Source organism: Rhinolophus sinicus, linkage group LG12 (genome assembly GCF_036562045.2).
Source record: "Rhinolophus sinicus isolate RSC01 linkage group LG12, ASM3656204v1, whole genome shotgun sequence".
In the NCBI taxonomy this organism is placed as follows: Eukaryota; Metazoa; Chordata; class Mammalia; order Chiroptera; family Rhinolophidae; genus Rhinolophus; species Rhinolophus sinicus.
The window spans coordinates 65557753-65846110 of record NC_133761.1 but is presented as its reverse complement, the minus strand read 5'-3'; the positions used below and the strand labels follow the sequence as shown (position 1 = coordinate 65846110).

The 288358-nt window shown below is 40.9% G+C and overlaps 2 protein-coding genes and 3 long non-coding RNA genes across 23 annotated transcripts; 2 read left to right on the top strand and 3 right to left on the bottom strand.

Annotated features, from left to right (window-relative positions):
• Positions 1-17201: 17201 nt before the first annotated feature.
• On the bottom strand, positions 17202-39148 carry LHX9 (LIM homeobox 9). 6 transcript variants are annotated; one of them, XM_019750807.2, is made up of 9 exons: positions 38642-39141; positions 37984-38306; positions 37796-37886; positions 37518-37588; positions 32529-32647; positions 30389-30591; positions 28999-29354; positions 22324-22526; positions 17202-18136 (listed from the first exon to the last, which is right to left on the bottom strand). In XM_019750807.2, the coding sequence occupies exons 4-9, from the start codon at positions 37543-37545 to the stop codon at positions 18080-18082; spliced, it is 966 nt and encodes a 321-aa protein (XP_019606366.1). In that variant the 5' UTR covers positions 37546-37588; positions 37796-37886; positions 37984-38306; positions 38642-39141; the 3' UTR covers positions 17202-18079. The 6 variants fall into 6 exon arrangements, with proteins under 6 accessions (XP_019606366.1, XP_019606365.1, XP_019606362.1 ...); XM_019750803.2 differs by lacking the exon at positions 17202-18136 and adding an exon at positions 18584-21093 and having other exon boundaries at positions 38642-39148; XM_019750804.2 differs by lacking the exons at positions 17202-18136; positions 37984-38306 and adding an exon at positions 18584-21093 and having other exon boundaries at positions 38642-39148.
• A 3001-nt stretch (positions 39149-42149) lies between these two features.
• LOC109457709 (uncharacterized protein C1orf53) lies at positions 42150-47674 on the bottom strand. 4 transcript variants are annotated; one of them, XR_012490928.1, is made up of 4 exons: positions 47048-47671; positions 44103-44204; positions 43328-43431; positions 42583-42812 (listed from the first exon to the last, which is right to left on the bottom strand). It is a non-coding gene; the product is annotated as an uncharacterized protein C1orf53 (long non-coding RNA). The 4 variants fall into 4 exon arrangements; XR_012490927.1 differs by having other exon boundaries at positions 43328-43398; XR_012490926.1 differs by lacking the exons at positions 42583-42812; positions 43328-43431 and adding an exon at positions 42150-42495 and having other exon boundaries at positions 47048-47674.
• A 16-nt stretch (positions 47675-47690) lies between these two features.
• On the top strand, positions 47691-78708 carry LOC109457789 (uncharacterized). 6 transcript variants are annotated; one of them, XR_012490934.1, is made up of 6 exons: positions 47691-47829; positions 51481-51658; positions 71091-71159; positions 71269-71361; positions 72338-76224; positions 76682-78708. It is a non-coding gene; the product is annotated as an uncharacterized LOC109457789 (long non-coding RNA). The 6 variants fall into 6 exon arrangements; XR_012490933.1 differs by having other exon boundaries at positions 72338-76564; XR_012490931.1 differs by having other exon boundaries at positions 74357-78708.
• Positions 52722-76287, bottom strand: LOC141567938 (uncharacterized). Its single transcript, XR_012490935.1, has 3 exons — positions 76162-76287; positions 56418-56599; positions 52722-53099 (listed from the first exon to the last, which is right to left on the bottom strand). It is a non-coding gene; the product is annotated as an uncharacterized LOC141567938 (long non-coding RNA).
• Positions 78709-90723: 12015 nt separating the features above from the next.
• Positions 90724-260746, top strand: DENND1B (DENN domain containing 1B). Of its 6 annotated transcripts, none has more exons than XM_074317074.1 (23): positions 90733-90866; positions 92812-92876; positions 137778-137821; positions 157886-157935; positions 159891-160010; positions 168299-168368; positions 169871-169951; positions 172226-172285; positions 173538-173591; positions 176158-176268; positions 190518-190618; positions 196451-196496; positions 201276-201377; positions 212418-212543; positions 214571-214672; positions 228345-228435; positions 234899-234939; positions 235635-235703; positions 241055-241111; positions 241959-242066; positions 257312-257391; positions 258328-258544; positions 260113-260746. In XM_074317074.1, exons 1-23 carry the CDS (start codon positions 90850-90852, stop codon positions 260656-260658), a joined length of 2358 nt encoding a protein of 785 aa, XP_074173175.1. In that variant the 5' UTR covers positions 90733-90849; the 3' UTR covers positions 260659-260746. The 6 variants fall into 6 exon arrangements, with proteins under 6 accessions (XP_074173176.1, XP_074173175.1, XP_074173174.1 ...); XM_074317073.1 differs by having other exon boundaries at positions 260110-260746; XM_074317077.1 differs by lacking the exon at positions 90733-90866 and adding an exon at positions 91642-91694 and having other exon boundaries at positions 260110-260746.
• The last annotated feature ends 27612 nt before the right edge of the window (positions 260747-288358 follow it).

Here is a 288358-nt window from a genome sequence, read left to right as displayed (position 1 = left end):
GTTAGAATATTTGAAAACGTTCAGGTGTCTCCTGCTGCAGCAAATGAGGCAAATTTGAAATCATTGATCTTTGTTCTCACTTCTCTCTTGAATTTGGGGCTTTCAGACCCCGTTATGAAAAAAGCATTTCCTTTTAAAGTACACTTACCTTTAATCAAAACCAGAAACATACAACCAACGGACTGCAACAAACAAACCCAGCGGCAACGATACAGCAAGAATCCGTTTTTTTCCATCCACTTTGATTTCTGGTTAGTCTGCCTGGTGTGCTTGTTTCCAGCCTTTAAAAAAAGGAAAAGAAAAGACCTTCTATCTGACTTTCCATGTTTTTTAATGACTTAGCACATTGATCTGCCAAAAAGCCCAAGGCTAAAAAACCCTAATAAGGGTGTATAATAATGGAGTTTCTCCCCAGAACAAGCTTCCCCCCAGAGTACCTAAGTCAGCCGGCTCACTGTGGGACAAGACCCCACAAAACCAGAAAGGAGGGCTGTGTCTCCCAGCAGCCATCACAGAATTCCAGGGACAATTCAAGCCGACCAAAGAATCAACAAAGGGACAGGTCTAACCCTCAGCACACATGGATTTTTTTTTTTAAGTATAGTGAGAGTGGCATTTTGGGAATCTGAAGCTTACCTTTTTTCTTAGGCGTGGGGAATCGCTATTTTCCGGAGTAAGATTTGATGCTATTGTTGCAAATGCACATGAAGGTCATGAAGGTGATTTGGTTTTAACTGGGAGGAGTGAGACATTCCCACAGCGGCGGACTGTAATGAATTTTCTCGTGGGTCTTCAGCCCCGAGAGGTCTTCCTCTACCTCTCTGCCAGGTGAAAGCCTTCTGCCAGGGGACGCCTCGTACGAGCAAACTCCAACTGGAAATGGCTCTCGGCATTAAAGGGTTATTAAGCAGATGATTTTGACCTGTCTTCTCTCCCGCCCCTAAAGGGTAATAAAAAGCACACAGGCTTTAAATCCAATCAAAGTGCTTCACAAAAACTATCACCTGATAAAGAGTTGCAGAGCCAACGACTGATGTAGCTCAGGAGTAGCGTTTTCTTCTCCAAGACGTTTAGACTCAGTGAGCGGACACAGTCATCTGAAAGCTAGGACCTGCTGAAGCTGCTTCCAGGTAGCTGGTTTTATTATTAATAACTTCCCTGAATGCACGACCGTTTTCATTCACCTGCCCTCTGTTTGTGGAAATAGTCACAAATAGCCGTCCCAGCCATGGGGCACTTGTAGACTTGATTGAAGACTCATTTTAATGAATGGATTTTACCTGTGAGCCAAAGGCCTTCCTGTAAATTGTATTTTGAGGATTTGGGACACAATCCAGGACAAATCTCCATTTTAAGAAGCTCACTCTCTGGCCTCCACGTCCTCTCACAGCAGCTCCCTACTTGGGGTACCATGACACTAGCAATCCCTTGTCCGTCCAGGGAACCTCAATCTGTTGAGCCTGCCACCTTTTCACAGCCCCTGAGCCCGCTCGCGTCACCACTCTTGTCCTGTAACAGCTCAGCTTTCCTAGCCCGTCATGATAATTGCTCCCTTGCTTAGGCCCTTCCCTCCCCAGGACCCTCTCTCTCACTTTGTCTTCCTTCCTTGGCGAAATTCCAGCCCCTGCCTAATCCACGCCTGCACCTGCTCAGCTGATTGTGGCCGCAGACAGGCTGGGCTCTGTTTAAATTCACAGCCGTAGCCTTAAAGGGGCCCTTCCCACTCTGCCATCACTTCCTAGCCCGCAGTCTGTCCATTTCCTAGACCACTGTTTCATATCTTCTTTTCATCAAACCTCCAACACCTCCTTACCTATATTCTCTCTCAGCCCAGCGCCTTACTTCCTTTTCCACTGAGAAAACTGAAGGAATCAGTTGGGATTTCCAGCGGCCCCACCACCCCATTCACCCACCCCTGCGACCGGGCTATGAACTTCGCCTTTTTCCTGTTATTGGAAATAAATGGAGCACCAGCTTCCAAACCCCTCACCGTGAGACCATTCCCTCCAAACCCTCCCCTCTCACACTGCGGTCAGTTTTCGGTCTCTGCAATAGCTTTCCCAGCAGCAAACACACATAATGTCACTTATTCCATCTTAGCTGAATAATGTCTCTTAGTCCGATATTTAACGGGTATTGCAAACTTAACTCGTCTAAATTCGAGTTCCGGGGTCCTACTGACAACCACCCGCACCTTCCCCACCTCAGCTGCTGACATTAAAATTTTGGAATAATTCTTAACTCCTTTCTTTCACATCCCATATCCAATCTGCGGACAAAACCTTTTAACCTCACCTTCGAAGCATAACCAGATCTGATCACAGCGCACCCTCAAACCACACGAATTTGAAGAGCGTGGATCCACCTACATGTGGATTTTTTTTCAGTAAATACCGTTGGCCCTTCGCATACGCGGGTTCAACCAACCACGGAAGGAAAATACTGTTTTCCATCTGTGTTTAACTGACTCCAGGGATACAAAACACAAAACCTATGGACAGGAAAGGTCCACTGCAGAGCAGAAGGTCTACGCAAATTTTCCACAAGGTGGTTGGGGGGGAGTCATGGTTCCTAAGCCCGGCTTGTTCAAGGGTAGGCTGTACTTCTTGCTACCTCTGGTGTCCCAGCCTGCTTCACCCCCCTCACTTCTCACTGGGCTGTCACAGCAGTCACTTCTCGTCTGTTCCTCCAGCACACAGGCCACCCCAGGCTAGGACTGGCCTTCCCCAGTTAGTTCCTGCCTAGCCCCTCTCTAAGACTTTCCCCCACGACAACACCCCCACCCCCCACCCCCCAGCACTCTCTGTACTTGAAATCTGGACCCTCCAGCACTCTCCTACACCCCTTCTTTCCCATGTGTATCTCGGTAGTACTGTCACCACCCAACACTGTATGGACCTTAGTTTGTGTTATGCTCTTTTGGACGGTAAAACACGCTACATTAGAAGGCATGCTGCATGAAGGTGGGGGTTTTACCTGCCTGCTGCTTCATCCCCAGCTCCTGGAACCCAGCCTGCCAAGGTAGGTCCTCAAAAACATGTCTGTTGAATGCATTAAGAATTATCAAATTGGCACCTGCCAGGCCACTAACTACCCTTGCTTGCAGTGCATCCATGTTTAAAGCAGTGCCCCATTGTTGCCTTCTAAGCAGGAATAGTGAAAAGTCACCCTCGCCAGCTCACCTTCCAATGGGTGGGACTGCTGACAGATGGAGATCAGAAGGAATGAGAGGAAAGCTAGTGGAGGTCCCATGTGGTGGGTATGTCTCTGCTCAGCTGCCACAACAAATACCATGAACTGGGCAGCTTAAACAACACAATTCATTTTCTCAGTTCTGGCCCATGGTCAAGGTTCTAGATGATTAGATTTTGGGTGAGGGAGCTCTTTCTGCAGATGGCCGCCTTCTTGCTGTGTCCTCACATGACTTTTACTTAGTATGTGCATGTGGGAAGAGAGAGAGAGAGAGAGAGAGAGAGAGAGAGAGAAAACGCTCTGATGCCTCTTCGTATAAGAACACCAATCCTACTGTATTAGGGCCCCACCCTTATGAACTTATTTAACCTTACTACTGTCTTAGAGACCCGTCTCCAAAGATTGCCACACAGGGGTCAGGGGTTAGGGCTTCACCAAAAATGATTTGGGGAGGACAGAAATATTCATGGACCATGGACATGGTCCCATTGAATTGTCTTGCGTCAGGCCTAGCACAGATTCAGCCAACTTCCGTTTTTCTTCATGAGTCATGGCGCACGTGGGGTCCAATTCCTGGGCTATCCTTTTGTTTCTTCTCACACACTATCTTTGGTTGGTATATGGTTATGCCTTTCCTTCCGCATATGCTTGTTAGGGGTCTCTTCTATGCTCAAATCTGTCACAATGTCTCATTCACAAAAACAAACTAAAAACACTACCTACCCTGTTTCCCTGAAAATAAGATCTAGCTAGACAATCAGTTCCAATGCGTCTTTTGGAGCAAAAATTAATATAAGACCCAATATTATATTATATTATATTATATTATACTATATTATATTATATTATACTATATTATACTATACTATACTATACTATACTATACTATACTATATTAGACCTGGTATTATATTATATTATATTATATTATATTATATCATATTATATCATATTATACTATATTAGATCCGGTATTATATTATATTATATTATATTATATTATATTATATTATATTATATTATACCCAGTCTTATATTATATTATATAAGACCAGGTCTTGTATTAAAATAAGACCAGGTCTTATCTTAATTTTTGCTCCAAAAGACGCATTAGAGCTGATTGTCCAGCTAGGTCTTGTTTTCGGGGACACATGGTAGTAATTGAGTTTTAAGGTTCTACTCACGATCTGATTCCTCATTGACATATAAATGGTCCAAAATTTACCAATACCTTTCTTACTCCGTGAACCCATCTACCAGCATGTGCTGTGCTCAGACACAAGTACAGGCCCCAAAGAGCACAAAAGAAACAGGTGACACTGTCCCTGGGTGCAAGAAGCTTGTGATCTCAGACAGGAGAAAAGATTTATACAGAGCACGGCAGTAAAACTAATACAGGACACGATAGAGTGAAGTGACAAATAAGGTGTCGCAGACGGTTGTGCTGTAGGATGTCAGAAGCTTCGTGTGCAATTTGAACTAAATGAAGCCTCTTGGTGGCATTTCTATGTATGAAAACAGTATTGGTATTTTCAATCCCAGTGAATTTCTAAAAGAAACAACTGGAAAACTAGCCTGACCCGGAGAAGAGAAACATCCCACAACACTACTTTCTGTTGCTGGGGAAGAAAAGGGAACTAGTCTTGGGACTCTAGTCGGACTTAAGGGAGAAAAGATTAGGGCTGGGCACTGGTGAGAAGGATGGCCTTTAACTGCACACCCACTGCTTTGTAAATTGGGACACAAGTGTCTGTCACCAGATGGAATTCACACGTGAGACAAACTGTTATCCTGACGTGTGGGAGGGCAGAATTTTTCCTCAAATATTGCTTTCACACTTGTGAATGGACAATGGAATATTTAGGTCTTTCAGGGTAAAAAAAATTTTTTTTTCCTACCTCACTTACTGAAATAAATGTAAAAACATTTGACAAATTTCATAGCAAAATGTTTACTTTGCAACCTGTGCAAACGTGTGGAATAAAATATGACTAAAATGATTAATCCCACAAAAAGAACACTAGACTTAGATTTAATTCAATTATGTGTCTTTTGAGGGTTCATTATACAAAGGAAGTGATCCAAAATTTTATGATACTTCATCACACTGAGAAACATCATGCTTATAAAGCTATATATCCTGAAACTAAGATCTTCCTTTGCATGTAAGTCCAATGGCTGTGTTTCTATGTGTTTTCTGGTGGCTAAAACATATTGATGACCACTGGTCTGTGTCAGGTTCCATACTCTGCCACCTCGTGTGAGTACGAGTGAGTTGGTCACTTTCAAACCACAGCATCTTATGACTTAAGTCCTGATGTCCTGGGCAGTTCACGTTCTATAGCAGCCCTGAGTATTTAGAAATTTGTCTCTGAAAACAGCTCGCTAGGATGGCTGTAGAACCAATTCAGACAATAGTGATATTTTCAGCACCTGTAATGAAAAAGTAGAATCTTAATGGGCCCTGGTATCTTGTACCTGCACCTGCTTTCATCACCCCAAAACTAAGTGTCATAGAAATCTTGTTCTGACTATTTGGGCTCCACTGACATCACACTAGAGCTTGGAGTGGCATCGACGGAGCACATGTTAATTTGGAATAAGTGCTACATTCAGACGGGGCACTGGCTTTTCCCAAGACCTCTGTTCCCCCGTAAACACAGCAGGCAGTGAGTGAATGGGGAACCCAAAATCAATATTGATAGAATGTGGCTCCCCACAAAAGAAATGTGACTAGCCCTCCCTGCTGCCCTCACTGCTCAGAGTTTTCCTGTCTTCTGTCCACTTCCTGCCCGGTGTCACATTCTTCCTTTGTATGATTCCTGGGCTCCAGCTAAATCATCATATTCTCTGTCTCCAGTCAATAGTTTGCTTTCTGTCCTTTGGACTGTTGCTCTTGCTGTCCCTCTTTTGTAAATGTTTTCATCCTATCCCACCCTGAAAATTCTATCCCTCCATCCTTCTTAAATTTTATTTTAGGCTTACTTTAAGTCCTATGAACTACTGCTATAATCATTTTAGTCTGAAATGATCTTTTTTTTTTTTTTTTCATAAACACCAATAGCAATTATGAGCCATAAAACTGCCATAGCAATCAATTACTACAATATTAGAAAAGATCGTGGCATATCTTTTCTGTTTTGGCTTGCATGATTTTTAAATACTGTAATTTTTTTAACTCAAGTTTTCTTATCTGCTATTTGCACCTGAGTGAAATTGTAAATTCTTGATGATAGTGACCATGTCACAATCGTGTATTCAGTTCCCTAAAGCAATGGTCCTCAAATTGTGGTCCCTGCACCCTCCACATCACATTACCTTGGAACTTGTTAGAATTGTAAATTCCCACGTGACCCCCAAGGACCTCCCGAATGAGAAATTCTGGAGCTGAGGTCTGGTGGCCCCTGCTTCCACAAGCCTGCAGCTTATTCTGACGCTAAAGTTTACAAACCTGTGCCCTATAGCATCTAACACAATGCCCGAACACACTATTATTTATTCAATCCACAGTCATTCAATAAATATTTACAGAGTGCCTACTGCCTGCCTGGCATTACATTCAGGATACAGTGCAGGAGCAGAAACGCCTCTGCCCCCGTAAGTTTGGAGGTTCGTGAGGCAGACAGACGTTAGTTAAGTAAGTAAGCAACCTCCCCCCTAAATACAAAATGGCAGCTGTCATAAGTTGTGTGAAAGAAAGGCGCGTGATGCTCTGAAGGTTTGGGGTAGAGAGCTGATCTTGTCTCAGGCGTGCTTCTGAGAAAGCGTCGCTTAAGCTGGAGATGAAGGACAAGTCTGTGAGGGGCAGAGCACAGAGACTGAAACACTCCCAGCTCTGGAACAGCATGTGCGAAGGCCTGTGCTAAGAGGCCAGGGTGACTGGCGAGCAGGAGGTGCGTGGGAGCACAGTACGAGGTGCTCTCCCATCTCAAGTGAAAAACGGGGTCTCTTTTCTCTAAAACAGTAGGAAGCCATTTTAAAAAGGTTTAAAGCAGAAGGTCTAGGGTGGGGCTGGGGTGGTGAGATGATTAGAATTATGTTTGGAACAGGTCACCCAGTATGGAAAAATGAATTGAAGGGGGCAGGAGTGGCCGTGGTAGGACCGTTTCAAAGCTGTTGCTGTCGTCCAAAAAAGGAAAGGTGTAAGCATAGACCACATGGGTGGCAGAGGGGGGAGGTGGGTTTCAAAAATATTTGACAGAATGTGATGATGGATCGGATATTACAGGTAAAGAAAACTAATATCTCCAGGCTTTCATGTTTGCATTACAGGTGAAAGACGGTGCCATTCCCTAAAATTAAACAAACAAACCAACAAACAAATGATCAGTTAACAAACAAGAGAGGTGAATGATTGCTGTGTAAAGCTTCTAAAAACACTAGAGACTATGGCTCCACAGATGGAAGGATTTTATATGGGAGACGTAAACCCCCTTTATTGTGACAGGAAAGAGAGGTGGAACCTTGCCGTAGCTAGGTTGGTACGTTTTAATAGGCGTTGATATAGTTAATTCCCATGCAATGGATTCTATTTCCTGGGAAAGAAGCCAGTTCGTCTGTTTATAAAGAGTGGGACATGCAGTTGGGTGGTGTCGTGGAGGAGAATGCTGTTAGAGATCTGATAAGAATGGAGCAGCTCAGAAGAGTCATTGCAGAAGGTGACAGATTAATTTCATCCGAGAAATACTTGGATTGCCAGGAAATATTGGGAATTTGTCACAATATCAGTCTAAGCGATTGTGCAAATTTGTCCAGCAGAGCTCAGCTGTGTCATTGCAGTCATGGCAAAAAGGCACAGTTAAGCCCATCTGGGGCTGCATTTTTGTCACTCAGATGTGGTGAAAAGACAAAGAACGTACAGTATTAGCAGAAGTGTATAGATGAGTAAATGAATGAATGATAGGGATGAAAGAATTCTATTCCATAAATATTTTAAAGTTAGTTCCTTGAAAATTCATGTATGAAAATGACCATAGCCAGACCATTTTACATGCGATTATGTGTCACGGTCACCTTACACTAGTTCTTCTAAGCTCGCTTGAAGGCAGCCCCCATCTCACTATTCCAGCGTTTGCTCAGGATTTTGGCTGTCACCTCCCCTCTTCATGTTCCATCTGATGAGCCCAAACTTCAGTGAGCTTGACTTGAACATCAGGGCCCACCCCAGGGAAAGCTGCCAGGATCTCATTACTGGTGACCTGATTGGCAATGAAAGGGCCCGAGGGGTGCCTGTGGCATCCATAAAAGCCACTGTGTCCCTTCTGGGGCTACCTGCATTCTAGCGGGGGGTCAACACCAAGCCCCATCCACCTCACCTAGGTGATATGTACGTTCACTCTGAGCAGGAGGCAAAGAGGGATAGGACCCTGGAAAAGCTTTTCTGAAAATAAGGGGGAGGAATGGAGAACTCAACAGGCCACGAATCATCTGAAAATTCATTAGGCAACTGCATGAAAGTAGCCCTGTGGGACATGGTCCTGTCTAAAATGTCCATGGACACATTTGGTCCATGACGAAAGGTCCTTGGTCCTTTGTAGCAAGCCCTCCAGCTGAACCTAAGGATCAGGTAAGTTCTAGAAACAATGATTTAAGGCCACCTCCCTTTTCACCAATAATGGAACAGACCGACACTGTAACAGTGCCTTACTCAAGGTCACCCCTCCGTGTTGTCATGCTTACATGTCTCCCCCCTGGTTGACTGTCACGAGACCATCACTTTTGTTCCGCTCTACACATTTATCAAAATCTCGAACAGGATCTCAGGACAAGATCCAAGATTGTGGTTCCCAAACTCAGTGCCTAGGAGCCCCCAGACTCCACGGCAAGGTGGAGGGGGGTGGGCTGTGTCTGAAAGGTGTGGGGACACCATCGCGGATGCACAGCTCCACCTGCCTTTGCTCCTCCATGAGAACACCCTGGTTCTTATGTTTTCTAGACTCAGTTCTGTGGGAAAGTTCAGCAAGCAAGCTGTTGTTATTTAAAAGACGAATCAGAGCGCATCTGATCTAAAACGTTCTCATCTGCAGATTGATCGTCCTTGAAAAGTTCACCTATCTCAAAAAAAGAAACGCTTCAGAGCCTTACTTCTGTGTTCATTCAACGGTCATTAATTCTCGCTGCTTGGAACACCTATGTGTATTTAGCTAAAGGTCATATTTATTTTATTAATGTAAAGATGGCCAATTACTGGTCACCATTCATCTCCAGAAGTTCATGCTTACTAAGGACTCTGAGCATAGATTTGGTGGAGGGAATCAAAACCTGTTTTCTCCTGTGAAGAATACCAAAATCAACAACGGTGCTTGGAAAATAATAGGCTCTCTAAACACCAGCGCTGTGGCCTCTGGGGGCGACAGCAGCGTGCCACCTTCTCTAGCACAGCCATTCTCCACCACGGTGGTACAGCCTGCAAGAGCAGCAGAGCTGTGATGCCAAATTTTGATCAGCACGTAAAATTTATTTCTGCTCTGTCTTTATATACTGAGGAGGTCATGCTGTGGAGCCAGACACACTGGGATGTCAGCAGGAGGAGGTAAGTGGAGCTTCACACTCATTTGGCACCAGAGAACTATTTCTGCGTATTTAAATGTGCAGTCTGCCTCATGAATATACAAGAAAGTCAGGGCAGGGCAGGACGCAATGTCACTCCAACCAAGGCTGAGAACTGAAGGACAGACAAGCGAGCCGGGCAACTGCTAAGTGCCTGCGTCATGCGTGGAAGCCATTAGGATTCGGTCGCCGTGATGGTGCCACCATCACTGGCAAGTGACTCAGGTTCCTTTGAGATTTTTCATTCCTTTCAACTATGTCTCCAAAACCGAAGACTGGTATGGGTGGGCCCTTAACAAAATGGGGAGAACCACGAAGGTGACACAACCAAAAGATTTAGGGTGAGGACATCAAGGTAGCAGGACTTGCCCCCGGCTGCTCTCCACATCGGAAATGTGCGATTATGAGGGGTGCATGCTGTGGGCTCCATTCTGGAGAGGTTACCTCCAAGAAGTCCTTTCTGGTCTCAAAGAAGGAAAGAAAGACAACCGAGTGCCGCTGGACCCACGTCTCTAACCTTTCCCTGACTTACATTATGAACAATTCTAAGTGCCAGCAGTGTAATGTTCTTGTACAGAAAGCTTCTCTTTCCCCTCCAGTTCAGGGCCAAACATCTTCTTCCATCTACCCTATCGACTATTCTATGAGAGTTACTGCTTCACAGGCCAATTTTTTAAAATGCTTCCAGAACAATTGCTATTTTCCTAGCACCTTTAGAAAGACAAGGAAAGGGTAAGACTCCACCCCTTTTCTCAAAAAAGGTATAAGATTTGAGGGCGATATAGGAAATAACTGGCTGGGATGTGTATATAATAAGGCCTAATATTACTCATGTCAAATGTTTGGGACATAGGGGGAAAGTTACAAAGGGGTTGGAAAGGAACATATCTATTAAGACCATTTTCATGGAGAAACAATTAGAATAATTCAAAGCCATGGTAGTTTAGATATTTACATCAATTACCATTCATTGAGTGCTTATTATTTCCCGGTACCACACTATGAGCTTTAACAAAATTATTGTAATTTTGTAAACAAGAATAGCAGGACTGGAAAAGAACTTGGGAAAAATGCGTATAGATCCCATACGATGGTTTGGGGATTGTAGATGATTTTATTTCTCCTGAAAATCTTTCTTTATCAGTTTTATATATGCAATGGGTAGTGAAGAAAAAAGAATTGATAAGATTTAGGCAGATAAGAAGTACTACAACTTTTTTATAATTAGAGATGGCACTGTGTGCAAAACAGCATGGCAGTGAGAATACAACCTGTGTGACAGACAGTGAAGGGTTCGTTCTGGGAAGGAGTGAAACACAAACTGGAAAAGTAAGAACAAATCACATTGTGAAGAACCTTGACTGTCTGAGGAGTTTATGTTTAATCATCTCTACAATGGGACTCCTTAACACTCCTGAAGAAGAGACGTTGCTGAAAGCTCGCGTTTACGAAGATTACCGTGGTGGCATATAGGAAGGAAGTCAGGTCTGGGAGTCCCAAGCCCAGGACTGTTCCCCTTCTTCCCAAACCTGTCACAGGTAGTTGGAGGCCGCCTGTTCCCCTACTTGTCAGATTCCTGCACTAAACTCTTCCTAAGGACCTGGGGCACAGCCGGGGTGGGGGGTGTCCCCCTGAAAACCAAAACTGTCTTGGAAAGAGAAGATTTTACCTTCACAAGTCAAGCGGCGCTTTTATTTCCTTCTGTTGTGTATCCCAAGTGTTTTATTATGAAATTAATATTTAAAAACTGGAAGTAAAATTAACCAAAAGCACAAACGGTTCCCGACTTACGGTTTTTCAACTTTATGGCGGTGAGAAAGCAATACGCATTCAATAGAAACCTTACGCTGCATTTTGAATTTTGATCTTTTCCTGGCAGCTGCCAGGCAGCCACACGATCACCAGGTTAACGACTGATACTGTACAGTGTAATATTAGATGCATTTTCGACTTACTGGTATTTTCAAATTACGACCGGCTTGTGGGGCGCGCGGCTCATCTGTCTATTCTATTCCAATTATACATGTACTGAGAAAGCTCCCTCCATCTCCAAATACATGACAACGAGGCTGTATTTCAGCCCCATAGACAATGCTCACCGTCTTCTAGATCATGATTCTACATGGGTAAGAATGGTATTTCATATGATTAAATATAATAGTTTTGAGATTTCTGACCCTGGGCTCTCCTCTTACAGGGGATGAGGACACAAGGATGGGGAAAGCAAAACAAACTCTGAAACAACTCTTATGCCTACCTACGGAGAATATCTTCCCACACGTTCCAAAAACCTACCTCTAGTTCTAGCGGTAGCAATCATGGCCCAAAAGCAGGGAACCAAGAGAGTTGATCAAAGACGTGGGATACAGAAAGAATCAACAGGGTTTGGTGACAGTGATGCACAACACTTTATTTTAAGGAGAAGGCAGTGGGGAAATTGATGACTCCCCATCTTAGTGACTGGGAGAAGCAATATCATTAGCAGAAATGAAAAAGTCCAGAAGTAAAGCTTGCTGGAAGAAAAAAACTGAGTTCAATCTCTCTGATGCTGCACTTCACCTAATGGAACAGTCAGGTGGAAATACCCCCAAAAATACATCTGGAGCCATCACTCAGAAGCTGTGCCTTGAAGAAAGAATGCCCATTCCCAGAGAAGCTGGAGAGGGAGGCCACAGCTGTGCAGAGCGTGGCAAGTGCCCACCAAGAAGTCGTTTCAAAGAGAAGTGAGCAAGAAGGGGCAGCAGATCTGGCAGAAAAGCCAATGCCCCGATCTGGGGAATGACAAGGTCACTGCTCACTTGAAGGGCAGTGGTGTGGACCGTGTGATGGGAATGGCACTGAGATGAAAGGGGACTCTGGAGGGATGGCGTGAGTGGCCGACGAGCAAAAGAGCAGCTGTGAGCGTTTGTAAACAACTCCATGAAGCAGTCACCATCGGTGTTTTGTAATTGTCATCTTTCTAAGTGGAATGGAAGTTGCACTAACACAAGACAGCAGCAATGAGTCAGGGGCATTTAGCATGGCCGTATTAGTGCAATGACATTCTTTCAGCAGTGGTTTAAAAAGAAAATCTGCAGAGACTAAACTGAAACTCTCGTTATCCACATTTTTCTGAGGAGAGTCCACAGTGGTTTCTGAACTAGAAACAATACACATCTGTCTGGGAGCTTTCTGTTTCCCTTGCAAAAAATAAAGGTGCGGGGGGTGGGGGGTGGGGGCTTGAACCCTTTGAACCAGACAATCCAGTAAGGCTCTTTCCAGAACACAGAATGTGTCCGTAAGTTTGTCCACATTGGAGTCAAAACCAAAGCAAAGCCCCTGGTGATTATTTTTGTTGGAGATACGTTCCAATGAAAGGCACTCTAGAAAAATGGAAAAAGCAGAGCTGATACCCAAAGCTATACAATCCAACACATAATACCGTGTTTCCCGAAAATAAGACCTAGCCGGACAATCAGCTCTAATGCGCCTTTTGCTCCCAAAGACGCATTAGAGCTGATTGTCCGGCTAGGTCTTATTTTCGGGGAAACATGGTAGTTAGGTCTCCAGGCTCCTGAAGTTTGACAGTGATGAAAGAAAGGTTCCTCTCAGGAGCCCCAGAACCAGCTGTCTGCTCCATAGCCTGCATTCACTTTGCACGCTGAGGTTACACACTCGTGGGTGGATACGTTCATACCTCATGTGCGCCCCTGAGCTCATGCAGGCTCAGCCACCTTCTAATCATAATGCTCAACTGAAACCGAAATGTCCTCTTTACACTGTAAAAGAACCTTCCCCCCACCCCCAACGTGCCTCCTGTAACAGAAGGCACATGAGGAAACCATCCATTTCAACAAAATTGGCCCTTTTTGTTGTGGTGGTGGTGGTTTGTGCTGAAATGTAAGCAGCATTAGTCAAACATTGTCTATGAAAAGTTCAAAACAGCAGCATGATTCCAGGAACATGCAAAGTTAGGAGGAAAGCCCCATGAAAACCGTAACCTACACAAACCTAGAAAGACGCCTGAGAAGGTTCCGGGAACGTAGCTTCATGTTAGGCTAACAAAAAGCAGGCCTATTACAATCTCTCCAACTGAAGGGAATGCTTTTATTTTGCCTTTTTGTTTTCCTTTTAGTTAAAAATTGGTTTAAAAGAGATGAGCCTCCACACGCTGGCTCATGATGCTTCAGAAAGAAACTGAATAAAGAACTGTACTGAACCCTTGGAAATATAAAGATCTCCTTCGTCATTAAAATAGCCAGGAGACCTCAGATTTGCACTGAAATAATAAAGCAACTATGTAATTGTACTTATAAAACAAGCTGTCTCAAATTTTATCACAGAAAAATACCGCCGTTTAATTATTTACATCATACCATTTGGAGGTTTTCATAGCTCTTTAAAATTCCCATAGAATATCTACGTCAATTCAGTAACATGCTCCCAATATTATATTTAATGTAAGTTTCCACTATATGTCTCTTCTGAAAAACCTCTCTGTTTGTGGAAGTCAAACAGCTTAGGCTGCTTGAAATGGTGAAATACCTTTGTGCTTTTCAAAAAATCACATTTCATAAAGGGCATTTATTCTATAGAATTCAAGTTTACTGAATAATAAACATAACTTTAAGTGATGCAAGCTGTCAAAATGCTTGAATGTCAAAGTGAAAGCAGCGAGCCCTTCATGATTTGTGCAGCTTCGGAAGACGAAAAAAAGCAGAATGAGAGTGATTAAGTAAAAGCAACCTCACCTTTGAATTTCTTCATCTTTGTGCATTTGTCATAAATAACAATTTAAATATCCCTTGAGGTTAATATTTTCTGGTTCAGTGGGAAAGTACAGAAAAATAATTAAGATATTCATACATAATATGAGGCAATGGAGACTGGAACATCTCATCTGTAGCAAATTTTATTTTCAAATAACCATAAAAGGTACCCAGTGACTCTTCAGATTAATTTATGAGATCATGCAAGACGTAAACAGGAAGTTCCAAAGGAAAAGAAATCATCCCTGACAATCCTAATATGTGAGGGAAAAATACACAGAAATGCACACCTGGAATTTTCTACATATGGCTAATACCTGGACTTTTACTCCTTCCCACTTTTTGTTATTTCAACACAAGATAAGCATAGTGCAAAGAAGCCAAAAATAATAATCCAAGGCCAGAAAAAGGTATCGGTGTGATGCATAAGGGAAGGCTTACTACATTAATATTCACAAAGAAATGTTCAAAGTAGAGAGTGATGTTAGATAAAAGTATCTATTTTTAACACAGGTTAAAAGAAATGTAGTTGTGATTATATTGCTACTTAGATCATAATCAGACTTTCCTTGAGTACCATGCAGTTCTGAACTTTTTTTTTTTTTTTTTTTTTTTTTTGCGATGGAAACAGGTAAAATGAAATGGAAATCTCCCCAGAGGGCATTCAAGATAACATATTAACTTAGAATTATAATATATTTTGAAAATAAGGTCAATGGCAATATTATTCTGAAAAACAATGTTATAAGGGCAGAGCAGGTATGATAAAAAATGTTCCAAAATCAATTGTACACCATCAAGAAAATAACTTCCTATTTTTGACATTGGCTGTAAAGCAAAGGACTGTGACTTTACACCGGAGGGCTTTTACTTATTGAATATTCAGAGTCAGTTCCCGATTACTGAAAACACAAAAGAGATCCAAAGGCCAACTCAGGGTTTATCTGTAAGTATGGTTTCGAAGAAAATGCACAGCCATTTCTTCAATGTGGACTAAGTCCCAATGTCCTTATTTATATTTAACCCTGATATCTAGAGACCATGAAACGTAAAAGTGTTGAATCACCTCAAGTCCACAAACTCTCTGCAAGTAAAGCTAGCTTTGTTTATAACATAGTTGAAAATTAAACAGCAACACTCCATACACAATTCGGTGTTTATATTCATCTTTTCTAACAGTGTTATCCCTGGTATTCTCCTTCAGAGCCTAGAACGCTATGACTGCAAATTTCCATTCCAGCATGTCCCAATTCTAATGCTTTCCACCATGATACCTCTTGCAAGCACACTGTAACAGAATGAAAGCATACTTATACGTGGCTTAATAAAACGCTTTGACTCCCAAGAAAGGTTATTGTAAAAGGATGTACAGTGGATTCTCCCGGGGTTTTGTTAAATAAAGCTATCTTTTTTTTAGGTGATGAAAAAATCACCGAGGTCTCCAAAGTGTTTACTGTGGGTACTGTATTAGGGGGTTTGATCCTTATTTGAGGTATGAAAAAGCCTACCCACTCTGTCAGTCAGCATTAAGGTGGCTACACAACCAAAGCTCACAGATACTAAATCGAAGTCAAGTTTTTTTTGCCCAAGATCAATTGGCCAGGAGTTAGACTAACCCGGGCATCCAGGACGTAGAAGCTATGAAAATTTAGTGCCCTGCTTCCTACTAAGACGTCCACACCTTTCTCTTCCCTGCCGGATAAGAGTGCATCATGGGGGAGCCTGACACCTTCCAACCCTGCATCACATCGTCTTTTCTCTTCCACTCACATAACGAGCGCTCCTTTTGCTTTTTAAAAATGTGCCTCTTTCAAATTCATAGCATTTTTTTTTCAATGTCTAATTTCAGTTATGTTCATTCCCTCTTTGGTCTCTTCGCGCATGTCACATACCAGACAAATATTTACGGGTCTGCCAAACCAGGCCAGGTTCCAAAATATTTCTAAACAAAACTGTCACAGGTAACAGCGTGGGAAAGGAGGCAAAGCTGGAGGATAAGGGATTGGAATCAAGTGGCTGGAAATGCATTGGAAAAGCTACTTAAGTTGCTATCGAATGGATGTGGTTTCACTGAGGCATAAACATTCAATTTACTGACACAACCAACATGTTTCACGATCACTCAAAACAGTCTCCTTGTCATGGTGCATTGCTTTTTTTCATTAGTGAGTTGCTCTCTCTTTTTAACTGTTTTTCTCATTTTTTAGTATTCAGGAAGTGAAAGCATTTAAGAAAACATTCAAAATTCTGAGAATACATGTAAGTGAAATATTTAATGTCTGTCATTCATAAAAGTTACATCATTTACATAGGGTTTATTTGTATATAATAAAAATTTCATCATAATGAAAAATTTTCTGGAAAGTTATATGTTAATTTGCTTAACATATGCTTTGGATATACAGCTAAATAGGAACCATTAAAAAATTCTTTCTTCAAATATTCCCTGCAACAATTAAAAAACCTCATTCCTACATACATTTTTCTTTCCACTTGCTGCTTTGTTTTTAATATCATATGTCACTAGAACTATGCCAAGACTGGAGCTTCTCATAGTTCAGAATATACTTGTATATTTCAATAAATTTGCTCATTGCATAGCAAACATGTAAACTGACAGAGGATCTATAAATTTTACCCTAATAATCTAAAAAAGTTGCTGAAATTTTACATGATAGTTTATACTGAGGTTTAGTTTTGTTGTAATTTGGGTTTTCTTTGTGTTTTTTTTTTTTTTTTGTCTTTGTTTTTTTTAATACACATGTCAATTGACACAATAAGAAGTCATGAAAAGTTAAAAACCAAGTATTTGTATCCTAGACTACCAGAATTTAACCTCAAGATATTGTTTGACTTTTCTCCTAAGTATAACAAGTCGGAAAGGTATGATGCTGCCTCTTAAGACAGTGTTCAAAATTAATTTCAACAGTGTGTGTTTAACATAAAGTTAACTATGTTCGCATCAAATAAAATGTTTATTAATGAAAGCTATTTATCATACAAGAAACAGCAAAGAGAAGTCATCATACAGAGATGTACACTAGAGGTGACAGATGTAAAAGTGCATGCAGAGATTTCTGTTTAAAAAGGAAGGAATAAACAATAATACTAAAATTACTGGGGTTTGATCCCTATACTCTTAAGTGAGTGATCATTTTCTCTGAATTTACAATTGGAAAATGCCGTTAACAGATAGGACTAATACACATTAGCAAGCAGGTGAAATGAAGGTTTTGGGCTTTCTAACTACTGTGCTTGACAAATGTGTGGAATTTTTTTATTTCAATAATAATTTGCTTCAGATATGGGGTGGGCGTATTACTGCCAGGTTGCTCTGGTTTATACATGGTTTATCTAATTTTGTTTTAAACCACATCACTTTATGTCCCCATTTGTGTTAGATACCCATAAAGAACAGAATTTTTGTTAACATCCAGTAAATGACATTTAAGTCTCTCTCTCTCGCTTGCTTTTTTTTTTTTTTTTTTTGGCTCAATAGATTTTAAAATGTATGATTATCATAACCTAATATTGTCTTTGTCTTCACTGCAGTGGATTTCCGATCAAACTTTTCCCCTTCTTTTAATACTTTAGGGAATTTTCAAACGTCGGGATGTTTGGCTGTAATGCCCCAAGATTTGTTCTCCCTGAAAAAAATCATAGTGACAATTTATTAACTACAGAGCAACTTGGCTTTTAGGGGTCTGCAATTTCTATTTAGATTTACAAATATCCATTGGTGCTTAATAGACCTAAATCTTAAGCATATTTAAGATTTCTTTTCATGCAATTACTTTATCTGCTAGTTATCTTTTTTTTTTTTTAATTCTAAAAATTGGGCTGAGTCAAATCACTGGGGCATTACTTTTATTATAAGAAAATATATTCAAAGGCAATTCTAAGTTGAATTACATTGCATGTGCACTGGTGTGTACATTTAAAATGAATCAGAAGTTTGGAAATCTCAAAACTATTGGTATGTTTGAATAGTTAAAATCTTGTTGTATTACTATTTTAATAGATTTTACATATAGATATTGGAAACGCACTAGTCCAGTTAAACCTTAAACAAAACTGATGGGAAATAAAACTCCTTAGATTCAAAATGGTTTATTCACACAAATTTAATAGGATATATCACAATTGTTTGGTCCATAAATATTTAGGGGAAATAGTTTCTATACAATGCATTTATCAATAAACAAAGAAACATGGACAATTTTGCTAGACCACTTACTGTACTATAAACACGAAGCTCAATATATAAGATTATTGGATTTATCAACTATATTTGAAAGGGTGCACAACTGCTTTCTATGACATGTTTGTCCCCTCTAACAGGATACACCATAAAAAGAGTTTCAGAAATAAGAGGTAAAACAGTACAAAACTAGTGAGGTGTCAAAAGGGCTTCAAACAGTTAATTTAACAAACAACACATATATCCTGATTTTTCACAAACTTACTTCCAAGTTCTATCATAAGGCACATAGGAGAACTGAGTTATAATTAGTCTACTTAATAAAGTAGACCTATAGTACCATATATTGTTCTGTCAAAGAACAAAATTTATAAGTATCAATATTTTACCTGTAAAAGTGTATTAATAAGATCTCAGCCTTACCAAGGTTGTTTGGTCTGGTTAGTGGTAAATGCCCAAAATGTAATAGAAATATGAAAAGTCAAGATTTAAGCTCCATATAAGATGATAACCACACTTGCTAAATATATAATGGCAATCACACCTTTCTTCTGTTACAGTGTTAACTTATCTTCCATCATCTTTGTTTTTAAAAAATAAGCTACTTTCTGTGCTAGTTTTCTAAAGACCCTGAGCAAAAGTTACAATAATGCACTTTAACGTGGGCAGTGAAGTGTCATATGTGACCACACATTTCTACAGCCAGAAGGACACCTTTAAAATCTATTAAATAGCCACTTCGACCTCCAGAGGAAATTTAAGGGGTCCAAAAAGTGGGGAATATGTGCAAAATTATTCTTAACAATCCACTAAAGCAAGACATATATCTTGACTTCTTTTTTTATTTTATTTTATTTTTTTTTAGGAAATCCACAATCTAATTGGTATTTAAACTACAACAGAAGCATATAGATGAACATTCACCACTGCCCAGACCAATTAAGATTTTAGCTTAAATTAAAAGAAAATAAAATGCTACTGTAAACTAGGAAATAGATTCAGATCAGCATCCACAAGGCTTCTGAGTTTATCTACAATAAAAGACTAATAACTTCAAATCTCTGGTGTCAGAAAAGTTTTTTCTGACAAATATATCAACCTGTGCCAAAGTAAAATAAAAGCAAAACAAAACCAAAGAATTCTCATTGTTGGTATGAGACTACTAAGTTGTTGTTTTTTTAACATTATTCATATAGAATGCCAGATACAATATCATGGTACAGCTAAGCCAATTAATAGAGCTTTTAATTAAATTATACTGATTTTTTTTTGACTTCTTAAAAAATTATATTTTACTTATTTCCATTTTCCCTGGGGGAAAAAACTAATTTAGAAAGAATGGTTTTACAACTATCATTTTTAGCTTTAGATGGTTCAAAGTATAGAATTTCAAATTCTATTTGGAATTTCAAGGATACACAGGGAGTTCAAGTATTTTTGAAATGTTGACAAGCAAATAACTAACAAAAATTTTGTTGGGATGTACGTCCCTAAGAGAAGGAAAAATCACATTCCTAGAATAGATTTCCTACCTAATTAATCTTTCATATTTTGAGTTGCTACAGTTAGTGCTTTTATTTAATCATATCCCTCATTTGTAAGAGAAAGGAGTAATCAAAACAGTTTTTCAGTTTTAAAATTAAAAAATGTGAAGTTTTCAGAATTTCGTAAGTACCCATACAATTGCAATATTTAAAAAATAATGGTTTAATTATCTGATACTTTATTACCATAATCATTTAACTAGGAATATGATTATTTACCCATCAAAAATGCCAATTTTTTTTTTCCTTTGAGTGAGATTCTGGAAATAAGTAACATACAATTTTAAGAGGCACTTAGAATGATTCAAAAACTCCCCTTACCGACTGAAAGAGCTAATTAATTTTTTTTTAAATCCAAATACACTTTGTAGACAAAAAAAAAAAAAAAAGAAAGAAAAGGAAAAACACTTTGTAAAGGAGACAATACTGTAAACTCATTTGCCAGTGGCTGCAGATGCTACACACCAAGCTGTTGTTTTTATTTCCCAAATATCTTGTGGGTGAGGAGGGGGGGGAAAAGTCTTGTAAATAATAAAATAATAATAATTAGAATAAGAATAAAAAGAAGAGAAAGAATTAAAAAATAAAAAAACAACCAATGTTAGAAAAGGTTCGTTAAGGTAGTTTGTGAGGGGCTCCCAGATTCGTGGCTGTCCGTGTTAGAGGTGATGGAGGTCACTACAGTGATAGAGGGATTGGGCAGCTCTGTTAAAGTGGTCGCTGTGCCGGGTGGGCTGAGAGCTCCGCTGTCTGCTGAGGGCGGGGCCGGAAGCGACGGGCCATCAGCTTTATCAACACCCCCATTCTCCTGCCGCAAAAGGTTCCTTCTGAATTTGGCTCGGGCGTTTTGGAACCAAACCTGCAAACCAATCCCAATGGATTTCTTTACCGATGTTTATTTTTAGAGTCCTTTTTTTTTTTTTCCTCTTTCTTTCCTCTTTTTTTTTTTTTTTTTTTCTTTTTCCTTGTGTTGAATATGTGTTTCTCTTTTTAAATATAATTGTTTCTTTTTCTTGGGAGAGAAGGGCTTGCTTTTTTTTTTTTTGGCTTTTTTTTTTTTTTTAAGAACAGAGTCAGTCAATATAGTCAATATAGATATTGTCTCAACTGCACATATTCCCCTCCCCCCAGCATTAACAAGTGCCACTTGGGACAACTGACGGGTAAGTGGAGATACCATGAAAACGAAGGCACAGAGACAGAGGGCGTAAAGTTCACCCTGACCCATCCACCCTACTCCTTTGAGAATGGGGAGAGGGTAGGGTCATTGAAAGCGTCTCAGAGTGGGCCTCACTCATATGAAATGAACATCATTGAAAACAGAATTCAGGCTATTCTTGAGTCTGACACACAGCAGGTCTATTTGGCATTAGACCTCCAGGGTCACCAGATGCCAAGCAACCCAAAATTGGTTGGCAGAATTTAAAATGCCCGCTATTTGTCACGGAGACATGGAAGCGGGTCACAGGTGACCCACAGCAATGCGCCACAATTCCATTAGTTCTATGTTCTTACCATGCCGAGCTTAGGAAAACAACTGGACAGCAGATCTAACTCCAAGTATTTAGTTTTTAAATATGGTTCCTTAGCATGGGGAACTATATCTGCTCCAATTGGTTGCTGAGACACTACTCAGACTTGTGGCTTTTCTGGAGTTGTTAAAAAATCGGGGTTGACCTGAATTTGCAAGGTCATAACATGTGAGTGAAGCTGCCAAGAGTTTGCTGATAACACAGCCCTGGAAGTTCCCCCATGAGTCTATGTCTACCATGACAGAAATCATTAAAGCCACAGCTTGTGCAAATGACATCACTGGCCTTTGCAGAGCAGTGAGGGAAACTGTGCTGGCTTTGATGGACCCCTCTCTCCATCCGTGGGGGGAACGTGGCTGCATCTTTAAAGACCTGGGTCTCTCTTGGGACACCCTCCTGGAAGCCCCTGCAAAACCTCCGTACACCCTCTAGCAGGATAGCTCAGGTAAACTAATGATAAGCAGTAGAGGAAATACCTGTATCGCTCTAAACAGGGAAGAGAACTGTTTTTACTGGGAAGGGAGATGTGCGCACAGCCGATGCCGGAGCCTTCTTACCTGCAAAACTCTTTTGGTCAGGCCTGTTTTCTGAGCAAGCTGCTTGAGATCCTTGGCGTCCGGGTTGTGGTTGATGGCAAAGTAGGATTTCATGGTCCGCAGCTGGTGGTGCTTGAAGGAGGTGCGCATTCGCTTGGTCTTCTGGGAGGGCGGGTAAGGCTGCTGGTCCCGGTCCAGGTGGTCCGACTCGTTCTCATTGCAACCTGTGGCGATAACAGTGAACAAACAAGGGCTCAGTGGGAACTCTCGCGTTGGCTGAAATGATGGCAGGCTGTAGGGTGATGCTATGGGGAAAAGGCTGTCAACGCAGTTAGGAGAGGTATCCAGACAAGAGACAGAGCTCAATTGCCCAAGTAACCTGTTGAGGGGGACACAACCAAAGCGTACGTCAGAGAAAAATATTAGATGCTAATGGTTGCTAGACAAACCTGAGATGAATAAGCCAGTAAGTGTGGGAGTGAGAGAAATCTCCACAGGTGAAAGGAAATACTCCTTTTCAGATGTAATTTATGTACACCAGCATACCACCCCTGCACAGGTAGGCAGGTTTTAGAGACTCCACGTTGTGTGTGTATTTGTGAAATCAGACATACTGTCCAAAAGCACTGCTTTCTGTCATGAGGGATATGCAAGCAAATTATTTCAGTTCTCTCAAATCTGAGGGTTTCTGAGAGCCCACCAAGTATAGAAGAAACCATGTCAGTTCCAGTTCGTAGCCTTTTCTGACATTCCTCAAGCCTTCTTGATCAGGAAAAATGTTAGAAAGTGGCTGGGGAAGGGGAAAAAGTTCCCCAATAAAAATCTGTAGATTCTTCTGTAATCATACGAATATTCTTTTTGAGGGCTTTAGCTATAACTGGGCTAATTCTATAGGGCTATACCAGGAAGAGAAGAGTTTTCCTTGGAGTGATTTTAATAAGTATTTCTGGACCGTAACGAGCTCTGACTCCCTTCACGCGGTTCATGCCTGAAGTGCTCCCCACAGCTCACAGTTCAGAGACACTGAGGACGCTTATTTCTAGACTCAGATCCTGGCCCTTTTTGCTGGGAGGTGTGTGGTTGGGGTTTGAACTGTGCCCCTGGCTGGCCTGCTATAAGGAGGTGTCATCTTCTCTCCCCTTGCAAAGCCCTCCTCAGCACTGAGAGCAACACAGCCCAGCCTTTGAAACCAGCTTGAAGGTCATTATCCCCAGGATGTAAAGCTGTGCATTTAAAAGGTCATTTTCATACTGGCTCTGCATAGTAAATATGATTACGGAATGAAAACATTTGGCTAAATATTTACTGATTCGGTCAACTTCGCAACTTAAAGGGCATGGCAATTTTTTTTTCTGTAAATCTTAGATCAGTATTTATCTGATGTATATTCAGATCTGGTCATTCCACATTCGGGTGCATTTTAACATAATATTTAACATCAGTGGGGGTGGGGAGGTCCGGGGGAGAGGGAAGAAACCTGACTCCTGAAGAAAGGAAAGTGAGGTATCTCTTAATATTAGCTCTTCCATTCTGCTTGGTAAAATATTATTTGCCTGCTATGCTCTGGTTAGAACACCTTTTTTAAAAAATATTTTCAGTAAATCAGCATATATACAGAAACTCAGTAGCTTTATAATCATTAATCAAGAGGTCAGCCACATCACAAAATCCATTTTACCACAAATTCTCCCTCATGTAACAAGGAGAACTGATGGTCTCCTTTGTTCATAATTCCATTAAGATACAGAGGTGGGGGGCACATAAGACAACAGAGCAGGTCCATTCACTGAGGGAAAGAGGACAATCTATTCACCTGCGAGTCTCCCAGGTCAAGCATGGGGCCGGGAGCCCCATGGGCACTCAATCAAGGTTTTGCATCTTTGGTCATTGATAAAATCGTGAGTGACTCTTAGTGCAAAATCAAATCAACTTGACATGGACTTTCAGTTCGACACATACACCCAAATGTTATGTTACCCAGCCAGGGTAACATATGCCCAGAGATACGAGAGAGAATATACTTTACATTTGATCCTATTCCAGCCCAGTGGGGATACGTCAAGTTCAAATGTCATACAGAATTGTACATTCCTATCCTCAGATAGATGAAATCGCATCTTACCACCTACTATAAAACTATACTTATCTCCAGTAAACTGAGCTATATTTCACAGTCAGATTATAAATGTACCCACAACAAAACGGTCAGCGAGGCACACCTAGCCACTGCAGGCTTCATCACATAAGATTTCATTCCTAGCATATGTAATACGTAACTTTTCCTGAACAGCACATTAAATGGAATATTATTGCACTTGGGATAGAAGACTTAACTTGGTGTTTAGCCATCCTCCCTCCCTGAAACAATATTTCTTAAGAAATAAGTATGATTTCTAACAGAACTACATACTCATTAGCCTTTAAAATGAAGTTTGTGAAAAATAACTACGGAGGGGCCGGCCCGGTGGCTCAGGCGGTTAGAGCTCCGTGCTCCTAACTCCGAAGGCTGCCGGTTCGATTCCCACATGGGCCAGTGGGCTCTCAACCACAAGGTTGCCAGTTCAATTCCTCGGGTCCCGCAAGGGATGGTGGGCTCTGCCCCCTGCAACTAAGATTGAACACGGCACCTTGAGCTGAGCTGCCTCCCGGATGGCTCAGTTGTTGGTTGGAGCATGGGCTCTCAACCACAAGGTTGCCAGTTCAATTCCTCGAGTCCCGCAAGGGATGGTGGGCAGCTGCAACTAAAATTGAACACGGCACCTTGAGCTGAGCTGCCGCTGAGCTCCCGGATGGCTCAGTTGGTTGGAGTCTCAACCACAAGGTTGCCGGTTCGGGATGGTGGGCTGTGCCCCCTGCAACTAGCAACGGCAACTGGACCTGGAGCTGAGCTGCGCCCTCCACAACTAAGACTGAAAGAACAACAACTTGAAGCTGAACAAAACCCTCCACAACTAAGATTGAAAGGACAACAATTTGACCATTGTTCCCCAATAAAGTCCTGTTCCCCTTCCCCAATAAAATCTTTAAAAAAAAAAAAAAAAAAAATATGTCACACTTTAAACCTCCATTAAAAAAAAAAAAAAAAAAAAAAAAATAACTACGGAAAGGTTTTGATAAAATCATTTCTCTGAAAATGTATTCTATGTTCATGGCTGCTGATTCAAAACTCAGCAGAGAATTTTAGTGCATGAAACACAGCGATGGGACCTGTTCTCACATAGAACACAATTTGGTGTGTAAGGAAATTGTTAGCTCTTTATTGAACAGATATGACTATATATGATTTTCCTGTCACATTATTCAACTTAATAGAGCAATCTATTTCTTCTACAGAGAAACTCAGTGCATTATTCTAAATTACTTATGTGTAACTACAATTGCATTATGTAAACTTACAAGTGATTGTGTTTCCCCTGGGTGTACTTCTAAAGCTATAGGGGTTTATTCACCCTGATTTATGAGCTGAAATGATAACTCTTAAGACTGCCTTAAACATACACCTATAAGTACACATCTGGCATTATAAAGTTAATGAGAAGATCTAAATGTTATTTTCCAGTCATTTATGAAATGGTCACCTATACATAAAGTGACTTTCTGTTCTGAAGGTGTGTAACCCTCTGAGACTAACTGATCCCTGGGAGACCACTAGGGGTCAGTGCCAGGCTAATTTAACAGCTACCAGGAGCTTCCGAAGTTTGGAAGCCAAGAACCAACCTAAGGCAGATTTTGAGAAGATGCAAAAATTTTGTCTCTCGATTAATGCTAAATTGCCCAAACAAACAAGAGCTGCCTGTCCTAAACTAAGTCTTCTTCTCACCCCTGGAAGGTTTTATTTCAATCCAGTATTCCCAATCAACTTGCCATGTCTCCTAAAATATCTCCCTGATACTGCACAAAGGAATAACTAAATTCAGAATATTTTCACTCAAAGTCATGTGCCTTATGGCAAGCTCTAAATGATTTTTGCCAAGCTTCACATCTTCTCTGGAAGTCTTCGAATCATAAACATATTTTGTGTACATGTCTTTGAAATTATATCAATGTATAAATTATATTTGTTTAGTATCAACATTACTCTTTCTGAAACTAGTTTACACTGAGGCAGAGATAGATGGCAATATAAGGTCCAAAGAAAGTTTTTAAAAAATAAATAACTGAGCTAAAACTGTGAGTCCATTTTATTTTGTGTTGTTGTTTTTTTTAACGTTTTTAATTCACTGAAGTGTTTGTGTTGCTGGTTTTGTAACAAGCTGGCATTAGATTCATAAACACTTTTTTAAATGGTGGGTTGGTTTCCGGTCAGGCATCTTTAATGCTATTTCTCCAGATTACGTTCACCTGAATTTAAAGAATTATATAGTATTTACTGGTGAATCTGGGGAAAGTCCAGAAAGGATGGGGTGGGTGTTAATTAAGAGGCATCTGGTGAAATGATGCACAAACTCCTTGGGGGAGGGCTCTCAGCACCTCTTGCATCCTCCAGCCTCAACTTTCTCTGTAACCTCACAGCAACTCTAATTTGCAAACTAAAGACCTACATAGAGGGAAAGTTTCATTCCTTTTAAGAAATAAATTTGTACTCACTAGTTCTCCTGGGGCAGTAGGAGAAACAGAATTCTACTGTCCTCAAAGCTTCTAGGTCTTTCTAATGTAAGATCCAAAGGGGAATCCAATTTAGCTGATTTGATTAAATAAACAAGGGAAACCAGGCTTGTCACCTCTCGGCTGAAAATGTCCTCCACACTTTCGGACCTTCCCAGGATCTCAGGGGTTCCCTCTTTTCCCAGGGACTTACTAGTGATCTCTCTCTCTCTCTCTCTCTCTCTCTCTCTCTCTCTCTCTCTCTCTCTCTCTCTCTCCCTCTCTCTCATTAGGGCACTAGAGCCTTAGTGAGTGGCTCCAGACTCGGATCTCATCTTCTATTAATAAAGAACAATTACTGCCCTGTCTGTCCTGCCTCCGGGAACCAGGCATCAAAGGAGACCCAGTAACCACGCCGCGCAAAGTGGCCCGAACCAGAGCTCTGGCCTGAGCGCTGGCAGGGCCAGCGCGAGGCCGCGACCCTAAGCCAAGGGTTAGAAAAACCTGGGGATGCACCCGCCGCCCAGACACAAACCCATCCAGGTGGGGGCCGCGGTGAGTCGACCAGCCCTTTTGCCTTCGTCTAGTGACCCTGGCGTGAACCCCTAGGGACAAGTGGAGCCGCACTGGGCTCCCCGCTCTGCACTCTCCTTGGGATGCAGAGCACGGCTCTTACCCGAAACAGATTCGTCCCCATCAGTGACCTCAGCCGATATCCCCAGGAGGGAGCCGAGCAGAGAGCTGGAGGGCTGACCCAGCGGGGCCTCCCCTGAAAACACTGGGCTCAGAGCAGGACTCCTAGTTCCCACAGGCAATGTGATTCCCTTGGGCAAATTACTTATCTGGCGGGGCAGTATTGAGAACCAGCAAAGCTCAGGAGCCCTACCATGCACGTGGGGACTGGAGAATTAACAAGATCCATGCTCTGCGTTGTCCACACTTGGGCTGATACCGGGTGCTCATGGTAAGGGAGTGGGATTGCCACCAGGAGCTCCCCAAGGTCCCCTCCAACAGACTGGACTTCCCTAGTCTGACTCTTCTGCTGGCCACTGAAGGTCCCCGCCAGGGCCAGGGACGTCAGAGCAGCAAAGCCAGTCCTTAGGCCCCTCAACGTTGGCCTGGGGCTTCAGGAACCGCTTTTCCCAGGGCTGGGGCTCACAAGAAGAGCATCCTTCCTGCTCAGAATTGTGGTCCTCACCGTCCCCACCTGGAGGGTGGAGGGTGCGGGCAGGCTACCGAAAACAGGAAATGGGTGGGTGAGAGAGACTGACCACAATAGGTATGTGCCCAAAGCGAGAAAGAGTGTGCTCTGTGGCCTGGTCTCTGCATTGTGTTTAGGTGAAGGACCGAAAGGCGGCCCGAGACACCAGGAAGCTCCTCAGGGCGCCTGACCTGGAGGCGCTCTGTCTTCCGCCGGCTGGGTGCCTGCTGGTTCACCACCCGGGAAAGGAGCTGGCAAGCCCAGTGCCCTGACCCCGGGAAGGCGCGGGCCAGCTCAGCTGCGCACACTGATGGCCACCCCGCCAGCTGCCTGTCACCAAGATCAGGGGTTTGGTTTTTCAACACTTGCCAACTGTGTTCCTGATTAGCCACAACCTGTGCCCCTCTAGACAGACTGGGCTTGGGCTCTGAAGATTTCTTTTTTTTTTCTTTTTTTCAGTAGAAAAACCTTCTCCAGGATCTATAATGTGGCTTCCACACAGGAATTGCCCTGGGGCTGTTTTGCTCCAACTGGGAGCCAGAAACTAATGGGCTCGTTAACTAAGGGGCACCGCGGACTTGGCTCTGCCGGGTGGGGAAGTCATCACAGGCCTATGGTAATGAATGTGTTTCTCGCCACAACCTAAATAAAGGTCTCTCTCTCTCTCTCTCTCTCTCTCTCTCCCCCTCCCTCTCTCGCCCCCCACCCCCGCTTCTCGCCCCCTCCCCCTCTCCCCCTCCTCTCCTCCTCCATCTTTCCCTCCCTTCTGCGTGAAAGGGACTAGCAGTGGCAGGATGGGCCTACTAAGCAAAGCACCCTCTTGGAAGCCCATCTTGGGCCGGAAGGAGCTCAGTGGAATCGTCTCAAGGTAGCAGAGTCCGGGGCCGAAGCGGGTGGTGGTCGGCACCCACCTGAGTTGTAACTGACGAGGTCCACTCCCAGCGCTGGGCTCTTCCGTTTCCGGGGCCGCCCCTTCTGCACGGTGCCCGTGCCATTGAAGTAAGGCAGGGCCAAGCCTCCGCTCTTGGCCGCCAGCTCAGTGTAGCTCAGCTGCGGTGGGTACTCCCCTTGCAAGAGGGTCTCGAAGTGGGCGCGACAGTACACCAGGCTGTCCTTCATGCCAAAATGGTCGCCCGTGGTCAGGGTCTTGTTGCAGGTGGAGCAGGTGAAACAGCTCAGATGGTAGACAGAGTCTCGGGCGCGCATGACCATCTCGGAGGCGGAGATGCCAAGGTGGCAGCGGGCACATCTCTGCACAGAGAACCTTCTGGAAGGAAACAGTGGAGTCAGGCGCTGGTTGAGGCCAGGCAGGGCCATCTCCCTCCCGCTACACCTGGGGTGGGGAGAGCACAGGGCCGACTTGGGCATTCATTTCACTTGTTCGTTGACCTGTTCTAGGCAACGGGACAAAGAACCCTCACATTAAAATCGGAAGAACTGAGTGACTAATCCTCAGTGTCCCTCTCTGTAAAATGGAAATTAAAAGCCACAACAACAAATACAAAAACCCTGCACTGGCTAACTCCCAAGGCTGCGGAAAGAATACTGAACTGCGATGCAAGTGAAAACATTTCATCGATTGCAAACATCCTGTGAAGGAAGGGTGGTGTTATTTATGGGTGTGTGAGTGTGCGTAAAGCATGCAGGCAGACACAGCCCCGGACAACGACAGTTTTGCAGGGGAAAGCGTATTCTTTTCTAGCCGCCTTGCTCGCTCGCTGCGCGCAGAGCTAGGTCACCTGCACAGCACCACTGGGAAGTCAATAAACGCGCCCGCCGGCCGCTGTGGAGTCTGGCAGGCCGGTTCTCAGCAGCGGCAAAGGGGGCTCGGAGCTGAATGGCTTGGCTTTCGGCAACGGCCATCCTTTCTTTCCATGGTCATTTCCATGGTCTCCCGCCACCCCTCGCGAAAACCTAACACCCAGCGGCTACTACCCGGGCCACCAGTTCACTACCAAGGCGCGGACCTTGCCAGTTCGTAGTAAACGGAAAAAAATCCGCTGTCGTCTCGGAGGACCGGAACACACTCGTTCAGTCTTCCACGATTCCCCCGGTTCCCTCCGAGAGTTGCGAGGGGCCGCGAGCGCGCGCTCTTCACCGAAAACGCTCCGGACCCTGGGGTCGCCCCACCCAGCCTCACCGGCCGTCTGGGGGGCAGCAGCTTGAAGGCGTGTGCAGTGGCCTTCCCTGGTCTGGGGGCTGATGACTGCTCCCCGAAGGGGCAAAAGCCGAGGCCGAGCGAGGCTCGGGCAGATGGCCCTGCCAGGTGTAGCGGGGCGCCAGGGACAGGGGCGGGGATACCTGTAGTAGTCCTCCTTGCAGTAAATGCTGCCGTCCTTGGCGAAGCAGGTGAGCTCGGACTCGAGGGCCAGCTTACATTCACAGCACTTCAGGCATCTCAGGTGCCACTGTTTGTCCACGGCCAGCAGGTAGTACCTGTCGGAGATCTTGCCCCCGCAGCCGGCGCACAGGGCGGGCTTCTCCGGGCTCAGCGGAGGCATGCCCTGCAAGGAAGGCAAGCACACCGCACGCTGAGGAGGACGCGGGGCCGCAGGACGCGGGGTCCCGGGGCAGCCGAGCCGGGGGCGCTCGCGGAGCACCGCCGGGGTCAGGGGCCAGCGTGCCAAGGTCAACACCGGGAAGCTTTTGCAAAGTTCCCTTTGCGCTCACTCCCTTTCTACGCCGTCCGCCTCAGCCCACGGTCCGTCCTCCCGGGACGGGTCCCCTAAGGACAAGGACAGGCCGGCCACCTCGAACCTCTTTTTTAAAGGGCTGGGAGCGCAGGGACGATAGTTTGGCGCATGTTTCCAAACTCGAAAAATCACAAGCTAAAAAGTGTGGCTTTCAAGGCATACAACATCAAACAAGGGAAATTGTTATTGGGGAATGGAAAGGAAGTTTGGGCGAGCACGGTTGTTTTTAAACAAACACGATAACAACTCTGTTTCTCTAAATTCCTGTGAACAGCCTTGACATTGAGAGAAATGGCTAGATTTTTATGCCTGTGCTCAGAGGTCGGGCTCCATTGTTTTGAGCGGGATATATTTGTCAGGTCTTGCTTTCGCCAATTTTCAAGGATACTGGTTCTCCTCCTAGCCAGGGTGTTTAGTGCCTGTTCCCAGGAAGGGCCCGTTGTCCCGTCCTCTTTGGACAGTGCCTCTTTCCCTGGCTTCCACATACCTTGGAGATCTTTGTCCTGAAAATTTGTTTGGTGCCCAAATTCAGCTTCCCTCCTGCGTCCCCACCCAGGCGTCCAGGAACGGGAAATCTCACCTGGACAAGCCCAGCCAGCCCCTTCGCAAAATTCGGGGTGCTGCTTTTTGTTTTTAAACAGGATGACTACAAAACGGGGGGGGGGGGGAGCTAACCGCTGGACTTTTATTTCCCTCCAAACCAGCAGAAATGGGTTGGACGAAACTTTGGCGGGCCTGGAAAGGGACAGTATCGCCCTCGACTCAGATCAGACCAGGGACGTGCGCTGAATTCGTGTTTTAAACGTAGAAACGCCCACGAACTCGACTTCTTGGTGGACCCAGAGCACGGCAGGCGGGCCCAGAGCATTCCCCGGGTTAGGCTGAGCTACAGCTCCCGGTGGGGTGCCTAAGGGTCCCCACAGCTCGGTCGGGCTGAAATCATTTCCGGAGGCTTTTGTAGTTTTTTTCCCCTCCTGCTCGTAAGTGGGGAGCTCGTAGATTATTAATTGAGTTTTTATGAAGCAGACATGCCTCTTGTTATTATGAATAGTAGTGACGGTGGTAGTGGATTACATCGTTTAAGGGTTAGCACTTTCTCGCGCTCCGGCCAAGGACCCCGCTCCTCCGGCTTTTTATTAGATTTCCCTGCACATGACAAGCGTCCTGCCCGGGCGCGGAGCGCAGTCCTGACTCGCTAGACGGGCCGAGCCCGGCTGCCAGAGACCCGGGAAATCGCTGGGTTTGGGGGTGCCGAACTCCGAGCGTCCGGAAAAGTGGAGGTGGCTCAGACATTTCCAGTCCACTCCAAAGGTCCCGTCGTCAGACCCGAGACCAGAGCCACAGGGCTCCCGCCTGGCCCGGACACCAAGCAGTCCGCCCACCGCCCGCGCCCAGCTCGCGCTTCGGGCCGCGATACTCGCCGGGGAGGCTCCCGGGAGCCCAGGGAACCCGAAACCGAGTCTGAGGTCTGCAGAAGAGGACGTCCCCATCCTCTCGCTCCCGGCTCGCTCATCTCTCCGGGGAACAGCTGCGGCAGAGGGTGGAGAGCGCGGGGTCTCAGTAGTGGAGACATTTCAAGGCAGAGAGGTGCCCGGTTCTGAGCCCCACAGATAAGGTGACCGGAGAAAACCCACCCGCCAGTCTGGAGCGGACGTCCCCACGACCCGCCATCCTCCGTGGGCCGCCGGGAACCGGGACTCGGCTTCCAGAGCGCGCAGGGCGCCAGCCCCGCCTGGGGCCCTCCTTACCGCGTCGCGGCCGTTGAGCTGGGCGCCTTTGGCTAGGCGGGCCTCGGTCTTGGATCTGCGCTCCATCTCCTCCATAATGCCTTGGATGTGGCCTCCCGAGATCCCGTGGAAGAGCATGGCTGGGGGGCGGAAAGGACACGCGTCGTCTTCTGCTCGGCACCCCACTATTTCCATATACACGCGCCCTGGGCTCTCAGCTCATCCGAGGGAAGGAGCAGAAGGGACCGCAAAGGCTGCGCGGTGCAGGAGCGCGGAGACGCTCGGGGACACAGGGCAAGAGGAAGACAGGGAAGAAGAAAGAGGCAGACAGGGTGGAAGGTGGTCCGCTTGGGAAAGAAGGAGAAAAAGAAGGGGGCTAAACCGCCCCAGCGGCTCCCTGAAAGAGACGTGCAGAAAACAAACAAACACGGGCGGAGCGGAAGGGAGACGAAGAAGACGAATCTTACGGCTCCGAGAGATCGAGTTACTAATGAGAAACAACTGCAGCGGGAGGTGGGGCGAGGGGGGGACAAAATCTGTGCGGAAAGAAAATAGTTTTGAACACAAAGGAAGGAAAAGAAGTGCTATTTTCGGCGGTCCCTGGCTGCTTGCAAGTTCCCAGCGCCTGTAGGTTGGGTTGGGGACTGCTCCTGCCGGAGCTGCGTCCAATTTGTTAAGAGACTAAAGCCAGCCCATTTTTGATAATTTAGTAGGAGGAGTTCTCTCCCAGGAGCTGCCACCGATTTTTATTCAGACAACAAAGACCTGTCATACTCCTCTCAACCCCCTGGTGATGGGCAAGCGGGGACAAACATTACAAAGGGGGGGAGCTGGGGGAGGTAGTGGGTGGGGGCATTTACTCCCCCCCACAGCGCGCGCGTGCGCGCGTACACACACACACACACACACACACACACACACACACCCTTCCAAGAGTTCCCAGCAATCCCGTTTTAAAGGAGCCCTTATTGTCCCCCCCCCCCCGCCCTGGTGCAGGAGGCAGCCAACCGGCCTATTTGGTCCAAGTTCAGGACCAGACCTGGCTCAAGGCAAACAGAACAGCCAGCTTCAAATTTTGGGTTTCTCTTGTGTGGACTTTCTGGTCCCCAGCTTACCGGGACCCCAAATAACTAAATATTGGAGAGACAAGCCTTCCCTCCTCCACCCCTCTTCCTCAGCTCATGTTTTAAAAGCAGGTCGCCTCACCTCCCCGGAGGGGTGCGGGCCTTGCCAGGGGCCAACGAGTCCCCCAAAGTGAGAAGGGGCTAGGAGAGCCTATGTTTCTGGAGTTTACATTCAGCAAAATGATTTTCTTTGAAAGATGAGTGTAGAGAACAGGGGCGTGGCCTACTTGCAGGCGTGAGTCTGCAACTGAACGTGGCCTTGGGGTGCTGCATTCTCTTACCAAGTTCAGGTCTGAAGGGAACGTGCTGGTGAGTCTAGTGTCCCCTTTAGAACTTGTCAATGTGGGCAGCGACTCGGGGACTGCGTGAGCTCGGTCCATGCCTTACTGCGTTCTGTTCCCACTGCCCTGGCAGGACAGGGGACTTGAAAAATGGGACATTTAGGAGGACGTGAAAGGGGCTCCTCGCTGTGGAGAAGGGGAAGGTGAGAGCTGACATGCAGAACAGCAGACCTGTACCCCACAGGAGGCCAGACTGTTCTGTGTCCCTCTGTTCCCGTTAGCGGCAGCCTCTCCTCGGCCCTATAAAAAAGTGTCCACAATACTCTGAGATTGTTGATTCATTCAAACCACTAGAAGTCCCCCCGGGGCCTGAAGCAGGAGTGGCAGGAACCAACCCAGCTTTAACCCGACCGGAGGAAGCCCAGGCTGCTCGGTGCCCCTTTCCTCCCTCTTGCCTGCCTGTCCACCGCTCCCCACGACTTTCCAGGGAACAGCGGGGTCAAGTCCTGACACGTCCTGGTACCTCAGGGAGTCCCCTGGTGGCAGACTCGCTTCCCTCTTCCGAAACCTACAAGGAACTGCACTCAAATCTAGACAGAAGGGAGAGGGAGCGGAGGAAGGGACGGAAGGAGGAAAGAAGGAAGGAAGAGGGAAGAGACAAGAAAGAATGAGAATGGGGTGCAGAAGAAAGGCAGGACAGGAGCGAGGAGGAGGAAGGCAGGCAAGCAGGTAAGAATGGAGGGAGGGAGGGAAAGACTGCCGTGCAGCAGCCTGACTTCCTGTCCTAAAGCATCGTTTTCTGAAGCTGCTGAAGTCACCTCTTGCATGAAACCCAAGACTCCATGCTTCCCCTTGCTCTTTTCTCAGGGTCAAAAATGATGTTATTTGCAGACGGGGCGCTATTGCAGTCCTCCGGGTACCAGAATGCAGCTCGTAAAACACAATTTCACACAGAAATGAAGCCGATCAAGTGGACTAAGCTGGAGACTGCCCCCCACACACACACTTTGGAAGCCCTACCAGACAACTGGAAGGCTGTTTACTGTAAGTAAATGTAATCAGCCCCTTTGTATGGAAATCAATGAGCTTGGCAAACCCACGTGCACAACGAAGGGCTCCAAGGAGGGGCTGGGACAGCCGCCTTCCTGAGACGGCAGGTCCTGTCACCAGAGCAGGTCGCCTCCCACAAATCAGCAGCTAAATGGACACAGATCCCCGAGCAGGAGGAGAAAGCAGGAGTCTCAGAGACGAGCATCCGTCCACCCAAGGAGGCTCCGAGGAAAAAGATGGGACCTCAATCCAGGAACCCGCTTTCTCTAGTCTCTGAGCAAAACTCTTGCCCCTCGCCTTCCAAATAGGGGTTGGAATTCACTTTGGCTGTTGCTGGAATTCTGGTCCTTCTCGGCGAAAACAGCGAAGAACCCATTCTTTGCTTGCAAGAGATGAAACTTTGGAGATTCCATGAAGTGAAAGTTTAACCAACAACTCCAGGAAAAAGTCAGAACTTTGTGAAAAGTCTCCAGGGCAGCCAAGGACAGAAGTCCTGTCAGCCCTCCATTCATGCATTCATTCATTCATTCATTCATTCGGCCCTCTGTTCCACGCATATGTGTTAACTAGCATCAGACACCAGGAGGGCAGGGCGCCTTCTGGGTTGCCTCCTTTTTCCTATAAACGTCGGGTTATAAGTTCCCGCACCCGGTGGGACTGGCCACTCCCATAAAGAAGCGAACTGCAGGACGCCTCCTCAGACGACGCAGGAAGTTTGCCGAACGCGAGGGGTGGGGAAGGGGGGCTGCCCGAGTTTGGGAGGTCCTTGTTCGGTCTGCGGAAATTGCAACCCAGCTTCCTCCTGCAGTGCCTCAAAGAGGAAGAGTGGGGTGGAAGAGGATGCTAGGAGAATCGGGTGCGTGACCTGGGGCGTCTCGGAGCTCTGGAAATTTACCTAAAGGCCCCTCCTCGCTCCCCCTCACTCTCAAAGGACAGTAAACACTTTAAGGAGAGCGCTTTGTGGCTCTGCCTTCTTGCACCTCTCACGTGGAGGGGCCGGGCCCGGCGACCCGCAGAACGGTCGGCTGGTGCCATAAAAGCCATCCGCCCTGCCCGAAGCCCGGAACACCGTCTGGAGTCGCCTTTCTGAACTCGGGGCTCCGTTCGGAGCAACGGGGCCGAACCCGCCCAGAGATTCCCTCCCGCACAGCTGGGCACACGCCATCCTCTCCTCTTTCTGCCCACCAGTCCCCCATCGGCTGGACTCTGGCGGGGCACAGGAGCGGACTGAGGGTTCAAGGTGCTGGATTCTCCACCAGGGCGAGGGCGGTACCCAATTCCCCGGAGGGAAAGGCGAGAGGATGCATGGCTTTCCCCAGGGGCAGCAGAGGCGCTGGGGTCCAGAGAGGAAAATAACCCAGCAGATCTGCGTCTCCGAAGATCGTAAGCGGCTCGAGGTCTCTTTAGACCTGGATTTTGGAGGCCAAGATCCTGTGCCCCCGGGTTTGCCCTTCAAAGGGCAGAGGTCACCTTTCCTTCTGAGCCCAGTGAGCTGGTTAAGGAGCCCCCTTGGTCTCGAAAGTGCGGCTGCTCACGCAGCATTCGGCTTTGGGCACTGTCGTGAGAACCCGAGGGCTCGGGAGTCAGTGCCTTCGCGTGGGTGGGAACCGCTCACCGAGTGCGGCGCCACCCAGCCCTGGGCGCCCGGCTATGCTGCGCGAGCGGGGATCCAATGGCCAGGAGGCGCCGGGCTTTTTTCCAGTAGGTGGACAGAGGGATCTCAATGTGCCAAACTTCCCCACCAGCGAGGGTGGCAGGTTAAGACTGGCGCTGCCTCACGGGCGCGCCTGATTCAGTCCCTCTAGGGAGGCCTCGGAATCCAAGGGGAGTGGGCCGGAGGCTGGGATGAGCGGAGGGTACCCGGGCCGCGCTGCGTGTGCGCCTGACCACGCACCCTCTCCGCGCCCGCAAAGCCTCCGCCGGCCGCCTGCTCCCTTCACACCCCTGTCTTCCACAGACCCGGTTCTTCTCCAAAAGGGGGCGGCCGCCGAGTCCAGGACAGCGCGCTTCTGCAATCTGCAGGCCCTTTACCTGACATCTGCAGCGCCGCCCCAGGCATAACCGACCTGTCCCGCACCGCGTCCGCTGAAACGGCGGAGTGAACAAAAGCAACGTGGATGAAGCCGCTTTGTAGCGAAGCCCTGCCCGGGTGAGAACGCGGTCTGCACTGTCTCTTACCCCTTCCCAGCAGGAGATGCCCGGCAGCCCCACCGAGGGTCCCAGCGCAGCCCTCCGCGCCACCGACTACTCGCGGCTCAGGGGCACCGCGACCTCCGCCCCCACCTCCATCCAGTGATAAGGCAGACCCTCAGGAGAAAGGCTGAAGCAGGGACACACGGCTTTCAGGAAGCCTGTCTGGAGACTCTGACTGACACTGTCTATTTTAGAGCCTATGCAGCGCAGGGTCGTTTCTAAGACAAATACATACCCCTCTTCCTCCTTCCTCCCAGTGACGGCGCGCACACGCGTGTGCACACACACTCACACACATGATATGCACACTGGCCCAAGGAAAAGGACAGCTAAAACGACAAGGCCCCGGGCACTTAACTCACCTGCCTCTAGAGTGGTACCGGTCAGCATCCTCGGAGCCCAAGGTGCGGCTCACGCCGCGATGGTGGCTGTCCTGCAGACAAGAGCTGCGCGTCAGCGGGCGTGGCGGCGGGGACCCCGCGCGCCTCCTCCCACCCGAGGGTTGTCGGAACCGCTCCCCCGCTATGACCTCAGGTGCCAGCCGCCGTGCGTGCAGTGGGTCCGCCCTGCCCCCCACCCGGGTCAGCGCGCGCCCACGACAGAAACCTGCTCGGGCCAGGCAGAGTCCATCGGGCCTTACCTTGAGGTCCAGACGTCCCCCTAAGACTCTGGTGTCCCGCGAGGTGGCAGCGGGAGGTGCGGGCCGGTCCTCAGGCCTCGCCGAGCGTCCTCTGTTAATCCAAATAAATAAATCTTTGGATGGGAACTCTCTCTCTCTCTCTCTCTCTCTCTCTCTCTCTCTCTCTCTCTCTCTCTCTCATCCCTCACCTCTGACCCGCAGATCCCTCCACCTGTCTTTTATTTTCTGTATATGCTTCCAGCGCGGGAGGAGCAGGAGGAGGGGGGCGCAGAGAGTATCCCCCGGCCGGTGCCGGGAGACGCGTTCCGTCCCGCCCTCGCAGCCTCTCAATAATCCGGGGAGGTGTTAATGGAGGCCTCACGGTTACTGAACCTCATAAAGCCGCAGCATTTTGAGGCTTGGGCGCCGCGGGAGGCTGGAGTCTCGCAGTGCGCCCTGGGCTCCGGTCCCCATCCGGCCGTGGCCTTCCGGTGCTCCCTCCCACCCAGAAGATGCGGTCGCCAGCGGGAGCCTGCATAGACGGCGAGGGGCGGTAGCTCGTGCGGGGAGCTGGGCCAAGCCCTGGATTGCTCACCGCACATCCGCCCGCCCCTCCCGGTCCTTCCTGACTCTCGGCACTCCGGGGCGGGGCGCGGGAACCTGGCACTTTGGGGTGCGCCTGGCGTTCCAGGGGGGCGTTGTCGGCGGGTCAGAGCGCCTACGGGAGGTCTCTCTCCCGCCCGGCCCGGCAAGGAGGCAGGGATGGCGATTAACCTTCCAGGGGAGAACCGACTGCAGCCCTGGGAGACGAGCCTTTCGGGGACGAGGACAGACTCCCAGACCCGGGACAGGTGAGGGCCCTGTTACCTGGTCTCAGGTCCCTGAGGGCCAGCAGCCCCGGGAGCAATCAGGCCGCGGGGAAGCAGACGGAGAACCGGGAAGCCCGGCCTCTGGGCAATGATTGACCGACTCCCCCACCGGGTGCGCCCCTTGCAGCCAGAGATGGGCGTGGCGGGGAATCACCGCAGGGGCAGGGGATGTGAGCTGCGAGATTGGCCGCTGCGGGGTGCAGGTCTCGATGACAGTGCCACTCTCCGTACCCGCCCCTCTTCGGTGTTCCCCCGGTGGCTCCTCGGCGGTGCGTGCGCCCAGGGCGCTGTGGGCTGGGGCGCCCGCGCGCCTGGGAGCCGCCTGAGAAAACAGTGTGCGATGCGGGGCACGTGCGGCTGGGCAGGGGTGGATCCCCCTATTCCCCGAGCTTGCCCACTCCGCCGCCACACAGTTTAGGGATGGCAACGGGTCCCGCAAGAGCCCCTAATCCAAGCCCTCCGACTTTCCCCATCCCAAATCCCGAATGAGGCTCGGAGCACCCGGGACAGAGCCCCTCTCTCCACCCGCACACTTGGCCTCACCAGCCAGTCCCATCAGCTACCTAGTCCACTAGTTCGCCTTCTAAATTCCCCTCATCCCGCCTTTCCCTTCCCATCCCAGCTTCCTTAGTTTTTTTCTCTCCCCGAGAAGCCCCCCATCTCCGTCCGTTTTCGCAGCCAGGGAGGAGACAAGCCTTCCCGGTTCAGCTTCTGTGTTCGCTGGCGAGGCCATTGGATGGATGGATGGACGGCAACACCCACCCGAAAACGCTTAGGTGCTCTCACGCACCCCTGTCCAAAGCAGCGGATTTTATCCTCTTTGGGTGACGAACCGTTTTAGGTCTGTGGTAAAAACATGCCTTCTACAGACACACAGGCGCGCGCGCACAGAGGCGCGCGCACTGAACCACACACCCCTCACACTTTAGAATACAAATTTTGGGTGACAAGATGCGGTCGTCAGGAATCTCCCAATCCCCTAGAGTCATGGTTCCCAGTTTTTGCTCTTTTACACCCAGAGTCTCAGGAAGGGGGGCCGCGAGTCTGGAGGTTCTGTGTCTTGAGCCCAACCATAAAACCCTTAGTGGGGACGAGTTCCGCCCAGCGCCGGGCGCTCCCGCACAGAGCAGGATATCCAGAGGGCCTGGGCGTCCCAGGAACCACGCAATCCCTGGGCAAAGAGAGCTGTCGCGGGTTCTTCCACAGCCTTTTCTAGAAATCAAGGTCTCCACAGAGGCACGCAAGAAGGTGCTGACACCTTCCCCACCTCCCCACCCCCACACACTTCAATATGCCTTTCTTTTTTTTCCTGAGGGGAAGGGATAGTTTGGACAGAAGTACTGTTTAATTGCTGCCTGGAAGTGAAAAACTGCACTGAGTCTTAAATCCTCCACCATGGTGGGCAGATGACCAGTTCACACACCAAGGCTTTGATCAAATGTGAAGATTGCCGCATGGCAGGTGTTGGCATGGAGTGTGTGTGTGGTTGCTTCTGAGCCACCAGTGACCGTGTGGCTCTAAGTGCTCCTAGGAAGGCAGGACTGCTGCTCGCCTGGCAGTGAGCCCCTGCACTAGCCTCCTCCTGGTGCCTGGCAGTGGAACCACGCATGCCAGTGCCTTAGGATAAGGGGCCCTGTGGAGGAACAAAGACCCAAGCCGGGCGGAGGGGCATCTCCCCTTCTGGGGGACCCTTGGGTTCCAAACAAAACCATTTTGGAGCCCAAAGTTTCATGGGGGTGGGGGGAACCCTTCCCTTTCTTGCTCTGCAAAACAGATGGGGCCAGTGTGGCTTCTGGAGAGAGGGAATGTGCACGTAATCCACAGGAAGGAAAGAGCCACTGTGGCTGGAATCTATTCCTACCCTCCACCCCAGTAAACCTCACAAGATTCTGCTGCTTCCTTTGGGTCTTTCTGTGTTAGAAACATTGTAGAATCAATGTCCCTTGATTTATGGCCCCTTGCGTCAGGAGTACCCAGAAACCTTGAAAGTGGAGAAGCACCAGAGTAGATTTAGACTGGGAAGTCTCGACTTCTCTGCACCCATGTGTGTGTTTGGATACACACAGCCAGTAAGAAACCCGAATTGTACTTTACAATGTGGGAACACAATGTAGCTCGAAGCTCTTGCGGTGAGGCCCATTTATGTGGCCATGTCGTGTTTAATGTGGGAGCACCACCCATGCCGCCACCCTTGACGTGTGTGTGTGTGTGTGTGTGTGTGTGTGTGTGTGTGTGGTTCACAAGCATCTCCACAGAACCACAGAGAACTTCAGACCTTGGCTCCCAGCTCCAGATGGAGAAAAGAGGGAGAGCTGCCCCATCCCACCCCACCCCACTTGTGACTCTTCCTTTGCTGTTGTGGCCAGGAGGAGTCCCAAGTCCCACATAAGGTCCTCCGCAGTGGACTTCCGGGTTCTTGCTTCTTGGGACAGTTCCCCACTGCAGGATGGTCACAGGAGAGAAGAGCACTCCGGGAGGTGGGCATCCCATAAGTCATTTCCATAGCCAAGGGGCTTTCTCCAAACAGTGCCTAACATTCATTTTCAAAAGGAATGCCCTTTCCTTTCTCTCGTTTCTCTGGACAGATGGCCCTTTTAGACTCCACTTCTTTCTCTTCTCCCTCTTGGGACTGCTGAAGGAAGCCCCATCCAGCCCCCATCCAGAAAATGGCCTTGGTCATCGTCACATGGAGCTAGCAGGTAGCTCCTTGACCTAGGAATGGAAAGGACATTGGCTCCCAGGAGTTTCTAAGCCTTTTGAGAAAGACCAACTGCCTCCTCCATCACAATGCTGACCCTTCTCGTTCTCCTCAACACAATTTCCGGAGAGGGAATCACCTGGCCACAGAGAATGTTCTTTTACATCCTAGGAGCTATCCACACCTCCCAGGATCCAGGGACAGTGCTGCGTAGGGCACCACAGTTAGAGCACCGCCAACTTGGGGAAACAACATAATACTATGTAATACTTGACCTAAAATGAACAATAGAAGTCACCATCCATGGGACTATTAGAACCTCACTGGGCTTCTTTCCACTTATTTTAGTTTAGAATGGCTTTTGTTTTGAATTGAATGTGGGAGAAGGCACCAGAGCCTTTCTATTGCTTTAAAACATTTCCTGGGGCCACAAGCAGAGACCAAAGCAGAACCCTGGGATGTTCAAGAATCTTTCAGGTTCAGGCAGGAGAACAGGCTGAGAGTCCACTCTGCATATAGCCAGGCTTCCAAGTGGGCAGCAGCCTCGTTGTACGGAACAGTTTCCAAGGGCAAGAAAAGGCTTCCTGGGGGCTACTGTTCCCAGAGGGAGCAGAGAAAATCTCTGTGGGCTCCTAGCCCAGGTCGGACACTGATGCCCAGGGCGGGCACTGATGCCCAGGGCTTTCATAGCAGAGAACGAACGCTGTGGGTGTAAAGCTAACAAACTGTTCTAAGAGAGGTCCACCCAGGAAATGGCGTAACAAACAGAGGAGTGAAATGTGTGTGGGGGTGGGAAGAATGGTTTAATTAAGACGTCTTACACGGCCTGACCCCCAGTCAGAATGATTTAAAGTTTTCATTGAGAGAACAGATGGAAGGTGAGAGTGGCTCTTGACACAGAGTGCTACTTCCTGGACCCTCAGATGCTGCACCAGATAGCGTTCTATCAACCTCCTTGTAGCTCAAGATATAAATAAAAGGAAGAACGTCTTCAAACTCTTCTATCTGCCAGCAACTTCAGTTGGGTCGCTAACACCGAGGAGAAAACAGTAGGAGTACTGAGGCTACGAGAAAATCAACAGCTACTAATGTCACCCGGTCACTACTATTTATTTAATGGAACAGTCATTATTTTCTTTCTTCAACATATGTGTCTGATAATGAAGCAAAAAAGACAAAAAGAAAGAAAAAAGAGGAAAATAACTATCAGTGCACCACCTTAGAAAAACACAAACATTTGCTAGCTTTTTTCACTTTATTGATGTTCTTTTAATATATGTACTTAAAGTCAAGTTTAGTGCTCAGACACCAACAGCCCAGAGAGCAAACCCTGAATTAGGGTGTTTGTTTGTTTTTTAAGTAAGGTTCAATTAGATGGAGAACAGAGATGAAATTGTTGTCAAACATAAAAATAGGAATTGAACTGCTTCTTTTTAGATGGATCTTTAACATTGACTTGACCATATGGACACTGCAGAAGAAATAAAACAAATTATTACAGAATTACTTAACAATCATTTCGGAAAAGTACACCACTTCTCATGATGGAAAAAAGAGACTGCTAATCATGTTACAAAGATCATTTGATCTGCCAGGTCCTGCAGGCTAAGAGGAGAATAATGGCAACCTTTGGTAAATAATCCTAATTAAGTTCCAAGAATCACTTCCTAAATGCATCTTTCCAGCTTTAAGAATTTTACTGTCAAAGAGTCATTCTTAGAAAGTCCTCACTTCCCCAATGTATGCAAAGCTCTCGTGCATTTCATTAGAAACAGCTAATGGCACAGGTAGGAACATACAAAAAAGCGAAGGCTCAGTTTTTCAATGCTGACTACATTTAATACATGCATTGAGTGCTACACCCTAATTATAAAGTGGGTCAGTTAAAGGAAGTAATACCTTCTTGCCCCAAAACACACACTCAAAGGAGTTTGTAGACAGAGGTTGTTGGTATCTGTTTATAATCTTAACTCCATAACAACTGACCTGACTAGGATGCTTAGTTGTTCTGTAGAACACATTCCATTTTCTGCTCAAAACGGAAGGAGTTAGCTCATCTGAACCAGTGAATGTAGAGACACATATAGTCACTGAAATATCCATTTTAGGAAATGTACAGCAGAGAACGAGAAAGAGAGAGGGAGGAGGAGGAGGAGGAGGAGGAAGAGAAGGAAGGAAGGAAGGGGGAAGGAAGGAAGGGAGGAAGGGAGGAAGGAAGGAAGGGAGGAAGGAAGGGGGAAGGAAGGAAGGAAGGGAAGGAGGGAGGGAGGGAGGGGAGGGGAGAAGGAGGGAGGGAAAAAAGAACAAAGAAAGATGATCATTGTCATTTAAAGGAAAGCCACCCACCTCTCAATGCTGGGCAAGTTTCAACTGATTCAGCTAATAATGAAGAAAAAATGCTTCCTGGGATCTAGTTTGCAATATTCTAGCTCCTTTTCCTGACCTCTTTGTCCTTGCCTAGTGAACACAACTGATTTAAAACCTCATGAAAAGTTTCCTTGTAATAAAGAACTCCCATGGATTTCAAATCACAGCATTTCAAGGAACTGATGGTCACAGTGAAATGCTAGCAAGTTCCATTAACTTTAAAAGCCCTGAGTTGGTCCTAAGGACTTCACTGCCCTTGGCTAGAGTGGCTTGTGAAAAGTGCACTCCAGGTCTATTTAGCTGTTTTATTTGACTTGTTTTTCAAATAATAGGTATTTATGAAGTCACAGAAGCACCGCAAACTACCGCTCTAATGCGAGAATTTGCTACTCACGTGTCTGCAGGCAGAGCCACAGCACTTCCCTCTCTGCAAGTGGGCGACCTGCGTGAGCACCATGTAGCCGGTGGCTGGATCCACATAGCTCAGCTGGCCGGCCTGACACACAGGGGGATAAAACAATTCATTGGCTTCGGTATTCATCCTGTCCGCTCACCACAAGCTCTACTCACAGAGCCCTGCAGACTTTGCATGAAACAACATGACACTGCTTCCCGGCAATTCTGGTGGCCCTTGCTTTAATTGCATTCCAATGTTATATGCAATCCAACTTCATGTGACAGGAGGAGAAAATATACAGTTTGAGAAAAATGAGAAGTTGATGGAAACACAAGAACTCCTCTATGCCCAACAACTATGCAGCCGTCACTCAGGTATGTTTCATTCAGTTTCCAGGTAACACGGTTAATAACAGGTGATTTTGGTGATTTTAAGAGCTTAAGAGGCTGAAAATGAACTTTCACTCAGAAGGTGCACTTGCAATTTCAGTGCTTAAAATATGTGGATAATGATTTAAACTTACAGAGAAGGTGCTAATAGAAACCAACAGTTGTCGTAGAAAAGTATTACCCTCTCTATTATTGAACACTTTTCTTTACTTTCATGATGTGTGACTATACTGAACATTCTACACTATTTTCTTTCGTTCTTTTTTTGGACTGTTGTTAGTTCTGTTTTTAAGCAAAAAAAGAAACAGCATTGTTTTAACATATTGACACACTGCTTTCATGACTACAGCACTCAGATGTCTAGGAAGCACACTCCACCTCCATTCAAACGTGGTTTTAAACTATCCCAAGCGTGTTGTGGGAAGGCAAAGAAATAATGTGAGCTCTTTGGGTTTCGGCCATGTGGGTGAAGTTAGAGGAACTTTGTCCCGCGTCTTTTATAGACTCCTTTCACCATGCAGCAACCCCATCACTTGCGTGTGGAACCTTTTCATTCAGACACACATGAAACTTGGATGTCTTCTAACATCTATTTTTGGATGTGCCGCAAAGTACTTCTTCAGAGGGTCTTCCTTCATGGTCGAATATTTTATTCCGGTTGAGGTTTTACCCAACCATGCTTCATGAATCAAGGGTGGCGCAAAAGGACAAGTGGAGTTCAGGTCTAGGTTTACTCGAAGGCATTCCAGCAAAGCCAGACCAGGGCAGCAGAAAGCCGGCGAGCGAGTCCCAAGGCCAGTTCAAGGGCCTCCCAAACCCTCAAGAACGACAGAAGCAGATTACATGAAACTGGGTAGAAACACTATTTTGGAATGAGTGACTGTCAAGACCTCATGTCTTTATTTACAAAGCCCATGTATGAAGACTAGGAAAACATACACACACACACACACACACACACAGGGAACCCCGTTAGCAGCTTTCTTTTCACTTTTCATAGCTTCTGAGTCTTCTGAGAGCTATTATCTGGCCACCTGGAAGCCTAAGATTGCTCCTGCGCCCGCTCTTCTGCTCTCCTTGCGGACTGAGAGACGTTGGGCTTGTTGGCTGCCCATACAAACTTAATTTGTCCAGGAGACGAGCCTCAGGTAACGGTGATAATGAAGCTGCCACAAGAGTGTTGACAGTTTGACTGGAGATGCATATGGCACAGGGAGGAAGGGCGGAGCCCGTTCGCCTGACCTGTGGATGTGGACGGAGAAGCACCATGAGGGCGTTCTGATTTGTTGAAAGAGGAAACAACAAGCTGGTCTCCTGGAGAGTCACCCTGTGACAATGACACTGATGACACAGTGACGATGTCCTGAGTGAGAAAAAGCTTCTTTCCTTCCCAAGGCTGATCGAACCTGTCTTTATATGCCACTGGTGTGTGCTCTAAAAAGAATGAAATTTTTGGTTTATATTTACCATATTTATACTGTGAAGTATGGGAACAAATCACACGTTATTTTAAAAACAGTATAAACAAGAACAATCAGAAGCTGCCAGTCATTTCTGGATGAATCTTTATGCAGAAGTTTTAACACTTGGAAAAAAAAAGTCAACTTCCAAGGTCTTCCTCCAGTTTTTTGGCTCAATCCACAGCAGATAACACTATTCCTATACCGACTGGTCACACACGATGTATTAAATGGGTAGCCTTCATTCATATCGTTTTTGTATCTTGTTATAAAACTCACTTGGTCTCTCGAGATAATAAAAATATAGCCATGCTACCTTTAAAGCCCTGTCGTCTGAGCTGGCAGAAAGTGTGAGGGCGATGGTAGGTTTTGATATTGGTGCCAACAGGCAACTGTCAACTCCCCCAAAACAGAAGAAAACACAGCTCAACTTTGTTCAGGCAGAATGTCAACGCCTGCCTACAGTTTCCGTTGTCATTATGCTCCGTTGAAGTGGAGGGGAAGGACGAAAGGAAAATTAAGCTTTTGGTAGCAAAAATTAAAATAAATTTACGTTTTACTTTTTCATTAGTAGAATCATTAGATGGCAATGTGTTTAACCGATAACGCAGATAAACAACAACTTTCCCTGTAACTTTTCAACTCCTCTACCTCCTCAATCAACTCCTAAACACCTAACACCAACACACACACACACACAGACAGACACACACACACACACACACACACACACACACACGATGGGTCCCACACTGCGACTGGAGTTTAGCTCAGAAACGAGTCCCGCTCATACTCAGGACAGACAGACGTTAACTCTTAGCCCGGAATGAGAAACTGGCCAGTTTTCAAACGAAGTGGTCGGAGCGGGCAGTGTACGCGCCATCAGAAGCCAGAAGCCTGACAGCACCGCCCCGGTACCTCGCCAGCTGCCGGGGACGCGCAGGCGCACTGACCCTGGAGCCCAGCGGGTCGGGCAGAAGGGTTCCTACCGCGCAGGCGCACGGACCCTTGGGCCTCCAGGGCGGGGCGGGGCGGAGGGGCCTCACCGCGCAGGCGCACAGGCCCGGGGCGCTGGGGCGGGGCGGGGCCTCACCGCACAGGCGGCCGCGTGCAGGTCCGCGATCCGTCGGTCCGTGGGCGTTAACTCTTCGCGTGCCGGACGCCTCGCCGCTCCCTCCGGCCTGTCCCGCACGCTGGGCCCGGAGCCGCCGCGGTCCCCTTCAGAAGCGGAGCAGAGGGTGACGCTGACGGGCTGTCGGAACCCTGGTCCAACCCAGACAGGCCTTGGCGGCGGGGCGGCGGGAAGCTGCCTCCCGAGCGCGGCGCCCGCCAGCGCGGGGACCCGCATGGCCGCCATGGCCGCCGCGGGCCGCAGGGCGGGGCCGGGCGGGGAAGGGCGCGCGGACCGAGGCGGCCCAACCGCCAGCCCGCGGGCCGCGAAGCAGGGTGGACTCGTTAGGCCGCCGAGGAAGCGCCGACGCTCCGCGGGGACGAGGGAGGACGCGCGTTGGCGACCTCCGGGCCTGAACGCTCAGTAGTGCGTTTCTCTTCTGAGACGGAGCGTGGACACTTTTTCTCTCGCGTCAAACGAGACTTGAGATGGCTCAGCATAACCGGCACACGCGTCAAGAGGCCACGGAGGGCTCAGCAAAGCCGAGGGCTGTTCGTGGTCCGCTCGGCCCGTCCGGGAGGGGCTGAGCGCCCGCAGGTGACAGGTACGAGGAAGCACGTGGGAGCCGGGCCTGTGGCCCCGCCTGAAGTGAGGACCCAAAGTGGAATCAAGCACTGAGTCAGAGGTGCTTTCCGTCTGAAAGATGAAAGTTACCCAGATACCCCCACAAATTGAATTTGAGGAAATTAGCACAAGCCCAGGAGGTAATTCTAGGTGTTAGAATTAAATTATCACTTTTTTCGCCCCCACCCCCGAGACCCCCCCATTCTCAGCCTGGGTTTTCTGAAAAGGAGGGTTGGAGAGGAGCCGTTTTGTGAGGGTTCCGTTGTGAAAAACTGAGGGCGAGAGTAGATTCTTGAGCTGTGCAGAAGGATGACAAAGCCACCAGAGACCATCACCACCCCTTTTTGGGCATCTGCATTTACCATGCAATCCTGTAATCACATTGGGAGTTTCTTAGTAGGTACCGACTGGAACAATCCTATTGGTCCGTTAATAATCTCCTAGTGAAGCCTGTTTTGCAAATCTATTTCCTTTGTGTTGGAATAAGTTATCAGGATCCAGAGACTCTGGTCTGAGAAGAGTTTAGAACCTGGAAGTCTAAGGAGGGACCCTAGGGAAAGCCACGGAAAGGTGGGGCCAAACTTGAGATCACCAAAACAAGCTCCTGCGATTAGAAAAGGGAATTCACCATAAATCAGGTGTGTGTGTGTGTGTGTGTGTGTGTGTGTGTGTGTGCATGCATGTATACATATGTTGCCAAACAAAAATCTTGTCTGGAAGTTCAGATTGATTGCAGTTGTTTTTAAAATTGAGCACGAGGACCTATTAATAGATCACCACATTAATTCAAAGGGTGGGGACAGCATTGTACAAAAATGAAATAGACTAGGCCGGGTTTATACAGAAAAAGTCACCTAGGACATTTTTACGTGGAACTTGTTTTGGTGGATGAGAGGATGGGTGGGAATGTAGAGGGTTTGAGCAAGGGAGACATTTGTGGTAACAGTTCTGTGTTCTGGTCGTGATAACAAGTTTATATGTGTGATCAGGTACGGAACTTACATACCTTTTTCCAAAGTTGAATTCCTGGTTCTGATATTGTGCTGTAAGTATGTAAGTTGTAGCCATTGGGGAAACTGGGTGAAGGAACATCTTTGGACCATCTTTGAAACTTCTCGTGAATCTATAATTATTTCAAAATTTAAAATTGTAATTTTAAAAGAAAGATGTAAAAATAGGTTTCAGATCCCTTGGTAAGGCAGATGACTGAATTAACCAGAGCCTTTCCCTGTTTCCTCCATTCCCAGCTTTAAAAATCATCCGGTTTAGTTACGGCCTCTGGGCATTTGGGCTGTGTTTTACTGTTCACATGTTACCTGGGTGGGCATTCTTATAGATACCTATCTTCAAAATATAATCACAGCCGGAAAGATGTAAAGTAAGAGTTGATCAAGTATGTTAGTATTAAAAAGTTCCAACTATTTGATTAGAGTATTTAGACATTGATTGAATTACCTGCCCCTTCAATTCCATTTATCTTTATACTTTAGGTATCAGTTCACATCATGTGACTCTGATTTACTGTCTCATTTTATAAGCCTCCTCACGGTTTGACCTTTACCTTATTCTGTCTAGCGTGTATGTGTTCATTTCTTCTGATTCTCTGCACTCTGAGTAGACAAAAGTAAGAAAGGGGGGCACAAAGTTCCACCTGAGAATGGTTAAGTCCGCACTTTTATTTATAGCACGTTCACCTGTAGACGAGCTCTAGAAAGAGTTGTTTTGTGCCACGTCTCTGTGCTGTGTCCTGTTACACGATGGGGGGGGTGTTTTGTGATCCTTCTCATCATTTGAGATGTTTATGTTGATAACGAGTATGTTTGTTACTCTGGGGAGAGGAGGGGAGGAGATTGGAGAGATGCATTCCCCTAAGTTTCATTGATATTAATTTTTAAGTTGTCATGTTAGGCCTTTCTAGCTCACAAGACACAGCTTAATCTGGTTACAATAAAAGGAATTTGCACATATAACCACGAAGCTTGGTTGACTGGGGCCTCACGGACAGGACCAGAGCTCTCCCCACTTTTCCGCTGTCTCTCTCCAGTGCGGACTCCTTTCCAGGCAGGCTCTTTCTCGGTGGTGAGAGATGGCTGCAAGCAGCTCCTAGGCTCCGTCCTTTCACAGCCTTGTCCAGCTCAGAAGAGTCACGTTACGAAGCTCTGTGACAAGAAGAAACCCTGTTTTGCTCCCCTCCAGTCCTAACAGCCTTCTGCCCCGTGTCCTCTCCTCACCCTGGTTCTTGAGCCCGGCAGGGCCCGTCCCTGTGTGCTAACTGCCTGTGTGCAGACCCATGGCTCACAATGGCCTGTGTTGACGCTGGGCCACGGTTAACAAGTGACTTGCAAAGGCAAAAGAAACTCGTTTTAGTATTTACAATTGAACTGTTTACCACTTAAAACATTTTCTTTGTCCCTCTGGTTTCCTTCTAGATGTCCTTCCTTTAATCTCCCACAATGATTTGCTCCATTTTAGCTATTTGTATGTTGTAAATTTTTTCGCATTGTTTTCCCACTAGATCACAAGCCAGTAGGAAACATGTCATTTCATCTTTGTATCTCTGCTGCCCACCTTGTACTTTCATTTACAGAACTGCGACACTTAGTAATAAATAATGAATTTTTTAATCGATAAATGAGTCAGTGATTCTTTGTTCTCAGATACACGTTAACTACATTTCATATGAAATCTTAAAATTTACATTCTGTATATAATGCCAATTTGAAAATATTTACTATATATTGTTGCAAATAAATACTTAAAAAGCTAGGTGATAAAGATACTAACTGAAATGTTATTGAACTGTATTTATTAAATACAGTTGGGCCATTTTACTGACAAACAGGACAGAGGCATACATTATCAAATTATCTAAGCCTGGCAATGCTGCCTCTAATAAGTGTTACCTTTGAATGAATTATGAACATATTGCACTGTTAGTGGGAAAATGAGAGCGGGAGTCAAAGGTCTACCCACGTCTCTCGTGCATACCCTGCCTGTTGCGCACAGTTCTGTTTGGACACTGATTTATATATTTGATGTTTGTCACACAGCTGAATGGTGTGTGATGACATGTCATTCTCCATGTAGAGTGCATTTTCACTATCAATTCTTATGACTGAGAGCAAATGTTACATGCCCCTAAGGTGGCCTGTAGGGAATCTTTGTTTCATTTCATCGGATATCCAATAGCACACTTTGTTTCCCAGAGCTGGCCTTGGAACATTCTGTCGGGAATTACAACATTTCAACGCGCGAACCGAATTTCCGGTGGCTACCAGTGAGTGCCCCGCGCCCAGAGCACTCCTGCGTCTGGCCCTAGCTTTCCAGTTCGTTCTTGTTCTCTTGGACGAGCTGCAGATGAGCTACATGACGTAAAGGCACCGAGCCGTTTCATGCTTTCTTCCACCCTCTCCTGCATCAGTGGACAGTAGTCTGGCTTCTGCCCCCACTGCCAACGTAAAGCGCAAGCGACCTGCTGGCTAAGTCCAGTGCGCTCGTCCTGTACCTTCCTAAGACCCGTGCGTCTCCCCTTCTTCGGCCCTCCGTGGCCCGCTCACTGTGCAATACTCCACAGGTGCTTTTACCTACGCTTATGGTTTTAATCTGTCACCTCCATGCTAATGACTCCCAGATCTCAGCACCAGGGTCAGCGCTCGTGAGAGCCACACGCCTGTGTCCATCCGCCTGCTGGACAGCCGCGCTTAACGGTACCCGCAAGCCACCACGTCCACAATGGACTTAGTCATCACTCCCTTTGAACCTCACTTCCCTGTTTTCTTTCTCTTTTCAAGGCACAGCTAATTCCGAGCTCTTAGATCCTTGACTCCACAACTTCTCATCGCCACGTCTGACCAGTGTCACTCATCTAGGTCTCAGACCAGCCCTCCTTGGCGTCTGTCATTGTTCTCGTTCAGTTGGTCATCGTTCTGTCCCCAGGACTACAAGCAGAACGAAGGGTTCACTGACACGGTAATGATAAGTAAATACATAATGCCCACGTACTCCCTCTCACGGCTGGTCTTCCGGTTAGACTTCGTGATGTCACCTATTCTGGCCAAAGTGTTCCTCATCGCCGAGCGGTGACGTTTCCCCCCTCAAAGCCTCAGCCCATCTGTCCCCTCCTCTAAGCTTTCCCTGACTGCTCGCTTTGCTCATTGTTCCCCAGCCACCGCCTCAGCGCCCCCACAGTATCCCAGCATGTCTCTGCATTTGCACTTTCTTAGTTTTATGTTTATGAGGGCTCTTACTGGCAGATTGTGAGGTCTTTAAGGGTAAAGACTCTTAATTATCTTTGTATCTCTGGCAGCATAGTACACAATGCTAAAAAAGAAATGCTTGTTGAAATGAATAATGAATAAAGGCAGGAAAACCCCACATCTGCGTTACCTAGTAAAGAAATGATACAAATGCATTTTCCCCTAATGTTTTATGATTAAGAGTCAGTATTGGGTTTTAGCAACACATTGGTTGTTCTTAGGCTATTGTTCTGAGACATGCTAGGTTAAGGTAACAAGGGAACTGTGATTTTACTTGGCAACCTGTTTAGTAAGTTCCCCCGCCAACAGTCATTGAATTAATGGTAAGTGCAGTGTATGGGCTGCATTTCAAATGAATTCAGTTTATGTTGACAGTGACGTGTAGCCTCGTTAACCCTGAACAATCATTCCAATTACAAACTACACGCACACGGTCACTGCCACATAAAGTCTCCAGACTAATTACTTCTTGTCCTTTTGTTATGCAAGTATTTGAAATGAAAACTACTCTTATGTGTATTCAATACGAACAGTGTAATTCCCAGGAAGAACATTACTAGAAAAGAGCAAGAACGGAATCCCACTTTTACTTTGTTACAACAGATGGGTTCGTATCGTGCTTTTAAAATGAGAGGGATGTCACTGCGCTGGTGTATTTGCCACATAACAACACAGTTGTAAAGAGACCTCGGTTAAGACCATAAATACAACACACAAGTCAGAGCGTTGTTCTCTGCACTCTTGCTGCCGCCTGAGGGAGAAAAGCATGTCCACTGTTCCATGACTGGAATGAAAGGCACACTGAGTTTCAGGTCAAGTAGCCATGACATTGACGTGTCTGACTCGTCTACTGAGTATGATGCATGTTAATATCTTCCCAGAGGTGGGCACCACTGATACGCCTCAGTGAGCAACACAGCACACGCCGCCCCCTTAGGCTTTCCTCAGGTGTAAAGTTGATGCATCTTTAAATCCTGTGCCATGTGAACCGTCTACGAGCAGTTAAACTGTCAGATTGCCGTGCGCATTGTCACGTTTGTATAGTTCTGGAAGGACGTCATCAACACCAGTCGCTCTCTGCGATGATACTTCCTGATGGCACACTTCAGATAGCATTGTCGTGAGCTAGACCAGTTTTCGCCACATCCAGGGACCTGTATTAACAGAAGAATCAAAGCATCGTGACTGAGCACGCACAGGAACAGTGCTCTGTCCATACTGTGGTTTTTAAATAACAGGACGTCTGGAACGCGGTCAGGTCATTCACCCGCCAGTTTAAGCTCCATGGCAGGAGGGACATACAGACTCTCCTGACATTTTATTTCTGCTGTGAAGAGCAGTGTCTGCCCCCGAAGTCAGTGAATGAATGAACCCTTGGTGGTCGCGGGCTATGTGGAAAGAGCACTGCTTTTGAAGGCCTGGAGTTGAATCTTGGCCTATGGCCCTCCCCTCTATGCCACGGAGATTCCTGTTCTCTGAGCCTCGGTTTCCTCCTCTGTAGAACGTAATGTCTCAGAGCTGAACTACTGCCACCGCTAAATGACAGACTGGGCACAGCACATCCAGCACAGCGCCAGGCCCGTGAATGTCAGCGGGGTTAATATCAGACAGGAAACCCTCCTGCACAGCAGCCGTCGGCTGCTTAGTTCAGCTGCCAAGTTCACCATCAGTCCTTTGTGGCATGAGGTTTGGCTTGGTTCAATGATTACTAATTTTTACTAGTAAATGACAACAACTGCCAGATATGTGCAGAATTAAACACATTTTTCAATTTAAAACATACATCAAGGCGAAAACCTTCTGTATAGCAAAGAAGATAATCAACAAAATGAAAAGGCAACCTATGGAACGGGAGAAAAGACCTGCAAAGCATATATCAGATAAAGAGTTAAATATCCAAACTATATAAGGAACTCATATAACTCAATAGCAAAAACCCAAATAATCTAAGAAATGAATCTGAATAGATATTTTGCCAAAGAAGACATAAAAATGGCCAACAGGCATATGTAAAGGGGCTCAACATCGTTAATCGTTAGGGAAATGCAAATCAAAACCACAATGAGATATCACCTCACACCTATTAGGATTGCTTATCACAAAAAGAAGATAAGTATTGGGGAGGGTGTGGAGAAAAGGGAACCCTTGTGTACTGCTGGTGGGACTGTAAATTGGTGAAGCCATTATGGAAAACAGTATGGAGCTTCCTCAAGGAATTAAACATGGAACTACCACATGACCCAGCAATCCCATTTTAGGGTATGTATGCAAAGGAAATGAAATCACTATCTCGAAGAGATAGCTGCACCCCCATATTCGTTGTTCACAAGAGCCAAGATGTGAAAACAACTGAAGTGTCTGCCAATGGATGAATGGATAAAGAAAATGTGACACACACACACACACACACACACACACACACACACACACACACTGGAATATTATTCAGCCATAAAAAGAAAGAAATTCTGCCATTTATGACAACATTGATGGATCTGGAGGACATTATGCTAAGTTAAATAAGTCAGAGAAAGACAAATATTGTATAATCTCGCTTATATGCGGAATCTAAAAAAGTTGAACTCATAGAACCAGAGAGTAGAAGGGTAGTTGCCAGGGGCTGGGGAGGGGGAAAATGGAGGGATACTGGCCAAAGGGTACAAACTTCAAGTTATAAGATGCCTACGTTCTGGGGATCTAATGTACAGCACGGTGACTACAGTTAATAATACTGTATTGTTTACTTGAAATTTTCTAAAGGTGGATCTGAGTCTTCTCACCACACAAAAGGGAACAATGTGAGATGGTGGAATCAGATTTAACAATTATGTTAACAGTTCACAACACTTTGAAAGAAAGGTAAAAATAAATTTCACATAAATGTTATAGAAAATCACTTACAATTTGCAAATATGAGATAGAATAAACAAACAAAACCCATAATCACCTAGTGAATGAAGCAACTTCTTCATTAGTTTTCATTTTTACTGTTTGGTGGAGTGTTTAATGTTGGGTTCTGAATTATTTCAATGCAAGACAATACATGGGTTGGCATATCCCGAGGTTAAAGTGATAAAGCAAGCACTGAGAAATGAGCAGAGAGAAAATGTGGGGTGTTGTCAGGAACAGAGCTCTTGACCTCACACGAGTGCAAATAATTTAGGAAAATAACAGGGCTCCATGTTAATATGGCCTGGATTTCAAGAGAATAAGTCATTTTATTCTTCCTGAATGTGCAAAGGATAGAGACAAAGAAACGACAATCCTCTGATAGGAGACATGGAAGACACAACCTAAATCGCAGTGTTTTATCAGTAAAAGGAACATGGTTCAGGAGAGCAAGACCTCACATTAGTGTATCTTGGCTCAGCCTTTGCTGACACACCAGCTATTCATCATGGGCATATTTTACTGCCATGTATCACCCAATTTGTTTTCTATTTAAATTTCCACTGAATCCACTCTCTTGTGGTAAGTGTGGACATTTGTGGTGGTTGTAATGAATGCTAATCTTACTGTTGTACCTCCATTATCTGGATTCCTATAATCGGAACATTATTAATAAACTGTCATGGTCATTCTACTCCTAAAAGACGTAATCCTTAGGTATGTGAGGTATTCTGTGGGAGTCTTTCTAGGAGCACGCATTTCACTGATGGTTATGTCAATCTTTCCCATTCATGTTTTGTGTTTTAATGGTGGGCATGGTCCCTCCTCTGGAAATTTCTAGCTCCATTTCCTATAAAGACTCTCATTTGGCTTGACTTGGGGGTCTGTAATAAGAGAGATGGACATGACCATTTTTCTCACTCTTGCCATTGTGTGAGTTCCGTGATAAAAAGTTCTCTGATCTTTCTTAGACTTTCATTAAACACACTCCGGTTTCTAGAACTAAAGACTAGTAGAGAACCTCATAGCTACTTTCAAATATTTGTAGTATTTTTATATGTAAAAAATTTTAGGAGAATTCGTGGAAATAAGAGGAGAAGGAGGAGTAGTGAAAGGAGTCTGCAGGAGGAAACGTTGAAGTCTGGGTACAGAAACACGGCTGGCATTCACAGTCTACAAACCCACCTCTGGGAGGCAGTAGGGTGCAGGGGTTGAGTATAGCTTCCTGTTCAGATCAACTACAATCATTTGTGGGCTGTGTGATCTGTGCCTTGGTTTATTCTGTGAAATAGGTATAACAGTAACGCCTCATCCATAGAGATTTTGTAAGGATTAAATGAGATGCTTCCTGCCGGGCACTTTTAATTGTTTCTGGGACAGAATAAACGTTCAATGAAAGTTAGCTTTCTTATTATGGAATAGGCTGCCTGCTTCTGTAAGTTGCCCATCACCAGAGGAACTTAAGCAGAGGTGGAATAATAAATTGGCAGAGATTTTATAGATAAGATTTAAACATTGGATAGCCCCTTCAACCCCTGAGATTTTCTGTTTCTATCATTTTGTTTCCAGTGAATACCAAGTACCTTTCATAGACAACCGTGGTGGTATTAATCTGTGTATGGTGCTTTTTCCCTGGTAGTCCAATTCCAGTGGTACAGTCTCCTGTAAGCAATCTACGAGCACAGAGTAGGGCAGAGGACACCGCCGCTGAAGTTCAGTCTCTTCGTTGACCTCATGGAGCAAATCAGCTGTAGATGCCAGAGACCTAAACATATAGACTGAATTCAGTGCAGGGAAAACACTAAGGAACAGTTCTTCTGATAATTTAGAATCTTTCTTATTAGATGGCAAAAGTTAAAAAGGGTCATGACATTCATTGTTGGTAAGACTTAAGTGGGAAAATGGACGCTGTAATATATTGTTAGTGGAATTATACATTGCAAACATTCTGAAAAGAAACCTGGCAATGTCTTATACATTAAAATACTCTCTTTGACCTATCAACTCTACTTTTGAACAGCTTTTCTGTACAAATATAAACGTCATTTTTTAAGGCCACGTTAAACAAATCTTTATTGTAGCGCTGATTGTGTGGCCAAAAATGGATATAATCTCATTGCCTATCAACAGGATAGCAGTTACATGTAGTACATTTTTATTAGGGAATATCATGTGACTGTTTAAAGGAAGGATTTAGATTTCTGTCTATTGACTTGAGATGTCCATGATGTATTGTTGAGTAAGGCAAGTTCCAGCATAATATTTACAATGTCATCTAATGTTTGGGACAGCAAACAAACAAACAACCTCCAAATACTCTTTCAGTGGTTTTACACATAAGGGGAGAGGTGAGGATGGTCACATGACAGACTGATGATGACATTGGTCATCTCAGGACGGGGGCTGGGAAGGAGTCAGTGTCTTCAGTATATGTTAATGTATTGTTTCACATATTGCTTTTGAAATGAAAGAAGCTACAAAGAAAGTTTTAGTTAAAGAAGAACTTAATAATTACAAAAATGTACCTACTTTTGGCACAATGCAAATTTCTTGAGAAAAATACTCCTACGCTCCCTTCCTATCTGTATTATTATTCGTTTTTTTTTTGTCTGTCCCCCCCACACACACACTTTCTTCCTTGTCCTTTGTCATTCTCCACTTCCCCTCAAAAAACAGGTATTTTTGTGGAAATGGGAGCATATTACAAGTCAAGTGTTTAACTAGACTGGAAGCGTACAAAGAAACAGTTCATTTATTTTTTTTCATCTCAAGCACTAAACGTATATTGCAAAAATTCTTTTTAGGTAGAATAATAGAGTCCCACCCGCCCTGCCCCGCCATGGTGGGGTTCTCCATTTCCGGTGAGACGGAACTGCTAAGAGCATGCTGTTCAGAAAGAACACAAAATCAACACGCCTGTATTCTCTTTTTATAAAAGAAACCCAGCAGCAGCATTTCTGCTTATGCTACGCAGGACTGGCAAGTGCTCTAACAGAAAAGCCAGATTTTTCTGAGTCTGACTTTATGTGGACAAGAGCAGCAAAAAAGAATAACATATATTAATTAGTCAAAATAAGGGACACATAAAGCCAAGGTTTGTCTCACGTAATAGTAATGATTAGCTATGAATAAACATTTGTGCAGATAAACTATTTGAAATTTGTCTTCCCAAAATGGTCCGTAATGAATGTGTGAACTGTGGAGTTGAACCAATTTTTATTTGTGAAGGACTTGAGCTCTGGCTGAGCTTCTTTTAGGATTGCTATCGTCTTGCATTAACTTTTCTCTCCTTAGATTTCTACTTTTATCCTTTTTATTACCTTAAAATCTTAATTGCAGAATATATGAAACAAATACAAAAGAATACAGAAAAAGTGTAATGAGTCCCCATGTACCTGTCACCCAGTTTTAACACTCACGTGACTATGACAACTATTGTTAAATCAACTGCATACCTCCTTCTCTGATCACATTTTGTAACAAATGACAAAAACCATAAATATTTCAGTACTCATGATCTCTTTCAAATATAACCACAATACTATTAGCACAGCTACAAGAAAAGGGATATTTTCTTAATATCAGCAAATACAGCTACTGTTAGAATTTCTAATTGTCGCTTAAATGGCCTGCTTTTCTCTTAAGGCTTTTCATCTATCGGTTCTTCCTCAATATATTTTTTTCTATTTGAAATTGTTTTACTAAAGAAACTGGGTTGTTTTTACTTCTGGGAAATTGGAAATTGGATTTAGAGACTTGATCAGATTTAGATTAGATTTTTTTTTCTTGCCAAGACACCTCATTGTAACTGTTAAGCTCTATTAGGGAGGCACATGTTCTATTGTCTCTTTTTTCGTGATGTTAGTTGTTAATGCTTGATATCTAGCACCATTAATGCATTAGAAGTTGCAAAATAGTGACATTCCAATTGTAGCATCCTTCCTTTACTTGCTAGAGGGTTTCTCTAAATAGAAAATCCTACTTAACTATCATTTTACTAACCCAGTGTTACCCAGTTCATATAGAGAAAGCAGGATAAATGTTTGATTCTATCCTTTTACTTCCCAGTTTTCAAAATAATGAATTTGTTCCTTGGCATCATCCAACAGTGATGAATTAGGTTTTTGGTTTTTCGTTTGTTTAGTTTCACTACAAACACGTGGGTTTACTCAGGTTGGCTATGTTTGAAGACACTGCAGCTGTTATTCTTACTGCTGCTCTACAAAACCATCATCCTAAATGGTCCCAGTCCTGTGACATGACCCTCGTAGTCTCTGACGATTTCTTTGCTGTCTGGTTATGACAAGCTGTGCCACATTCATCGGCACGTTTTCTACCCCAGACTTGAAATTAGCCATGGCTCCTTCTGGTGGGTTCTACTGAGGGGGTCATTACTTCTAGGGCTTTTCAGTGAACAGAGTAGGGAACGTTTTTTTCAGATAAAATACATCATTATATCATAAGTTCATATTTATATTATAAATTCAAAGTCAGGGTTTTCTTGTATCTGTAGCTCTTGTATTTTACATGTGTTTATATATGCATTGCCATGATAAAATCCTCAGGTTTCAAGGTCATCATGATGATATAATTAGAATATCACATATTTGCCTATTTGTTTTATTCACAATATACAAAGAGAAGTATCAGAATCCAGTACCAAAACCACTAGCAACAATTATTGGAAACAATTTTTTTTTTTTTTTTACAGTTTTGACGTTTTTGCTATTCTAATGGGTGTGTAGTGGTATCTCCCTGTAGTTTGCTCATTCTATCTTCAGTCTATGTACTGTGACTTTTTTCCCTCTGGCTACTGTTAGGATTTTCTTTATCACCACCGGCTTTCAGCAATTTAATTATGATGTTCTTGGTGTGATTTTCTTCATGCTTTGTTTTTTTTTTTTTTCTTTCCCCTCCCCCCATTTGAGTTCACTGAATTTTCTGGATTTGTAGATATGTATTTTTCATCAAATTTGGGGAAATTTCTGCCATTGTTTTTTCACATTCCCCCCCCCCCCCCCCGCTCTCCTTGCCCCTCTTTCTGAGATTTCAATTCCAGGTATGTTAGACTGTTTCATATGACACATATCATTACTACTCCACTCATTTTCTTTTGTCTTTTATATTTTTGTGTTTCATTTGGATGTTTCCATTGCTATGTTTTCAAGTTCGGTAATCTTTCCTTACGCTATCTCTAATCTGCTGTTAATCCAATTTAGCATAGTTTTCATTTCAGATATTTTTAATCTCTAGAATTTCAAGTATCATCCTTTTTAATCTTCAAATTTCCTTCTCCTTCAGATGATGCTTTTCTCTACCCTCTTGCACATATGGAATCTATTTATAGGTGCTGTCTAAAAACAACTTTTCTGATGATTCTATCTCCTCTGTCATTTGGGGTCTGTTTCTATTGAGAGCTTCTTCTCCTGGTTAGGGATTACATTTTCCTGCTTCTTAACATGTACGCAATTTTTGGATGCCAAACATTGTGAATTTTATGTAGTCGATGTTGTATTTTGCTGCATTTTCTTAAATATTGTTCTAGAATGCTAAGTTCCTTGGGATTAACTGACTACGGGTCCTCTTTCTAAGCTTTGCTAGAGCGGGTGCACACCAGCCTTGTGATGACTTGACTTAATATACCCGATTGATTCTGGGGTCTTTCTACTCTGATTGATCGGCATATGAAATGTTCCCCGCCCTGTAGCTCTCCAGGGAATATCCCACCTGTTCCTTTCTGGTGGTCCTTTCTCAGGCTTCATGTTGTTTCCTCCCACGTGCGTGCAGGTCAGTACTCCACCACAGACCTAGCAGCTCCCTCTGCAGAACTTTGGAGCCTTTTTTCTGCACATCTATCTCCTTCCTAGAATTACACCTTGAAAATTCTAGCCCTTTGGTCTCCTTGAGCTTTGAACTCTGTTTGGAACTGGTTTATCTAAGCTCTTTCTTTGTTCCCTTGGAGTAACTTTCATTTCACGCGCTTTATCACCATGCTCTGCCACTGGCCCTTGGGAGGAAGCCATCCATGTTTTCCACAGCTCTTGCAGACTTTCAATCTCAGAGAGCAGAAGTTGGGGTGCAGGGCATTCCTACTTGGAGGTGCTTAATGCAAATAGGTTTATTTTTATCTACTCAGGGGAGGGGCAGCCTTGCTAATCAAACAAAAGATGCTGTTATACTTCCCTAAGGCACAGAGGCCTTCCTGTCTTACATCTGCATAACTAAAAGTATCACTCAAAGGACATCAGAAGAGTGAAGTTGGCTCAGGGCAACTTTCACTCCAGAAAAGGGAGGGACTGATAAAGGGAGAAAAAAGAAACAACGGAAAGGAAACGAAAAAAGAAAAAGAAAATTAAAAGTGCTTTGCTAGGCATGTTTCTATATTTTTTCCCATTTTGTGGATGTACCTAATTTGTTTACTCAATTCTTTACCGATGGCCCTGTACTCCCCCCCCCACTTTCACTATTACAAATAACTGCAATTCTATATAATATATCTTTGTGTACTTCATAGGGTTTTTCTATAGGATACAATAAGAGTATGAACATTTTATAATTTGATAGTCTTTAACATGTACTAATGAATATGGGTGTGTGTGTGTGTGTGCATGAGTGTGTGCATGAGAGTGTGTGCACGAGAGTGTGTGCACGTGTGAGTGTGTGTACGTTGGGGAGGACACACAGTTTGCACGGGGAATGTTTCAATTACTCTCAAAAGTCTGAAACTTGGGCAACACTTAAATGGCCTGCTAACACCGGAAACACAAAAGAACATGAACATGCCCTGTGCTCAGACACAAGAACAATGTACGCTGGACTCGAGCAATGACTTGAAGAACTCATCCTGCAACTTTAACATTCACCCGGGCACAGAGTGTCAACAACTGGAAAGGAAATTTTGCTGGAAGGGACAGTCCAGCTGCTCAGTGTGCCGCCGTCGAACTGAGGAAATTGTGTTGTTTCAGTAGACATGAAGGGTTAATTTCCGGCTCATGGCATAGACAGAGGTGGTCCGCTATCTGCGGAGGGCCGGGAATCCGGTAGGAGGGTAAATCAAAGTGTCTGGCAAGTATGAGCAGCAGGCTGTGAGAAGCCCCAGTCGCACTGCTGATAACTTATCTCTTCCCTTGCACTGAAGCTGGGTCATGCTATTTAAAATACAGTCAGAGTATATTTTATGTTTGCAGGCCTATGGAGGTGTTTATACAAACTTAAATCTTTTAAAAATTTATGCCGCATATTAAACTGACCAAAATACACAGCAAATAAAGTGATAGGCCCAGTTAGACATAATAATTGTTAAACCACCCAGTAAAGTTTTTCTTGTTTGCTTCCATTTTTTTCCTCCTTCTCCTCCTCCTCTAAACAAACTCATTTATATAAAGTTTCAAACACATAAAAGAAACAAGGCGCTTTCGTCTCTACCTTTACCCACTTCACCCAGCTCCTCAGGTGATTGAGACGTAATTCCTAGCCATCATTTCACTTCATCCATACGTTGATTAGCATCAGTATCGAAAAGGTAAAGATTTAAGTATGTCCATGATATCACTCTCACTTAAATAATAGTAATTCCTTAAGATTCTGGAGGAATCTTAAGATTCTTGAATATCCATTCAGTATTCAAATTTTCATGGTTTTAAAATAATTTTAACAGTTTATTTGTTTGAATCAGGATGAAAGTAATGTCTACACATTGCAATGCATAGTCAATGTTTGCACATTAACTCTTTTAATCTGAGAGCCCTCATCCCTCTCTATATTCCTCTTTGCAATTCACTTGTTGAAGAAACCCACCCTCCAAACTGTGCTGACTGCATCCAAGTGGCTACACTTAACATTTTAATTTCTCTCATTTTCCATAAATTGGGAATTGGATCTAGAAGTTTAAGCAGATACAAATTCTCTTTGTTAGCAAGAATATTTCACAGGTATCACAGCAATGTTTTACAGTGTTCTATCAGGGGCATGCAATATTGGATTGTCTCTGTCATGATTACTGCTCGGATTATCATCTTTTTAAAGAAAAGATGTTACAGATACAGTCAAAGTCCCCTCCGACCCCTCATCCTCCAGCCCCCACCCTGCCCCCAGAGGTCACTACCATCCTGACCCTTTTGTGTGTTTCACTTTCATATGACACTTTAATCATATATGCATATTTTTATACACTAGACTTAACATGTGTTTGTATGTTTTAAATCTTGACACAGATTCAAACGGCATGGATGTATTTGCAGCTTTCGGTGGGGGCTGATCTGTGTTGATACATGAGACTCTGATTCATTTTATTTTTATCCACAACTTAATATCACATTATATGAATGAACCCCCATTTATTTACCAATGTGTCTACTATGGACAGCTACGTCATGTCGTTTCCCCCGCTATAAACAGCACTGCCATGAGTGTCCTTGTGCATATGTCCTCAAGTTTCTCTGGGGTATGTACCTAAAAGGGAGACTTCTGGTTTGCAGTCAGGCATGAGTGCTGGCTTATATGCCAGCTCATGAGCCTACTGTCAAATCTTCAAAAATGTTGTCAACTGGTTTTTAGACACAGACATTATTAAAAATTAAATTATATAAACTTACAATTAAATAAATTATATTACAAACAAAAGTAATAAATGCCCAAAGTTCAACACTTACTAATTCTTTTCCTATAATTTACTAGGTTCTTACTGCACACACTACAGTTATCTATGTTCTGAGGTTATTTATATCTATTTTGTCTCTATGGAGGACATACTACAGAACAGCGGGATAACACTTATCTCCTCCCAACGCTGCACCGAGTGGCACCACACAGGCAGACCGAGTCAGCCCTGCTGGGAGTACTCACGCCGCAGCAACTAGACACGACTACAAATCAGGGCTTCATTTATTGTTCTGTGATGGGTTTGACTTAAGGAAGTAAGGGGAAATGTCAACAATGCAGGTTAATCTTAAAAGTATATCGTGTCTACGGTCCTTACATGAGCAACCAAGGGAGGAAATATTCTTCCAATATTCAAAAACTGTTATCCAGGAACACCTCGCATGTCACATTAAATGGTCAGGTGAAGACTATTGGAAAGTGATGGGCTATTCAGTGAATAATGGAGCAGTGTAGGGGCCTAACTCACACCACACTCACAAATATATTCATCATGGATCAAAGAACTCAAAACAAAGCATTTTCCTTTAGAAAGAAAACGTTAAGAGGATATCTTTGTGACAAGAGGAGTCACCACCCAGATCCATTTCCAAGGAGGGTGTCCGGTCAGCTAGAGGCAGTGTGAACAGCTGTCAGCTTCCAGCTGTTAGCTTCACATGGATCCCCCTGGGCTGTGCGCCCAAGGTCATGCTGCTCTTGGGGAGGCCGGCAGCCACTGGCTGAGCGAGGTGCCAAGTCGAGGTGGAAGCCATTTCCACCCGACAAGGGACTTTCTGGATGGGCACTCCACACCCTGGAGCCCCACCGGGCGGGCAGAGATCTTGCCCAGTCCGACAAGCCCCTGCCCAATCACTTTCTCTGTTTTCCTTTCTTAGCTGGTCCACCCCAATCAAACTTTTGTCACCTGACTTAATCTCAGGGTCAGCTTCTTCTTGGGGAACCCACCCGTGACACTTTTCATGACTAACTTAGAAAAGGAGTTTGCCTTCACTAGTTACAGTTCTACAATGTGAGTCCATCCTATTCCTGGTGGAATGACTGAGTATTATGGGATGGCTTGTGCACAGTGCCAGTGAGTCTGGAATTCTGGGCACTGAATTCCAACTATGCTCTAAAAGCATGTATTTGCTGACATGCTAAGAGTGGCTGCCTTTGGGAGGCGGGACATTGGCTGAACTTTTCTTATTTGCTCATCTGCAATTTTTCTTTGATTGACAGCAAACTTGCTCTACTTCTCTATAAGTAAAAATATATATGCTTCTGTACTATGTGTGTTTGTAGCAATGGCTGGGAGCATGATCATGAACTCTACTCAACGGAACAAACATTGCTGAGAACACACACAAGTTTCCAGGCATCATTCTGAAACAGCACGAAATTCCAATACTAGTCCGAGTGTCCCTGCTCTCAGGAGCGTACAAACGAGAACGAGGCAGGTGACACCTTTTGTAGGGCTGTTTCGGGCAGTTGACTGTATTCCACCTTAATTGGTTTTGGTCAAATTAGCTTTGTTGAGAAACTTTCCATATTTCAGTTTCAGGTGATAGCATCATTACATTTAGAAAATTACCCTCTAGGTTACTGAAGGGGAGAAACCATTCTTTTGGGGTGACACAGGGTCTTTCTCACCTATTTGAAAATGGCACGATGTGTCTGCTGTGTGATGGGGCATCTCTTCAGTACTTGGCCTTGTACACCAGCCATGTCCCCTTAGCTGGGGCCAATGTGCAAGTGCGAGTGGAGGGGAGTGCTTCTCCTCCCACCAGCCCTGCTCCTGCCCGAGACCCCTTCCTTGCTCTCTGCTGGGCGGCCGTCCTCTCCATAGCGGCAGGAAGATGCGTGCCGTCTGTTGGGGAGGAGGCACAGGGATGACCATTGCGTGCGATAAAACAAGATACAATTTTTACAAAGCTATTTAGATTAATGTTGGGTGAAGAATGTGTAGGAATGAAAAGGAAACAGTTGTGTCCGAAGACTCTGAAATTCCAAGCTGGCCCCAAATCCCTTACGACAGAGAGAAATATGTGTCTGACGAGGCCAGTGGCTAAACTCAGTGATAGTGATGATTTAGAATCCGAACTCGCAAAGTTTTTAGCTCTGTGTGTAAATTGAAACACCCCCACATCCACTGGACTTGCATTAGAAAAGACACCCTGACTCATCTCAGTCAACCTTCAAAGGAAAGCTAATCAGAAGAGGGGCTGCGAGAGGAGAAAGGACTGGTTTTATGTGTAGCCTGTCAGGGCAGGAGTCTCTGAATTTAGTCTTTCCAAACAGAAAAGATCGCTTATTGTTTTCCTTGCAGACCTATCGCACATCTGGCAATGTCCCAGAAACATGATTTATTCTCTTGGGTCCTAGAACCAGAAAAAGACAAAGGAGACACTTTTCTCATGGTCACTTCAAGGAAGTGGGATGAAAACCTTATGCAGCTGTAGTTAAAAAGAAAAATCCTTGAAGGCCAAGAAAACTTCTGTGCAATGTGTGTTTAGGCCAGATTTGAAGTTAAAGGGGAGAGGCCCAAGAAGAGGCAATAATAAAACTACTTCCCAGACAGCTCCGTTTAGTTGCATTTTGTTGAAACTTATGGAGAGCTATTTGGGGAAGAAAGAAGAAGCTATGCAAAGCCATGAGTTCCCAGTGGCTTCGGCAGTGCTCCTGTGGACTCAAATAATGTGCTTTCACTGCCAGGCTGCAGATCTCAGAATTCAGGGCTTGAAGGCCCTGCCACGACACGGGGCTTCCCTTACACGCTTCTCCACACTCTCCACCTCCCACCCCAGGGGCCTCCATGGGAGAGGAGCTAGGTTGCGATCCCTCACTTAGCCTTTTTCATCTATTTTAAGAAAATTTTTTTCACGTCTGTTTCTGAAAACTGAATATATCTTATCTTGATGGCACATCATTCTGTGATTGGCAGTATTTCTTTCTTTCTTGGTGGTAAATGACATATGGTCCATTTTATGACAGATTAAGTGAACTACCACAATAATAGTAATAATATCAGCTCCATTTTTGAGGACCTTGTTTGTACTCCTCACTGTGTTAAGTGCTTTACAATTCGTATTCTATTTAATGTAACCTTTATAAAAGAGTATGAAGATTAGCGTCATTTTACGTAGTAAAAAACAGACTGGGAGACCTTACCCTGTAAGTAGAGGCTTCCAGAATGCAGGTCTGTCTCAATCTAAACTCTGTCCACTTTCTGCTCTGCTACATTGCCTGTCTTGATAGTAACAGCTGCCTCTTTTTATCCTGCTCTAATAATAATCACCGCCACCACCACAACCACAGCGGGAGAATGATAATAGCAAACACTTCTATGGCATTTATGTACTGTGTGTGTGTATATACTCAGGTAATACAGCATCCCTATAACATAGGTGCTGCTCACCATCTTCCTCCTCCTTTCTGAGAAGAGGAAGCTGATGCACAGAGGCAGTGCCCAGAGCCATCGGCTGGCTGCTGGCAGAGGATGGCCGCAGAGTCTTAACTGAGCCACCTTCTTCTCACACGAGGATTAACACCAACATTAGGGACCCGATAAGAGCTCACAGCCCAGTGTCCACAGGCTTTCAGCAGAATTCGTTCATCTGTTTTAGGAAGGAGATTTATTTACAGTGCAGTAGATAGTTGTTTCCCTAGGTCCTATATGCCTCTATATAGAGCAGGCTTCTTGGAGGCTGTGAAAGAAATGGATACAATGCTCCTCCTTCAGGGGATTTCACTGAAATATCACGGCTTAGCCACATTAAAAAATTAAATTGTGGGGTGGAAAGAATGGGACTAACATATCTTGTGTTTAATAGAAGCTAAGCATTTTGCTTGTTTTACATATAATCCTTGTAGCGATTTATCATTGTTCTCATTTCACAGGTGAAGATGCTGAGTGACGGTGACACATGCACAATGCTGTGGACAAAGTCACAGCAGTAGTGACAGAGGAGCTCTGTCTGTGGCCAATACACAATCAGTGGCCCAAACTTCAGTGGTTGGTAGAAGGAAGGGTAGGATGAGAAGAAAGTGGGAGTTGGAAGAGAGTATGGGCCCCAGTTGTGGTACTTGACTGGCCTGGAGGAGACAGAGGGCATGTGGGCAAAGCTGTAGAAAACGTGAGAAAAGGCCTGAGAGGAGGAGTAGCCTGCTCTGCCGAGGACCACAGGGGCCCTGAAAGGAGTGAAGATACTTTGCAGGAGTGGGAGCTGAGCTGGCCAGCAGTAGCATTGCATTTCACGTGCTCCGCTTTAAAGACCATAAAAAGTCTGACCGTGCTTAGGAGCTCATGGGAGGCCATTAGAAATCCCGAAGAAGCATCCCGGAGACAGGATCATAATTAATGAAGTGAAATGGTTATTTAGTGAACACGACGCAGCACATCCATGAAACTACAACCGAGATGAATGGAAATTCTACCGTTAAAAATCCAAAATCTGGCAAACAGTGTAGAAAATTTGGCCAAGCTTTTTACCACAGACCTGCTGCTTTAAAAAAAAATAGCCAAAGACCTTCAAAATTATGCCTGGGGCAAAATATGTGATTTACAATATGCCACTGAGTATGAAGAGCTTGGAAGGAGGTTTCCTTAAACCCCATGAAGACGGTGATTTAGAGCGTGGAAGGGAGCCACCGCTGCAGGCAGAAGAGAGAGACGTTATTGCAAAAACAGCCTGTCTTCTCGCTCAGGGAAAAAAAATCGGAGGCAGGGAGGACCTGCAGTCAATCAGGACGTCTCGATGACTACTACCTGGAAAATGCGGGCCAACACCGGGCTTTGCAAAGTAAGATGGATGTCACCTCTCCACCCCCTCAGGACCCCGCCTCACCATTCCTTGTAGTCACTGCAGGATAGAGCCGGCAACGAGGTGGAACTGAGATTTGGAACAGAGCGCTGTGAAATCAACACACAAGCTGGGGCAGAAAGTCCAAGAAACATAAATTTCTTGGAAAATGACCCTGTATTTGGCAGTTATTCCAGTGAATGAGAATACTTCAGGATCTCAACTCAGAACAAAGTAGCAGGACTCCCCCCGCCCCCAAACTCTTCTACAGTGTTTTACTCTGGGTGTTTCTTCTGACTCATAGTTGCAGGAAAGTTGTAATAATGTTTATTCCCACACAACTTTGACAGAATCTATGCTATAAAACAGTATCAGACTTTATCTACACTATTGAAACTTTTTTTCTCACTATGAAGATTTTTCTTTTGAAGAAAGAATATTATAAATGTATTTCTGTGACACGCTTTAAAAATGAGAAACACAGTAAACTTAGAATCTACTGATGCTTACAGTTTAAACATTTCTATTTCCAAGTGTACAACTGCTATAACAAGTGAGCCTAATTAATTCCCTCCTGTAATTAAGACCCCACAGAGTGGAAAAGAGAGGCAAATGCTATAATAAGAGAAATACTTTGGGCATTTTGCTGACTTATGCCCTTGCAGTGTGTACAGTAAGGAACCTGAATAATCCCAGCTTCTTCTAAATTAAATAGACTGTGCCAGTCCCAGGGTCTTTCTCCTACAAAAATTAGTAGTTGCTCATTAAAAGTCTAGAAATGATTTGCTTGTGACAGGGAGTTTGGGCAATCAGACAGAATAAAAAACCCATTTTACATTTTTTCAATGTAGGGATTTTTTCTTTTTTTTTTTTTTTTTTGCCTCTGTGTATTCTTGTATCCTCTCAATTGACCTCTGAAAAGCAAGTGGTGACTATAAGGGGAAATAAGAGCAGGAACTCCTCCTGGAGTTAAAGCCCCCAGTTCTAGTCACAGCTCGGCCATTTAACTGTCTGGTTTTGGACAACTTTTATCTCTGAGCCTAAGGTTCTCTTTTATTTCATTTTCTTAACTCACTTATTCAAACTGTATTTACAGTGTGTGTACTGTTGTGCTAAGCCCTGGTTTAGGCATGGTGGTTACGAAAATGAACACTGTACAAACAAACTCCCCTCATGAAGCTGATAGCTGATAGAGGGAAGTAGGCATTAAACAAAACAATGCATTAAAGTGTTAAGAAAGAATGGTGCAGTACAGACCCACACCGCCTGGTGGAGGGCCCTAATGTGGCTTTTGTGGGGCCTAAGGAATAAAATGTGGCTGGTACACAGAAGTTTCGATGAACTGTAGCGGAATCTGAAAACACGCTGTCCGGCTAATTGAGAAATTGGCAAAAAACCCCACAAAACAGAGCATCAAAGTTCTCTGATGCCTCTTTTGGTCCTTTTGCCTATCAGGAAGCTGACAGCACCTTCTTATCAGAGGGCTGGCAGAGAGAAAAGGAAGAATTTCATGCATCATATACTTTACCTTGAGGAGAGAGAGAAAAAATATTTCAAAGACTCAAATTTAGTATGAATTATGCAATTTTTTTTTTTTTTGCATACTGCTTTTGTTTCTTACTCAAACTTAAGTCCTTTGACTGTGATTTTTTTTTTTTTTTTAAGTAAGAGGCGTAGAACACGAAGCAACGATTCAAGTATCATTGGGTAAGGGATTTAATTGAAATGAATTTAATTCAATTTTGTGCACATTTTGATGTGGAAAAAAATATAAGGACTCTGGCTGATAAGTGAATGGAGCTTTGTTCTGATCCCACTCATCACACACAATGGCTGTTCTCCTCTAAGGCAAACTAAGGAGAGAATATTAGACCCCAGAGGCAGCGCAGCAAGCTTCACACGACTCACCTGATGAAGCTAAATCTATGAGGAAAAACGCTGTTCTTATGCACATCAGTAACTGAGATATTTAGGATAGCACAACAGTGGCCATCTTTAAGATCAATAAACCAGACCAAATAAAAGAGGGAGTTACCCCCTTAGGGAAATGTTATTAGTCAGAAGTAAGGGCAGAAATACAGTTGGCAGACTCACCCTGGCTGGCTGCGGCTTCCGGGGACAGTGGTATGCCGAGGGGAAATATGGCACAGTGAAGAGAGGGGATGGGAAGGAAAAGCAGTCCACGTAGAGAGAGGCAGAAAAAAAAAGCGGAAAGAGAGAAATTCTAAAAAGAGTGCTTCTTCCATATTAATTTGGTGTGACTGACAATGCTTTTGTAGAAATTTCGATGAAAATAAAATCTTCAGGAGCATTTTCAATTTTTTTTTTTTTTTAGTTTTTGAATGAAAATGAAAATTCTGATGAATCAAAGCTTCAGAAGATCAGAGCCTGGAAGGGATAACTTAATAAGACAGAAAGTAGAATCAAGATTCAACAATTTTACAGATTGGAGAATTGGGTCCAAAGAACATGAAAGGTAAAGATGATCAATGAAAATCCACCATCTAGCTTCTCAGTCTAATGACAGACGCTACCTGCCCGAGCTTCGCTCAGAGCCCATGATGATGACACACACAGGCTGTGTACCCCTTGTCCGACACCCAGGGCAGTGAAAACTGGCCCTGTCAGTGTATCTGTAACTCCCTCCATCACCACCTGGAATTAGCGTAGGTCCATGTGCCAGACCAGGTGCCACATCGCAAGAGTTGAGAGTATGGGCTTTGTTGTTCAAAGAACTTTTCTCTGAGTCCAGGATTTGCACCCTGACCTTTCACTTGATGTACGACCTTGACACAATCACTTCACCTTTCTAAATTTCAGATCTCTGGTCTAGAAAGTGTGACTAAGCAGAGTGCCTCACTGAGAGGGCTGCCATGGAGATGAAACGAGGTACGCGCGGCACTAGAGTCAACACGAGACTTTGGAGCCAAAGAGTCTCAGTCTGATCCCAACGCCACTGAGTGCTGCCCAGCTGACTGGGGTAACCTTCTTCCTGTAGGTTCCATCATGTGCAGTACAGGGGTGATGTACGTGGTAACAAATGAACACAAGTAGGCACTTGGAACAAGGCCTGGCACACGGAAAACATCCGGTAAGGACAACTGTTATTACTATGTAACTGATGAATACCTAGAAATGCGTCTGCATGTTTTCATATTATCATCACAGCGTAATCACCTCCCTGAGCTAGTGGGCAGCGACCTAAGCTGCCTTATCTAACGATGACTTGCTGTATCAAATGTCCATAGCTCTGTGCCTTAGTTCTCATTTAAATTTAGGTATCTCCTGGCCCAGGAGCCTCGCTATGAACCACAATTCTTACTCTCTCATTTTGGCCATGTTTTGTGGGAGGCAGCAAAAGTTACCCTCAGAAGCTGATTTTGTCTTTGCCAGCACTTTAGCACAGGTTCACCGTGGGAATTATAATAATGTCACCAGCCAGTAGCATACAGGATAGTATCTCTTAAGCCAAATAAAGAAATAACACACCCCAAATAAATGACAGATTAGTCACACTGTTGTTCCTGGCAAGGGGAGACGAGAGGAATAAAGTCCAGATTTAAGCTTCTCAGAGGAGGAGGCACTTGGGAGAGACAGTGACCAACCTGGAGCTGATTTCCAGCTGTCCGAGCAAAAGTAAAAGTCCCCTGTTGCCAGGGCGTGTTGCTAGGGAACAAAGACCGGGTGTTAGGGGGCGGGCTGCTCTCTTTCATGGGGCCTCTTCCTGGTTTCTCATCACTGTCTGCGAGGAGTCCCCTCGCCCAGACAGGAGCTGGCGCCCCAGGGGTCTTCCGAGAGGTTTCAGGTTAGTGGAGAGTCTCCTGCCTAAGCTGAAACCCTTGACTAGTCTCAGTAGTTAGTCTAAATGTCCCCTGGCCAGGTGCTTCCTCCCGAGCTGTGATCCCTAAGCCCCAGCAGAGCCCCGAGGAGCCGGGCTGCTGGCTGCGGCTCAACAGCAGCAGCTGGGAGGATGACATCCGCGCACAACCCACTTCCTACTGGTATCAAAGCAACTTTTTTGGGGGGTCATAACTAGATTAAACTTCCCTTCCCTTTCACGACTTCAGTGGGAACCGACTCTGGAAATGGATTCCCTTACAACCACCCTGCTTGCACACCCTTTGGAAAGTGTTCACGTACGGTTACACACACCTCAGTGAGAAAAACTCTGAAGACGTGTGGCAATCACAATTGAAGTTCCGTACTTACAGCTTTGGTGGTTATGCCTTCCCCCTGTGCCTTCACACCACTCCTCACCCTGCTCTCTGCTCCTGGAGCTTCAAGGAGTAAGGGGACAAGCACCTCCGCCCTCGGGTCCCATACGGTCTGGTCAACGGGACTCCTGCAGGAGACTGGAGAATGGCTTGGGTACTGATAACCCTGACTCGTCCCCTGCGAAGCCGACTTGAGTTGCCTGCATCCTTCTTCTGAAGGTCATTGCTCTCTTCACTCTTTCTCTCCTGGGTTTTGATGACCCTGGCCTTCAGTCGTTTGGCCCTAGAGGTGGATAGTTCTGTGCTCTTACCCCAGTTCCTGCACTATCCTGCAGCTCCCTAGTGCCGCCTTTGTAAATAAACCCTCCTAAACTTGATCAACATTTGGGAGGGCCATCTGCTTCCTGATGAGACCCCAACTATACTCAAGTTAGAGATCAATGTAGAGAGTCCCCTGGGGAGAATATCTCCAAATATGTTTGGGAGCAAGGACCTACGGTGGATAGGGAAGAGAGGCCCAGAGGCCCAGAGCCACAGTCAACAGAATGGCTCTTCCAGTCCCCTGCCCATTGTAACACCAGAATGAAGCAGGCAGGAGAATTATCTAAACCTGGGAGACGCAGGTTTCTGGGAGGCCTTGCGGAGGTGGGTAGGCTGCAAAGTGTCCTTGAGTGTCCCAACGGACTCTGCAGTGATGGTAGAGCTGCCACAAGAGGGCTAGGCAACCTACAAAAAGCCTCCTCACAAAAAAATGGACGTGTCAAACTTGACTGAAGATCAGTGAAACTGAGGGTCCTTATGACTTTGATAGCATTTACCTTTAAATCCTAGCTCTAGAAATCCACCTCCTCCTCCCTCCCGCCCTCCCTCCCTCCCTCCCTCCTTCCACACACAATGTTTCCCCGAAAATAAGACCTAACCTAAAATAAGTTCTAGCATGATTTTTCAGGATGACATCCCTGAACATAAGCCCTAACATGTTTTTTGGAGCAAAAATTAACATACGACCGGTCTTATTTTCGGGGAAACATGGTATATATCTCCCTCAGTCACCTAGCCTTTACCCTGATAATCAGCAACCAGAGGCGGCAGAAGACAGTGGCTACACCTGACTACTGGTCACAGGTCTGGACCTCTGGCAGGATAAAGATACCACCTTGACCTAAGTTATGTTTCAGCTCCTGAGCCCTGGGCTGGAACGACCCCCCTGGCTACTTTCCCATGGGACTGGACAGAGGGACTCGGAACACACCTCAGAACTGTCCTCAAGACCTGCAGAAGTGATTCATTTCCCTCACCTCACCTCCGACCAGCCAGCTCCCAGCATGACCCTGAACACCCAACCCACGGTGTTTTGTGGTTTTGCCCCATAGCATCTGTAACCCGCACGCCATGGAGGAGTTCAGGCTTTGAGCACTGGCTTCCCGTTCTCCTGACAGCGCCACTCATAATAAAATAGCCAATAAGTCCCCACTGCAACTCTCAGTGTTTAGTGTCCGGCTCTGCAGGTGCCGGGTGGGCGAACCCTTTCTGCTCTGTAACGTTAGGGAAAATAACGGTGTACAAGTGTGGAGGGAAACAATTTAAACCTATTCCTTGCATACCATTTCTTCCCATGTTCAAGGGACCAAATGTTCAAACATTACTTCCCCTGTTCAAACGCCAAAGAAGTTGACCAATTTAGAGTCCCCTTGAGGATGCTCTCAGTTCCTAACTTAAGAGTCTTAGGTCCATGTGACCTCTGCCAGAATGTTCCTTGCTTTTACATTCGGTGTAAAAACCCCACCTACTGTTTGAGGACTCCTAACCTTACAGTAATTATCAGAGTTTCTTATCCGGATTGATCCAGCCTCTTTTGTCCTGGGCGTTCAGTTTCAGAATAACTTCCACAGGCCAACCCAGGGGGACCTGTGGCCCTCGGTTCTCATCAGGAGGCCAGCATGGAGAAGAGCACACCCCGTGCTATTCGGGGCTCCCCTGGTGAGTATGGCTGAGGGCCCCCACGAAGGGAAATCTGCCTCAAGGCAGGTGTTAGTTGACAGAGTGGAGCGTCCTAACCCTTCAGGAGAAGGAGAGTCACTTTCTAGAAACGCCTCTCCTCTGCAAAGATGTTCAGGCAGCCTCCTCCCCTTCGCCTCCCACATTATGCAGGACGCTTTAGATTACTCACTTCCCCCTTCCCAAACTCCACCGCTGCACCTTTCTGCATTGTGACCTCTGTCCTAATAGGATTAAGGACCGAGCTCCTGAGAGAGTGATATACATCTTAATGGCTACTTAGCTACACCCCTCCACCCAAAGCTGACCTTAGAAGCTTTTAATTTCAGTCCCACAGTACTTCTAGCCTCATAATGAAAAACAGCAGTACCTGCCCCATTCCTCCCCACTTCCTCTTTCCATCCCCTTAAGCACCTTTTTTTGCTGTTGTTTTTTTGTTTTCAGCTGTTTCATCTTGTGTATTTACCTAGTTCTACAAATTAGGCTTGTCGGAAACGTCTGGGTTTTTCCTCCTTGCTATTCCTCCTGTGGGTGCTGTGAATGAGGACTTAGCCCCTGGCTCCTAGGCGTGCGGCTGGGGCGCAGGCCGCCCTCAGCCGTCAGCTCTCTTCCGGAATTGCGTCCACTGAGGAGAAATGCCAAGGCCACAGCCTCCTGCAGGGGCCACAGCCAGTGAGTGACAGACACAGAGTAAGTGGCCCCGACGTGGGGCCAACAGCTTCAGAGCTTGAGGAAGGGTGGCTGAGGCCTTCTCTGCGACTCCGACTCCGGACAGCCCAGCTGCTGCCCAATCCTCCTCCGTGGCCCTCCCTCCTAGGACATTCCCTAATAAACTTCCAGCTCAGTGACCCCCACCTGGGAGGGCCTTACCCATGCACTTCCTGCTCGTAGGTGAGGACCCTTGCACTCCGCCCTCATCTGTCCCGGCACAGCTCCCCCATCTCACCTTCCCAGTGGGGTTCTAGGACCATTTTAAGATAAATCAACATGCAGTATCATGGCTGTAGGATTTATGGCTTGTCTACTTCTAAAGACTAAGAATGGTTTAATCTCTTCACAAACACAAAATGGACAATGGCTGAATGTCCTCTGCTCCCTCAGCTTGAAGCAGGGCCTGGGGGGGTGGGGCGTAATAGAGGCCTTGCAACGTCCTAACCTCACCTTTCCTTGACCTATAGCTTAAGGATAGATCATTCACCCCCCCCACCCCCCCACCCCCCAGTTCCCTGCTTTAGAACGTGACCCAGAGACTTCTAATACCCTTAGGCTTATTGATCACAGCCTCTAGGTCTAGCATTCTTTCCAGGCGACTCCCGTCATTGTTCCTGGGTTGCTGACGCCAGTGGAGAACTATGTGGCCAGAGGGAATTCTCCATGCAGACCCCTCCCCCTCCACCCTCACGTAGCCCCTGGAGGAACGTCAGCTGTTCCCTGAAATACCCCCCGCCGGTCTGAGCATGTGAAGGCAGCTTTTGGAGGTGTTAACCCGCCTTCTCAGCCACCGGGGCTCTGACAATACACGCCTATTCTGTGGCCCAGCGCCTGTGTCTGTCTATTGGCTGAGTGGCGCAGGCAGCATGAGCCCCGACTGGTTACCCTCTGGTTTCAAGGTCGCTTCTCCCTTTTCCACTCTGCTGTGTGCCCTGGGAGACTGACCTGGGCAGGCTACATCGACTCACCTTTTGTGTCACCCGGCTTTTTCTTGGATTCAAACCGTGGAAGGCCATACCAGGAGATCTAAGGTAGGGAGGAGAGTGAACTCAGGGTGTTTCGTCCCCTGACTCCCTCCTTGCACTGTTTCCTCCAGCTTTCTCAGCAGAGGTGACTGGTCTTCTCCGTGTCTGTCTCCTTACCACCTACTTACTCCCTGCTGCCCTGACCAGGGGATCCCCTGCGGTTCTGCCATTTCAGTGATGAGGACGCTGTCACTACACCTGAACTTCCAAAAGGAGGCATCATGTTGAAACTCGGAGGAGCTTTCACACCTTGGGCGGAGCTGGGTGGGGAGGGGAGGACTTTGGCTTCCTGCGGCTTTTGGTGCCTCTGGTGCTTGTCCCCAGGATTGAAGGATCCAAGCTGTCAGTATGTGAATTTAGTATCTTTTAATGAATCTTCTTTCACATCCTCATACATAGAAACGAAATTAAATGGACATGCTCCCAGTGTGCGGGAACTGACTGAATACTTATTACTTTGCAGAGTGTTACACTGATGGACGCAGGACTCAGAGAAGTCCCCATTCTTGAGGATGTGTCATGTTCTAAGGAGGAAGCCTTTCCACCTATTTCTATGTTCACCACCTCCTTAGCGGCTCGGCGAGGAGGCGGAATCCACAATGATCCACATAAATTATGTCGTGTTGCCTGAGATTTTTGATATGATGATAACGAAGCAAATACATATATCTGTGAACTTGTCTTTAGGCAAAGGCTTGCTGGACATATGAGATATAGCACAGGACCATGGAAAGACCAGGTTCAAGGCCATTTAAATGAGATCAATGGTAAAATTTTTATGGACTCACAGGTTATTTAAATCAATTTCCAAAATTAGCATGTGCCTTAGAACGATTTTATATTCTCTTTCTAGGCTGTACAATATCATAGCTGGTTTTTAAAAAAGTATTAACTTGTAAATAATTTCCACAAAAATATTTGGTAATTGTTGAACTCTAACAACAAACAAATCATTTAGGAGACAAAGAAGTTGGCCTTCAAATTGGTACTTTTCACTCTGGAAGTTGTGAGCCCAGGTACTGACAAAGATGTTGCTTTTTTAGGGGTGGTTTTTTAAAAGAAGCACTGCCGGCAATACAGCAGGCCACGGATATGTTGTTTGCGCATGCTTACCTGGCCTGGTGATGGAATAAGAGATTGTATTCAACCTGCCAATGTGTGAACATTAAACTCCATGGACTAGTCACACAGAAGCTGCCCAACGGGCGAGGGTATTGAAGGGAGAGCAAGCACTGCAGGTGACAGGTGTGCTGGCAACGTGTGAATTGATGGGCCTGCCAGTGGAAGTGCCTGGGGAGAGGTGAGGCTGACTGCACCTCCTGTTGTGCCGGAGGGAGTACAGGCTCTGTAACTGCAAAAGGAAGGGGAGACCCCACAGTGAAAGGCTGGAGACGCTAGTTAGCAAGACAAAGGCAGGCTGTGTGTGAGTGTGTGTGTGTGTGTGGGGGGGGGGGCAAAGAGCAAAGCACCATCTATATCAAGGCCCAAACTGCTGTTGGTTCAAGTTCAGGGGAGGAATGAGTCAGCTCACTGAAGTCTGAACCCTCCGAGTTCAGCTACTCTACCCAGAAACTCACGAGTGTCCCGAGAAACCAGGAGGGAGAAGGGGCCACAGGCTCAGAAGACCATGTGACAGGAGACGGAATCCCACCAGGCCCCCCCCCCAGAGGAGCCAGTCAGCCAGAGGGCACCGCAGGGGACCCCTACCACTTCACTCACGCCCACTTCCACACCGGCCACATCTGTTGCCAAATCACTCATCAGGCGGAACACCGCAGGTGCGACTGGGGACAGCAACACCAGGACCAGCCGTGTGACAGCTGTATGGCTCATTCAGGGCCTCCCGCAAAGGCAGAAAACGTCGCTCCAAACTGAATGTAACTGCTCCCCAAATACTGAGCCTGTGCAGTTCAGTCACTACAGTCTTTGAATGTCTGGAAACGAGGAAAAGTTGCACAGAAAAGTACCGGCTGAAGAGACGAATGAGTGAGGTAGTTAGCAGGTTTGGGGAGAGGAGAGGCAGGAGCGGCTGGGAGCCACAGAGCCTTCTTTCAGACAATGCTAGTTAACCTGATGCCTTTGGGGGAAATCTGTTATTTGCTGAGGCTGTTCCTCACCTCTCCTCCCCTCCCCCACCTCAAATTATCCGAGTAATAGAGTCATTTATTAAGCACTCATACTCCCAGCCCTTTAAACATTTTCACAGAAAATTCTTCAGTTAGTATTAATGTCAGCTATATATTTCATTTCCTCTTTTAGCTTTTACATGCTTTCAAGCATAATTTTATATATTGAGCCAAAGATGTTTTTTCTATCAGGATCTTATGGAAACACTAAAGTCTCACATAAACCTTTTCTGAAAATAGTAAAATCCACAGACTGAAGGCTTCTAGAATGACAATAGCAGACACTTTATCATTTGTTGTTTCTTTACCTGGTGGTGGTCCCATCATTGTATTAAGTGATTAATAAACACTTACTGAATACCAAGTGGCCCCTGAATTGTGTGGGGTATTACAGAAGGGACACTCACATAGGAAAAGCAGGTATCTAGTTCCTGCCCTGAAGGTATTTACAGTTGGAAGTGCTTCAATTATTATACATAAAAATAGCTGAGAGCAGTCAGGAGTCAGCTAAAATCGCCATGGAAACACGAAGGAGTGACACTGGACCAAACCCAGTGGAAGGAGCTTTTGTGGAGGAGGACGACTCGCGCTGGGCCTCACAGGACGAGTAGGAGGGCGTGAAGGGTCTTCCAGGTGGGCTGGCTAAGCAGGAACACAGGCATTCAAGCTGGAAGAAGAGGCTGCTGCAGCCTCTCACATCCTGGGTTAGAGGCCCCGGCATCTCCAGGCTGTAAGTGCGGGTCTCCTACTACTGGAGGAGAAACGTTGTCAGGACAGTGCCAGGTGGCACTACTGTTGGGGAATTAATCTGCATCTGCACGTGCTGTGCCTGTAACAGGTGTGCTGAAGCCACTTTGGTTAAGGGAGCTCGCGGAGGGTGGCCGAGGTGCCGCTCTGTCTGAAACATGGCTGGGCATTTGGAGTGCTGGGTAGGTATTAGGAGTGTACAGAACTCATTTCTTCACTTTTGCTTATTTAGTCTAACTAGTGAAATCCTGTGCTTTGGTGGCTTAGGGTCCAAAAAGATCTGGGCTTGAGGCCCATTTGCATAACTTTGGAGAAGTTATCTTTCTGAGGCCAACTTGTAAGCAAGGGAGAAGAACTTGCCTCACTCTGTGATTATGAGAATGAAACAAAAAATATGCAGAATATGTAGTAACACTCTTGGCATTGTTCTTTTCTCCTTCTTTTTCTTTCTCTATTCAGTCATAAGCAACTATACCCAAGACGACCAAATAACCATACACAGTTGACATTTTTTTGAGCATTGCTGAAAATTAGACTGGGGCACAGTTGAGACTGACCTTTACTATATTACTTTATGAAAAGAGAAGAAGAAAGAAACGAGAAAAAAGATTCAAGTCTCTAAATCATTGAGTAACATGCTTGCATTATGGGAGGGGTTCTGTGGGTTTCCCTACATGTATCTCAAAGTCAGAACCTCACCAAGTGCCTGACAGCTGTCACCGGAAGGCGTGACCACGCACATGCAAACCGCCACTCCTGGTCTCATGAAAATCCCATCTTTCTCTGTCGTGGTCTTTCTTCTCAAACTTTCTGACTGATGCATTCGGGCGGTTCTGGGAAATTAGGGAGACCAGTGACTGGGGGCTACCAGGGCCAGGTTTGTGTGCATCTAGATACCAGAGTGACTCAGTTTGGGGGGTACAACTGAATTGTGGCAGCCTTTGTTGACAGGGGCTTCTGGGGGGCACTGGAGCATCATGGGACGTGGCGATGTATGGGAGTAGTGAAAGTTGTCATTAGAGACTTTTGGGCAGTGCATCATTATTTTATTTTTGGGCTTTGAATTCTTTCACAGAGCTACAGTGAGGTTGCCCTCTTTTGTGGATGACATTGAGCCTCATCTCTGCATTAATATATGGTAGCATTTAATACTGTGTTTATACACTGACCACTGAAACTTGGTTCTACGCTTGCCAAACAAACTAAATGGAGAAGGTCAGCCCAGGAAGCTTCAGTCCTAACACATTAATTAGCACATGCAAGAGTCTGACGGGACAGCCTAGGGCAGAGTGAGTCAACAGAGACAGCGTGACCTACTCTGGGCTCCTTGCAGGAGGAGCGGACCGGAACCAGGGGCACCCACTGTGGCGCGGGGACTTCTGCCATGTTTGCAAGACTCCAGGTGTGATGCCAGGATCGATGGGGGTTCCTTCCAGTCACTCCACTGGGTCTACAGATCCTGTCCTGGCCTCGCTAAGCTGCCAGGCTCCTCCTGTAGGGCCCCCGAATCAAGGTCCCAGAACGTAAGGAGGCCAGATTTCATCTTGATGAACACCTTCCAGGCGAGTGCAAGGATGCAGCTCTCTTCTTCTCTTGGCTGAATGGATGCTTTTCTTGCTGTGTGTTTTAGACTTTCTGGGACATACTACCAAAATCACCAGATGCTATTTTCCACTTTTGCATGGGGTCTTCTAGACCAATGAATCATTAAAGAAACCCAGAGAAGACAATGAAACTGGTAACCTGAGTCTGAAAAGTTTAACCATTGCTGGGCTCCCGGTAAGCCAGCCATCTGTTTATAGAGGGGCTGAAGGCACAGCCCCCACACTTTAATTGTCTGCCTGCATATCATGACGGTAGTCACTAAGCTTCAGAGGGTGGCGGTGACGCCACTGGTCCCCTTGAGCCACATCATCACTTGGCTGTCTAATGGGCACCCCAACTCCCCCTTTCATGTCTAAAGCTGAACTTTTGGTTCCTTCCTCACTCCATACCCTCATATGTGTCCTTCCCTCTGTTCCCACACCAAATGGCCAAAATGCTAATAGTACATGTATATGAAATATGACATCATTTCCAGTGCAGCTGGAACCCAGAGCATTATCATGTCTCCCGGATTATAGCAGCAGTGACATGAAGGGCCTTCCTTAACCCCCTACTTTGCTCCTATGCTTATGTCTGTGTAGCAGCGCCCCACAGCAAGTAGAACAAAATGCATAGTGTCCGCCATGTATGCGAAACCCCGTCTCGATCTGGACCTTGCCTATATCTCTGACTCTCTCCTCCCTCTCTGACCCACCAGCCTGGCTTTCCTTAAATGGGCCAAGCTTGTTCCGGCCTCGTAGACTGTACCCCACCTGTTTGCAGGCCAGGAATCCTCTTCCCCTAGGTCTTCATTCACACTGCTGCACTCTTCTCATCATTGCACTTGCCGTTCAAATGTCTCTACCTTAGAGAGGCCTGCCTCGTCTATCGTCGCTCCCCTCTACCCATCACTCTAGTTCATCATTCTGTTTTCTTCTTAGCACTCATTACTATCAGAAATCATATATAGAAACACATGCGTGCTACTTACACATATTATTTATATGTATAGTTGGTCTCTATCAACTAGACTAGTAGACTATACTCCATGAGGGCAGAAACGATGTGGTCTCTAGTGATAGAAACGATATTCATGTAGACAAAGAGCTGACTTCACCAGAGGGGCACTGACCTCTATGACCAGTTAGAGAGCAGGTAGCAGGTACCCCAACTAAGGCAGTTTGGGAGTCAAGACATAAAGAGCCCTCAGGGAGAGGTGAGGACATGCAAAAAAAGGGGCAAGATAGCTTATAGCAAGGGGACAGCATCTCTGGAGGCTTTGTTCACTCAAAGGAAGAGGGCAAGATTGAGGCCGGACAATAGCAACTGCACAGCAGAAGACAGCATAGCTGGGGACTGGAGAAAGCAGGTCAGAGAAGCAGAAAGCACAACGGACATGCAAAACAAGGTCTGAACCCCAGTTCAGGGCTCAAGTGCCTGAGCGCATTGAATAACTGCCTATTCAAATCTACCTGGGCAGCTGTTTCTAGCACCCATTTCTTCTAATATGAGCCTGACTGTGGAGACAGCTTACATGGACTGGCCTCTTCTCCCCTCTATGTGCCTACCTTGCCTAAAAAAAATTTCCTACCACATAATTTTTCCCAATATGTAATTTTAATGCAATGGGTTAAAAATTATATATTAAATGGAGACTCATACCATAAATATATAATAAATGAATGTGAAATGACAAACATAATACAAGGTCTATTTTCAATTTTTATGAATGTTCATGGAGAATTATACTTCGGTTTTTCTTTTTCATCTTTGAGAACCAGGAAATCCAGTTTCTAGACCAAGACTTAAAGATGCAGTATGTCTATGGATTAATTACATTCAGAAAGTTTCTTTCAACTTTTGCCTTTCAGTATCTGTAAAGTGAGGGAGTAATAACAAGTCTTTCAGTTTTATGTAAGTCTTTTTTTGTTGTCATATAAATGGGTCTGTTTATGGTACAATTTGTACAAAGGACTTTTAAAGAAAGTCATGACTACAAAAATATTTAATACTACCCTGATTTGGATACTTAAACACATCAGTGAGGGAGATGCCGTATGATAAATAATTTTGAATTGAAAGAGACCCACTTGAGTATTGCTCACATTTGCTGGGTGAGTGAGTGAGAGAGAGAGAAGATACATATGTGCTATGAAGAAAATGGCTTTTAAAAACGTCTCGATAGTATTTTGCAGGCTGTCTTCTATTTCCTGGTGCCTCTGGCAAGCAGGAGAAACCGCATTCCTCCACACAGGCATTCTTGGAATAAAATGTCCCTGGAGAGTTAGCTTCCTGCTTCTCCACACAGTACGTTTTACCTACGAATCGATGCCTCACAGGACTATGGAGACCTAGCTAATAAAAGGGATCAGAAAGCACTTGGCAAAATCACAACTATCAAAAGGATACACGGCAATGTGGTAAGGCTTGTCTTTCTGGTATGTGCGTGAAGTCTCTGTGAATGAAATGATACAGTGACTCAATGTTAAGACTGGAAGTCGTCCTGGCAGCTGGTTTGCTGGAGTGAGCTGTTTCTAACTCAATAGTAGGCCAGTTGATTGGAAACATTCCTCCTAATAGTGGGCCTCTCCTTATGATTCATGCACACATTACTTAAGAATTCATTCATACCTGCTCATCTGAAGAGGAAGTACAACATGTTTGTGCTAAAAATCACAGAAGGAAATAAACAGGTGGTACGGTGATCAATGGCCTTACGTATGTCACCAGAGAACAGGAACTAGTAGCCCCTATTGGGTTGTTCTCTTGAGCACTGACAGGGAGAACAGAGTGTAATGAGGATGCACAGTGCACACACTAGGGCCTATGTCCCTGATGCACAATCTGACCCAGAGGGGAGGGCAGGGCAGGCCCAGGAAGTGGCTGTGTAGGAGGCACAAAGGGCAGTCAGTCCACACTGAGGCAGGGGTTCCATTCAGTCACGAGCTGACTGTCAGGCCGAGTCATGGGTCCAAAGGCCTTTTTCCCACCCCAGCCAAGTTCAGCTATTCGGACTAGCAGCCTCACAAGGCCAGGAGGAAACCAGTGGAACTGTGCACAGAGAATGAAGATGGCAGGTGAGGCTGAGTCCTTTTCACAAACAAAGCAATTTCCAGCCAAACTAAGACCTGGATCACTCTCAAGGGGCTGCCATTCTGCTCCTTCCTCCCCAGAGATGATGACAGAGGTTGTCTCACCAGACTTGCCGATTTCTTGGGTCTGTGACCCCAGAAACAACGGCAGAGATCACATGAAGTGCATGGCTTGGAAGTCCAGGAGAACTCTCAGTCCTTACTTATTATTTTTATCTCCTCCTTATCTGCAATAGTAAGGGATGGGGGGAGTGGCCAAACACTTTGGATCTCTGTGTATCATTCCAAGGGCCTTCTGCTGTGGAATTTTATCTGACCTAGTATTTGATGGAGTTTGACTTGCTGGCATGCAGCTGCATTTTTCTTTATCTCCCTAGAGTTGATCAGATACAAGTACATGTAATGTTTTGTCATGTTCTTGTATTTTAGGAAACTAGAACTTGGCACACAGGAATTCGTTTCGATAATTTATTTATATCAGGATTAGGGTTGCTTAGAGGGGTTACTGATGTAGTTGGACCACTAATGTCACATTAGATGCTCTTATGTTTCCTTCCAGTCAATTCTAATGTCATTGCCTATTGGATATGAGGATTCATTCTCCTGAGTGTACTGAATGGGTGTGAGTGGAGCTGCCATACAATGAAGACGCTTTATTTACGTGGAGCATCTGGTGGGTGGGGTTAGGAGATTCCTTCCCAGCCGGTGCCACAGGGTAACACAAACAATGCCCTGTTCCTTGTAGCCCAACTGGGGCTCCTCAGAGCCTGGGAAGAAAATTTGACTTCTCTGATTATAGTCTGTTGGTGATACTCTGCTTCAAATCTTTTTTCTTAACTCCAAGGACTGTTAGAAGTTTTCCAATGTCTGGCAGATTGGGGAACAAAGATAAAGGTGAAATAGGAGACACTGCTCAGAGGTAAGAGTATTGGATTTTTAAATTTTGGGCAAATCATCTTTTGAAAAGGAAGAAAACAGGGTATCTTTGCTCTATTGTCTTCAAGAATTTTACTATCTTTTTCATTAAAAGTTTAGCAGCAAAAGAAACAAATATCTCCTATTTGAATTTTCTAAATATTTGGATATATTCAGATTAGGTAATGAAGATGTTAAGAATGATCTCAGCCCTTTTGTCTCCAAACCGGAAGACAGTTTTTTCCTTGGAATTGGCTTTCACACTAATGTAGAACGCGAACTTTATAGGCTGTGAGGGGTGAAAGCAACTTGGGGAATCGTACATTCCCAAGACTTGGGCAGTTCCCAAGTCTTCTCTACCTTTTCTCTATTTTAAGAGTATTTCATATGTCATTTTGAAGGAGATTTTACCTTTAGATTCAAATTCATGATATCGCTACTAAATATAAGAATAATGATACATTAGGAGAATGTTCTAAACAACACTATCTCAGTTGATAGTAAAAGGCAGGTCGTGCTAAAATATTTTCAGGACTAAGGACTTCAAGAACTTTGCCTTGTTAACTACTTTATATAGAAAATTTTTCTTCCATAATAAAGGAAGGTGGTGAAGCTATTAATACATTTCACCTAAGGATAGTAATAGGAGGCAATGCACAGTTGAGATTCTGGGGAATGCCTGACTTGGAAAGCCTGACTACATGAGAGGGTTGCATCTAAAAACTCATTTCTAAGTTAACTGTTTGGAACTCAAAATCTTCATATAAATTTGTGAAGCTCACAGCCCACGAGTCTAATTAGGTTATACTGAACTTGAGGCATTTTTTATTTATTTATTTATTCATTTATTTATTAATTATTGGGGAAGGGGTACAGGACTTTATTGGGGAACAGTGTGTGCTTCCAGAACTTTTATCCAAGTCAAGTTGTTGTCCTTTCAATCTTAGTTGTGGAGGGTGCCGTTCAGCTTCAAGTTGTTGTCCTTTCAGTCTTAGTTGTGGAGGGCGCAGCTCAGCTCCAGGTCCAGTTGCTGTTGCTAGTTGCAGGGGGCGCAGCCCACCATCCCTTGTGGGAGTCGAACCGGCAACCTTGTGGTTGAGAGGATGTGCTCCAACCAACTGAGCCATCTGGGAGCTCAGTGGCAGCTCAGCTCAAGGTGCTGTGTTCTATCTTAGTTGCAAGGGGCGCTGCCCACCATCCCTTGCGGGACTCGAGGAATTGAACTGGCAACCTTGTGGTTGAGAGCCTGTGCTCCAACCAACTGAGCTATCTGGGAGACAGCTCAGCTCAAGGTGCCCTGTTCAATCTTAGTTGCAGGGGGCGCAGCCCACCATCCCTTATGGGATTCGAGGAATTGAACTGGCAACCTTGTGGTTGAGAGCCCACTGGCCCATGTGGGAATCGAACCGGCAGCCTTCAGAGTTAGGAGCATGGAGCTCTAACTGCCTGAGCCACCAGGCCAGCCCCACTTGAGGCATTTTTAATGGTATTATTTAAAAAACGTCGTTCTAGAGTCCACAATATGTATTGTTTCTCTTTCTACATGCCAAAGTATCAGGAGTTGTTTGGGTAGGAACAGCTGTCCTGTGTATCAGTAAGTCTTCATTTCTGTATGAGACATATTTCCACGCAGATACATTGTATGAAGGACACTGTATGAAGGAAAAGAAACTATGAAAGAAATGTTAAGAGATACACATGGTAGAACGAGAATGTGACGTGTTATCACAAAATACGGTGAATGTTTAAATAAAAATAAAAATGTATTACAGTAAAAGACACATTGCCATTAATCCACCTCAAAATAATCCCTCGCTTCGAACACACTTATCCCATCGTTCTTGCCACTTTCTGAAGCAGTTTGGAAGTCCTCTTTCATATTTGAAATTGCCGTATACTAGAAGCGAAGTGTGACACTGAGCGTTGTCATGATGGAGGATGATTTACGGCACACTTTAAACACACCTTCTCTCAACCATAGCTCACACCCGACTGACTGCACCGAACAAGATGAAACTTGTCACACACTGTTACTAAGGTTTGATGTGCCACTTCCCTTACTGGGGATCCTTGCCTTTCTGTTGCATGGCACTTGACAGCAGCATTCACCACATTTTTTGATCAAACAGAAAGGCTCCATGTCACACCTTGCTTTTGGTACGGCAATTTTTGTCAAATAAAAACATTACAGTGTGTCCTCCTACACCTTATTCACTGGATGTGGCACTGTGAGACTTGTGGCTCTTCCCCAAAGTCAAAATGACCATGAAAGGTAAAAGTTTTGAACAGATTCAGGACATCGAGGCAGCCACGACAGCACAACTAAAGACACTCATGAAAGAGGACTTCCAGAACTGCTTCAGAAAGTGGCAAGAACAATGGGATAAGTGTGTTCGAAGCAAGGAGGAGTATTTTGAAGGGGATTAACAGCAATGTGTCTTTACTGTAAAAATTTTTTTAACATCTACTGTATTTTGTTATCACACCTCATATGTGTCTAATCAGAGTCCCAGAAAGAAAGAGGAGAAAGAATGGAGTTCAGAATTTCCTAAAACTGATAAAAGCCACCAGTTAGAGTCAAGAAAACCAAAGTACCAAGAAGGATGAATTTAAAAAAGAAAATCTTCATCTAGATACCATAGAAAACTAAAGACAAATAAAAAATCTTAATGCCAACAGAGAGAAAAGACAGATTACATTTCAAGAGTACTTTCAAAATTCAAATTGTAACTAGGCAAGCTAGAAGACAATGTAATGATATTGAAAGTATATAGAAGGAAATCATTGTCAACTTAGAATTCTTTATCAGCGAAAATATTTTTCAAAAAAAGAGTAAAATATATACGTTCCCACTCAAAAAGTGACAGAATATGATTGGCATTCATTTTAGGGAAAAGGAGAGCGATCATAGGTGGGAGACCTACGATGAAAATAAAAAAGAGCAAAATCAGTGGCAAACTCCTGATTAAATCTAAACAAAACACTGACTGTATAAAACAACATTAATAATGTATTGTAGTTTTGAAGCGTGTTTTAAGGGCCCTGTATTTGGGAGAAGGTTGATGTATTGCTAAACTCTGGATTTAATAGGTTTAAATTTGCCTGTTCAAATTTCTAGGATAACCACCAAATGAATAGGAACAGAGTACATCATTCTGAACTACAAAGGGGGAGAAGTGGAAGCACAAAAAAATAAAAAAATAAAAATCAATGAATCCTAAAGAAGGCACTGATGAAAGAAAAAACCCCACAGACCAGGAGAAAACAATCGGAAGCACAGTATTAGATAGCAGAAATAAATTCAAATATATCAGCAATTCTCATACATGCAGTGGTCTAAATGCTTGATTCAGTGATTGTTAGACTAGTTTAAGAGTCAAACTTAACGTTTGTAAGATAATTCTGGAACATAATGACTCAGAAAGTTTTAATGTAATAGGACAAAAAGAGATATGTGAATACTAGGCAAATACCAATCAGAAGAGAGCTGTTTAGATGCCATGGCAAAAGCATTACTAGAGTTAAAATCACAACATAAGGACAAATTTACCAGGCAGACAGAACAATTATAAACTGGTTTGCACATTATAACACAGCCCCAGACTATACAAAACAAGAATTGACAGAATTATAAATAAGTGAATAATGCACCATTGGAGTAGGAGATTTTAACTCATCTCTCCCACTAATTGAATCGTGTCAAGCAGATGCAAAGTGAGTAATAGAAAGATGTCGCCAACACAAGAGTAACACTTGATCCAGGACAGACTTTTAGAACACTTTACCCATGAGCTGCAGAATACATAATCTTTACAAACACATGCAAACCTGTCTTGAAAAGAAGCTCAAAATGTTCTAAAAGATTTATAGTTTATAGACTTTGACAACAATATAGACCATGTTCTTTGACTATAGCGGTCCTGAAAATCGTCATTACCAGTTGTCAAGTAGGAAATATTATTGCAAATACGATCTTAGGAAGATCTTATACCAATTTGAAGGTTTGCCCTTTGTAGACTTCTCAGTCACGTCAGAAGTAAAAATTATACCACTGGTTTAAATAAACATATCACCAAGATAAGAGTACACAAAATTCTCTTTTCTCAGTAATTTTGAACAAATCATGCAAATTGTGTCCACATGTGTTTCTCGCCCTTTACCTCAGTAAGATCAGAATAAATGAATCTCTTGACTATGGTCACCTTAAAAACTGGTTTAATACATTAGCTTGGTGTGTGCATGCAGAGCATTGTCCCTTCATATATTTACAGTAAATTGAAAAAAATAACAGTTTTATATTATGCAGAGCTATGACTGTCACTTACATCCCACCAAATGGAGGGGGAAAACCATGTATTAATGTTTCCTCACCACAAATTAAAAACTCCTGATGTCAGCATCCCAGTAGGGTTCCTTTCTTTGGAGAAAAATTAATTATAATGAAAGGAGAAGTTAGAGAAACTTAGTAACACTTGGAGCAGAAGTGGTTTTTTCAAAGCTTTGTAGTATGGTAACATCTTAGGTAGAAAAGTTTTATTTGGGGGAAAAAAATGTATGTGGTATAGGTTTGCCTAATTGTGAAACTGAAATCCACAGAATTTCTCAAAAGGTAACATGAATTTGTAGCACTTTTAAACTTGAACACCACATTGTTCATGTGATAGACAGTAATTCCCATTTTACAAATGTAGGAACCGAGAAACTGAGTGTCTCACTTCAAGTCAAGCTATGACAACATATTATGCTAAAATGTATTTTGTTGTTGTTGTTTTCCCATTATGTCCTGTCCTCATTTTGACCCTTAGGTCTGTGCTATGCACTATAGCTTGTTGTGTTGACCAAGTAACACCCTCCTTGGCAAGAAGGCATAAGACTGGTATAACTGAGTTTAATTTTAGGCTCTTGACTCTAAATTCTTTATTTAATTCCTAAGTCTCCTCCTTTGACTTTGATGTGTCCTGACTCACACTCTATTCATACCACATATGGTTTCCTCTCATCCTCTTACCTTTCCAACGAATCAAGGCTGAAGCGACCTGTTTGGATGAAAAAAACCACTGTGGCCCTGTGTCAAGGGCTGTAACCCTTGGTGGGAGACGCCTTTCTCCAGATGTCTGCACAGCCCTGGACAATCCTTGGAAGGTCCATCATGAGACTTTCTCTCCATGTCTTCTCAGTGGATCCTAGAGATGAGGCAGAAGAGGGGGGAGAGGCAGCGGTCAGGCAGAGATCAATCACCAGCCTCAGGTGGACCTGCTCTGTTACCCAGCTTTGCCATCACCCACGTGGGCTAGCTCGGCCCGGGTCTTCATCTGTAAAATGCTGATCAGTGTTTGTTGCATGGAGTTATGACAAGTCCTGAGAATGTCCCTAGCCTGCTCAACGGGTGCCTCAGTGCCCTACCTTTTGGGTGTTTCTAGCAGCCCCCTGGCCCTGTTGCTTCAGTGCCCTAAGCTCCCCAGGAGGCCCTTGCATGTGATCTGCCACTTGGATTGCGCCCCAAACTCAGCGCCTGCTTGTGCTGCCTGCGTAGGAAGGTCTGTCCCACACGTGCGCGGGCAGGTGCAGTCCTGCCTTCTGGCCGCCTGACAGGCCTCTCGAGCAGGTGCACCTGCGTGAACAGTCGCGCATCAGGAGCGGGCAGCCCCCAGGCCACAGCTGGCGGGGGCGGGGGCCAGGCGCCCGCCGGAGCTGCGAGCTGGCGGCATTTCGTGAACCGGCCCCGAACGCCGAATTGGGGACGGCGAACACTACCTAGGCGTCGGGGGTGCAGTTCTGGGTGGAGAATGCCGCCAGTCGCGGTGCTTCGTCAGAGCCGGGGCGCGTGGAGCCCGGGCGCCCGCACGGGACGCCCCAGGGCGGCGGCCGCTCAGGGGCTGAGGCCGCGGGGCACCTGGCGCCCGGGCTCGGCCGCAGCCGCGCGTCCCCTGGGGCCCGGCCAGGTGAGGCGGCCGGCGCCCCTGCCCCCTCCCGCCCACTTCCTGGTTGGCGGCGCGACTGCGGGCGGCCGGTGGCGGCGCAGGAACTGAGAGGCCGGGCGCGCTCGGCGGGCGGCGGACGCGGGGGCGGGGGCGCCGGGCTGCTGCTGTCACAGAGCCCGCGGGGGGGCGGGCGCCGGCCATGGGGCGGCCGCGCTGAGCAGCCAGGAGCCGGCGCGCCATGTCACCATGGACCGCAGGACCCGGTGAGTGCGGGCGGCGTCCGCGCGGCGTCGGCTCGGCGCGGGCGCGGGGGGCGCGTAGGCCGCAAAGCCTGCCGGTCGCGTCCGGGCCGCGCGGCCCCTGCGCAGCGTGAGGGCGGCGGCGCCGGAGGTGAAGCGGCCCCGACCTGGGCCGTCCTCCCGCGGCGGCCGGAGCGCCATCGCGGCTCCAGGTGGCGCGGCGCCATGTCGCGGGGCGCTGCTCCCGCGCGTCCCCGACCGTGCGCGCTGCGGCGGGTCCCCCGAGTGGGCGCGCGGCTGCCCCGCGTGTTGCTGCCGGGACGGGAGACGCGCCCCGCGGAGCGTCCGTGCGGCGCCGCGTGCGGGCGGGCGGGCGGCGGCCCCGCATCCCCTCAGATACTCGCCCGCCCGCCGCGCGCCGAAGGGCACGGCCTCGGACATTTTTTCGCCAGGACGCCCATGACGTCAGAAGCCGTTGGAAGCGGTGCGGGCATCTTTGTTCCCAGTGCTGGGTCTTTCGGCTGAAACTCACTTGGCGGAGAATTTCGCCTTCGCGCCCCTCCCGCGCCCTCCCCGCCGCCCCGCCCCGCCCCCCGTTTGAAAAGCACGCGCAGCGTCTGTATTTGTGTTCGTGGGAAAGGCGTTTCGAATCTCAGTGTAACGGGAGCAATACTGACGCTAAGGCACGATAGGAAAAGAGGAAAACTCTGTATTTAGAGGGATTTTCTGCAGCGGTTGACGTGGGGGTGGGGGTGGGGTGGGCGGGGTAAGTGTTTAAAAAGCGCTGCTTGACCTCAGTTGGGTTACGAGGGAGGAGGTCACCTGAGTCCTGATCATTCCCATTGAAACAAGGTAATAAGGGGCGGGCTGGGGAAATGCATATTTGCAAATGAATTTATAGGACTTGACACTTCCTGTGTCTCCAGGTTCTAGTAATAAAATAAAAAAAAGAGTATTTAGGAGCCCAAACTGGCAGTAGGGTCTTGGAGGAAGCGTGGGTTAGAAACAGCCAGTGCACAGACACACGCAGGGCTCCTTACGAGGAAAAACCAAATATATTAACACTTTGGTCACGTGGACTTTGTGGTATCAGACTTGAATCTTTTATCTTCTGGCAGAAAGAGATGGGGAAAAAAAAGCGTCTCGATAGATTTTAATCTTTTTTTTTTTTTTTTTTTTTTAATTAAACCAATGAATAGGTTGACTGTATAAAAAGTTAGTAAAGAGGCACATAATTTCTGAATGAAGCAAAGCAACCTTACTGTTCCTAGTGGGGAAATGTAACACTGAGGCAGAAGTCTAATTTCCCCCAAATAACTGACATAAAGCAAGACTTGCTGTGTTGGCCTTGGAGTCTATGTGTAGTTTGCTACTTGAAACATGCTTCAGCAGAGTGATTACATCTCAAGGAAAGTATTTGCAAGCGTCACATTTAAGGAGCACGTAGCGTAAGTGTTTGCCTGTGGTCTGGAACGTGGCAGGTGGAACCAGGTAGCCCCCACTCACACTTACATCCAAGAAAGCCTGTAGGCAGGGAAAGGAAGGGATGCTGAGCAGCTTCCTGGCCTCCCAATTTTGATTCAATAAGATAAAGGCAACGCTTTGCCTTTAAACAGCACTTAATACCGTGTGAGTTACTTTCACAGGTGTTGTTTCATTTGTAATCCTCACAATTATTCTGACGTGAGCAAAGCACTTCGTAGGTAAAAAAACAGAACAAAACAAAACAAAAAAACAGGCTCAGGGGTTAGATGCTTGGCCCCTAGTCTCAGAACTCCTAAGCCTCAGCTCTCAAGTTGCTGAACTGGGGAAAAGTTCGCTATTTCTGCTTCTCCTGCTCATGTAGTTACACGGCTTATGTTGAGGCAAGAACAAGATTAGTTTTTAGAGTAAAGAAGGTATCGACTTTATAGAGCTGCTTATCTGTTTGTCATAGGAAATAAATGTGACACAGTTCTTTCTCGTTTAGGGAAAATCCAGAAAGAACCTTTGATTTGGTATTGAAAGTGAAATGTCATGCTTCGGAAAATGAAGGTATGTGTGTTTTCATTCTTATAATGATTGAATCTGTCAGAACAAGTGTTTGTGTTGCAGACTCCTGGAACGTGATAGTTTGGGGATAATTCTAAATGTATATTCTGCATCTAGTGTCTCAAACTGCTGGTAATAAAAGAGACGCTAGGTCTTTGGCATGAGCTTGTAGAAATCATGAGTGTTACCTGTGCAGCTTAAATTTCAGGTGTATATTACACATGTAATTTATAACTCAACTTTACCATTCATTGATCAAGTTTTGGTGGACGAGCATTGCCTTTTCATTTTCTTTCATCCGTCTTCGAAAATTTAGCTCCTTTTTGAAACACCAGTGAAAATTCTGCTGCTGCAATGGGAACCACCCAATTCCCTTCTGATGTTTACGGAATAGCCTCTTCTGTTGGATTTACTCCAGTAGAATATAACTCTTTCAGAGGAAGGTAAACAACAGTGTGACATTACTTGGAAGGGTTTCAGCTGTCAGTTCTGTGTAACTTCCTCAAAAGATGAGGACATTTTGATACCGTGATTTTTGTCAGTTTTTCCACTTTTGTCTGTGTGTGTGTGTGTGTGTGTGTAGAGGTGGTAGAAAAGAATATCTTTTCTTCATCTTTCCTTGTCAGTGCGTCCTGTGTGATATGTTGTCATGGCTGTATCTCCAGGGTTGATTTTACTGGCTGTGTACTTAGATCCCAGATAGCATGCTGAGTAAGCGTGGAAATCGGTGGACACTAGTCCATTTGAAAGGCTTGGTAGAATGCTGACACTTTTAGCTCTAGAAACTGGCCAGCAATTATACCTCTTAAGCAATTTGGAGCCGCACACCTTAAAATAGAGGGGCCCCACCCAGCTGCGGTGAATGGGCATGGCTAATTTTAGGGAGGAAGTCGCACACTCCTGGCTCTGCAGCCCTGTGGTCTGCGCTTCTGGACTTTTGAACAGCAGCGTTGCTCAGGTGTGTCCTGGGCAAGGGCACGGAGTGGTCACAGGTTGCAGGGAGCTCTTTCCGATTCAAAAGGTTATCTTTTATGTCCCATGAGTACTAAACTTTGTCCATTTACATACTTTTCAGACCCGACCAAGTTCTCTTTGAAGACTCAAATCCATACATGTTTTTCAGCTCCAATTTAAATCTACTCTATAGTGTATTTATGATATAAATCAATCTTCAAAATACCTACCATAACATGAGTTAAGGTGTATGAAGTAATGCTCACCTGATGTGTTTGTAAAACAGGCTACATTCCTTGGGAAAACACAACATTTCTATAATTTTATTTTTTTCCCCTCAGAGCAAAATCTTCTTATTATTTAAAACATATCACAGAGTGATCCTATATCTTTTTTCTAAAATAAAGTTTTTCAGAAACTCGTAGACACAGACAATAGTTTAGTGGTTACCAGAGGATAAGGGGGGTGGGGGGTGGGAGATGAAGGTAAGGGGGATCAAATATATGGTGATGGAAGGAGAACTGACTCTGGGTGATGAACACACAATGGGATTTATAGATGATGTAATACAGAATTGTACACCTGAAATCTATGTAATTTTACTAACAATTGTCACCCCAATAAATTTAATTAAAAAAAAAATAAAGTTTTAAAATATTCAATCTTTTCTATTATCTTTGGAAGTGACTTTAATACATTGTACCTGCACAGCAGAGAGTGAAATTAATTGATTTAAATGAGTTCAAATGTTGGAGAATAAACTGCTTTGGCTGAAAAGTTTGCTCCAGTTTTTAACCTTCTTAACTGAAGTAAATTATAGTTCATCTCCTCTGGGTCACCCACTAATGATTCCCAAAGAAAGAGATTATAATTATTTTTAATCAGACTGTTTTGCTTTGGTTGTACATATTAATTTCTGTTGGCTCCCAGACATACACCTGAAATTCATAACTACACAGATCTATTTTTTCATCATTTTCTGTTTATCAATTAGAAACAGACTATAAGGGGAGCAAGCACAAGTGATTATTAGTGGGGAAAACAGTGCATTTTTAAGGATTGCTGGTATTCAGTCATCCACGGCGTCAGCATTCCCAGGCAGTTTCCTTTCAGTTCTGTAGCCACTGTGTCTGGACCTTGCGTTACATTATAGCAAGGTGAGTCAAGGCTTTATTTTTAAGATCCTTACTTGGGATGTTTTCTTCTAGGTGGCAAGAATGGTTACATTAATAAAAACAAGAAAAAATAAATTGTAACAAAACTGTTTTCTTGGAAACAATGTTTGCAACTTTGCACCCAGGGGTGACTTTGCTACTTTATAAAACAGCTTTCTGATACAAAAGCAATTAGCCCAAACAAAAATGTTTCTACTGCTGAAACCATGACAGTGAAAAATGAGCAAAAGTCTAACTGGAGCCACACACCCTGACCTTCTGAAGCTCTGGGGCCAACGTCAAAGGCAGTGGTCCCCAACAGCAATGACAACAAAAATCAGGTACTCTTTGGCACTGGAGAGAGGAGGGGAGGCGACAGCTCAGGAAGGGGTGAGGCTGAGGCCACTCGGCCAGCTCTCTGAGGCGGCCAGTTGGGTGGCACATGTTGCCTTGCTTTTCTCCTCTGGGCTCCTCACTCGGACTCAGAAACCTCTTTCCAGAGGTGAGTGGGGTGGCAGTGTATGCAGAGACCCTGGCTTCTAGCATACGTCCCAGCTTGGAGTCGGGGGGACCTCACGGTCTTGCTGGTGATATGTGTAGTGACCCCCAGGAAGTCACACTTGTGGCCGTCGGAGTCAGATGACATGGAGGCCCCGGAGTGATAGACTGGGGCAGAGCCTCTGTCGGGGCAGGGGTCACGTGGGGCCGGGGACCCTGGGAGCCGTGCTGGGGAGCAGAGCAGAGGACCCGGCACAGCCTCTGTAACTTCAGTACATGTCGAAGTGACCTTGACAAAAGGATCCATCAATGCGTGCCTGTGTCGGAGCTGGTGACCTTTCCAGAAAGACTTTCCTTTGGAGTGTTTTACTCTGTCCTCCCTTTGCCATTTTTTTAGGAACTAGTTATTCCAGTTTGTTTTTCCTACTCCTGGCCTTCTTTTATTACCTTCTTGCCCTTCTGCTATTGTTTAAATCACTACTCCTTAGAAACACCTTCATTTGTCTTTTAACAGTTTATCCAGCGTGGTGAAGTGGGAAATACAATAAATGGTCAAAAGAAATACTTTCAGCCCCTGGAAAGGTTGCAGGGAATTATGCTGCCCACGTGTTCCCCTAATATGGCTGATTGGCAGCAAATGCTGAAGGTTTTTTAAAAGCTAAACTCAGCCACATAAAAAAGCATGAACAACTTTTCTTGTTTTGATTGCACATTCTGACTTAAACAGAATGAAATGACTAATATTTTAGAATGTAACGAGTTATATTATTTTGTGCTCTAAGAAGAAAAAGCTATATAACTAAAATTTTATATCAAATTGAGAGTTTGATGTTTCTCAGTGTTTTTATTAATTTTCTACTTTGTTGATAATTATTAAAGGGAGAAATGTCCAGATATTATTAAAGAAATTTATTACAACATTCCTGTTTAACTGTCAATAAAACCTGTTTGTATTAATGAGAGCCTGATATATGCAGCAGTTTGTTTAAAGTGGGATACATTTTTTTTTTTTTTTGCTAACATTTAAAGGAAAATGGGTGATGTTCTTATGTAGTAGTAGACCTGAAAAACAAAATGCAAATTAGGATGCTTTAGGGTGCAGATACAAAATTAGTTGAAATAATAAGGAAACTTGCTGCTTCATAGAAGAGGAAGTCTAGAAGTAGGTCATCAAAGACCCGGGTTCTTTCTGCTTCCGGGTTCTGCTAACCGCGGCGACATGCTGTTGGAGGGCTTAGAGCCCTGTGGTTATGGGACGGCTGTCAGGGAAGTTGGAAATCTGCCCTCTGGTTTATTGGTGACCGCGGGGGTGACAGACACTGGCTTTTCATGGCGCTGCCTTTAGAACCAGCACGTTTCTTTCCCAGTGTCCCCAGCACATTGGCTCCCAGGGGCCCAAGTTGGGCTGGGCCTGGTCATTCCTAAAACAATCATTGGTGGGGTCGAGGTAGAGGGGTGAGTGGCAAGATGGTCACAGTTGATTTACTAAACAACGGGCAACGAATAGATGTTGGGAAATCAACTAAAGAACTCTTTGCCTTTCTCAGAATTTTGGTTTAATTTTTGGTGACTCTGGCCCAGTAGAAAATGGGATGCTCAGGGTAAACTTGCTTTATCCTAAGATTGGGAATATCGCATGAAGGTCTTGGCGTGTTTCTCATGTTCACGTTTTAATATGTGTTTCTCATGTTGACGTTTTTTCATTTATCCTGGATAATGGAAGTCATAGACACCTTCAGAGACAAATGATGATTGAGTTTTAGTTAGTGATTCGAAATGACATTCGTTGTTGAAATAGAAGGATGTAGCTAGCTCTGGCAAGGTGACCGCCTGCGTCTGATCTATTGCTGTTTGGACTCATTTCAAAGGCATTACATTGCTTTCGTTTGTTTGTTTGTTTTTGCAAACAACGCATTTTACAACATGGGAAATAGTTTCATATAGGACCCCCCACACATTGAAAAATAGTCGACGCGTGTTGGTAGTTCCCCTCGTGTCCCCAGTAGGTCGGTAGAATTTGTCCTGGTGATGTCCCACATGCTGGCTGGGCATCGTTTCGTGGACGATGTCACTTCTCTTCCAAACGTTCCAGAGTGAAATGCCAACATTGAGCTCCTAATGCTCTTCCTGGCAGATTTCCAAGCTAATGGCTGTTGTCGCTCTTCTCTTTGCTGTCTGTCTTGCTTCCCAGCAGTCAGGGAAGTACAGCCAGCAGTGATGGCCTCGCCTCAGCTCTGATAACAGGACTTCCTGTTCTCATACCGCCCCTCCTTTCCCCAGAGACTCGGGACTTCAGAGAAATGAGAAGTGACTTTTCCTCAGCAGGAGAGTGGAGATGCCTACTCTTAGGGTTTTTGTCCCAGGCAGTGGCTCGGGCTGCTTCCTGTTCTGTGCTGTGTCATAGCTTCTTCGCCCAGGAAGTCGCTGCAGCTGGAGCACATCCACACGGTTCTTTAACAGATAGGAGATGTTTATCTTCATTTTGCACGTGAAGAAACTCAAGCACAGAGAAGGAAGGAACTCACCCAAAGTGGTCTGGCTCCAGAGTCTGTATTTTAATCTATTGCCTTTTGAAAGGCACATTTAATCTATTTTTTAAAAAATCCACTGCTCAGTTGCCTTTCCTTGTGTTGTAATTTTGCATAAGCTCAGTACAGGCTGCTTTATCATCATGAGGAAATTAGAGTATAAACTGTATGAGGTACGGGTATTTGTTTTTAAACAGGGTGCAGTATCTTCCTTCAGTTAGTGAATCGAGTATAACTCCACATAAAATAATGACTGAGCTCTTTTCCTTGAGGTTCTTTTCTCCGGCTTAGGAGATCACCGTCCCTCACCACTCCTCTTTTGTAGGATTTATATCTCCATGTTTAGTGAATCTTTGATCTGAAAGCTCTAGTTATTTATTAGTAGTTGTCGCACACCTTTAGCAAATCTTGTTTTCTTTATTCCTTTTTCTTTAGCGACAATAATTTCTCTTAGGAACAAATCCCTCTTTGCTACAGGCTTTCTACTTTTATCAGCCCGTTCAACATGGTCCAGAAAGACTATCCATCTCTCTGATCTCTAGCTTATGTTAACAGTTTAACTGCCTCTTAACTCTTTCCTTAGATCAGAACGTTATGCCGAAGAATCCTAAGTTAGTCAGTATCCCTCATGCCCTGCACAAAAAAGAGATTTCTCAGCTCACTTTTGCACTTGATAGCTCTCTCCTTTGGGATACTATTTATGCAGAGTCTGCCTGTGTTTAGCACTTACTGTGTTCTTACAGGTGTGTCAAACATGGTAGTGTGTGGCCATATGGATATGTCTGTCTGTCTCATTGCCCCACTTGAAGTAAGCGCTTCTAAGAACCGGGCCACGGCTTATTAGTTTGTATCCTTAAGGGAAAGCTCGGCACAGTAGCTGACGTGTGTAGTACGTATTTGCAGAATGAATAAAAGCAATCGGACCTAGCGTAGAGCCTGGCCATTGAGCCAGTGAACAATGAGCACATTATTTCACAGAGCGCCGCTTGTTGTGGAAGTGGTCTTGAGTGTGTGCGGTGTGACCGTGGCAGGGGCCTTGGAGGGGCTGCGTAGGGAAACCCTTCGCTCAAGCTCTTCCCCTTAGTACCCACAGGATTTACTGGGACAGCTGCTACATACACATACTGGAGCTGCCTCAAACCCATTTACACCCAGCCTCCCGTACCCAAACCTGGCGAAACCCTAACATATAGAAAGTAGAACTTTGGTAAGTCATACACGCAGTGATGTGGTTTAGGAGACGTTACAGTGGCCATCGTGGAAAAAGGCTGCGGGAAAAATGTGGTTACCATGTTTTGCTGTAGCTTTATGTTCATTACAAAGAACTCTGTTGGACTCCCTATTCGTCCACGTGCACTAGGATAACAGAGTAATCTTGATGGAAAGTTTATACCGAGGTTTATAGGAGGTTAGTGTCATGGGGGTGCTGGGACGCACTGCAGAAGAGAACGGTGGAGTAACAAATGGAAGTTTCCTTGGAGAGCACCTGGTACAGCCCATGAGAGGGGGATTGCGTTCCCCTTTGATATGTCCCAAGCCCCTCTGCCCTCACCCTGCAACTGCCACCATCATCAGCCCCGTGACTGCAGGCAGAGTCTGACAGGAAGTGTCACACAGGCCCGCTCCCCCGTTTGAAAACCAGCCCTCTTCGCACCATACCTGTTCTTTAAGTAGGTGGCGTCACTTAATGTAATTCACAGTGAGATGTGAACACTTGATAGCCAGCCCTCAACGGGGCATTTTTAATTTTAAAGAAAGCCTTGTAAACTCGAATTAAGTAAGAAGATGCAATTTACTACAGTGGAAAGATCTCTGAGCTAAGGGTCAAATGGACCTCTGCCAATTTTGAGTTAGGTTTTATCATTTCCCCCCATCTATATTGATGCTCCGTTTGCAATTTGTGATTAATAGCTTTAATAAGGGTGTAAGTATATTTAGAGTATTTGAATTTCATTAAGGCATTTCTTTGATTATAAGTTAATGAATTGAGCTGTAACAACATTGTTATAGTCTTATTTGTTGATTATTTTCTCTGATTATGCTTCTAGTTGGATGTTTTACAGAAATAGTAATAAAAACTATTTATTTAGTATTTACAATATCAGTAAACGAGGCAAGAGCCTCCATATCCTATTTATCTTCACTTCAATCATAGAAAGCAGGGCCTGTTACCCTTTCGTAAAGACGAGGCCATGAAGCTCAGAAACATTAAATAATTTAATCACTTGGCTGTAAGAAGTGGGAAGGGATTTGAACCTATTTTTTTGCTGATTCTAGAGCCAGAACTCTTAACCATTTTGCTGTGCTGCCTTTAAAATAATAATCATTTTCTAATAGCATTGAAATATTTCACAGCAGTTTTAGAAAGCCACCCTTTTAGAAAATCCCAAATTCTAGGCTTGACCAGAGTTGTTGTGAGATTATATCGATTTTTAACAAACATCGAAAGATGACTGATACTGGGAGGGAGAGCATAAACACTATAGGAAATATTCAGCCCGCTTTCATTCATTCAGTGAATGTTTCTGAGTGCCAGTTACGTGTCAGACAGATGAAAAGCAGTTAAGAAGGTGACATTCTGGGAGAGGGAGTGTCAACTTCAAATCAGTGACTGGAGTGTCGTGAGGGCTGGGACAGAGGTTGCCCTGTCCCAGGGTATAGCACTGAGTATGAAGAGGGCCCCTGGCTCAGCTCTGTGAGTGGGGCTTGGGGCCCAAGGGCACAGACAGGGGAGAGGCAGGGAGAGTCCTGAGGTGATGGAGGGAGACACAAGCAGATGCCCTGTCAGTTCTCAGCTGGTACCAGGTGCTTATCTGGTTCTGAAGCTCTGTGGACTTTTACTTCAGATTCAAAATCTGGTGTGAACAATAAAGGGAGAGGGATATACTGCTTTTGGTGTAAATACTCGTGTCTAAGGAAGATGACAAAGAAGCAGTCTCTGTGTCACTGTCATCTGCCTTTGGGGGAGGGGGGAAGGGTTAGTTTTGTTTTCTGAGAGCCTAAAACAGTGTCTGACTCAAAGTCTGTGTTCAGTGAGTATTTGCTGAATTGTTGAGGCACCACTTTTAAGGTACTGGGAGAACATTTAGAAAAAAGGAATGGAATTTATAAAGGATATTGAGAGTTTAGTAATGTTACTAAGTTTTTTTCTTTAAACGTATAAGAACTTTATTGAACAGGATGAAATTTGTGCACGTGAAGCCACAGAAGTAAAAGACATAAAAAGGAGTTGCTGAGTAATAATCCTTTTGATATCTGCCTGGTGAAGTTACCGTTTGTCTTGAACTTGGTGTTTATCACCCTGACTTGTGCTAAGAACCCGATTTTAGATTTTTGAGGACAAGCTCCTCTTTGGTTCGCTTGTAGATTTTTGGAAGGTGCCGTCCCTATGGACAATGTTCGATAATTACTTGTTAAGTTATGCTCTGTTATTAAAGTGAAATTAAGACAAGGTTGGCTATGTTTCCAATACCTATTTTAGATTTCTTAAATCTGTTAAAAAAAACTGTAATATAAAGAATGTTGAAAGGCTGTAGATTTTTATCATCGCAAGCAATAGGTGCTTTATTTGAATTTTTTTAAAGAGCTGTTGATAAACCGCAGACTCTGTAACTTCATAGGCAAAGCTGGTAAAGATCAGATAGAGCCTTTTCCTCTTTCAGTTCCTTCTTATTTATCATTTGAATCTGAAAATAAAGCCTAAAATTATCAGTTTAGTACATCTGATGGTCTTCTGCAAATGTATAAGTGTCCAGAAATTAGTCATTTCAAAAACAACTTGGTCTTGTTTCGGTAGCAGAAATGCACCAGCATGCAGATGTGTTGAGTATTCAAATTTGACTTTAATTAGACTTAAGCAGTTCTTTAAAATTTTGTCACTTGGGTAGTTGTAAAATTTAGACTCCTTAATAATTTTGATAAAAGATTACTTGAAGTAACTTAGGAATTTGTGCCGAAAACATTGGTTGCAGTGAAACCCAAATAAAGTTCAGATTGTCTTAATGCACTGGAACGCCATAAGTCCTCAGGGTCTGTGCATTAGAAGTACAACCATTCTTAAATAAACTTGTGTGGAATTGGTTCAGAAAAGGTTCTGAAGTGGCTTCCAGTGTATTTTGGATGTGGCGTTTGGAAGAGGAAGCCTGTGTAATAGCTGGGAAATTTGTTTCAAGGTTTTGGTCATCTTTACTGTTACATAAATTAAAATAGCATTTTCTGTTTAATAATTATAATAAACTAATGAGGTTAGTTGATTTGATTTTTAGAAAATGTTGTGTTAACCTCTTTTTATTTTGTTGTTATTACTATAGAGGGCACAAGACCTAAGTTGTGGAGTTACAGTTCTGCTATGAAAGGTGTGATTTGGGGATGAATATCTGCAGAATAATTGTGGGCATAAGGGGCAGCACTTCAGGATGGTGTGTGGTCGTGTTCACTGCGTACAGGTTTCAACTCGTTATAGAAGAAGTGGTGCTGAGAATTACATACAGGGTGCTAGTTTGCAAGTTCTTAGTGGTCACTGTTGTGTTTATTAGTGACAGTGTTTACTCTAAAAAGTAAAAATATTAAAGTGAAATACTAGTTGAAAGTCAAAGATTTAATTTGTAAATATTTGCTTCATTTTTAGCTTACTAGTTGAAGACTAATCTACGATATACATACGTGTATATATATATGCCATTGGCCTACATTTTTTTTTTTTAATTTATTTTTTAACTTTATTGGGGTGACTGAAATCTAAAATTACATAGATTTCAGGTGTACAATTCTGTATTACATCATCTATAAATCCCATTGTGTGTTTACCACCGAGAGTCAGTTCTCCTTCCATCACCATATATTTGATCCCCCTTACCCTCATCTCCCACCCCCCACCCCCCTTACCCTCTGGTAACCACTAAACTATTGTCTGTGTCTATGAGTTTCTGTTTCTCATTAGTTTGTCTTGTTCTTTTGCTGTTTTTGGTTTATATACCACATATCAGTGAAATCACATGGTTCTCTGCTTTTTCTGTCTGACTTATTTCGCTCAGTATTACACTTTCAAGATCCATCCATGTTGTCACAAATGTTCCTATATCATCTTTTCTTACCGCCGAATAGTATTCCATTGTGTATATATACCACAACTTCTTTATCCATTCATCTATCGAAGGACATTTTGGTTGTTTCCATGTCTTGGCCACCGTAAACAGAGCTGCAATGAACATTGGAGCACACGTGTCTTTATCTCTAAATGTTTTCAGATTTTTTTGGGTAGATACCCAGGAGAGGGATTGCTGGGTCATATGGCAATTCTATTCGTAATTTTTTCAAGAGCCTCCACACTGCCTTCCATAACGGCTGCACTAGTCTGCATTCCCACCAACAGTGTATGAGGGTTCCTTTTTCTCCACAGCCTCTCCAACACTTGTTACTATTTGTCTTGTTGATGATCGCCATTCTGACTGGGGTGAGGTGATGTCTCATTGTGGTTTTGATTTGCATTTCTCTGATGATTAGTGATGTTGAACATTTTTTCATATGTCTATTTGCCATTTGTATGTCCTCTTTGGAGAAATGTCTCTTCAAGTACTGTTGGCCTACATTTGGTCTTTGGGGTTTATGTAGCTCTCCAAAGTTCTTTATAAAGCCATTATAAAATCCGTTTACTGATATTTTACTCAATTTGGGAATTTAGAAAATCTTTTGGTAATTTGTTGGACTCATTTCCCTCAGGTATTATTCAGATTGGCAATGCCCATTTTGTTTATAGTTGGATATGGAAAGAATTTCCAAATTTTCTATTTTGAACCTTGTATCACATACTAGCTACTTCTTTCTTACTTGTGATGTGTTCAAAATGGTGGTCAAAGTATTCAAATGAAGTCACTGAATACTTCTAAATTGCGTTCTAAATCATCTTAGTAAAACTAAATTATGTTTTCATGCTTTGAAAATGTATGATTTGTATTACATTTAATATATATGACAGATTTAACCCATAATTTATATTTACTTTACAGCATAATTTGACATATGACTAGAATTTACCTATTTTAGATACGGCTAACTTTGATTTGGTCAAAACACAAAAATTATGTAAGTATTGTTTTAAGGGACTTGTCAATACTTATTCTGAGTTAAAGTTCTTAAAAGCTAGGGTTGAGGGGAGTAGATGGGTACTTGTGCTTGATTTATGGGTTGGCGGAGATGACTAAGCTAGACCTCAGCGCTCTCTGAAAGACAGACAGACGTCTTCCTCTCACACACAACAGGAGGCTCGCATCCTCTGCAACTAAGGGAAAGACCAAAGGCCCTGTTTTCTATTTCTGGGATCCGTAACCAGCAGCTCAGTCCAATGGAGGCCTGCTAGCTATGCGCCACCTTAGGCCATCTGCAGGGGGTGTTAAATTTTGGAATTTGTATTTTTGCCGGTTTCACTTTTACTTTGGGGTGTATTTGGTGCTTATTCTTTCATTCATTAGCATTTAATATTTTTATATTTCTTTGAACTGTTTTAACTTAATTCTTTAGTTTTTAATTTTACTTTTAATTGTGCTTCACTTCCTTTTTTCCTTATTATTTTTATATTAATTTTTTTTTGATTTCTGAAAAGTTTTTATTGTTTAAAAAATCATTTAATGAAATCCTTTCCTTGGTTTGGAAAAAGTTATGTTCTTTCTTGTTCTGACAGAGGGTGCCCTTCACACCTTTTGTTCTTTTTGTAATGAAGAGACAAGGAGAGCTATTAGAGGGGAGTGAATATTATGAAAAGTAACCTGGCAGAAACTCTGAGAGCAGAAGAGGCACTCTAAATAACATTAATGCTTACTCTGATTGAATGTGAATAGGTTGTTAAGTCTGTTGAGGTGAACAGAGGTAAATGGGTTTGATGAAATGAAGACTTTCCTGGGGGTCACACAGTAACTTCCAAGCCCCCGATTTAATATTGCAGAAGTGTCAGAAACGAGGGTACGAGAAGCTAATCTATCTGAGGCTGAGGTAGTTTCACTTTGGAAGGATGTTTGGCAGAGAATAAGAGTTTGCAGCAGTACCTCTAATGGTACTTGTCTAAAGTCCTGGTGGCATCTAGAAAGACTGAGCAGGAAGTTAAAATGGGACTTTCCTTTGCACTCCTTTCTTCCCAATGTTTCGTGTGCACAAAATTCAACAGGAATTCCATATGTGAGTAAATTTTCAAATTTCTAACAGTTAATATTGACAAACTAGAAGGTCATTAGAATGGGAATAAACTAAGAGTTCATGTTTCTGAAGGAATGATGATGAGGTGAGATTAAGGATAATATTACACAAGTGTAGGGTTCTCAGTGGAAATGTTACCAGTTTGAGGTATGGTGCAATTGATTATGAGTTCTGTGTAAACTGATACTATTGCAATGTGTGAATGATGAAAAATTATAGCAAAATTAAGGCCATCCTAGTAATGACACCACTCTTAATTTATTTGTATTGCTATGTAACATTCTTGAGTGAATAACTAAAGGAACAGTGTAGCTATGGTTAGCACTAGAAATTGCATGCAAACCATGGGCTATCTTATCAATGCTAAAGAATAGAATGAGCCACTGATAGGATACACAACTGTTGATTAAAAATTACTCAAGTGTTAATTAATTGAAAAATATATTTAGGCTTTGATAAAATCTGGATTATGTGTATAAGAGTGGATTGTAACGATGAACATTGTGTTTTATGAGTGGACATGGATAAAGTTTGAGAACCACTGTATTACAAATTTTGGTCCAGCAATTAACCTTGCAGCCTATTCTATCATTGATATAAATCTGCTTTTAATAGGTAATTTTATAAAGTTTATATTATCAAACAAATTTCATTTATTTAAATTCATTCTATATGTCCCTACCTTCTTAATAGCAGTGTTTTTCAACTTGACTTACATGTTATGGCACATGTAGAAAATGACAGTATTTGTATGAACATCTGGGCAAATGGACTTCACGCAATGGTAAGGCGGTAACTGGCCTGGGTGGCCACTATATAGTGTCACTCTTCTTAACTACTACAGATCCTATTAATTCATTTTTCTTTTCTCAGCTCTTCCACCTGGTCTTTGTATCATCTCTCCTTTGTCTTCCTCCTTTTTGCAACGGAGGCCATGTTGTAGTGATGACCTCTTCTTTCTCCCTTCCAGTCTCTGTCACAGTCCGTCATTTCTGCGTCCCCAGGACCCGTCTTTAAGAACCAGTTAGTTTCCCAAACATTCAAAGTATTTTGTTCGGTTTTCAATTTCTGTGACACATGTATTTGATCCACAGCTTGTTCGTTCACCCATCCCTTTATCCATCCAAATGTATAAAATGTTGTTCTTGATACTAAAAGGAATGCAGAGATGACACTGGCCCCAGCCATCAAGGAATTTGTAATTTAGTGAAAGAGAAACATATATATAGAGAGAGTTTATTAACTTTGTTGGCTTTTGGACTCTTTCCAAGCCCCATCTGTAGCTGCTATTCTCGGTAAAAGATTAAATGCTTGAGAATCCAGTAATTACAACCAGATATGATAAAGTTTTGATTCTGTTTTTAACTTATGGAAGTGCCTATGTAGATATCCTCTCTGAACGTGAGCACTTCTAATTTGAAGACTTGTTTATTAATAAGGGGGTAATGAGGATGAAAAAATTGGATCACAGCTGGTCTTTGGTTTTACGAAGCTTTTTGGGGTTTTTTTAAATTTATTATTATTAACCATTTTGGGGAAGCTCTCAAGGTCCTTAAAAAATTACCACTTCAGACTTTTTTTTTTTTTTTTAACTTACTGCATGGGTGTACTCGGTATCAAGCTAATAGAGACAGCCATTATTTCCTGATGGCTTCCTTTTCCTGTCAGTTTTGGCAGCATTTCAGCAGGACTCCAACACTGACCAGGTGGTGTACCGAATGACAACTTATTTAATGTTTAGTGCGTCCTTGCCAGTGAAGTCATATCTAGTAACTAAATAATTCCAGCTCCCTGGCCAGTCACTATCAGAAGAATGAAGTCCTCGGCCCTATTTCCAGTCTGTGTTTAGCATAATTTACTCGCTGCTGATACAGCTCAGATACAGGTGTGATTATTCAGCATCTCTCTTATTCCTGGGTTATAATTCCGTCCTTCTACCCTTTGCAATGTGTTCTTATATTGGGTTTATGTTTGTGTTGGTACCAGTTCCTTCCTCAAATAAATTATAAGTTTTTCAAAAGCAAGAAATAATATTACTATACCTTTGAAATCCATTTGCCTAGCAGAGTGCTCTGTGTTTAGTAGGCATTTAAATGAATATATGCTAATGAGTGATGATAATGCTTATTTATATTTTGTAGAGTAGCAGTAAGTTCCTTTGATGGGAGGGGCCAAGTATCACATTCATCTTATTCATTAAAAGTGTGAAAGAGACTTATAGAGAGCTTATCTTTCAGATACTTTAGTTCTCAACATGTGATGGACAATGATTGAATTTTTATTCTCTATTTGGCTAAGTTATAACTTACTTTTTTCCTTGAGGCAGTCTAATCAACTGTCAGTTTTTTAATTGGAAATTCTTACTAGTTTAGGTTCATTTTACACCCTCAGTATCTACATATATTTATTCACACATTTCCTCTGTACTAATTTTCTTCCCATTTTTAAAAGTCTATTTTTTTTCCTTTTCATTGTTTTGGTGTCCTGTACTATTTTATGTGTGTGTGTGTGTGTGTGTGTGTGTGTGTGTGTATGTGTACACACACACATATATATAATAAAAAATAAAAAATATATATAATAAAAAAATATATAATAAATAAAAAATACATAGTAAAAAGTAAAATATATATAATAATATGTGTGTGTGTGTGTGTGTATATATATATATATATATATTTTCACTTATTTATTTTTCCTATTTTGCCGTATACTCCCGTAACTAATATTCATTATTTGGAAAGTGTTTTAGGTCAGAGAACATACTCTATGACTTCAGTACTTGAAAATGTAAGGTTTGTTTTATGACCCATATGTGGTCTATCTTGGTGAATATTTAGTGTGTGATTAAGCAGAGTAAATATTCTGCAGTTGTTAGATGTATTGTTGTATAAATGTCAATTAGGTAAAGTTGATTGATAATGTTTTTCAATTCTTATACAACTTTACTGATTTTTCAGGGTCTATAGCTTTCAGTTACTGGGAGAGGAGTGTTAATACCTCCAACTATAATTATGGATTTATTGATTTTGCCCTTTTGGTGTGGTCAATTTTTGCTTCATGTATTTTGAAGCTCTGTTATGAGATACACACACATTTTTGATTATGTCTTCTTTATGAGCTAATCCTTCTAACATGGAATTTCTTTTTTTGTCTCTGGTAATGCTTTTTGTCTTTAAGTTTACTTTGAGGAATAAAGGTGCTCTACCTTTCTCAATTTCCCCTATTTTTTTCTTCTAAACCATCTATATTTGAGTTTCTGTTTCTCATCTAAACCATCTATATTTAGAGCTATTTTTATATCTAATGTCTTTATATTTGGTATTTCCTTTTCTATCCAGTCTGATAATTGCTGCCTTTCATCAGAGTGTTTAGTACATTTACATTAAATGTAATTATTGATATGTTTAGTATTTTTTTTTACAAAACACCTTCATTTGAGATACAGTTGATATGTTTAGGTTCCAACTGTTGTGTAAAAACTTGTTAAGGATTGTATATTACACAGTCTCATATTAGTCTTATTCTACTGTAGGTAACAATATTCTAACATTAGAATTTACTTTAAATCGTATTAATAGTTTAAAACTACTTCAATGATTATTTACTTTATTAATATGTATAAACAAGGATCATTGCAATCACCTCATATACTCATTTGGGTAATATGTCCTCAGTTGGGCTGAGTTGGAAATGTTGACTGTTTGGAATATGTGCTTGAGTTATATTGGTTACTCTGCTCAGAGTATCTCAGAAATACTGCTGCTTCTGTAGTCTAGAAGTCACTCTGGAGGACTTTTTGGCAGGACGTGTTATTTTCCACCAGCCAGTGTTGTGTGTACTTGATTGGAGAGAGGCTAGCTCTATCAACACATGGGATAATGATTTACTTGCCTTATCCTTTTTCTCTGTAGCCTTGAGAAATTCCAGAAAACAAGAGTCTCTTTGTTAGGGAGAAAATGCAGTCTTTATATGAAGAGCTTTGAATGCGTTTCTTATCAAAATACAGAAGGCTCTTTATCTTTTGATCCATTGGATTTACTTATTGATGTAGGTATCAGCTTTGCTTTTCACCACTTCCCTCAGAATTACAGGGCAGATCTTTGGGGCAGGCTGAGCAACTTTCTTTGGAAGTCATAACAGCAAGTGAATGTGACAAATGTTTATCTGTTTTGCAAAAGTGCTTTGTAAATGTGATCTTTTCTTCTATTCATCCTTTATACCTTTGCTCTGCTGGACTTCAAATTTAAGAGAACTTATTTCTAGTTCTACTTGAACCAGTAACTAGTTATACAACCTGGCATCAATCATTTCACCTTTCTTGGCTCAAATTCCTTTGGTATACAAGAGCTATAGACTGACTATCCTAAAGCTCCTGACAGTTTTAACATTCTAGTAAGTGTGTTTGTGTTTTTGTTCTTCAACCAGGATCCTATCTTACTTTTGCTAGTGCTTGTAATATGTAACATGACACATGGGACATCATACTAGAAATCTACTCACAACCTCAATTCTCAAACCTCAACTTTTGAAGAACCAGTTTTCCTATATAGGGGTGTCCTGCTTATAGGATGGGGGGTGTCTCTTTCCCCCATCCCTCTGCCTTTTCCAATCGTTTGAATAAAAACTAAAAGCTTTCCAGGGACCTGCCATGGTCCATCTAATCTGTTCATTTCCTCCCCTTTTTACCTTTCTGCGTGCGTCCTCTACCATTCTTTCCTCTTGCTTCCTCAGCGGTGGCCAGACTGGCCTCATTGCCGTACCAGGAACACATCAAAAATGCTCATTCAAGTCTGTACACTTTTCGTTTATTCTAATGCTCTTCCCCAAGATCCGTGAGTAATCACTTTACCTTCTTCAACTTTTTGCTCATTCTCAGTGAGACCCACTTTGTTCAACTTAATGAAAATTGCATACTTCTTTCTCGGGCACTCATGATTAAGTTAGGTGCCCAGCCCTGAATCAAACACAAGTTCAGGCTATAGTGATTGGCTTTGCTTATTATCAAATGAAATTTGATAGTACAAACTCTCTCTAGAGCTATTGAATGGAACTATTAACAATATTTTAGCACATTACACATTCTAATTTAGATTTAAAGGTCTAATTTTTCTGGAAATTGGTGGAAACTTTTGTAGACTCAATTATATCCTATTGAAATGGACTCCATTCCTGTAGTGAGGAGTGAGGTTTAATGTGGGACCACATGGTCCCAAATGGAAATCAGGGGCCTTTGGAAAGGGTGTTATGTATTCTGGTGAAGGAACTATGCATGTTCTCACATATCCACATATGCATGACAGTGAAGGTATGCTTTTTCAGTCATGAAGTTGATATTAAATTTGAGATGCTATTTACCTGATAAGTGGCATACTAGGGTGTATGTGTGTGTACTCATGCATATATATTCATATTCTTCCTTGAGTTGCCAATGTAAAATGAAATTTGATAGTCCAAAATTATCATCTGGGCACTCCTTAGGGTAATTGAATGGAATGATTAACAGTATCTTAGTGTACATTACACATTCTCATTTACAAGTGAAGTTCTGATTTCTTAGAAATTGATGGAAGCATTTTGGAGACTTAGTCATGTTCTATTAGAATGAATTCATGTGCTTATTATATCTTCTTTGGTGAATTTTAAGGTTTATTTTTTATATACACGAAACAATGTCTTCATTGGATTTGCAATTATTTTCCCCGGTCTGTCTTGTCTTTTCATTCTCTTAATTTAACAGTGTGTTTCACAGAGAAGAGTTCTTAGCTTTGATCAATTTCTATTTTCATTTAGTTCAATATGTATCTAGTTTGCTTTTTGATTTCTTCTTTGACCTATGGGTTACTTAGAAGTATAATATATCATTTAGGTTCCAATAATTGGGGCTTTTCCAAAGATCTTTCTGTTATATTTTGATTATGTAATCCAGAGAGTATGTTGTATGATTTAAATTAAAAACAACAACAACATTATTGAGACTTGCTTTATGACCCAGCATATGGTCTCTCTTCTTACATGTCCTGTGTGCAGGTGAGTTTTTGTTTTAGGACACAGTTAAATTACTTAGAGAAAGCTTGATCCTTTGAGGTTGGCTTTGAAGCCTTGCTAGGTGAGACCAGAGCTGCATTCCGTCTCGTGCTGAGTTTGCCCCACTGTGGAAGTACTGCCCTCTGAGCACTACGCATACCTTCCTCATTATGGGATTTGTCCATGCTGGATGGTCTGGTCCTGGGAGTTTCCTTCTGCTTCTGTTGGGTGGTCCTTTCCCCACCCTTGGGTAATGTTCTCACATGTGTCCACTGAAGACTTGGGCAGAGTGGGGGAGTTGGGAGATGGTAGAGGCCCCTCTGCAGGTCTCCAGAGGTCTGTGTCTGCAGCGCTGTCTCCTCCAGCTCTGTTCTGTGCACTCTGGCTGCTCTGGCCTCCCCGTCTCCGAGACCCGTGGCCTCGTGTCAGGGAGACCACTGGTTTTGCTTGTAGGGAAGAATGAAAATACATATTAGAGCTCATATTTGGGATACTTTTGTAATATAGTTACCATGGTAGCTCTAAGGATCTTGTGTCATCTTTCTGCCAAAACAGTGATTCTGCCTCAGCATCTCCTGTTTTTGTTTCTCACATTACAGTCCAGATTCTTCTGTGTGAGAGAACTTGGCCCAGATTAGGTCATGGGTTTGGCTTTTTTGGCTCTGCCTGGGGTCAGAATTACCAAGTATGGAGGTGGCTACTGGGACCCCACCCAGGGAGAGGCTGCGCCTCCCAGGAAAGTGGGGATTGTGACCTGAGCTGTCACTCCCTTTGTGGATTTGATGTTATTTTGGTTTTGAAAAGTCCAAATGAAAAACATAGAACCTTAAGCTAAAGACTCAGCATTGTTTCAACGTAATTTGTCATGAAAGCTCCACCTCCAATTGTAATTATATTAGCTACTCCTTTGCCTTTTAGGTAACAATGGGTAGTTGTGCTTGCTAATTCATAGGAGATCAGAGAAAAGAGGAAATGTAATAAACAGGCATCAGAGAAATCAGTGTAAAGGCAGTTGAAGGGGAATGCAAACTACGGCAGATTAGAGAAGAAATGAGATCCTGCTAGAAGGGAATGAGCTGGACCAGGAGCAGCTGTCTAGGTGAGAATCCATACATCATCTCTTTCTAATGCCAGTCAGCACGATGCTGGGAATTTTGCCATGTGAACTCAGGAATGCCTTCTTTCTTTAAAGATAGGGGATTGGCAAACACAGCTCCACCTACACCGAGTGAAGGGAGATGTGTAATGAATGAAGGAAGGAGGCCAGACCTTTTTTCCCCCCTGAAGCTGAATTGTAAACACTTATCTTGAAATTTACCAATGCTTACCTAATTGGAATCTTGAGGCTTCACAACCTTCAGTAAATTGGATTCTTATCTCTGTGAATGTCTGTCTTATGGGGCTAAGGAAAGGCCTGTGAACTGCAGTGGTAGGGTCATGGCTGCTCTCATTGTAATGATGCAGTAGAATCTCTCATAATACTCCGTAGTAGACGGAGGCAAACACATCTAACAAGAGAATCCAAGCGTCTCTGTATCTGGAGGCGCCTCGGGAGTTCTGTCGAGGCTCTGGGGGAGTGTTGCTAGAGACGGGTGTCCATAGATTTTTAGGAACAGCTGTTATTCAGTGTTTGTCAATATGTGTTTTGGAGCTGTTCGTTGACTGAGAAATCAGGCTCCTTCGGCACACTTTAGATTATTTTTAAGGGAGGAGGGAGGTACGAGTGGAATCTGCTTTTCGGGAGAAGTTTCCTAGCTGATTGTCAGGCATCTGAAAGTTCGAAGTCATTGTCTAAAGAAGTAGGACCGTGGCGTTGTGTAGCTCAGCTACTTGGGCGCGCGGCTGTTGACGAATCCCACTGGTCTGGGAGAGGTTTCGGGTGCATTGGGCTTTGGCCTGATAGCGGGTTGCAGGAGAGGGCAGTGTCCCTTATACTGTCCCGTGTACCAAGGGGAACGACTGGGTTAGTGTTGGGATGGGCAAGGCTTAGTGACTAATCGTATGTCGCAAAAGAGACTGAGGATGTCGGGGACTGATACAGACCTTTGAATGTGTAAGTGAGTGGTCTTGGGCGATTTTCAAGAGGTGGTACAGATTTTTGATGTCTTGCATGAATGCTAGTATTGAGACATCTCATTTGTGAAATAAGTTTCAAAGAGACATTCAAAGCGTTAGAGGCTTGGGTGTGTTCTCAGCAGTCACAAAAGAGAGGAAGCTGTTTTTAGGATGAGTGGTACAATAAAAATGTGGAAAACAGAAGAGAAAAGAACACAAACAGGATCAGTATGGTATGAGAGCCGTTCCAGGAATGAGGCATGGAGTGTGGGCTTTGTAGAGAAAGGTTGCGGGAACAGCCTTTTCACCAGTAACTTGGGGATGATTTCTGTGACATACATAGAACTCATCACTTCAATTTAAAACATAAGAGTTGGGACAACCATTTAATCTCCTTGCGTCTCAAAACGAGTTCATTAGATTAGCTAATATCTTCGGTTCTCTGTAAGTCAAAGTTTTTACTAGTATGCAAATTCAATAAAAGTTTCAATCTGTAGCTGATGAACTCTAGGGAGAGGGTTGTTTTACAGTTATTCCAAACTATTTTTCTAATAATAGCTTTTTAAATTAATGAAAGTCTAAATAGCTGTTATAAATGGAATGTTGGATAGCTCACACAAAAGGGAGCATAAACTGTGAAGCAAAACTCCAGGTTAGCAAAGGAAATGTGCTCGTGAACCCATCAGCTCATGAGAAATAGTCTCAGAGTAATGCTTTTTTATTTAATGCTCAGCCTGGATTTTTTAATTTCAATTTTCATCTTCCTGCCATAAGCCGGGGTATTTTATGAAACCTGTCCTAAGGCGCTGAGGGGCATTCCCAGATAATCCAGATCACTGGAAGCAGGGGTGTTTTGCAGAGGACATAGTGAAATAGAGCCACTGTCTCCAGCATTTAGGTGGGTGTGCTGATCCTGTGATCAGGAGAAATAAATCAGGACCCAGACATGTAGAAATAATTTAAGATTGTACACCTTGAATTTTGAACTTTGAGCAGGTGCAAACAAGAAAGAAATTTCTTTAATATGTCAGCTTTGGTATAAAGAAGTGACTTATCCATTTTGAATCAATATGGATTTTTATGCTATTCAAAAAAGGACCATATGCACCTATCTTGCCCATTTACTCTCCTATTGAAAGAACTGCCCCTTTTCTTATTGGGACTAGTGCATTCATTCATTCATTCATTCAGTCATTCAACAAACATTAACTGATGGCTACTTTGTTTTAAGCACAGTACTAGGTATTAGAGATATGAGTTTTGAATCAAAGTTATGCTAAATTCCAGATTAACCTTTGCTTTTCTTATTTATTTTTCCTGATCTTTTTTTTTTTCCTCCTGTGAGTTCTGGCATAATCCCTAAAGCTGTTCTCTAAATCATTTATTCCTCTTTCAAAACTGTCCATTCTGTTTTTTAGTGCTCTCTTTTACAGAATAACGGCCAATCTGCCTTTAAAAACAGATCTTGGAATACTGAGGCTTAAGTAACGTGGAAGTTTAGAAGCAGGTGGTTTGGTTGGACGCACTGTTCTGTGAAGTTATTCAGGCATCCAGGCTGATTACCTATTGTCCTGCTGTTGTCTAGAGTAACAGTCTAGAAAATTATTACTGTGATTCTCCTCTGCAGAGTCAAAGCTGGATGGCTTCTGTGTCCAAGTTCAAGCCCGCAGATGGGCAAGAGAAACAATTCAGATGAGAAATTTCCTCTCAGGCAAGGAAGGGGAAAGTTTGTTACTTTCCTTGGTAAAAACTTATACTTGGCTGTAAGCGAGGTTGGAATATGTAGTCTCTAGTTTTACAGTCAGGTGTTGAGGAAGGAGGAGAAAAAGGATTTAAGGAGGTCAACGAGCAGTGGGCTGTTTGCACCCCTACTGCATCAGGGTCTTTTATGATTTCAGGAGCGCTCGCTCTCTTTCTAATTGGTCCACATCCATATGTATCCAGTCAGATAATCCCCTTCTCATCCTTCTTATTACCTTTCAAACTGTGAGTGGTAACAACCTCCTGCCATTGATGGGAATTTAGAAAATAAGGAAATGCATATATCAGGAAATATAAATCATCCATAATGCCATATTCTAGAAATTACCATTGATGACATTTGTAGGTGTTTCCCTTTTATCTTTAATGTGATGTTGATTTTTAATCAGTTGGTTGTCAATTGGTTGTCTTTTTTCTTCATTTCACTGTGGCATAATTCATAAGTTACAAAAAGATATTTAATGGTAGGCATGATAGACCTAGTCAATCTTGAGTGTTGTATTTTTCTGTTATTATCAAACATTGTTCTTTTTAATTGAGTTAAATTTTTTGTTTGCATTTTTTTTTTGCTATAGAAGTTCGAATAAAATGTTTAAAATTTCCAGCCAGTCATTGCCTATGCACTTTGTTCCAGAGTCTTCAGTTTAAATGTTTCCCTTTGCCAAGCTTAGATTTTCATGTGACTTTTAAAAGAGTAAGGACATAGTCTTCCAGCCAGACATCTGTTATGTATAAGCATTGATTCCCCCCCCCCCCAAGAATAAACATATTTCTTTTGTTAAGCTTATTGGTTGTGACCTCTTGACGTTTTCAGGCTAATCATCATTATAGGCTTTTTTTAAAAGCACATTTATATTTCTCCTAAAATTTTGGAAATCGGTTAATATTGCTATGGAAGCTATCTAACAGAATGATTTATTCCTTAATTTAGAATGCTTTATATTGTGGTTGCATACCTATCTCTCATTAGTCGCTAGCCATTTGTAGTCTTTTGAACTCTTCTGATTACTCTACAGTTTCTTCTAGTTATTAAATTATTAATGTCGTATGTTGTGGACAATTTTGAGGAAAGTAAAAAGATGATTCTTTTTCATACCAATAGCATAAAACATGTATATTTGTGTATTCCCTTTCAGATTTCAATATGCGCTTACTTAATGTGGTTGTAATCATATGTGATATAATTTTTACTTAATAATTTTTAATCGTGGGTGTTGCCATGGATGTGAATTATGAGATTATGTATATTTTATAAACTGTGGTCCCCCCCAAGCCATTGTAAATATTCATGAGCTCACTTGTAACTTAACATGCTTGAGAGAATTCTTTTATTGCCATGAGATGAACAAATACAAACTTGTTTGATGCGTTTAGTATTTACGGTTTAAAAACATTTACAAATGATTTTAGTAAGTATGGTTTGGTTCATGTACCATTAGTTTCCATTTCTAAATTTTAATCAAATACGTGCTTTATGGTTTACTATTTCTCCTTTGTTCAACATTAAAAAACTTGTAAGATAAATAAATATTATGAAATGTGAAAAGATAAGAGTTTTGTGTTGACTTATGCATTTTGACCAGTGCCTTTAGTGATAAATACATGAGTAAAATTTCTAACGAGAAATAGCTAATGTAAAAATTGCAAATAAAAAATAATCTGTTGTAATTTTTTGAATGAATCCTTCAGTTAGGCCAGTTTTTAAAGCAAGAGATGAGAGTGTTGTAAGTAAGACTGTGCATTATTTAAGAGCGTGCATAGAGCAAAGGGTTGTACGTTAGTAAAATGCATTTACTGACCCATGTGTGCACTGGTGACCAAGATGGTTAAAACACTGAGTTCTGGACCTTTTTCTCTTATCTTTATGTTAAACAATGGAAAGTGTACCGTATGGCCAAATAACATCTTCATCAGGTTCTCAACAGGACACCTTAGTTAGTGTTCATCTGAGTGCCTGACACGATTTTCCCTTGGGCAACCTGGTTGGACGGGAGGCTGGACCCCGAGAGGCGCTCCCTGGGCCTGGCCTTCTTCTTAGCCTGCGTGTTGGCTGCCCGCCCGCAGCCCCCTCTGATGTTGGGGCTCCGTGCCCAAGCCACGAAGACAAAGACAGAGCTTTTGGTGTCCAGGACAGGGGCTAATCTGACCGCTGCACACTGTGAAAACCTTTTATTTGAGAGGAAAAAAACTTTCCTCCAAGCTGAAGGGTTAGCAGTTTAACCTCTGACCTTAAAATCAAAAAGCCAGTTGGGGGGTGGGGGCAGAGTGTTGGGAGGAGGCTAAGGTAGAAGAATGAGAGCAGAAACATTCATCGAGGGCTGTCGGCTGTGTTGATATAAACAGGTGGAGCACAGGCCTGGCAGAGAGGATACCTGAGTTCTCATGGTACACGCGTACTTCCAAATGTGTCTTTTGGCTTCTTATTCTGAAACACAGGTGTTTAACTTGTGTATTTGAAGATCGAATCTTGCTGACCCCAATATAAATGCAGGTAACATTAGAAGTGTAAATTTTTCTTTGGTTCTTTATTCCTAAATTAAGAAGCCCCATAACAGATTTCTGCCAAGTTCTGAATATTTGTTTTCTTACTATATGAGGATCTGAGACTATTGTCTTCCACCAGTTCCCTTATTTAATATGAACGTGCATTTTTACAGACTTACAGAGGACGGATAGTGCATGTTGGTGCACATATTAAGACTGCCTTCCATTTGATCTGTGGCATTTTGGTAACTTTTGGGTTAAAACACAGGTCTTAGGTTGGTCACTGTTTTTCTCCAACTCCAGGGAGCAGCTAGTAGCAACCCTAGTGTAAAAAGCATCTGACGATGTCTGTCTCCCAGTATTATCAATACTGGGAATTCAGTTCCAATCCAAGCAGGACGGATGGCAGTTAAGGTGTTGACTCATCAGCAAGCCGCCTACCCCTTGGCTCTGTCAGCCTGGACTCTTTGCTTCCGCTTCTCCTGTCAATCAGATGCAACCTTGGGTAAGAGTTAAGTGCTGTGCACCGAAGCTCCTTGCTTGGCCACACTAAAGTGTGTAACTTATTCCTGAAAAGAACCACGTGTAGGTAGGGGTCAACAGCTGCTCACGTTGTGTTACGTGGGGCGTATTCTAAGGCGTCCTCTTTTAACTAACTTAATGTTTCTCTGTTCTTTGGTAGCAATAAACACTTCCCCTGCAGTAACCCCGTTTCACTTGACCCTGACAGAAAAGGAGAAAAGAGATAGGGAAGATGAGAGAAAGGGAGGCGGAGGGAGTATGCTGGCTCGACAGTGATTGTGGGGTCAGCGAGAGGAGAGAAGGGTGGGAAGTGGACGCTGAGAGGGAGCTAAAGGAAGGATCCGAAACACATTAAATGGACAAGTTAGGTAGGAATGGGTGGCCAGCTATCATGCAGTGCTCTGAGTTTTGAGCTAATAAATAGTTGAAGACCCCAAATATAAAAAAAATGATAGGAATTATTCCTTAAGACAAAAGTAGCGAAGGATGGCATTGTAAAACAGGTAACCTGACCCAGGAAGGCCCAGGATGAGAGGAAGGAGATTTATGTGAAGAGAAAGACATAGCTGAAAATGACCTGTCCTTCTGGAGATGCATTTGTCTTCCTTCACCGTGGCCGCATGTCTGCATCTGTGTGTGTCATCTCCGTGTGTTTCCCTCCTGCCTTGCAGCAGTGAACACTAACGATACCTAGTCCTGCGGTAAAGCTTCCTGTGTGCGTGTATTGTATGTGTAGAATGCCACTCGTCCTAACCGCATCCCACACACGGGTGCGGTTAGTATTCCTGCATCCCTGCTTTTCCAAGGAGAGCACTGAAGCACAGACTGGTAATTATCTCAACAAAGGTCATGTGTAGCTAGTGGTTGCCAGTGCGTGACATGTTTACACGAGGTCTGATTCAGAGCTTAGCCACCCAGCCTCTTGAATACTATGCTATGCTTCTTTAAAAGTCCACTGACAGTGTGATTATGTCCTGCCTCAAGTTTTACACGTCAAACGAGAAGCCCCCAACCCGTTTATTGTTTTATTTTCTTAGTAGTTTTTCTTCCAGTTTGTCTTTTCTCCCTAGCATAGTTTTTTAGTTAATTATTTTTCTCCATGTGTAATTCTGTTTGTTCCAAATGACATAATTCTTCTCTTTCGGGTTCCTTCATGAACCTGTTTGAATCCTTTGGCTATCTGGTTTTGTCATGAGTTCTTCCAAGTTGTGATGCGAATACTCTCAGATGTTCCCCGAGGAAAGTGGTTTTCATCTGCTGTTCTTCACATCTCCAGTGGCTGATAGGCCTTGAGATTTCAGTTGTCCCTTATTTCGAATCATGGAGTTGTCATGATAATATCAACACTTATGAGCTATGTTTTAAGCTACTTTTGAAACTGATAAACTCTATTCTATTTTGAGACTATTTTCTGTTGACAGTGTACCTATAAAATTCAGACATCTCAAAAAACACTCAATTTCTATAATGTGTATATATATACTAATTATGATTAAACAACCTTTTTATCTGCTTAAGAAAAAAAGTTCAAGGAAACTGGTTTTGCTAATACTGTCCATTCATTTTTTATTTAAAATGTTACTTTAGAATCAACCAAATTAGGAGGGATTCTCCTGAATTTAGGGTCGCACATTTAAATGAACTTAGCTGAACAAGAACTGTTTTGATTCTAAAAGCCACTAGAACAGATAAAACCTTTCCAAGTAATGGTTTACTTTAAACATGTCAACCTGAAGGAATGTTTTTCTTTTCTAATTTTAATCCTTATACCATAATACACAGGTTAAACAACACTGACCCCCTAACACACCTTCTTTGGCTCACACAGTATTTATGAAATATTCAATTATTTTTCCCAATTTAAAAATTATGTAATTTTTCATGAAAATTCTGGTTCTCTTGAAACATTAAGAGTATCTGTCAACACGGGGGACCTACGCCACTGGCTGGAGCTGAAGGAACACGACTGCCTTCTGCAGATGGGGCCAGGTCTGTCACGACCGCCCCTTCCGTTTCCTAATTCTCCGTAGGTTCCCTTCACTCATGTACCTTCCCTGTACACCTCCTGTCGGCGTTTAACTGTAAACACCACTCTTCCCTCTTTTGTGCATAAAGAGGGAATATGTGTGTGCAATGAATAAATAATTATAACTTGACATTTTCCCTCTGATTTTAAAGAAAGTTGTGATTTTTTTTAGCTGTATGCCACATTTAAACGTTGTTTGGCACAAATACTTGATTCATTTTATTACCTTTGAAGCAGAATTAGTCAGACTTATGTTAGAGTAGGCTAGCTGCTTCTCAAAATAAGTAAATTCAGGAAATTTACTCAAGAAATTGATATAATAGGGAAGAATTTTATAGGCGTTATTTATGTTCATTGAATGAAGAGAATGAAAAATTCAGTGAAAAGCCGGAAAAGCTACTTTTATGCAGTAGATATACATCAAGAATATAAAACATGATTTCTGCCTTCGGGAGCTTTATTTAAATGAGGAGACACAGGTAAAATAGTTAAGTAGTCGTGTAAAGCAGGGTACTTCAGAGTAACCGGGTCGGGTGAAACAGTGGTGTGCTGCCTGGAAGTGGGAAGGCCTCACCGCCCAGGTCCAGGGAAAGAGAAGCGTTTGGAGAGGGGAAAAGAGAAGACGGGATTTTAAGAAAGGGTGTAGCATGTGTACATGCTTGGAATTGGGAATAAACTGTATTTGTATGAAAGACAGGAGGCCTGGGTGGAGCAGAAAATCCATACTGGAGTGTGGTGGGAAATAGGATGGAGTCACGTACAAAGCACAGAATTTTGCTGCACTGACTTGTCGTAGTCTGGAGTCATTTTGTGTGAAAAGAGGAATATTTCATTTGAGGCATAAAACACCAGCATAGTTTGAAGAGTTGGGTTTTGTTAGTGTTATCAGTGGGGAGCCCCTGGACATGTTTCTGTGAAGGGAGGCATGATGAAAACCCTCTTGTAAGATTAATGTTGTGGCGGTGGGTTGAGAAGAGCCGAGGGGCAGCGACACTGGTTGGGAATATGGCTTTAGAGGAGGATGAGTATGGACGGCGAGGAATGGATGACAGCAACATTTCAAAGCAAGAACTAACAGGACTAGGAAGTGGGTTAGATATAGAGGCTGAGTCTGAGACTTGGAGGAAGCTTGGGTGCCCGGATTCTATTAACAGCGAGATGGATGGGATTCACTTTAAGGTGTTGGTGGAATGAAGTCACTGGAAGAACTGGGTCTGAGATACAGAATTTTGCCTTGTTGATGTTTATGGGCAACTCGATAAAGCACCTGTGTTTTGTATATGCCATTGTATGTTGTAGTCTAATTTTGAGCCCAGTGTTTGAGACCATATTAGAAACTTAAAAAAGGCTGAAAAGTTTTCAAAAGGCTTGAGAAAAACACTTCTTTGTAGTAAGATTGAGGCAGTGATTCTCAGTCAAACTGCACATTAGAATAACCTGGGGAGTTTTAAAAACTTGCAGACATCAAGTATGGCCTGGGATGTGGCCAGGGGGCTCACTATTTTTTGTTTTGTTCATGTTTTCTAACGATCTAACGTAATTCTAACGATCAGAAAGGGCTGAGAACCCCCACATTTACATAGAGGAAATAATTTGTGATGGATGGGAAATCATTTCAGTAACACTTTTTGAAGTGTTTAAAAAATTATGTGTGGGTATGATCCATCTTTTCCCCAGCTTTTCAACAAGAGAGAAAAGACTTAAATTCTCTTATGAGGGATTCAGTTGGACATTGGGAAGAATGGTCAGCCATTTGTTGGGCCTTAGGAAGGCAGCTGGGAGATGTGTACAGTCCTGTGTGTGAATCTCCACCGGAGAACATAAATAGCTATGCCTGTGTCTGTGGAACATCAAGGAGCCTGACACCCAGGGAGAGGGGAGACCAAGCCTCTGGACCCTCACCCCTCTGGCCTGGGATCTGCCATGTGTGGTTATTTCCATTTCTGATATGTAACCCGTCTTCTGTACACATTTATCTGTAATCTCACATGACAAGTTATTCCTGGGAAATTGTATTTGCTCCTGCAGTCTCCTCTGAATCTAGACCAATTGGCCTCAACGCTAGATCACTATTTTCTATTTGAAATGCACAACAAAGTCTTTTTAAATTTATCTCCAATAACTGGGTGATTATATGTTTTAAGGAAAATGGGTGAAAGTTACTCTGTGACTTAATTGTTTGTGAGCAAGTTCAGACTATTAGCTTTCTGTCCCGTTCAGGAAATGTTTCTTGTTGTCAATATCAGTCTTCTATTTACCAACCATAGCATTGACCTCTGAGGTTAATGACATGTACCCATTATTAGTTCAAGGAAAGTTTGGATACCATCAGGGAAGACTTTAAAAATAAAACAGCATAATTCCGGTAGAAACAGAATTAAATGTCTATTCACATCTCTACTTCTTTCACAGTATATCAAGAAAGACCTAAAAGTTTGTCTCTTGTAATTGAGAACTGAAATGTCATATCTGGGTGATGCCCATTTTGCTTATCATTACAGTTTTTCGTTAACAAGTTTCTTAATTTTTACTGTGGACATTTTAAAGATGTTACCCAGAAGTCCTTGAGGGCGCAGATGACATCACATTGATACTTAGACTCAAAGGTTGTCTGCCTGATAATCCCTACCTGAGCATCACCAGGTGTCTGCCCACCTTGAAGTACTCCTTGTCTTTAATAGTTCTGTGGACCCGCGAGGTATCGCTCAGGTGCTGTGCTTCATTCGTGCCTTTGCTCTTGACGTTGCCCTGAGGTCATTTCTGCATCACTCATGCAGCCATTTCTCTAGACCTTTTAGTGCTTCAGCTGGGATGATGCTCCTGGCAGTGGTTGGTGCTGACCGTGACATGTGCTGTCACCCTGGGCTGCAGTTTCTCTGCTGCTCCTCTTGGCCCCTGGACTGCCGATCGTGATGACGTTGACAGTCACAGCTCTTTGCACTTTCAATGCCACTCGGCCCTGGATTGTCATCTGCAAAGTGGGTGAGGAGATGGCTCCTCGTTCTTAGTGTCACAGGAGCGCTGCAGACCTAGGTGAGTTTTTACAAAACTCGGTTATTTCCTTCCCAGTGCACCCGCGTGCCACCGAGATCACTGCGTCAGGACAGGTCCATAAGAGGCCTACTGTACGCTGTAGGGCGTTTCCCTTTGACTCTTAGGCCCTATTGCATTCTATCTCAGGAGGATGGGTCATCATTAAGTTTTATTTCATCTGCTTCCTTCCTTGTGTTTTACCACAAATTGTCCATATATGTCTGAATCCCAAGATCTGCGTTAGTTTTCCAGGAGGTTCATTTGGTATGTTATCTGAATTACTGCAGTAGCCGTAATTCAGATAACTTTTAACTGGCTTCATTATTTTGTTGTTTTTCAGTTTATATGCAGCACAGCAGCCTGGTGATCCTGTTAGAATATGACAGAGCGTGTCACTTCTCTACTCAAACTGTCACGTGGTTCTCTTTCCTAGAGTGCAAGCCCAGTTCATTTTACGATTTACAAGGTCCTCGTGTTGGGCCTGCCCTTCCTTATCTCTCTGAGCTCGTCTTGCCTCCTTGTTTTTATTTAACAGTATCTTTCAGAGATTTTTTTTTTCCATATGAACAAATTAATTTTTCAAAGCTTTATTCTTTTTTAAAGCTGTATAGTATTTCATGGGATAATGATGATATAACCTTTTCTATACTAATGGCCATATAAGTTGTTTATGGGACTTTGTTAGTTGCAGACAATGCTTCAGTAAATATTGTATAAATATCTGGGTACATGAAATATATTACTTCTTATATGCACACCTTTCTTTTGGAGAATTATTCTTTTTTTTCTGATTGATTCTATAATCTTTAGACATTCCTTTAGCAAGGATTTGTTTTTGGTAAATCTCTCAAGTTTTGTCTTTCCAAAAATATCTTTATTTTTTCCCACATTCCTGTTTATAAAGTTCTCAAAAGGCAAAAATACTTTTTCAAAAGTTTCAAATATATTCCACTATCTTCAGATTCCATTGCTGCTATTGACAAGTCTGTTGTCAGTGTAATTTTATATGTATATAAAAAGCATACCACAGGAAAAGAGGTAACTCTTAATCTCTAAATATATATATATTTAATTATCTACATCTTTATCTGTATCTGTAGCTACCATATTTCCCTGAAAATAAGACCTATCTGTACCATCAGCTCTAATGTGTCTTTTGGAGCAAAAATTAATATAAGACCTGGTATTATATAAATTACATTATATTATATTACATTACATAAGACCCGGTCTTATATAAGACTGGGTATTATATTATGTAAGACTCAGTCTTATATTAAAATAAGACTGGGTCTTACATTAATTTTTGCTCCAAAAGACACATTAGAGCTGATGGTCCAGCTAGGTCTTATTTTCGGGGAAACATGATATATTTCTATCTGTATATATTTAGAGATTAAGAGTTCTGTCTTTTCCTGTAGGGTGCTTCTAGAAATGTCTATGTCTTTTTGTTCTCTTTAAGTTCATTATAATGAATCTAGATGTGTTTCTTGAGATCTTGCTTGAGTTTGTTATGATTTCTAAATCTGAAGATTTATATCTTTCACCATTTTTGGAAAAGTCAGTCATTATTTCTTCTGATATTACCTCCATCCTTCCCTTGTTTTGTACACCTCGCCCCACCATCCCTTGCGGGACTTGAGGAATTGAACTGGCCCGTGTGGGAATCAAACCGGCAGCCTTCGGAGTTAGGAGCATGGAGCTCTAACCGCCTGAGCCACCGGGCCGGCCCCCTAATCTCCATTATTTTAAACCTCCTTTGTATTTCTTTTTTTGGTCTCTCAGTGCCTGATTCTGTTTAATATCTCTTGTGTCTGATTCAGTTCACTATTTCTTTCTTCAATCGTATATAATCTGCTATTCATTTCATCTACTGAGCTTTTAATTTCATAGATTGTATATTTTTTTATTAAAGTTCTAGTTTTCAAAATTTGCCTTTTGTAGTCTCATTATTTGCTCATGTTTTGAACCCTCATTTTATTCTTTAACTATTTTAAAAGTTCTATTATAGACACTATTTTATATAATTTTAGTATCTTCAGGCTTTGATGAGGAGGGGTTCTAATTCTTTCTGTTTCTGTTGGCTTGTGGATTTTCTAGAGTAATTTTGAACTGCAAATGCGTGTCTGTCAAGACCTGGGTTAGTGTTTCTCCTTCTAGAGGGCAGATGTGCTTGCATTTCTCATGTTCTTGAGGATGTCATCTTTCTGGGATCGCAGAAGCCATTCCTGGGCTCCAGAGATGCAAAGATAAATAAGTTAAGGAGTTACTTTATTTATAGTAAGTCTCAGTGAATTTATGTGTTTGAGTCTTAAATTACATTTCATCTACATTTATTTTGATTGTAACTTGAAAGGATTCAGAAAGAAATGTGATTCATGGTTTAATTTGGTTCTTTAATATTGTGTTTTGTAATTGTATTTTCATTTTAAAATTTGTTTTTAAATGTTTTTAATAGTTATTCTTAATATCGTTCACACAGATGTTCATTTTAGTAAACTTTGAGTCATTTTTTATAGTTAGTACATTTTATTTATCAACTTTGGCTTATTCCAAAATGATTGAAACTGAGTTTGCTATATGCAAGAGTGCCAGCAGTTACTGTACTTCAAACTATATATCAAACAAGGAAAGCTTTGACTCAATTTGCACTTCTGCTTGCAATTATTTTTTTGGTGTAATACGAAAATCATTTTAGATGTTATGAATAAAATGAAACTGCTTTAGGAGGTTCAATTAATGTCACATTTCTGAGGTTTCGTATAATGCTTGAAAATCTATTTTAGTTCAAAGAGGTAAATATAATGAGTGCTATGAACATGTCTTTTTTTAAAATTGAATAATATATTTGTAGAAAGAATATATAAGAACAAGAATCTGGGAAGCTAGTCTCTGTGCTAACTTAGAGCGTGGCCTTTTGCCTGTCTCCCACTTTAAGGCAATCATCGTAATAAAAGCAGTTGCTTTAGGATATGATGATCAGCTCGGTTGATTAATAGGTTTTTCAGATATTATATAAAAGACCATCTTTTTGTAAGCAACCCATTAACTTTTTCTCCCTGTGTTCTTGGAAAAAAAACTTTTGTGTTGGCTTTAGTGATTGGTATCTGAAAAACGTCAAAACATTGATTCTTAGTTGTGAGTTTCTTGTCATAGATTAATCAAGATCGAACATATGTGTGGTAGAGCATTTCTTTCCCTTTTTTGTTGTTGATTTTTTAAGAAACTCTCATGAAGGGCCCTTGGGACAGATGGCCCCTCACTGTTGATGGTTCGATTACCATGATCACCCACAGCTTCAGAGGAGTGCGAAGAAAAGAAATTGCTTTCTTTGTCAAGGTGTTTTCAATTCAATTCTCACCCATTAGCCCTGTTTGGTTAAGTTTGGAATTACTCTATCAGGTGATTGATGCAGGTTTTCATTTTATTATAATAGGTCTTGTTTAAAAGGAATGGAAGTCAGAAAATAATATATCTAACCTGCTATGGATTATATCTTAAGGTTCTTTGAAGTTCCATTTTTATTACCTTAGCTAGAATTTGCTTAATATGAACAAAAAGAGCTTCATTGTTTTCAGTTGTGATGATGATTTTAGATATTTCTGGGGAAGAACATTTAGAAAGGCTAGAATTATCCATTAAGTTGCTTTTATGGTTTGAGTTTCAAAAGCACCAAAATAATTTTACAGTAACAGTTGTTTGATTATCCAAATGATTGTTCAGAATGAAGATAATCTCAGTAGGATCACTAGATGTTTTTGCACCACTGCTTATATACATTTTTAAGAGGTGAAAGAAATTTCCCAAATTGCGTGCTTTTAATTTTAAATATGTATATTATGTAAAGCAATAAGTAGAAGCGTGATCTCTGGCATTTTTGCAGCTGTTCATAAAACGTCTTGAAATAACAGTTTCATTTCCTTAAAGTTTTTGTATATGTAAGTCAAACTCCTATAAGAAGTATTTTAGTTGTAGAATGAGAGGGTATTAATTTGAATCCCTTAGTGATTAATATCCTTCCGAACTTTCTTCCCGTACAAATTTCCAAGTATCATTCAGAGCAAGTCCGATGGGATTAGGCCGTTATTTATAAAAGTTTTAAGTATTTGGTTTGCTGAAAATATCCTCCTGCAGATAATAAGGAAGATTTCTGGACTTATGAATATGCCTGAAACTCAGTGAACAATAACATCAAGGTGAACAAAGTAAAGGAAACGGGGCTTATTTGTGCTGCCCTTTTTATGCAGCCGCAGGTTTTAGAAAGGACGTCGTATTACAAACAAGGGCATCTACGTTCTTTCTAGGCTTGGCTACAGACGTGGGTTCCAGTGTAACTTCCTGAGTATGGGGGGTAAAAAAGAATCGTTAAGGTCCTCTCTCATTCGGAAAATTCTATGATTCTATCCATGCATAACAAACCTTTTTTTTTTTTTTTTTTTTGAAAATTCCAAAAGAAAAAAAAACACAGAGGCCTTAAATTAGTTTTTGCATTCACAGATATGGGCATCTGCCCTTTCTGTTCTTCAAATTGGAAGTAATTGCTTAAATTCTGTGAAAGAAAGCACAACAAAAAAACGTTCTTTCACAGTTATCTTAGATGGTAAGGTACATACATCTTACCTGGAAATAGGCTACCAGTGTGTGTATATGGCATATAGAGGGAATAACACAGTATGTCTTCTTGCATATATAGCTTAATTTATAGCATATATACGCTTAATTTTGAAATAAAATTATTTACATTGTTATAGAGTCGTATAATTATAGTATTAGTAGTAATTATTAGCGCAGAAATAGTTTACAAAACATTTTGGTAACATTTTTCTTGCTATAGTTACCTCCCACTATAATGGTCATGGTTGATGTTTCTTCCTAGCCCTCTGAAGATATACCTACTTGCCAAATAAAATATGTACACAATAAAGGGAATTCTGAATTACTCATTACCATGTTTTAAAGAATGTTTTCAGTCAACCAATATTAAATTCTTTAACATGTGATACATAATGCCAACCATTGTGCGATACATGGTCTGTGCTATTAGTTCTCAAAGTGTGGTCCTTAGATCAATTGCATCAGTATCACTTGGGAACTTGTTAGAGAAGCAGTTTCTCAGACCCGACTTTGACCTGTTGACTCAGAAGTTCAGCACATGGGACCCAGAGACCTGTGTTTTAACAAGCTCTCCAGGCACTTTTGTTACAAGCTGAAGTCTGAGGACTACTGGAGCAGGCCTTTAAGAATATGCTAAAATTCTCTGTTATCATCTATATGCTAACTTTAAAGGATTTGGGCAAACACCTATACTTTATTATTATTAGACGTGGTCTGAATTTAACACTTTGCAGCCGTGAATTTTTTATTTTCACTGTTGCTGGTAGTCTTAAAGTTTGTAGTGCTGTGCAATCTGTGATAACGTTTTTGGGGGTGGGTCAGTGGAAATTATTAGAACTATCTTGTTGGGGTGAGTGACATCTTTCCACCAGTGCTGTGAAGCTGTGTTTTGCTGGGGTGTGTGCCAAGGAGAAACGGCAGGATATTGTTTTCCTGGCTCTTTGGCTTCACCGAGGTCATTGGTGACCCTAAATGAGGGAACGAGTTGTTTCCTCAAATATTTTTCTTTCAGTTAGGCTAGATATGAAATTACAATAATTGACGTGTTTGCAAGTTATTTTGGCACACATCGTGAAAATTATAATTTTAGTGGTGTGTCGTCAGCAAGGTGGCAGAGTAGACGATTCCGACCTCTTCCCCCTCACGCCACAAAGATCAACAATTAGAAGCTTTTCTGAACAACTACCCTGGGAGAGCTCTGGCATCCAGTTAAGAAACGTCAACAACACAGTGGGACCAGGGAAGCAGGAGCAGCCTCATGTTGCCTGCATCCTCTCAACCCCCAAGCCAGCACTGCTGGGTGCCAAGAAGGAGCCCCCCAGCTACAAAGAGTGCCCCTGACAGGAAAAGGATATTGGGGTGAGTGACCATCCTCCCCAGCCTTTTGGGGCACTACATAATGGTCGTGCTTCAGTTTTGCCCCACCCAGAGCCTGGCAAAGTGCATGGTATTGCAAGCTGAGAGGACACTGCTGGCTCCGGCTCCGACTGCCGTGTGCCCTGGTCCCTAGCTGCCATCCCTGGAGTTGCTGCTGAGGGAACGCTCAGTCCTGGCAGCCTCAATAGATCCCCTGCAGCACTTGTCAAGGAATACACCATTGTAAGTTCTGTGGCCCCAATGACATGAGTTGCTGAGCTGCCACACTAACCCAGACCTGGTGCCATTCTGCACCCCTGCACTTGGTGACCTGCACCACTAGACCTGGGGTCATAGCTCACTTCGCTATGCTCCCACCTGCAGGTGAAAGTCTTCCCGTGTGGAAGTCAGTCTGTGAAATCTGGGAGAAGGGACTACTTCTTTAAATGTGCAGTCTCCTATGCAAGGCTTTAAGGATTGTGAAGTATCAGAGAAACATGGCTCTGCAAAAGGAGGACAGTAAACCTCCACAAACTGGCCCGAAAGAAATGGAGAGCCAGGAAGTGCCTGGCAAAGAATTCAAAATAATCATTCTAATGATGCATAGAGAGCTACAAGAGATTTGGATAAACAACTTAAATATATCAGGAAAACAATACAAGAACAAAATGAAAAGTGCAACAAAGACAGAAAACATAAAAAGGAATCAAATAGAAATTTTGGAGTTGAAGAATGTAATGACTGAACTGCAAAATTCAATACAGAGCTTCAGTAGCAGACTAGATCAAACCGAAAAAAGAATCAGAGCTTGAAGATAGATCATTTGAAATTAACTACTCAGAGGAGCAAAAATAAAAAAGAATGAGAAAGAATGATGAAAGCCTATGGGCCTCCTGAGATACCATTAAGACAAACATTCCATATAACACTGGAGTCACAGAAGAAGAGAGGGAGAAAGCAGTTGAAAATGTATTTAAGGAAATAATGGCTAAGAACTTCCCAAACCTGGGGAGAAATTTGGACATCCAGCTCATGAAATTAATAGGTCACCCCAAAATTTCAATCCAAAATGATTCTTCAGGACACATTATAGTAAAACAGTCTAAAGTTAAAGACAAATAATTTTAAAAGCATCAAGAGAAAAATGTTCTCTCTTGCAAAGGCTATCAGCAAGTTTCTCAGCAGTGACCTTGCAGGCCAGGAGAGAATGGAATTATATACTCAAAGCTCTGGAATCAATTCTTTACCCAGCAAAGTTGTCCTTCAGAAATGAAGACAAAGACTTTTCCAAATGAATAAAAGTTGAGCTAGTTCATCATCTCGATACCTTCCTTACAAGAAGTGTTGAAAGCACTTTTTCAACTGTGAACACATGAAAAGAAACAACACGCTAGGAAAGGCCGGTATACAGTCAAATTCAGCATGCTTAAATACTGTAATATGGTGATCTGCTAAGCACTTAATTCTAGTATAAAGGTTGAAGGACAGAAGTACTCAAAAAAGCTATACCTATAATAATTTGTTAGTGGATGTACAGTATAAAAAGATGTAAAGCATGGTACCAACAACAAAATGTGTGGGTGAAGGGGGATAAAAGGTAGAGGTTTTGTATGTGATCAAAGTTCAGTTATTATCAGATTAAAATAGGCTGTTATATTTCTAAGAGTTTTCGAGTAAGCCTCAGGGTAACCACAAACAAGAATCTATAGTAGATACACACAAGATAAAGAGAAAGGAATAAAAGTATGCTGTGGAAAACCATCAATTCACAAAGGCAAACAGCAAGACGGGAAGAAGGGAATTACAAAACAGCCAGAAAACAGTTAGCAAGATAGCAATAGTATGTCCTTACCTATAAATAATTAACTGTAAATGGACTAAATTCTCCAATGAAAAGGCATATAGTGGCTGAATGGATAAGAAAACAAGAGCCAACTATATGCTGCCTACAAGAGACTCACTTCAGCTGAAGGACACATGTAGGCTCAAAATGAAGCAATGGAAAAATACATTCCATGGAAATGGAAACCAAAAGAAGAATGCAGAGGTATCTATATTTAGATCAGACAAAATAGACTAAGTCAAAAGTGTAACAAGAGACAAAGAAAGTTGTTATATAATGATAAAGCAGTTGATTCATCAAGAAGATATAACAATTGTAATTACATATTAATCCTGCAACAGAACACCTAAATATGTCAAGCAAATAAATAACAGATCTGAAGGGAGTTATAGACAACAATGTGATAATAGAGGAATTCAGTATCCTGCTTTCAACACTGGATGAATCATCCAGACAGAAAAATTAATAAGGAAACATCAGACTTGAACCATACTCTACATCAGATGTTAGCAGACATGTACAGGACATTCTAATCAACAGCAGCAGAATACACATTCTTCTCAAGCACATAAGGAATGTTCTCCAGGATAGATCATATGTTAGGTCACCAAATGAATCTCAGTAAATTTAAAAAGATTGAAATTATACCAAGTATCTTTTTCAACCACAATGGTATGAAACTAAATTTAGTAACAAGAGGAAAACTGGAAAATTCACAAATATGTGGATATTAAACAATACCATTCCTGATTTAATGGATTAAAGATTAAATCAAACCTTGGTTTCACTGTTGGTACAGATGCAAATTGGTACAGCCACTATGGAAAACAATATGGAGGTACTTCAAAAAATTAAAATTAGAACTACCTTATGACCCAGCAATCCGACTTCTGGGTATAGATTGGAAGAAGATGAAATTCCTATCTCAAAAAGATTTCTGCACCCTGTGTTCATTGCAGCATTATTCACAAGAGCCAAGATGTGGAAACAACCATAGATATCCACCAATGGTTATTCCATGGTTATTCCATGGTTAAAGAAACGAACACACACACACACACACACACACACACACACACACACACACACACGGCCATAGAATATTATTTAGCCCTAAAAAAGGGACATCTTGCCATTTGCAACAACATGGATGGACCTTGAGGGCCTTGTGCTGAGTGAAATAAAACAGAGAAAGACGAATTCCATGATGATCTCACTCATATGTGGAATCTAAAAACATTGAACTCAAACAAGTGGAGACTGGAATGGTGGTTGCCAGGAGCTGAGGGGTGGGGGTGAAATGGCGAGATGTCGGTCAGAGGGTATAAACTTCCAGTTATACGATGAATAAGTTCTGGGGATGTAACGTACAGTGTGGTGACTATAGGTAACAGTACTGTATTGTACACTTGAAAGTCGCTATGAAAGTGGGGCTTCAATGGTCTCACCAAAACAACAACAAAAACAACAAATTAGTAATTATGTGAGGTACAGGATATGTTACCTTATTGTGGTAAACATTTCACAATATATACATTTATGATAGCATCACATTGTATACCTTAAACTTATCCAATGTTATATTTCAATACAGCTAGAAAAATATAATTTTATCTGTAGTTATCTAATTCCTTGCTCTTCAATTTTTTTTACATCATAGCATATGTAGGAAGTGGTATTTATGTGGTAGACTTGGGTAAACAGGTGAGCCAATTACCTTGGAAAGAGAGGTACAGAGTGGGAGATAGAAGATGAAGGAAACTGATTTGATACTGTTCAATACCTGCCTCTGATCAGACAGAAAGCATTGCCATTCATAGATTCAAGACCAGAACTTCAGCTGCTTAATTTCTTACTTATAAAGGTTCCTTTTATTCATTTTACCTTATTTTTCAGTCTACAGTCTTCAGGTATATGCAGTAGATTTTCTACTGAAAATACAGTTTTAAAGTGCATTAGCATGATTTGGTGTGACATTTAGTAGCAATGGATTTAACAGAAGAAAAAATTTCCCTTTTTATTAGCTTTAGATGGAGAAATTGTATCTATAACTACACTTCTGTTGAAATTCTCTTCCCATCACACATGACTGACAGAAACCTTCTACCCTGACCGAATCTACCAATTATCTCTTGCTCTGAGGCTGTTGGATGGTGATGGGGAAACACCACACGGTTGCCCTTAACCACCGGGTTAGAAACTTACTGAATCGAGTCCTCCACAGCTTCCGGAACAGTTGTCTCTCACCTCCTCCTTCGCCTCCAGCAGCCTCTCAGCAGACAGCTTTGCTCCTATGACACAGGAAATAATTAGCAATTTTTACACAAAACTCTTGTCTTTGCACTGCAAACGCTAAAATCTTCCTGGATTCATACCTGCTCTCCTCTTTTCTTTTTCCAAAACAACGGAAAACATTTTTCAGCTTCTGCCCAGGGCTCATCTCTCCATCGAGGTCAGGACCCCAGTCTTGCTGCCTTCCCAGTGATAGCATCTCCCTTTTCTCTGGCTCCCTGCTGGCCTGTTCATTTTCATTATCATTTAAACATGTTCAAGTCTGCATCTGTCTAAGAGAAAAGAACAAACCCATCTAGCTTCGTCTCCCTCTCTTGCCTTTGCTTTCTTCTTCCTCGTACGGTCTGTCTTGAATCGATTGCCCTCCATGCGCTCTGACTGTCTTTCCTTACATTCACTCCTTAATCTGAAATCTGCCTTTTACTTTGCGTCCTTCCACTGAAGTTCATTTTACTGGCTTTAAGCTTTGCATGTAGTTGCCATTTTTAGTCACCACCTTGCTTAATGTCTTGCCGCATTTATTTGATGATGTTTTAGACACACTTCTTTCCCTTGATTTGGAACAGCGCACACACACACACACACACACGCACGCACGCTCTGGCAAGATTCTTCGTGCGTGTCTAATTGCTCTTTTTCTTTTGGCTTCTTTCACCATCTGCTTTGGTGGCTTCCTGTGATACCTAGGATACATTTCAAACTCGGTAGTCTGGCCCCTGCCTCTCCAGCTTTATCCCTTGACATTCTCTGCTACTCTGCATTCTAAATCTGTTACTTTTTCTTTTTTTTTAGTTTTTAAAATTATCCTGCTTTGCGCCTTTGCACTGATCAGCATCCAATAGACTATGCATCATACTTCATGGAGTTATACCTTCCTCTTCCCTAGAATGTCAGCTCCGTGAGGGCAGGGCCTTGTGTCTGTTTTGTTCGTTATACCCAGCACCTAGCATAGTACCTGATGCCTGATAGATAGATTGTTAAATTAAAAATAAATAAATAAATAAAATTGTCCTGCTTTCTTTAAACCTCCAAGATTTTCATGCATATTGTTTCTCCAGTCTGGAATGTTCTCCCCGCCCACTTTAAAGCCCAAATCATTTGCTGATGTAACTTAAGTGTACTTTCCTTCCTAAGTCGTTTAGTAACTCTCTAAATTAGATGAGATTTCCTTACATTGTCCTGTGGTATCCTGTCCTGTTAGTATGACACTCATTAAATTTTATTGCATTGTAAGTTCAGATGCCCTTCTTTTGTGTAGTTGTACAGAGCCTACTTTGTGTAGTTCACAGGTGAAAGAATAAAAATTCCACATTTTCTTTAATGATTCTTGCTCATTTGTATTCAAGAGACATCAGCATTCTTTCATTAAAAACAGTTTTTTTGATATTAAGCCAGTGAATTTTTAAGTTGAGTTCAGGAATTGCAACAGGATACGTTGTTTAAAACAATGCTTTACACCAAAACTAGGCACCTCTTTGGATTTTCTCCGTGTATGCTATCCGGCAGGCTTTTCCTGTGTCTTTAGCTTTGCATAGATTTTGGAATGAAATAAATTGACCATAAGTTAAATGGGACCAAGAAATGTATAGATTATGGAACTTATTTAAAATAGTTGTTCCTTAGATCTCAACTAAGAAAATTCTAGTCTGACATTAACCAACCTTATAACTGAGACAAACTCCTCATTGTTTTGGTCTTAATTTCTTCATTTGTAAAATTCTGATTCTACCACATAGGTGAATCAGCACTGAAAGCTATAATCAAGCAAAATACTTACTAATATTATGTATTCTACCTTTTCAAAAGCATATAGTCTCTGAACTGATTTCACAGTTGCATAATTTTAAAGATACTCATCTATGAATCCCACAGAATTAAGTAAATATTATTTATGCAAATTAGAAAGTTTTCTCTGCATTTTAAAAATAGTGTAGTTGAATCACACTAGTATTTTAAGTTATTTTAATTTTAATTTTTAATTAAGGGCCAGAACAATGTGAAAGGTTTGATTGCAAAGGAAAATAAAATATTACTGAATTTATCTCACTTTACATTCCAAAAAGTCTTACTCATGAATTTGAAGTACTTTTGGTGGTGATGCACAAGTTAAATATTCTCCTTCAATTTACTGATTTAATAAACATTTGCACATTTTTTTACTACACTGTGACATTATCTCATTAAAATAAGAGATTGACCATATTTACGTAAAATTTCAGTTTGTATCCTTCCTTTCATCTTTATTTGGTTTCTAGATTGTTGGCGGCAGAGCTTACTTTTAAAGTAAGATGTGGTGTCTTTTGAATTAGTAGCAGACATCCGACAGAAGCTCTTTATTAGTCATCTCTGGCAATGACGATTCCTGCCAGCAGTTCTCATTCTTTCACCCAGAAAATCAGCATCAGATTGACCTAACATTGCTAGATCAGATCTGGTATCTGGAAAGTAATCCTCAGGGAACAGAAAATTCAGTCTTTGTGCATAAATTTGAGAATCGGATTATTTTTTTCTCAGAGCCCTTTTGTTTCTTCCTTTGCAGTGCTTGTGAAAAGTTGCTACAAAGATGTGTCAGATGTGGTATAAATCCAATAACATAGGCGGTAACTAAGTTAATCCATTTCAAAATATGGATGCACATGATTATAATAAATTTTGGGGTGCTGAAGTGTAAAATTCATTTAATGAAAAGAAAAGAAATAGGATATTTTCCACTAAGCGATTAAACCAATACGTGCTATTTTCATGTATTCACTTGTTCATCCTCTGAAAGAACAGACGACATAGAAATTCTAAACAGCATAGTAAGGGGTGAGGAAAAGTGAGGGAGCAAAACGTTCTGGGTGAATGCTGCAAACAGGGCAACCAACCGGTAGGGCTGTGTAGTGACATAGATGTCCTGTTTTAAGACAGAAGTGTAAGAAATTTGTCACAAACATTTTCTCAAATGGTAACTATAAAATGGAGGTTGTTTGAAAGGGGTATTTTAAATATTCACATTGAAACTCTTTAACTCCATGCCTGATAAGAAAGGATTACTCTACATTTCTGCATGATGATTTGTTTATATGACCATCAGTTATGTGTTAATTTATGAAAATAATAACTTTTGTTTAAAATTTTATGTATGAAGAGTTCATCAAACACTTTTGTTTTCTCAGATTCAAATCTCAATAGCTACCATTTTGGTAAAACTGCCACATAAACACACATGCACGTGCACACATTTTTTTCAACATAACCTTCCACAGGACATTGATATCTGAGTATGTTTAGATGAGTGAAAATGCACATCACGGTCATTTCAGAAATGTATACGTTTTGTTTTAAATGAAGGCATAATCATTTAATATTACCTTTATAAATTTGTCGTGTGTTATTCTTACATAAGATGTTTTAAATGTTTTTTATTTATGTTAATTTATATAGAAACTTTTTATTCCTTAATAGGTGAAAAGGTTAACTGTAGAAAGCATGCTTTCTTTCCTTTTTAAATTAAAATATTTGATATCAATTCTTTTGAACTTAATAAGTAATACTGTTTTGGAATTAAAAAAACTTGAGATTATGCATCCTTGGACTGTAGTTTTAAAAAGCAAATGAAATAGTGCAAATAATGGAATAGAGGTATAACTTTTCACTGACTGGGTACATGAAGTGATCTTTGATTCACCAAGTTCTTTCCCTTGGAATGGAATTCACATCCTGTCATATGGGGTACTTGTTACTCCTCTTGGGCATTCCAAGGCTGTTTTAGAAGTTACATGATTTATTGTGTACTAACCTTTTTAAAGCACATTTGTGTACTCAGAAGTTTGTTTTTGACAGAATTAAAAAATAAGTACATGACCAAAATATTTATTAATGCTAATTAAAAGGACTTCTTTTTATTACGGTGGAAGAGAAATATTGTGAGAAATAATGAAAATAAAAACCAGTGGGAATATTTATAAAACAACATTTGTTTTTATTATGAGTAACTAGACATAATATATTAGAAAAAATTCCCTAAATGCCCTGAAAATATTAATTATATTTTAAATAAGCTTGATGCCTTTACTTAAGGGCAACTTCAAGTTCACGTATGGGATTTCAAATATGAACTTTGCTGTAATGCAAGCGTTATTACACTGTTAGCATTTTAAATGGAAATTTAAGGTGGTGTATTTGGTCCAGTCTCTGATGGCTATAATACATTTGATTACATATTTACCACATTTATATTTTTTTATTTTCAAACTAAAACCAGTATGTTAATGCAGTTAAAACTGAAAATTTATATTTGAGAATTTCGAAACCTAAAGTATTTAAATAAAAAAGTAAGTTGATAAAAGAAATAATGATTTTTTTAATAATCTGGGCGTTATTAATTTTATTTGTTCCTATTCTAAAGGTCATTAAAATACTTAAAAAATCAAAATATTTAATTTTGAACCTCATCAACTAAATGTTTAAAGAAAAAATTTTAAATTATTAAAAAAGTAGCTTTGACAGTTTTAAGAGTGTTTTAACAAGCCTGTTGCTGTAAATGTGTTCTTTTGCCTATGTGTAATGCCATGTATCAATTATTTACAGATCCGGTGGTCTTGTGGAAATTCCCAGAGGACTTTGGAGACCAGGTTGGAACCACATAATTTTTAAAGAACATTTAAAGTTGGAGTGTTGTGATTATTACTAATGTTACTGCCACATGAGTTGCTATAAGTGTTTTCTCTTGATCAACTCAGAGAGAAAAAGCCATGTGTGCAGAATATACAGAGGGGGCCAAAACAATGTACACACATTTTAAGAAAGGAAAAAACTGTATTAACGTTGTAATAATATATACCCATAATAAAAGATGAATACAAGTCACGTGTATACATTTTTTTGGCACCCCCCAACCCTGTATGTGACAAATCTTTTAAAGTTGCCAAGTAGACGGGTGATGAAGAAGCCCTTATATTGAAACTAATAGGAACTGAATATTTTCAGTTTCAACATATTTTTACACTCTTTTTAATCTATCTGTGGAATATATATTTGGAAACACTTAAAAATTTCCCTGTCAAAAATCTTGACAATACCATACTTTGTCGAATACCCTCCTATTGTTTCTGTCTATTTAGAAATGAGTGGTAACTGCTGTGAATAAATGGTCAGTTCTCTTCTTCTTACAGTAATACCTGAATCATTTACATTTATAAATTGAATTGACAATATTTTCATATTTTTAAATAATTCTTATCTATAACTTTAGTTTTTTAAAAGAAAATGGGAGACTTTGTAGTGAATTTATTCATCAGTATTGTAAATTACAGTCTTTTATAGTTCCTTAAATATTTAGTATGACCAAAATAATGAATTATTTTGATATGATGTATGTGAGTAGAAAAAAATCTTTCAAAATTTATATTACAGATTTATCATTTTAAAGTGAATTATATAATATATTGTTAAAAATACAAATTTGAATTTTGATACAAATAAGCACTTTTTTCTGGAAAATGATGAGCAGGTTTCTTTTTGTTGTCTACAAAGAAATGGGATAAAACAATCTTGTCATTGTTAAAATTATAAAGTTATAATACTATAGGCTTAACCATAAGTTAAGTTCACAGACATGATTTTCATAATTCCCATAATTTACAAAAATGAAAACTGATACAGGTCTTCGTTTAAAATAGTTCATTCAGATATAATTATACAGATTTCAAGGTCATGGAAGAATAATTTTCTACATGTGAATATCAATATATAAGACTAGGAAATTACCCTGAAAATGCCGTTAAATGGGCATGTTAAAAATTTACTAGATCTAGTGAAATTCATGACTGTTGTTTCACATAAAAAGAGGGTATGCATTCCTAATTTGTTTTCAGCCCTTTAGAGGAAGAATCGATTCATAAGTATCTTAAGTATATAAAAGACGTCGTTGCAGTGAAGACATGGTCTGGACATCTGAAGTTTAGTTGGGTTTGTTCTCAGGGCCTGTGTAGATCGGTTAGAGCCATACAGACTCATTTCACAGTTTTGGAATGCTGTTCTTCTCGGTCTTCTCAGTATTCCCTGTCCACGGACCCAAGAACCAGCCCCCTGGCCAGGTTTTTCCTTTGTGTGTCATTTCTACCTGTGCAACGGCCGCTGAGAATCCCTAGGGCATCTGAAGACTCCTAACTTGGGGTTCACATGGGGTGCTTATAGTGGGCGCATTCCGCTGCAGTGAACTTTTCAGTGAGACCAACTACCGCTGTTTCTCTTTGTGACTGATAAGCTGCTGATAGGAATTTTTGAGCTGGGGCTGAATTGTCGCTTTGTTTTCCATATTTGTGAGGTCACTGGAACATTAATAAGCCCTCGCATACTTAGTAAAACACGAAAGCAATTAACCATATCCTGTGATGAGCCTCCATAACCCCAGGGGCCCAGCTCATAGCCATTCTGTTTTGTCTGACGACTTGACTTTGAATCTAAAGAAACCAAACTTTATGTGGGGATCTAGCCAGGGCCTTGAAGAAGGGTTTTGCTGTATGCATCCTGGTGACCATTCTGAACAGATGACACAAGTTACTCTGTCTGTTTCTCATTCTTCTTACCTTTTACTCCTTTCCTATACTAACTGTCTGCTTCTTCCTAAATCGCCTGTTCACTGGATCTGAGACTGCTTCAGTGATAATAATTCTTATAAAGCTCTTTATTTAGCTCTTATGATGTCCTGGGTACTGTACGAGGTACTTTATGTGCATAATTCATTTTACCTTGAAACCCTCCCTTCACTGCTGGGAGAAACCATCATCCCGAGCTGAGTAAGAAACTTGCCTGGGATCACACTGCTTGTAACAGGCAGCGCTGAGAATTGAAGGCAACTCTGTCCAAATCAAAAGCATGAGCTATTAATAATTAAGCTGGCTTGTTTTTTGCTGCTTGGGATGCTGAGCTAAATCCTACTTGCTTATCTGTTTTCGTCTTAAAAATGTTTATCATAGTTTTTTTTCAGTATCTTTATAATTTGAAAGCAGCGTGTTATTTAATCCAAAGAAATAGTATCAGTCACCTCTGTTTTTGTCCCGAGTTAATTTATTCTCCACGGTGTAGCTAGAACGATCTGAAAGACAACAGGGCGATCTCTGTAGAGTCAAATACTGCTACCGTCACCGTTCTTACAGTGTGCTGGGCAGTTTTCTAAATACCCGCGTTAGCCCCTTAGACTCTCACAGCACCCCTGCGAGGTACGGGACTCGACAGTCATTCCCATTTTACAGATGAAGAAACAACTATGGAGTTTTCATATACACGGCTGAAGCCACACTAGTTAGCAGCAGAGCTGTGTTCCAAGCCAGACTCCAGTCGTAAGCACTGCCTCAAACTCAGGATGCCCCACTGACAGCTTAAAGAAGAGCTCAACCTTCTTAACAAGATCAAGTCCCTTGTTTCAAGTCTTTTGTTTATACCTTCAGCCTCATATTTCTCTCTCTGTCCTTTCTCTATTAAAAAATTTGTCTGTATTTCATAGTGAACAGTAGTTTCATTATGTATCATTCATTTACATTCTGTCTGAAATGCTAAGCTCCTGCTTGCACCCCACCTTTGCCTATCTTTCTGTCTTAGCTTAGAGGTCATTTCCTCCAAGAAGCTGTTTTTATGTCCCACGTCTGGATTGAATGGACCTCCTGGGAGTTCCTTCAGCATTTTATGTTTTCCCCATTCTGGCACTTATTAGATCTATCAGCTCTTTACTTTCTGTTTACCCCATTTGACGAAATGTCTTTGAGACTAGTATTAAAGAATAATTTTTAAGAGAAGCTATAATTATGACTCTAATACAAATATGCATAAAATTTTATTTTGAAGTTTTTTTTTTTAGCTCATTAGTTAATGAAGGTACGAGTAAATTATTGCAACCTGTTCAAAGGAGAGTTCAGAACACTACAATTATATAGATAATCAGGAATGCTGTGATAAATTGACAAATAGATGTAAAAGTGGCTTCTTTACATGGGGGTGAAGGGAGGTGAGAGAGGAGGGAAATCAGTTGTCCCTCCATCAGACTTGTCTGTGGACAGATATCATTTGCACTGCTGTCATTTCTCTTCAACTTACAGTCGTAAAATAGCGTAAAGACGAGGAAAGGCACAGAGCCCTTGGAAGAGTGTGTCAGGCGATGGCTTGTTCTCCATGGAAGACAACCCGTAATCGTTTGGTCCATTTCAGTCTTTCACAATTTTTCCCTATAGTCTTCCTCTACCTCTTGCAACCATAATAATATCAAAGAAAGTTTATTCTAGATAAAAAAAAAAAATTAGATGAGTCCCATTAGGGTTGGCCTGATTATTTATATAGGTGCAGCAAGAGTGTTAACTTAGCCTACAAGCCTCCGTAAATTTACTTGACTTATCTAGAGCCATGCAGTGTAGAGCAAATACTATGTCTACAGAGTTACCTTCTTTCTGGAAGTTTTCATAAGGAATTTCAGACTGGACTTTTAAAAAGCCCCTGTTACTTGCTATCCTAAAGTGGAAACCAAGTCCAAGAAAATACCTGTCCCAGACTGTATGTGTCCTCCCGATAACTTGGGTGAATTCTTCTCTTCTCGAGGTCACAATGTTCACTAAGGTTCCTAGTCTTGAACGTCTGTGAGGCTGGACTCTGTCTGCCAGTCATCAGGTCAGTTTTCCTGGCGAGGCTTCGTAGGTTCCATAGGTATTTGTTCCTTAAAAGTGCCTTGAGGTGGCTGCTTGAACAAGGGTCTTTCTCAAGTATGACCCTTTAAGTTAGGCATTGATTGTGTGTGTATTTTTTCCAGTTAGTCCTGGTAAAATGAAAGACAGGTTTTTAAATAAAAATTGAACTGATGCAAATAACAGTATTGCTGTGAAAAGCAAAGGGACTTAGTTAAGAGTTTCTGAATTTGGGGAGGGAGGGAATCAATGAGAATCAGATGTAACTTAAAAACTGTATTTCAGTTTATAGAAGCAGAGTTTACTAAATTGTCGTGGGTTACAGACAGCTTAGGAAGAGAAGAAAAAGTTTGCTTCTGTGTCCAGAAAGCAGAACATTAAAACAGCATCAACAATATTTCAAACAATGAAATTTCCCCCAGTAGTTTATTCAGTATGATGCGATTGTTTATTGTTCTGTTGGACCTTGGCCTAACAGTGTCATGAAAAGTTCTGCTTCTCGACTAAAAAGAGTCTTGGAAATCCTGACCCGGCCATTGGCATGACCTGAAAGTTGTCTGAATGGTGTCAGGTGATAGTCTTGTACCCAAGAGTTGTGTCTTTGAAGTGTCAGTAGTTTGGAACACCTGAAACAGCCCTTTCCACAAGGCTCTGAGAATGACCTACTTTTCTGAAAACACACTCTCTGTGCTGTAGCTTATAGCAGAGCCTTCAGGCAAGTATCAGAGAAACAAAACCCAACTGTCTGTAGATGACAAACTTAATGGCCATGGTTAATTTATTACTGATGATTTTCAAATGTGAAAGGTCTGGTGAGGGTTCACAATACAAATGAAAAATGGAAAAGGAAATTTGTTTGTTTTCTGTTGTATGAAAAATGAAGGTAATAAAGCCGTTCGGTTTTAGATAAAATGTCTACGAACAACAGGTAAAATCTCTTTTCAAAGGTGTCAGTTAAAGTTATATCTAAACTATAAAAACGGGGCAACAAAATTGCCATAGAGGTATCACATACAATAATCTTGAGACATACTATATAATAGCAAGAGTATACCAAGAATATCAAATAAAGAGGTTTAGTGAGTCTGGACTAGGGCCTGAACAAATGTATTTTTGTAGAAGTTCATAGCCAGCCAGTGTGCGTACCCAGCTGAGAACCACTGGCCTGGAAGATGCCAGGAATTTAAAATAGAGAAAAGTAAGCTTATGGCCTAGGAAACATATTCAGTAATACCGGAAATTACAACTGGCAATGTTATATTATTGTTGCTAATATCATCAGGCAAAGCACTGCTGGGACTCTGATATGTATGGGAAAACTCAAGAGAACAGTTTCGTAAGAGTTTTGATCATTGTTTTCCTCGAAAGTAAAACATATTTTGGGTAGCGAGAACTTCCCATACAGCATGTGATTTCTGAAACATTCATATTCATAAAATTTACATAGACACATTTAACCAAGGGCAGGCTGAGAATCTCTGGTGATTTGCAAGCTTTTTGTATGTAACTCTTACAATAATATTAAACAAACCAAATTATTTCTAACATCTCATTTTGTAAGGTAAGAGAATACACCCCTCTGATTTTTATGTTTTTTAAAATGATTTCAAGGGGGGAATCTCTAGGACATCCCCAAGATAGTTTAGTTATAAAACATATCCTGGAAGTGTTTGATTTTTTTCTATATTCAGAGTCTGAGTTTGGGAAAGCAAAATTTAAAAAGTTAATGGAAAGTTTGGATGTTTGGTTAAGATGAAATCCATGCATGCCTAAGAAGCAACAATTTGGTCATGTGTTTAATCAAAGTGACAATAAACTCTTTAAAAGTAAATGTAGACAATAACATGATTGAAGAGTTCTTCCATAGATGAGGAACTTTTGTACCCCCCGTAAATAATAAAAAACATAATGCAGTTAGGATTAAGCAGACAATTATCCTGTTAAGACACAGAATTTTGGCTTCTAGGAGGCACACGGTAAGAATAACCGTTCATATTGTTATTACATAAGTAATAGCTTTCATCTTCCTCGATAAGTCCCAGGAATATAGTGGTTAAAAAAACACACAGAAAAACCCCCCAAGAATATCTGTTTTAGTACAAAACTGTTTGAAAACAAAAGCATTTACACAGATTTACCTTACACATTGTTTCTAATGTAGTCTTAACCACTCACATTAGTTATAACTTTTAAACTGAGTAACTTCTGTTTCACAGAAGAGGAAAAAAGCACACAAACCTTGAGGGGTGGATAACAGACCTTCAAGCATTTTAACAGACGAACAGACCTCGTGAGCACCCGTAATACGACTTTCTAAAGCCACACATCCCATCTACATCTTCCTAAAGTAGAGAAAATGTACACATTCATTGACGTGACACAGAGGTAGATCTTTTTTATAGCATACAAAATAAGAGGTGCATAGACTTAAATTATGCTTCGTAGTTAGTATTTTAGGATTCTGTCTTCGAAATTATCTGGGTACCCGACGATTGTACATTAATGAACGCAGTTGAATTCCAGCAGAGGGTCAGGCAGCCTGAAGACTGAGTGGGTCATGGCTGTTCGTGAAGACCACCTGACTTGCGCGTTCCTTCTCTCTTTCTCACATTTCTGTAACAGGGTAGCCAAGGTACGATTCAATATATATTGACAGCCTAGCATGTGCTCCCGTGCTAGGTGAGAAAAGTGCGTTTAGAAATGCTTTGAGAAAAGTGCACATGTCACATAATCATTTTTAATTAAACAATACAGATTCCATGAATTAAGCTTATGTCGGTAGAAATTATCAGGAAACAGTTTGAATTACAATCCTGAGCGTGAATAGCAGTAAGAGACTGTGTATTATACAATAATAGAAGAGAATGTAAATCTTACCCTTCAGAGCCAACTACTTACCTGATCCCACGACAAATATACTTAGTACTATATACAATGTTCTTTTCATGTTCAGTGATGTCTAATTGCTTTGCATGGGTTAGGAAGAATGCCTGTTCTTTATTTTAAACAATTTTCTTACACATGCATCATTTCAAAAAGTAGTTTTTCTCTTAATGATTTTTAAAGGGATTTGGTCAGAACAAATAAAGTCTTTCTGATGTGAAATTGAGGTAGATTGGTAGCTGTACATTTTAAAATTTTGCTTCTCGCATCAGTCATAAAGAAGATCTGAATTATTTGAAAATAATTTATTAAATTATAATACTTTCAAAGTAAATATTTAAATGATTGTGGTTATGTATTTAAAAAAACTGTTTATTTTTGTTGTTTAAACTCAGTTATCATTTTTAACTACCAGTTGATCACATCAGACACAGAAAATAATTTAGTTGCATTCTATACCAGGTCTTGTTTTTACAACTGGAAATAATTAAATGTGTTGAACTTGTTTTTAAATTGCGTTGGTTAAATTTTTATTTCATTACCCCTGTGAGTATATACATTATATAAGAACACATATTTCTAAGACAAATTGATTTTTAAATGTTTAATGATGTAAAGTTTTGTAAAGCTAAGAGAATTGTAATTGTGTCATCACTGAATACTTTGTTTCATATCCCAAACATTTTATCAGTGGTCTATCTTAATAACCCTAAAATATAAATTATTTCTATCAAGCAATGCTTTGTAGATACACATAGTGTTATCTATTTTGTATGTTCTTGTGTCTAAAAATGAAGAATTAGACTAAAACATTGTAAGTGACAAGCATGAGGGAAAGTGCTTAAAGTTAAGATTTTCATCATAATTACACTTTTCTCTCTATCCATCTTTATATAGACCAGATTTCTTTTGTAGATGCAGTATTATTACGTTCTTATTTGCCTGTATGCTTGCTTTATATTTTCCGTTTCTAAAATTTAAAAATTTTATTGCAAATGGGGAAACTAACTTGGAAAAACAGTGATATTTTAGAAATTTTGCTTTATAGCTGAGGTATTTATTAGAAAACAGACCCAGACCCATGCAATCTAGCAAACTCCTATTGAAAAGAATATTTTTGCATACATTTTAGATAGTAAATTTGAAAGCATCTGAAAAAAATGACCTTATTTTTCTGCTGAGGGGTGAACAGATTTTACGTTAATGAGCTCTTAGAGATGAGGTTTTTATTTATTTTTATGGCAGTGAAATTATTATAACTATTCAAATGATTCACATCAATCCTGGAAGGTCTGGCATTATTCAGCAACTTATAGAAATTAAATAATAGATGCTGCAGATTGAAAGAGACAAACGTGGTTTCACAAAAACTTACTTTTTCTTGATCAGTAAACATTTGACCAAAGTCAATTTGGAATTTAGTCCTGTAAAGGGTTCTGAATCTTTGAGAGAAACAGAGTTGACAAATAATTTTTTCAAGGTGACACAATATAGGCTGCTGAATCAGAAGCAATTCTCCTGAAGTTGGGAGAAAAAAAATTAAATCATAATGTAGGGGCATGAGAGTCTCTGCCAGGTCAAAATGTGACATTTCAAAAATTTTCTTTATTTTTAGTTAAAAAGAAGTTAAAATTAATTATGAAACAAAGGCTGGAAATAAGAGGAACAACATTTTCAGATGTTACTTGATGGACAGATTAAAATCTTTCAAAATTGGCATAAAGTCAATATTAATTCACATGAAATATGTTGCTTCAAAATAGTCTTGCTTATTATAACTGTAAACCACTTTTTTAAAATGCCTTTTAGGGAAAATTCATTTTAGGAATAGGTGTTAAGTTGAGTGAGGCTTGTTTGTGGGTTACAAGAATCAGTAAGTAACAATAAATCGCCACCTTACCTTTGGGTTGGGTTATTTCCATTTTCCCTCCCCCTTTCAGTACATTATTAATGGATTTGGTCTTTTAAAATAATATTGCCTGGTTGTTTACTGATGTTTCAAATTTAAGCCTTAAATGCAATTGAGGAGAATAAGTAGATACGAAGGCACTTCACTATCAAAATTTTGAAGTTTAAAAAATATTGTCTATGAGCTGGAAATGTTTAACTTGATCAACATATGGTAGCAGCTAGCCTCATCCCCACCCGTTCTTTTGTTATCTTGTTATTGTTATAAGGCTTAATGGCAGTTGTAAGCCATAGTTCTGGATGTGGGGGTTGGGCCACCCTGGGGAGGAGAGGGGGGAACAGCAGTGTGGATTATGGAAATCTGGATGGATCTAAAAAGAGACCCCTTGTAAAAGGGCAGGGCTCAAAGAAAAGCTAGGAAAACTGATGAAAAGATGATGGAATATGATGTGAAAATGATCATTTGAAATCTTTCCTTTCATTCCCAGCTGCTGTGTTTTGGAGAAAAGGAGTCCATTTGTATGTTAAGGGCGAGTTAAAAGAGGCCAGATTAATAGTATTATTTATTAGATATATTTTCATTTTGAGTGAGATAAAATATGTGCATTTTAATAGACTTTGCATATGTGAGACTTTTAAAATCTTAAAGACATGTTAGGTACGACAGTCTATAGAAATATTTCAAGTAGTACGCAACATTTGATTATTGTTTGGCCTTTAAATAGATATAATTTCAGATGACGTAGTATAGAGTTGTACTCTTGAAGCATATAATTTTATTAACCAAGGTCACCCCAATAATTTAATAACATAAAAAATAGACATAATTTCAAAAATTAACTTTGTGGTTGTTATATGTTATTTTAACTAATCGAATATTATGTTTGAAATATGAATTGTTTTCTGTTCCTTTCATAATTTAGTTCAAATACATAGTCACATGTTTATTCATATGTATTTTCTCTAGACAAGTGAGAACATTGCAGCTTGTCTTGGTAAGCTCGTACTAAGTGGTGACATGTACCTTTCTCCTTGGCCTGTCTGACCAGGGAAGACAACGGTGCAGTCTAGTGATCATGTTTGCCAGCGCAGATGCAAGGCCATGTGGCTTTAACTCGTTTCTGATGTGCTGTGTACAGCGGAAGAAAAGTTGTGGCCTGATTCTAGAGTTTGGGAAAAGGTAGACTGGGAAAGAGGTAGCCTGCCAGCATGGAAATAAGACGTTTGGAGGAGGAGCGTACTTGGAGGGCGGGAAATGTTTCCAAGTTGGATGTCCCGCCTGTTCTGTGGGACGTCTGCCAGGCAGTAGGAAGCCTCTGTCGAGTTCAGGCGGATGAGGTAGTTTCACACAGTCAGTACGTAACTGGACGGGTTCTCAACTCGGGTCTGTCTGCGGAGCCCAGGCTTCTACCCCACACTGTGTGTCGCAGTGAGATGAGACCCCCCCCTGGAGAACAGCAGTGGAGCGGGCTTTGGAGCAGGAGGTGTGAAGTAGCCCAAAGAGAAACAACAAAGGGAGGGGGAAGGCTGGACGTGGCTACCGACATGAAGGGAGGGTGCTGGTGGCAGGGGACACTAGTCAGAGACCTTGTCTTCCTCAGATAAAGGGGCAGATCCCAAGTGTTTCAGACACGATAGATACTGAATGAACATATGTTCAATGAGTGAATGAATGAAGGGTTACACATTGTTGAAAAGTCCAGTGTGATAAAGGCTGGAGAGGGCTATTAATGTAGAAATTAGAGATCACCGGTGGCAGCAGACTGAGAAGACTCAGCAAGAAGTGACACTTGCCATAGGTCCGTCGCACTTGCAAGACAATTTTCAGAGAAAGGAAGAATTTGTTTAGTTCTGCTTTTTAGCTGACCTGAAGGTTGAATCTAACTCAGAATTTACCTTAGTCTGCTTTTACAAATAAGTTACTTCTGTTTTTTTAATCACTCCTTATTTTCCATATGTCCCAATACAAGAATATACTATAAAGAATACACAGAAGGTATGAGATAATTTATTCAAGGGAATTATTCTTAACTGAGAAAGTTTATCAAATACATATGTATATAGTGTGTGGTTTGTTAAGTAAAATCCTTTGCAAGAGACTCAGGAAATTGTGTTTTCTCTTTGAGTTCATTTATGCCAAGGTGGAGGAGACTAGGAATGATCAAAACTCATTGCTATTTGGTGAGACTTGTTTGGTGGCTTTCTGTGAAAAGAACCAGTGTTTGTGGTTCACTTTCTCATAGAAAGAGTTCTGCATTACAAGAACTAAGACCAAAATTGGCACCTTTATTTATAATCTCAGCAAGATGCCAAAGATTACGTCAGCAGGCAGTGTGAACTAAATTTTTATTCCAAGGGGTGGATGATCTTTAGTGGGTGGGGCATAATATGTTTGCAAAATGATAGCTCACAATATTTCTAGTTAGAATTTCAAGAAACACTCATTAAAAAACACTTATGACTTAAAAATTTAATTGTAGTTTGAAATATTAAAAATAATGGGCATGCACATTTTGTATAAAAGAGAAATCTTAATGTCATTTGAGATAACCAATAAAAAAATCAGAGCTCCTGGATTCTTGACTTTTTAGTTCTGCTTGCTGACTGTATCTAAATAAAGTTTTATTTTAATTTCTAAGTACTTAGTTCCTGCTTTAAATTGAAGTGGATAAAAATTCTAGCGAACTTCATTGACTAGAATTGCTAAAGGTAAAGCTGACCAAACAGTGTTTACCTTCTGAGCACCATAAATACACAACCTGGGCCTATCTGCAGAGCCTAAGGTCATTAAATACTCTCTCAGCCTAAGTCTTATTATTGACCTTGTTTAAGCTCACCCTGCCTGTGTTACTCTAGTATTAGTTACTTGTTCTGGTATGACCCTTGTTATCACATGTGACACATGATTTTGTTTCAGATTTTAAATAATATGCTTCAGATTTAATTACTTGGTGTTTTCTCATCTGTGAGAAAGAATCAACTTAAGCCCTTATTTTTAAGTCTGTTATCTGAAAGGATTTACATGTATGTTATTACTGTAAATCCAATATTCTCAGTAGTAATAGACAAGCATGGACATAAGCAGCGCTTTGTTTGTGTTTCTGTTTTTAATTTTGCCTCAGGACTTAATGTCAAGGGAATAGAACAACTTAGGGCGAGTAAGACTCACATCGTTGATTCCGTATTATCTCACCTTTCTTGCTGTGATTCCTTTACGTCCTGGACTCCTTTATTTTTCCTGACGTTTAACTTTGGTCCTGAAGTGTTAGTTGAATAATCTTAACTCTTCATATATGAGTATACAGACAGTATCTGCCTTATAGAGGACAAGTAGGCATCAGATTTAGGCATCTGCTGATGATATATTGGAACCCACATGGAAACAAAGTGAAAAAAATACATAGGGTGGAAAATAATGGTTAGAATCGTCAGCCTGAGTTTCAATCCTGACTAACATTTGCTAGCTGTGTGACGTTGGATGAGTTACTTAGTCTCTTTGACTTCTATCCCCCCCCACCCCCCACATATAAAAAGGGAATAAAACATGGGTAGGAATTAAATGAGATAATATCTATAAAATGCTTAGGTCTCAGAATAAGCAATTATCATATCTTTATTGAGGAAGATAATAAAAAAGAAAGCATTCAGACTCTTAAAACACAATGGCTTGAACTGTCTACCAAGACAAATTGATTCTGATGGTGATAACACCGTGCCGTTTCACATGAGCTCAACAGTGTTTTCAGAGCTGATCACTGTGCCAGGTACTGCTTAGGCATTAGCGGAACCCCAAAGCTGAACAAGCGCTCAAGGATTTGGGAGATGCATTTGTTCTAACTGAACATGCCAGTTGTAATGACCAGGACTTTCTGGTTGGCTAATGTCGTTGATCTTGGCTTACCGATTGACATATTGCGATGATAACACCAGAAGTGACTGAATATAACTTCCATCTTGATACACAGCATTAGGAGAATAAAGATATGTTTTCATCACTGTATGAGAAAATTTAGTGACTTTATAACTTGGGACTATTAAAGTTGCTTGTTGAGGAAAATATAAAAATACAAAGAATAATATTGATCTTCTATAACAATGAACAATCAAACAGTCATATCTTTTAATCAGTGCCATGCTCTTTCATTGTCTTTACCTAGGCCAGAGTCTCTCTCTAGAACACCAGACATTTTATCCAACTACTTTCGGGATGTCTCCATTCCATTTTCACTCCTACATAGATCTTAATTGTGTGCCCTTCTGTGCATCCCTGCCACAACTGCCTTACTTCAGGCCACCACCACTCACCTCGAAGACTGCAAAAGTCTCCCATCTGATTACCCCATCTTTAGTCTTATCCTTTGAAAATCCATACTATGCATTATAGCCAAAGTGATCTTTTGAACTTCAAGCTCAATCACGTTCCTCTCTTACGTTAAACCCTTCAGAGCTTCCCTATTTCTCTGATGTAGGGTGACCATGATGTAATATCCAAGCTGAGGTACTTATTTATCCAACTATTTTAGACGGATAATTTATACGTGGCACAATGCACATTGAAATAGCAAGTACACAATGAAATGAGTTTTGACTGGTATATACACCTGTGTGACCCACATTCCTTTAAAGATGTAAACGATTTCTATTACTCCAGGAAGTTCCCTCTTGATGCTTCCTGCACACGTCCTGTGCCCCCTCCCCACTCCCACAGCCCCAGACTACCCTTCTGCTGAGTTCTATTACAATAAATTATAACGTTGATTGATTTGTGGATATTGAACCATCCTTGCATCCTTGGAATAAATCCCACTTGATTATGGTGTATGATCCTTTGAATTAAGGTATGATATTATTGAATTAAGTTTGCTAATATTTTCTTTAGGATTTTTGCATCTATTTTTATCAGGGATATTGGCCTGTAATTTCCATTTCTAGTGGGGTACTTGTCTAGTTGTGGCATTAGGGTAATGCTGGCCTCATAAAATGAGTTTGGACGTATTCCCTTCTCTTCAGGTTTTTTGAAAGAGTTTAAGAAGAGGAGATATAAAGTCTTTGAATGTTTGGTAGAATTCACTAATGAAGCCATCTGGTCCTGGACTTTTGTTTGTTGGGAGTTTTTTGATAACTGATTCAATCTCCTTACTAGTAATCGATCTATTTAGATTTTCTATTTTTTCATGATTCAATCTTAGCGGGTTTTATGGGCCTAGGAATTTATCCGTTTTTTCTAGGTACAATTTGTTGGAGTATAATTGTTCATAGTAGTGTCTTACAATGCTTTGTATTTCTGTGTTATGTTTTAACTTCTTTCATTTCTGATATTATTTGAGTCATCTTTCTTTATTTTTTTTTCTTGGAGAATCTAGCTAAAGGTTTGCCAAGTTTGTTTATCCTTTCAGAGAACCAGCTTTTATTTTCATTGATCTTTTCTATTTTTTTCAGTCTATTTTATTTATTTTCACTCTATTATTTCCTTCTACTAACTTTGGGCTTTGTTCTTCCTTTTCTAGTTCCTTTAGGTGTAAAGTTAGATTGTTTATTGGATATTTTTCTTGTTTCTTGAGGTGGGCTCGTATCATTGTGAACTTCCCTCTTAGAACTGCTTTGCTGTGTCCCATAGATTTTAGTAATTTGTATTTCCAGTTAAATTTGTCTCAAGGTATTTTTAAAATTTCTCTATTGATTTCTTTATTGGTCCTTTGATTATTTAGTAGTATGTCATTTAATCTCTACATGTTTATTATTTTTGCACTTTTCTTTTTGATTTCTAGTTTCATATCATTGTGGTCAGAAAATAAAAAATGTCTTCCCTATTGTAAATCACCATGCTGGGGGTGGGGTTTTTGGCGTGACTGCGTCTGCCTCTCCTACCTCTCTCAACATTGCCCTTTCATCCTTTGTTGGGAGGAGCTGTTCAGCTAGTTCACGGTAGTTTTTCAGAGGGAATTGTTTCATTTGTTGCTGTAGATTTGATGTGTTCATGAGAGGAGGTGAGCAGTACCTTCCTTGCTGCCGTCTTGTATTCCTCTCCCCACACCCGTGCCTTTCAAATGGTTCTCTTTATTTTAAATAACGAGATAAGTGTATTATGCCTTCCATTTGCCAAGCAAACCACCAATCTAATTGTAAATACACCAAGTTTTTGTAACATCACTCTGATTGCCTTTGAATCTAGGCTTTTCATTGGCATTAGATTCAAGTGATTGTAAACTGCAGCGGTCTCATTACCTGTATAAGACTGATACACATACAACCCAAATCCTTGAGATTTATATTTCAACAGCGCAGTTCTTTTTATAGCAGAACGTATTTGCGTCATGGCAGTTAGTTAACTCTTCCAACAAGAAAAATTCATTAAAAATTTTTGATAGTGGAAAAAAACATGATCAAAATTAACAATCTATACAGTTTTAGTGTGAGAATTCACAGTCTTACAGTGCTTTCCCTAATTTAAGGGGGAAGGATAAAAGAGAAATTTGTTTCTAATTGAAATATACATACAAGGAAAAAAAACAAATGAAAAATTCCACAGTGGGCTGGCTGTTAGTCTGACAGTTATTCCTTTACCCTAAGTTTAAAATATATTCTTGAAGTTTACAAAACTTTTAAAAAACAGCAGATTTATGTTTAAAGAGGCTGTATGTGCAATTTGCCATGTTAATCTAATTCTTTTAATAAAATACATCCCGATTTGATCACTGTCTGTGTACAGCCGTTTCCCTTGAAAATTTAAAACATGTTGCAGTGCCCCTGTGAGTTGGCAGTGGTGCCCTGTGTGCCCAAGGTACAGTTTGGGAATCTCAGTTCTGCACTGTGCCAGGAGCTGCTTGTGACTGAGTGGCCCAGTGCATGTTTCTTTTGGGAAAAATAAAGTTGATTATTTCCCTGTGTAAAGCACAAGTAGATTGAATGAATACATGGTGTTAATTAATATTTATTTTGGGAGGTAATATTCAAAATTAAGTAATCTTTTTAGAAATCTACAGCCTTTGTAAAAATTTAAAGTTGACATGTAGCCCCCTTGTTGTTATAAAATGCTTCTGAACGTGTTATTCAAATAGATCAAATTATGAATATTTGAAAACTGCCCTTATATATAGTATTGTGTTATATTTTCTCTGAGAATTTTGGTACAAATTTAATTCTTATCTGATTAAAATTATTGTGAGGAGTCTTAACAAAGAAAATATTGATATGTCACTCACACGTTACATGTGTCCTTGTTAGTGGAAAGTGAATGGGTTTGAAATCTGACTTTTCCTCTCGTCTAAAGCTAAGCCAAGCATACTCATTGGTAACCATTTCCCTTGCCAGTGATTAGGTTAGGACTGGCATTGACCTTGTGGCTGATTAGGTCAAAAGGGAAAGTCAGCCAGTGGGGCTCCTGGGAAAGCTTTCCTCACCGATAAAAGGAGACTCACAGAAAGAGATGCTTCTTTCGCTGGACACTGCTATGGCTTCGTGTGATGTGTTGGACTCTGGCAGCTCACTGTGTGGCCCAGGATACAGGTAGCCAACGGCATAGCCAACCAGCTGGGGACAGACAGCAGAACGGAAGGACTGAAGGCTCCAGAGTCCTCCAGGAGGATGTGTACTTAATCAGTCCCGAACAAGTCATTTCTCACTCTCAACACGAGAATAACTGTTTCTTGTATTCATGAGGCAACCTTAACTGGTACAGGTCGACCCATTCCTTATTTAGAAATGCCATCCAAACTAAGTCCAAGAGTCAAGATCCTTATGGTTCCAGTGTGGAGAGACTACATACACACTCAGATGTGTTTTCAGAAACGCTTCCATTGATTCTCATACTTTCTAATTTCCTTCCAATCCGTCTGCCCTGCCATCGAGAACCTCTGGAGTGTGATGGTTATGAAATTGAATTCACAGCACTTGATTGGCTATATATGGAGTCAGGGAAGGAAAGGGATATAGACAACTGCCATGTTTTTGGTTTGGGTGACTGGGCAGATGGCATTGCCAGTCTAGGTGGTAAGGGCCATCACTCAAAGAATGACTTCAATGTTTTACATTTTGAATTTCTGGGAAACATTCAGAAATTGATACTAGAAAGTAGTTACACGTATAATCCTGGAGTTCCCAGAAGTACCTAAACCATAAGACTGAGAGATTTGGTAGTTGTACTGGGAACTGTGGGTACAGATGAGTTACCCAGGCAGATTCCTTTATTGACTAGAATAAAGACAGAGAGGAACATATAGACCTTCAGAGAACATCGGGATTTCACTGAAGGGGAGGGGGAGGAGGAAAGCAATTGCTGATACCAACAATGAGATATCTTATTTCGTCTTGGATTTTTCTCAGAGAAATTCTAAGATGTTTGTCGTTATTAAACTATAATCAAAAAGGAAACTTTACATATTTTAGCTTTAAAAAAAGTAGACTCTTAAAAAAAAAAAAGTAGACTCTTGAAAGCTTGAAAGCTGTTTCTCCCTTCATTTGAGCCATTTATAATGCTAAACAGCACTTCATGGGATAAAGAGTGAATATACCATGCTGGCACCGACACCAGCAGTTGACTGTCTTCCCTCTTACGAGGGCAACTTGATCTTCAGCCTTATCATAATATGGGATATGGGCCAAAAAGCCAGTGTATGCATTTTCCTCAGGTCTGTTTGCAGTCCTTTATTTGATGGTGGCAGCTGTCGTTTGTGGGATATATGAGATAGATGTGTCATTGTGCCTTGTATCTGGTGACTCAGTTTTGTATTCTATTTCATTCTTTTTGTTATTTTTATTTTTGATCTTTGACACATTTGTCCATGTGTTCTTTTTGTATAAAAATGAAATATTTTAGAGAATTAAGAGGATTGTGAAAACCCAAATAATTTTTCTTGGCTAAGGAAATTAGGCATTTTGTAAAACAAAAGCCTGTAGAACACAGGGAAACAACTTTTGAAGAGCATTATTGTAAACCTTTTCCATAAGCTATGGATGCCCGCCTAGAAGTGTGTGTGTGTGTGTGTGTGTGTGTGTGTGTGTGTGTGTGTGAGATCAAAAACACTATGCGGTGGAAATATAAAACTTTATCAATAAATATAAAAGTACGACTTTCAATTAACATTATTGCTAAAAGGACCCCCAAACAACCTAATTGCATGCATCTTAGTCCTCCCTCCAATGCTGTCTCTTTTTTCTTTTTTAACTTCAGTTTGAATAGCACCTGTAATTAAGGAAGAAACCGGAGCCCTGGGCGCTAGGTAGGACTTCAGCTATTGATCTGTGTAAAGCCAGCTTATACTGTCAGGGGAGAGGCAGTCAACTGCTGAGCTGCTTTGTCACTGACATAAGCTGAGAGAGGATTTTTTTTGTCTATACTGTTTATACACCAGTCTATAGACCTGCTGGCTGGTTGAATTTTAAAGAGCGCGGAGGTTTAAAGACTTGTCCCCTGAGGGGCGCTCCTGCCAGTTGGGAAGCGAGCTGAGGCTGTTTCGCAGAAGTGTGTGCTTGTGTATTGCTTGTGGAAAGAGGGAGGTGGAGGGTGTGAGGATGGATGGAGCCACTAACTGGGAAACCTTCTTGATTCAAGTCTTAAAATTGATGGGAAATACACTGCTAACTTGGGTATATTTAGAAACAGGCAATGGATTTTGAATATATATAGGTATTGTCCCAGACCTTGAGTGAACACCTTTGTGGGTTTGGGTTATCTAAATAGTGTTCCCACCGGTAGGAAGTGTGGAAACCAGGGCTTCACGTTTTTCAGCACAAGACAGGGATTAGCAATGGCTAAATGAACTGTTCTCTGTTGTCATGAACTGTTTTCCGTTTAAGGAACTGAAATGATTTCAAGTTGAGCAGGTCTTCTGATTACCTTTAGCAAAATATGGTGAGCAGTAAAAGAGCCTTTTCTAAATCAGGGGACTTTGCTTATACTTGTAAAGGTACGTGTTCACAAGCAAATCAGGGAGCCCTGCCCTGGAGACAGACGTGGCTTTTTACAGGGCGCTTCTCTTTCTGCCTCAGTGACTTATGGCTCTTGAAGCTTTCTTCAGTGTCAGCATTAGAATTTTACAAGGTTTTCTTTTTAATCGATACCTTACTGCAGCCTACACTTTAAAAGAACGTGATACATTCTGCTTTAAAACAATGCTATGTTTCTGTATACAGTTTACATATTTAGATATTGGTGATTTCTCTGGATGTAAGATTTACTGGTAAAGAGATAGTAGTAGTAAGGTATTTTTCTTGGGGGGAGGCGGCCTCCGCATTAAGTTATTGACTCTCTTTTTTGTAGAAAACATCCTCATAAATCTCTGCTTTGTCTTGTAAAATAACCTGGCTTTGAACTTGTGTGATGTTATCTTCAACTCTAACATTTAAGATTAGGGTCAGAGTTAATCTTAAATTGTTTTTCATGTGGTATAAAATCGATGTTTTTGTATTTTTTGTGAAGTGGCTGACAATTATTTGCATTTTGTTATAATTGTTAATGTGTATGATTTCTGAAAGCTTTGAAAATTATTTTATAATGACTGAAATCACCGCAGGTTTCAAAATCAATAAGGTTATTTTCTATGCTTAATGAACACATTGATTTTTTTTTTTATATTAGGCAATATTTGAATGAAAGTTCACAGAATAGAAGCTATGTTGTTTTAAATTTAAAGGCTTAATGTTAGGTACACATTTAAGAGTTTTATGCGAGATATAACTTAGTGTTCCTCTTGTTGAATTTACCAAGAGCTGAGCCACATAAATGTGTTTCTTGAGCTACAGAAAGTCTCTTTAAACCGTTTTGCTAGGGGACTCGTGGAGTTGTTATACCTCTCAGTAATTCCTTCTGTTGCCAGCTTCATTCCCCTTTCTCTGCCTGCATTTTAATTGAAACAACATTTATATTTTTGAGCCAGAATCTGTCAGAAGTCCCTGTGGCTAGTCTGTGGTACCAGTAGCAGCAGACGTAGCTTCCCCATATGGTGCGGTGCTTCTGTAAAATCCATATGGCCCTGTTGAAGGGGTCCCCGCGGGGATGTGAAGGGCGTTGACACCCTTCAGGCCAGGCCTCCCCCTCGGGGGGCGTCCCTGGCATTGTCAGTGCAATCTGCCAAAGCACACACTTAATTCCCTTTTAATAATCAATTATTTCAGTCTCAGAACCTCTGCTATTTTTCTTTAGAAAAAAACCTTTTTTTTTTTCTCCTTAGGAGAAGAAGAGTTCTAACAGCATCTTTCTAAATGTGCTAAAGCTTTTGTAAACATTTGCCTTTGCAGGAAGTCCTCCAGAGTGTGCCCAAGTTCTGTTTCCCTTTTGACGTTCAAAGGTACAGTACAAGTCAACATTAAAATCACTTCACCCACCTTACTGAGCACTTGAAAACTATTCCGTGTTTTGTTTCTTTAATAAAATGAAATGTACTTTGCTTCACTGCTTCCAACAAAAAAGACGGGAGGCTCAAAGTTAAATGGTATTTGGGATGAAGGAGCCTTTGGAATCATTAGGTCTTTTGTTTTGTCCACTGCGGCCAGTTGGAAGTCTTAAGGCTCCATTTCTTCCCTTTGTTCTTCAGGTACACATTGTAAGCACTGGCAGAAGAAAACACGACTACATCCTTGATCAGAACCTTAGAATTGTGTCTTTTAGAATGAGATGTATATATCCTGCTTTCCATCTCACTTCACCCTAATTGAAAAGACCATCTGTGTGATATTGTAAAACTGACGGCTAGTTGTCTCCCAAGAATAGCTTTATAGAAATGATGTAATATTATGGAAGGTTACCGGGAAACTCTCCTGGCAATTTTGAAAATCTCATTATGCTTGTATTTTACTGAATAAATACTGAATGAATAGAGTATTACCTGTGTGCGGTTGGAATGTCACAGAATATCCAGCCCTTTGAACATAGAACAGAGCATTTATTCTTTTCCTTGTGAATTTCACACCTTATTATCAGTTTTTTTAAGAGGATGGTATGAGGGGATTTTTAAAGAAAATTTATTTTAGGAAAATATTTTGCTAAAGTGAAGATTACTAAAAATCTAAATTTTACAATATTAAAGGTAATATTCTGAGTGATGGGCTAATTGATATGAATAAGTCTAGCTGGTGAGCGATACCCCTGGTTTTACCTCCTTTCAGGGGAATGGGTTGAGCCTGCTAAAGTTGCAGTTAAAGTAACAGCAAAGATGAAATAAAGGAAGACAAGCTAGCAAAGCATATTGTGAACACTGGGCACCAGAGGGTACATTAGGCACTAAAGTTTGCTTTAGATGTTTGTAAAAATTTTTGAAAAACTGCCCACTTGTTAAAAACTGTGTACATGTTAAATGTTCAGCATTTGAAATGCAATATTTCTTGGTAATTGAAAACAATTTGTAGTATTGGCCCCCTACCAGTAAAGAAACTTGTTTCCTTTTACATAATTCCTGTGGCTATTTCAAACCCAAAATGTAGGTGTCATGGATGTTTTATTTCAGGACAAGGAAGCAGATGATCACTTACGTTTGTCTAATGGCCAGATCTAGCCAGTGACAGGAAATATATTTAGATATTTTAAATAGTAATAAAGATTCAGTGTAATGATTTGTATTGCACCTTGCACTGCAGTGTGCCACCTGTTATGGTGACGTACACTTAGTTCAAAATTAGCTAAGATACTTGGGAATAAGCTTTTTTTGTAGAAACTGTGTTCTTTTTTTCTACTTGGAAATATAGCCTCAGTATAAAGGCTGCTCTAGAAGAGAATGCTAAAGAAATGCCACTAGTAATTTGTATGGTACTTTATTGGGTGAGAATGTCAACGGAAGAAGCGATTAAACGGAGTTGGTGGCGGCTTCCATTAGATTCTAAAGCAGCCTGGTTTGCTCTCTGAGCCGCCCGAGGAGCGTCAGGAAGAGAGGCCAGCATTAAGCAGGCTCAGTCGTCACGTGGAACTTCTCGCTTCCACAGTTTAATAGCTTCTTTTCAGAATTTATAAAATATTTACAAGTACGTTAGGCATGTGAAAGCGTATGGTAAAATACCGTACGATTCCCTAGTAAGGGATTAGTTTGCGCTGAATTGCTTGGCCTGTAAGGTGTTCCAACGCATTTTGATATTTGACTCATGATTGAGTTCACACATTTCACACTCAGTTTGAGAGCAAAGTTCTAACTTTAAGACCCAACTGATTGGAAAGGAGAAACCAATACCACATATAAATATATTCTTGCTTTTGCTTTTCTTTACGAAAATTCTTACACACGGATTTACGTTTTTTAACATTACTGTGTTTTAGGGTGTCTCAAAATCAAGTCGGACAGCACTTTACCTTTGTACTGACAGATATGGAGAGTAAACAGAGGTTTGGATTCTGCAGACTCACATCAGGAGGCCAAATTTGCTTATGCATCCTCAGGTGAGTATTTGTCCTGCCAGATAATTGGATGCCCCAGAGAGTAACTGTCTTTCTTTGTGCTTTGTTATGTTTGGATGCTTAAAAATAGGCTTATAATTGTTTTCTTATTTGTTTTCTCCAAACTCAAGTAAGTTGAAAAATAATTTTATTTGCTTGCTACATACAGCATCAATTAGGTTTAAAGATTTACCAGTCACAGTAGTTTTTCTTGAAAGAGATGCCTTTTTTAAAGATTAATTTTTGTGGGTTTATTTTTGAAAAATTAAATATTAAGATAGGAGTTCAAATAATGTGTGTTTCACATGTTGACTAGGATGCAAAAGTCTTAAATTAATATGTGCTCTTTTCTGCCACTGACCCAAAACTTGGGTCCTGGAAGAGAATGGCTGCTTCAAGGCAAAATTTGCCGACTCGTGCCTCTGGGCAGAAGTGTTCAGAAGTGTTTATGTGTCCACATGGTGTTTTAAAAATTTTAGAAGATGTTCTTAACCTTATACATTTTAGTAAAATTTTGCATACAATTTATGTTTCTAATTCCTTTTGCCAAATGGTAATATTTGCTAATTTGGGTCTTGCGCTGTGCAGAAGCAGCTGGATCTAAGCAGCAGGGAGTTAGTGGGGTCACGAGTCTGCAGTTTCCCACCAAGTCCTACCTGCCCCACTTCACACACATCAGCTGACGCCGTAGGTAAAGTTACGAGTGTGTTTCCTGTCCATACACTTAGGATGTGTGTTGCAAGCTGGTGAGAAGGAAGGGTCCTAAAGGTTAGCTCCCCTTTTCTATGTCCCGATGAATTAGAAATCCAGAGACTATAAAACATTCTCTATAAAATATTCATCTACACTGAGGTTATAATGTGGATGTTAGTCAAGCTGCACTCTATGGAAATGTTTATAGGAAAAGAAATAGCGTTGAATAATTGAAACATTGCACAGAAAACTGGGCTATGGAATCGCCGTCTGCTCTGTTCGCTTACTCTGACTGAATTCATCATACTCTGAGGTTGGGTTGGTCATTGACTCAGACGTTTGTTAGAGTTGGAGAAAGTTTTTTCAATCTTTAGTCAAAAATACACTTTAACTATTTTATAAGTAATAGAATGTGCTGTGTCTTAGACACAACTTTTTCATCTGGATAAACAATTGTGTTTCAAACACATATGTTTTTCCCAGAAGAGTATTGTGCTTCAAACTGTAGCTGGGTTCTTCTAATTTGACACCAGTTGGTTGGGCAGCAGGGCTGGGAGTGACAGTGTGTGGAGTGGGTAGGGAGAGCTCCGTTATCCTTGTGGTTCATGCTGGAAGTTCAAAAGCTAGAGTTTCAAGGGGAGTCTAACCTTATGCACTCTGCCCAAGACAGATAGGTTTGCCCTAATAGAAAGACCAGCGCTCTATGTGCTTTCCAATTTTTCTCTGAATTTTTAAATCTTTTCATTAAAAAAATCAAATTTACCGAAAAGTTTCAAGAATAGTACAGGGAACTCATACGCACATCAGCCAGGTTCACAGATGTTAACATACTGCTCTCTCTCCCTCCCCTCCTGCTCTCTCGTGTACACACAAACATACAGTACTCTATTCCTTAGAGCGCTGAGCTAGAAAATGTGCACACAGTGTTTTAAAGCTGCTTCTCTCATTCCTGGATGACGCTGTTATAACACTTGAAAGTAATTTAGGTTTATCTTAGAGTTCGTAAGTAAAAAATTTGCACAAGACGCTGTAAAAACCAGGTGTCCTTTTTCTCCTGGATTTGTGCTCTTATAAGACTTAAAAGTAAGTATATTTGATTTCTATTTGCTTTGTTCAGTTTTTAGAAGAAATATTGGAATTTAGCTTTAGTTACGATAAACGTCGATAATTTAATTTTGAATTTTCAGCCTCTGTTGTTGTATGCTTTAGCTCTGTGACAGGTCTATCCTAGTTTAATGAGATATCAAAAGTACCCTATGGTATTATTACTAGTTTAAAATTTGGCATTGTTTATATTTCAAATTGCTTTCCAAAGCTAGCAAAAATGCAAGGAATAAGTTCTTTTCCTAATTTGATTAACATCATTTTACAACTATAAAATTGTCGCCAAGGGTTCAAAATGAAATCCCCTCATAAGGGAGACAGATTGATGTTTGAGGCCTTTGTAGTGCCCCCAGCTTGGCCCCTTTAACTCATACCACACGTGAAGCTTTCACACTCTTCCTTTGGGCAAATCCCTTAGAAGCAGAATGTTTCAATTTTACACATTTTGTGTCAATTTTCCAGACAGAAAAACAGCCTCTAGACATTAGCCATTTTGCTACGGAAAGGCAGTTTCCTTCGTTTTATTTGATTACTATACGTTAGGTTCCTGCTGATCACTCAGACTGTTAGTGGTTACCTGACTATTTGACAAAAAACATTTCCTTTCCTTTATTTAACCTTTGACTTTTGAATGTAAAAGTTTTATCAGCTCTGAGTGGAAGCACAAGTGTGGGGGAAGTCTTCTTACTACCACAAAATGGGCTCATGGCTTTACATATACATCTGTCTTTTGCCTTAATGTCTTTATGAAAAATTAAGGAAACAATCTTGTAACTAACTTTTGAAGCATCTCCTGCCTTTTGTTTTAAAATAATTGGTCCTAATGTATTTGTAAATGTTTACAAGACTGTGAGAGTCAGTTATTCTTTGTTAAAGAAATTGGGTTTTCAATTTTATAAAATTCAAGTAAAATAACCTTATTCAGTCAATGTATTATGTTGAATATATATTTTTTAAACTTCCTAGGATTTTTGTGGTTGGTTGTTTAAGACAGATTTTGACTGTCTTTGGGACTGTAAAATTTATTGAAAAAATATTTTAACTTATTTATCCATAAGTTTGAGTTTATACATTAGTTAAAAATTAATTACATTGCACATATATTGTTTGAAAATTATCTAAGAAACCACAAAAATAAAACCATGAGAATAACATTTTCACCTGAGCAAAGTGAGCTTGTATAGCTTATAATATGTATTATATATGTGTGAGTGCAAATATATATATATATGTGTGTGTGTGTATATATATATATATATATATATATATATATATATATATGTACGTCATTTTCGGCACACATTTTGTGTTTAAAGTTTGCAATAGAATCTGTTAAAGTATTTGGATTATTGACTACTCTGTGTACCGCAGGCCATTTTTTGTCATATAAAAAGTAAGCAGGACTTCCTGTTGAGTAGTTGCTCCATGTCAGGACTTATGAATTCAGTTACCTGCAGGGGCCAGGTAGGGGACCCCAGTGAGGTAAGCAGGGTAGGTGTCGGACAGTAGAAAGTTGGGGTGAGTGCGGTGATCCCGGTAGACGTGCAGCATTCAAAGACAGAAACCATTGATTGCACAGCACCAGGTATCTGTTGAAAAGTGGACCATGTGTGACCATCTGGCCAGTTCTTTTGATGTTTTAAAAAACAAATTTTCAAGTGAAGTAGCTCAGATTTAGAAGTTGGCAACGTGTTTAGTTAACCACAGTGGTGTGTTGACGAAACAAAATCCGTTTGTCGGCTATTGATAGCTACAGTCCGCACACAGCCAGTCTGCACCCTCTGCGCTGTGTGCTGCTGGTTATCTGCAGCAGGAAATGGCCCTGCGTCCTGGACATTTTTAGAAGTATGACTGGGTGACAGAGTAGTTCCACTTGAGGTAAGTGATGTTTTTATTAAAAAACGTGAATGATGCGTACTCTTAAAAAGGAGCCAGCCGTCACCAAGAATGGGACACGTTCAAGAGCCCACACTGCGTGTCCCTGAACTCAGTCCTTTGTACTTCCAGGTGTGTCAGGTGTTGTGGACATTGGGTCTGTCCCACTACCTCTCAGGAACAAATTATGTATGGAGAAAAATGTTGGCTACGTAACAGATAATGCAGTCTTCTTATTGGCGGAAATACCACACTTAGATTGTTGATAAACAGATTTCTGTTATTTTGGGAGGGATCTTAATTCCATGTGGCAGTCTATGTCCTCTTCAAAATTTTATCCAGTGATGAACATAGAAGCTAAAATCTACAATCACAAGGAATTGCCAATATTTTTTAGATGAAAGAATCAAATTAAACAGATCTTTATCTGCTAAGAAATTTGCTGATATGAACAAAATATAATTCAAAATGCATCAAGATCATGCTATGAATATTAGTTAAGCAAATTTTGGAAGATAGAATTTGCTTCAGAGGATAGAAATTACAGGTAAGATGATTTCAGATTAAACCAGAGTAAGTTTTGTCACCGTTGATTTCGCTGCCTGAAAAGTGTCTGGTTATTGGACACATTTATGAAAAGGCTGGATATTATAGAAATTTGCCTGTTTGGGTGATGGGCTGTCTGCATGGACCCCTGAGCATTGGATTGTTCAGTCCGCTCCATCAGTTCTAATCCCAGGCTTGCCGTTTGGTAGTTTTATGACTCTGGATAAGTTGCTTTACGTTAGTTTAGTCAAATGTACATCATACTGTTATTATAAGAATTAAATGAGATAACACATAGAAAGTTCCTAGCACATTTTCATACATAAAGTTGGTGCTTAAGAACTTTTATTCCCCATCCTTCCAATTATTTTAACACGTAGGGTGTCTGATTCTTAGCTTGGACCCTCTACTCCCTAGGTGGGCACAGAGTCATACTGCCCAAACAGAGATAACAAAGCAAGATGGAGCCTTAGAGACAACTCTGAGAGAGAGCCCAGAAGTGAAAACCTTGTTGTAGTAGATTTTTAAAAAACCATGTTAGTCTGATTTATGGATAAAGTCACATTCGAGGGGGTTGTAAAACATCACGGTGTCTAGCAGGGTTCTAAATCTAACAGAATCACACGTCGGATTTCATAATCAGGAGGATGAGCATGAGAACAAATGCAGCATACCCCTTGTGAAGCACAACACAGCCCCGTACCAGGACGGAAGTCAGTAAGTTAGTATTCTAGGAGATTATAAAGAATAGTAATCGTTATGTAGAAACAAAAATACCTAACACAAATAACTGTTACATTTTGAACAGTATTTTTCAGTATTTTCAAACCTAAGTATTAGTCAATTTTTATTAATTAAATTTGTTTCATTTTCAAAAAACAGGCAAATAATCTTACAGATAAATTGCACTTATCTGTGTAAATTAGCTTCTTAATGAAAAATTTGATTTTAGTTCATCTTCACAATTTGAAAGAAAATTGAAAGGGGAAGATGACCAGTGGCAAATAAGAATGTAAAGATGAGAAAACCAGGGCATTTAAAAGACCGTTTAAGGTATTTGGTCTAGGAAAAAAAGATTATCTCACTTTGTAATAACCTGTGATTATGATATTTATTATATTTTTAATAGTGAATCAAGAAAGAATTACTGTTAAATAAAGTTTTACATTACTTGAGTAAGATGAAAATGACAATGTAAGGATTAATACGTAGGCAGACAGGCAACAACCTAAAATCAATAAATTTTGCTTTATGTAAACAAGTTTGAGAGCAGGATAGAAACAGACCAGCATGTTCCTTTCGTAGGTTACATCTCATCTTATTTGAATATATAGATCTGAATACACATCACATTGAAATTTTCTTGGAGTAGCATTCTTCAGGCCATTAAAAGTTGAAATGTGAATATGAAATGACTACGAATGAAATTGTACTCTAACCAAGGAACAACAGAGTGTCTTCATAGAAGAACATTCTCTGTGAAAATTATTTCATTGAGTGGTAGTGAGTATAGAAAATACAGTGGTAATTTGCACGACAGAGAGCTAATCATTAAAAGCAGTGTTAGCAATTATTTTGTTGAAGCCATCTTTTAGTGGCTTTTCAAAAATAGTACGGAGGAGGTGAATTTTTGAGTCCTAACATGACTGCAAATGCTATTTGTCTATCTCCACACTTGATTGATAGTTTCTCTAGACAAAGAATTCTAGATTGCAAAGGATTTCACCTCTGCACTTTGAAGGCATTATCTTTTGACTTCCTAGGATTGCTGTTGAGAGGTTCAGTGACATTTTGAATTTGATGACTTTGTATGTTACTTGTTTTGTCCCTTTGGAAATTCTAAGGTGCCTTTCTGTGCCCTGCTCTGGAATTTCGCTGTGATACACTGGTATGGCTCATGTGTTGTACACCCAGTGTGCACTTTCAATCTGGAGCCTTGTGTCTAAAATTCTGGGAAATTTGCCAAACATTTTTAAAAATAAATTTTTATTCCTTTTCCCCTCCTTTCTTTCTTTTTGGAACTAATATTAGTCAACATGAAAGTTGAGATTGAAGCCCTGATATTTTAATATTTACTCTTGTTATCCATCAGTTTGCCTCTTTATTCTAGTTCCTAGGAGATATTCCTGATTTAGTTTCTAACCTTCCTATTGATTTTAATTTTTTTTGGCTTTTATATTTTGAATTTCTGTGAGTTCTTTCTTGTTTTCTAATAATTTATTTTTTTCATTTCTTTTTTAGGTTTCATTTTCTTGAATAGCATCCTGTTCTTTATTCAACTCCTTAGGACAGTACTGATAACTTTTGAAGGTCTCTTCTGTTGTTTGTATTGTCTATGTTTGCTTAAATTTCCTTCTGCATTTGAATTGATGTCTATATGTCCTCAGATACCTGGTGGTTGGACTGTTAATTTATATTTAAGATACAGGCACTAAACTGAATTAAGAACATTTATGTGCGGTGGTGGGTTTCAGTCCAAGAAAATAAAACTTTGAGGTATTTTTTTTCCTTTGAGAGATTCCCACATCAATGTTTCAGGATTCGATGGGGGCAAGTCTACTGGCTACTGGTCATTTTCCCTTCTGTTGACACTCAGGTTTTGGTTTCCTCTCTTCTGCTAAGTCAGTGATCATTCTTTGTTTGCTTTCCATCTTTATAGAACCATTCACCCATGTTGCTCTTTTGCTCTTTTTTTTCCATTTCTCTTGTCCTCATTAATTTATACCCTTTTTATTCACTTACTGTTATTTTAGTGGCATTTCCAAAGGGCAGAGATAAATGCATGTATTCAATATGTAAGATTTAACCAGAAGTTGATAGATATTTTTAAATATTATAGGCATCTTTTGTATCAGTATTTAGTATTTGTAATCATTTTAAAGAAACCTGTAGCATCCTGCTGCATAAAATTTACTATAGTTTATCTAACTATTCTTCTATTATGACTTTAAGTTACTCCTGATTCAAAACTCATCATTCATAGTCATTAATAAATCAGAAATCATATGAAAAAGTGCAGATACAATGCTGTTTTTCTAAATTTAAAGTTCCTTGATTTAAAATTTTTTAAATATGTTTTATGTATATGTACTCTTGTCAATATACAATTATGTAGTAAAAGTATTACACTATTTTCTTTAAAAAAATAGCCTTGTATTAATTCTTTGAAGAAAAAAATGAGTATTTGTTAATTGATAATTAACTACACTGGTATGTTTTGTGATTAACTATTCTTCCATATGAAAAGCACACATTTTAATACATGATTAAAAACTTTGGGTAGATTTTTACTAGTTAAAAATTAGTTTACCCAAGCAAATTAAGGTATTAGTATAAATTAGGTAGATTTATACTAATACCTTAATTTGTTAATAAGCAGTACAGATTTTATTTTGTACAATTGATTTTTGGATTTAGTACTTTGCTTTCATAAAAATTAATTCTATTTGTAGCTAGCAAAATGAATCAAAATAAATTTTAAATTCCTATATTTGTTTTTGGTAATCTAAAAGCTCTTTACAGTACTTATAATTTTCAAAATAGGCTTTCTGTTATTTGTATTAATATTTATTTTGAAATTGATCATCCTATTTAAACATCAATTTCTGAATAACTGATTAATTAAGCACATAATTCTATTGTACTACATGCTAAGTTCAGTAATATTTAAAAAATGTTTGTATCTTTATTTTAAATGCTTTTAAAATCTACTTTTATGTCATGTTATAATCTTAATACATTGGTTAATTTTTATCCTATGAGTGCTTTTGGTACATTCCTATTATGAACACCATACAATAGGATTAAGTAATTTTAGATACTTCTGACATAAAATAGAAGTGTGTAATGAATAAGCTTTGTAGTAGAAGTTTGAATTCTGATTATGTTATGAAAACTAGTAATAGATAATAATATATAAAGTTGCACTGTAACAATAAAGAGAACACATGTATAGTTCTTTTCTGCCTTCCAGGATCAACGTGTTGGAAAAAACATCAGTTTAATGTTTATTTTGTTTCTTGAATCTAAATTATATATATACCTATTTTAAAGTTATTATTATTATTTTACAGTTATCTGCCATGGTTTGAAGTATATTACAAGCTTCTAAATACTCTGGCAGATTACTTGGCTAAGGAACTGGTAAGTTATGTTCTTTCCCTCCTTTTTTTATTGTGGTAAAATACACATACCATAAATTTACCATTTTAAGCCATCTTTAAATGTACAGTGTTGTGTCATTTAAGTACATTCACATTATTCTGCAACCATCAACCCTCGCTTCATGATCTGGCCTGTGATATTCTTTCCTGAAGAACCTGCTCCCACTTTCATACACATAATGAACTATTCAATCATTCTGCGCTACTTAAATTTCCCAGAACACAACTCTACATAGTTGACTTTCAAGATTATAGGTCACTTACTCATAATTACTGGTAGAACACTCATCTTTTAAGATTCAGTGTAAATATATTTCAAAACAAACCGAAATTCAGCACAAATACCACTCCAGATACTTTTTATTAAATAGAACTTAAATGTATTATTAAGAACTTAAGACTTACCTTTTACTCTTCTAGTGAGCAATCTCCTAATTTGGCAATCAACTTTCATTGTTATAATGTAATAGCAAGTTTGTAGTGTTTGTCAGAAGTCTAAGGTTGTGTGCAAGGATATGTAAATATTTTCCTCTCTATAATTGGGCTTAATTCTGTGAAATATTCATTAAAAGGTCACTTTACACTTGAATAATTTTATATTGAAATTATACATTCATTGTCCTAGTAACTGGAGAGAAAAGTATGTAATTATTTAAAGGAAAACTCAAAGCCAGAATTCTACTTCATGATGATTTCTTGTTCTTTGTTTTTGTTAAGTGTACATTGGAACTAACATTAATTGTATTAGTTGTCCAAATTTTGAATACTTTACCTTTAGAAACTCTTACTGATAAATTAATATGTATGGACCTATTATATATGTCCTATTATATGTCCTATTCTCCCTGAGACCATCAGTAATACTGGAACAAAAATAAGGAAATATGAGAAAATCCATGTAATTTTGGTTTCCGGAGAAGAGGAAAAAAGAAGACTATATTTGTGTTCCTTATTAGAAGAAAAGTCGTAATCCTGGGTCAAATAGTGACTAGTAGCTCCTTAGGAAATAAATATTTAGAATAACCTCTGTGTTGCATCTTAGTACAGTAATCTTACTTAAATTGTATTTATTCCTTAAAAATTAGGTTTGAGATTTTAAAATTAAAATGGAATTTGGAAGCTTTCAGTGATCTGGTAAAGAGATGTGTTGTTCTTTTTACTCAGTCCCATTGTTCTCAGATTTAATGATTTAAATCATTTCCTTCTATAGATAGTATCAGTGTATTTTCTAATAATTTCGTTTTGTCAGTTACATATTTATACTAAATATAAATATTGCTATTATTCTCTCCAGATAAAAAGATTTGAATATATTTTCTCCATTGATTAGATTTAAGTATTGCAATTGTAGGTATTTGAAACATTCCTTTGGAAAGCAGTTATATAAAACACGTCTGATATGATTTTATCAAAAAGTTTTATTGTATCTGCTTAATATAAATTTCACTTATAAAATCCCCTGGCTTTTGTTGTTTGCTGTAGGACAGTGATTTGAATGTAACTCTCACAGCGCTCTACAACCACCCAGTTCCCAAGGGTAACACGCCTGTCAGTCTGACTGTGGTGAGTATTTAGTCAGTAGTTGATGCTTTGGAGTCCGTCCTAGCAGTTTCTCATTTAGAAACACGTTCGTCTTCAGGAAGCTCTGCTATGTCACCTGGGCTCCTGCGTAGGAAAACCTCATCACTAGGTGACGATACTGAGACTGCGTGACGTGCTTTCACCAGCATAACATGATATGTTGGATGTGTATTGTGGTTGCTGTTAATTTGCAGACTTTGTAAATTATACACCAAAAGTAACCAAGTCTGTGAGACTATTCTGATCATGAGGAACATTGATTTTCAGGTGAAATCTGTCCATAATAAGGAAATACACACATACACACATACATTCCCTTCTCTGCTCCCCAAAACACAAAATACTCTTCATGAAATGAGAACAGCGCATAATAAGAATTAAAAATATAGCATACAACATATAACTAACTATATATGATAAATATCCTGGGTGAAAAGTTTCTTCTTTCTGTGTACTTCAGTATATCTTCCGGTTTAATCACCAAACACTGGAAACCTGATTGAAGTTGGTCAAAACAGTAAGCCTGTGGTGCTATGAATTATTTACTGTTGCCATTTTTCATGGCTGTGCCATCTATATCTAAAAACAAACTAATGTTTTGGGAGGTTTTGTAAATGTTCAAAATTAATGATCACAAAATATGGATGTTTTCATTAATGGTCTTCATTAATTTGGCCTAACAAATAGAATGTTAAAATTTATTTATATTGATTTTGGTTCTTCCAAAATAATAAACTGTCCCAATCAGGAAGAAAAATATATAATAATGCAAGAGAAATTGAAAGAAAAAGTAACTTGAAATGGATGTAATTATATTAATAGATCTTTTGCTTTTTTGCAAGATAAAGGAGACTGTTATCCTTACTGTATTTTGTCCTAGGTAATAACTATTTGCCTAAGTTTTCCCCCATATTTTTCATTTCCCCCGTAATTTTTAATAATCTCTTGGATTATTCCATTCTTTATATTCCCACTGCCAGCACCCTAATTCAGATGGTTAGCATTTCAAATAGTCCTTAGTGTAGTCTCATTCCAGTCCTTTCTACAAAAGGCTGTCAGATTAAACTTCCTTAAGTAATATAAAGTGCCCGCTGAAAACCTTTAGTAACACCTCATTTTCTATAGAATTTGTCTAAACTTTTGGCCAAGCTTTCAGGACCATCTACTTCTTAGCCTCAATCCAACTTTTCTTTTCTTTTTTTTTGGCCTCACTTTTGTTTCCTAAACTGATTCTCTACTCTGGTCACCTTGTCCTGTTCATCTTGAATGAATATCATACTTTCTCACTTGTACACGTTCCTTGGTAAATAAAGCCTCTTTGTCTAGAACTAGTTCAATTCCCATCTCTGTGAAACTTGTCATAACAGCTTAAATTGTTCCTTTTTTCCCTGTGATCTCTGCTCCTTTCAGCATGAGTCTTCTTCTGTTGCACAAAATGGAAATGTTTGGTAGTCGTTTGGAGATTAGGGGCTGGAAAGCTAAGGATAACCTAGAAGTTTTCACCCAACTATGGGTGTCATCTACACACATACTTGTAGGAATAACTGAGCTGTTTAAAGGGCAGAATATAGACAGGATAGAGCAGAGGCGAATGTCTAATTGCCAAATACACTGCATGGAAGAATAAAGCAGATCGAATTAGAGGGAGACTTAGAGGAAGGAGCAGTTAAGGAGAAACTCAGATTCGTAGGTTGTTGAAGCCGAGAGAATGCAAGGTTTATGGTTAGTGGGGATGAAGTAGAAAGGCCAAGGAAAAATGTCAAGGAAGATGAAACAAAGCTCTGGATTTTTCGAAAATAAGTGTCTTTCTTTGAAAGAGTGGTATTTATAAAGTGGTTCTAACACTTTGTTAAAGGGTTAAAGAAATATAGGTGCCAAGATCATAGAGGCAGCTATTGTAGAGTGTTAATGAGAAATAAAAATGCATTCTCTTTTTAAATTTGAGTACCATGTTTGTTCAGGTCTAAATAAGTATCTTACAGAAACACGTGTCAAAGATACTGGATATTGAAACATTTCAACGTCATTAAGAAGAACCATAAATCAAAGACTTTTAGGCATCTTAATACCTAAGACTAGAATATTTTGGTTTAGGTTAGCAGATCAGCCTTTAAAATAACAGTGAGAGTTAATATTATTCAGATATTTTCAGTGGATAATGTGGCTGTGTGGGTTTGTCTTGAACACACAACAAATTGTGGTGTAAACTTCCCCCATGAAAGTAAAATATTCATTTTTTCTCTCATGTGTTATAAGAACCAAGAGATATTTATTGCCAGTGAGCGAGTTCTGAAAGATCAGCCCTCCCTAGTGCCGGTGAGTTAAAGGGACATGGGCTCCTGAAAATCACGGTTCAACTGGGAAAATAATTACTTCTTTCACTATGTCTTTAAGATTCACTCCAGTCCTTTGGGAAATGGTCAGTGTGCCTCTTTGAAGAAAACTAATCATTTGGGGTATATTTTCTGTTTATACTGTCTTTTCAAGCATAGTTTTATGAAACACAGTACTATTAAAAAACCCTCCAAATGAAGTGGCTAATAGAGACCAAATCTACGTATCTTCCCCGTTGTCATAGTAGTATGTTAACGTGCAGCTGCAGCGTGAGATTTCTGTCACATTTTTGTCACAAGGTCCCAGGAGACCTGGTGATTTATCTCATATTGTTCCTCCGCCCTGGAAAATGATCCATGATGACTGTGAACCAGCCTTGTTCTTCGGACTAGTTCAGCTGTGCTCAGTATTGGCTAGAATGTTTCTTTCTCACTCTTTAATTGTAAGATAGTATTAAACATGTTTTTATGTGATTAAGATAGTAAAATAATTTTGGAGATCAATATGAACAGAAAATGGAACAATTTTGGTGATTTAATTGTACTCTTGATTCCGGGCGGTAAAATCTGGGGACATTATTGGGCCACAGGAAGGCAGAATATGCTTTTGTACAAATATGCCTGTGAACTGTTGTGTCGCTCTGAACATTACAGAAGCTAACGTTTGCTTAGTGGATGTATGAAGGTCATATTTTGAGATGAGTAATCATATTTTTAAGAAGTTTGAAATACTTAACATTTATGTTTTATTGTTGTTTGCTAAATAATAAGGTGGCTGATATGTACAACAGAAATTTATTGTGACTTACCATAGAAACTCAGGAAATAGATTTTTATATATTGTTGGGTAAACAAGCCTTATTTATCCAGTCTCCTTAAACTAAATGTGTTTAAATTATATATATATATATATATATAATTTTACAAATTATATATATATGTATATATATGGCAGTAATATACTTTTTTGTCTTACACTTTTTCCAGGACTTTTATTTCAATTTTGAAATTAAATATTTTTAACCAAGATTTAATTCTTTGAGAAAGTTGTTAAATCTCATGTAAACCTGCCATCTCATTTGAAAAAATCTCTCAGCTTCAACACATCTTGAGCATCAGTCAGTTCTTGGTATTTGTTAACTTAGCTGATACATTTTTTCTATTTTTATCTTACGTTTTATATGATGCTATCAAATTTTAATTCTCCTCTTACGTGATTTCTTTCCATTGATCAGCATTCCTACTTCATTGCCCCTGATGTATCTGGACTTCCAACAATACCTGAGAGTGTAAGTTTTCTCTTTCTGAGTTTTTATTCTATTCATGTTATGAATAGTATTTATTTTGGTCTCACTGTTTAAGGATTCCTGTACAGAGAAATAGAATATGTTGTAACTATCTGTATTTGTGAGAAACGGTGAAGAAACAAGGAATAATGGTGTTACTTCTTTTCCTTCTTAGTGTATCTGCTACTTTACCCCCTTCTTAGTATCTGGTTGCAGATAAGGAAAATTACATGAGAAAAATTATTTCTATCATTGAAGATGGTTCAGTAGGATCCTATCTGTCAGTTAGGACCTGACCTCCCCTGAGACAGACAGAGATGACTTCTGTTGATGGAGAGTGAATACTGGCAGTGGGAAGTGTTTTCACACGAATAGTTACTTTAGTGAACTCACCATAATAGTTTTGATTCCTCTGTATCTCTCTGTTCAAATCTTAGGTGTCTTGTACTTGATTTCTAAATTCTCATTTAAGTAGTACATGTTTTGTGAGGATTGAGGGGTATTACAAGAAAGTACAAGAGTTGCTAAAATTTAAGTAGTAATTTTAGCCTCACTAGAAATAATTTCAGTGTTTTAGTGATTATTACAAATTAATATTCTGTAGAAAAGTTTACATGGATAAATGGAAGTGACAAAAATATACTTTTGGATACTGTGTGAAAAGGAAATATTCCCTTATGTAATATATTTTCCACTTCCCTTGGAAAGATAAAATGAATCATTAGAAATAATTCAATCAAAACGAAGGAAACATGAACAGGGGAAAAAAAATATTTCCAGGAATACTAGTATTATTTTCCTTAGCACTCTACTGGTCTTCCAAAAATGTTTTCAAACCCTCTGAGTGTTTGGTTTTCAAAAGCACGTGGGCTATGCATGAGAAGTCCAAGAAGACAATTGGGAACTTTCTAGCATCAAACCAAGACTGTCAGTGGTGTTTGTAGTACGGCCGAGTCCAGACAACTCCTGTGGAAAGACCCCATTGCACTGCTCTTACTGTGGGCCCGAGAGGACCCACCAGAATGTTTGCTCAGGTCACTTCACTCCACAGGCCCTGCAGCCTGTGTGCTGTGTGCTGCGGGCCAGGTGCCCCTGTCACCTGCTCCCTGAGGCCCTCTGACAGGCCTTGACCTCTATGCCCGACCCCCCTCCCCCATCCTTTTTCACTACCAAGTCAAAGTAACTTCCTTCTACTTTTCCCTCTGTTTACCTTTCTTACATTTGCTAATAAACAGCTACTAGCTTGATTTAACAAACCTCACATTTGTTAAAGGCTGTTACTTTGATAGTTTTAAAGAACCAGTTCAAAACAAAACTACCACTGAGAATATACATTTTTACATGTCCATGAAGATATTTCATTTCCAAAAAGTCCTGTTTAGGGAAAGGAAAAAAAAAAAAAAAGAGAGAGGAAAAGAAAAAAAAGCAAGGGAGTAAACATAAGGCAGCATTCTGTGTTGAGAAATAATCCGCATCTGGAAATTATCTTTCTTTGAGATGATAGGAAAAATATTCATGTCAGATGCACAAAAGTAATTTTGTGTCTGAAGAGTTGAATTGAAAGGTGAGGTGGGCTTCAAAGAGAGCGAGCAGGAAAGGGATCTCTCCCCACAAAGTTCCACACCGCTCACTGGTAGTTACTGGTTCTGTTTATATGCACTGCCATGATCACCAGTTTGTCCTGGTGAAATGAAATTTCTACTTTTCAGAAGTGGAAGGAATCATTGGATTTCTAGTTTTCTTTCCCAACTGAAAGTCTTAGCGTTCTAGGTCATCCTTCCCCTGTAGGTACTATAGTTTCAGTTTATCATCAGATTTTGTTCACTCTTTTCATTTATTGCTTTCTGATCTGCTTGAATACAGAAAAATTTTTAGAAAGGAGAAGATCTAAAAGTCCTAGTTAATATAACTTGTCTCAATTTTGTTCTTTTGTGGGGAAAATCATTTCAAGTTTCAAGTCAAGGGATCACATTAGACCAGCACGGGATTTCCTTTGGTTGTGGTAGTAAAGCAGGCCTGCCTTGGGACATCAACTAGGGAGGGTTTTCCTTCATAAAGAAGCAAAGACTTGCTTTCCATCCATCTCGTCCCTGGGTGCCTGTAGGCCCACCTAGGACCAGACAATATATTGCCTACTGAGTGACTGGCAAACACGAAAAGACCCCACTGTATTACGTGGAGCACTTCAGTGTGTGAAAGACTCACCAGGGCTGTTTATTTCAAAGACAGATTCTTGGGGCCATCGTCTGAAGATGACCCCAAACAGGCGGAGGTTGCAGCCCTGGAAGCTGGCTTCTTTCACAAGCACTTGTGGAGGGCGGGTGGGAAGTGTCCGACCCTCTGACTGTCCCCCTCCCAGAAACATCTTCCCGAGAAGGGTTATGTTGCAGATAATCATAGAATGTTAGGTGCTCCATGTGGCAGCAGAACGAGATGAAATGTAATGATTTGAATGGGTACCATTTGTTCTAAGAAGAGCCTTTGAGCTCCTGTCTCGCTGGTAAGTGTATGAGGTGCCCTCCCTGGAACCCAGCGTGCGCTGTAACTGCCCTGCATCTCCCCCGTACAGAGGAACCTGACGGAGTACTTCGTGGCCGTGGACGTGACCTGCATGCTCCAGCTGTACGCCAGCATGCTGCACGAGAGACGGATCATTGTCACCTGCAGCAAGCTCAGCACGGTGAGTGCTTCACGCCCTCCTCCCTCCTCGCGGGGACTGCACTGAGCGCCGCTCACAAAGCCCGCAAACCTCCACGGACTCAGAAATGGTCTGTGTGTACTTAGGAGACAATGTCCATATTTTTGGTAGATGGTTTTCCTCGGGCTCTTGAAGTACAAAAGTCTGATTTATGGGAGGCCTTCGCAGATGCATTAAGGCAGGTTAATTATTTTTTCTTATCACGAGATGAGAGTTATTTTTTATTTTTTTTTCTTTTTAACTCTCCAGAGTTCATTTTACTGCCTTCTACCGTATAAAGACTTCTTTAGAGCTATTATGGGATCTTTATTATTCACTTGTGGCTTTTTCCATTGGAGCTACTTGAAAGAAATCAAGGGCCATGATAATAGCGAGCACCTAACCTGGTAATAGGTAGATTCATTTTGTTGCCAAGTAGTGGTTTGGGAGTCGGCTCTATAGTGCTTCTGCTCTGAAGGAGCTCTTCAGACTGATAATAACTTAAAAGTCAAAGTAGCGTTTTTTATTAATCACAGGTTTTGTGCGCTCACTAAAACGTTCTTTTGGAAAGTCTTCATTGCCACGGTGGAGGCAGTGAGAATAGGAGTTTTCTTGAGTCACAGAAAAATATTCAAACGTATTCTGCTAGATGTCCTAGTTTTTTTCTACTTTAAGCATTAACATTTTTAATATTTTTGACTTCAAATTTTTTAATATAAATTGGAATATAGCTGAGAGTAATGTATGAGATGTTTATTAAAAACCATTAGTTGATAGCACGTGAATTTAGTTTCTTATAAATTTGGTTGATAAAAATGAGATAATAGTTTTATGTTTTGTTCTCCTATAGCAGAAATAAAAACCTCAATGTATAAAATTTTAGTAGTTTAGAGTGGAAGGAGTTCCCGGATTTCTCTAAGATATCTACTGTATTTAGTACTTCATGATGAGGAAGGCATTTTCAGAGGTTAAATGGCCACCTTAATTTAAGGTTCAAGAGCTCATTGGAGATGGGTAATGTGAGGCTGGGTGTCCTGATTCTGATTTCGGGCTATTTCATTACTCTACGTTGAAAAAATACAAATTTGAGATTCTGAATTGGAACATTGGTACGCCCACTTTTTTAAAAAAAAGAACACACAAAACTCAGACTGTATTGTTTTACGTATTTGAAAACACAATATATGCATTTAAAGGAGTAAGTGTGGAGAAATGATGTCGTACTTTCAGAGAATAGGTACTAGTCAGTGACACAGGTAATTATTCACATTTTCTTACAGCGATATTGAGAAATTCAATCTGAATCATTGGCTACTTTTTACAAATGTGCTTTTCTGCTGTGTGTCACTTACCGGTGAAGTAAAACCATTCTTTCTCCTCTGTTTTCTCTTCCTCCTCATCGTTTTTTAAACATGATTTTTTTCACGATTATAAAGAGTATTTGTATATGGATATTGTCCTGAAGATTAAAAAGATTGTACAAACTGTCTTAGGGGCCTAAGAACTAAATTCCTATCAAGATTAATTTATGTGACACGTGTTTATTATACACGTATGTGGTTGGCAGTTTCCAGGCACTAAGGATTCAATAGTAAGCAAAACAAGACAAACACTCTTGGAGCTTAGATTTAACTGATAAAACAGATAAAGAAATGAGTGACTAAGTAACTTTTATATCATGTGGTGATGAGTACCAAGGAATAAGGGACAAAGTGAGCGTGTGCGCAGGATAAGAGGTGAGGGGCAGCTTTCACTGTTACGTACAGCAGACATGGACAGTCTCTCCATGAAGACAGCATTTGCGCAGAGATCTGAAAAAGACATGGCAGTGAACCACGTGGATGAATTTAGGAAGACGGTAGAAATAAACCTGAGGATGCGTTTTTGTAAAATATTGGTGTTTCTCATTGTTGTAATTTGTAAACACCCTTTAACGCCTGGCCAACCTCTCTTTGACTCAGTTTCTTCACATGTAAACTGAGAGAAGGGGTACTAGTAGTCTCAGTCTCCGAGAGTTGCTTGAAGATTAAGGATATATTCATGTAATAGACGCACACATACAGGTGTACACATGTACGCACGTGTAACATGCATGTGTACGAAGTGCTTACAGTGCGTCTGCTGAGACCCGGTGCTTCTTCCGTGGTTATTAGCTCTCATTTTATACTGGACTACATCTGCCCTCTAGAGTAAAGAGGAACATGGCTACCCTCTGACTTGATTTGAATTAAAAAGGAATAGTTTGAATAGTGGCTTGGTACTATGTAGAGAGTTGTTTCCTATGTTTGAGACAAACCCAAGACCAATTGTTTGTGACACTTCATGGAAACTGGCTGGTGATGTCACCTCTAAGTCCCAGCTTTGTCTTGGTCCCCTCTCTGGGCGGCAGGACTGACAGCAGAGGCATAAATCATGTGCACTTTCATGACCTCTTCACCTTTCTTAGTGGGGGAAGCGGCTTTACTTGAATCCGTTTTGAAAAATTCATAAATTCATATATATTTATCTGCTGTAAATCCCATGCATAGTAATGTGTAAGGTCAGTGACTAGTACCACAATACATTAGAAGTCAGCTACTTTTTAGAAAGACTTCAGGAAAACCTCTGAAACCTCCAAGGAAGGAATAGTTAGGGTATGAACAAACTGACTCGCGTTTAAGCTTTTTACATTCTTCTATTATTTTACGTGCCATACAGGTGATAATATATTACACTTTACACTAATGTAAGAAATTATGTTTTACTCATTTTTTAAGACTCTATAGCCAAAATTTTAAATGTAATTACTGGAAGAACACCTATAAATGAAGGTGCATTCACATTCATTATGTTATCGCAGTGTTAGGGATTTTGTTTGGCTTGACTCTTTGACGTTCATCATTTCATTGGAATCGTGTTTGTCAGCTTTGTAACTGGCTGAGGGTTAGTGGTGACACACCGTAGAGAATCCGCTTGCTGAGTGACTGTTGTTTTAGGTGCTCTTTGCTGTTATAATTTGTGATTATCTTTATAGAGATAAACTTTAAAATAAAAATAATTAGTTTTGAGATATGTTAGCAAGAATATAAAGAGTGTTGTTATGTTTTTAAATTTTTAATGTGTTTTCCGTTCACATATCAAAGTGTGGTGTTTTGTGAGGACCTATTACATTTTTATGTGTTTGAGTTTAATGAACTGGGACATAAGCAGTTTTGTGTTATTCTGTTGGTACGTATGTACCAAGCACACGCGGGAGGGTGCTGACAGTGCTGAAGAAGACCGCTGATGTCACCCCCGCTGGAGGCAGGTCCTGGGTGTGTCATCCCCAAGTGCCTCCCGGCGGACTCGGGGGGCATCCTCCCAGAGCCGTGTGTACTCCCAGCAAAGGAATACATCATGATACTACACGACTCTTATCAGTTGACTTATTGCTGTTTTGTGACCAGAGGTAGGGAGGATTGCTGTTTAAGTCATGTCATCGGTTCTCAAACCAGTGAGGCATGAAGCCTTGTCATATGCCTCTGTAATTGTAGCTCACCAGACTTTCTCTAACTAGTCAGCGGGGGCTGCGCATTCTGTCTCAAACCCCCGGCTGGCCAGCGTGTGACAGGAGCTTCTCATCCTGTCAGTAATATGTTAACTAGAGTGTATCTTTGTGGCCTGGAGAAGCAGGTGGGAGAGATGCTTCTCTTTAAAGCAGATGTCTAACTGTTAGCTACTATTTTGACCAGCATGTAGTTGGTAAATATCGCCCTCTTGAAATCCATGAGCACATTAGTTACAGAGATTGGATTGTGTAACGCATGTTCTTTCTGGAATATTTAGAGCAAGCAGTATGCTCCGAGGGTGGGAATTGTGTTAATAAACTGTAATTTCTTCCTTTGTTATAGCTGCCCCCAGGCATGGAAGCATATGCCTTTCTCTCCTCCTCTCATTAATTCCATCAAGGGCATATGCAAAAAGAAATCTTCGTGATCCCCGGAAAATCAGCTATTAACATGTAGATTGTATAGGTTTAGTTAGACTGAAGGGGAATTCAGAAGATTTTAACCTCTCCATCTGGGTTTTACATGTTCTTGGTTTGTCTCTTAATGGTGCCACCTGTATCAGCGTCTCACCTGAAACCCAAAGCCCAGAGCATGTTTCTGAGATTACGAATTGAACAGTTGGTGAGAAAACAAAGATTACCCAGGTCTGCTTCCTAGTTGAGCTCATTGAAGTGTATTTTCCTCCTTGTGTTTTAACTGCAGAGGTGCAGTTTAAAATTATTATCAAGACCTCTGAGGGAGAGGTATTCTAGGAACAATTTTTAGATTTCTTAATTCTTCCCAAAGCCCATAGCAACCAATTGTGTCCGCTGAAACTAGATAATGATTCTACTTAGCTGTGTATAATCTGACATGTACACTGCTATTCTGAACGTCGTGTTTCCATTCAGTGCTAAGGAAGGGGCTGAGCTGTGGAAGTGGGGCTGCTGAGGCTGTCACGTGGCCCCGTGTGGGGAGACTTGTAAGAGAGGAAACTGGAGGTGCTTGCATCTTCCAGCCCCTGTGGTGATAAGAGATGTTTTTCATAGAAGTGAGCACGTACTTCTGCTTTATGGTTTAGTCCATTTGTCTTTTACAAGTAAACAATTGGCTTTTAATTTAAAAAGAAAAAATTCTAATGGAACAATTATGGAATTATCTAAGGGGTCTACCGAGTTGTCATTCACTAGGTTCTAGAAGCTTTGTTCCCACACCTACTCTGATCCCCACAAAAACGAAAATCAGAAGATTTTGGTTTATTGTAGTATTTTCTGTATAGCATGACTTACTTCTGTGCTGTTGGTGATTTTCAGTGTTAAATATAAGAAAAAATGTACTGTTTCTTTAGTAAAAGTACTATTGAGAACAGTATGGTTTTTTTTAAAAGTGGACCTTTGATATTTGTATGTTTTTATACAGTACAATTTTTTTTTTCTTTTTCAGCTAGGCAAGTTTTTATGTTTTGATGAGCTTTCCTAGGTTGCATGCTACACTTGTACTCATTGTAGACGTCATGCTGTGCGTTTCCTAACTGGGACTCAACATCTGCCCTCCATAGTCTTTTCCTACCGGGGGCTAGTTTGGTGCTTGGCTCCTCCCTCTCACCTGTCTCCCCCCCAAGTCCTGCAGGCCCTCCTTCCTTCCTTAATTCCTTCTCCTCTGAGCCCTGTTCTCCACCCCAGCTGCCCTCTGTCTTAGTTCAGGCAGGTAGCACTTCCCACAATAATGTTGTTGGCTCGTGTACGCTGAATACTAGCATTATCTCCGTTTACATAAAATGCTGATGGTAGTAATTACAGCCCAGAATTATATAGTGCGTAATCAGCCTTCTGAGCGATTTCTTTAAGTTAATTTAATCATCACTTACTCTGCAGCAAGGACAGATGACGATGAGGTTTTGAGACTCAGATGGGGTAAGGAGTCCTAGGCCACAGAGCTAGGAAGTGGCTTAACCAGCTCCATCTGACTCCAGAGGACATGCTTTCAGGTCTGTGCAGTTTTGCCTTCAGTGACCATCGTAGGAAACCAGCACGTCTTTGCACGCTGCGCCTTCTGGTGAAGAGCTTCTAATCTCCATGCTGCAGTGGCCTCATTCCTTTGTCTCTGTGAGTCTAGTCAGCTGTCCCTCGTAATCTGTCACTTGTCCCTGCTCCCATTTTTAATGCTATCAGTGCTGACACATATCTTTTCTTTGGACCCCCCATTTTCTTAGCCTTTCTGTTCATTCTGTACATAATTACTCAGTCCTTCAGAATCAGAAACATCTACTGAGGATTACTCATTGCCTCTAGAACTCCTTAATCCGGCATTACAAGCTGTCCGTTATCTGGTCCCCAACTTTTCTTCCTAAGTTTTTCCACAATGTACTTCTCTGCTCAGGTTTCTAGACACTGAACTCCTGGGGCGGAGATCGTGTATGTTTCAGTCTCTGCAGGAAACCGGCCTCTTAGGACAGTGCGGGTTCATACGAGGCTTTTAGCACTAATGTGCTGAGTCAGTGCATGAGATTGTACTTTTTGCCCTTCTTCAAATGTGTTTTGAATTTCCCAAAATCTGGTTTGCTATTCAGGGGCCTAGTTTCTTTCAGTAACTCCCTTTATATCTTTCTTCTTGGAACTGCTTACTATAGAATTTACCATGTGCCCTTTCTCTCAAGTTGTAATTACTAGTGAATTTGTTGTGCTTTTGTATTAGATCGTAATCTCTTTAAGTTTAGAAGTGCGTGTGTGTGTGGTGTTCACAAATAAATTTAATCTTTTAAATTGTGGATAGCAGAGAAAAGTTTTAAAATAAAATTTTGATTAATTACATTACAGTATGAAATCAGAAGCGTTTGTCTGATACTGACAGGCCAGACTAGAACCTTGTCTCTTTGACAAGTAAAAATGTGTCTTTTTAAATAATAATAAAGGTTTCTTCAAAAAATTCTGAAGTTTATAAGTTAGCGGCATTGTCTTTAAAAAGAAAAAAAGATTTGTGTTTAGCCATTTTCTACTAGAGAATTTCAATTTTTAAAAAAGTCTATGCCCAAACGCTCATTCTTTGGGGAAAAGTTATTAGTACATCTTGAGCTCTGTGAACTTTATTGCTTTTTGTTCAGCCTGCTCGGGAACTTGGTTTGGCACCTTGTGGCCCCCACTTTGTCCCCTCTAGAAAACAGCCTGCTCTCTCCCTTTGAGCAGTGTTCACCTGCTCGTCCATGGACTCAGTCCTCAGCGACGGAGCCCCAGACTCAGGGCAGACACTGCTCCAGGTAGGACAGCAAGGTCACAGCCTCTGTGTCAGTGTGGGTCCAATTGGGGAGAGAAAGTGCACGGTCATTTCAATCGGAAAGTTTAATGTAAAGAGTTTACAACTATAACGTGGGGTCAGAGTAACTATGGATGGGCTAGCAAGAAAGAACTAAGACAATGACCATAAAAGGTAGATAAAGTTGGCTTCTAGAAATGTTTCTAAGACATGTTGGTTGGACATGCTTGAAAGTAGGTAAGAGAGAGGGAGAAGTACAGAAATGACACACAAAGGACAAATCTCAAGGGCTTGATGTCATTTATACCAGTAAATTGTAACTTTATAAGTGTGTGTGTACATACACACACATACATGTAGATGCTTATATATGTTTATGTATGTATTTATATGTATTTGATATGCATGCTAAATATACATATATGTATGTTAAATATATAAGAAAATATATACAATTTTAACATTATAATGTATAATATCTGTGTATAATTATTTATTCTCATTTAATCATATGTAATGTAAACATTATTAGAATATTTAACTCCACTTATTAAAGATTCAGAAATTATTATGCAGTTGCTTTGCAACTGTTATTGTCTCTCTTCCAATTGCTAATGGATTGTGATGAATTTTATTTTGTTTCTGGTGAGAGATATTTTGATTTTCAAAGATGAAAATCAAAACTAGTTTCAGCAAGTTGGATTTTATTTATTGGTTATTTGAAATAATGTTCCCAAATATAGTAGTAGTGTGATTATATTAATAATATCTTTTAAAATTAGAGATTTGTGTTTCAGTCCTGATTACTCAGCTGAAAAATTGGATGACTTCACATAAACCATTTAATTTCTTCTACTCTGATGTTTCTTGCCTAAAAACTAAAATAATGGAACAAGAACGATTTGGAAGGTCCATTCTAATTGTCACATGCAGTGATTCTTTAATTGCACTGTTTATTGCCTAAGTTAGGTGGTCTTTCCATAATTCCCATGAACACCCTAACCCACAGCCAGCCCTCTAGAATCCAGAGTGTAGAAGTTAGTGACAAGGGGAAATGGGCAGATAGACTTGAGCAATGCTGTAGCATTAGATTCCTCACGTTTGGTGGACAGGTAGGTGGGCCTTCCCTGGGAAAGGCAAAACTGCTATTGCATTTGAGAGAGAGGACTAGAAAGAAGTACCTTTAGGAATGGGGAAAGGTCCCGGAGGGAAGGACAAGCGTTTGAAGTCATTGGCGCTGATGTGTGATGATGGGACAGCTGCAGAAATGCCGAGTTGAGGAGAGGCCAGCGTGATGATAATGGTGGTGTGTAGAGAGTAACTAGACGGTGAGCTCCTTGGGGGCAGAGATTTTTGTCTCTTTTGTTTGTTCCTACATTCCCAGTCCCAGTAATAATGCCTGACATATTTGGTGCCCCACTTACTAACTGTGACCTTGGGCAACTGGTTTAACTTTGCCTTAGTTTCCGCATCTGTAAAATGAATGGAAGAATGAATTCATGACAGAAGCAAACAAGCAAGAAAAGGTGAGATGATTGCAAGTTTCCAAGGGACTTGGGTGTGATGGAAAGAGATTAGATGAGTTTTTAGGAATGAAGTAGCAGGAATTACCATCCTAGTACAATGAAGAAAGAGAATGAAATATAAAACATTTTAGTAGAAAAAGCAGTTAAAAAAAAAGCATAACCCAGTACTGTCTTTTTTTCATTGTATAAAATTGCTATTCCTCCAAGCATTTCCTTTAAACTGTCACTTAATTTGAGGAATAGAATTTTGCTCAAATAAGAATATTCCATAGTTGGGAGAACTTTGTAGTTTCAAATATGCTGCTGCTACCATTTTGGCCTGAACTTTTACATGTGAATGTAAATTAAACATGTTTGAACAGATGGTTTCTTTATGCTTTCCACTAATTTTTTTTTCATTCCACGAAGAATTTATTGCATTCCCATGTGCAACAATTTATTCTGTATATCTACAGTTATTTATAGTGCTTAATTTTCTGAATTAACTATCGATTCAGTTAAGAATCCAATGAAGTCTCAGTTAAGAATCTGATATAGATTTCTTGGATTTTGTGCATGAATACATTGCTAGGGGACATAAATTTGCCCATCAGTAATTCATGTCAAACTCTAGTTGAAGTGAGTAGGACTTTTGCCCAAGGACCAGGCACCACGTAGCTGAGAGACAGAGAGACTAGGATGAAGGCAGTGACGACCTGTTGATCTGAGAGCTTTGCTCGTAAGGTGTGTCAGTTAGAATTGTGCTGTGTTTCACTGTGCTTGTCATATTAGATGGACGCTTTTCCTGCTGTCTCCTGGAGACTCTGATAATGCGTTTTTTTTTTCTTTTAAAATGCATGTCTATTTAATTGCTTAAAACATCACTTCGTTTCATTAGTAGCCTAATTTCCTCTAGTAAATGCAGTTTCACTTTAAGAACATGAATAACTGAAGTTTCACATCACAAGAGGAGAGGTCCTTGGTTTGACTTCCAAGTAAATGTACCTGTGGGTGTGGACTGGGGTGCTCACCTGTAGAATTTTTATCAATTGTCTCATCTTTTCAACATTCCCTGATAAAATCTGTTCTATTGGTTTCCTGCTGGTGTCGCAGACCATAACACTGAGAGAAGTTTTGCAAATTGGACCTGTGTGATAGACCCTAAATCTCTCATGTAAAGGTCTGCGGTTCCATTTGTCTCTTCGTCCCAAAGACTCATTCTCCATTACGTAAGTGGGAGAAAATATTTTCCACCAGTAGGTAGTATTCAAAGCCTCAGAATGATGCACTTTTGCATCTGTGCAGGTCAAAAGGCTAGTGTATGCTGGAGCCTGCCCAGGTTGGCAGCTTGGCTTTGCCACTTACTGGTGTGTGATCTCGGGCAACTGGTGTCTCTTTGCTGCCGTGTTCTGATCTGCCAGTGGGAACAATGACGATGGGCCTGTTTCCTCAGGTGGGTTTGAGGGTTCCGTGTGAGTGTGCCGAGTCCTGAGAACAGCGCCTGGCACATGAAAGCACTCTGCACACGCTTGCTGCTGTTAGAGCTGGTGGCCTGGGACCGCACGTTCCAAGGACCTTTATTCTGTGACTACATTCGTTGTGACCAACCATCTTCATCACGTTTCTCGCTGTGATTTCACAGGCCCCAGTTCTCGTTTCGTCACACGGTTTCCACACACACTTATTTATGATTGTCGTGTGCGGGAAATACATGTCCCCAGTAATTTTCGTTTGCATTTGTCAGCACTCCGGGACTGTGTCAGGTCAATATACTTAGTTAGTATGCTTTGTGAAATGACAGGTCCGTTTAAATATGCATATGCCATTTGACAAAGAGGGTAAGAAATTTTTTTTCTTAAACCTTTATTTGATCAGTTTGTTTTTCTCTGGAAATTATAGCCATGTATTATTCCTTCAGTTTTCAGGGTAGAAGGCCTGGGCCATGCTCTGACTCAGACCTTGGCACCCCTTCTCCCACGCTCCTTGCTTTCATGAGGAACAGCCGTGGTGTAAAGAAGCAGTTGACTGCACATCACAAAAGCGATGTGGGACCCTCGCCCAGTCGTGAACCACACACAGAACTTTGAGCAAATCTAGTCCAAAAATATGATTGGCACTTCCCTTTAAGCTTTAAGACTGAATATATTAATATCATAAACAACTTAAAAGTAAGAAGATTCTTCTGACTTGCTTATATTCTACCTTGGTCTCATTTCTTTTGAGTACTTTATCCTGGAAAGCAAACTCTACCATGCGGAGTTTATTTTCTTTCACTTGCATAGTTCTCAGAATGCCTGAGGAAGAGGATTTGTAGTGAGAGTATTGTCTTCCAGGCGTGGGCAGGTCTCATCCAGGGCAAAGTTGAGAGCCCTGCTCTGCCAGGCTCGGAAGGCCTCCAAATCTGATCACGCTCACCTCTCTGACCTCGTTTGCGCTGACCTCTGTGTCACTCGGTGGAGATGCCAAGCTGTCCCCCCTCTGGACCTTTGAACCCACGGTGTCATCGGCCTGGGATGCTCTGCTCCCCAAATCCCCAGTAGTCGGCTGCCTTGTGTTAGTTGAGTCTCAGTTCAGATGTCACCACAGCAGAGTTCACCCCTCGTCCCGTCTGACACAGCCCCGCTGGCGCTCTCTAGCCTCTCACCCTGCTTTGGGTTTCTTCCCAGAACTTAGCTCTGAGTAAGAAATGTATTTTACTTGCTTATTGTTTGCTTGCCCCACTAAAATGTATGCTCTGTGAAAATAGGGATGTTGTCGTGTTCAGTTCTGCGTCCCTGTGGCTTAGTAGAGTTGTGATGGCACACCGCAGGCACTCAAAGTTACAGTTGATTTAAGCAAGTAAATTATTACAATATTTCCAGTTGCACAGTTACCTAATGTGCTTTAATGCTTTCAGAGGTGATCTCTAGATAATTTTGAAGGTGGGTCTGAACTGTAGTCCAGTTAAAATGTTCTGTTAACCACCTGAATGGAAAAACTATATCTAACTATAACTAAGAAGATCAAATGTTAGAATTGATCAGATCTAAGAATCCAGAACGTTAGATCTCTGAGATGATGCTTACAGATCATCTAGCCTATGCTTCATGTTCCCAAGATTGTTACCCTTATTATAATTCATCATCTCAGGGACCTGAGACCTGGTTATATTAGCAGATGTGCCAGAGGTCGTGTGGCTTCTGGGTGGCAGAGCGCTAACCTCATCTCCACTGTATTCATTGTTTTCGTGTACAACTTCTGTGTAACTGTGTTTCAGTTCTAGTATATTTATTTTTTATTCCTTGTATTTTTTATACACAACTTCGCTATCTCCTGTTGAAAGCATATGCTATAAAAGCATTTTCCCTGTGCTGTGACCACACAGTGGCCACGTGCTGCTCAGTGTGTGTGGGAGATCTCCTTTGGCTTGCTTCTTTGCGAATGCCCACAGCTAACAGAGTGAGTGTTTGCCAAAGCAAATTCCTTGTAGCTCCACCTGAACTTGACATCTTGGCTACTTTTAATAATTCCTCCTAGTTGCTAAGGTCAGAAGCTGTGGTTGTGGAAGGGGGATAGTATTTTTACCTCTCCCTGTCAACCCTCACCTGTATCCAGAAAGCTGCCAAATCTTGGAGCGCTTCCTTTTTCCCTGCTTGGTCTTGATGAGCAGAGGTAACACTTGCCCAATGCTAGCCATTGTCGCAATCTGCGACTCTGCTTATCATGGTGAAATCATCTTCCAAGAAAGCAATCTAATTGATCAGACTATAGTGTACCTAATTAGCAAAGAAGTCATAGCTTCCTTTAAGGATGACCACTGAGGGCTTGGGGAAAGGATCTCTACGGCCTGTCACAGAATGCTTTGGACTCTGGGTGTGCCTGGTAACTAAGTTACCCTTATTGTAATTCCTCATCTTGACAATGTATTCTCTTCTTGTTACACTGTTATTTTTCTCAACAGTCAAAAAACGAACACTTTCCTTTTTTTAACACGTTGTGTACGGATCACGAGAATCTTCACGAGGGATGTTAACCCCACTGTACGCAACGTGTTAAGGTTTTAAATAAGCTGTTTTAAAAATCATCTATGTAGAGAAGGAGAACTTGAGTAAGTTACTTGCCTTTCAGAGCTACACAGTTGCTCTTAGCACATCCGGTTGCACTGAAGGGACGGGAAGAGCTCATGCAGCTTTAAAGAAGCCCAGATTACAACCAGGGAGCCCCTGAAAGCTCCCCGAGAACTTGACACATGTCCTTCTATTTCAGATATATAAGAAAAATAAATCCGTGTCTGTAATCGTTACACTGAAGTATTTGAATGCCTCCTAGTGGTATAGTGTATGCTCTAATTAAGGGGTTTAAAAATAATATTTGTTGAAGGAATACTGTAGATAAACTATTAATGCTTGTAATTGTGAAGTTCTAAAAACCCTTTCATGATAGTACCATAAATGGAATCAAAATACATTGCTTGCCATATAAAACCGATTAAAAAAATCTAGCTGGAAAATATATAATACACACGATCAACATGAATATACTTTTAATCAAAATTTTTGTGTTTTTGGTTTAGATTAGATTAATTTAAATAATTTTTTTATTTAGTAGAAAATATGCACTTAAATTTAGAGAAATGTTGCTATTAAGATTGAATTGCATTGTACACATTTATTTTTAAAAATTAATTCCTATGTATGTCTTCATTTCTTTATATAATAAAATAGAAATGATAGTTTATAGAAAGTCTGCGGTTCATTTTCAGATGGTTTTATTTTTAAATTCTGATTCTCAAGTTGATAAAATGATTTAATCAGTAACCTTGAAATGCAGGCTATAGCAAAACTTTAAAGTGATGAATTCTGATTCAATTATTGCTTTAAACCAGGGGTGTCCAAACTGTGGCCTGCGGGCCAACTGCGGCCTGCGATCCATTGTTAATTGGCCTACAGCAAATTCCAAAAATATATTTAGTTTACTTAAATAAACCAGGTGAGGCAATACGTACTTCACCTCGAGTGAGTGGCCCGGCTGTTTGTGTATTTTACCGCATATGGCCCTTGGTGAAAAACGTTGAAAAAAGTTTGGACACCCCTGCTTTAAATACTGAAAAATGACTTTCCACTTTTAGAAATATAGTTTAAAATGCAACGAAAGGCACACAGAAAGCATTCTGACGACGGTCTGTAGGAGGGAGGAAAAAGAATGATATCCCTTTGTTAAGCATGAAAAATATTTAATTAACTGCTTGCCAAAAAAGACCACAAACAATTAAAATGGCAGTTTACCTTTAAAATAGCAACTATGTAATGGCAGCTGTTGTGATATAAAGCTCGGAAACGAAATGTTAATCTGAAACGAACAGTTTAAATACGGAATTATGATATAGTTGGCTTCCTGTAGCACAGCTGTCAAGCTTGGGCAGCTCGCTGGTCAATGGTGACATTCTCTGTGTCAGCGAGCAGAGTCTCCTGATACCACAACCTGCAGTTCACACATTACAGAAGCTCCAACTGTCGAGCATCCAAGTCCCCTGGTATCAGTGCGGCTTCCAGACTCTCCTGACTGGCTCATGTTTCATTCCTTGGCAATTTGCCCTAATGATATCCCTCAGGAGCTTTCAGCCTCTCTTCCTCTCCATATTTAATCGTGGTGGATTAATCTGAGGGCTGCGCGGCCCGGGCTGCGCAAAGCGGCCTGTCCTCTGATTCCTTCCGCCACACTCACCTAATTTTTCAGTTTCACTTTTATTTATGTTCCAAGTCTTGACCCTACACACTGTATTTTCAGATAACTGTCCACATAAGATGCCCAGGAAACTCCTTTACCGGTTTATGTATTTTTTTCCGAGGGGCTTCTATAACATAAGACTTGTTTCATGCAGAATCGGCGAAGGTAATACGATGGAGGTCACTAAATAAATTGTTTTCTGATCATCGTTTGTGTTTGGTAAGGAACCTGCCGTTGTGTCCGGAGGGCCCGCGGCCACTCACTGTTGTCCTCTCCCACATTGCAGCTGACGGCCTGTGTGCACGGATCGGTCGCCCTGCTGTACCCCATGTACTGGCAGCACGTGTACATCCCTGTGCTCCCCGCGCACCTGCTGGACTACTGCTGGTAAGCGGGGCTCCGCGCGTGGGGCCCGGGCGGGGAAGGGCCCGGGGCTGCAGGCTGGCGCCTGTGCGCGCGCTGCCACGTGGCCTCGACCGCAGCCACAAGTGCTGCACGGGGCTTCGAGGACAGGCCGAATAGTTCTTTCCAAAGGCAGCACAGACTTGTCACCCGGCAAACAGGAAGTTCTTTGGAGGTTGTGAGTCCTTCCTGCAGCCATTAGACAATCACGTGCGTGGGTGGACACGGAGGCAATCTGAGTGGTGCTTAGGGCAGTTGTGTGGGAGTCAGTGTCAGTGAGAGGCCTCGGTAGCCCAGGTGTCAGGATCCGTCTGCAATCAGTCGGAAGCCAGGCTGTCCGTCAGGGCAACTTTCCTTTGCCCTCTTCCCTCAGTGGCTCACCCGACGCCAGAGAGCAGCAAAGGGGTCGCCTCCAGTACAGGGGTTCCCTGCATCTCTGGTTCCCATCAAAGTCTCAGCCCGGAGCCACCTGCGAAGCAATGTTGCAGAGTTTGGGGAGCAATTCAGGAAAGCTTCCTGGCATTAGGACAGCTCCCAGGGATCTCATCGGATCTAAATTTGACTCCGCCTCTAGAGCTGTGCTCCTCCCGGGAGAGTCTGCACTGCGAGCCAGGCGGGCCAGGCGGGCCAGGCGGGCCAGGCGGGCCAGGCGGGCGGGGGCCAGGCGGGCGGAGGCCGGGCTCCCAGAGGGCAGCTGCGGCCTGGGTCCCCACCCTGGGCTGGAATGCCCGCTTCACTCACTGCACAGCCGTCTTCCACAGCCATAGCTCAGTTCTCTGCAAATCTCATGAGACTTCCCTTCTAAACCATGCCAGTGCACAGACACACATAGAAGGACATAATTTCTAGCATAGTGCTTTTGTTTATATCACAACTAATGTTATTAAAAAACAAAGCTCTGTTAGAATCAGAGTATTTAACTTGCTTATTTCATGAAAAACAGATCCCTTAAAGTATGTCAGGATTCAAATGATTAATGTTCATATATAGGGGTTTTCTGTTAAGTTTTTAGGACTAGCCCCCCTACAGAGCAATGGATTGTAAGGACAGCACGTGTTCTGGGCCACAGGTTGGTGGTACTGCTGCTTGTGCATTCCCACGGCTCCGTACCATCATTGGTGTTGATGGTGCCGTTCGTAGGTCCCAGGGACCTACTACTGCTTGTGCCCTCTGAGTCCTGGGAGGAGAAGCAGTGTGGCAGGAGCCTCCAGGTCTGCAGTTGAATTATATTTGTGATGGACGTGTCACATCACAAGCCTGAGAGTAAAGCTGGATTTGTAAGGAGGCCCTATTGGTAATCATTTTAGAGGTACCGTCTCCGACCAACCTACCCAGAATATGTGAGCAGTTTATTCACTTGCCCATGGAGATGTTTGCCTAGTGTTCAGTAATTAAAACTCACTTATTTAAACAAAGTTTTTATAAAAGTACTTGAAAATATATTGGCATATGGCTTTGAAAAATATATGTCCAGAACTAACCCTTCTAATTATGAGGCCTGGAATGATATTTTATCATATATAATGTTAATACCATTTTAACTTTCCTGTTAAAATATTCTGACCTCTTAGATAGCGTCCCTTTAAAAAGGTTCCATTCTCTGTAATGATTACACGTACAAGACTTTTTGAGGAAACATGTCATTTCAAAACTATTCTATGACTACACAGTTCTGTGCTAATTCTTTCCAGAGAGTTCTTCCTGATACTCTCTGAGCCTGCCGCCAAGCCCTTCTGCTCCTTCCGCTGTGATGAAGGAAGCTCATTTCCTATCTCAGTCCCTGGAATTTTCTTCCTAGTTCCTAACCTCTGCAATAGCCTATAGGACAAGTGCTAACAGCCTCTATGCCAGACACTTCTCGGGTCCGGAGAGCACAGCTTGATCCTCAAAATTTCCGGAGCCCTCAGATCACAATGAGAGGGTCAGCTTCTGTCAAAGGAATTGGGCAGGAGAATATCACTTTTTTTTTTTTTTGAAGTAGCCAAGACTCTAGCTCTCTTCCATTGTCAGAAAATCCTATGCAGTAAACCATTTCCTGGGGAAAATGGTTTTCTTCCCTTTGTTTGCATCCTTGCAAATGATTCTAGAATCAAAGCATGCAAAAGGGAGAAAAACACTAGAGTCATCCCTTCACTTGCATGGTTTTGGAGTAAAGAAAATGTGGGATTCCCTTTCAGTCGAGCACCAGGAATGGCTGGTGTTGGTGGACGGACATTTGCCGACTGTTCCAGGCGACTGGAACTTGCCCAATTCTGAGGTCCTAGCTCCTGGAAGGATCGCTGCTTGTGTACCTGGTGTCTGGTGTTGCACAGATCGTGGAGAGCCGCGATGCCATCTAGTGACCGTGGGCAGACGTCGCATCTTGGCCCGCTGATAGAGCCTTGCTAATTTGCTAGCTCATTCCTTCAGACATTCATCAATCCATTTGTACATCAAACATTTGGTGAACTCCACATTCTTTGCCAGGCTGCGAGTATGTGATGCAAAGAATAAGATTTTGTTTCTGCTCTTGCAGGATCCAAAGATAGGAAGAAATTCACACACAAACACACACACATACACACGTGCACACACGCGCAAGCGCACAGCACAGAGTAATACTGTGAGGTTTATATTGGGGGTATAAAAGGAACATGGATGGGGACACTGAGGAAGGTGGCTACTGGGATGAAGTGACATCATCTGCAGTTTTCCCTTCATCTACCAGTATCACTGGGAAATGGGGAGTTCCCGTTTAACGGGTTTCAGTTAGACAAGATGACTAAATTCTAGAGCTCTGCTGTACAAGCTTGTGCCTGTAGGTAGCAACACTGGATGCGAGACTTGACATTTTGTTACGTAGGCAGCTCTCTACCTGCCTACATTAGGCATTCACTAACCCAAAAAAAGGTACTTTAATGTGGTGAGTCTGTGATGTTGTCAGACGCTGTTAACCTCTGCGAGTCTTTCAACACATGGGAGGTGGTGTGACTCTAGTACCAGTAAAATTAGAATCATTCATTACTTGTTCCAGAATGGTTGGTTCACTTTTTGGTTTTAGGCTGTGTATGTGATTCTTCTTTCCATGAAAGGAGAAGATTTAGCTTCTAAGAGAATATAATATTTAAAAATAAAGGGAAATTAAGTTACTTAGACTATCCTAATAGACTGCTGTTGGTCAAACCCATGGGTGGTCTCCGTGAGGAAACTTAAAAAAAAAAAAAAGGCTATTACATAGTAATTATTTTTGAATGAAGATTAATTGCTATCAAAAAAGAAGCAATCATAGTGGAACTTTCTGTATCCTACCTTTGCAAAATAACGTCATTGACAGAAAGATCTAGGACAGTTTTGCACATGGATGATAAAACATCTGTGTCGCCAAGGAGGTCTCCCTGACTTATTAACACCCTGATCTAATTAGATTTCAGCTAGGTTTGCAAAATTATTTTTCATGAGATTTGGCCGATTTAATATTAGGATGTACACCCAGTTTTCATGAGAAAGAAACAACTACTTAATTAAATCGATATTCTGCAAAACATCATAATTATTTTAGGAAATTATGCTCTCGATTAATAATGTTTGCAGTCCTAACACCTGTGTGTTTGGGATTTTGTTAGAAATTGGTGAGATAAAAACACGTTGAGATACCCAGTGATCCCACAGAAAAAGTTTCAGTTTCTTCGTCATTAGGTTCAGGCACGGGAGATCGTCACTGAATTTTTAGTCTAGTTTAATAATTTCTAATCCAATAATTTCTATATTGTTTACATTTCAAGAGATAACTAGCTTTCATCAAGTGTTATCTTAGGTGTATTCCACAGGACTTCAGACTTTTGGTTCTGATCCACTCAGTGTTCTCCAACATCTGTAAAATGGACGTAATAATAATTATTTTTAGAAGGCTTAAATATTTTGATTAGCACTCATTTTATTAACATGTGCTTTGTGATTTGAGATAGCATGGGCTCTCTCTATTATAAATCTTTTGTGTAGATTTACAAACTGGAAGTTGGCACAGGTAGCTATAATAATTTTACACCATTATCAGTGTGGGGAGGGCTTGACATAGTTCAGATTGTGGGAGTCGCCTACCCTGTTTTGTGAGTTGCCTGAACCCATTTGTGAGAGCCCAGAATAGTTAGTGACATGTGTTTTATGTCTTCCACTGAGTCCCAGGAGGGATTCCAGAGATGAGAACGTGAGTTAGGGAAGTAAGCAGCCTTCCCTTATTTAAGCGCAAGTGGAGTAGTGCCCATTTATTCCTCTTGCTTCTTTTCCAAGGCAGAAAAATATGTTAGGTCTTAAGGTTATCAAAGCCTATAAGTAGTTCTCAACCTTCAGTCAAATGAAGTGTCCAGAATACTAGATCAGTTCTAGATGGTCTGTTGCATAAAAAAATAAAATAAAAATGGGAAGGCACACAGTTACAAAGGGCAGACAACTGAGAATTAGAATCTAGAATAATCAGAGGTAATGGATAGTCTAATGAGAAGTAACTTAAGAACTTACACCATTGTCTTTTTGTGTGAATTCTGGATATAAGTTAAAGCCATCCTTACGTATCTGGAAGTGTTTGAGGTCGCTTTGAACACTGGATGTGTCAAGGTGCCTGTTAAGTTTCAGGCATTGCTGGTCTCAGTAGCCAAGTGGAGTCACAGGAGTTTGGACAGCTCTGTCCCAATAATGACAGCGACGTTTGGAAAATTATGCAAATACTTTGAGAAAGAAGATGATCTGTTTTCATTAACAGAAAAGGTTTGCATTAAATATAACACAAAGATGTCTACAAAAGGAATGTCAAAAATGTTTTATTTTTAAAAAACTATTTGCGTATCTTCTATCACCTTTGTAGACATCTGCCTATATTTTCTTGTTAAATAGTATGTTAATTTTGAAATGTCAAGTTGAATAATTTCCTTCTCAGATTTAATGAGAAATATTTTTGAAGTTACTAGTGAGTCTGATTTGATGTTACAGAAGTTACTTAATGTCTGTATTTTCTGCTAGAGTCTGAGATTGACAATCCGTATATTCTGTCTATATTGTTTCTTATTGTATTATCGTACCCAAGGCCCTAGACCAGGTCTTGGCACCTGGTGTGCCCTACGTATTTTATGTTGACTTAATTAATTTAATATCATTCTTAAACTTATTTGAATATATTTTAATTTATGAAAAAGAGTTTTAACAGAAATGGAAGTGGGATAAATATGAATGCATAAATTTGAAATAAAAGGCAAGGCACATAGGCGGAAAGAGAGCACAGAAGCAAAATGATAACCGTAGGGGAGGGATTTGTTTGTCTTTGTACCTCTGGTTCCCAAACAATGCCTGGCACACAGTAGCTCTCAGTGCAGGTTTGGTCCTGACCGACTCAAAAAATTTGGGTGACATAGCAGGTATGAAACGTTGATATATTAAGAAAATCATTGAAATAAGAATCTAATTGAATAGTAAAAGGTGTGCAAAGGAAATGTGAATAAATTTGATCATTATTTAGGATATATTTGATACGAAGTTTGTGGGAAAGATTCACCTCAGGTTATGGTCTAGACCCTAAGATTCTTAATAAATAAAGAAGTCGTTTTAGGCATCCACAACTCTTGTTTTAAGTAGGAATGACTGTGATTTTTATGTAAATCAATCTTAATTTGAATCTATTAATAGCCTCTACGATTAAATTTGAGTTTTATGTGTAGAATAATTTAAAATATCTATTATAAGCTCTGTTAGAACTGTGCATTTAATAAATTTAATGTTTTAAACATACTGAATGGCTTCTATTGTCGTCTCAGTTCTGATGAACTTATGAATATGTGTCTTTTAACCTAGTGCCCCAATGCCGTATCTGATTGGAGTGCATTCCAGCCTCATCGAGGTGAGTACCTGCCAGACTTGACAGTGGTAAATTACTTCATGAAACTCATAGTTCACACAGCTGTGCTTTGAAGAAGAATAGTTGACTAGTAGAAAGCAGGGAGTAGTTTCATGTTATACTTCTATGATAATTTTCAAAAAGGTAACATGGAAATAGTTCATTTTAATTCATATACTAAATGACCTCCTTCAATGGCATGATGCCTGTTAAAATAGATTTGGTAGAGTCACATGGTAAGTTTTAAAGACTGAAAACTTAAGTCCTTGATGAACCACTTTCTTTGTGGTACTTGGAATCTTTCACATCTTATTTCTTTTTCAGATCTGTATTTTGCAAGTCAGAATTTATGTAATTATGAGTCATAGAGGGAAAATGTTTTTATTTTACAAACGTACTATGATCCAATTTATCAATGTGCTTTCTCAAAATATAGTTTTAATGCACCAACTGTGCAATTTTTAATTAGAATATAACTTTAAATTTTAAAAAAAATTTTCAGTCCTATTAGGGACTTAAAATACAGTGATTTTTCTGCACTGTCATCACCTCATTCCAAAATGATTTTTTTTGTCACTGGAATCATCACTGTAGTAACAAACCTTGAACTTTCAACATCTTGAATTTGAAATCAGTGAGATTTCCGGAGAGGACTTCTTATAAGATTAGCAAATAATAAAATAAACAAAAGACTTGGATCAAACCAATAGACACAGGTCTGTTGCGTGGCATCATTATGCTGGCCGATTTCCGTTTTATTGAAGTACAATTCTGGTTTTGCTGGTGGTGCCTTTTGTACCTTCACTTAATTTCTAATGAGCAACCTACGTGAGTTAGATTTGGTTTTCTTATCAGTTGCTGTCACTGTATCTGCCATCAGTCCTCACTTTGTTGATCAAGGGCGATCCTGCTGATACTTTTCAAACAGAGGATCCCTTATGTAGAGCCATGGTCCTCTAGGAATCCTGACGTACGGACTTGTACGTGCGCTCTGCTTTTGGTCATTTTTCTTTCTTTTTGCAAAATGCTAGGGCAACATTTATATTTATTTAACCTTTAAAAATGAATACATTTCGATGAGTTTCTTTAGGAGGTTTAATTTGATTTTAATATTGAAGTCTGGGTTGGATACCGTTATGACTCTTTACATTTTGTTAGCTTTTTGAAAACTTGTTCTTACACGTCAAGGTACTTACAGTGAAAGGACAAACTGTGTAAAATACAACATGAATGAATAGGTATTTAACCTGTTATTAGATTGTGGAATATGTGATTGGTATTTTAGTCATCAGTAGTTTGACTTTGTGCAAAATCTAATATATTCCACAATCTCATAACAGGTTGGTTGGTATGGTTTCAAAAAAGTCATCAAATTTGGTTTTGATATTAGTGCATATGTCTTTGCTTATTTAATGTACCTAATAGACTACGTAAATTTTACAATATAGTTACACAGATGGAAAATATTTAAAGTTGTTGATTGTACCTGTTGTTATATTATCTTTTTCTATAATGATTCTATATCAACTTTTGAAACTAATGGTTTAGCTTTTACAAATTATTGTAAGAAGGGGTGTATGTTTTACATATTCAATTAAATTTATCACATATTTATTGGACACCTATAGAAAAAAATCAGTACGTATGGGTAAGGAGCAAATTTCAGCATTATTTATTCCTTAAAGCAAGGAATCTTGTCTTGGGGAAATAGTCCATTCTAACCTTAAATCGTCTCCTGTCACTGAATGAGAATGTTTAGAACCATGATTAGATTGGCTGAAATCTCTGTACCTACATACTCTGGGCTAACCAAACTGTCCTAATAGTCAGCTTTATTTGGTTTAATAGTGAATGAGGAAGTATAATAGGAACTTCAGGAATGTCTTTCAAGTAGCTGGGTACCAGTTAGTAACTTTCTCCTTAATCTGTTACAAGATGATACACATCCTGCAATTCCATTCTTATGATGAGTATGTCATTATGTCAGATATTATTTTACACTAAAATCTTCATCTTTTGAGCTTTTTTATTTTATATAAATGGTATTATCATTATGATGTAGATATAGCTATTTACGTATTTTTATATGTGAGACTGAACTGAGTAATTGTGTACATTTTGTTTGCTACAATTACAACTAATTTTTTTCTTTTAGGAAAAATCAAAATATTCTTTTATTCTCTCTCAGTGAAGAGAGCTTCAACACATTTCATCAGTTCACGGAGACTTCTAAACATAATTATTTGAAGACATGAAATTAATACTCTAAAATTTTTCTTTTAATTGTTTTTATGTAATCATGAGGAAAAGGTGGCTAGAAATCTCTCTTGAAAATGCAAATTTGCTTCTAAAATAAGGATAAGGGCATTTGTTCTCCCTGCAAACTAGACATTAGGGATGAACTCAGAGCTGACTATGGCCTGTACTTGATTAGGAATAAATTAGTAGGGGCTACAAATGTGAGGGTTATATTGTTTAACATACAATGGATTCTAAATAAAATATTGACCCAATTCCGTAAGATCACGTGACGGCTGCTACATCCACTTCCCTTGCGTTAATGTGCGTGAGGCACGTCTGGAGCCCTGCACTGCATGTAGGGCCTCTAGGCAGAGGGTATAGGAAACACCACCTTTCCTACCTTCCTGCTGTTCTTCATAAGACTGTCCTAATATTTTTTCTTACTTTCAAAGAAAAAGGCAAATTCTCTTTTCACATTTTCTTACTCTTTCCTCATTTAATCAAATTTATGAATTTTATGATATAAAAATGTGAAAGAGAGAGAGAGAACATTTTATATGCCATGTAACTTTCTACTTCTATTTATTAAAAAAAAAAAAAGCTAGAGCCTAGTTTGGATGGCAAACATAGATAAAATACTGACATTAATCCAAATGAAAAATAAAGATTTAAATTATTGTACATAGTGTTTTCTTTCTTCTTAAAAATATTTAAAATTGTTCTCATTTTGGTGGTCTCAGTGTATTGATTTATTGAAATGAGCACCTTTTCCATTCCTGAGTGGTTCCTTGAACAAAATTTAATTTTCAGCTCTATCAGACCTTTTAAAACTAAGAGCAATTTGAAAAAGGTATATGTTTCATATTAATACTGATTTCCTTTATTCAGAGTTTTTGTTAGTGTCATTACAAAACCTTTTGGGGTCACATAGCCATAATTCTAAGCTATTTAGGCGAACTCATTTCATCTCTTCAAAGAATACATCAGGTTTCTGGATTAACTTTACAGTTTCTGTTAAAAGGACAGCTTAGAAATGAAGATGGAAATCAAAATTATGACATAGTTTTCCCACACAAATGCCATTAGTATAAATACATCTTGCTTATAAAATATGTTGTTTTTGTCATTATACTATAATTTCTAGATAACCACATGTTTATGTATGTAAACCTTGTTTATTTATATATGTATACACATGAAAAGGAAGTGAAATGAGTTTGTTTATAAATGTTTTTAAAATAGCATCACAATTATAAGTGATTCTGTTAATTTCTTATAAACAACCATGTTCTGAGTCTTACTTAAAAATTATAATGTCTTTTACAAGACAGATTTTTAGAATCATCAGTCCCCCTGAGAATCCATATTCTACATAAACATTATAGATTTCTTACTAAATTTCCTACTAAAGACTACCATTTCCCCAGCAAATTTAAAAGTCTACCTAATATACAGAGATTTGAAATTCTAAATGAATCAGAAATTTTAGTCTTGACCAACTTAAAATAAAAATAATTTGTTTGGCCAATGTAAAATTTAAGGTATTTAAGGAACAATTCTCAAAAAATAGCTATTATTCTAGAATGTCAATTTTAAAAATATTTTTCTGAAATTAATTGACCTATTGCTAGTTGACCTATGCAATTATAGAATTCTGAGTGGGTAGATACATTCATTAATGAGCACTTTTTTTACATGAAGGAGTAACACTATTTGCTATTATTAAATAAAACTAATTGAATTATGATTTAAGTATACATATTATTTAAATAAGAAAAATAAACAGTAACTGTTTCCTTTCTTTAAGGATGAAATATTTCATGAAATTGTAATTCACTATCATTTGTCCACATCTTGAGATAATTTGACCAGTTGACTAAGCTGTCAAACACATAAGACAAATAAGTCAAATAGTTAATCTGATAGGCTATTAAATTTGATCTTTTCTATTGAAATTCAGGTGATAAATATTACTCACAATAAATTCCATATTACTACCCTCTCTGTCATTGTTTTCATCTTTCAGTCCTCATCATAAACTTACACCAAACAGAAATGGAAATATAGAGAACATATTTATTAATTTAAACTTCAGTTTATGTTAGCCCTGCAATATGATTTATGCTAAAAATAGGTATAGAACTAGACACAAGTTCCTGTATCATAAGATTGAAATTCAATTGATAAAATTTAATGGATAGAAATTTTTACAGTTTAATGTAGCTGTGCCAATTTTGTAAGTCTTTGTTGTAGTTATCTCTTTGGTATTTAAATTATATTGTATATCTTCAAACTAAATCAATATGTCTCAATGAACACACATTCTATTTTAAGCATTTTTACCCAATCTTTTTGAATGGTTGTATCCAAACTTTTTCTCATAAGGCAAAGTTGTTTATATTCTTTCATAACGTCGGATTTTCCTTTTTTCTTTCCCCAAGGCTAATGCATTAAGATAATTTTCCCTACATTTCTAAGCTCATTAGATTTTGGAAGGAAAATATACTAAGATGTTTATTCATGATTGTGTTTTTCAAACAGAGAGTGAAAAATAAATCATTGGAGGATGTGGTTATGTTAAATGTGGACACAAACACGTTAGAATCACCATTTAATGACTTGAACAATCTCCCGAGTGACGTGGTAAGTCTGAAGGCTATTTTATGGTGAATATATGGATATATGTGTATGTCTGTTTTCTCCTGGGCCCTTGAATTACCAAGCGTTATTTTCCCCACTTTTTAAAATTCTGAAATACAGGGGTTGAGTGTGTGCAGGGGGTGTGAGAGGAATCAATGTAGATTCTGCGTTGAATATTTTTACCTTTTGGCAGTTGAGGAGATGTTGAATGGAACATCATACTCCTCATTGTAAAAGTAGGATCATAATTAAAAAGCTCGGTGCATTCATTAGGCAGAGGTTCTTTAAACGTACGTCTCTTCATCTCATCTTAATCATTATCTTACAAAGTAGGCATTTCTGTCTGCCTAGTGGCATGTCTTGCAAAAGAATGAGAGTTTTTGAAGGAAGAAGAAGAAGGGGGCCAATTATCGGCTTTGCTTCCCTGCCACCTGCCAGCGCCATTCCTTTTAATTAATGATCTGATGGCACTGGTCAATATAATAAGAAATGCTTGTACAGTTGGGGTCAGAAAATTCTGGCTTTGATCTCCCTCAACTTTCTGAAACATTTATTTGTTTTCTCTAAATTATTTCAGTTTTATTTTTAATCTTTTCTATCCTGCTGAGGGCCGCAAGAATGAAAACCTACATGGTTTGTCATTTGCTTTGGCAGAGCAAAGACTGCTTACTTATAATTCTATTTGTAAATTAAACTGCAAACCCAGTTTGTCATAAAAGACATCTGATCCTTTTGAAATGACGAAAACTGTCTTTTGTCTGTAAAGGCTGATAAATTAAGTGCCAGTTCTCTCCTGGTCTTTGATCTCGCAGAGGGTTTGTGTGTGTGTGCATGTGTGTGTCTGCAGCTTATAATAGGATATATTCTGTATTTCATGTTAAATAGACTCCAAAAGTACATTTTTTGGCCTTCATAGTCCTTAGAACCGGGCAAAAATGCACACTAATATTGTTTCTGTATATATTTCAATGGCTGTTTAAAAATATCTTTATAACACAGTTGCAAGTTAAAATAACTCCTTTAAATATCAATTGTTTCAGGGATATTAAAATTTATGAATAAAAAATCCTTAGAATATATTTTCTGTAATAGTGCAAGTATTTTGAAATCATTATTAGAGAGATCGAAAAATTGAATTTAAAAATCTTAAACAAAAAATACAGTAATACTAGCTTCAATTGTTTTTATGGCTAGTGATAGGAAAACTATGATTTTAAAGTCAAAATCAGGGCATGAATATATGCCCATAAATAACCTAAAAGACCTGCTGACCTTGAAGCAAATTAAATTGAACTACTTTATCTTACTATCGTAGAATTAATGCGATGTACGAACAAATCCAAACCCAGGCCAGTGAGGAATTATATTATCTTTTTGGTTCATTATAAGTAGATTGCCTCATTATAAAAATTTTGCAGAAGCTGCTAGAAATGGTTAGAGTTATTCGTTTAGAAATCCATCAAAGTGTCCTTCATTGGATAGAGAAGTAATTATGAAAATAAAGGCCCAACTTTTAAAAATATTTTCCTTATCTGCATGTATTTCCTACTGTTAATACCCTAAGGAGAAGAGATTGTTTATTAAAAAAAAGGAAGAAGAAGAAGAACGGGATAAAAAAGAGAAAGAAATCAGCTTTTCTGTGTCATTAAAATTTTTATAGTCAGCTTTAATGATAGCTCATTCTTTCTTTGAGAAAATCTTTAATAGTAATTGTTTTGATTGGTGATTCTTTTTTAATTAAGAAGTACTACCTTTCTAGTCACATTAGTTTGATATTAAAACATTTATTTAAATATATGAAGAAGTTAAACAATATTCACAAAATGTAAAAGCTTAAATATATAAAATGACAAGAGGAACCATCTTATAAGCAACAGTTAACTAGACATAACTGAAATAGTAAAGTATATGCATAAAAAGGGTCACTACAAAATGCTATAGATATACTATTGCTTGAAGTTAAGGGCCATAGTCTTACAGACAAATTTGAAGAATGAATAAATTGAAATAGCTCTGGAGTAGAGCTTGGACTGTTTACTCGAAGGCAGTAGAGGACGTTTTAAGTTACAGTGATATTCTGAAAAATACTTTAGGTGTTGGTTCAACTATCTCTGACAAATGTAGATTTATCATCAGTTTTCCAAAAGTGATCTCTTATAATTCTGTAGGAAATATGATAAAGCATCAAAGTCATACTTTCTATAATTATTAATATAAATGTTTTAAATGAGGCATGTTAAAATCACCCATGTTCTTACTGATTTTTGTGTGTGTGTGATTTGAATTAATAAAATATACTTGAAGGCTGAAAAATAGTCCTACTGGTATTGTTTGATTGTTTAATAAATTAACTGATATTTAAATGAGGGCCTTTTAAAATCATTCCCCAAAACGTTTAAATTATACTTCCAGGCTAGATGCCTCTCTGTCATGTGCACTCGATTATGGTGTCAGCTTGACCAGTGGTCTTGGCTGTTCAAAGGTCAGCGGTCACACTTGTCCTGCATTACTAGTCTTTTTTCCTGTGGACCCTCTGCTGTGTTGCATGCTGTAATCTTCTTAATGGCTTCATTCCAATATTCACACATAATATTTTAGATTTATTGACTGTTAGAAATACTACCATGCCAGTAGCAGTTCCGCTACTCTTAAGGTATTTAAAATTGGAAAAATAAATCAGGGCAAAGCTTTCAGGAATCCTTTGTTTTCCTTAAGGGAGGGGAAAAAACTCTCTTCCTGTCTTCTGACAAGAACACTTGTTTTTCGATTTCATCATTTCATTGTAGATTTGGATCATTAAAAGAAAAAAAACACAAATTTTATTGGAAGTGATGTTAACTATATTGATTATTACATGGAATAACTTTTAAAAGCAGTAGATCCATTAAAATACACTTTTGTAGTTTTTTGCCTATGAACACACTGTGATTTTATTTTTTATTGGCTAAGCCAAATATGGATACCTTCAAACACATGTAGTTTTGAGTCTTTTAAAATAAAAAAGTAAATTTTAGGACTATGTAACAGTATCAATTGAAGTTAATGTTGTGATATGTTTTTAAGTGTGGGAGTAAAAGAACCAGTTTGATTAAATGTAACATTTGAAATCTCAAATGAGTTCATTTTAATTTAAGAAAATGCACTATTGAGACCCCCCCATTCCAAGTATATACACAAATTTGGTTTCAATTACACACTAATTTAAAATGTTGTATTTCTAAGCTATTACTGCTCATTTTAATTTTTATGATCATTAACATTTTGAAAGTAATTTGGAAAATTGTTACTATTTCAAAAATAAATAAGGCAACCCACTTGTAGGAAAATTAAGTTAATTAGAATTATAATGAGATTTAGGAAATCTGTCTTCATGTGACTATTAAGTTAAAACAATTATAAACTAACTCTCCTAGATGAAAACAGGTTAGAATTGGCATCTGAAAAAGTTGCATGCATTAGAATATTCATTACTAGGAACATGAATTTGACCTATATTGCTTAACTGTCTTTAAATAATTTTTCTAGATTATAAAAAATAATATACTCTGAGACAGGCCAATATAGTTACCACTATTTTAGGTAAGAGGAAGGCACAGAAAATACATGTTAGCAGTGTTTCTAGAGCTTTAGTTCATACAGATTTTGAGCCTTACACTTAGGCCCCAGCCACCAGACCACGGACCCTCTCCTAGAAGCGTGGTATACAGTGTGGTAATAACTCTTTTCAGATTCTTACAGAAGCTCACTGTCCATTCTAATCTTGTTAAAGAATATCAGTATGACCTCTTTCATTTAAATTGGGATTTTCAGCACCGTTTTAAACATTCGTTTTCATCTTACATCTAATACTGTTGGAAAATGCTTTTCTGTTTTCTACTAGGAGGGTATGTAGAAAATGTAGTCCTCTTAAAGAGATATTATACAATTCACTGTAAACCACAGTGTATCATATATAGGAATGTGCTACATTTGGTATCAAGCATGGAGAATTCCTGCAATACTGAAGAGACCTGACTGTAAAATGGAGTCACTTAAACTACCGTGCATCTTGTAATGCGGCTTTCACGGAAGGAATAGGTATTTATTGTGATAGGAAAAGGAAGGACACAGATTGCTCCGAATTAGCAGAAACCATTCAACGCCTAAAGAACTAGAAAAAAACACACCCCAAAACTCTGACTTTAAATACAATTTTAGATATTTGCATTCAAGTGACTTAATTTGGGAATAGGTTTGGAAAAGAATTGGCTTTTTCAGAGAATGTTAAAAATTAGCTTTAAAAAATTAAGTGTATAAACAAATTTAACTCACAACTATGCAGATAGTCAGTAGGTATGTTTATTTGTTGGCTATTTAATCTAACACGAAGGTTTAGTGTGTTAAATTGTCATAGGCACGTTATAAAGACAAACAAAGGCCCCAGAGAATATTCTACTAGTTTCAGGTTTTCCACAGCAGAGCTGTAGTCCTTACTGTGTTTAACAGTAAAAATGGAGTCCCCAGAAATGTCTCGAGTGGCCAGGTTAGAAAGAGAACAGGATTCTTTTGTTGGGGTTCTAGAGTGATTTGGAGAACATCGTTTCAGTTTAGTGGAGTAGATCTGGGGAGACAATCGCTGCTTTGGCTTAGCCTCTGGAGCTGCAGTCACGCCCTCCCTTCACTCTCCAGCTGTTGGAGTTCAGGCCTCTGGATGTGCCTTGCCCCAGCCACCCGCCTGGCACTGGCCTTTGTGACTAGCTGGCAGGCAGTGAACGCTTGGTGAGGGGAAGTCGGATTGCATTTCTTTTATCATTTGTAATAGAAGTTGCTTTGTAAATTCCCTGTCTAGTCTTCCGTCCTAGAACATTTTCTAAGGATATTTTCATCTGACTTTCATAGTCATGAAAGGAAGAAACCTGGAAGCTTGTTTAATACATACTTTTTAAAACATCCAGAGACCATGGTATGCTTCTGCATCGCCTTGGGTGTCTGGAAATTCACCATTCTTGCAAATCATGATTATGAGAGATGTGATTGTTTATAAAAAGTTTTTTGTTGTTGTTTGTAAGTAAGCTATTACAGATTGTGCTATTTTTCCTACTGTTTTCTTCTTGGTGTGTATTTCTTAAATATAAGCTTTAAATACAAAAGCAAAACAAAACAAAAGTTCAAAAACCTTAAATAACTGAGCTTCCCACCATTTAAAAGATCTTTGTTATTTTCTCTGAATTGAATCAGTTCCCACCACAGCAGTGACCCAGGCTTTAGTGATTTCCCCTTTTGTATCTCTGTACTTTGGCCATTTTAAAGTTGATTTATAGTTTGTTACTCTTAGTGGTTTAAATGTTCATGAAGTCCTTTGACTTTCTCAGGGCTTTTCATTTCCAACTAAATTCCTGGCTTTTCTGCTAATGTCTTTTTTTTTTTTTTTGTATGATTTCAATAGCATACTTCTCTCTTCTTACTGCTAACATATAGGTATACATACATACATATATGTGTATATATATGTATTTAAAAATATAAAGACCTTGGTTTTGGCTTTAAAAATTATTTCCAGTTTTGTGTCTAGCTCTCTAAGTTTTTGACTTCTTCATATTGCATAATATTGTGAGTACTGTCACAATCGGAGTTCCCAAATCTTGCTGATATCATAACGAGGTGGTGAACATTTAAATGAATGGTGTTTCTGGGCCACATCACAGATATTCTGATCCACTTAATGAGAAAAATTCATGTGGAAGTGTGCCTGGGCCAGATGGTTCATGCATTCATGCAAAAAGCGTTTACTGAGCACTTCCTATAAGCCTGTGCTGTGCAAGGAGCTGAGTAAACAGGAAGACTGAACGTTCCGTTTGACTGGGCCCAGCCCATGGCCACACCAAGCCCCAAGGGATGCTGGGAAATAATGGGGTTAACCCAGCACCCGTCAAAACTTTAGGATTTCTGTTAGCAAAGAAAGGGGGAGTGGATGTTGGTGGACTGAGAGCCATCTCTGCCATAAGGAAGCTGAAGGGAAAATAATTTTAGCCCCGCTGACATGCCATTTTTGCCAGTGTACAAACTCAGATCAGCATCTGGTGGCCCAACCACCTCAAGGTGTCACAACATCTGTGCAGAATTGGCTTGAATGATGAGTATGAAAAAGCCAAGCAACGAGGGAGGAGGGGACTAGCACATACACAGGTTCTGCTACGGGGACGAGGTTGGCAAGCTCAGGAAGTGGAAAGAGGTCCTGGTTAGCTGGAGTGAGGAGAACAAAAGAGAGGGCTCTGCAAAATGAGGTTGGACGGTAGGCAGGAGTGAGGCCCCAAGAGACTGGTCGTTCTTGTTAAGGACTGTGGCTTTATCAGAAATTCCTGGGAGAGGAAGTGTGAGCCACGGTTCCTTCTGGTAATTTCATGTTGGGTTCTGGGTCCCGCAGGTCTCTGGGTAGAGGAAATAAAGGGGACAGTCAGGCGAGAGACCATGTGCGGTTGTCTACGTAAGAGGTGGCAGGGGCAACTCAGTCGTGGTAGGAATTTATAGAAGAGGGGGCAGCTTTGAAATCTCTGTTAGAGGTCGGCCTGACAGGCCTTGGTGACACAGTGCACGTAGGAAATGACAAGGGGAGAAGTTCGAAGAAGACCTGCATGATTCCTTTTTGAGCAACTGGATGAATGGAAGTGACGTCGCTTTTAGCGACAATGGCGAGGCATTGCGCTTGAGGTGGCATAGGAGCAGTTTTGGTTGTCTTAAATTTTAGGATGCCTCTGGAAGGAAAATAGTTGTAGATGACACCATATTAGTTAGGTTTTGATAGGTAATTAAACATACAAAGAAGCAAGGTAATGATACCCAGCAAGGAGGTCATATGCTTTTCATTTAATAAATGTTAAAGGTTACTGTTTTAATCCTTCAATAGAAGCTTGTTAGAAAATTATATTAAGAGGGAAAGGTTAATTTTGTTTCTTATAAACTGAACATTCAAAGGATTAAAGAAGTGTAGGAATTTAATGTCTGATTCAAATGAGAACCATATCATGTTTCATAGGAGAATAAAAGACTTTAACGTTTTTTCTAAAGCAGGTGATTATTTGAAGCTTTAACTGTTTTTCTAAATGTGTGTAGTTTCTAGAGTACAGTTCAGGTATGTAAAAGGAGACGTTGGAAAACATCCTCGCTGTTTTAGGTTGTGTAGGTTATCTAAATAATATTTCTGAACATTTATTTTCACCTTCTGTTCTTTGGTGTTTCTCTTTGTGAACCTTAAAAGTGAAATTAAAATTTTTGGCTATATGGTGGTTAATTTAATTTTCCTGAAGGAATGCATCTAAAAGTGAAGTAAGAAAAAAATGTGTCACTTCCCTGAAAAACTCAGCTCATTCCTTCCCTGACTCCCCTTTGCATTAACTGAGCCATTACTCAGACGTGAGCACATGGCCGGCACTCTTTGAATTTATACCTGTTTGCTATGATTGCTCTTGTAATCTCATCTAATTCCGAGTCACTTCGGTGCTGAGAGGGTAAGAGTAGAGAATTGGTGGTGATGTTACTTGTGTTATCACTTCTCCCACGATGGCTGCCTAAAGGCCTGAATTCTCAGTGTAAGAAAGGCGTTTAAATATTTCTAAGAGCAGCCAATTGATCTTTATTTCTGAAATTCTTTTCACTGTTTCACTTTTTTTTGGTCCACTGTAATGCTTAATTAGACTTGAAAAATATTTACAGACTGAAATATATGATAAAATGAAATGTCAATTTTAAAGCAATCTGGAGCCCTTGGCAATTGAGAATAAAAAGCAAAAAGACTGACACTTCCTCAGTATCCCATAATAACCACGTGACTAAGGTCCCAGATGCTTTTCTGAATTCAGAGTTATATGTGAGTGTAAACTTCAGGATTCCATGGGCAGATGTATATTCATTTCGTAACTAAACCTACAAGTTTGTAACTTAAAGCAGAAAATGCTATTTCCCAGACCAAGTATTGAAAAAGTGCACAGGAGATATCCCCGTTTCTAGAGGTAAAAACTGCTAAAAGCTAATTAGCACTGCAAAGGGCAGCGGTAACTGGTGATAATTGACCCCAGCAACCTAACGGACAGCAGGCAGCAGGGCTGACAGGCATTTTATATTAGAGCAATAGCCTTATATCTAAAATGGACTTTAGAAAACAATTTCATTTTCTCAGGCGATGTTTGACATTCTTTGTGCACACAGAAACACTTCCCTCGGCCACCCTTTTAGTCTCTGCAAAACAGCAACAACCACAGGTCCACTGACAGGGGAAGTCCACCAAGAGAGGCCAAGAAGGAGCTCTCTGTGCAGTTGTGTAGTTGAAATCATGTAAAATAGGCAAAGGAAAGATGGAACCGTATGTCTTGCTAGGCAGCTGCTTTCATCTCACACGTCTGTAGAACAGTACCGTCCGCTAGAAACCGCATGAGTCACAGACGCAATCTGAAATTTTCTAGCAGCCACATTAAAAAGGAAAAAGAACTGCGTAAAATTAATTTTCTTAATATATTTTTGTTTAACCCAATACATTCCAAATATAATTGTTTCATCAAAATACAATGTATTAATGAGACGATTTTACCTTTTTTTTTTTTTTGATACTGAGTCTTTAAAATGCCGTGCATATTTTACACTGACAGCTGATCTCAGTTTGCATTAGTCACATTTCAAGTGCTTGTGTGTCTTGTGGTTACCGTATTGGATAGCAAGTTCTAGAACAAGTATTTCCTTCTTTTCCTGTTTCTACAGAGTTCCTGAATGACTACTTTTGGAAGTGACTAGCACATATTGATGATTTGGTTAGGGAGGGCTTGTGGCAATGTGATTAAAAGCCTGGATAACGTGAGCAGCAACTAAGCAATTATGGAGTTGGGGAGATAGAGGCTTAGGAAGGGTTCAACTTGCCTCATTCTCTGTGAGCGCATGTGTTACGATGGTCCTAACAATGCTTGATTTGTGGAGAACTGAACTGTTCATTTCATGTTTTGTAGGAAAATATACTTCGAGGCATTTTCTTTTGTAAAGGTAGAAGTCATGATATTTTAAAATGTGTTTTTTATTTCCTAAAGTAAGGTTTAAAAATTACCCAACCATTTACTTTTTATAATACTTAGAAAGACTGGAATCATACTCCTTCTATCACAAGCTCTTTTTGGGGAGGCGGTAATTAAATACGTACATATATTGATATTCATTCCCATTGATTTGTCTTAAAAGGCACTTGAAACTTAAAAAAAAAGTTATGTTATTAGAAACATTAGAATGAAGGCCATTAAGTCAGAAGATTTGTATTCGCATCCTTCAGCTGCATTTATTGTTTGAATGTGTGGGTTACCTAAAAATGTGCATTTATTGAGTTTGATTTTAATAATGAAAACTTCCTCTTCAGTGAGTCCTGGTCTGTGCACTTTGTGAGCTAAATGCATTAGGCTCTAAACTTTTAACTGAATCTATGGAGCTTGGATATAAATTGAAAAGATCACAGCTGTGGGGAGAAGACCTATCCTGCAAAGGCCTTTCTGCATAGATTATGAACGTTATAACTCAATAATTTTCTCAAAACTATGGCTATAATTGGACCCAATGGGGTTCTCTTCCTTTGATCAGATCAGAGTAAGTGTGACTTTACACTGGAAAATGTCACTCCTGTGAAGGTTTATCACCTGTAGAGCTGGTCTTTCCTCTGATGCTGTGTTCATTTCTCATTAGCATTATTCAAAGTTTGGTTGTTAATTAGGTTGACACTTCAATTACAATCATCATCTACAAGATTAGTCAGGACCGCTTGCATAAAGAAAACCATTCTTTCTTTGCATCTATACCTGTAAAGGAGAGATGATATTATTTTGTTATCCGGTCGTTTCATAAGGATAAAGCATGCTCTGTGAAGGGAACAGTCCAACCAGACTTGGTCGCATAAGTCCCTTTTTTTGAGAAAACAGACATTTCAACAGAGCTTGATGTCCCCACGTACACGAGCATCACTATTTTTCAAGTGTGCAGAGTCATTTTCTATTATGTGAGAAAGGAACTGATCAAGTGAATGGGATGGATGCACAGGAGGACGTCACATCACTTGCCCCTTAAAACTAAGAGTACACCTCAGGGGCATGGCCACACTTACAAACTAATCCTCTAAGTCAGGGCCGTTCATAAATAATATGCATTTTTAAAAATACACAGAACTTATTGGCAATGTAGGAAAAATGATAACAAATTTGGGTGCCTTTTGAAATTATGCCAGTTCCTTTTTCTTTGCTTTAAACACATTAATATCTTAATCTGATTACTGGTTCATAAGGCGGTGGCATTGAACTCAAACACAGCGTGTGGTGGTGAAAAAAACTGGACAGAACTAGGTTTAAATCTCAGTTTTGCCACTTATTAGCTATCTAGTGAGGGCGAATTGGTTCACATCTTTGAGCCCCTGTTTCTTTCTTGACTCATAAATGGTAATATGAATGCCTTTCATAGAAGACTGTGAAAATTAAATGAGACAGTGTAACATTTTGCATAATGTAATTCTCTACTCATGGTAGGTTCTCAGTGACTTTCACTTCTCTCCCCCCTTTTTATCTAATAATGGTGAAAACTATTCAATAAGTGACGGGAAAATTGCTTGTGCAAATGCAGCTTCCAAAAATAAAATTAAATGGTGAGTGATCCTGGGGACCTGTAACAAACAGCCTCATCTAGCAGAGATGAGCGGTACCCAACCGGCTTCAGCTCAAAACAAGTAGACACATGTTGTAATTGCTAAAAATCTGCAGAAAAGTGGCTCACAAGCAGTTTACCGTAAAATAATTAAAGCTTATTTATGTCAAGAGGCCTTGGGAAAAAAAGAGAGCATAGAGCAATTTGCATTAGCACGTTACCATCGGCTCCTGCTTTCCTTTCAATTAACAGACCAGCAGGTGCTCTGTGCAGTTAAAAAGATAAGCTACCGGGGAGGAGGATGAGTTTGGGGCTGACCTGCAGACACTGTGGTCCGCCTGCTGATTGGGTTCGTACCTCGCTGTACCAATTTCTGAGGTGTTAATTTAACTGTTCCTCTCTGTCACGCAGGTCTCGGCCCTGAAAAATAAGCTGAAGAAGCAGTCCACCGCGACGGGAGATGGGGTGGCCCGGGCGTTTCTTAGGGCACAGGCTGCTTTGTTCGGATCCTACAGAGATGCACTGAGATATAAACCTGTAAGCGTCATTTCAGCACTGTTTTCCTCTGCTTCTTTATAGTTCTTTGCAATGAGGCAAAAACAAAGCAGAACAAAAAATGCAACATTTTAATAGTACACCTTAAAAAAGTATCTGGACTTTTTAAAGTCCAGAATAATATGCTTTAAAACATTATGTTCAATCTCCGATTTCTTGACTTTTTGGTCTTAGTTCTTTTGGTAACCTTTAGTTAATATTGCCCCCATTCTTTTGCATATCACCTTATTTAATTTTTCTATAATTGGAGTACTTTTAACTAATGAATGAATTCTGTTAATGTATTTTAAAGTAACTACGCGATCTTCTTAAGATCATTAATAAATTAACCAGACAGTTGGGTTTGTTAGATTAATGGGTTTAGAAATGACAAGTACAAAATGAAAGTTTAAAAATATTAGAACTTGAAAATTTTGCTCTATTTGGAGATTTACTGTCCTCCTAATTCATAACTTTTCTAAGTGGGCTCATCTGTTTAGCATATCCCAGCTTATTTTGCCATTTCTTGTTTTAATGCCCTAACAATGATTATTAAATAGAATTGTTGCCAAGTTATTAGATGGTCCTAAAAGATAGAAATAAAAATGTATTTGTTTCTTTATCTATTAGTTAAGTATGTTACACTGCTTTTCCATGACCAGATAAATAAGCTGTAATGGGTAAAAAAAAAACACACAAAAAAACCCGGAGACGATGGTAAGACCTGCTGTCTAGTAGGAATTCCATCATTTTCCAATTGTGTGACCATGACCCACTTCCTGAGTCTCTCTAGGCTTCTTATTTGTAAAACGTGAATTTTTATACCTTTCCTGTCTACCTTTCAGGATTGGTGTGTAAACCCTGTCATCAACTAGGAAGCATGAAACAAATGTGAATGGGTTATATGTGTTGTAAACTGACTTCCGACTTCGTTCCCACCCAGTGGCTCTTCCATTCCGAGGAGTCACTGACTTGTTGGCAGGAGTCCTGCACTGTGCAGGCAGGGCAGCTGCTGTCTCAGGGTGACTAGATGTCTCAGCTGCATGCTACTCTCCTTGAAATACGCACGTATCGTACAGCATTGTGGAGCTCACAGTTCTGTACACACTGTGCGTATCTCACATGGGGGAGTCTCTCAAGAGTCTAGAGTTACAGGGTCTCATTCTTTAAAAGACTGGAAAGCAGTCATCCAGACCACAGTAGGGCATATTCATTTTCGAATCACTGAACATCAAGGAAAACAAAAATGGATTTGAAAAACACAATTAGTGATTAATTTTAGTTGTCAATTTTTTTGAAAGAGCGATTGATTTCAAGTTTACCAGCACAGTTTTAGCCAGCAGCAAGTTAGCTACTTTTAAGAATTCAAAAATGTGAGCCCACACTAATGTGCTAACTCAATTAGAGGATGAGCTCGTAGACTCTAGCACCAGACGGGGTTAGGTCCCAATCCTCATCCTGTGACTGGCTCGTTGCAGGACTTTGAGCAAATAAACCTCAGTGCCCTGGTATATAGGTAGTGCTCTGTGATTTACCTGTTGTGATGAAAATTGATGTTTTAGAAGTAGTAAAGTTGGTAAGGAAATCCCATTAACATAACTAAAATAAAGTACTCTTCTCTGCTGTCCCCAAAGAAAAACAGTGGCATAAGCATGAGGGTACTTTCAGTTGTTGGACCTTTTCAGGTATGCATGCTATTTTTAATACTCATGTTCAAGCTGATGATATTACACCTTTGTTTGAAGGGGTTTAGTCTGACTTTGAGGGAGCGAAACTGAGCAATTTTAAGAGTGCGAGGGAACTTTGATTAGGAAGCCACAGTATAGGCTCGTCAGGAGAGGGGATGCTAGTGGCCTGAAATCCAGCTGTTTGGTACAAGGGTCTGTTTGACTCTTTTAGACTTGTGCACGTTGAAGGTGATTCTGTGTCTTACATCTTACACTTCTCTGGACTCTCCATGCGCCTCTTTGGAGCGACTGGTTCTCTCTGGCTGTTCTCCTGACCCCGTGAAATTCTTTCTCTCTGTCCAGGGTGAGCCCATCACTTTCTGTGAGGAGAGTTTTGTGAAGCACCGCTCAAGTCTGATGAAACAGTTCTTGGAAACGGCCATTAACCTCCAACTTTTCAAGCAGGTAAGAGCAGACTTCTGCATTTCTTTCCGTAATGGAAGATGATGGGAATGAAACAGAAACGCGTAACACATTTTTATCACTGTTAATTTATGTCTAACCCCTGAGTAATATCTTTTCTAGAATTTCAAGAACTTTTTCTTTCTTTTGTTGCCCTATAGCTATCTATGGCATGGCACTGCAGAAATATTATGTAATAATAACTTTGCTATTAAAACATTCCTCATTGAAAGTGCTAAGCTGATGGTCTCTCAGAGGAAGAGCGATCACGCACAGTAGAAAAAGCAACATGGCTAGTTTCATGTGAGGCATCTCAGTCTAAGGACTTATGTTGGTATGGTACACTGGTGCAGTAAACAAACTATGTATTTTATAGGACAGTCCCAATGTAATCCGCTTTATTAAAATCATTCATAAATATGCAACTTTTTAAGCTTTGCAAGACTTTTCATAATCATAAATCAAAATTCAGGAAAGATTCATAATCATACTGTGTGTCTTGATTTGGGGCTTAGAAAATGTAATTGCTGTTTCAGGAAGCAGTAGCTGAACATCAGAATTCAGAAAGTTTAGATGCTCATACCATTGTGTGACGATAGCAAGTCTCTTAATTCGGGCTTGTCTAGTTTCTGTTTATGTAACTTAAGTTCTTAACACTAGCTTTTCTTATTCCACATGACAATTTTAAGTGTAAAGTTAGCTATGTGAATTCAGTACTTGATGAAGAGCTATAGTGTGTCACAAATTGTGCCCAGGGCCAGGATAGAAACAGGAATAAAACATCAGTAACGCCCTTGAGAAGGGGACAATCTATTGTAATAGAAATTTATTTGAACTGTTAGGAGAAAGATACCATATACCTTGAAATAACCTTCAGATTACATAAGTAATTTTAATCAGATGATGACAAATCCATACTATTATCTGTATTCTGGAGAAGTTTTAAAAATAATCTGTGGGGGATATAACTGTCTCCCAATATGTAAAGATTTACCTTCAAGAAAGGGTTACATTATCCAACACACAGCCTTAGGAGCAGACCAGGGCTGATGGGTTTCAGGATCAAAGATGTCTTGTGAATTTCCAAAGATGGAGTAGGTTAGTTAGTCTCAGACCTCTGTTCCCCATTTCCCTAGCAGGCTCCACTGTAGACTAAGTTCTTTCCCAAGATTGAAGGCGGATCAAGTGGTAGTGTTTATAAGTGCTGAAGTGCAGTCCTGAACTAGTCATCCAAGCTGGTCTTGCTTGTTGAATTCAGTATTAATACCTTTTTGTATTTTTATCTGACAAGAAGAGAGAGTGCTACCTCCCATTGTCAAAAATGAGTTGTGAAGATCAAGTTATAGGGGGGTCAAGGATTGAATGAATGGATAGAATATCTAACTTATTACTTCACTTTGACCATAAGACCCTGTAGCTAGTGTCTTCTCATTGGAAAAAGTTTAGATACAGTAAATTGTTTTTATGTAGTTACAAACAGCACACATTTTTTAGTTGGGTTAAATCTTAGCTTTATCACTTACTAGCTGTTCATAAATATCTGTTTCTTTTTCTTTAAAGTAGATATATCACCACCTACCTCACACAGATGTGATAAGGTTTATGAATTAATACATGTACACTGTTAGCACAGTACATAACACTTTGTAGAAACTCTGTAAATTTAAAGTGTCTGCCTCATTGTTAGAGCAATTACATTAACAAAATACAAATCTATGCAGGAGTTTTTGGAGTATAACTTGTCAGAAAGGCTAAAGATAGAATATGAAAATGGTCAGAGTAGAACCCATTATACAGACAACTTGAATAGTTTTACATTCATCAGTTGACCATGTTCTTGAATTTGTTGTCACTTTATGACCCTAAGAAAGTGATACTTGAAGCTAGACCTGGAAGGATTTAAAAGATTTCTTGTTGACAGAGTTTTCCAAAACCTAATACAGCATGAGAAGAGAACATTATAGGCCAGTCTCATTCATGACCACAGATGCAAAAATTTAAATAAAATATTTGCAATGAATTCTAGTAATATATAAAAAGGATACTACTTCATAAGCAAGTTGCATTTATTATTAATAAATTATATGGCAGAAATTAAATGGCAGTTGCACATTAGGAAATCCATGGATGTAATTCACTACATTAGCTGATCATAGGAGAAAAATTATTAGATCATCTCAACAGATACAAAAACTTTCATAAAATTCACGATTAAAAACTACAAAGAAAGAAAGAAAGAAAGAAAGTCATGAATAGAGATATTTTCAACAAATATCATACTTACTATTGGAACACTAGAAGTTCTCCTCTAAGAAAGGTGCCACCTATTACTGTTAGAACTCCTAGCACATACATACACCATTTAGCCAAAATAAATAAATAAAAATAAAGATTTAGAAAGGAAGACACCAAACTGACATTGTTTTTATTACTTGGAGGCTAGAGACATGTTTTTTAAGACATAAAGACTAGCTTTATAAATTTGACTTCATTGAAATTAACAACTTTGGGTCATCAAAAGACACCTGATTTTCAATACATATGAACCACCCAAGGGTTTAGAATCTAGAATTAAGAAAACAAATAAACTTCCACATGTCAGTAAAAAAAAAAAAAAAAATCCAGTATAATTGTGCAAAACACTTGAATAAGCACATTCGAATGAGGAACTCTGAATGGTTAATAAACATATGCAAGATACTAAACCTCATTTGTAAAAACAGTGAAATGTCACCTCATACTCATGAGATTGGCCCAATTTAAAAAAATCAAAAAATCTCAAATTTTGGTAAAGGTCTGGAGCTGGCCAGGCACCAAGTTTCAACTGTTTATGAGAGTGTAAATTTGCCCAAGTTGTTTAGAAAAAACACTTTGGCACTACCACTTAAAGTTAAACATGCAAGTTTCTTATGACCCAGTAAATTCACTCTAAATTATGTACCGAAAATCACTTGCCAAAACTGCTCATAATAGCAAAATAGTGTTGGTAACCTTAGTTATTCCTCAGTATTGAAATGAATAAATTGTTATATTTATACATGAGATCACTGCATAGCAGGTAAATGAACAAGCTGCCCCCAACAGAATATGAATGAATCAAAGGAAAGGAACAAATCGCTGAAGAATTAATATGATGAGTCCTTCATGCAATGTTCAACGGCAAGAAAAATTAAATAATTTAGTATTTAGGGAAACGTTTATGTGATAAAACTAGAAAGAAAGGATAAGCTGAAAGGACTGTGGTCTTCTCTGTGGAGAGGGAGGGGCGCACAGGGAGGGACCTTCTGAAGAAGGGAACGTTCTGGTAGTTTGGTTTATCATCATTATTTAAATGATTAATTACCGAAGTTATTATTATGTAAATTACTTAAGCATTGTGTAAAAATAATATCTGTTACTGTCCCTGGATTAGGCAGTCGTGGGCTGTCTTCACTGACAGCTGGCTCTCTAACCGCCTTAGGCCTCAGTTTCTGCATCTGTAACACGAGTTAGACTAGAAGGTCACCGAGTTGGGCTACCTTTCTGCTCTAACGTTCCACGATGCCATGAAATAAACACAGCTTAGACGGATGATGGCAGGTTCCATTTGGGTAAACTCCTCTGTAGATAATGGCTTTGGAAGGGATCCCAGAAACCGCTTCTTTAGTCCACAGCCCTGACAGCACCATCGTTCTTTAGCTCACAGCTCTGCAAAGGTTTAAGCCGTTGTTTTTAGGTCTCTTACCTGGAACCTGGCTGTAGTCTGAAGATTACTAAGTAGCATTCTTCCATGTGTTGATTTCTTGTTTTTGATAAATGTACCCTGGTTATGGAAGGTGTTCGCATTGGGGGAAGTTGGATGAAGGCTGTGTGGGGACTTTCTTCTTTTTTTGTAACATTTCTGTAAATCTGAAATTATTTCAGAACAGATAAGCAAATTGCCAGAACACCACCAATAGAACATTCACGTTAAGGCATCTTCATGTCTTCTAAATCGAGTCTCTTTCATGCCACCGTCATTATCCTTTGCATCCTGGGTTCTCCTGAGAGGATGGTTTTATAGTGACCGGGGCAAATCCTCGATTCTTCGTAAATGTGCCTTTCTTGTCTGTTTACTTATTGGCATGTTGACTGCTAATACTTCTTAAGATCCTCTCATTTCTTTTTATCTGTGATCTGTTTCTCCAGGCAGTTCCCTTAGTGCTCTTTATAGCTACTCGTGCCTTCTGCCTGGTCTCTGCAGTCTGCTCAGCTTTATCCTCAGACCTTTATTTGTCTCACTCATACTATCTCACTGGGTTTGCTTATGTGAGACCATAACTGCATGAATGACTTATATATGACGAGTCCCAAACATCTCTTTACCCAGGCCCATATAAATGTAAACATGTATATGTCTCTATATGTGTGTGTATTTACAGACATATCCATACGCACCCGCACACATGTACACACATCACCCATGTGTATATCTGCACAGTCACACACACAGGACCCTCCTGCATCCCTTCTTCCGGGAGCTAGAGCTCCCCTGGTGCCTAAACCAGAACCTCACGACCAGCTTCTTCTCAGGCCGTCGCCGCCGACCTTTCTGGCATCCAGTTTCCAGTTACTTACTATGTTCTGTTGATTCTGCTTTCCGAATATTACTTAGATCTACATATTTTATTCTGTCTAATTTCAGTGCACTGGTTTTACGTGTATGTTCATTCATTTAGTCCCCTTTGACGCCATCCTTCATTCTGTTTTGAGTGTTCTTCCTGAAAAGCAAATCCTATATCTTTCCCATTAAATTTAAGAGGAATTTCAGCCCTCTAGCCTGGCACATAAAATCCTTCATCTTCTGGCGCCTAGCACTCTAATTTTTTCTTTAGTAGTTCTCTACCCTTGCTTATAGCCATTCTGAACAATTTGCTCTCTGAAAATGGTTTCGTGTCTTTATACTTCTGAATTTGGATTGTAACAGGTGCTTATTAAATAGTGAGAGAATGAACGACAGTAATTATGAGTAAATAAGATAACATTTATTGAATGCTGACTTACGCTCGCTATTGTGAATGCTTTATCTAATCCCGCTGAATCTTCACAATAACCATATACATACTCTATTACTGCCATTTTGCAGGTTATAAAACAAAATTATAGGGAAGTGAAATGACTTACCGAGAGTTTACACAGTTGCTAGTCTGTGGCACAGCCAGGATTTGGGTCCAGGGAGCCGTGAAGGTTTCCTGTCCCTCCAGGAGTGAATGGAATTTTTGCCTGTTTCCTTCTCATGGCCTCTGGTTTGAATACTCTGTCTCCATTTCACTTTGTCCAACTCAATGATTCGTTAAGACTCAGTGCAGATGTCCCTTTTCTAGGCGCTCGAGCTCCCAATCTTCTATAGATTTCTTTTAGCATTTTGGATTTGCCCCACATAATATTCATTGCTTGGTTTGGCTTTTTCTTGAGTTGTAAGCTTTGTAAAGACAAGGATCATTTTTAAAGTGTTTGTTTCCTCATGTCTAGTATGCAATAGGCGCTTACTATTGTTAAAAAAATGAAATCAAATGAAAACTGGTGAGTGACTCCCTATTCTAGGCATGAAAATGTTTGGACAATTTTGGTAGATGAAGAGCTTATAAAATTGAATATAATGGAACTTATTTAGGAATAATCCAAAATTGTAGGAGTCAGATGTTACTGTGTTTTAAATTGAGTGGTGTCTATAATTTTAAACCTGGAGTCACATAATGGGGTATTGTGTAGAAGTGAAAATTCCCGGAGATCCCGAGTACTTTATGTTTGGTGCTGTGACCCACTTTCTCTGACTTAATAGGCGACTGGATAAAAGGAGTGGGTCAAAAGCCAAACGTTTCCCTTTTATGTTAGCTAGAGATTTTGGAAGATCTTGGAAAGCTTTTAACGTAAACAAGAAATTCATATACATTTCTACATTTTCCTATTCATCTTTTAAAAAAGAAACATGATGGTTACTTATTTATGGTATTTAATTTATAGCTAAGATCAACTCATGCATTAGTAGGACTAAAGATACAACAGTTTTGGAGTATGAGGAAGCATTTGACATATGAATGGATGGGAGATAGTAATTGTATTGAGCACATATTTCATAATGTGAAAAAAAGGATAAAAATGAAATGTGACACCGGGAAGCTATGGAGACGTACTGGCCCTAGGAAGGAGTGCACAAGGGCATGTAGCTTACCAGAACAAGGAGACATTTTTTAAAGCATCCCTGTTAAGTAATTTCAAGTAGAATCCTAAGTAGTATTCTCTAAGTGTGGTCTCAAACCACAGGTTTACCTAGAAAGTCTTTTGAAGATACATGTCCTCGATTCTCACCTTCAGCATTTCTGATTCAGGCCTGGATTAAAACCCAGGAATCTATGTTATTTATGAAATAGCATAAAAAATATGCACACTAAAGTTTTAGAAACACTCGTCTAGGTATTCTTTGTTCATTCTCTCATTCAACAGTAGAATCTGAGTGTCTACTATATACACTAGGCAGTGTTCTGTGGGCTGGGGTACATTATTGGAGAAGAAAGCAGAAAAGAATTTCTGACTCTGAATCTAGTGGGAGGGGGACAGACTAAATTAAATAAATTATGTGGCATGTTTAAAGATAAGTACCTTGGAAAAGCAAATAGACCAGGGAAGGGGGACTACCAGGGGACAGGGTGGAATTGCCACTTAAAATGGCACAGTCAGCATAGATGTCATGGAAAATGTGACATTTGAGCAACTTCTATAGGGTGATCAGAGATGGAAGCAGAGAGAAAGAAAACTTCGTAGGTGATTGCGGTAATCTAGGTGAGAGGTGATGGCAGTTTGGAACTGGTTCACGGAAGATACGATGAGAACTGGTCAGATGATGGGTCTATTCTGAAGATAGAGTCTATGTTTGTTCTGAAATATTTAATACCAAATGAGAAAAAGAGGAGTCCCAGGTGATCCCACAGTTTCTCATCAAGAAACTGGTAGGAGGTAGTTGTCATTTTATTGAAATGGGGAAGATTGTAGGCAGGAGAGATGCTGGTGAGTAGAGTAAGAGTTCCGTTTTGGACATGCTGCGTTTGAGATGTCTGTTAGGCCTCCAAGTAGGGTATTGGTTAGGCGAATGGATAAATGAGGCAGGGACGTTATGACACTGGAGATACAGATTTGGAAGTCGTCGGAATATGGATCGTATTTAAGCCATTGGACTGGAAAGCAAGTGAGATTCCCCAAGGAGTGAGTCTCAATAGAAATGACAAGGGGTCCAGGAACTGGGAAAGGGGCAGGGCCAACAGCAGAGGAGGCCAAGGGCGTGAGTGACCAGTGGGGAGGAGAGAATTCAGGACAGTAAGTTACCTTTGCAGCCAAGTGGAGAAAGAAAGCCCAAGAGGAAGGGAACAATGCTGTCAAATGCTCATGACAGTTAATTAAAATAAGGACTTGGATTTGACCGCTGGATTTAGTGATGTGAAAAGCACTGACAGCTCTTTTGAGTCTTACTGTAAAGAGGAACTTGGAAATGGACTTGGCTGGAGAAGTAAGTGGGGCCAAGAGGAGAAATGACGCACGTTCGTAGGCCCTTGGGAAGCTCTAGAAGGAAAACTGTGTTGAGGAGAAAGGAGGGAAGTTGTTGTCGGAGTTGGTCTTTGTGAGAGCACAGACCTTTGTGTGTGACAGGAAGAGTCTCTGGAGGAGGCCATGGGGGAGGGCGGAGATGGGATGCTTAGAGCTTGCGGGATTTCTCATGTGATTGCCTCAGTTTGGGGTTGTTTTTCCCCCCAGTGAAATTAGGAAGCTAGTTCATCAGCTGAGAGAGCATGGGGTGGGAATTGGACATTTAAGGATAGAGAAGGTAGGAAATACATGGTAGGTGAATGGACTGGAGAAGAAACAGAATTGTTTGACATTGCCCAGAGCGCATCTGAGATTGCAGATGACGAGTGTCGTCGTGGCTGTGGGTTTGTCCCTAGACACCTGGAGGCCTGCTGGGGACATGCCTGCTCCTGCTCTTCCGCATTCCTTATGCTGTGGTTCTCTTTCCCCAAAACCCGCCTGGCTTCCTTCCTCCCACTCTCAAGTCTGGGCTCAAATGTCATCCTGGTCCACACCCCGACCGCACTCATGAAAACGGAAAGTTTTCATGAGTGTTGCCCACACTCCCCAACCTCCCTACCGCAATTCTGTTTTATTTTCCGACACTCACCACCTTCTCACATACTAAATAATGTATTACATTTCTTATTTCATGTATTTATTCTGCCCCCCACTAGATGTTCAAGCATCACGACAGCTTGAATTTTTGTCTGTTTCATTCATTTTTGTATTTCAGTTATCTAGAAAAGTACCCAGCATAAACATTCAATTACATGTTTATTGAATAATTCAATTCATTAATTCTTCAGTCCTGTGGTCATGACATTCAACAGACTAAATTCTGGAGCAAATTATTTAATGTCTGTCTGTTGATGTATCTGGAAGGTACTGTTGTCCTATTAATGTTTGAAATTATTAGTTCTAATCATAAATTGCACTGAATGGCCTTTTTATACTCCTCAAAGTGTTCTCCTGGTCATTATACCATCGTAGTCTCATTTAGTGTATGTAATAGTCATATGATTATTTCATCTTTGAAATGCAATAAAAATAATTTATTTCTAGTCTTTCACGTACTTAATTCTCTTGATTTAAGCTCTAAAGCGGTTTACCTTATTCCCACTTGTTACAGCAGTTTGTATTTATATACAGCTACTAACTGAGCACCTTTCTTTTTGCAGGTGTCCATACGTATCTGGTGACTTAATTTACTGTAACAATTTAGTGTACTTTTCACTTACCTGCCCAGGTTTATTGCGCACTTATAAGATGAAATATTTAAATCAGACTACTTATTTTTTTTTTAGCCCAACGCATTATATAGAAAGGAAATTGTAAAGATCCACAAGAAATTAATATATTTTAAAAATAAATTTTAACCATGTTGAGTTTTTTTTCTTTAAATTGCTAAACCTTTCTGACTCATTTAAAAAATGTATTTTTCTCTAGCTCTCAAGAATTCCATTTTATTAGATTAGTTATCTTTGTGCCCAAGAAGTGTTTCTTATATGAAATAAATGTTTTCGATATGGCAGTTGCTCCTCCAGGATGAAGAAGGCATCTGGGGGCTGTAGGTGTGTTGATTGTGTGGCTCTCATGCCTTTGCTGCTTCACTGCCATCCCAAGGCTGTCCTGTTACCACAAAAATAGCGCCCCGTCTTCCTCTGCCCCAGCGTGGCAAAGAATTGCACTGCTGAGCCTCTCTCCCAGAACAATCTTTTTCTGAGTTTTTTTTTATTTTTATTTAAAGAATCAAGTATTTCTTTAAAAATGATATAAGAATCTTGAAATTTAATTATCATCATCCTCAGAGTTTTGATGGATTGATTGCAATTAAGTATTTACATAACGTATGTCGAGACCCCTGAAGGCATTGGAACACTGATTAATAGCTTAGCTTGTTTGGGGGTTTTAGGTTAAATGCCAGATACACTGACTGGTGAAGAATTAAAGAACTGTGAAAAGACTACAATTTATCTGTTAGAGGAAAACTACACTCCTATTGGTCTACTGGCCATATATTCAAGTTTAATCTGTGAATCTGATCAGAACAGATTCTTTGTATTTTTTGTAAAGAAGTTAGCCATCAAGTCTATTCTTTATATTTTATTGCATGTGTAAAATGTTTATATTTAATTGTATTTTAAAGATTGAAATAATGAATATTCATTTAACAATATTGCTGACTGAAGTACATTTAAAACAACAGGTAATTTCTTTAAAATGACTTACTGTCCTATTAAGATGGTTTATTTGCCGGTAAAAACACTTTGAAAAACCTTGGCGACATCAATATCAAAAAGAGTAAGAGGAAGCACTTGTGCTGCTTAAAAAACGTTTGCCCCATAATCAGTCTCACCACTCTAAGATCATGTCACAAGGATTGACAAAATCCAGTCCTGGCAACTGTTGATGACCTAAAGGGAATAATCTTCAGGATTATATATATTTAATTTAAATCAATTTTATCTATTTATAATTTAAAATAGAATGATGGAATCCATAATATGCAATTATGTCTGTGAATTTTTTTTTTAATGAAAGTTTATTGGGGTGACAATTGTTAGTAAAGTTACTTAGATTTCAGGTCTGTGAATTTTTTTGAGATTTCCAATTATTTATGTTTTAGTGTGATTATTTTGCACATTTTGTTCCAAGTTTTAATTTTCACTTTTGGAATATTAAAATCGATGTAGAAAGCATCATCTTAAAGCACTCTTAAATTCCTTTAAAAATCTACTTGCAACCTAATTTTACATCTGTAGCATTTCTATTGTTATTAGCAGTGTTACTTGTCATTACTCACAATACCAAAGTAATTCTTCCAAAAGTTCTGTCTTTCAATTACCTAAAGTTACGTGTTTACTAAATGATGTGGGGAGCTATTAATCAAGCCACATGTTCCAGGACATTATAAAGTCACAGCTTTTCCAACAGATAATATTTTTTAGTTCAAAATTATTTCTATGCAACTGTAGCTGAAAATTTTCTGATCTTTTCTACTCACTATGAAATGCTCCACAGTTATTAGAGTGATGTGTGACGATGAACCAGCGCCATTTGGGGGGGAAAAAAAGCTGTTATTGAGTCAAAACTAGAAAAAGGAGTTGAGCGAACTCTTACCGTCAGCATTCCTTTACAGTAATACCACTTCTCCGTTTCTTCCTGTGTGTCTGTATTTGTGTGTGTGTATAATGTCTGTGTGCACACAAAATCCATCTTTAAGAGCAAACATTTTCATTAAGTATGTATGCTGATAAGTGTGTGGCTGTCACTGACAGAATTGTTTGCCAAAGCAGTGATAACACATGGCATTTAACCAAGTGATTAATTTCTATTGGCTCAAGTCACTCGTTTAGTAACACAAAGTAGTTACTCATCCTCAAAAACGCATCATCAGTAAATACTTTGAGATTTATCTCTTTTCAGACTTGCACCGTTCCACTCAAACTAAAATGGATGGATTATTTCCAGTAAACACAAAATTGAAAACCTTTTAAAAAGTTTTGTAGTCTTAATCTTTTAAAGCAAATTAAGTCCTTTAAAAGGATGTCTTAATTTGTTCCAACTGCCAGTAATGTATTACTTTAAATTTATCATCCTGCTTCACCTTGTTTTTTTTTCAAAATGATACTTAGTCTATCAAATTAGATAACTTTAGTTTGATTTATAATGCTATGTTGAAAATGTGTGCAAGTCAAAATTTTACAAACATATTAAACCGCTTTACTTAGCAATTAACCATTTATTATATGTAGCAGATGCCAACATTATGTTACACCTTTTATCTACAGTAGAATGAAATTAATTCATCTATACATTATAATCATTTAACTTTAAACCCGGGGAAAGTAATGACCATTAGCTTCGTTTCAGTACCCTTCAGTCTTTCAGCAAACACTGATCCATTTCAGGATTTTTCTACGTATTGAGGACGCACACACGACCAAGTGTTCCTTTCCTCATGGGCTCAGAAACTGACAGAGGTGCAAAAGGTGGTGGCAGTGGGAAAAGGGGACTTTATCGTTTAGCAGTTATTCTCTGCCTACGATATGGGCACTTCCGAGTACTTTCATTAGCTCTCACAAAACCCCATAAGGTGTTTATTATTATGCCCATTGCACCGAGGGGAGGCAGTCTCAGACACGGCAAGTCACCCAGATCACAAAGCTCATAGGTGGCAGAGTTGTGACCCGGGCCTGTCATAGTCAACGCCATGTTCATTTTCATTGGTACTGTTGGGAACTTCTTGCGTGCCCCGCGTAATGAGAATATAAAATGGGTGATGTGTGCTCTCTGCCCTCAGAGAGTTCTGACTTGTATTAGAACACGCATACTCTTAAAAACAAGCCAGCGCTGTCTCCTGCTAGGCTATGTCTAGTTGAGCTCGTCTCACCACATTGTGGGTCAAAACCGTTCTATGATGATACAAAGGTAGCTCAACCACCTTTTGAACAGGACTCTGTTGATTCATTTGCTGTTCATTCTTCCTTAATTTCCATCTGTAAGAGATTTCTGTCTCAAAGTCTTACAACTGCTGTAACTTACTGCTAATTATCTTAAATTGCTTCCCTGTACCCCCTCTCAATCAGTTTTGTCTGTTAACCATTTAAAAAGAGGGCAGAGTGAGAGTTTTTTTTTTTTAAGTAAAGCTACTTTATTTTAATTCAGCTAAATTTTAAATTTCCAGGGTGAAAAAATTGTGACCAGGATTAATTAGTTCTGGGATGAAAATGGAGATTTTGTGTTAACCCCACATCTTCACGTCTACGGTTCACACATCTTTTAAGTCTGTTCTATGTTACCTTCTGCCTCTTATGCAAGGGGGCTTTAAAGAAAGGTCACATCCATTATGCATGGAGAAATCTCAAAACATGTACGATTTTTCATAATCCTAGAGCTACAAATTTCAGATGACACAGATGGACAAAATAAAAAGTAACTGATTACAGTGGTACCTCGACTTTCGAACGTAATCCATTCCGGAAGACTGTTTGAGTTCTGAAACATTCGAAAACCGAGGCACAGTTTCCCCATAGAAAGTATTGCAAAATGGATTAATCCGTTCCAGACCTTTAAAATCAACCCCTAAAACTGCAAATTTAGCATGAATTTTACTATCTAATGATACTATAGATCCATAAAATTTACGACGTTCCCAAACTGAAATGTTCATCAACGGAGACGTTCGAAAACCAAGGTACTACTGTACCAGTAATCTATATGTGTGTGAAATCTACCATTGGTTGACACCTGGGGGTATTTTTCGCAGTGCAGCACCAGTTCCCCCAGGACTCTGCTGGGCTGTGTGTGTAGGAACAGGGTGGGGTGGGGCCCATGATGATGGGACGTACTCTCCAGGGCCTCCGCAGTTTGAAAGATGAGCAGGTGCTTTTGAGAACTTCTGTTTCCCACTCCAATCTCTTCCTTCTGAATGCTGAAAAATATTGTTTAAAATAACCTTCGACAGTCTCATCAGTATGTGTTTACCCAAAATATCCTTGAGTTTGTCGTCATAGTTCTGATCATTCAGTCAGTCCGTGTGCCGGGGATTCTGGGGGTCATACTCATTTCACTGTTAAATGGTTAGAATCATCTGGTGCTCCTTTGTGCTGCAGGACGTAATAGTTTAGATGAGGGGTCTTCTGTTTTACTGGATGAAGTTCATCTCAAAACCAGCAACGCCTAACATTCCCCAGACTCCTGCTGTTCAGAGACTGTGCTAAGCGCACACCGAGGTTAATTTAATTGAAGGCTAGCAGCGATGCCATGGGGCAGATACTGACGGCAGGGAGGCCTGGTGGGGGAGGACACAGCCTCAGGCAGGGCTGGCCGGCCAGGGCCTGTGATCTTCACTTCCGCACTCTCCCTTTCCTGTTAATGAAGTTAGTCTGCACTCTGTACACTGCTGATTTAAGTAATTAGCTGTGTTTACTGAGTACCTGCTATTTCCGTTGTTGGAGAATTTTCTTGTGTGTACACTTGTATGTGTGTCATGTATACTTGTATGGGTGGCTGCTGTTACTGTCTTTGCTATAAGTAAAAATGTAATCTTAAGCAGTTAATGAGAATGAACATATTTGACACTTTTTCATTTCAGTTCATCGATGGTCGACTGGCAAAACTAAATGCAGGAAGGGGCTTCTCTGATGTCTTTGAAGAAGAGATCACTTCAGGTGGCTTTTGTGGAGGTAAAGACTGGTTCCAGTAGGGTTATTGATTTTCTGAATAACAATTCCTATGAATAACAATCCACTTGTGTCTGATATAAGCTACTGTCTGCAACAGCTATTTTCTCCTAAACATACAATGTCTCAGGTACATGTTCTCATGTCATAACAGCTATGGTACTACCTTGTTTTGTCTGCTGTCTGTTACTCAAGGCTTAAATGGCCTCATGGATTGGTAGGTGTTTGCCTGGAGGGATAATTTCTTTCTCTTCCTGGACGTAAATATCACAGCAATGCAGTTAGTTTCTATCGTCCTGCTTTTCCTCCTGACCAGTATTCTTGGCTAGAAAAATGACTAGTGGTGGTGTCTACTGAGCAAGAATGGAAGAACTGTGATTATAGTTGGAAGAGTAGATGGTAATGTAATCTGCTGTTTCAGAAAGAAAGGTTTGAACCTACAGCTGCTTCTACATTGTTAGTAAGTGTGTTGTTACAGAAATCTTTACCTTTTTCGCCTTGCTGACCACTGCAGCAGTAGGGAGAGGCTTTCCAGTTTTCCACCCCACGCCCTCATTTGTCATTGTGAAAGCAGTCACTTAAAGCAGTGAAAGGAGTCATACTATTTCGTTTGTGCGAAGCACCCTGTAGGTGATACCCCACTTTTATTTAATATAATTAACTTCAAACAGTTCCATTGTTTCAAATGTAAATATTCAAACAATGTTATAATTATCTAGACAATTAACAAATTATGAACTGATAGTTTGTAAGATTGCCCAGTATATAGTCCTGCCTCTGGTAGAGACCTGTGCTTGTGTCCTATTCATTCGTTTGTTCATTCATTCATTCATTCATTCATTCATTCATTCAGCCGGTATTTGCTGAGTGTTTATTATGTACCGAGGTACTGTTCTAGATACGGGGTGAACTAAAGAAACAAAAATCCTGGTGTGTTCATTTAGGTATAATAGTAATTTTTCCACTTACCTGTAGGTTTAATTTGGAAAAAAAATTACTTAGCCTCTGTGTGAATAAACAGTTGCTAGAACTGAGAAATAAAATGTGAAAAGACAGATAGTAATAGGTACTCGTCTACAAATTTCCCCATATTTAATTTTATGCATAAATAAGATTTACTTTTGTAGAATAAAATATAAAAACCGTTGAGGTAACTTGTTCACTAAACGAGGTCCAAATGAGCTGAGCATTGTAGACCTTCATCTGATATGAGTATAGCATTTCATTGAAAGCATTTAGCTTTGGGAAAAACTTAGTTTACTTGACTCAGCAAGTAAGCTCAATGTGGAATCATTCAGCTCCTGTCTTTCCTCAGCTGATAGGTCAAAATTTAGCTTCAATGGAACTTTTGTGTTAAAATAAGGCTTTTTTTTTTTTTTTACTTTTCAACTCAGACAAGCAAAATATTGTCAGCTCATAGACAAATTGCTTGAGGCATCTATTCAGTATTTACATAACTGCTGTCTCATTATCTTTATGACCCGTGGGGCTAGTATCTTCTATGGAATTGAAGATGACATCTTGTGACAGTGATGGGGTAGAACTATGATCTTTTTGTATAGTTAAATTCTGTAGTCTTAACCATTGGTTAAGATTCATTAAACCATGGGTCCAGATTCCTCTGTACTAGAGAGGAGGGTAGGTGGCTTTTCTGGTGGGGGTGAGGGAATCACGAACAATTTTCACTGTAGGTCTTATTGTTTAAAAAAGAAAAGGAGACTATTGATCACCAGTTGACATGTGACTTAGAGACTGCTGCATTTCAGTACAACTCAATGCCGGCCACTTTGTTGTTCTTTCTAAAAACGAAAAAGGCTTTGAATTCTTATCTTAATTTAGGGTTGCCATACTGATCCAAAAGCAAGCAAAGCTCAACAAGTATTCATTTCAGTAGGTACAACAAGAAAGTACATTAAGAAATTATACCTGGCTATCAAGTGTTATTTTTTAATTATTATGTTTTAGGTTATTATCCTAGAGGTATGCAGAGATTATTCTTAGACGGAAACAAAGCAAAATTCATTAGGATTTAAAACAGATGAATAATAAAAATTAATAATGTTCTTATAATGAGGATTTATATATATAGTTCCAAAATAGTTCCTAGAGGTCAGCTCCGAACACTTGTCATCTAGGCGACATTTATGAGAAAGAAGTCTATGTCTGTGTGATGATATTGACTGTTTGTTCTTCCAAGAAGCAAACTGTTATAACTTTGTCATTTCTTTCATAGTTATGGTAACAATTGCAGTCGATGTTCATACTTCCTGAGTATTAACGTGTGGCGGAAGCTCTTACAAGAGCTCTGCAGGTATCATCTCATTTCGTCCTCAACTCGCTAAGAGGCGCTTTGATCACCCCCATTTTTATGAGGGTGCCAATCTCAGTCATTCAGTCAAGGTCACAAACTAGTCGTGCCAGACTCTGAACTAACTTGGCTTCAAAGCTCTCGCTTTAATCACTGTAATGTATTGCTTTCTGATGATAAGAGATCTTCTTAATTAGAAGACGTTCAGTAAACAAGAGCAGTGCCCAAGCCTTCTCTACTCTGACTAGGTAAAAGTGAAGTTCCTGTCTCTTCTGAATATCTGTTGAATCACTCTAGGAAAAATCAGCATACACTGAGGCGAAAGAAAATGTTCCTTTAAGCAAAAATAGTTAGGAAATTTCAGAAAAGCATCTCGTATCTCTCCTTTCTGGACCATTGCAGTGGCCGCGTGTAGACCACTGTCTTTGTTACTAATATGCACGGTTATGATCAAATGAATTTATCACTTGTGCATTATGATAAAATGAATTTATAATTACTGTGGTGCTGATTAAAACTGTACCGTACAGGACAGTCATCCACAGAACACGAAAAGTCACTCTGAGCCTGGAACCATGGTCGATGATTGTGAGTGCAGGTTTTCAAAAGCTGTGTTCCGCCCTGCGAGTCCCGGGGTCAGGACTGTTAAAGAAACCCATGCCACGCCTGATTCCTTTCAGGAGAGCCCGATAGAATGTTCATCCTGATCAGGAAATGTGGAAAGAAAGGGCAGCGTCCCCACTGAGCTGAAAAGGTAATAGAAGAGGACACAAGTAGAACAAAGGATGCAATTAGATAAACACAAATGTTGGTCTCTAAAAGCAGCTAAGGAATATTGAGTAAGAATGTTTCTATATGTTGTCTTCATTTCCAATAAAACTAGTTCTTAAATCTATTTCCAATGATCTAAGCTTTAATACGGAGAAACGTTTTCAGGTTGATGTGTAGAGTGCACGGGTACTTTCCGTGAATAGCATTTGTTTCTTCGTTAGTTTTCTGTATAATCTCATCACTGTTATATTTATTTAATTCTATTTGTTTTTGTTACTAAGGTTAGCAAAGGAATTTGAAGGGGTAGTAGGGAATCATCAGTTTTAGTGGCATTTCTGGCCTCGCTGAACAATTTAGAATAATTTACTTTTTTTTTTTTTGATAAGTAACTACAAGTTACTGGAATTTAAACAAATACATTGGAAGAGAAAGTCTTCGTGCAAGTGAGAGAGATACTTTGTCCTTGGATATGAGAATAGTGCTTGTTTGATTAACAAGAACAATGTTAAGAATTTCCTCTACAATGCTTATTATTCCCATAACACAGGACTTTAATAGAAGAACTCGGGGGTTTTTTGGCATTCAGATTCACTTTTAAGAAGAAAAACAGCCTTAACAAAATTTTTTTTGTCAAAGAATAATGTGGTTGTCTCATAAATTTTGTGGAATAGGAGCCTTCAATCTTAAAAGCACTAAATTAAAGAGACAAGTATCCTTAAACTGTTTTTAACAGGAATCTACCTAAATTGTACCACATGTTTCTCTACCATCTGAAGCAGTTTCTCCAGGGACTTCCTGTTTGCCCCTGTGCCACCAAATCCCAGATTCTTGTTGGTGATTCTCACTCTCAGCTGTTTCTTCTCAAGGTACCAGCTTTGAGCGGCCCCTTTTCCTTTTTAATGGATTGCTTTGAAGTGATACAGAGGCGCTCTCTATAGCTTAGGTTTTAACATCTTTTACCCAGCAGCCTTTTGTTCAGTTGGCGTTTCAGAGTGGAAGGACTAATGAACCAAGAACTCAAATACCTAGATTTGCGATCCCTGGGAACTTGAGCAAATAAGGGATCTGCTGAGAACCTCAGTTTCCTCATTGGCAAGTTGTGCATCATAGCAGCCAACCCTGATGGTGTGTCTGTGACGTGATGAGTACTGCACTGAGTGTTGTTGCAGACAGCTGAGAGACCTGGTCCCCCATCCCGTGGTTCGCAGAACACAGTGGGCCTGCGCTCTCAGACCCCGTGGACCCCAGAGCCACTGCCTTCTCATGGCCCTGTGCCACCATGATACTGCCTGTTTTGGTGCTTTTAGAGTAGAAAAACAGCTCAAGTAACGTGCTGTGGGTAAAAACGTTTTGTGAGCTGTAAAGAGCTGGAGACGAGCTACGTGTAATGCTATATGTCAGTTATACCTCAAGAAAGGAAGAGAGGACCGTCTGTTTTAGGGATCGTTTGTACTGGAAAACCTCTGAGCAGCCATTGGGACTTGGTGAAATCGAACTAAAGTCACTTGGTATAAAACATCACGTTAGACTAGTTGTTGTGGCTTTACTTACTTATTTTGCCTTCTAATAATCATCTTGTTGACTAAATTATCCTCTTTGGATCTGAATATATGATTGCTAGTTTTATTAGAACTGGTTTTGTCAGCACTTGAGCTTTCTAATACCCATGGTGCTTGGTAGCCTGAAAGCTGCTTCTGCTTCACATTTCCATGGGTGATATCTTTCAAGTTTGGATTTCCAACTAGAGAATGTTTTCAAGTTATAACTGCAGTTTAATTGCACTGAAATAAAGTTTGTTATCAATTAATGTTAATATTTAACAACCATAGAATAATCTTTTTTCGGTCCTCAAGGTTCTTTGCAGTTTTAAGTTCCCTTCTAGTTTTTTTCCCCCTAGTCACTTGAAATAGTGTTTTAAAAAGAACCTAATTGCATAAAAGAGGCAAAACTTTTACAAAAGGACATAGACATAAAACATTGAAAAATCAGTTTAAAATACATGGGAATTTTGACTTCAAAAGAGAAGTTGTGTTTTCCCCTCTGAAGATAATATTAAAATGAAAGATGATAGATTACTTTAACATATTAGCTTCATACGTGAGAAAGGAAAAAGTGTATTTTTAAAAATGGTAATTACTGTGTTCCTAAGAATTAGAGCAATTTATTAGTGTTTGTGATACCATGCTTCTTTCACATTGCAGATAAATAAAATTTGCCTACTAGAATCCTGGAAGACTAGTTCTTGATGAATTCAGGTTTATGGATTTATTTTTCCTTTTTCTAAATTAAATTTATTGAGGTGCTATTGGTTAATAAAATTATGTAGGTTTTAAGTATACAATTCTATCATATATCATCTTATATTACATTGTGTATTCACCATCTAAAGTCAAATCTCTTTTTGTCACCATATATTTGATCCCCTTTATCCTTTCTGCTTCCCCGCTGCCTCTTTTCCCTCTGGTAACCACTAAACTGTTGTCTATGAGTTTTTGTTTCTTTGTTTGTTTGTCTTGTCCATTTGTTGCTTTCAGTTTTATATCCCACATATGAGTGAAAGCATATGGTTCTCGAGTTTTTCTGTCTGACTTAATTTTGCTTAGCATTGTAATCTCAAGATCCATCCATGTTGTCGCAACTGGCTGTATTTCATCTTTTTTATGGCAGAGTATCATTCCATTGTGTATATATAGCACATCTTCTTTATCCAATCATCTATCAAAGGATGCTTCAGTTGTTTCCATGTCTTAGCCACCGTGAATAATGCTGCAATGAATATAGGAGTACATATTATCTTTACAGTAAATGTTTTCAGATTTTTTTGGGTAGATACCCAGAAGAGGGATTGCTAGGTCATATGGTAATTCTATTCTTAATTTTTTGAGTAACGTCCATACTGTTTTTCCTAGTGGCTGTACCAATTTACATTCCCACCAGCAGTGTATAAGGGTTCTTTTTTCTCCGCAGCCTCTCCAAGACTTATTATTTGTCTTGATGATGATAGCTATTCTAACAGATGTGAGGTGGAACTTATTGTGGTTTTGATTTGCAGTTCCCTAATAGCTAGTGAAGTTGAGCATTTTTCATATATCTGTTGGCTGTTTGTTTTCTTGGGAGAAGTGTCTGTTCAGGTCCTTGGCCCATTTTTCAATTGGATATTTTTGTTGTTGTTGTTGAGCTGTATGAGTTCTTTATATATTTTTGGATATTAGTCCCTTATCAGAAGTGTTGTTTGCAAATAATTTCTCCCATTTGGTTGCCTCTTTGTTTTGTTGATGGTTTCTTTTGCTGTGCAGAAGCTTTTTAGTCTGGGATAGTCCCATTCATTTATTGTGTGGATTTATTTTTGATCAAATATTCCTGACATCATATTTTTATGTATTTCAGGGAACCCGAGATCATATCAACAATGGGTACATACAGTCAAGGTAGTGATAACCCTTCAAAGTTTCCTCTTCTTTGTATGTGAAAGTATGCTATTTATACTTACGCTATTTATTGGCAATATTTGAAACATTTGTGTATTTCTCACATTTAACGTTTTTTATTTTATGCTTATAGTTTGTTGATATTCATAAATATAATTTTAAAATGGAAAGTTTTTATCCAGAGGCAAATGGCTTATTTTGAAAAGCAAGATTTTTCTGTCACTTTGTATTATACTCCAGAACATGGAATTAGATGAAGTAGGATTTGATGGGAGTTTTATCATTTCTGGTAATGTGTTTTTGTTAATATGATTTTTAAAATATAAAACTCTCTTCTACAAACTGAGACTTTATTGTCCAACATTAAAACAGTTGATAAACTGTTGAATGTATTTCTTTTTTATTAAACTTCAAATATATACCTATTACTGGTCATATTGCCCAAGTCTGCCTTAACTGGAAAGATGAAATGATTTTTAAATGATGATTACACTGACCAATAAAACCAAGTGGAATGTTTACATTTTGTGTGAAATTACCATAGTATATAAAAGCTTGAAAATTATGAAATTATTTTTGTAGGTCTTTTTTTAACTTGTGGGTGAAGCTCTTTTTCTAGTCTATTGATAAAGCTGTGTTTTCAGCACAATCCGGCCAAAATATTTTGGGAATTAATTTCTGTTTTTCGTTTTCAGAAAGGAGGTGCGTTGTTCAACTCAGCAATGACCAGAGCAACTCCCGCTGTGCGGACAGCGTATAAATTTGTAAGTTTTCTTTTGATATTTAAAAATCCTATTGATAAAATTTTATACTTTCCCAGCTGATAGACATGTAAGTCTAGAATATTTTCTGTTTTTCTTTTAAACAAGATTTTAAAATTTCAGAGTTAATACTGACCAAAACAAATTCAAATATTAAAATTATACCATTCTATAGACAGGATATTTTCTTTGTATAATCTAAAAATGGTTCTTTATTTTATTTCAAAGCTATTCGCAAGATTGTGCACTCAGATTGAAACAGTCCATGATGAAGTGCCATTTTTTGAGATTTGGTTCTTTAATTTACCATCATATCTTAAATTCTCATTGTGTACTTGAGCTCAGGTAGAAAAAAATAGAAAAATATGGTACGTTCTCTTCCCTCAAAGATGCTTTGACTCTCTGTAATTAAAATTCTTCATTGAATCTACATGGCTTACAGTAGAACAACCAAAATGAGACCAACAGCAGCAGCAAGAAGTAACTCAGTAACAAAATTAAATCTCTTTAACATGATAACCAAGGCCCTGCAGGACACGTCTCCTCCGACATCCGGCTTCATTCCTCGCGCCCCTGAGCCTTCCATATTTCTGTAGCTCCTGAGCTGCTCCTTGCTTCATAAATGCATGATGTCCTCTTCTGCTTCTTTGTTCTTACACAAGTCAGTCCTACTAATTAGAACCCCCATGTCTTAGCTTTTATCCACCTAGTAAACACCAGTTCATCCTGTAAGACACTTTAGGCATTAGTTCCCCTGGAAAAATTTCCCCAACCCCACAGAAGAGTTTCTATACCTTCTTCCGTGTTCCACAGAACTTGTGGACATACCTGTGTGTCAGGTGGTCTGTGTACATCTTTGTCTCTAATTTTAGACCAGTAGCTTCTTTAGGGAGGAGCTAGTGGGTTGGTATTCAATAAAGCTCTTTTTAAATTCAATAGGCCATATATATCTTACGTTTCTAAAAATATCCAGGGCAATAGTTCTGATTTTATGAGAATTTACCTTCAAATGCTTTTTTATACATAAATTGATATGATTTAATTAATAACAGAATAATATATTTTAATAAGTTTAGAACTTAAATTATTTTCTTGACTTATAATTTTTTTTTCTAAAGATTTTATTGGGGCAGGGGTACAGGACTTTATTGGGGAACAGTGTGTACTTCCAGGACTTTTATTTTCCAAGTCAAGTTGTTGTCCTTTCAATCTTAGTTGTGGAGGGCGCCGTTCAACTTCAAGTTGTTGTCCTTTCAGTCTTAGTTGTGGAGGGCGCAGCTCAGCTCCAGGTCCAGTTGCCGTTTTCTAGTTGCAAGGGGCACAGCCCACCATCCCTTGCGGGAGTCGAACTGGTAACCTTGTGGTTGAGAGGACGCGCTCCAACCAACTGAGCCATCTGGGAGCTCAGCGGCAGCTCAGCTCAAGGTGCTGTGTTCAATCTTAGTTGCAGGGGGTGGAGCCCACGATCAAGGGACTTGAGGAATTGAACCAGCAACCTTGTGGTTGAGAGCCCACAGGCCCATGTGGGAATCGAACCGGCAGCCTTCGGAGTTAGGAGCATGGAGCTCTAACTGCCTGAGCCACCAGGCCGGCCCTTGACTTAGAATTTGATATATATGTAGTTACGCTTTCTGGTTTTAAAAATCTGTTTCAGAGATTACATTTTATAGTAGAGTAGCTAATCTACACAGTAGATTCAAAAATACACAGACACAGACTTACAGATACAGAGAACAAATTGATGGTTGCCAGATGGGAGGGGGTTGGAGATCTGGGTGAAAAAGGTGAAGGGATGAAGGAGTACAAATGGCAGTTACAAAATAGTCACGGGATGTAAAGTACATCATAGGGAATATAGAGAATAATATTGTAATAACTATATATGGTGTCAGATGGGTACTGGACTTATTGGGGCGATCACTTCATAAGTTATATAAATGTCTAATCACTGTGCTGTGCACCTGAAACTAATATAACATTGCATGTCAACTGTAATTGAAAAATAAATTTAAAAAATGAAATAATTTGATATATAAGAATAAAAAACATGCAGTGTCCAAATCTGAACTATTTGAAGCTTCATCATAAAGTAAAAGTAAGAAGAGATAATCGTTTTGCCTTGGAAACATCCAGCCTCTGTCTTCATTTGGCTGTTCTGTGGCTTTGCTACTCAGGAAATGTCTTCCAATCGATCACTATCTCACTGTAATATTGGTGGTTTGATTTTTGAAGCTATTTTAATTTTTCACAATAAAATAGAACATAGCTGCCATATGAAAATCAAACTAATGTTGAACCTCATTTCTCACATTCATTTCAGACCCTAGAACGGTTTCACAGTCAAGTGCCTTTATTTTATTCCTTGACCGAAATTTCAAAGTTTTTCTTAAGGCTTAGAGAAGCGGTATTGTATTATTTTGCTAAATTTATGTTTTTCTCCTTAATTTCACTCATATCTTCCATAAAACCACAGAGATAAAGCAAACATGTTCAAAAGCCCCATCGTTTATTTAAATGTTTATCCTTTTAATCAGTAGATATTTTATTTTAAATCCTTCTCTGCAGAACAGTAAAATGTTACCAATTTAAAAGTTCTGTTCTTTGGAAGATTATCCTCTAAATTAATTTCAGGAAGACTAAGGTCTTCAGAATATAGTTCATGCTTTTCTCATTTATTTTGTGATTATGTCATACATGAATCAAGAGGGTTGGGGCAAGTTCTCCCTAAAACTCATCTTTGCAGACTGCTCATATTCTGAAATATGAACTCTGAAATTCCTTCTTTGAGCACAAATTTCTCTGAACAAAACTCCCAATTTTTCTTTAGCTAGTAAAGGAAATTAATTTACCTTGTTTTTCTTTAGATAGTAAATTTTTAAAAACTGGGAACCATGTTTTCAACTGTTTCATTCCTTCAACAAATTATTTGCGTACCTGTCATGAATTTGGCTTTGTCCTGTTTATTGGAGTTAGAACGGGGAGCACGCCAGGCACTGTGGGTAACAGCCACTGTCACTGTTCGTGCATTGTCATCACCTTGCTCTGTGCTTTGGACGCTCCGCAAGCACTGAGTGTGTGTTTGTTGAAGGAAACAATGACCTAGTCCTATACTTAGAACCTTTTTCCTGTGCGTTCTGTGCTTGTTTTCTATGCTTATAAGGACCATAAAGGACACTAGAGTTGACATACATACTCACTTATAAATCTAAACATAATAGCAAAGTGAATACATATTTGATTTTGCTATAAGATTTTCTAAGTCAACTTTCTTTGTTAAGTCTTTGCATTTGAAATTATTAGCCAAAGCCATTTGCTGGTGCTTTTCTGTAGAGAATACTTGTTTGTTGGTAAGTTTCAACTTGGTAAGTTGAAAAGGATCGAGAGAAGCTAAACCCCATCTTCCAGAGAGTCTGAAAGGGGCCAGTGGAGGAAGTAGGGAACCAGATGTTTAAATGAGTCAGCACGTGGATTACAGACTGTGACTGATACTCAGTTCAAGTCTATACACAAAGGAGCCCGGAGGAAGACTAGTGTGCATCAGGTGGGTTTGGAAAGAGCAGAGGGTATTCAGGTAAACTAGCGTATAGTCCAAATGTGAGTAAAGATGGGTGCGAATTCTAGGAGATGGGCACAGGAACATTTTAAAAAAATTATTCATGTGTACGTAATGGGAGTGTAGGAATTAATATAGGACGCTTTGAATAGATTCAGTGGCTTTACCAATCAGAAAAATAATGAATGAAAATGCTTTATTGATGCTAAAGAACCATGCAAATTTAGTGTTATCTGGCTTCTTAGGTTATCTTCTACTCTGTGTGACAAATAGAAAGCTCTGGGGAGCTGGACGAAATGGAAGGTTTTTATAGGCAGAAGGGGATGGGGAAAAAGAACAGATCACTGCATCTTTCTTTGGGACATGGAAGGGGGTCTGTCAGGTAATTACCTCATTACTGCTGCCCAGGAAATTCCAGATTGACTGGTCTAAGATTCCATTCCTGAGAGACGCTGAAACTGCAGTTAGGTTAGGTATTAATTCTTGAGTTGGTTTAGCACAAGTAACTCCATTTTGGACTTGTCTGTCTGTCTGTCTGTCTCCCTCCCTCCCTCCCTCCCTCCCTCCCTCCCTCCCTCCCTCCCTCCCTCCCTCTCTCCGCCCCCCTCCCTCCCTCCCTCTCTCTCTCTTCCTTCCTCTCTTCTCAGCAACAGGAAAGAAATAAAATCCTTCCCCTCAATGAACTTGGGAAGACATGTATTTACTATTCCTGGGAGTAACTTGGGAAAGCAGCATGTTTTGGTAGAAGAAGCAAGGCCTATGGAGTTGGAAAGTCTCGAGGCTGCATCCCTTAGTTCCCATGGCTGTAGAATGAGACGCTCAAAGCCTTTTCTTTTGTGAGGCTTAGATTCAGTGAATGTATTTTAAAAACTTTAGTTCCTCCTTCTCCCTTGAGATGGGAAGAAATTGGATTTAGGAATTAATTAGACCAGATTTGAACCTAGGCTGTGCAGACTTACCCCTCTGAGTCACTTTCCTTATTTGTAAATGTAATAATAACAGTACCAACTTCATAGAGCTGTTGGAGTGATTAAATGGGATAATGCCTGCTAGGTGCCCAGCAACAAATACTGAGGACACACAAAATGACCCTAAATTTCTTTTCTGTTTCACTCTGGCCACCTTGAGTAGGAATAGCCAGTGGAACGCAGGCTAAGGCTTTTATGAAAGCCCCCAGTTGTCTTTAGTTAGGTTGTACCCACGGGAATCACAGCAGGACCTGAGAGGCTCAAATGCAGGTGCCAGATTCACGATGAAACATGTGACAGTCTTTAAATTGTTAGATGACTTTCTATTTTTGCCGGAAAAACTATATATGAAATAACCACAACATTAACATAGCTCTGCTAATAAAAACTGGTGTCTGCCTGGAAAAGCACTTGGATGAAGGTTTGTCAAGTTGCTGTGTTTCTTAAAGTCCAGACATTCGCCTAAATGACCTGCTGCTGTGGTGCGCCTTCTCTTTTCCTTCCCCTGTTGGTCACTATTTCACATTAAGACTGGGCCTTAGTAATCTGGTCGACTCTTGCATTTTTATGTAGTTTAGGAGGCAGGATACGCTAAATATCAGTCTCTGTATGATATTTGTGCACAAGTGGAGACTAGTCATGCATTTCACCAACTAATGTAGGTATGAAAGTAAGTGGTATGGTGTCCCTGAAAATAGTTTTAGATTATAATTTGTTCCATTTCTAAATAATATGAACAGTTAGCAATTTTCATGAAATGAGATCTCGTTTACTGATTCTTTAAATGGTAATAGAAGCATGCTGAGCCAGACACTTGTGTTATCATTTTCTAGGCAAAAAGTCACGCCAAGCAGGGAATAAAGGAAGTGAAGAGTAAGCTGAAACACAAGGTGCGTCTCGTTCTCCTTCCTTTTACCTTGATTCTTGCATTAGTTTGAATCTTATACTTTACAGATCACATGAGATTTACGTTTTTAATGACTTTTGAAATATGCTTAGCTCTACGTTCAAGAATGTATTTTTCATAACAAGCCCTCTGGCAACTCTCTGCCATTCTAGATGCATCCACTGAGGAATCTCTTTGTTGTTTGCATATTTTATCACAGAACTACAGAGAGCTTCAAAGATGCTTTAACAGGATGTATGTTTTCATAAAGTTAATTGCCTTGATATCACAATTGAAATTCTTCCTTCAAGCAGAGAATCTTTTAAAAAAAAATGATTTTTGGTGCAGAATTAAGCCACAGATGTCATCATTTGGTTTTATAGGCTCGTTCCAATAGTAGCTCCCTTAAATTGAAGCGTGTTATTAACTTACAAAAGTTTGTGTTTGAGGATGTGTATTTGAATTTATGAATATTGCATGTACATGAATATTTATGTGTATGTGTTTTTGATTTGAGTACATGTTACATCTTGGCAGATTTTGTTATGTTTTGAATTTCTACCTTTGGAGAAAAAAATACTACTTAAAACTTCCATTGTGGTGATGGATAGTAAATGATCTTCATATAAATTTTATTCAAGTTATTCAAAATAGTGAAAGATTATTTTGGAAATTATTAATTCATAACATAGAGAAATGCATTATTTTCCTAAGTAGGTTCTTTTAAGCTTATACCTGAAGTGTTATTTTGTTATTTGCATCTGTACCAGACACTTTGTTGGTTAATCAAATAACTTCAGTAATCAAAGGAGTATTTAAAAATAATTACTTGTATATTTCTTCACGTGCAGGAAAATGAAGAAGATTGCAGGGCCTGTTCTGGTTCCGCACAGTATACACCCGTGTACACATCACACAGTGAAAAGGGAGGGAACCAGGAGAAGCGTAAGCTCACCCAGGTAAGGTTGGTTATTCACCATGTGTCTCCAAGTCCTAACATTAGGTAATCCCTATTCTTTAGGAATAATTTTGGCCCCATTAATTTTTATCATCTATTAAGAAAATGTACAGTTCTGGCCCAGGAGCTGAGTAGGTGGCCTCTGAGGAGACTGACGTTATATCCAGATATCACCTCCACACGCTTTTAAGTCACGTCTCACAGAGCTCACAGTCCAGTGAGCGGTGAGAGAATTAAACAGGCGATTGCCATAGAGTGCGGAAGAGTTTGGTGATGACAAAAATAAAATGAAACTCATACATGGGACTTTGACCATCAGAATACTCTGTAGAAATTCAAATATGAAGTAATAAATGCTCCCTTTTTCTAAAGTTAGATACTTTATTTGCTATAAATATTTAAAGCTTCTGCTTATGTGCTGATGCTATTTAAAAATATTGTCCTAGGGTAGGAGAGTGTTCAGAATTATAGCTACATGTGTCTCTGATTTTGCATCATAAGTATGTGTCTGAAGGTTTTAATGAAGTAACATTTATATACGCCAAATCATGTTTTAAACGGCCCAAGGAAACTCACTTTTAAAAAGATCTCGCGAGTGGATTGTAGTTACAAAATTATAGAACTGGAAGCAGTTGCACAGCTTCGTTTATTACAGTCACAAAGTTCCCAGATGAGGAAGCTGATGGCCAAGTGGTCATGTCACTTACCTACGTCTGAGGATGAGTTAGTGACAGAGTGGACGAGAGCCCACGTGTCCTGCTCAGTGCTGCTGGAGGGGCAGACGCTGCGGGGTCTGCAGAGAGATGGCCCTAAAACGCTTGCAGGTGTGTTTGGGAATGGGCGAGGACCACAAGGCTGCACAGGAACCCAGCCTGTACAGAGAAAGCCAGTCATTCAGCCGTCCGGCACCTGCTCTGCCTTAGGTGCTATTCTAGGCATTCTGGGAAAATCTCTGCCTTCGTGAGACTCTTTTATAACACACTGTATGCCTTCTCTGTGGCTTACCCATTTATTCAGCTTACATTTTCAAATGTCAGTGTTGCTGAATTGCAGCACATTGGCAGGGAATGCTGGCTATCTGAACCAAAGTAAGCCTTTCAATAAAATAATTATTCCACAAGTGCAGAAACCTTTTCTGGCTACCACTGTTAACTGGAAAACATTTATTAACTGGTAGACTATTGATGGATTTGCAATCAATTTCTCAATTTTTCTCCTATTTCTAGAATGTTCAATTCCTGTCTGTCTCTAGCTTTAACATCTTAAAAACTTTTGCCAACTATTTACTGCCTTACTATTGGAGCATTTTGGCTATATTTACCGTGGTGACTAGGTTTTCATGGGAAGTAAACGTGTCTTCTTACTCCTGTCTCTCCCAGTATAATATTAGGGTGTGAGCACATTAAGATTTTCAATTAAATATGTAGCATTTCTAGGAATAAATGTGATTAAAGACAGAAACTACATAACAATAAATACGTCAGAGACTAATGTTTATTAGTTTGTTTATATTCTACCTATTTCCAAAATTAAATTGACATCTTAGAAATCAAACATTAGTGTCATTTAATTTAGATTAAGATTTCAGGCAGAGAGAAAGTAAGCGTGTGTAGGAAGCAAAGGCCCATTCCCTTGATTAGCAGTTTCAAGAAGAGAAAAGCACAGCTCCCATGATTCATACACACAGATTTAAAACAATCAGGTTTTCAGGAGGTGACAGCATGGCAGGAAATGCGCTAGGACTGTGGAGCCTCTGGTGAATTCAGTGTTTGGAGAACTTATACCTGGTGGAGGTGCCTGGTGGAGACAAGGTTCCTGAGTCAGGAGCAGACATTCAGTTCTCTTTACTGGCCGGATCTGCTGTTTGCAATATTCAGGTTCATTAATCCCTCTTGAAGACAGCTTGGTTTCCTAGCTGTTGCCTTTGCTTTTACATGGGAGTGAAGTACTTTTTTAAAAATTAAAAAGAGTAGCAGAAGACATCACCATAGAACACAATCCTTAAAGTGAAACAAAAAAAAAGTTTCATCATCTGGGTACTGTAAAAAAGAACAAATACCAAAATGTCTGTTGCCTTAAGCCGGTGTGCCATGACTTAGCTTGTCTTTGGACTAGTGAATCCACACCTATTCCCCAACAAATAGCAATTTGTGTGTCAGTCTGCTAATTAGTATGGTTATTTCCCGTTGTGTTGATGAGGCTTAAATAAATGTCAAGGGTACAGCCATGAAGATCTCCCAATTAGGCTCCCCATTTGTAACACCCAGCCCCTCTCCCTTTTATGTGAAGATGACAGTTCTAGCAGCAGCCCAGCCTAACAGGACTCCAGGGAAGTCTCCTCCTCTGGTTTATTGAAAACAGGGCCGCTTGGGCCCAGGGGGAATATGCCGCTGGCCACGGGGCAGCACAGTTTTCATCTTGGCGGTGTGCCTGCCTTCTTGCATCAGCTCTATTTTAGAACAAAATACTGTAGACTTGGTGAACCATGTTTAGACTAGGTCTGTCATCTAAGATGTACTTGTGAAAATCTACTGGAAGTTCTAAGAATGAAAAATTCCTTTAAATAACAGGTACAATTGATAGTAGGAATCTAAGATACTGCTCCGTATGAAATCATATTAGCCATCCTTATTCTAGTAATAACTGTAATGTGTGTACCCGTGTGTCTGCATCACACACACACACACACACACACACACACACACACACACACACGGGCACACCCCCTAGGCTGGGAAACTGCAGGGGGAGCTTAGCTGGATTACAAGTCAGTGTTAACAGATGGATGGCCCTGAGCAGGAGAATCTAGTGAGGTGGGGGCTGAAGCTTTTCCTCCCTGAGCCTTATTAAAACCCTGGCACACATCACTCTTAACTATTTCGTGTCTGGGACCAATAGCAACCCACTCAGACTTCTTTTCAGTGTATCTAATTATGTGAAAGCCGCATGAGAAAATGTGAATGGGAGGTTATTTTTCCGCTTGTGACGTGATAGAGAGCAGTGCCCTGTTGGTGAATGCCCACACTTGGAACGCAGTCAAGGCTTGAGCCCACATACGGTGTTTACAAAGACAAATATGTTTCACAGGCAGAATTCCTACTAATAAGACCAAGGACTAGTAAATTCGCGGTCATTTCTTCTATTTTTAAAGTATATTCACATAGAGACTCATAGTTTGAGGTGCAGGTCTCTTTTGAATGCATAAGTAAGGAAGATGTTTACACCATAAAATATGGTCTATGTGATTTTCCGTTTTTTACCCATTATATAAGGTAATCATATGCACACTTCAAATGCAACTTGGCTATATTTTTGAGTCCTTATGTATTTATTGGTTATAAATCATCCTAATGGATTTGTGGAATACAGCACAAGAGCAGTGAGCTCATTTTGTAATTGATGAGTAATGTAATTTCATCTTTAAAGGATGTCCTTATAAGTTATATATGCTTTTTTGGCATGTAGAGACTTGCAAGTAAGTTATTTCAAAGCCACATTTTGGTTGAACGGGGACTTAAATCCCAGTATATAAGCTTGTCTTAAAACATATCAGCAATCAGATGGTTTACATTTTACATTTACTAGATGCCATATTTTAAAATGCTGCCAATGAAATTAATTTTCTGTGAAATGTATAAGAAAGATAAAAATTTAGGTTCTATAAATGACCCAGTCCCTAAACATAATGAGTGGTGGTGTCTTCACACCTGCTAGGACACGGATTGTAGTACTGTGTTTATGATACACTTTTCTTCATTGGAATTCAGGGGCTGGTGTTTCTTGCTCAGGTGACATAATGGATTTCAGAAAATGGCACACTTGTTAGAAATCTTTGGAAGAATAGTCCATTGAGTGGCTTTACTTTATTGGCCAAGAAAGAAATGGAATAGTCATTTATTTGCGGAGGGAAGTAGCCACTCGCTTTTTCTGACAAAGAAAAAAAGTGATTGAAAATCTCGAGAAAGATCATTGTGACCTGGAGGGAGGCAGGAGAAACGTGTGTATGAAGGAAGAGGCCCCGATAACAGGAAAGAATACTTAGTATAAATTTTACGAAAAACAAAAATAAGTTTAACCAAATCACGATAAGCAAAAAATGCTTCATTTTTTATTTTTAGCACTTTGTTTAATTTGGCTCAGAATTGAAAATACTGTTATTATGATCAAGCTAAAATGTTCAATTAAAGTGATAAGGAAATCTATTAGAGTTTCAAACGATAAAAACTTTTTGAAATGTTTTAGGCGAATATGTTTCTATTAAAAGATGCCCACAAAAAATGCTGCCTAAATGAAAACACATTTTAACTCTCTGTCCCAAAGTCACTTTTTCACACAGCGTGTCTTTAGTCTAATTTATACTAATATCACTAATTTTTAAAGTTGATCTCTTAAGCCCAGTTTGAAAAATATGGGTACCATATTGTTAATTTTAAAGGATGTTGTTTTTTTTCTCTGTTTTTCTGTTGAAATAATATTAATTTCCAACATGTCAAATATGATTATAGTTCAATCTGTGCCCTGCAAGCCCCCACCCCCAAAATTCAGTTATGGGTTACAAGGATGCCCTCTAGTGGGCATTATATAAAACTTTCACACGAAAAATTTATAATTATAAAATTTACCTTTCAGAGTAGTCTTTTTTAGAAACACAATAGAATACACATTGAGACATTGATATTGTCATAAATTGTTCAAGAACAGTATTCTTTCAAAGAAAAAAATTCAAAACCAACTCTTCCTTTCAGTAACTGACTTCAGTTTAAAAATGTTTAGCTCTGCTGAATAATATCAAGTATGTTAAAAAGACGTAATGGAAGATAGAGTCTCACTTATGTGAACATGTTCACTACATATTATGGGATATTTTTAGGTTAAAATGTACCTTTTTAATGTTATAACTTCACTCTTGAAATTTATTGCCACAATGGTTGTCATTTATTACAAAGTCTTGAAACAAAACCAAAAGTGCTCAGTTTTTCCATTTAATAAATATAATGGATATTACCATTCTAGACTTTACATCAGTAATCACGTCACTAATATTTTTCCTCACTCGTTACTGTTCTGTTTGACCTTGTGAGAGTTTTTCCCCGTTACCTCCTTAATTATTTCAGAGGCTTTGGGCGAAATTAACAACCGCTCTCTCTATTCCCATAGTACCCAATTTTTATAGATAAATTCTTATTTTTCTTGCAGGCATCCTGGGATACAGAAATGATGATTTTTCTTCCTGTTTTATGTATAGAACTGCTTTTAGGGTTGGTCAGAGAGCAGTGTCGGTGTTGATGGAAGGGAAAGCGTCTTCTCTTTGCAGGGGTTACTGCTGCTGCCAATTAGTGTTCCTTAAGAGAGGAATTGCCAGGAATACCGATAGATACCTAACTGCCAGAGTGTGATAGAATCTTATTATCATTTGAACTGGATTTATATCTACTACACATTATTGTATTTCCTGGTAAAGAACAGAGGATATTAGAATAATACGTAAATACCTCTCACAAGTCAGTGGTACCCCATGCCAGTTACAGAACAGGACTGCTGTGTGGGCAGCCCTCGCGTGTGCTTTTACTGGTTTTTTCCTAACATTTGAGTATAATACTGGTAATTTCACAGAAGTCGATTTCCTCCTTGCCTTTATCAGTGCCTCTGACATTTGTAAGATAACGCTTTTGAAACCAAAATATAATTGCAATTTCTGTTCAAAGATTCTTGCCACATTCAACCCGAAACCATTTAAGACTCTCTCCACATGTACACGCATATCTATGCTTATGATATAGTGAAATGGCTATCCGAAAAATAAAACCCAGCTGTAATTATTTTACAAATCAGATATTTTCCTCCTAAGTTATTTAGCTTTTGCAAACATAGTTTATTAACGTGTTTGGAAATAATATGGTTCTGTTAATCAGTGCTGACTTTTTAATTGTTTATCCCAGCTGGGGAAGTCATCATTACATCAGTAGTGAAAGGAACCAAATTCTATGATTTACTGAAAATACAGTGGACTCGTTATATACTAAGAAATCTTTGTAAATGTTGAAATGTCGAAACCCTGTCAGCAAAAATGAAATTGCAAATAGTTTGCCGTTTATCAAAGGATTACTCGTTTATTTATTTGGCTTTGAGAATAATATTTTATTGGTCTTACGCAACTTCTTGTACGTATGCTGATCAATAATCTCAGCAATGAAAAGTTGCTGTGAGCACTTTGTCAAAATTTGCTTTATCAAATATTAAAGAAGAGAAAAACATAATGAAACAATGTGTTAATATCTAAATGTTTATATCTAACGTAATTTCATTAACAGTCTTAAAAGTTGGCCCAAACGTATTTACAATTCACAGCTATACTGCGTATAAACACAGGAAGAGCGAGACCTCCTGCGAGTACGTGGCCTTCTTTCCACCCGCTAACTCCCTGCAGTGAGTCTGTTAGAATGACTGTCCGATAGGTTTTCATACGGTCTGCTCCACAGTGGAGAAATGAAGTCTAAAGTACTGTGTTTCTAGGGTGATTTTGATACAGTATTTGGCCAAACTAAACTCCTTAAAGGAAGTCTGAGCTACTTAAAGGAAATTTCCCAACATAAGTAAAGGGCACCATGAAGGGATCAGTCCTGATTTCAAATATTCTGTTCTAAAATCTAATAAGGAGATTACTTTAATTCTAGGATAGTCGCCTACTTCATATTAATTAAAATGAGCTTCCACCAGTGCAGTAAGTGCTGCAACGTGGACCAAACGGAGAGTCTATCTAGTTCAGTTCAACCCAAACTACCTGATATCTACTGTGTGCTGTTTTACGAATTTCAATGTCCTGTACCTCCTCTGAACACTACTATGTGCTAGATCTGCTTTCAAGACTATTTGCCTCCTCTTACCTCACTAAGGACCATCATTTACAAATTCAGAAAGACTTTCCTTCATTGACCTTTGTATTTACTCTTTTCTTTTCACTTCTAACATCACCACCACCATTAAATAGAAAGACCCCATGTGGGAGCGTAACAGTCTTAAACTTTGGAATATAACAAACCTGGGCCAGGATTACCAGCTGGGCCACTTGCATGGTATTTGAACTTGAGCAACTTTCTTTTCCTCTCTAAGCCTCTCAGCTTTCACATGTATAAAACGATGACAATTGTGTCCCCCACCCCCAGAGTTGTTGTGGAGATTAGTTACGTAGTGATAGAATTGGTCCTTCCAACACTCACTAGAAGTTGAATAAATATTGGTTATTATTTCTATCCTGTCAGCTACAACAGTAACCTCCACAGAAATTGAATGAATGCCCCATGTGTTAGGGGGGCAGAATGAATTAGGCCAGTAGTACCTTCAGCTCTTGGATGCTCTGCTCTGTTTTACTTTTTCTTTTTTTCCTATTTCTGTAAAAAATGCCATTGGAATATTAATAGGGATTGCATTGAATCAATGGATGGCTTTGGATAGGATAGACATTTTCACAATCTTAAGTCTTCGAATCCATGAACACAGATATCTTTCCATTTATTTGTGTCTTCTTCAGTTTCTTTCATCAGTGTGCTAAAGTTTTTGTTGTATAGGTCTTGCACTTCCTTGGTTACATGTATTTCTAAGTACGTGTTTTATTGCTTTTGATGCTGTTGTAGGTGAGATTGTTGTCTTTACTCCTTTTCCCGAGTGTTCATTGGTGGTAGAAACACCATTTTGGATAGTTTCCATTGACCTGTTTTGAAGTTCACCAGTTTTTTCTTCAGTCTGCTGATGAGCCCATCAAAAGAATTCTTCCTTTTTTATATCATGTTTTCTTTTTATTTCTGTTGTTCAACTTGACTCTTTTGAATGGATTCCCTCTCTGTTTATGTATATTGTCCATCTTTGGATTTGTTTTCCTTACCTTACTTTATGTCTGGTAGCCTTTGAGGGCTGGGCCCCAGGTGTAGAAAAGCAGCCCAGAATAAGTTAAACAGTAGTTTAGCCCACGGCTCTTCTTCTGTAATGCTGTTAGTACAAGAGGTTGAGCGCATCACAGGTGGAACTGGTTTGGGTTTTGTCGTTGATACCGTCACCTGCAGTCGCCGCTATTGTTGTTAGGGTGGAGAGCTTCTAGTGGAGGTGCTAGAAGATCTTCTTCAGTGTTCCTCCTTCACCCTCAGCCACCAGCAGGCCCTGTACCCCTGAGCTGCTGCGGGGTCCTTCTCAATGTTTTTGTCCCTCCCCCAGCTTCCCTGGCACTTCTGTTGTTGGCTACTTGGTCGTAGCCTTAGGGGTTTTCTGTGCTCTGCTCCACTTTCAGGCATCGCAGGGTAGAGCTTTCCCAACACCGCCCCCGCACCCCCACTTCCCATGGCAGGTAACTTTCCTTGTATCTGTGATTGGTCTCAGGGAACTGGACGGCCACCTGCCCCTCCCCGGTGGTGGCAAACTTCTGCTCGGTGTCAAGGTAGGACCCTGGTCCTCCCTAAACTAGAGAATTCGTGCTTCCGCATTTCCTCCGGTGGTTTTGGTGTTGAGTTTGCTGATCATCGGCAGCCGCTTAAAGCTTTTGTTGTATATAAATGTTCTTAAAGGTAAGTGGGGCTGCGTGCCCTCCTGCAGCAGCCGTCTCCTCCTGCAGGCCTGTCATCTCATCTGCTTGTGCATATTGTCCCTCTTCTCAGTCCCCATCTTGTCCCCAGTCTTTCTCTGTAGCACGGGCTAGTGCAGTTGCCTGATGCAGTGAATGAAATGATAGGCTTGTGTCTGTGGGAAAGAACCTGTGCGTGCAAACTCTCCTTGTCTCTGAGACGGCCGGCTACTGCAGACGGACATGTCGGTCCGGACTGGTCTCCCAGACGATTGCCTTTGAGCAGATTGCTTCCCTGCCTTCTGTGCCAGCTGCTTAGCTCCTCGTGCTTTCCATGGGTGCAGTAGACCCTGCCCCTTATCTCTTGTTGGAGGGGCGTGGAACTCCACGGAATCCAGTTGACTTGGTTGCCTCACAACTCAGCTGTCTGATAGCTTCAAGAAAAAATATGGTTTGGTTTTTTAGATTATCCAGCTTTTTCTCATTGTTGGGATGGGAGTTGCCGTTCTTTTGCTGCTTTGTGCATTCTCAATGGAAGTGGAATTAGAAGCAAATGAATTAAAAGATAGAGTTCTTGGTCTCAAGGACTCGGTAAGACAGGCGTGCACTTCAAATGAAACACTACCTTTCTGAGAGCCCTTGTCGGATGACAGCTGAGTGGAGGGAACACAGTGAGTAACGCTGACAATACCACGAGATCGCCGTGCCCTGGGGGAGTTGGTAAAGGGTCCTTGGATGGACATGTGTGGCCCTCTCCAGAGCCTGCCCTCCTGAACTAGCCCCACCCAGCGCTCTCCTGCTCAGAAGTAGAATTTTGATGCTTCTGTAAAATCTTGTTTTCTGGTTTACTAATGACACCCTTCATCAGTGGAGCCCACCAGACTTCATCGAACACTTGTGTGCTTCCTCCTTCCAGGCCCTCCTTTGCCCTGACAGGAGGGCCTGATCTCAGTCCCTCCGGAAACACGCCTTAGTCTCTTCACCTGCCATCCCACCTGCTTGGCACGTCAGCATTCTTGATCCTTGTGTAACCTCTACCTGCTTTAAAAATGAGGTTAAACCTTGATGTTTTAAGAAAATTTTTCTCAGGTTGATTCTCAGACATTTATTCTGTGAGAGTCTCTTGGGACTTCCTTATTTAGTGTAATTGTAATGAAGAGTCCTAGCCAGGGAGTCGGAATGCCTGGCCTAGTGCCCTAGCTCTGTCACTAATTGTCTAGCGTTGCCCCAGACACTTCACTTTGTTGACGTTTTGGTTCTTTAACATGTAAAATAAGGAAACTGTTCACCAAAATTTGTAGTAGATACTTACTGAAATAAAGTATTATCTATAAAACCTCTAACACACTAAACCAAATCACTCATGAGTAGGTCGCCTAACGTGTGCTTCAGTTCCCAGTGATAAAAACGACAACACACGTGCTTTTAAAGGTCTTTTCCAAATTGTTAACTGCCATGTATTTTTAAGGCGTTGCCATTATGATTCTATATAGCCATGTTTCTTTAATTTATTTTCATAGTTCATGCAGGTATATATATATATATATATATATATATATATATATATATATATATATATATATATATATATATATTTTGTCCTAGGCTGTAAGCTCAGGGGTTTGCTGTAGACTTTGAGTAAGCAAGGTAACATTTCTTAGTTACTGAGGGCCTCAGTTACTTCAACTCGAAAATGGACACAGTAGCACAGAATACCTACTTTTAAAACATTCATCTATTGCGTCTTAATTTTATTAATTCTAAAAACTTATATTTTCCCATTCCTCGGCTTATATCCCTTATTTTCCCCACCCCCAACCCCCTTTTGAATTTAAATGTACCCAGCACTTTGCCATCTTAGTATCTGTCTGCCATCTAGTGACAAAAATGGTGACTGCTAGAACAGCAGGCTCCTCGCGCCTGGGGAACATTGTCCCTGTTCCACCGTCTGATACGCTCTCTACAAACATCATAGTGAAAAGAGAGGAAACATTTATCTTTGCTCCTTGTACCTAAACCAAACTTACTTCCTGAAGCCTCTTCAGACATAGAGTTCGATGGTTTGTGACGCGGGTCTTTGCCTCTTTATTCTTTTGGTGAGGTTCGTTATGGTTTTTCCTTCCTATGAAATGCTTTTCCTTCTCGTGTTTACCAGCCCATTTTCCTGGTTTCATTCAACGTTTGGCTGTAGCTTGAGCTTCTCTAATAGGATATCTTCTCTTAATAAATTTCGTTCCATACTGATAACCATTCTTTTGTATTAATTTAGTATTCTTTCAGATCTTAGTAAGCATCCCTGGCTATATAGTGCTCACTGCCAAAATTATATGAACTGTCACATATACTAGATGTGTGCTTTACTTCACAATTATCTGTTTAGAGTCTAGTAGAGGCTGATGGAGGATGTGTGACATCCAGCTCCCGTCTTGTTTTTAGTTCTTTGTATAGAAGGATGTAAAACTCTACAAAACTCTGCTTCTTTTGTTTCTTTTGTTTTCGATGCCTTTTGCATCAAAAAGATGTTGTGTGTGTGTGTGTGTGTGTGTGTGTGTGTGTGTGTACGCGTATGTAGTATTGGCTCCCAAGAGAGCTGCAAATGCTGAGTTATTTACTAATTTGCACCTGGTTACTAGTGAGATGGCCTCTGGTTACTAGTGAGGTGACCATTGCTAATGCTGTAGCTGCAGCAGCTTCTAAACGTCCTTATTCGAGCCCTGAACTACCATTATTTATGGTATGTAATTGCAGTTCTATATTGTTAATATTGTTGGTCTGATGCCTGAACCTACTTGTTAGGAATATTACTATTTGGCTTTAGTCAGGATCCGTAGTAATACTCATTTACATAAGCTTTCATCTATGATCAAAAAGTTTGACTTCAATTACCTTCATATCATGAGGAATAAGTTTATATTTATAGCTGCTTTATTGTATTCAGTACATCGTCAGTCTCACCATGTATTTTTTTCATCGTTTTCTTTTCTCTCGTATGCCTCACAGCTCGTGTGCAACACGCATAGAGTAGCTGTTTAATGGATGTTTGTGGAATGAAGAGATTACAAGACTTTTTATGTGGCTACTACTTTACTTTCAAGGAATATGCAGTAACAGTTTTCACTGGGTGCTCAAATATTTGTTGAAGGAAAGAAGAAAAGACTTCTTGTTACTGTCCATTGTCAGGCCTGCAAGTCGGGGTGGGTGCCCAGCCTGTAGCTCCTACCGCTTTCTCATCTCCATTCGTTCCTGCTGGTCTCTGACCCTCCCCCACTTCCTCGGACCCTCCAGCCCTTTGTCTTCTTAATGTACATCTTCCCTCTAGTGGTCAAAGGAGTAACTGCAAGGTTAACGCACTCAGAGAACCTTGTGCGCCCGCAGTCGTCTGTCGCTCCATCATCTTTGCCCCATCGTTCCCAGCACAGGACCTCCGCACGTTTTGTTCCTTCTTGTCATCACCTACTTAATACCTACTCACCTTTCAGAGCCGTCCGAACGTCTTCAGGGAAGGGCTTCCTCCCCGTGACCTCTCTGATTAGGTCAGACTCCTCAGAGCAATCCGAGTTTCGGACAAGTTACTGCAATCCTAACTGTGTGCTGAGTTTATGATTATTCAATTTCATCCATGTTTCATTTACTAGAACATCATCTTCATGAGGGCAAAGGGCCCTGTTCTCGAGGTCATCATTCCCCCCGAGCATGTGGCTCAGTGCCTGGCACACAGCAGGCATTTCTGTGTCTCTGTTGAGTGACTGAATGAATGAACGCTCTTGCACACTGATAATGCCGTCAGTCGGCAGAGTCTGCAGTTAGCATTATCTGCATCGTGCATTTTCGTAGGAGTGTTCAATTCGTTTAGATGCTCAACAGAAACTACCTGCTCTCTGTGGAGGTCTTCATTTATTCCGCAAACGTTAACTGCCTACTTTAAAGGATAGTTTTATATTAAAGGCTAAGATTATAACGCCCTTATTTTATTTGGCTCATCAGCCAATGAGGGAACCAGTGAATTATAAAAAACGGACACAGGATAATCCAAAGAACAGACGCCTCGACCGTCAGGACACTGAAATGTACATGCTCACAGGTCCCCAAACCACCAGTACCCACACCAGAGGAACCGCATGTCCACGGGACAGAACCGACTAGTGCACCCGTGGACAAGAAGCGTTTGCATGGCCGTCGGTCCTCCACAAGTCAGCGTCAGGGCTATGCACGGTGCAGACCTCTAGCTTCAGACGTGGTGTGGACCCCACGTGGAGAGCGCGCAGGCAGGAAGGGCATAGGCAGAGCCCTTGGCGAATATGCAGCGTGGTCAGCAGCACAGCAGCCTGTGCTGGCCACGGTGTTTGCCAAACACGGAGGTTGCTCACCAGCGGAGGAGAACCCTCTGGAAGCTTCACACAGGAGACGTTTGAGTCAAACACTGAAGGGAAAGTGGGAGTTTTCCACTAGTGGAGAAAGAGAAGGGAAATTCTGAAAGAGGGAGCCTGTGTGCAGGGAGTACAGGTCATTTGCTGTGGCAAGAGGACTGGGGGCGGCCAGTCACACGTGCGGAGAGGAACAGGACGTCAAACCAAAAAGCTGGGTCTTGACCGGGTTTGGGTGGGAGTCTCATTAATGCCAAGACCTCTGACCTTTGTCTTAAAGGAAAACAATGCTTTTAATCAAAGCAATAAAATGACCAGCTACGAGGGTTTTAAAAAAGTAACACATTGAGGTATATTCTGACAAATGCATATTTAGGTTTTGAAAATCAAATGGTATGATGATGATTTGACAGATGGAGAGACATCCTCTTGATGAATTTCAGTTGTATGTTTTTATTTCATGTCTATTGTGAGATATTTTGATAGTTGATCGAGATGTTTGTATTTCATTTGGCCGAAACATCACATGTGCATTTTTATGAATATTATCTACCGAAATATGGTGTTACTTAAGTGCATTTATTAACCTCCAAGTTGGATTTGATTGCTAATGTCAATATCCGTCAAACCAATAACAGACCAAAGGATTTTGCCTGAGATTGTAAAAATCAGTTGTTACGCCAAGGACTTAAAATATGGAACTTTTTTTCCTGTGAGTTAAGTATTAACTGTGATATCTTATTTCCTAAAATGTTAATCATGTTTTAAAATATCGGAATTTGAAAAGCTTGAATTTTATAATTAGAAGAGCCTGTTGGCTCAGTTCATGGACACCCAGAAAATGTCATTACAACCTGTTCACTCTTTCAAATATTGGCAGTAGCAAAAAACAGTGTGACAATCTTGTTTCTTGTGGGAGTAAATTAAAGAAAGCTGGCTATTATTAGTACTCTGATCAGAAGGAAAAGAAAAAGTCTTTCCCCCGTTTTCACAAAAATGTATGGGAAAAGCTACACACGTTTCAAAATACAGAAAAGAAAAGCTTAAATAATAGCACAAAGCAAATACACAGGCAGTGGGAGGCCGGCTTACCTGTGACGTCAGCTGATTTTCAGGTGCAGACCATGTCACATCATTTAGCAGAACTTTGAAAAAATATAAGGTTGTTTTTCCTGGAAATCACCTTATTTTTCCCTTTGTCTCAATTTCTTTACTATGTTGACTGCTTGTGGCTGTATCTCTCAATTTATTTCATAATCTCCCTTTTACAAAAGGCATCCATTCCCACATATAGGCCAGATTATGACCCACTTGGTGCTTATTCCAGGATAAAAATTCAGGATAAAAATATCTTATTTCATAGATAAAAATTTATGATGAAAGCGTTTCTTGACCCTCAGAAACTTTCCCATTGTACACCTCTTACTGTGAGATTTCTATCCAGGTCTGAGACAGAAGGACACTTTTCTCTGAATGCGTACAATACACCCAAGTCACTCTGCTAGCACTGGCCTGTTTACTCTTGTTTCAGTTAGAAAGACGGGAAGACGTGCGCTCCCTCCCTAAAGCTCAGTCAGTTGGATTAAACGTGTGATTATTTGCTATCTTTATGGTGTGTGTTGAGATTGCTTTTCTCGTTCTTAGTCATTTCCATGTCAGTTTCTGTCTAGGTTAGTGACAGGTTTCCAGCCCTGGCTCATGTGTGGGCTGTGAGTCCAGATAAAGGTGTGTTCTGATCGGCTGTGGTTAGCATGCTGAAGAACTCACTGTATGTGGTCTGCAGTCTAAGCTTCTTTGCTACCTGTTACCCAGAAAGACCTCTGTTTACACGACTGTGACCAGGTCTTTTGCCCAGTGTTGGGGGTTCTGGATGTGGTGGCAAGGATCCTTTATCCCCCTGGAAGCACTGTCCCCAAGCCCCAGTCTACCAGAAGCAGTGACGCAGAGGGAATCTGGGCTGCTATGCGCTCTGAAGCTGGTGATGCTTTTGTTAAATAAGCTGCTGCTTTCCTCTATCTTGAGTGTGGATCAAATTGTAAGTCAAGTATTCCGAACAGGGAGTGACGGTTGGGTGATTGTACCCAGGTGCATACCTACTCACTCCAGTGATTGGGTTTTTGGTAGTTTTCAGGTATGAGGAAGTGTGGCGATAAATAGTGTCTGATTCCCTCCCCTCGTCCTGCCCAGCTTGTCACGTTATCGGGTAGCACTGAAAAACCCTGAAGGCATATTCTTTTAAAGGGTTCCTTAGCAAATAACATTGTTCCTTTAAAATTTAGGAGAGAGTCTCATTTTCACTGCTAATGCCACTTTATTGTGAACTCCCGTCTGCAGGCGCACTTACAGAGGTCTCTGAAGAGTGTCGATGGTGCTGTGTATGATGACGACGCCGACGCCATGGAGAGAGCCAGCAGGTCAGTCAGCGGTTTGCCGTCCTACTGAGCAAGTGGCTTCATGGCGGAAGTTTTAGGTTCCAAAAGACTTTTCAGTGTGCACTCCTAGAGGTCAGATTTTGCCGGTTACACTGTTTGTACTTCAGCGAAAGGCACCCAATTCTCGCTGGAGTCTCATGGGGGATAAATCTTGAGATGTGAAAGCAGACAGACCTGAAGTATCTTGTTCTTGGAAAGCCGTGATGTCTGCAGAAATGTCAAGTAGCTTGCAGAGGGCATGGAAGCCCAGCCAGGCCACGCTGCTGCCCTCCTGCTGGGGACGGCGGGTTGAGGGGCAGGAACAGGGGCGGTAGCCAGCTGAAGCCACTCACTCAGGGAGGGGAAGGACTTACGTCTACGGTGATAGCAGAGGAGCGAAGTGTAATACAAAGTGTTAAAAATTAATTCTAATATAAAACAAGGGAAATAATAGCATGTGTTTAATTTCTCAACAATTTTAAGATAGATGGGGATGACAAATGGACATTCTCTTTTTCTTCATTAAGTCTGTCTTTGTATAAAGGAACGTGCATTCTTCTCTAAGATAAGTGAATGACTAAAAGGAAAACCACGTAGAAACAGTGAATGTGAACGTGGATATCGCAAACTTTCCAAGTATTCAACCTACTATTTCTAGGGCCAGTGTCCCACATCGCACAAAATTAGACCGTGTGACAGCTCTGCCCCATGTCCTGGTTGATTCAAGTACCAAAGACTTTCTGTCTGTTCTTAATGCAGACTCAGAATTTCCAGTATTTGAATTGGCACACACATCACTACAAAGAATTTGGCCATGAACCAGTTGTCCGTTTTCCTGTTGTTCCACTGAAATGTCACTTTCATATAAGTGGTGAGCGGTTGCTTCCATGGAGCATATGTGGTTCTGTAGCCACCGGTACCTGTTCTGTTTTTCTGCAGGTTGTCATCTGAAGATGGTGAAGAAGCCTCTGCCTATTTTTACGAAAGTGACGATTCTGTTGAAACCAGAGTGAAGGCTCCTTACTCAGGTGGAATGGACTTACTCGGAGAGATTCTGGATACTCTGAGCACACACAGCTCAGATCAAGGAAAGCTGGCGGCAGCCAAGAGCTTGGATTTCTTTAGATCAATGGACGACATTGATTACAAACCTACGGTCAGCTGATTTTCCAATTATAAAGTTAAATGGAAACATTCTTACCTGTGCTGCGATTGTCTGATGTAATCTCAGTCTGTAGAAGCTTTTAACCTCTAATAGCTACATGTCAAAACTTCAAAAATATAACAATTAATCATTAAGAATTATTTATAACAACAAAATTTTCATGTTTCCCCTTTTATTTATCCAGTTCTTATGGTTATTGTCATTAATTGAAATTATTTTGTCCAGCCGTAATATTTTCTGACAATCCAATTTTATAGTTGTCTTTTCTGGAGAATTTTTTAGATGTGAAATGTTCCCACTTGTTTTTTCTATTTTTCCTGAATCTTCAAAAAATTGTTTTACTAAATGTAGTAATTTAAGTAACTTTTTATTGCATTGCCTCAAAGATGAACACTATTTTAGACAAGCTGAGCTGCATGGCAATACTGTTCCAATGGCCGGGAATTCCAGAACTTGCGTTGGTTACATACTCTAGATGCCTATTGGGTTTTTTTGGCCAATCCTTTTTATTTCACTTTATTTTCAGCTTTATTGAAGTATAATGACAAATAGAATGACAAATGACGTGAGCTTTACAACTTGATGTTTTCGTATCTGTACACAGGCGAACTGATCACAATCAAGGCAGTTAGTGTGTCCATCACCTCACATGGTCACCGTTTTCTTCTCCTTTCTTTCTTTCTTTTTTTTTTTGAGGTGAGAGCACGTAAGACCCACACTCTTAGCCAATTTCAAGTGCACAGTGCAGTGTTGGGAACTGTAGTCGCCATGCTGTACGTTAGGTCCCCAGAATTATTCTTCTTGCATAACTGCAATTTTGTACCCTTTAACCAATGTCTCCCCATTTCTCCCACCACCCCACCACCCCCAGACAACCCCCATTCTACTCTTTAGTTGAGCCTATTTTAGATTCCACATAGAAATGAGATCATGTAGTTTATCTCCCTTACCAGGTCTTCCATGTGTATCTATGTTATCTCCACTGGAAGAAGTTTCATCTTTATCAGGCTGAATAATATTCCATCATGTGTCAACACCACAATTTCTTTATCCATTCATCCATCGGTGGACACTTAGGTCATTTCCACTGTTGTGACTCGGCTACAGTGAACACAGGGTACAGCTGTGTCTTCAACATACTTACTCCATTTCCTTTGGAGACATACCCAGGGATGGCTGGGCCATGTGATGATTCTCTTTTAATTTTTTGAGGAATCTCCACACTGTTTTCCATAGTGGCCACACCAATTTATATTCCCACCGACAGTGCATGAGGTTTTTCCCTTTCTCCACTGCCTCACCAACACTCATAAACTATTTGAATTTTGGAGGTGACAGTTGCAAGGACATGGAAACTAAAGTCCATCTCAATTCATGACTGTACATAGAGCCATTTGGATGTATCCACAATTAACTGTCAATGCTGTATTTCCTCTGGAGGGAATTTCAAGTACCCAGCATTGAAAGATCCTGATTTCAAAATGGGGGAAAAGTACTGCCAAAGTAATGCTATCATTTCATTAACCTTTTTCTGAATTTGTCGTTTCCGCTTTCAGAAGAAGTCCAATGCACCTAGTGAGAATAACCTGGTCCTCCTTGGTAGCGGTTCCGGTGATCAAGCCGAGTGGCATCTTGGGCAAGATGACAGTGCCCTCCACGGCAGACACCTCCCTCCGTCCCCCAGGAAGCGGGTCTCCTCTAGTGGTTTAGCAGATTCTCTGTTTATCCTGAAAGAGGAAAACAGTGACAGACCCCTCAGTGCTACCAACCTGAGCGGGCCGACAGTAGCGGAAAAGCCAGCTCCCACTTCGGGCTTGGATTTCCAGCCAGCTTTGACTGAAGTTTCCCAAACCGAAAAAGGAACAACAGAAAAGAAGGAAACACTAAGCCAGGTTTCAGATGACCTGCTTATCTCCGGCCTCGGGCGATGTCCATCGACTTCCGTTCCTTGGGAGAAAGAAGGGAAAGAAGCCAAGGGGCCTGCAGAGGGTGTTGGACTGCTCAGCGAGGTAGTGTCATTGTGTCACATTACATCTGCCTTCCAACAAGACTTAAACATTTCAGAAGAAAACACAAGTGGAAACCAAGCTCCAGTCAACAATTAAGAGTCCGTCCTTTGCATCCAAGCTTCTATGGAGACATTTTAAGATTCCATGTAATTGATATAGTAAACAATCATTGTAGGAATGGCAACTCTTGCTACTGTCTAAACATTATTTTTCATTTGGAGCATCACTCGCTCGTCTCGTTGGTATATATGATCCATTGATTTTTAAGTATAAAGCTAATTCTACTGTGCTCTTAAACCAGGTACTAGTTTGTACGTCTGTTGAAAGTATCTATTGCACATGATTTCCCAGTGTTCGGTGCTTGATGCTACGCATCTTATTTAAACTAGTATGCCGCTGTAACCCTGGCACATCACTAGTAGCTGCTGTACTAATCTGGTTGAGCATGAACTGATTAAGATATCTAAACTTCTCAGACTACCCTTGAACTGCTGAAACTGTTGACCCACTAATTGCCTTAATTTTATGCCTCTGGTAAACATGCTTAAATAATTTATGGAATTACTTGTAAATTCTACAAGCTAAGTTATAAGTGTTCAGTAGAGCAATAATGCTTTTTCTATTCATTGAATCAAAGACAAATTCTTTTTTCTTTTCAGTTAGAAAGCTCCCATTGTGGACACTGCAGCCATGTTTTCCAAAAAGTATAAAGGTCCACATTCACCTTTCACTCAGTGAACTATATGAAGTGCTGAATGACAATGTGAAGTTAGTGACTTCTGTTTACAAATGGGACACGTCCCTTTCACAGTCCCTCTGTATGCCTTCGCTTTCTAGGAAGCCATCCCCAGAAAGTCTCATGCCACACCAACTATCCTGATTAAAAAAAAAAGTTCCAGTCTTTTTTCCCTTAACTAATAATCTAAATGCTTTATATTAGCTCAGATTTCCCGTTCAAAAGAACTGACTTTATCCTTTACCAGTTTGAGGTTTGTGGGAAAATTGTGAGGCACGTACAGTTTGCCGAATGGCCCTGCCCGCAATTTCCCATTGCTAATGCCTTACATGGGTGTGGTGCATTTGTCACAGTTACCGGCCACTCTGGTAGTCTTAGACTTCCCCGAATGCCCTTTTCTGTTCAGGGTCCCATCCTGGAGGCCTCATGGCATCGCTGGGCATGTCTCTTGAGGCACCTCTCGGCTGTGAGTGTTGCTCAGACTTGCCTTGTTGTTGATGACACTTTGAGGAGTACCGGTCAGATACAGGGTACGATGCCCCACTGTTAGAATTTGTCTGATGTTTTTCTCATGATTACACTGGGATTATGGGTTCGGGGAGGACGATTACAGAAGTGCCACTTTCATCACATCCTCTCGAGGGTACACATTGTCCACATAACGTGTGAGTGTTGATGCTGACCTTGATAACAGAGCTGAGGTTAAGTTTGCCGGGTTTCTCCACTTTCAGGTTGCTCTTCACCTCCCTTCCCGTGCTGTGGTCTTGGGAGAAGTAGCTGTGCATAGCACACACTTAAGGGGTGTGCGCTGTGCTTCCCTCCTTTCAGGCAGGGAACCTATGTACATTAGCTGGGATTCTGCACAGGAGACTTGTCTCTTCTCCCTCAAACTCACTGTGAAACTCAGAAATTCATCTGAGAAGAAACCACACATTGATTGCTTCAGGGGAGGCTAGATTGACGGGTAGTCAGAAAATAAACAGGGATGTTATGGATAATTTGTTGTTAGTATGTTCAATATGTAAACTCTATTCATCCCCAATCATGATTCAGTTTTAAAAGTTGTCATTTTATTAAAGGGGTTTGAGAAACCATTCAAGAACCCCATCAGGGCTGTACCCTAAAATATTTACTGAAGGAATTTAGTTTTCAGTTAAAAACAAATTCTGGAGGGGGGTTTGTTAAAAACATTGCTTAAAAATATTGATTCAGGTCAGTCTAAATAATTTAAAGAAAATGACTACATTTTTCTTTTTAAACTACATTCTGAAATCTAAATGGATATGTTTCATTTGGGACTATTATTCATTCATGTTTATAAAGGAAGACAAATCTTGTTTTCCTCATAAGGATGGACTCTGTGTATAGCAAGGAAAAAAGTGTTTGGTTCTTATTTTTGAAACACAAAAGTAAGACTCAAGGTTCTTGTCTAATTTAGTTTTTATATACTCATTACAAAATTCCATTTTACTATATTGAAGTTTATAATAAAAGGAGTCCATTAATCAGAAGAGCTGTTTTAAATGAGAAGGGAAAACAGTCACTCTGGTTGTTCACCTGCTCGGCAAATATTCCTTCATAATTTGTTAAAAGAATGTCAAGCAGCCTTTTAACTTGTAGATATTGGAATGAGGTTTTTTTTCCCCCCTCCAGAATTGATAGTCTGAAGAATAAGATAATCGTGAATGTAGCATCAGCAAAATTTGGGTGTTAGTCCGTTTGCTTAAGAAGCATCACGGCCTTAGAAAAGTAAGTTGTTCCCTGCCCTTCAGTCACCTCACGAAATGTTTGGCCATGATCCTGTGTTGTGTTGAGGATATTCAGCCAGTCGCAAGTAGCGTTTCTGTCAGGTGTGTAAAACTGGACTTGTGCCTTATTGAACATGCAAAACAGCTGTTATATTCCCCATTAAGAACTAAACCAAAAACAAAACCTCTACATGTTATTCTTGGAAAAACTCCAAACTACTGGTAGCAAGTATTAGTATTTCCAACCATCAAAATGTTGAGTGTGCAGAGTGTGCTTTGAGCTAGACTCCCAGTGTTCTGGTGGGAAAGGGAGAAAGAAGTGAAATTGAAGTGAGTTCTGGAAGAAACACAAGTGTTACCTATTCTCTACTCTGTTCATATTGTCTATAATAACTAAAGCAAATAGTTTTAAAGCCCCCTGCTGTTTGAATTTCTTTCTTTTTTTTTTTTTCTTCAAAAAAATAATGCCTGTTCTACAACAGAATTGTATAAATGAGGACGACTTCTGGCTTTGGTACGGAGTCTTTCCTGTGGTCTCTGAACAGCCACGGTTCTGCCCGAACCCACCCGAGTGTTCACCTGTTGCCCTTAGACGTTGTTACCTGTGGTACTTCTGGGGTAGAAGAGTAGTGTGTGAATTTAGGAGTTGTTTCATTAAGTGCAAGTGTTGTTAAGTGGGATATTTTAATGGTTACTACGTTAGCATATTTTAGAAAGGCATCAAAATATACCATGGTTGTTTTTCTGATTAAAAATTAATAGCTTATTCATTTAGGAAGTGTTTTTTTCCTAAATGAAATATGCAAGGTACACTAACTGGGGATGTAGAGAAATAAAATAATTGACATAGTCCCTGCTGTGAAGGAACCAATTAAAAGGAAAAGGAATTGCAAATCTCTAATAATAATAATAATAATAATAATAATAATAATAATACTATGTTTTGCTTAGACGTTATCAGCCCAAGATTCTAACACCAGGTACCATCTTTTAAAGCTGCTTCATCGAAAACGTGTTCTGAGTTTGGAACCACAGTGCCATTCTCGGACGTCATTAACTGTGTGTGTCTTTATATGAAGTGTGTATGGTTCCTGCTCTCCGAGGAGATGCCTCCTTTTAAAGAACAGACTCTGAGGCCCTTGGAGACGCCGTGTCTTCTGTGAGCTGGGCAGCCCGGGGCTCTCTGACAGATGGCGCCCCTTTGAGTACTTAGGGCCGCTGGGCTCAGTGTAGGATCAGTGAGTGGGTGGGTGCACGTTGCGGGGTCCAGTTGTGAAGTCTTTATCTTGATAACATCATTCTCTAGACTCAGTCCCTCCCTTTTCAGATAAAATTGCATGGTTGACCGCATTCTCTGCTAATGCCCTAATAACAGGACCCAGGAGTGCTACTGAATTCATTATTTCTTAAGTAAAGTGATCAAGAGAAAACTGTGAATCAGTAGATCTTCCTTCTCTGTGAGAAAACCTGGATTTTCAGGAAAAGGTTTTCATGAATAAAATTTCTAATGAAAATGCCATTTTATTTAGCATAAAAGACCTTGACCCTGGGTAGATATTTGTAAATCAGAATATAAATTTAAGAATGTCCAATGAATACCCAAATCTAATTCTCCCACCCCCCACCACCCCAAAGTGCTTCTCAACATAAGAAAGAGTTCTTACAAATCCAATCAGTAGTGATCGCTCGCCTTCCTCAGGCCCGCAATTTGTTAGTGTCTGTTTCTTAAAGCTTATTTAAGAGGCAGAATTGTTCTCATCAAGCCACTTAATATTTTGATTTGGTCAAGATAGGGAATTATGTGTATTTAGGAAGATGCATGCTTTATTTTGAAAATAATAGGATTTGTGCAATATTTTTCTTGCATAATTTAGTTCATGTAAATAAGCACGTCTGCTTTTCTAGCAGATGCCTTAAGGTCATGTTTTTCAGTATTTGTGTAAAACTGTGTGTAGCAATGTTCTATGTGAGTTTAGAAGAAAAAATAGTCTTTATATTGTTGGCAGAGGAAATGGTTTTGTTTATTTAAAATAATTATGGATATAGCATTATTATAACTAACTGCCTCAGCAACAATAAATATGCAATAAGAAAATCCTGAACTTTAGCCTAGTATGACAGTATTGTTCCTTTCAAAGACATGTATCTAGTGCAACTTGCTGATTCTACGCGTGCGCATTTAGCAAACACCCTATCTGCACCACATACATCTAAACCGCATTTGTATGGCGACGACCACATACATAGATTGTAACATCCTTTGGGATGAATCTTTGGTAAAATTTATAAAGGGCATTGCCAACGCTTCCTGACTGTCTGTAAATTGAGTTAATTTTTGTATAATGTACAATTTGGTTACTCTTACAGCACCTATAGATTTCTACTTTTATTATACTTGAATCAGGCAGAAAAGCCCTGTGGAAAATCTGTAGCTCTGGACGCAGTATGCAAATAAATATACCAAAACAATAAGGGTACTTCCTGAGCAGTAGAGTTAACTGGATGCCTTATATCCAGAAAGCTGTGCTTTCGCAAACCCTACTTTAGTGAAGGAATTTAACATATACAATCTTTGGTCCTGACAGGTTACAGAGTCACCAATGATTACCTCTTTGCTATGAGAAACCTCTAAGTCTCTTGGTCTCTGTGTAATTTCAGTTCTCAGATGAGAGCCTTGTGGGGGACAGTAACCAATCACCGTCTGGTGGTTTACGTGATGTTGCACGTCAGCTCACCATCCCTCAGGTAGCATCGCTCCCATAGGGTGGTTTTGAGGACCATTTAATAACCAGACACCCAAGACAAGATTTCCCGAGTCTGCTCTGATTTATTAGAGCGACGCTCGAGATAGCAAACAAGTACGAACTGCATGAAACCTACAGCTTAAAATGCATAAGTGCTGTTTTACGGAAAGGTACATGAGAAGCTCACCATTGAACTTTTCCAAAGCTTGTTTCTTTTGCTTTAAATGAGTAACTGTTGAAAAGGACTGAGCTTTTTGCTAGACGTGGTGACGGGTATCTGTAAAAACCTACCCAGCACAGAGACGTGCTTCCTCGTCTTTGCATCCTTGCGGCTACAGTATAAATCATCTCTAAAGTTGAGTACTACTGGGAGAACTTTGTGTGTAAAAGTATTGTTTGGGGAATTTAAAAAAATATGCAAAAATAAATACTGGATGAACTACACATTGCCATAAAGTGCCCAACAATGCAGCTACGAAATAAAATCGGTAGTCATCAAAGCTTGGCATGGTGGTGGCTCTTTTATAATTGGCCAGTTATCCTGTTCATCTTTCTAGGTGACCGATGCAGGGACCCTGCCATCTCAGATCATCTCTGCTTTGCAGCTGCTGCAGCCTGCATGTTCCTGACAGGTCTGCTCAAGAGGTACCCATTCCTTTACGTCCAGCTTTGAAATCATAGGATAGGTGTGTAGATGTCATAAGTGTATCAGAGCAGGGCTATCCAAGTTAAACAACTGTATTGCTCAACCTTCCTTTAAGAGTCGAGGACAGAGAGGAAATACAGTAAAGTCTATGAACAGTGCCCCGGAGACAGGGAGGGATGATGGTTCCACCTGGAGCAAAAGTCAAATTCCTATTGAAATAAGCATATTGCAAGATTGGAGAACAAAATTGTCATGGTTTGCATGACGCAGACTTCAAGGACACAGTGAGGACGAGCCGCAGTTTTCCCGGGTCTGCGGAGTAGAATGAAGCTCTGGCTCTAGAAATTACAACTTCACTTTATCCTTCATCTTCTTAGTGAAGGTCCCATAGCTTCCCAGCACAATTCCTGTTGTCATGGTTACCCCCTTCTTGTGTGACCGTCCATTTAAATACCACCTTCCCTAGACTCCGTCTCATAAGCAGCTCTAACAAACATTTAATTTGTGTGCTTTGCCCCTGGCTGTTCTATTAGGAATCAGAGGGGGGAAATTAAGTAAACTAATTTTCACGTGTACGAATTAATTTGGTTGCCACACTGACACGGCCAGGCTACCCTCTTGTGACTCATGCCCTTGAAAGCACAAATTTGTTTTGTTCATCGTTGACTCTCCAGTTCTTAGCACGACAGCAGGCTGACCGTAGATGCTTAAAACTTGTGTGAAATGGACAGACTACGACGAATTCAAGATGGCAAAACTTCGAAAGGTCAACAGGTGTCTCTGTTGACTCTCGCGCGAGTATGAGAAGCAAACCATCCCTTTCTTTGGAAATGGCTTACTGTTAAATGTTCACATCAGGTGTGCAAAACTGAAAGTGAAAGGTTGGTGTTGAGTTCAGGAACATTACACGTGTCAAACTCACTCTGACATTATGACCGAGGGAAAGATACACAAGCAGGTGGCCAGGAGCTTCTTTCTCAAGCTCAGAACCCTGGAGGAAGTTCCTCCTGGGTCATGTCTGCATGAGTTAGGTTTAACTTTCTCAAATTAGAGCACAGCGAGGTAGCATTCTATGTACTTTGAAAGATGCACAACCGAAGGATAATGTAAATAGTTGGCCCCTCCTGATTTATTGGATGGGTAAATGTGAAACTTATCCAAGCACGATCTCTTTCTCTACACGTTGTCTGTTAGTGAAGTGCAGCTTTAACTGTAGAGACCATTAGGTATTTTAAGGTTTAAACTGAGTAATATATACAAGCAACTGACATTTGTTTTGTCCCAGTGATTACACAGTTATTTAATGATTTTAAATATGTTAGCATAGCAGGAAGGAATTTCGAGGTCATTTACAGCTTATTTGTCTTGAAATTATTTGATAGAATCCCAGCCAAGTTTGACCCTTGGCCCACCGTAGCGCAGGTCATGGTCCCATTTTGATACTGTAGATAATTGGGATGGCCCAGCCAGCAATGCTGGAATTTCAGCCTCATTAATTGCATCTTATTTTGTGATTTGTCCTGGGTACCCTTGCTTGCAGGCTGGACTTTTTTTTTTAACCTTTCTCATGCTGTCACATTTTAAATGTCAGCAGACCAGTGTTTATATAATTGGCTTCTCCCTTCCCTCCCTTCTCCACCCATCGCTACCTCCTTCCACACGAGAACGTTTTTTCTGGAGCTCTGCTCTTTCCCTGGACAGCCACACAATCTCCTCTTGGAAACATCCATGTTCCGTGTTCCCTGCATCTCTCTACCAGCACCATTGCTCCCCCAGGTAAGCTTTCAGATGACACGTTTGATTTCAATGAAGTGTGTTGTACTTGGCACCAAATGCAAGACATTTGGTGATTTTTTTTTTCATTAAGTGAACTGAATAATTCTGCCATTTAGAATGAATGTAAGGGAAACATATATACTGGCTTTAAAACCAGACTTGTATGTTCCAGTTATGTTTTAATGATTTTTTAAAAAGAACATGCATTTTGAACAGCCTCGTGGGGTTTGGGGAGTGCCAAAAACCTTGGAGGTCTGAGCATGTGTGAAACTGTCAGCCAAAGAATGACATGGGGGTGGGGGTGGGGGTGGGGCTGGAGGAGGAGACTGGTCAGAGAGCGTCCGATGCCTGCATTTAATTTAACTTCAGTGATCAATACAGAGAAGGTGCGAGTCGCAGAATTTAGGGGAGCTGCCCAGGCGTCCGTTTGCTTCCTTTTTTTAGGTGGAAGAAGTAGCAAGAGAAAGATCAAGGAGTAGACTCTAGACTCAGAAAGGAAAACTGTGCTGACAAGTGAGTGGTGTTGAGCAGGTAAATGTTAGAGCACGTTTCCTCTTCACAGGCCACAAGGGCGAGTATGCTGATACACGAGCAAGTTCACGGGGACACACACTGAGGGGGTGGGGACTAGCTAAGTCTGCCTACGGTTGTGTCCACGAACATGGCAGCTTCTCGCTGGACAGATTTTCACCATCCACACACCTATCCAGGTCACTAGTCAGCTACATGTGCCCAGCTGTCATGGGGACGCCTGGAGCAGCAAGGCTCGAGTCTGCGCGTGCTAGGATTGGGCCACCCTTACGAGCAGGTGGAGAGTTTTGCGTGTGCTTGGGAAGGGGGTCTAGAACAGAACAAAGGACCCTGAGGAGAGGTGAGTGGGACAGTGGGAGAGGCCTAACGCCTAATGAACTTGAGACTGAAACATTCTGGAAAGTGCCAGGTGTTGCAGGAGCTGTTACCCTGTAATTGCTTGTTACCGGACAGCCCAGCTCTAGGTTGCATTTGGGGGAACAGGGCCGATCTGTGCGGCCACTGCTGGCCGAGGGACATTTGTAGAACGCAGGAGAGCGTCCCCAACACACTTCTCTAACAGTGGCCTCTGGGAGTTGGGCCGACAGGGAAGGAAGGGCTGAGGGAAGCTGCCACCAGCTGCCACCACCCCTGTGAAGGTCAACACATCCCAGGGAATTAAGGGGACTTCCACAATTGAACGTTTTCACCCAGGGACTGGTTTTTAAAGCAGCTGTCCTTAGGCAGGTACTGCTGAATATATTTGATGGATGTTGTCCCAGATTTCTAGGTACCAAATCACAGAAGAACAGGCTTAAATTGGAAACATGCATTTTTGTCATCACTGTTGAATGCAGTGCACAGCAGGGAAAGCTGCACTTTTGCTGGGAGCAGGGTGACGCGTGGAAGGTCATATTCAATAGCTCCAGAATTAAGGGAAGTTTCCTGATTGGAATCATACCCCGTGTTGCATAAAACCACATGCAGTTGGCTGTCTACTCATCATCAAAAGGGTAACGTAAACCAGGCCACACAGGTCCATCTTTCTTGCTGGTGATGGTCATGATTCCTTAACGAAAGAGGCTTAAGGTGAAATCCTAAAACGCTTTGAAAAAGAAGTCATTTCTGGGAAGCAAAACTTTTTTTTTTTTTTAATTCTTATCAGTTGTTTGGGGGATTGAGAGAGCTGCAACCTTTTGATTGATTTTCTGATAATTTTATTGAGAACCTGGGAGTGGTCTGTACATTCAGGTTGGTCTTACAGATGAAGTGATCTCTTCCGTCGGCTGGGACGGCCGTTACAGGGGACAGTTCTGAGCCATGGGAATGACAGGAAAACATAATCGTTCTCCGCACCAAACCTGCTTCTTCTGTAAATGCATAAGTGGATGGGAAGGAGGCCGGGAGGGTTGGTGACCCACACGGTTTGTTCGGCAAGTAGAGTAGGAGGCAGGAGACAATGGTACCTCTGGTTGCCACGTGTCCTGACTCCACCTTGTCTGAAAAATAATGAGATGCTACACATTGTGTTACCTACAGTTGAACGTATTGTGTCACCTACAGTTGAATGTTTTGCACTACTAATGATCAGAAGATGCCCAGGAGATACGGTACCAGTCCCATTTTTCAGGCTAAGTTCATGTCACCTGGCTGGGGCAGATCCGAAACTGAGACCTATGTTTCTTGGTCTCCAAAGGCTATTAAAATGAGGATAAAAGTTCCTCTTTCAAAGAGCTGTTGTGAGACACAAGGTCCATGGTGTACATAGCAGGCTAAACATAGTCCTGGCCCTTGGTTCCCCACAGGACCCCTCATTAGCCTCACAGGAAGAGAACCATCATTGCAGTGATGCCTTCTGGTTGTGCTTCTGCCCCGCTGCAGCTCTTCTTCACTGCCGACCACTAATGCTAACGGCCCATACTAACAGCACTTACGGCTGCCCGGGGCTGGACGCTGGGACCATCGCTGTGTGCGTCTCAGATGAGAGGACATGCTAAGCTGGCCATTCAAGGAAGTGAAATAGGGTCGTGTTCCTCAGCTGACCTAAGGTACAGTCGCTTGTCATGTCCTGCTTCTCTTTGCACTCACTGGGACTGCAGAGGCCGCGTGAAGAAGCCTTCCTGCCACTCCTTGTAAACACACACCAGATGTGGCTTTGCCATTGGCTGTGTGACCAGAGTGTGCTTCCCAGGGGCAGGGAGTTGGCCGGCTCTGTCCACTTTACACCCCAGCCCACAGCCTGCAAACAGCTGTGCTGGAGGGACTGTCGCCCTCAGTGCCACCCACTGCCGTGCCAGGTTTCATGGATCCTCACCCTTATTTCCCACTCGGAGAGAAATCAGGCACGCGTTTGTCATATCAATAGTGTCCTAATTATTGTCACCATGTAGATGAATACTGCATCGTCCACTGGTTTCCAGAGCAACAGTTTTGGTAACAAAGAAATTAGAACTGAGCGGTGCCGTCGGTTGCCACGATCGCTCGGTTGCCTTGCTGGTGTGAATAATTGTGTCACTTACCCATTGCTGCATAACAAACGCCCTAAACCTTAGCCATATCACACAACGAATTGTTTCTTCTCGTCGATTCTGTGGCTGGATTGGGTTGTTCATTCCTGTCTTACATGTTCACTCTAAGTGACCTCCTTATGTGTTTGGAGCGTCCACAGGGAGTCATTCATTAATTCACCCCTGCATGCATTCATTCATGCATAAGTCTGAACACACCTTCCTCTGCAAAGCCCTAAAATAGCCACTGGGAGAGGGTGAACAGCCAGATTGATTAGACAGCTTTTCTAAACTTAAGGTGCTACCATGGACAGCGCTCTTTTTCTTCAGACCTGAGCTGATCCCATCGGAATCAACTTCTCTGTGACTTCTCTCTCTCTCTCTCTCTCTCTTTCTTTCTGTTGTTTTTTAAACTCAGCTGTTTTGTTTCTTCTAAGGAATGGCTCTTTTTGTCCTTCCCACATGAACCTCTATTAAGGAGTTGTAACTAATAGGATGCAAAAGTAAAGAGAATGTCTCATAGCAGAGTCCACGTGTAGACATCAGAGACACCGTGTTTCTCTGCAGAAATTGCAGGAAAGCCAGAGATGAAGACCTTATAGCCAGGAGACAGGACAGGGACAGTTTAGTAGCCAGAACTTCTAATGACATCCCACAAAGTCTTGGGCACTTTGGGATTTGGTTGGTGGCAGGTACAAATTTGAGCAACATTCATTCATTATTTGTTCACTGATGCAGAAAATATTTATTGTGTTTTCACTATGGGTTAGACCTTTTCTAGGTGAGAGTGAGGCCTTTTCTAGGTGAGGGATATGGTGGACAAAGCCCTTGTCCTCACGTAACTTAAATTCTAGTTGGGGGAAATGGTGAACAACAAAAACAATGTGTGATTTGTCAAGTAGGGATAAACAGTGTGGAAAAAATAAGCAGATGAGGGGAAACCAGCAAATGAGACTGACGGGCTGGACAGTGGGATAAAAGGAAAACCAAGATGGAATAGTGTCCCATTGGGTGGAAAATATTTCAGGAAAGGAGTGATGGCTGTTTCAGAAACAGCCGAGGCCTAAGGACGGGCCATTAGGTTTGGCAACATGGAGGTCAGAAGTGACTCTGACAGGACCTGTTTCATGGAATGGTGCAAAGAAATGCCCAATTAGTTAGAGTTCAAGAGAGAATGAGAGGAGAGGAAGGAGAGATGGAGAATACAGGAGACTCTTTTGTGGTGGTTTTGCTGAAAGGCGCCCTGATGAATAGGTGGTAAATGGTGGGAGGTGTGGGCCGTGGGGGAGACTCCTGTGTGACAGGAAATATGATGGTCTGTTTGCTGTAACTGGAAATGAGCCAGCCCAGTGGGAAGCCGATGGTGTGGAAGAGAGGGGCGGCTGCAGTCTCTGGGGAGACGTCCTTGAGTCGTTCAGAAGGAAGGGCTGCTCTAAAACAGTTAAAAATTCACGTCATTGAGGGGGAAGGTGAGGGGATTAGAAAGCACAATCGGTAGCCACAAGATTGCCACGGGGATATGAAAGTCAGTTTGGGGAATATAATCAATAATGTTGTAAAGATTTTGTACAGTTGGGCACTTGTCTTATTAGGGAGACCACTTCATGGACGGTGTAGATGCCTGACCACTGTGCTGAATAACAATGAATGTCAACTATAGTCATATATATACATATATATACATGACTATATATGACTATATATGACTATATATATATATATATATATATATATATATATGACTATACATATATATGGTCACAGGAAATGGAGCACAGTATAAGGAATACAGTCAATGGAAATGTAACAGCTGTATGTGATGTCAGAGGGGTAGTCGATTGGGGGAGAGGTGTTATCACTTTGTGAGGGGTATAAATGTCTAACTATTACATTATTTTGTACACCTGAAGCTAATAATAATAATAATAATAAATTCACGTCATTAACTTTTTTGAGTATATATCAAAAAAATATATGCACATTAAAATTTTTTATTTATATGCTACTTTAATAGCTACATACCTGCATATATGTTGTATGCATTTCAAAACATATATAAAATTCTAACCAAACATTTGGAGAAAAATATATGTAACTAGGAGGCCCAGAATCTTCTCTCCAGACCCCGTAGATAGTCTTACATACACACCCGGAAGTGCATACACCTCGGTTTGGGGTTCTTACATTTAGAGAATGTCACTGTTTGACCCTAACTTATCAAAAAGCACTGGAAAGGAAGAGCTTGGTCTTTTAGATTTGAGAATTTGAGTTTTCCTCTTATCTTGTTTTCTGTCTAGGGAAGTGTTTTGACCTTAAGAACCCCTTATAAAGAGCAATGACTAAATGTAACACTTGGGATAGGTCAGTTAAGAGATTTCTCCAGATCCTGCTAGAGGTTACTTTTGTCACATATAATGTCACAAAATGCAAAATGTACTCAGAAAGGAGAACAATCACATCTCAATTTTCACTTGTTGACATTGGTTCTCTTTATAACCACAGGCCATTCCCGAGGCTTTCTCAAATCCGTGACCAAAGGACAAAGTATACATCTCATCATAGGTGTACAACTAAAACCTTTTACCACTTGATAGGAAGATTGGGAAATGTATTCTATTTTTCTCTGTAGTTTCTGTGTTAATAAAAAAAAAGTGCAGTGGCCAGGTAGTGGGTAACCTAGAAAGGTATCCCCAGGTTGTCAGAAGTAAAGAGTATAAATGACAGGCACTGGATTTTCCCGGGAGACGCTGATCTCTGGGACATGACTTTGCTAATGGTGAGGCTGAAATTACTGGCACCTATGTTTCTTGATCTCCAAAGGCTAATCGAATGAGGATAAAAGTTCCTCTTTCAAAGAGCTGTTGTGAGACACAATGTCCATGGTGTACATAGCAGGCTAAACATAGTCCTGGCCCGTGGTTCCCCACAGGACCCCTCATTAGCCTCACAGGAAGAGAACCATCATTGCAGTGATGCCTTCTGGTTGTGCTTCTGCCCCGCTGCAGCTCTTCTTCACTGCCGACCACTAATGCTAACGGCCCATACTAACAGCACTTACGGCTGCCCGGGGCTGGACGCTGGGACCATCGCTGTGTGCGTCTCAGATGAGAGGACATGCTAAGCTGGCCATTCAAGGAAGTGAAATAGGGTCGTGTTCCTCAGCTGACCTAAGGTACAGTCGCTTGTCATGTCCTGCTTCTCTTTGCACTCACTGGGACTGCAGAGGCCGCGTGAAGAAGCCTTCCTGCCACTCCTTGTAAACACACACCAGATGTGGCTTTGCCATTGGCTGTGTGGCCAGAGTGTGCTTCCCAGGGGCAGGGAGTTGGCCGGCTCTGTTCACTTTACACCCCAGCCCACAGCCTGCAAACAGCTGTGCTGGAGGGACTGTCGCCCTCAGCGCCACCCACTGCCGTGCCAGGTTTCATGGATCCTCACCCTTATTTCCCTCTCGGAGAGAAATCAGGCACGCGTTTGTCGTATCAATAGTGTCCTAATTATTGTCACCATGTAGATGAATACTGCACCGTCCACTGGTTTCCAGAGCAACAGTTTTGGTAACAAAGAAATTAGAACTGAGCGGTACCGTCGGTTGCCATGATCGCTCGGTTGCCTTGCTGGTGTGAATAATTGTGTCACTTACCCATTGCTGCATAACAAACGCCCTAAACCTTAGCCATGTCACACAACGAATTGTTTCTTCTCGTCGATTCTGTGGCTGGATTGGGTTGTTTCTTCCTGTTTTACATGTTCACTCTAAGTGACCTCCTTATGTGTTTGGAGTGTCCACAGGGAGTCATTCATTAATTCACCCCTGCATGCATTCATTCATGCATAAGTCTGAACACACCTTCCTCTGCAAAGTCCTAAAATAGCCACTGGGAGAGGGTGAACAGCCAGATTGATTAGACAGCTTTTCTAAACTTAAGGTGCTACCATGGACAGCGCTCTTTTTCTTCAGACCAGCGACAGTGAAAATGTTGGTGATCAAGCAGGATTGAAATAGTGGTGATGTGAATGGACAGAGCAAAGGGAAAGGTGCAGGACAGCCGAGCTGCCCTGGCATGACAACCAAGCCACGCTGGTGCCACTCAGCCTGAGCAAAGACCAAGTATTAAAGGGAAGGCAGACTTGCTCACTCCCAGATCATGGGAAAACGACTGCCTAGCCCTTACGGTGCAGCGTCACACAGCGTGGCATGAATTACCTCCTGTGTGTACTCTGTGCCTTACTCTCAGGGACTGAGATCTTCCATGTGACATCAAGGGCAGGAGACGACCCCACACATGTGTTTGTAAAACAGTTCTGCCTCTATAGAAACATGCTCTTCACAACCTGGTGCCTCCGTTGCCAAAAGTCCTAACTTGGGACTAAAAGAAGATGGTTTTACAGCCCTTTTGGGGAAAGGAAGCAAATTAAATGAGTTGCGTCTTGTGGGAAAGAGCTCGAGACTCTCTCCTCTGTCATCACTTTGATGTGGATTCGATGTGACAACTGAGTGGCTGTAAAAACACATGAGCTTGATGTTAAACCAACATCTGGAAACAGAACAAAGCAGGTGGAGTGCTGTCGGAGGAGCTGGATCCAGGACTATCAGGGTGGTACTTGTACAATTTGTTTATTGTGGGTCCCACGGTGTTTGTTTGCCAAGCACCTTTTGGCAGTGGGTGACATGAAACTCTGACTTAGTTGCCCAGAAATACTAAAATACAGGACTCAGTCTCTATTTGAATTTTTAAACTGGTTTTCAAAGAAATATTTCATCAGAGAAAAAGCAGGAGTAACCTAGGTGATTGTCTCATTTAGCTTTCTCTGTGACGCATCCCCCATTACCTAACCAACCTGCTGCGACAAATGGGATCTTTGTTTACCATCCTAGGAAATTGTAAGTATTTTCACTCTTTTTAGTTTTTGTTCCCTATATAATGGTTTAAACCATTATATAATTAATGATACTCTATCTCTTCATCATCTTGCCTTGGAAACACTCTGAGCTCAACTGTTTTTGTTACTTTATTCACTTACTCAACAATACTTACTGACCATCTACTATAAACGTTTCACTGAGTTAGGAAATCAAAATGCAAGGATAAATCAAAGTTTGGAACCTGGAGCTCAGATTCTGGGGACGGGGAAAGAGGAGGACACACACACACACAACCAGAATACGTTATAAATACATGTTGTGCAGTGTCATCGAGAGGGTTGGAGGTGGGAAGTTTAAATGCCTCAGTGTACCACTTGATTGCAGCTTACATTCCACCTCCGAACTGTGAGTCTGAAGCTAGTTTGTGTGTGTATGTGTGTGTGTGTGTGTGTGACACGAGCAGCTAAGTAAGCCCAGTATGTCCTATTTTGAAATTAGCAATTAATACAAAAATTAAAGATGTGTTTTTTAAAAAGCTGGCCATGATATTTATCTTCCCTCTGTATAGCCAAAGCAAAGCAAGGGCATCTCTTTAACTTTCATCCCACAGATCACAAAACGAAAGAGAAAGCGAGAGGAATATTCCATATTAGAGATGGAGGAGAGCGGCTCCGACAATTGGCTGTTGTCACCAGTAGGCCCTCAGCTTGGTGGATGGTGAAAACCTGCCTCACAGGCTGGAGTCCTTGAGCTGTCTGATGATCAGTGAATTGCTAGAAACAGCCGTTCCCATGCAGTGCCAACTATGTGCCAGAATTCGGTCTTTAAAATGCATATCGCTGCAGCAGCCAGTTTTGGACCATAAATACACTGTCCACTTTGCAGTTGTAAGGGGGAAACGGTCTTGAAAAGAGGACTCAGGAAGGCTCCGCACAACGAGGGTCCTTCAGCCTGATGCTCCATTGATGGATGGGAGTGAAGAACCGCTGGGCATCCGTGTGCAGGTTCCTCCCCAGCAGCCGCGCCCCACGTCCTCACCTGCTGCTCCCAGAAGCCCCTCGCTGGGCCTGCTGAGGACAGAACGTGGAAAAGGAGGGGAGCGACGCGAAGTCCTTCTCATTAATTCTCACCACGTCCTTACAATTCCTCAGGATGGACTCAGGGTGGAAGTAACGGGCTGAGATGGGACAGGTCAGGTGACCCAGCCCTGCAAGGTAGGGTCCTGGGAACTTTCCGATGGGCTTCGGGCCCCATCGAAGGTGCTGAAGTGGTGACTGGGGGTATTTGGGGTGGGTACGTGGGAGAGGTAGATGAGAAAAAGGACCTGGACCTGGCACGGGGCTACGTCTTCGGGATTCTAGCTCTGGTTAAAGCCATCAGCCTCTTCCACACATCAGCCCAAGCTCGGGGCCAGTACTGAGTCCTGCGTCTCCTCTTTTAGACCTCTCTCCCACTTTACCTGCACTCTGCAGTGCCTCCCCACGGAAGCCCCTGTGACGGCCCGGGTCAAATGTGCTGCCATCGTTCCGTGTGGCTTCAGCCACTTTCTACGGCTCCCCTCAGACGTTTGGGAGTGGGTGTCTGTTTTCCCTGGAACTTTCCCGTAGGACAAAGTGCAGTGTTTTGCACAAAGTGGCCAATCAATTGTCACTGACTCACGCACTTGTACGGCTCAGCACTGTTTGATGCATGACTGCATCCTCTTCAGAGGAGTTGTGTGTATTGGTGGTGAAATTCATTCACTCCCTCAGCACATTTTTACTGAATGCCTTCAAAGCTTCGGGCAGCGTGTTAGGTCCTGGACGTTCGGAATTCCAAGGCATAGTCATTGTCTTTTTTAAAAATCCCTCTTTAGCGGTGGTGCCTGGGGGGCTGGAGTGGCTAGATTAAACAACCATAGCTCCCTGGCAGAGGTGTTCTCTGCTGGTCCTTCCCTTGTTCTTATGACCTATGCCCCTTCCTAGAAGCATATTGGCTTCCTGTTTTTTAGTTCTCTTTCTATTTACATGCCAAGCAACCTCCACTAACTAACCTGGATTTTGTAAGACACAAAAGGATTTGAGTTCTTTACATCTCACCTCTACCATGGTCTATCATTTTAGAAGGCGATTGCTAAGGTCAGTTAATTTTAAACATAATTTTAAAAGCAGAGAATTTCAGAAAATGAGTTAAAAAGGCAGAGGGACTTTTGAGATTTAATGATACTAAAATCACATGACTACTAGCAGCTAAATGCAGATTGGATCCTGGATCCAAAAAAAAAATATATCTATAAAGGACATTATTGGGACAAAGCATATTACTGGGAAATCTGAACATAAATAGTATATGAGATGATAAATTTTTGGATACTAGCATTGTGATTTTAAAAGGAAGTCCTTTTTCTTAGAAGATTCTTGCTGAAATATTTAGCAGTAAAGTGTTACAATGTCTACAACCTACTTTCTAAAGTCACAGCAAAAAATGTGTGTGTGTGTGTGTGTGTGTGTGTGTATATATATATATATATATATATATATATATATAGAGAGAGAGAGAGAGAGAGAGAGAGAGATAAGCAAGGTAGCAAAGTGTTAAAAACTTGGAGAACCTGGGTGAAGGCTATATGTGTGTTTATTGTACTATTTATTTGTTTCTGATTTTCTTTCGTTTTCAATTTTTTTTAAAAAAGTTGCAAAAGTAGTCATTTTAAACATGATCATTTTAATGAAAAGAATTCCTCTAACCCCAAACTTGCAGGTCTTGCCGCTTCTACCAGCCCTTCCTCACTATCCCAGACCTTGCTGACGCTTCTCCCCTCTCTGCTTTTATTGCCCTGTCAATCTCATTTCTATTCATGGTCTTATCGCCCCTGCTGGACACTAAGATACTCATGGGTCACATCCTCTGTTGTTTCCTCAGATGTTTGGCCCTGACCCTGCCCGCCTGTGCCCAGCCCAGTGCCAGGCACACAGTGGCCACACATGGACGTTCTCATGACCTACTGGCATCATCGTTCTTAACCCAAACGCCGTACCTTGGCGCTTTTCGCACTCAGATTTCTTTCTTCTTTCCCACTGTCTGCAGTGGGTCAAAGCTGCTATTAATTTATTCTCACATTATGTCAGAAAAACAGTGCCAAATCCCTGACACCCTCGTGGCTTATCACATAGCCCCTTGGCACACGTAGTCTAGTCTGTGTCATTGCATTTATCGCCCCCAAATCAAAACCAGTTGCCAAAGTAATGAAGGTCCCTTGGTTTGTGTTGACTTAATCCATGTCAGAAGAGCTTTCGGAGCATAGAAGGATAATTTGACCAGCAAGAGGAAAGCCATAAAAATGATCAAAAAGCCAACAGATATGCTGAGAACACCAAGCTTATTTTACTGAGGATTTATGACCAACTTATCAGAAAACTATTTGGGCCAAGTCTCCATTCAAACAAGTCCCTCAGTAATTCAGCAGAGATTCCAGCCTCTGAGAAAAACAGCCTCCTATAATGAGATACCCTGGCAACCCCTAACTTGCAGCATGTGTAGTCTAATTGTCAACAGTTGTGGACAGCAGTAAATCCAGCTGTTGAATAACCCACTCCGCTTCTACCTCAGACCTGCATTACGTTACCCGAGCACGAAGGGCCCAGGGCATCGTCTCCTCTGACATACATGCGTTTTATTTATCAAATCGAGCTTAAATGTTAGACATCCCCCACAGGGCAGCTGTGCCAACTCTGCGGTGTCCCAGCAACAGTGGATGCCACACCACCGGGCCCTGCCTCACGACGCCAGCTGTGCCCCCCCACCCCAGCTCTAGAGGTTGGATTTTATTGACCAAACTCAAATTGGCTTTCCCTCATGTAGGTGATAAAGTGTGGCATCTAGCCAGCCATGTCAAATCTATCACTTTAACTTTGACAGCTTGTCATTGGAGGACTTGTTTATAGAATCTATTGTGCCATTTACTCTATTCTTATTTTAAAAAGCAAACAGAGAAATAAAAACCCTTTCTTCCAGCGTTTCATTGATGAATGTCTCTCTTCTGCCCCTTCTCTTAAATAACCTCAGAAGTAACTATTTCTGTTGTCACTGTCAGTTTACATCAAATTACCAGACTTTCAGTTGCAAAGTCGGCCTAGTGGAAGACGGAAGACACATAACGTGTTTAATGGGAATCCTCTCCCCGCACAGCCTTCTCTCTTCAAAATCGTTTGAGACTTGGGCGGTCTAAACAGAGAAGAATCTTGCGAGGCTGAGGCTGGTCATTTCCGAAGGGAACATCACTAAAATCTAGGAGCCATAGCAACTTAAAACACCAAGGTACCTTACAACCGGCCAAGATAGACACCTTCCCATGTGAAGATTTATTAAAAAGAGCTTTTCATTTTAGAACTAACGGGTCCTTTCAGAAGTCAGGTTTTCAAATTCCAAAAGCCATTTGGTAAAAGTCTACAGGCTTTAAAACTGGTAGGATTAAAAAACAAAAACCTTATGTTTGACTTTGCTAATAGTCCACCTAAATGCCCAAAAACACAATGAGGGGAAAGGATGTGTTCCCGTTAGTTTTGAGGAATGTAAAGTACTCTTCCTTGCAGGGACACAAATCGAGGCTAACAGCATTTTCCTATTAGTTTACAGCCACTGCTGAACGGAAGCTGCCCTCCCTACCTCCAGGTGTAAGGTTAGCCCAGAGTTAACAGACAATATGGCTGAGATGGTTACTTGAGACTTTTGGGTCTCTTAGTCTAAGCATGCAGTACTGATAGCATTCAAAATGTTTGCATCGTCTTCTGAAATGGTTCTGGAAGTCCTTGCCCAAGACAGGAAGGGACGCAGGGATGCCTAGACCTCTGCTCCTTCTCTACAAAAGGCTCACGGGACAACTCACTGAAGGGCACCTCCTGTTGCCACTATTTGAACAGAATGAAGCTCAGCGTCTCTGTTTCCAACCCAGTTCAAAGACTGTTTAAGAAGAAATGAGATAATCCAGCTAAAGCATTGGATTATATTTTAGTTCTATAATTTGCTACTGACAGTCTCAAAACGTCAGGTTTTTTTTTCTGGATAATCTTTGTTGATGACTGTAGTCCTCCTATGCTCTGTCATATCAACATTTGAGTTACCGCTGACCCTCGAATAACGTGAGGGTTAGGGGCACCGAATCCCCCTCTCGGTGGAAAAGCTACCCAAAACTTTTGGCTCCGCAAAAAACTTACTGTTCACGCCTAACAGTGAATTGACTCATCTTCTCTTTGTTCTACGTATTTATATTGTAGTCTTATGCAGAGTCAGCTAGAGAAAAGAAAATGTTATGAAGACAGCCATAAGGAAGAGAAAATACATTTACTGTATTTACTGAAAACAGTCCACATATAAGTGGACCCACGTAGTTCAAACCCGTGTTGATCAAGGGTCAACTATTTTATGTTCTTTTTTTCCTTGAATTTTGAGGTAATTGCCAAAAGGATATTCCCCTGATGAACTTAAATCATCTGAAACGTTGGGGAATGTTGTTTCCTAAGTGCCCAAGAGACTTAGAACTGAGAATTTCAACTGTAAACTAAGCCTCTTCAATTCTGTGGTTGAGGACAACTCCCTCTCTTTCCCACACCCTAGAATAACACTCCTCGCCCCGCTTTAGGAAAAAAAACCTGTCCCTCGGGCCTATAACTTTTCTATTCCACCACCATGTCGATTACGTGTCCTCGGGGAAAGGGCTGTGTTGAGAGCCTCAGAAAGAAAACTGTGATTAGTCACTAGTCTTGGAAAATCCTCCCCAGTTCTGTTTACAAGGAACGATGCCAATTCTGCAGACATGCTCGGCGCTCATGTTCTTTTCAGGGTCACTCTGTTTGCACAGCACAGATTAAACACACGGCCCCAGCATTTCAGTGTGGTGGGGACGCATTTACATTGCGCTGACAGCGTGGGTGTAAAAGGAACCCTCTGCTGTGAGTTAACTTTGGGGGTGCAGCTCCACGCAGAGAGGAGGGCGTCATCCTCAGCTCAGGGCAGCATAGCTCTGTGTGTGGCAGGCCTGACAACACATCCCCTCCGTGTGAAAAGGCATTTTCATTCTGAAGTGGGTCACAGAACTTGGTCCCCTGTGCAGTGGTTTCCTTCTTCTTGTTTATTAAAATTCCTTCGCATATATATATATATATATATATATATATATATATATATATATATATATATATATATACACATCTTTTCCTTGTCTCAGTAACCTGGGATAAATATATTGTTTCTACAACAAAAATGACAACTAGGTCTTGGGTTATGTCTGTGTTCTCCCCAGGAAATAAATCTTCAATATAGAGTTCGTTTTCTCCAATGAGGTTGTCTGTAAAATACTTTGGAAGTAAGAGGTAGTGCAAAGGGAAATGGGAAAAAGCAATTAAAATCTGGGGATTTGCGATGTTCCTGGCATTTTGTATGCCATCTCGTTGTAATCCCCACAACAGTCTAGGGATGGAGAGTTGGTTGCCCTTATCAAAAACACGATTTAAGTATGTTCTCTGTATCTACGAGTCTGTTTCTGTTGGTTTGTTTTGTTTTCTTAAGATCCCACATATAAGTGAAATCATTCGGTATTTGTCTTTTTGTCTGACTTACTTCACTTAAGCCTAATATTCCAGGTCCATCCATGTTGTTACAAACGGCAGGATTTCATTCTTTTTTATTGCTGAGTAATATTTCACTGTTATGTACTACATCTTCAGGGGACAAAGAAGGGAGTTTTGAATCCCAACAGTGGCTCTGGTTTTTTTGGTGTTTTTTTTTTTTTTTTTTAATTTGGATGTGGTCTTCCAGGACCCATCAGTTGTCCCTCAATCTAGTTGTGGAGGGTGCAGCTGAGCTGCAAGTCCAGTCGCCGTTTTCAATCTTCAGTTGCAGGGGGCGCAGCCCACCATCCCATATGGGAATCGAACTGGCAACCTTGTTGTTGGGAGCTCGCGCTCTAACCAACTGAGCCATCTGGCTGCCCCCTGAGGTTTCAAATAAAATTTCCTTTGAAAAGGGAAAAAAAAAAAAAAAAAGATGATGTAAGCCATTTCTCTGAAGCCACACAGCTAGTGAGCAGCAGACCTGGAGTCCACATTGACAGGCTGTGCTGTGCCCAGCCGCGTCCCAGGTAGACTGCCCTGTGGGGGGAAACCCCAACCGGCCCTCCATTTCAAATGCATTACCCTCACTTGACATGGTTACATATGGAGAGGTGAGCAATAATGTTTACTTTGTGTCCCCCGTCTCTTGCCTCTATAACCAGCCATGCCTCCCTGCTTATTGAGGTGGGTCATTCTTTTTTAGGGCCATTTGAGCATCAGCTTTAATGAAGAAGGCTGACTGGTGCAAGGATTTGCTTTGCGAGTTCCAGGAAGGTGCCTTGCATACAGTAGATGTCTGGCAGGTAAGCTGTCTCAATAAACAGTGCCTGCCTAGACCCTGAACAGTTCACCTGAGAACAAAGAAAAGGACCCATCATTCACAACTTCCAGTCCTACGGTTTTAACACCCCAGCAGGTCTATCAAGAAACAATGCAGAGTATCTCCCAGGGTTGTTGCTTGCATACAGCCGCGAGCTCCCTCTGGTTTTAACACAATGTTATCAGGTGGTGATTACATTGCTTCCTGCTTCGGTGTCAGGAAACAGGGGATGGATGGAAACAACGGCACCCTTTCTGGGTGCCGACTTGCACAGCAGCCACATATCACTTCCAACTGTAAATACGAACGGGAAGCAAAGAAAGACGTTCATTGGCTGCAGGCTGCCTGAGCTCAGCACATTCCTGACAGGGTCTGCTGAGATGCAGATAACCGTACTTCTTGTTAACAAGTTCCCGGCTATTTTTCACTCCATCAGCAGGTTCTTGAATCAGTGCCTCGAATCGGTTTGACTAACATCAGCACAATCTGACTTGGGTGTAAAGTTTGAAATGGATGCATAATTAAAGCTTGTGCACCCACTTGCTAAGTACGGGGACCGATCCTTCGAAAGGCCATATGCTGCTTGCACACGTGGTCCCCAGACACTGTGCTCCTTTGCTGTCCCTGAGGGAATGTGTCCGGGTGGTTTCAGTGCACTGGGGAAGGTTTAGGGGCAAACTGAGGAGGACGTCCACATTCCAGCCCCGCCCAGGGATGTAAGGTTTCCGCAAACACAGAGCACTGCAGAGATGTTTGCACACTCCTTTTAAGACATTGAATTTTAAAACCATTCTGGAGGAGCCCCTATTTTCTTGTAGATGTAAAAAAAATGACCTCAACAGTGTTTATGTGGAAACATGCACACATATTTCACTCTGATAAAGTATGTGAGTAGTACTTATGGTGTCAGAATTCGGTAAGTGCCAGTGGGGGGATGGTGACAGAGGTCTCCAAGATGCACCTGGTTACCTATAAAAAGTCTGATGCAAACAAGTTTACCCTCCACTGCCACATAGAAAATCAAGGAAGACAGCAGCACATGTGTACAGAGGTGACAAAGCCTAACTCCTTTTATTTATAGGAACAGACTTCTAGCTTGTGTAGCAAAAATTCGAATCGGCATGTTCCTGGCCGTGGCCTCCTACAATTCATGGCATACTAGACTTCTGTCTCAAGGTAGGATTTCAAGGTCCATACGTTTCTATCTTTGGAAAGCTGTATTCAAACAGAGTACGCCATCTTTCTCTCTTCTGTTAACTTCAGACCTCATAGCATGTCATAGGTGCTCAAAGTCTGCTGGACCAAATTGCTCAACGAGATGGTTGCAGAACCCAGGTACAAAGAAGGCCCTTAGCATAAGCGAGGAGTAGCTCCGATATATCGCGGTTACCTGCTGTATTTGACCGGCCGACAGGAAGACTCTGTCGGTCCAGACACCTGGCCCCATCTGGGCCGCACTTCCACCGAGGAGACCTGGTGGGAGTGTGTAACTGCCGTCTGTGTTCACCGGGATGAGACACCCGAGCACATAGTCTCAAAAACGGAATTTAAGCAAGTGTGTGTCCTCGTCGTGCCCGCTCGAGCCACCAGTGTTGTGTGAGTTGGCACCCAGGGTACAGCCCCCTCTTCCCTCACAGAACGTCTGAACAGGTGGCCACTCACTCAAACTTTGCCCATTTGGACACACGTGTCCCGTCACGGCTCTCAATGCATGCCAGGCTCTTTACACCCCAGAATGCCTCTTCACAAAGGTACGTGTCTGCCCCAAAAGGAGTGACGGCCTGTACCCCCCAGCCAGAGCAGGACTCCCGTGAAATACAGCACCATTCATGTTTCAAGGCAGAAGACGAATTACATCCAGTTACACAGGACCTGTACCTCTTCAGCTCACCCACAGGTGAATATGAAGGTCAGTGTCACTACTTAAGGTTCTGCAAATCAGTATTTAAATCGAGGGGCTTGTATTGGTTTCTATAACTGAAGGGCATGTGTATTGGTTATTAAGTGGCAGTGGAGTTATGCTGGCCCAAATGCACCCAACCTTTCCCCTCAAGTATCTGGAAATCAGGGCGACGTACATACTGCCGGCTGTGAATATCTTCAGCGTTCAAAGGACTTCATAGGAAAAATGAATACATCCTGGATCCCATTAGAGGCATAGAGTGGACTCTACGATCTCCTCATTTGTTCCCCGGAGCTTTTCTTTAAAAAGTTCCACAGCGTTCCCTGGGCATAGTTTGTTTCATGAAAAACTTGTGTTTTTGAAACCTATGTGTAATGGTACCTATTTCACATACCCATTTTACAATGAAGGGATGTTCACATTTCTAATTTTCTGAATTTTCAGGGAGGGCAGCCTGCTTAAAAACAATCTCCAAGTGTTGCATTTTGCAAATTAGGAAATGGAAACCCAAGATTGTGCATTGGAGGATAAAACGGGGGCTTGAGGTTGGAAGAAGTGCGTGACTGAGTAAGTCGCTCACCTTGTTGGGGTCATAGATTTTGCATCTGCGAAGTGGAAACAGTGGTACTATAGGCAGTTAGTACATACTACCCGAGGCATTGCCTGGTGGGCAGTTGTGGTGTTGGGATCCCTCCATCGCAGAAAAGGCCCAGCTCTGGGCAGAACAGGCACCCTGCCAGCCTGGTCACAAGAGGCCTGAGCCATGGGGTTAACTGGGCGCTGAGCCATACGTCTCTTGGGGCAGTGAATGGAGAATCTTCTGGCTCCCTTAGTGCTGAAAATAGATCGCAGTAACCACATACTGTTCAGACCACCTCCTGCTGGGTGTGGGGTACATTTTCTATTGATCTGCACAAAAAATTGGGATATGTTTTTAAAGGAGAAAACGTATTTCTTAATTTTATGTACTCTAAGAGAAAAAAAGGTACTTAGAGCAAGACATAGTAACAAACTATGCCTAGAGAAAATTTTAACTAGCAGAAATCAAAAATCGGATTAAAGAATACGTGCCTTTGATAAATTAGTCCACCTCCCCCCGCCCCCCAAAAAATCTCAACAAAACTGTCCTGCCTGCACAGCATTATAAAAAGAAAAAGAATTTCTAGGACACGGAACAGTTTGTATTGGTTTGGGTTCCAATAGGAAAGAATAAATCTAAGAAGATTATGGGGGAGTTTTCATTACTGAGATAAAACGATTAGTAAAGAAAGATACTACTGTTTTTGGTGTAAATTCCCTTCTAGTCAGAAGCTGAGTGGAAACCCACATATAGTCACAACCTACAGGAAATAGGGGAGAGGAAAACAGGGCACAAGCCTAAATCACGGAATTACAGAATGACTCTTCCTTCTCTGGCTGGATTTTAACAGAAGTTTGGGAAATGTAACCCATAATCTAGGCTACCCTTAACTTATCCACTGTTATATCCCTTTATTTCCCAGCTTTCTCTACCTGTTCCAGTCAGGGCTATCCACTTTCTCTACGCCATCCAAATTTTTTTCCCACTATTGCAGGCTGACTTCTGACCGTTTTTCTCTCTTGAATGCTCCCCCACTTTCTGTTCTCCAAATAGTCCTTCTCATGTTTCCTGGCCTTATAGAATTCCCATTTCTGCCGCGAAAATGGCCCCTCTTGTCATAGCTCAGTGACCAAACTTCTGTGAATTCGTCCTGTGCTTTGACTCCGTGCCCTAAATTAGGGGTAAATTGTTTGCAGGATGCCTCGTAGGTTTTTGTTGTTTCCTTTTGGATCTGAAACTAGATTGTAGTTTCCTTGAAGTTATTATAGTAGGATTGTATATTATTATACTGCAGTGGTTCCCTGGCCTCCTTCCTCTCTCCCTCTGTCCTACCCTTTGTCAGACATCATGTGGAAACAAAAGTGTGGATGGAATGGCTACTTTGGGGCGATACTCTCATTCTCTCAGTTCTGGGCATGGGCAGTAATCTGCAGTGTCATGTGAACATATGAAAAACCAAAACACCCAAAACACGATTTCCTGCTGAGAGGCCCAGAATGAGAGCTCTTCCCTCGGGAGCAGTTACTGTTGACAAAGGTGGCTTAGAGGGGCTATGAGCTGACAGCGCGGGGGTGGCAGTGGGCAGCACATGCCCTCAGGCCCTGTTGAATTCAGAAAGCCGAGAACATTTGGAAATTCTTTGTAAGGCTTTTCTGACAATCAGTCTCATGAAAAATGATCAGCTTTGGTCTTATTAACGGCGCTCGTGGGGCAAATACAGAAATTTCCATCCATGTCACTCAGCTCCCGTGGCTGCTGTAGGGTCTTTCCTTCCACTGTGATGCCTTCTCGCTTTTTCCTAGATTCCCCCTTTCCTTCTGGCACCACCCGTTTCTCCTCTCTCGGTGCTTGGGGCCTCTTCAACCCCCCGTCTAATGTTTATTATCTCTTGGGGCCATGCCATAAATTCCCTTCCTCCTCTCACATCCTTAAGCCTGCTCAGTGATCCCCAAGGAGCCCAGGGCTCTCAGCCGTGTTCTCCAGGTTTTCCTCCCAAGCCTCGGGAATATACAACGTTCCACAAAGAAGAACTGATCATCCACCAGGCAACAGACACCCGTAAAGCTGACGCAGCACTTACATGAATAAGAACCAGGGCCTTCTGGGCTCTCTTAACAACAGGCACCCATTTTATTTGTGACCTAATTTCTTCAGTGAACAACAGCTTAATTAACACTTTGGCAACAGACAAACAATCGAGCAAAACAAAAAAACATGCCAGGAGAAATGTGCTTTTTGTCATGCTAAGAAAATTCCTGTTCCTTCTTTAAGACCTGGATCAAATATCGTCCCTGTGAAACTTTTCCTGGCCACTCCCCACCTCTGTGAAAAATGTCATGATTTCCTCCCCTGTGCACACCACATAGCATTCA

Excerpts from the sequence above, each read along its gene's own strand:
- LHX9 (XM_019750801.2), bottom strand. The coding sequence starts at position 32,702 with ATGGAAATAGTGGGGTGCCGAGCAGAAGACGACGCGTGTCCTTTCCGC. Across the intron at positions 30,592-32,528 it reads AGCTCAACGGCCGCGACGCG|GGCATGCCTCCGCTGAGCCC; the intron begins GTAAGGAGGGCC and ends CCTTCCTTGCAG. Across the intron at positions 29,355-30,388 it reads TGCAAGGAGGACTACTACAG|AAGGTTCTCTGTGCAGAGAT; the intron begins GTATCCCCGCCC and ends GTTTCCTTCCAG.
- DENND1B (XM_074317073.1), top strand. Across the intron at positions 176,269-190,517 it reads CCTGCAGCAAGCTCAGCACG|CTGACGGCCTGTGTGCACGG; the intron begins GTGAGTGCTTCA and ends CCCACATTGCAG. Across the intron at positions 212,544-214,570 it reads ATGCACTGAGATATAAACCT|GGTGAGCCCATCACTTTCTG; the intron begins GTAAGCGTCATT and ends CTCTCTGTCCAG.